The 269,631-nt window shown below is 44.1% G+C and overlaps 1 protein-coding gene across 21 annotated transcripts; it reads left to right on the top strand.

Moving 5' to 3' along the window:
• The first annotated feature begins 135,570 nt into the window (after positions 1-135,570).
• On the top strand, positions 135,571-259,521 carry LOC122940860 (janus kinase and microtubule-interacting protein 3). Of its 21 annotated transcripts, none has more exons than XM_044297692.1 (21): positions 135,571-135,705; positions 149,529-150,026; positions 163,371-163,586; positions 181,666-181,776; positions 186,289-186,435; positions 186,950-187,081; positions 197,950-197,985; positions 202,223-202,282; positions 206,467-206,583; positions 224,005-224,133; positions 226,126-226,209; positions 229,024-229,086; positions 237,620-237,718; positions 239,843-239,941; positions 240,026-240,079; positions 245,087-245,152; positions 246,221-246,289; positions 246,379-246,456; positions 254,900-255,103; positions 258,218-258,283; positions 259,471-259,521. In XM_044297692.1, the coding sequence occupies exons 1-21, from the start codon at positions 135,571-135,573 to the stop codon at positions 259,519-259,521; spliced, it is 2,514 nt and encodes an 837-aa protein (XP_044153627.1). The 21 variants fall into 21 exon arrangements, with proteins under 21 accessions (XP_044153627.1, XP_044153633.1, XP_044153626.1 ...); XM_044297698.1 differs by having other exon boundaries at positions 181,663-181,776; positions 224,005-224,127; positions 240,026-240,085; XM_044297691.1 differs by having other exon boundaries at positions 181,663-181,776.
• The last annotated feature ends 10,110 nt before the right edge of the window (positions 259,522-269,631 follow it).

Genomic DNA, 269,631 nt, shown 5'->3' with positions numbered 1-269,631 from the left:
GGCTAGGATGCGAACCAAAACAACGGTCGTGTGCATGAGGCCTAAAGCTGTATTAGGGCTATTTTTGCAGGATGAGTTATATTTTTCAATGGTACAGTTTTAGAGTAAATATAATGTGTATGTATATATACTGTATATATATATATATAATTTTTTTATTTTATGAGGGGGTGCAAAGAAACACGCTAATTCATCCTTATTTTTTTAGATAATTTCTGTTTACTGTTTAGCATACACTCAGGCTGCCTGCACAAGGTGCGCATTACACACAGTTTATCAGTGCAGATTCTTGTGCGGGCAAACCGCATTGTAATACAGTACTTGCAAAGTGTATGAGATTAGACAAATCTCATGTACATATTGTTTTTTCGTTCCCTTTGATGCAGATATCACCCTTTGCAATGGAAGAGTGAGATCTCTGGCAAAAAGCATCAAATCCACAACAAAAAACCTAATTTACACGTCAGTGTTCGGTCAGTGATTTCCATCAGTGATTTTGAGTAGAGATGAGTGAATTTCATGTTATGAAATTCGTTCACTCTTCGTTTGGTGGTAAAAGCAGAATTGCCTTATGGATTCCGTTACCACGGACCATAACGCAATTCTATGACGGAATGCATAATTACTTGCCTTTAGAGGCATTCCGTTATTCATTCCGTCATAATAGAAGTATATGGCCCGCATAACGGATCCGTCCCGTTTCTGTTATGCAGGAGCCTCTGTTCTTATGTCTCTATGTTGTGCCATTCCTCTGTTATTTCTACTATGAGTTATGAACAATTGCTATTAGCCTTCAGTAAGGGTACAGAGGGGAGGTAACCAGTTGGGGGCGTGTCCCTGCACAGACTGACTCTATCCAATCAGTTGAGCCATTTTCAGACTGTGCAGGGACACGCCCCCAACTGGTTACCTCCCCTCTGTACCCTTACTGAAGGCTAATAGCAATTGTTCATAACTTATATTAGAAATAACAGAGGAATGGGAGCCATAAGAATAGGTGCTCCAGAATTGTTAAAGGTCCTATTTAAGTTATCTACTATCCGCAGGAAAGGGCATAACTATTAGATTGGTGCCACTGAAACCCCCACCGATCACGAGAATGGGGGCCCCGTACCCCCTGCAGCCCCCCTAAAATAGAAGGCAAGGCCAGTTTGGCATGAGTGCAGAGGCTCAATTTTTATGGGAGTTCCAGATATAGCCAAGTACAGCACTCGACTATCTCCAGAACTCCCACAGAAATGATTGAAGTGGCCACTGATCTAATAATCATCCCCTTTCCTGTGGATCCCCACCAATCTAATAACTTAACCTAACGGGTATAATACTCTCTAACTTTATTCTGCAAGTAATTACAAATTCAATGGTAATAAATATGTTTTTGTTTCCATAGTAAACTATTATAACAAATCTAACTTTTTTTTTTTTTTGGTAGGGGGAGGGGGGTTGTAAAACTTTTTAAAACTTTTGTGTCACTTGGTCAACTTGTCTCTGATCAGTGCCCGATAATGATAACAACAATAACAATCATGGTAATAACAATAGAAATTATATTACTTATAATAACAGAACCAATGATAATTAGGGATGAGCGAATCGACTTCGGATGAAACATCAAAAGTCGATTCATTAGAATACTGTACACAGCGAGCGCCCCGTACAGTATTAGAATGTATTGCTTCCTATAAGCCAATTAGAGATGAGCGAATTTCATATTTTGAAATTAATTCACGCTTCGTTTGGTGGTAAGAGGTGAATTGTGTTATGGATTCCGTTACCACGGACCATAAGGCAATTCTATGACTGAATGCCTTTAGAGGCATTCTGTTATTCATTCCGTCATAATAGAAGTCTATGGGCTGCAAAACAGATCCGTCCTGTTTCCGTTATGCAGGGGAGTCCTCTCCTGCAAAACGGAAATGGGATGGATCCGTTATGCGGGCCATAGACTTCTATTATGACGGAATGAATAACGGAATGCTTCTAAAGGCATTCCGTTATGTATTCCTTCATAGAATTGCGCTATAGTCTGTGGTAACGGAATCCATAACACAATTCACCTCTTACCACCAAACGAAGCGTGAACGAATTTCATAACATAAAAATTCTCTCATCTCTAGAGCCAATACATTCTAATACTGTACGGAGCGCTCGCTACATACAGTATTCTGACAAAGTTTTATGCGATTCGCTCATCCCTGACATTAATAATTACCACAACAATAAATCTTTAACCCCTTCATGACACATGACGTAATAGTACGTCATGACATCAAGTGACTTGCCGCATTTTGACGTACTATTACGTCATGGTGAATGGGCGGGCACCGGAGCGGTACGCACTCGATCACTGCAGGGGCCCGGCAGTCCCTGATAGCCGACCGCTGACCGTGACATAGAAGGTGTTTGCGGCGGGGGAGGGAGCCCATCGAGTCCCCGCGCTGCTGTGGCGTACTAAGGGTGGGGGGGGGGCAGTCCGCCCCGAGTGCCCGCTCTCAGGGGGTGCCAGAAGCAATGAGCGCTTCCATCAATACAGATGGAAGCGCTCATTGCTGGAGCGCTGGGAGCTGCGGTCCATTCAGCCTGCAGACACAGATCGCGCTGCCGGCCTGTGTGGGCGGACCCTGCACCCCAGAAATCTGCATAAGCTCCGCCCACACCGTGCTGCAGAGCGATCTATGCCTGCAGGGAAGAGAGGACTGTGAGCTTCAGGAATGGGACAAGGTGAGAGGTTACTGTGTTGTTGTTGTTTTATTTTTTTAATACAGATGGGGCACAGAGGACTTTATTACTATGGAGGAGGGGGCACAATGGGCATTTCTACTATGGAGGGGGCACAGAGCCAGAGGGCATTACTACAATAAAGGGGGAACAGAGGGCATTATTACTGTGAAAGGGGCACAATGGGGATTTCTACTATGGAGGGGGCACAGAGGGCATTACAACTATTAAGGGGGAATAATGGGCATTATTACTGTAAAGGGGGCACAATGGGGATTATTACTATGAAGGGGGCACAATGGGGATTATTACTATGAAGGGGGCACAATGGGGATTATTACTGTGAAGGGGGCACAATGAGGGCATTACAACTGTGAAAGGGGCACAGAGAGGGCATAACTACAGTGAGGGGGGTACAATGTGTGCATAACTACTGTGAGAGGGCCCGCCCCGGGTGCCAAACACCCAGGGGCGTAACTAGAAGTGACTGGGCCCCACAGCAAATATTTGTAAGGGCCCCCCTCAGCGCGCTTCGCACCTCCCTTCTCCTGTGTAAACCCCACTCCTTTGGCACAGTGTAGCGGTATACTGTATATTGTGTGGCACAGTATAGAGGTATACTGTATATTGTGTGGCACAGTGTAGAGGTATACTGTACATTGTGTGGCACAGTGTAGCAGTATACTGTATATTGTGTGGCACAGTGTAGAGGTATACTGTATATTGTGGGGCACAGTGTAGCGGTATACTGTATATTGTGTGGCACAGTATAGAGGTATACTGTATATTGTGTGGCACAGTGTAGAGGTATATTGTGAGGCACAGTGTAGCGGTATACTGTATATTGTGTGGCACAGTAGCAGTATACTGTATATTGTGAGGCACAGTGTAGAGGTATACTGTATATTGTGGGGCACAGTGTAGCGGTATACTGTATATTGTGTGGCACAGTGTAGAGGTATACTGTACATTGTGTGGCACAGTGTAGCGGTATACTGTATATTGTGTGGCACAGTGTAGAGGTATACTGTATATTGTGGGGCACAGTGTAGCGGTATACTGTATATTGTGTGGCACAGTATAGAGGTATACTGTATATTGTGTGGCACAGTGTAGAGGTATATTGTGAGGCACAGTGTAGCGGTATACTGTATATTGTGTGGCACAGTAGCAGTATACTGTATATTGTGAGGCACAGTGTAGAGGTATACTGTATATTGTGGGGCACAGTGTAGCGGTATACTGTATATTGTGGGGCACAGTGTAGCAGTCTACTGTACATTGTGGGGCACAGTGTAGGCTATATGTGCATAACATAAACATACTCCACATGAACACTTACAGTTACTTGGCTCGGCCCTTGGGGATCTCGGACGCCACTTCCACACTTGGCCGGGGGCTCGACGGAGCTGATGTTGTGTTTTATCCTAATGAGAAAGATTTTATAATAAGGATTTGGAGAAGGGGCAGTGGGATAGCAAAGCAGGGAGAGGCCGGTGCTGCTACTAGGGGGTCATACCATGGGGCAGTAATAAAACCCACCATAATGCCCCCCCCCCCAGTAGTAATAATTCTCCTTATAATGTGACAGTGCAAAAAATACACCCTTGTAATGCCCCCAGTTGAGCTAATGTCCCCATAGTGCCCCCATAATGTGCCAGTATAAAATACCCCTATATAGTGCCCCCAGTAAATTCCCCCATAGTGCTCCTCTCCCCCCTTCCTGCTAGTGCCCCCCAAAATGTACCAGTATAAAATGCCCCATATATAGTGCCCCAGTAGATGCCCCTCAGTGCCCGGCCTCTGATAGGCTGCCAGCCTAGTGTCCCCCATAATGCCCCCCAATAATGTGCCAGTATCAAGTGCCTCTCCCCCCCCCACATGTCCCAGTGTCATAGTGCCATCTCCCCCCATGTGCCAGTATCAAGTGCCTCTCTCCTTCCCACCCCCCATGTGCCAGTATCAAGTGCCTCTCTCTTCCCCCCATGTGCCAGTATCATCGTGCCATCTCCCCCGCAAAAAAGTGCCAGTATTAAGTGCCTCTCCCCCATGTGCCAGTATCATAGTGCCAACCCCCCCCCCCACATGCCAGTATCAAGTGCCTCTCTCCTCCCCCCCATGTCCCAGTATCATAGTGCCATCTCCCCCCCCCCCCACTAAAAAGTGCCAATATCAAGTGCCTCTCTCCCTCCCCCCTCCCCATGTGCCAGTATCAGGTGCCTCCCCCCCCCCCATGTGCCAGTATCAAGTGCCAACCCCCCCTCTCCCCTCCAGGTGCCAGTATCAGGTGCCTCCCCCCCCCATGTCCCAGTATCATAGTGCCATCTTCCCCCCCACCACCACCACAAAAAAAGTGCCAGTATCAAGTGCCTCTCTCCCTCCCCCCCCCCCCCCATGCCAGTATCAGGTGCCAACCCCACTCCCCCCCATGTGCCAGTATCAGGTGCCTTCCGCTCCCCCCATGGCAGTAACAGTGGGTATTAAAAAAATAATAATAAACACTTCTACTTACCTCCATGTCAGCGATGCGATGCGATGCAGCCTCTTCCTGTGTCCCGCCTTGTATGTCCTTATATGGAGTCAGTGCTTGTATTTCAGAAAAGAGTCTGCTGGGATTCGAACCCACGACCTTCTGCTTCAGAGGCAGAGCAGCTAACCACTAGACCATAGGAGCTGCCTTGATGCTGGCTGAAAAAATATGAGACTTCTACTGTTATAGCTGGCTAAGTGTACATCTATACACATGGCAGCTGCTCATATATAGAGATGTAGCAGAGCTGAATGTGCTGAGACAGCTGTCATATACAGATATAGCAGTATCTCAGATATATCTCTATATGACAGCTGTTCCAGCACACTCAGCTCTGCTATATCTCTATATATGATAGCTGTCATGTGTATAGATGTAGCAGAGCTGGGTGTGTTTAGGCATCTGTCATGTGTATAGATGTAGTAGAGCTGGGTTTGCTGGGGCAACTGTCATATATAGAGATATAGCAGAGCTGAGCGTGCTGGGACAGCTGTCATATAGATATATAGCAGTGCTGGTGTGTTGGGGCAGCTGTCATGTGTATAGATGTAGCAGAGCTGGCTGTGTTTCGGCAGCTGTCATGTGTATAGATGTAGTAGAGCTGGGTGTGTTTGGGCATCTGTCATGTATAGATGTAGTAGAGCTGGGTTTGCTGGGGCAGCTGTCATATATAGAGATATAGCAGAGCTGAGTGTGCTGGTGCAGCTGTCATGTGTATAGATGTAGCAGAGCTGGGTGTGTTTAGGCATCTGTCATGTGTATAGATGTAGTAGAGCTGGGTTTGCTGGGGCAGCTGTCATATATAGAGATATAGCAGTGCTGAGTGTGCTGGGACAGCTGTCATATAGATATATAGCAGTGCTGGTGTGTTGGGGGCAGCTGTCATGTGTATAGATGTAGCAGAGCTGGCTGTGTTTCGGCAGCTGTCATGTGTATAGATGTAGTAGAGCTGGGTTTGCTGGGGCAGCTGTCATATATAGAGATATAGCAGAGCTGAGTGTGCAGGGACAGCTGTCATATACAGATATAGCAGTGCTAGGTGTGTTTGGGCAGCTGTCATGTGTATAGATGTATTTATTTTTTTTTTTTTTTTTTTTTTTTTTTTAACAGTCAGTTGTAATGCAGCCTTTATGGCTGTGAGGGTAAATGCTTTGCCACTGATTCACTAATAGATTGGAGGTTGTGGGTTCGAATCCCAGACCAGGAGACTTTAGCAGACAGTAAAATTAGATCACACTAGCGGCTGCTGTGAAGGGGCCCTGAACACGATATTTAACTAACTTAAAAATAAACTGTCACACACGCTGCCGGGGCGCCGGGCCCCCTTGGCAGCCCGGGCCCCGAAGCAGCTGCTTCCCCTGCTTCCCCGGTAGTTACGCCACTGCAAACACCCTAGGCACGCTACTGTGTGGCAGGGACCCAATGGGTGACAAGGCAGCCCAATGCTGTGCAGAGGCTGCCCAATGCCTTGCAGGGCATGGGGACCAAGGAGTTCCAGCCCCAGGCTCGTCTCCTAGGAAACCTGTTAGTGTATTACAATAAAAAGCAATGCATTACAATACAGATGTATTGCAATGCATTGCAGAGGGGATCAGACCCTCAAAAGTTGAAGTCCCAGAGTGGGACAGAAATAAATATTTTTAAAAAAAGTGTTTTTAATCAAATAAAAAAAGTTTCAAGCAAAAATAAGAAAAAAAAATGCCCTTTTCCCTGATTTTATAATAAAAAATAGGAAAAAACACACATATTAGGCATCAACGCGTCTGTAACGACCAGCTCTATACATATATCACATGATCCACCCTGTCTGATAAACACCATAAAAAAAGAAACTGTGTCACAAAAAGCCATTTTTGTCACCTTACATCACAAAAAGTGCAACACCAAGCGATCAAAAAGGCGTATGTCCCACAAAATGGTCACGAACCAGCAGGTCTGAACCCACTGTGCCACATGTCCTACCTCCTCCTCTACGTTGTCTAAGTGAACCCCTGGATCTTCACAGTACCCCTGATGGTGAGGAAAGACTTTCCAGAGGGGAACACCAGGTCGCTACCCCTTGAGGAGGATAGGCACACGAGGCAGCTGGTCCAGGCAGACCAGGAGGTACCTGAGAAAGGTACCAGAGGTGCAGGACCGAAGCATGAGGCAGAGGCGTAGTCAGACAGGCAAAAGGTTAGGGCAGGCGGCACAGGTACAGGTCAGGCAATCCAGGTGGGCAACAGGAGAGTCAAGGCAAGCAGATAGGGATCTAACAGGTAGCAGAGTCCAGGAATACAGATACGAGTCATAAACAATGCTATAAGAATATATATATCGTGGCTCACCCGTATTAGTCTTATGGTTAAGGTGCTCTGTTTTTTGGATGATTCACCTTTTCATCCTAGGTATCAATGTGTGTTCAAAAATTCTCAATAAAAACAGGCACTCACCATCTGATATAGTCTAAATCGATGTTTTACTTAGTATAATGGTATAAAAACATACATATAATTCTATATTAAAATACAAATGTCATTATAATTATAATAAACCTGTCTATATGCTGCAATTAATATTTGTTACTTGTTGTATTTGGGGATAGATCTTTGATCCTAGATGCCCTTAACCTAGTGTCTAAATAGTATCCACATCCAATATTGCAAAACAGTACTTATAATACAAAATGTACATAAATCACAATATTCAATCTATTAAAAAACATATATCAAAAACATGTGTAAAAATAGTGAAAGTTCTTATGATAAGAAAGTGGTTAGACACAACAGGTAATCTCACTTGTTATTTCGATCTGTGCAAGTGCTGAAGTCCGTCTTTACAATATCAAATATATCTTTGCACGGATTTAGGTGGGTAGTTGTTTGCTCTCAAAGTCAGCCAGACATGTTTCGAGCGATCACCCTCTTCCTCAGTGGCTATGGTGTGAGCACTACTACCCCCTTCTTCTATCTTATGGCTTTCTCAAACCCACCCCAAATCCGAAATGGATTTGTAATCTCCATCTTCTAAACCTTTTTGGTAACAATTCTGTATATGTGCATATCACCACAATCGATTAAATACATTATCGAATATATTCATCCAGCATATAGATCAGTCAATATATAAACTTAAAACACACCACATATGACTATTTATACTTGGGTTCATCTTTTATTGCCACTATTTCTCCATCTTTTTGTTATTTCCAGATGGCAACACCTTTCCCCATGTGGCTAATTAATAGTTCCCAGAAACCAAATTTGGCAGCTTAAATTCACATTAGCGTCTTTAATGCGTTTTATTTGATGCTTTAATAGTTATTTCGCTATCTGCTTGTTCTACAGGCAATATATCTCCTGCTATTTCATTATTAAAGATAAGTGATCTCCTCTATATTTATTTTGCCTTTGTTTTTATTGTGCCTTTCTTTTTATTCCTCTCTCCATTCCTTTATGCCCTCTACATAAACAGAACCAAAACAAAAACCCAAAAATAACTGAGAAATGGGAAAAACGCATCAAAGTTCCAAAAAACGCATCTGCGGTTCCTGTTGCGTTTTTTGGTGCGTTTTTTTTTTCCCCCCAATTCGGCCAAAATATGTTCCCACACATTGTCCTATAAATAGTAGAGTCAAGGCAGGGGCGGACTGGGCCGGGGGGCAATTGCCCCCCGGGCCTCTCTGTCAGCTCATTGTCCTGGCCAGCTGGGCCGGAATTATATGTGACTGCACACTGCAGCCTGCCCTGCGGAGGGAGACGGGGAGCTGGGGAGGCGTGCGGCCGGCAGCCTATCAGAGAGGCCGCCGGACCGGCGCAGGCGACGAGATGACGTCATCGCGCCGCCTGACTGAGCCGCTGCGCGGCCGTAAAGTAAGGAGCAGCGCTGGAGGCGGGACGGGAGTATTTCAGTGAAGGTGCTGGACTCGGCTGGAGGTAGGAGGTAAGTATAAGTCTGACTGGCTTTTTTTCCTCCTTATTTCTGTCACTGATAGGGGGGCCTATCTGGCTACTGGCACATTATAGGGGGGGGGGGCCCTATCTGGATACTTGCACATTATAGGGGGGCCCTATCTGGCTACTGGAACATTATAGTAGGGGGCCTATGGGCTACTGGCACATTATAGGGGGGCCCTCTCTGGCTACTGGCACATTATAGGGGGGGTATGGCTACTGGCACATTATAGGGGGGTATGGCTACTGGCACATTATAGGGGGGCCCAATATGGCTACTGGCACATTATAGGGGGGCCCTCTCTGGCTACTGGCACATTATAGGGGGGGTATGGCTACTGGCACATTATAGGGGGGTATGGCTACTGGCACATTATAGGGGGGCCCAATATGGCTACTGGCACATTATCGGGGGGCCCTATCTGGCTATTGGCACATTATAGGGGGGGTATGGCTACTGGCACATTATAGGGGGTATGGCTACTGGCACATTATAGGGGGGGTATGGCTACTGGCACATTATAGGGGGGCTATGACTACTGGCACATTATAGGGGGGCCCAATATGGCTACTGGCACATTATAGGGGGGCCCTATCTGGCTACTGGCACATTATAGGGGGGCTATGGCTACTGGCACATTATGGGGGGGGGTATGGCTACTGGCACATTATATAGGGGGGGCTATGGCTACTGGCACATTATAGGGGGCATATGGCTACTGGCACATTATTAGGGGGGCCTATGGCTACTGGCACAATATATGGGGGGCTATGGCTACTGGCAGATTATAGGGGGGCCTATTGGCTACTGGCAGATTATAGGGGGCCCTATTGGCTACTGGCACATTATAGGGGGGCCTATTGGCTACTGGCACATTATAGGGGGCACTATGGGGACATTAGCTCAACTGGAGACATTACAAGGGTGTATTTTTGACACTGTCTATTATAAGGAGAATTATTACAACTGGGAAGGGGGCATTATGGTGGGCTTTATTACTCCCCCATGGTATGACCCCCTAGTAGCAGCACCAGCCTCTCCCTGCTCTGCTATCCCTCTGCCCCTTCTCCAAATCCTTATTATGATATTTTTCTCATTAGGATAAAACACATCAGCTCCGCTGAGCCCCCGGACAAAGTGTGGAGGTGTCCGAGATCCCCAAGGGCCAAGCCAAGTAATTGTAAGTTTTCATATGAAATATGTTTATGTTATACACACATAGCATATACCGTGCCCCACAATATACAGCTGACGAAAGTGTCAAGGGGGGGGGGGGGTCAGGAGGAGGCAGGGGAAATGGGTAAGCAGGAGGGGGGCTCAGTGGGCCTCTGCGTGTTACTTGCCCCCTGGGCCAAAAGTTGCCAGTCAGCCCCTGAGTCAAGGATTACCATTCTAACTTATTGGAAAACCAAGGACATGTTTCCCATCCTCAATTGCTCTTTCTATATTCTTCAGATATTTTACTTCTTAACTTTTTCCTCTTTATGTATTCCTTTATACCTTCTACTGGGATAGAAACCGGGAGAGATGGAAGAAATACAAAAACTAACCTGAATTTTATGTTGAGTTTATGGTGCGTTTCCTCCAAATCTTCATTGCTTCATTATGTTATGGGAGCAGGTTTGAGAACGGCGGCCATCTTTGAGTCAGGGGTAGCGGCCGTCTCGCCATCCGACGAGGATTCCGCAGCCTCTGGGATCACGGCAAACACCGACAGGCCTTTCTTGCATACAAATTGGGTACTTTTCATATACCGATTAGCCTTTTATCGTCATTTGGTCCCACTTCGGCTTGGGGAGCTCCATCTTCCTTTTCTCCTCGGTGTTGTTGGATGCAGGAAGAGAAAGTGGAGCCTGAGAGGAGGAGTCTTCACTCCATTGGCTCACATTGCAAAGTTCTTGCTGTGCAGGATTTAGGTTTCCCCCTTCTAGAGGGGCGTAGTTAGCATTTTCGCGCTCCTGAGAGGGCGTTCCTGTGTTTTTACGCTTCTGAGGGTCATGAAGAAGCTGCGCCATTACAGAAATATGGCGAATTAACCCTTGGAGTGCTGGCGCACACGGTTTAGTGCTGTCTGGCACCGCAATAAAAACAATAAAGTACATTTTCAGGGTTTTTACACAGTTCTTAGGCTTTGTAGCAATAGTAGACACACAATTCGATCCTGTTCAGCACACAATTTCGATCCTGATTGATCCTGTTCGGCACACAATTCAATCCTGTTCAGGGACGCCACTTATGCAGTGACTAGGAACGGGTTCGCTGACGCCACTTTAATGCAGTGGCAGGGTCAGGTGGATAATATATCCTGTATTTGTCGTGATGTCAATTGCAGCGTGCGCAGGGTACTATCCCAGGGCCCTTCCAAGGTGTTATAACGCACGTCCCAGATTAGGAATGGTGTAATGGCCTATAATGTCTCTGTAGTATAGTGATAATTGTGTCACGGTGTCTCCTACCTGGGTACGGCCGGGCTCCTGGCTCACTTGCAATAAATTTGACTGTAGTGATAGTAGGAGTAATAGAGGAATTTTGCAGAATAAAATAAGTCCAGACCTTTAGATTAAATTCAAATGTTTCTTTACTTGAAATAACTTTCATCCAAGCGGTATACAGCTTTGGTCTCTTGGTCCCAGCAGGTTTTGGCAATCATTGGCAGAAATGAATACTTCTGCTTTAAATGTGGAGCTTGCAGGATAAAACGTCTGCTTGGTAGCTCTGTAACTGTGGCAGGATTAGCTTCTGCACTTATCTGTACTTCTCCTGTGTGGGAACAGACTAGCTGAGGAGGAATTGGCTTCTACTAGGACTCTGGACTTATCTCACAGATGGATTCTCAGGGGATGCTTTCTTCCTGGAAATCTGGAAGTTGTCTGTAGTTTCTGCTTTTCTTCATCCAGCTGAGCTGAAGGTGCTCAAGCTGGGTATATGACCAAGTCTCAGCCGAGACTAGGTCCTTGCTGTCTTCCCTATGCAGGGGTTCTCCTGGACACTATCACAGAGCCTTCCCCAACAGGGGTGGCTGGTACACTGATTCTAACGTCCTTCTCCACCCATACTGCAGGATGTGGGACCAGCCCACTCTATACACACAGGGGGAGCTAAGCTGGAATAATCCATTCCAGCTCAGATACACTAAACATTAAACTGCCACCTGCCACCTGCTGGTAGCCAGGCAAATTACGTGAACAATTACATTTACCATGGATTTATATGCACATTTGTTGAGGACATAATGTAAATTACATCTGATGACATTATAAAGGCTCTTAGGAGATAGTAGCGGGGTAGAGGCGTGTAGTAATACAACTCTGGGGTGTTACACATGACCTAACCCATAAAGCCCAGGAACTGGCGCACGCCGGCCCTTAAGGAAGTGCTGCAGGAAACAAGCAGCAAGCATGCTGTGGCCAGGGCTGAGAGCACACTGTGGTGCAGATCCCAGAACAACAGCACCCACACAGATAGAGCCCAGGACTGCAGCGGTGAATGGGAAGCACCGGCCGCAGATCACCGCTGAACACGACGCCCGGGACCGCGGCAGTAAGCAGAAGAACAGCGGCACACAGCAGCCGCTGTTACAGGTGCCAATAAAATTGTCACCTGATCCCGCAAAAAATTAGCCCCTACATAAGAAATTCGCTCAAAAAAAAAAAAAAAACTATAGCTCTCAGAACATGGAGACACTAATACATTTTTTGGGTTTCAAATATGCTATTATTGTGTTAAAGTGAAATAGATTTAAAAAAGTATACATATTAGGTATCAACACATCTGTAACAACCAGCTCTATAAAAATATCACATGACCTAACCCCAACACCGTAAAAAAATAAAAATAAAAACAGTGCCAAAAAAGCAATTTTTTGTCACCTAATATCACATAAAGTTAAACACCAAGCGATCAAAAAGGCATATACCCCCCAAAAAAGAAAACAATAAAACCGTCACCTCATCCTGCAAAAAATGAGATCCTATCTAAGCCAATCAGTCAAAAAATAAAAAAGCTATGGCTCTCAGACTATGGAGACACTAAAACATAGTTTTTTTGGTTTAAAAAATGCTATTATTGTGTAAAACTTAAATAAATAAAAAAGGTATACATATTAAGTATTGATATGTCCATAACTAATTGCTCTATAAAAATGCCACATGACCTAACTCCCCCCTGCACAAGACGATTGGCAGAAAAATTTAAAAAATAAGGCGTTCAGAAAATGGAGACACAAAAACATAATTTTTTTTTCAAAAAGGCTTTATTATGTAAAACTGAAACAAACAAAGAAAGTAGATATATTTGATATCATTGTGTCTGTAACAACCTGCTCTATGAAAATAACACATGATCTACCCTGTCAGATGAATGTTGTAAAAAATAAAAACAGTGCCAAAACAGTAATTTTTTTGGTTACCTTGCCTCACAAAAAACGTAATATAGAGCAATTAAAAATCATATGTACCCCAAAATAGTACCAATAAAACAGGCACCTTATCCCCTAGTTTCCAAAATGGGGTCACTTTTTGGGAGTTTCTACTGTAAGGGTGCATCAGGGGGCTTCAAATGGAACATGGCATCTAAAAACCAGTCCAGCAAATTCTGCGTTCCAAAAACCATATGGCGCTCCTTTTCTTCTGCGCCCTGCCGTGTGCCCATACAGCAGTTTACGACCACATGTGGGGTGTTTCTGTAAACCACAGAATCAGGGTAATAAATATTGAGTTTTGTTTGGCTGTTAACCCTCGATGTGTTAAAGAAAAAAATGGATTAAAATGGAAAATCTGACAAAAAAGTGAAATTTTAAATTTCATCTCCATTTTCCTTTAATTCTTGTGGAACAGCTAAATGGTTAACAAAGTTTGTAAAATCAGTTTTGAGTAACTTGAAGGCTGTAGTTTCTACAATGGGGTCATTTATTGGCGGTTTCAACTATGTAAGCTGGTCCTTAAAGGGACTCTGTCACCACTTTCTAACCCCCACTTTTTTAACTATCGTTTTATTCATGGTGCCCTTCTGATTACAGTTGTCATCTTATATGTTAGATCTGCGGTGCCGTTTAGGTAAAAAATCGATTTATATCACCTGTCAATCAGCTAGATAAGGTGCCCAGGGCGTTCCTCTCCTCTTGAATCTGCCGCCTGCCGCCGCCGCCGTTGGTGCCCAGCTCCTCCCCCGGTCTCGTCAGCGCTGCCTCAAACAACACAGATCCGCCTCCGGCTCTCCCTCAATGCCCCCTCCTTTTTTTCGGAAATCTCGCGTGTGCGCACAGGCCTGCGCCCGTGCGTACGCATCCTTTTCTCGCGCATGCGCATAACGCGAACTTAGAGCGATGATGCCGAAAGGATGCGTACGCACGGGCGAGATTTCCGAAAAAAAGGAGGGGGCATTGAGGGAGAGCCGGAGGCGGATCTGTGTTTGAGGCAGCGCTGACGAGACCGGGGGAGGAGCTGGGCACCAACGGCGGCGGCGGCAGGCGGCAGATTCAAGAGGAGAGGAACGCCCTGGGCACCTTATCTAGCTGATTGACAGGTGATATAAATCGATTTTTTACCTAAACGGCACCGCAGATCTAACATATAAGATGACAACTGTAATCAGAAGGGCACCATGAATAAAACGATAGTTAAAAAAGTGGGGGTTAGAAAGTGGTGACAGAGTCCCTTTAAAAAGTGAGTTTTTGAAATTTTCTTAAAAAGTTTAAGAATTGCTTCTAAAAGTCTTCTTACATCCTAAAAAAATAAAATGACATTTAAAAATGATGCCAACATAAAGTAGACATATGGGGAATGTTAGGTAAAAAATATTTTATGAGGTATCACTTTCTGTTTTAAAAGCAGAGAAATAAAAATGTAGAAAATTGCAAATTTTTCAAATTTTTGGGTAAATTTGGGATTTTTTCCTAAATAAAGGTAAACTATATTGACTCAAATTTATGAAGTACCCGTATATACTCGAGTATAAGCCGACCCGAATATAAGCCGAGGCCCCTAATTTTACCCCCAAAAAATGGGAAAAATTATTGACTCGAGTATAAGACTAGGGTGGGAAATGCAGCAGCTACTGGTAAATTTCAAAAATAAAAATAGATACCGTACCAATAAAATTACATTAATTGAGGCATCAGTAGGTTAAAGGTTTTTGAATATTTATTTCAAAGAAAAACAATATGGTAACAATAACTTTAACAGTACAAAAACCAACTAAAGCGAATATTCGATTTTTGGGAAAATACCAGTTCATGCAAATTTTTATGCGAATATTTGAATGCGATTTTTTTGCGAATTTTCGCAATCAAGACCTAGACTCGAGTATAAGACGAGGGGGCTTTTTGAGCACAAAAATATGTGCCAAAAAACTCGTCTTATACTCGAGTATATACGGTACGTCACGAGAAAACAATCTCAGAATGGCTTGGATAAAAAAAAGTGTTCCAAAGCTACTACCACATAAAGTGACACATGTCAGATTTGCAAAAAATGTCCTGGGCAGGAGGGTGAAAACTGGCCCGGGTTAGAAGGGGTAAAAATAATAAGATAAGAGTTAGGCCCCTTTCACATGGGCGAGAATTCCGCACGGGCGCAATGCGTGAGGTGAACGCATTGCACCCGCACTGAATCCGTACCCATTCACTTCAATAGGGCTGTGCAGATGAGCGGTGATTTTTACGCATCAGTTGTGCATTGCGTGAAAATCTCAGCATGTTGTATATTTTTTTTTTTTTTTCACTCAACGCAGGCCCTATAGAAATGAATGGGTCTGCGTGGAAATCGCAAGCATCCGCAAGCAAGTGCGGATGCGGTGCGATTTTCATGCATGGTTGCTAGGAGATGATAGGGATGAAAGCAACCCCGGACCCCATTAAAGTGTATTCCCTGTATTATTTTCCCTTATAACATGGTTATAAGGGAAAATATTAGCATTATTAATACAGAATGCCTACTAAAATGTGGATTGAGGGGTTAAAAAAATAATAATAATTAACTTACCTCATTAAGCACAATAAAAGCACACAGAGCTATGGGGACTGGGTATTGCGGATGTGCTGGCGGCCATCTAGCAACCCATGTCCTCAGCTCTATAAACAAAATCCCGGTGACAGGATCCCTTTAAGTTCCATGGGCTGGATTTTATATGGACTGAGAGGAAGGATTAGCAGATTCGCTACAGCCTTCTGTTATCACAGGTGAGTCCTTCTGGGATCATCCCTGGGGAATAAAGCAGATCTCAGAATGTCAGTCTGGGAGAGATATGACTGGAGGAGCTAACCTGCATGGTTAAAGCTTGGTAACTGGCAAACCATGAGGCTGTGTTTTAGCTAGAGCCCAGATGAGCAGGTGTTTATTTTGCTTCTGCACATTAGCCTTCTAAGCTGGCTTGCTGTTGAGCCTGTAAGGCCTCTGCATGAAACCTCCGCTGCTGTTCCGTGGCCTGTTCATGCCTTAGGTTGGCCTGCACCAGATGCTTCATGATTTCCTCCAATGCATTTGATGAACTTTGCATAGCTGCAGCAGCTTTCACCCAGGACATAAAAGCACAAAACCTGTCACACCATGGGCCTTACCAACCTGTTCCCCGCATCCTCCAATCAAATCATAAAACAACAAAATAAACACCTGTCCGTCTGGGTCTAACTAATACACAGGCAATTCCTGGTCCTGTTCACACCAAGGAAGTTCAGGCTTCTCACAGCCTCACGGTTTGCCAGTTACCAAGCTTTTACCATGCAGGTTAGCTTCTCCAGGCATACCTCTCCCAGACTGATTCTGAGATCTGCTTTATTCTTCAGTGATGATCCAAGCATACAACACTTGTAATCTGACAGGCTATAACGATTATCTGCAGTGGAAGGGTGTGGACTGGGTGGTCCCACTGCCAATCTTCCGTCTCAGTCCAAATAAAATCCAGCCCATGGAATTGAAACCAAAACAGCTCCAGCAGCTATGTTTGCTGAAGCAAATGCAGCTTCCCGGATTTCATCTATCTCACTCAGCTGAGGAATCTTGGTGAAATATGTGACGTCCGACAGCGGCAAAGGGTCCCTTTAAGAAATGTTTGTGACGCCAATTGCAGTGAAGCAACAACGGGACAGAGTCCCTTTAAGAAATGGTGTTTGTGGTTGATGGTACCCAGGTGTAGGAATGGCCGAGTGGTTTAGGGTGGCCTACAATGTCCCTTACTGTTTTGTATGTGTCACGGTGCTCCTACCTGGATATGCTGGACCCCAGGCGTTGTCTTACGAAGAAGCAAATAAGGGGTAGTTAAATTGGGGGGATGAAAGAAATAACTTGAGTCCAGACCTTGTGATGAAGTTAATAACAGCTTTACTTTGCATAAACGTTTCTCCAAACAGTTTACAGACTTTATCTTGGTTCCAGCAGGCTTTAGCATTAAAACTGTGGCAGGCAAACTCCTATCTGCTACATCTGTTGCTCTCTGGCTCTGCTGTACTGACAGACTGGCTATAGAACTGATCTTCTTCTTTATGCTGTACTTCACTTTGTAGTCTGGTCTGTCTCTAGATTTGTCCAGAGAAAACTCCTTCTGGCTTCTCAGGCTTTAAGCTGTGGCCTTCATGTCCAGCAGAGCTAAAGGTGCTCTAGCTGGCTTGCTTTGCTTAGCTTAGCTGGGGCACGTCCAACGCGACATGCTCAGCCCTTGCTCCCTTTTCCTAGCAGGGGGTAAGCTAGACTCTCCCCTAGCAGGGGGTAGGCTAGACTGACCTCTAACTAACTAGTCCCTTCCCCTCCTCAGAGGGAGAGTTAGAATGGAAAGAAGGGTTCCATTCTCTCTAACGGTGGCTCTGCCATGCTTGCTGCCACCTACTGGTGAACCAGGTACACTACATTTGAACATAAACAGTTACAAAATAGGAATGCACAGTGTTTGGACTTGAAATAAATACACATGATGACTTCAGGTTAACCAATAAAGACAGTAGCGAGGTGCAAAGATAGTAATGCCACTCTGGGGCGTTACAGATATACACTCCATCCACCACTTTGTTGTACATATTATCACACAGCAATAACAATAACACCAAATGCAGCAACAATAAGAATAATAAGGGTATGTTTACACAGTTTTAAATGCATTTGTAAAAATCCGGTCACGAGGCTGAACCTGGGATATCTGGCACACATTAGACCAAAAATCTACGTCAGCTCTCTTTCATAGATTTCTTTTTCTGGCATATGGTACTCCCGAAGAAGCGCCAAAATTAATACCTCTAATATCTGAACCCCTTCAGTACTGGGCCACTTTTCACCTTAAATCCCAGGCCGATTTTTGCAAATCTGACGTGTCACTTTATGTGGTAATAACTTTATAACGCTTTTACTTATCCAGGCCATTCTGAAATAGTTTTCTCGTGACACATTGTACTTCATGATAGTGGTAAATTTGAGTCGATATATTTCACCTTTATTTATAAAATAATTCAAAATTTACCAGAAATTAGGAAAAATTCACAATTTTCTAAATTTTAATTTCTCTACCTTAAGGCCTCCTGCACACAAATGTTTTTTTTTTTCCGTTTACATTGCGTTCTTTGTGTTCCGTATACGGACCGTATATGGAACCATTATTTTCAATGGATCCAGATGTTTAGTTCTGAAAAAAATGGAATGCACACGGACATCATCCGTATTTTTTGCGGATCCGTTTTTTGCAGACCACAAAATACTGAAAAAGCCATACGGTCGTGTGAAGGAGGCCTAAGGCCTCATGCACACAACCGTTGTTGTGTTCCGTGTCCGTTGTTCCGTTTTCCGTGATTTTTTGCGGACCTATTGACTTTCAATGGGTCCGTTGAAAACTCGGATAATGCACCGTTTGACGTCCGTGATCCGTGTTTTCAGTCCGTCCAAAAAATATGACCTGTTCTATTTTTTTCACGGACAACGGTTCGCGGACCCATTAAAGTCAATGGGTCCTTGAAAAAACACGAGGCACACAAGATTGTCATCCGCGTCCGTGATCCGTGTCCATTTTTTCCCTATCATTTGCAAGGCAAACTTGACTTAGATTTTTTTTTACTTTCCTTCATGTCTGGTGATCCTCCAAAAATAAAGGAAGACACAAAAACGGACACGGATCACGGAACAACGGAACCCCTTTTTGCGGACCGCAAGAAAATTCTGTCGTGTGCATGAGGCCTAAGACAGATAGTATTACCTCATAAAATGGTTATCACTCAACATTCCCCATATGTCTGCTTTATGTTGGCATAATTTTGTAAATGTAATTAAAAATTTTTAGGACGTTAGAAGGCTTAGAAGTTTAGAAGCTATTTTTCAAATTTTCAATAAAATTTCCAAAACCATTGTTTTAAGCACCAATTCAGTTATAAAGTGATTTTTAGGGGCTTACGTAATGTAAACCACCCATAAATGACCTATGTTAGAAACTACACCCCTCAAATTATTCAAAACTGATGTTACAAACTTTGTTAAGAATTAAAGGAAAATAGAGGTGAAATCTCCAAATTTTACTTTTTTGGTATATTTTGTATGTTAATCAATTTTTGGAAAACTACACCCCTATATTGTCGCTTTAGCCCCACATTTTTACATTTTCACAAGGGGCAACAAGAGAAAAAGCACCCCATAATTTTTACCCATTTTCTCCTGAATATGACAACACCCCATATGTGGTAGTAAACTGCTATGGGGGCACATGGCAGGACTCAGAAAGGAAAAAGCGCCATATGGCTTTTGCAGTGCAGATTTTGATGGATAGGTTTATGGGTGCCATTGGTTTTTATTTTTAAGTGATTGTCTTATGTGGGGCCTCATTTTTTGCGGGATGAGGTGACGGTTTGATTGGTACAATTTTGGGGTACATAAGACTTTTTGATCACTTGGTGTTAAACATTTTAGGAGGCAAGGTGAAAAAAAATGGCTGTTTTGGCATAGGTTTATTTCAATTTTCTTTTAAAGCATTCACCTGAGGGGGCATATAATGTAATATTTTTATAGAGCATGTTGTTACGGATGCGGCGATACCTAATATGTCTATCATTTTTATTTTTGTTAAGTTTTGCACAGTGAAATCATTTTTGAACAGAATAAAATCTATATTTTTTATTTTTTGGACGCTTGTCTTAGGCTCCTTTCACACAGGCGAGTTTTCCGCGCGAGTGCAATGCGTGATGTGAACGCATAGCACCCGCACTGAATTCTGACCCATTCATTTCAATGGGTCTGTGTACATGAGCGTTTTTTTCACGCATCAGTTCTGCGTTGCGTGAAAAACGCAGCATGTTCTATATTCCGTGTTTTTCATGCAGCCCTGGCCCGATAGAAGTGAATGAGGCTTCAGTGAAAACGTATTGCATCGTCACTTGCTTGCGTTTTTCACTGCTGGTTGCTAAGAGATGTTGTTTTTAAACCTTTAGTTTTTTATCATGAGCGTGAAAAACGCATCAAAACACATTGCACTCGCGCAGAAAAAACTGAACAACTGAACGCAATCGCAGACAAAACTGACTGAACTTTCTTGCAAAATGGTGCGAGTTTAACTGAACGCACCCTGAACACATCTCGAGCCAATCCGTCACGCTCATGTGAAAGAGGCCTTAGGTAGGAGCTAATTTTTTGCTGGATGAGATGACGGTTTTATTGGTACCATTTTGGGGTGCATAAGACTTTTTGATCACTTGGTATTACACTTTTTGGGAAGCAAGGTGACCAGAAAATGGCTTTTTTGACACTGTTTTTGTTTATTAAATTTTTACGACGGGGTGGATCATGTGATTTTTTTATAGAGCTGGTCGATACGGATGCGGCGATACCTAATATGTCTACATTTCTTTTTTTTCCCTATTTTTAATTTTTTTTATTAACTTTATTTTGGGAAAAGGACGCTTTTTTTACTTGAAGCGTTTATTTTTTTAACTTCTTTTTTCACCATATTTTTTGTCCCACTCTGGGACTTCAACTTTTGGGGGTCTGATCCCCTTTACAATGCATTACTTCACTTTTGTATTGTAAAGCATTGGCTGTAAGTGTATTACACAGTGTAAAACACTTACAGCCTTCATGCCTGTGAGATCCAGGGGGCTGGATCTCACAGGCTGTCACAGAAGGCAGCCACGATGCCTAAGGAAGGCATCGGGCTGCCTACCCTGCCATCGGGTCCCTGTCACAGCAGCACAGGGACCCGATGGACATGTGGACCCGTCAGGATACCGCATGTGCCGCGGTCAGCGCTGACCGCGGCAGTGAAAGGGTTAATACGCCGGCATCTGTGTTTTCACCAATGCCGACGCATACAGCAGGTGTCCGGCTATCAGTGACTGCCGGACCCCTGCAGCTGATCGGTGGGCGCAGCTCCTGCACCCGCCGGATCAGAATGCAGTAGCTGTACGGCGCTGGGATTTCTGTCCCAGTTCCCAGCGCCTGGTATCCTACGGGTTAATAGTGGGGTTTACTATAAAGATTAGCCTAAGAAACACCAGTCTTCACATAACATATTCTTCCATGATGAAGAAGTAGAGAAAAGGTGGAAGCAAATAAGATTGTAGGATCAGACTACATGGTTTATTTGTTGTCTGTTACCATGGAGACACATTGGGGGAAGTTATTAAGATTGAAGCTTCTGAAGCCACTCTTGAGAAAAAAAAACTTGCTGGCACCATGTCCACGTGCCCAGAAAAGACATTTACACCTGCAAGGAGCTGGCATAGATTTCAGGTGTGATGTGCTCCACTATTCTGGCACACATATTGATACATGCCAGGCCATAGAGTTCCCAAACCCTCCTCCCCACCCCCCACCCACTTCCCCTCCATGCCTCACCTTTTGTAAAACTGGCAATGGTGTCGGAAAACTGCTGGACCAAAATGTGACTTTTCTACACCATAAAAACTGCCATAGAACAATGATACATTCACCCTTAGGGCTCATGCACACGACCGTATGTATTTAGCAGTCCGCAAAAAACGGATCTGCAAAACAAATTTATGACGTCCGTGTGCATTCAGTATTTTGCAGAAGGGAACAGCTGGCCCCTAATAGAACAGTCCTATCCTTGTCCGTAATGCGGATAATAATAGGACATGTTTTATTTTTTTTGCGGAGCAAAAATACAGACATACGGAAACGGAATGCATACGGAGTAACTTCCGGTTTTTTTGCAGACCCTATGAAATCAAAGGTTCCGCATACGGTCCGCAAAAAAACCTGAACGGACGAGGAAAGAAAATATGGTCATGTGCATGAGCCCTTAGGGTGCACACCGTATAAATGGATCCGCATCCGTTCAACTATTTTGTGGTACAGGTGCGGACCTGTCCGCAAAAGATGCGGACAGCACACCGCCTGATGTTCTCATTCGTTGTTTCCGCTCCGCAGCCCTGCACAAAATATAGAGCATGTCCTATTCTTGTCCGCAACCACGGACGAGAATAGGTATTCTCTATATAGCGCCGGCCATGTGCGGTCCGCAAAATGCCGGTATCCGTGTTTGAGGATCTGCAAATTGCGGTCCGCAATGCAGAGGCACCGATCGTGGGACAGCCGCATGTGGATCGCAGACCCCATTACTTGAATAGGGTCCGCGATCCGTCCGTTCCGCAAAAAGATAGAACAATTTCTGTCTTTTTGTGGAACGGAAGTACGGAATGGAACACCACAGAAGCACTCTGAATTTGCGGACTCATTCAAGTCAATGGGTCCGCACCTACGTTCGTATCAATGAGCCCTAAGTCTGCATAGGAGCTGTAGAAGTAAAACGGCAGTAAATTTTTAGTTAAGTCCTATTACAAAATTAATTAATTTTTTTCATTCTAGATATATTGAAAGAATAAAAAAAAAAGTTGCTTACTAAAGTGTACATAAACCGTACATAACCTTTTAAATCCACTTTCTTTGTTAAAAAAAAAAAGACAGATGGGAACATGGGGCCTTGAATGCAGTTGTGTAGACCAGTGTTCCCCAAACTCCAGTTCTCAGGGTCCACCTACCGGTCATGATTTGAGAATATCCCACAGAACGAATGGTAAGTCCTGATGCATGGACACTAATTATATCACCTGCTCAATACTTTGGAAATCCTGAAAACATGACCGGCAGGTGGGCCCTGAGGACCATTGGTGTGTAGACCATCTGTAAGGAATGTAAAGTAAATGACCCCGTTGTTTTCACTAGCTGGTCACATAAAGCATAGGGGGTCATACAATCTGTGACTTTTCCCCGCTCATCACAGGTCTAAAAAAGTGGGTTTGGCGTGGGCGGGGAAGGGGTCATCCGGCAGGCCCGTCTCATTCATCATTTTCTACGACTGTTTTAGGTGTAGAAAATGTTCTAAATGTAAGATAGCAAGGAAGCGCTGGATATGCCAAAGTTATGTCACGGCTGGCACTTCTTCATAACTTCAGTGGATCCACCGCCACCAGGTCTAAAATGTCGGTCATAATAAAAGACCCCCGCAAGATCTCCCTCAATCAATGAAGCATCTTGTGTGGACAGTATATGGGATGGCCCCCTGGGCTCATTGTGCGCTCCTATGATTTTTGCTGATTAATAGTTATGATGTGAATATCTCCTAATATACCGGTAACTTGACCAGAGTCTATTCGCAGGGTATGAGTCACTGGTACAGATTAAAGGATAACACCATCAGCCAAATGTACAGAGGATCTCTTTATACTAATGTGAAATGTTCCTCCACTAATAAATATCACGTCAAAAGCTAGAAATAAAACAGAGCTGGGGGATGGCGCTCCATGATAACTGTATTCTAATGCATTTTAAGAATGTTAATAGTTAGATAGACAAACTCAAAACAAAACAATAGCTGATCAATAGACCAACTACAAAAAAAAAAGAGGAGCCTCATTTAAGAGTCTCAACTCGGCAATCCAAAGTACAAACCTCCCTGAGAAACAGTAAAATGCTAAATAACTGTGGAGCCCCAGTTATGGGTCTTCAACACAGTAAAAGCTAGATATCCCTCAACGGAAAGAAAACCAAGCAAAGGGGTGTCCCCGTTAAAGAGATCACCAGATCCACCATATTAAGTGGCCCCTATGTCAAGATACAGCTCTTTTACAAGCCTTAAAGGGGTTTTGCCATCACATACAATGGGGGCACATCGCTAGGATATGCCCCCATTGTCTGATAGGTGCAAGTCCCAGAGGTGAGGTACAACGAGAACAGAGTGGGGAAATTAATGGAGGGTGCACTGCGCATGCGCAGCTGCCCTCGATTCATTTCAATGGGGCCGAAGAAAATAGCCGAGCGCTGGCTCGACTATTTCCGTCTGCCCCATAGAAATGAATGGGAGCAGGGGCCACACGTATGCTGTGCGCTCCCATTAACTTGTATGGAAGCAGTACTTGGTGGTCGTCCAGCCACAGCTCTCCCCACTCCATTCTCCTTGTAATCTCAGAGGTGGGACCTGCACCTATCAGACAATGGGGGCATATCTTAGTAATACGCCCCCATTGTATGTGATGGGAATACCCCTTTAAGGATGTGACAGGAGAAGACCTAAGCCAGTTATCCAGCCACAGACAGCTGTTTCGGGGTGTTGCCCCACATGAGTGTGGAGTAGGATTCTGGCTAACTGGAAGCAATGCCTTGGAGACTACTCAAACCAGACAATAGTTGATCTTAGGGAGACCAACTAGTTAGATAGAGGCTATAGTGGTTCCCCGGAGAACTGTATGACGGGATTTGTACGTGGTCATGCCTCATGTTCATCTTCCTCATGCTTTTTTCATTTTGGACTCTCCTGACCCATTTTATGATGTCCTGCAGTATCTGTGGTGTGCATTATGAGGTTCTGCAGCATCTGAGATGTGTATTATAATGTTCTATAGTATCTGAGGTGTTTATTAGTGCAGTGACCATGTTTAGGGGGGCCCCAATGCTACGTTGTTTCCCCCGGACACCATTGAGGTGTCACCACGTGTTGCTGCTCTCTAAAAGGGTTGATAAGTCGCGGTGCACCCCAATGGGAAATAAATCCGGAGAGTCAGAGTCTGCAGTAAACAAGTGTGCTTATTTACTGGAAGACCTCAAATGCAAAATAATACAGACAATGCACTGAGCTGGCTTCTCCATTCTCCTCCTGGACAGAAGGTTCTGTGCTGAGGGAAGGCCTGAGCTAGCTGGCCTTTTCTCGCTCAGAACGCTGGTACCCTGGCCGAAGTCTGTTGGCCCAGTGTCTGTGGTTCAGTCGTCTGGCTGGCTTCCTGGTCACATGGCTGGTGATGGTGACCCATGGTCTGTGACTCAGCGTCCCTATCTCCGTGTCTTCCTCTGGTCACTCATGCAGTCTGCCAGAGCCTCTCTTACTAAGCACTGGTCCCTATTTGCAGATAACTAAGGGCTCTGACTTCTCTCCTTATATACAGTTTCTAGCTGAACTAGAACCTTCTAGTGGAAGGGGTGGAGTGGAGACACACGGCCTAAACAGAAACACTGTTACAATTTCTGTCTGTCATAGACTTGTATAGCATTTCAATGAAAATATATGGGCCGAGTAACAGCTGTTTTTTTTGATGGCCATCACACAGCTGTTTTCAGAACCATGCAGTCTGTGGGGCTATTCACATGCCCATTTTGTTAACGACCATTTTTAACACCCGCTTAGACAAGAGTGCATCCGTTTAACAGCTGTTAGGACAATATGGTCTTTTAGAGGTTAAAAAAAAGCATGAGCATGTTTTGACTTCATCACACTGAGCGCAAGTCCTTCAGTAGGTCCTTTTTTCAATCAGAGGAGTGACTGCCTCTGTGCATGCAAGTGGATGAGGTGAGTATATTTTTTTATTTTTTGCTAATTTTTGCTAAAACAAAACATTACAGCTGGGTGCTACTATGGGGAACATTATGGGCCACTATGGAGGGGGGTATTATTACTGCAGAGGTCACCATGGGGACATTATGGTCCACCATGGGGTGGGCCACTCTAGGGGACATTAGTACAGATGGAGGCCACAATGGGAGACATTTTATGTACTGAGGCCACGGCAGGGGTTGGGATCTTGGGGGAAAAAAAGCCAATGAAATTCATCAGTTTTTCATGCCCATTTTTAACGGCTATGAAAAACTGATGCAAAATGGCCATAAAAAAACGGACAGACAGACAGAAAATGGATGCACAAATGGTTGGAAAATGTCCATGAAAAACTGACAGTGTGTCTGCTTTTAACGGACGTTTTTGTTTTCCTTGTCGTGTGCATGTAGCCTAAGGCTACTTTCACACTTGCGTTTTTGCTGGATCCGGCAGGGTTTAGCAAAAATGCTTCCGTTACTGATAATACAACCGTCTGCCACTGTTATGAACGGATCTGGTTGTATTATCTTTAACATAGCCAAGACTGATCCGTCATGAACTCCATTGAAAGTCAATGGGGGATGGATCCGTTTTCTATTGTGTCATAGAAAACGGATCTGTCCCCATTGACTTGCATTGTTGGTCAGGATGGATCCGTCTTGCTCCACATCCCAGGACAGAAAGAAAACCGGAGCTTGCTGCGGTTTGCTCTCCGGTATGAGAACAGAACGGAATGCATTTTGGGATATTTAGTTCTGTTCAGTTACATTTTGTTCCCATTGACAATGAATGAGAACAAAACGGACATTTTTTTTTTTTCGGTATTGCGACCCTATGACGGATCTTAATACCGGAAAATATTAACGCTAGTGTGAAAGTAGCCTAAGGCTGAGTTCACATCACTGTTTAGCTTTCCATTCTTCTGATCTGTCAGAAGAACAGAAAAATAAAGAAGAAACAGATCCGTTATTTTGAGCATCAGTTATGATCAGTTTGCGTCACTTCCATAATAAAACAGTTATTTTTGACGGGAGAATAAGCCCTGCATGCAGATCTCTGACGGAAGGGACACAAACTGATCATAACTGATGCTAAAAAATAAATAAATAACTGAGCCATTTTTTTTTATGTTCCCCTGACTGATCAGAAAAATGGAAATCTAAATGGTCATGTGAACTCAGTCTAAGCAGTTTCTCCACCAGACATAAACAACAGAGCTATACCAGACATTCAGAAGGTCAGTGTGTCTGCTTTTGCATAAAGTCTCCCAGTAGTAGCTGGCTGTGCATTAACAGCGCAGTAAAGCTATAGTGTAATAACAGTGCAAATGAACAGGATATATTACAATAAACATATAAATGTAGTTCAACAATATGATACAGTATAAGTGCACACAACAGCATACATCACAGTGCAAGTTAACTCTTCCAAGTGCTATAAAATGGTGAGTTGATGGCTTTGCGTAGTAGTGTGGCGACCCGGGATGGGGGCGCACTACCTGGGGGTTTCTTAAAATTCATATTTTATTGTGATGCCAGTTGCAGTGAAGCAACAAGGGCACAGGGTCCCTTTTAGTGATATGGATGGTACCCAGATGTAGGAATGCCAGAGTGGTGTAAGGTGGCCTAATGTCCCTTAATGGTGTTGCACTTCACGGTGCTCCTACCTGGATACGCTGGAACCCCAGGCGTGGCCTTCGGGAACCGCAGAAAAGGGGTTGTAATAGTAGGGGATGAAGAATAAATTCAGTCCAGACCTTGTTATGAGGTTAACAACAGCTTTACTTGAATAAACTTTTCTCCAAACGATTTACAGGCTTTGTCTTGGTTTCCAGCAGGCTTTGGCATTAACTGTGGCAGGCAAACAAACTCAACTCTGCTACATCAGTTGCTCTCTTTGGCTCTACTGTGCTAACAGGATAACAGTAGAATTTAGCTGTAGCTACAGGCTGCAGTACTTGACTCTGTAATCTGGTCTGTAACTTCATCCAGGGAACACTTTACTCCTGGTTTCTTTGAGGGTTCAGGCTTTGGCCTCTGTGTCCAGCTGAGCTGAAGGTGTTCTAGCTGGCTTAGGCAGGGCCCGTCCAACAGGGACAGCTCCTGCTGCACACCCTCCCTTGGCAGGGGGTAAGCTAGACTGACCTTTAACTAACTAAACTCTCAGAGAGAGCTAGAATGGAAAGAAGGTTCCATTCTAGGTAAACTAGCTCTGCCATTTATGCCGCCATCTGCTGGTGTACCAGGCACATTACACTTAAACACAAACAGTTGCATAGAAATATATATGCACATTGTATAGGACCTGGAATAAATACATGGGATGACATTAGGTTAACCAAAGGAGACAGTAGCAAGGCGCAAAGGTGGTAATGCCACTCTGGGGCGTTACAGTAGCAATAGGGGCAAATGACCACAAACGTCTATAGTCCAAAGTACCGTTGCTCCAGGGCACTACAGTATGTCACTCTGCAGCTGCTGAGGTGTACGTTATGATAACATGAGGTGTGTATTATGCTCTGAAGCATCTGAGGTGTGTATTATGAGGTTCTGCAGTATCTAAGGTGTGTATTATGATGTTTTACAGTAGCTGTGGTAGATATTATAAGGTTCTGCAGCAGCTGAGGTGTGTATTATGAGGTTATGCAATGGGCGAGGTGAGTATTATGAGAAGTATTATGATATTCTGCAGTATCTTAGGTGAGTATCGTTAAGCGAATTGAAGTTAACAAAGTGGAATTTAATCTGAATTTCAAGAATCCAAATTTCCTTGCGTTTCGTGATAACAAATCAGATTTTTTCTAAAATGGCTGCTGCACATGTTACAAAGTGAAAGTAAGAAGCCCGGTAAAGAGGGATCACCCATAATGTCGTTCAGCCAGAAAATCAGCAGATAGCCAGCCTCTGTGATGTCACAGCCCTATAAAAGCCTCATCCTGCTCGCCATTTCACAAGTGTTGAGAGCAGTCAGGGACACAGCCACTGGCGGATACAGGGGGGGGGGGCACGGGGCAATTACCCCCCCTCCCCAGCTGGCGGCGTGGCCATGGTGAAAAGTGCGGGGCGATGGCAGGGCACAGGGAGATGAGCGCTTCCATTGTGGAAGCGTTCATCTCCATAGTCATCTGTATCGCCGTCCTCAGGACAGCGATACAGATAGAAGTGCTGGGGCAGGGAGGGAGAGGCGTGTCCCTTCCCCGTTCCTCTGATAGGCTGCCGGCCTAGTGCCTGCAGCCTATCAGAGGCCAGTGAAGGCGTCGCGATTACGTCATCGCGCTGCCTGAGCCGTACAGCGCGGGACACAGGCTGGAAGAGGCCTGCATCGCATCGCTGACATGGAGGTAACTATAAGTGTTTATTTATTTTTTATATGTACAATACTTTTACTGGCACATAATGGGGGGGGGGTGCTCTCATTACTGGCACATGATTGGGGGGCTATTGTTACTGGCACATGATTGGGGGGCTCTTGTTACTGGCACATGATTAGGTGGCATCTATGGGGGCACATTTTACTGGCACATTATTGGGGGCATCTATTGGGCACTTATTATTAGCACATTATTGGGGGCAATTTTTACTGGCACAACATTGGGTGGCGCTATGGGGGCACTTCTTACTGGCACATTATTGATAGGCACTATAGGGGCATCTACTGAGGCCACAAAGAAGGGGTATTTTATATGGGGGGCTCTGTACAGTAGCATTTTATACTGGGACACATTATGGTGGGTACAATGGGGGAGAGGAGTACTATGGGGTCATCTACGGGGGGCACTAAGAAGGGGCATTTTATACTTGCAAATTATGAGGGACACTGAGGGCATCTACTGGGGCACTATATATGGGGCATTTTATACTGGTACATTATGGGGGCACTAGGAAGAAGGGGGGAGAGGAGCACTTTGGGGGCATTTACTGGGGGCACTATATAGGGGTATTTCATACTGGCACATTATGGGGGCACTATGGGGACATTAGCTCAACTGGGGGCATTACAAGGGGGTATTTTTTGCACCATCACATTATAAGGAGAATTATTTCTACTGGGGGGGGGGACATTATGGTGGTCTTTATTACTCCCCCATGGTATGAGCCCCCTAGTAGCAGCACCAGCCTCTCTCTGCTCTGCTATCCTTCTGCCCATTCTCCAAATCTTTATTATGAAATCTTTCTAAGGATAAAACACATCAGCTCCACCGAGCCCCCGGCCAAAGTGTTAAAGTGGTGTCCGAGATCCCCAAGGGCCAAGCCAAGTAATTGTAAGTTTTCATGTGAAATATGTTTATTAGTGATGAGCGGGAGGTGCCATATTCGATTTCACAATATTTCGCGAATATTCGTGTTATATTAGTCGAAATCGAATAATCGTAATTATTCCAATTATCGCGAATAATATGCGATTTAATTAATCACGTATTGCGATTTTTCTTTTGATAGTATAAGGCAACATTCCTATGACTAATATTACAAATATTCTAAAAAACGAAGTTAGAGCAATATTACGAAATTTCGTAAAATACACATATAGATTGTAATTTAGCTAATATAGTGCTATAATCCTCTTTTTTTTCTCTCATTTTTTTTGCCTCTTCTGAACTTAAGTTTTGTAAAATATGTACACTATTAAAAAAATTACTATAGCAGTATATTAGCTTAATTACAATCTATGTGTATTTTACGAATATTCTTAATATTGCTCTAACTTCGTCTTTTAGAATATTCGTAATATTGCTCTAACTTCGTCTTTTAGAATATTCGTAATATTGCTCTAACTTCGTCTTTTAGAATATTACGAATATTCTAAAAGACGAAGTTAGAGCAATATTAAGAATATACGTAAAAAGTTGAAATCGCAATTCGATTATTATAACTTGAATTAATCGGATTGCGATTTCAGCTTAGAATTGCTATATTCCATATTAGGCTAGAATTAACGAATATGGAATATAGCAGTGTTAAGTTGAAATCGCAATTCGATTATTATAACTTTAATTAATCGAATTGCGATTTCAACATAATTCTCAAATCCGACAGTACATTCTAGTATATGGAGACGTTCCCATGGTGATGGGGACGCTCCATGAGCACGGAAGTCGGCAGAAGCGGCAACGGGCACTGACTGGAGCAGCCAGGAAGCCAGGAATCCAAAGGACAGGTAAGAACAACTTTAGGGAAGTGGGAAAGAAAAAAATATAACAATTAAAAAAAACAAAAAAAAAGAATATTCGATTTTGCGAATATATAGAACTATATTCTAAATATTCACGAAACCTCGAAGTTACGATATTCGAGAAAAAAATTCTGTGCCCCACAATATACAGTATACCGCTACACTGTGCAACACAATGTACAGTATACATCTACACTGTGCCACACAATATACAGTATACCGCTACACTGTGTAGTCTGTTCTATAAGCACCACATTGTTTTGTGGCGGTGGACAGAAAGTATTCTGGAAGTGCCCCTCCCAAGACCAGGCTCTGGATCCACCACTGGACACGGCCATGAGACTGGTGAGGGTGACATAAGTGACGAGCAAAGTAAAGAGCAGTCGGCACTCGACATAAAACTCAGTCTGCACGAGAAGGAAATGCTTCCAGACCGTATACAATAAATCTCAGCGGACGTTCTCTTCTTATTGCAATATGCTTGTTTTTATTCCATCAATTCAGAGGATATAATATAAGGACACGTTGCGGCTCATATAGCCTTCATCAGCCTATGAAGGCTATATGAGTCGCAACACGTCCTTATATTATATCTTCTGAATTGATGGAATAAAAACAAGCATATTGCAATAAGAAGAGAAAGTCCGCTGAGATTTATTGTATAAGTGACGAGCAGACAGTAGTGGATGATGAGTAGACGATTGCATATGGGAGGGGGCGAGGGTGGCAGCAGGCCCGTGAGAACACGGTGGCAGCAAGCCGATGAGCCAGCAGGGTGGAAACAGTGTGAGATCTGGAGCCAAACTTGCCCGTGTCCAGAAGCAAGCAACTAGCGGCGCATTGCTTCATCGAGACAGCGGCAGGCAGCACAGAGTCATGGGGGTAAAATGCCATACTCAACGGTGTGGGAATTTTTCATCAAGCCACTCGAGGAGTGGCCTTATGTAGGATCTGTGGTCAAAAGGTGAAGCGTGGCCAGGGTGCCAATGTTAGCACCACAGTCCTGCATCAACACATGGAGTGTCACCATAAAGTGGCCTGGGAAAACAGTGGCGCTAATGTAGTAGTAAAGCCTGACGCATCTTCCAGCGACCCCCATCCCTTCTCCAGCAGTCAGGGCTCCACCACCTCAGCAGAAAGGAGCTGTTTCCTTCCCATTGTCTACTAGTCCTGATGCTCCTTCCCCTACTCCTCGTTATGCGTTTCGGCAGCAGTCAATCACTGAGGCGATTGCAAAGAGTGCAGAACAGTATGTGTGCACTTATCCAACAGTGCAGAAGCTGAACCTGCTCCTGGCCAGGTTGCTGGTACTACAGTCCCTCTCTTTCTATGTGGTTGACTCTGCACATTTCAGAGAATTGATGGCTTGTGCCGAGCCAAGGTGGAGAGTCCCAAGCCATCCCTACTTCTCTAAAAAAGCTTTACCAGCCCTGCATAGGTACGTACAGCAGAAGGTGGACCTGCCCTTTAGCCTGTCAGTGTGTTGTACAGTTCACGGCAGTGCCGATGTGTTGAGTTGTAACTATGGTCAAGGACAATACATGTCCTTTATGGCCCACTGGGTAAATGTAGTTCCGGCCCAGACACACCAGCAAGTTGGCCAGGTGATGGCAATGCCCCGCATTCTCATGCCATGATTGCGGCACCAATTTCCTCCTCCACCTTGTCTTCATCCTCCACTCCTCATGTCCCTGGCCTTTTTGCCATCACCGTTTATTTTACCCTTCTGATCTGTCAGAAGAAACAAAAAATGAAAAACCCAATGGATCCTGTCTTTGGAGCATCCAAAATGCCTCTATCACACGGTCAATATTTTGCATCAGGAATCAATCGTGATTTGGAAGCCAAAAGCAGGAGTGGGTCCAAAACACAGAAGAGAAGTATTTCCATCACGTGTCATCTCTGTTTTGGACCCACTCCTGTTTTTGTCTTACCAATACTAATCAAATACTGATGCAAAAAACTGATCAAATACTGACCGTGTGATAGAAGCCATTAAAGTCCTGCATGCAGGACTTCTTTTCCATCTGAATAAATCCAATTAAATAAATCCAATTTCAGAGGCAAATGGCCAACACTCATAAAAATTAACCGCCTCCGGACCGTCTAACGCAGGATTGCGGTCCGGAGGCGGTCGATTCATTCCTCTTCGACGCGCCGGCGCGTCATCTCGCGAGACGCGAGATTTCCTATGAACGTGCACACACAGGAGCGCGCTTTCACAGGAACGGCAGGTAAACGAGTGTATCTACAGCCTGCCAGCGGCTGGCAGGCTGTAGATGCGATTTTTCTTTACCCTTGAAAGGTATATCAGACGCTGTTTTGTTAACATCGCCTGACATACCTGCTACCTGGTCCTCTGGTGGTCCCTTTTGCTTGGATCGACGACCAGAGGACACAGGTAGCTCTGTAAGTAGCACCAAACACCACTACACTACACCCCCCACCCCCTGTCACTTATTAAGCCCTTATTAACCCCTGATCACCCCATATATCATATATATGTATATCATATATGTGTTTTGCGGATCCGCAAAACACATACGGACGTCTGAATGGAGCCTTACAGGGGGGTGATCAATGACAGGGGGGTGATCACCCCATATAGACTCCCTGATCACCCCCCGGATCCGCAAAACACATACGGACGTCTGAATGGAGCCTTACAGGGGGGTGATCAATGACAGGGGGGTGATCACCCCATATAGACTCCCTGATCACCCCCCTGTCATTGATCACCCCCTGTAAGGCTCCATTCAGACGTCCGTGTGTGTTTTGCGGATCCGTGGATCCGCAAAACACGGACACCGCGGATCTGCAAAACAGTGACAGATTTTTTTTTATTCTGATCTCTGCAAAAACACCGTAAAATCGCTGCGGCGCTATAAAAAGATCACTTTTGAGGGGCATGGCGAGTTCATAGAAGAATTTTTTTGGGCACAAGTTAGAGGAAATTGTTTTTTTGTATTTTCTTACAAAGTCTCATATTCCACTAACTTGTGACCAAAAATAAAATCTCACATGAACTCACCATACCCCTCACGGAATCCAAATGCGTAAAATTTTTTAGACATTTATATTCCAGACTTCTTCTCACGCTTTAGGGCCCCTAAAATGCCAGGGCAGTATAGATACCCCACAAGTGACCCCATTTTGGAAAGAAGACACCCCAAGGTATTCCGTGAGGGGCATGGCGAGTTCCTAGAATATATTTTTTTTTTGGCACAAGTTAGGGGAAAATGATGATTATTTTATTTTTTTTCTCTTACAAAATCATTTTCCGCTAACTTGTGCCCAAAAAAATATATTCTAGGAACTCGCCATGCCCCTCACGGAATACCTTGGGGTGTCTTCTTTCCAAAATGGGGTCACATGTGGGGTATTTATACTGCCTTGGCATTTTAGGGGCCCTAAAGCGTGAGAAGAAGTCTGGAATCCAAATGCCTAAACATGCCCTCCTAAAAGGTACTCATTGGAATTTGGGCCCCCTTGCACATCTTGGCTGCAAATAAGTGTCACACATGTGGTATCGCCATACTCGGGAGAAGTAGGGCAATGTGTTTTGGGGTGTATTTTTACATATACCCATGCTGGGTGAGAGAAATATCTCTGTCAAATGACAACTTTGTATAAAAAAATGGGAAAAGTTGTCTTTTAGAGGGATATTTCTCTCACCCAGCATGGGTATATGTAAAAATACACCCCAAAACACATTGCCCTACTTCTTATGAGTACGGCGATACCACATGTGTGACACTTTTTTGCAGCTTATGTGCACAAAGGGGCCCAAATTCTAAAGAGTATCTTTACGATTTCACAGGGCATTTTTTACGCATTTGGATTCCAAACTACTTCTCACGCTTTAGGGCCCCTAAAATGCCAGGGCAGTATAAATACCCCACATGTGACCCCATTTTGGAAAGAAGACACCCCAAGGTATTCTGTGAGGGGTATGGTTAGTTTATGTAAAATTTTATTTTTTTGTCACAAGTTAGTGGAATATGAGACTTTGTAAAAAAAAAATAATATATATATATATATATATATAATCATTTTCCGCTAACTTGTGACAAAAAATAAAAACTTCCATGAACTCACTATGCCCATCAGCGAATACCTTAGGGTGTCTACTTTCCGAAATGGGGTCATTTGTGGGGTGTTTCTACTGTCTGGGCATTGTAGAACCTCAGGAAACATGACAGGTGCTCAGAAAGTCAGAGCTGCTTCAAAATGCGGAAATTCAAATTTTTGCACCATAGTTTGTAAACGCTATAACTTTTACCCAAACCAATAAATATACACTTATTGAATTTTTATTATCAAAGACATGTAGAACAATAAATTTAGAGAAAAATTTATATAGAAATGTAGTTTTCATTGAAAAATTTTACAACCAAAAGTGAAAAATGACGTTTTTTGGCAAAAATTTTGGTCAATTTCGATTAATATCAAAAAAAGTTAAAATGTCAGTAGCAATGAAATACCACCAAATGAAAGCTCTATTAGTGAGAAGAAAAGGAGGTAAAATTCATTTGGGTGGTAAGTTGTATGACCGAGCAATAAACCGTGTAGTGTAGTGCAGAATTGTAAAAAGTGGTCTGTTCATTAAGGGGGTTTAAGCTAGGGGAGCTGAGGTGGTTAAGCATGAGGCCATCACACGGTCAGTATTTTGCATCAGGATTTGCTCATGATTTGGAAGTCAAAAGCAGGAGGGGGTCCAAAACATTGAAGACAATATACAATATGCAAATATTCCCATCATGTGTCATCTCTGTTTTGGACCCACTCCTGTTTTTTTTTTGGCCTTACCAATAGTGATCAGTTACTGACCAAATACTGACCGTGTAAAGGCGGATGCTCATAAGACAGTACTCATCTTTGGAGGTTGTTCTTCTGACTGATCAGAAGAAGGGCAAAATAAACAGTGACGTCAACACAAATTTACCGTTGACACCCTCCCCACTATGTCATGGGCCCGCTACTTGTATCAGCATGTAGCAATCTATGTGGAATCAGCAGATGGTGTAAAAGGAGTGTGTGTTTTCACTCTATAGTAGAATCTTGGGCCACTGCACAGTTAAGTCCTTTATACCTGATGTTAACATTGACCTGTAAGGCCTCATGCACACGACCGTTGTTTTATTCCGTGTCCTTTGCGCCGTTTTTTGTGATTTTCTGCAGACCCATTGATTTTCAATGGGTCCGTTGAAAACTCGGCTAATGCACCATTTGCCATCCGTGTCCGTGATCCGTGGTTCCAGTCCGTCAAAAGAATATAACCTGTCCTATAATTTTCACGGAAAACGCGGAGGCACACAAGATTGTCATCCGCGTCCGTTTTTTTCCTGTCATTTGCATGGCAAACCTGTCTTAGACTTTTTTTTACATTCCTTTATGTCTGGTGGTCCTCCAAAAATTAAGGAAGACACACGGAAACGGATAACGGAACCCCATTTTGCGGAACGGAACACAAAAACGGTCGTGTGCATGAGGCCTAAGCCTGAGTTCACACTTAACTCTTAGACTCAGTGTGAACTCAGTCTAAGAGTGACACCTGTCACCTGCCTGTCATACTTACACACAATAACTGTTTCACTACTGAAACTGACTAGCTATGTATCAGATACACTCTCCCTGCAGGCTGGGGAATAGTTGGCTTATAAAGCACTTCACTTCATGGTGAATTAATTTGGATCGAATCAAAAAAAAATTAAAAATTCAGCAAATTGTCCGAATCAAATTTTTCAAAACTTTGCTCATCTCTAATTATGAGGTTCTGCAGTGGCTGAGGTGTGCATTATGAGGTTCTGCAGCATCTAAGGTATATGTTATGAGGTTCTGCAGTATCTGAGGTGTGTATTATGATGTTCTGCAGCATCTAAGGTATATATTATGAGCTTAGGCAGAATTTGAGGTATGTATTATGAGGTTCTGTAGCAACTGAGGTGTATATTATGATTCTTTTTAACTTCTGGGACAGAGAACTTCATAACACTAGCTTCTGGGCACAGGAGAAGGAACTTACTGAAAAATGTGAGAAATTGTTCCAGCAGGAAGAGATAAGCAGTGTCTATCTAGCGCCGCTCATCTCATAACCTAACTCTTTGGCTTACCTTCAATGGAAGTGGAAGATGCAACTGCCCCGGGGCCATGAATTGAACTCCCTTTTTTTCCCCTCGACAAGAAAACACTGCATATTCATGCAACTGCCACTAGGGGGAGCTTAATGCTAAGAGAATATTTCATTTTCCGTTCCAGTAAGTGGTAACTATATAAATTCCTATGCATAAAGCTCCCCCTAGTGGTGGCTGCAGGCAGCCAGCTTTGTGATAAAAGCTGGAGAATTTAGCAATGTATTTTTGCCAGTTGTGTGGTATAAATACATTGAGTAATATGGTGCAAAGAATGAGCGCCATATTTGTGAAGTACCTGTTCCATTTTTACCTACATAGAAGTCAGGTAAATTAGGAGAGGTGGAGAGTGACTTTTATTACAATTAGTTTTTTTTATTAAAATTTCTTCCGCTTTAAAAAAAAAAGAAAAAAAATATGGGCCATTGCGCTTTGCATTCGGCATTGCCTTGGAGTGACTGTTGCACCTGTACTTGGAAAATGGGTGGGGCAAGGACCCAATGAGATCTCTATGCGCCCCTGACCTAACTTAATAAATTCTTACTACACGAAGAAGACAATGCATGCCAAGGTTTTTTCACAGTTTGTTCAAAATAAAGGAATGCCATTGATTTAACCCCTTACACTGCAAAAACTGAGAATTATCAGCAAAATCCCAACCCTGCATGCATGATATGCATCCATGTCCAGGAGGAGCTGAGAAAGGTCTCCTATAGTCAGTGGACTTTTTCCTCTCTGCCATCCTCTTCAAGGATTCTTTATCCTTTTAACGTCTTGTCTTCTCCAGCCATTTCTCCGCCACTTTATTATTCAGGTCTTGATATCACAACCCATCCATAGCCATCGCAGTATTCATTTTTTCCTCCTGATCTTCATGGAATTAGAGAGGTTAATACTGGCATGCACAGCAGCTGCGGAAGGGAAGGCACTACTGACGTTAGCTTCATGACATTTGCATGGCATCAGACGTCTCAGTCAGTGTTTGGCATCGGTCGACTGGCTTGGGCATCTTTACCCTTCTGGCTGCAATGAGAAAGGCTTTGCAGTTTTATAAGTGTTGGCTTGATGACGTGCTTGCACTGAGATGCTAGCTGCAATGACACTGCACAGGCTGATAGGAGGTTGGTGAACGCGAGCAATGAGCTCATTCTCCCAGGAGGGAGCAGAACTCACAGAGCATCACTGGGAAACAGCATCTTCCCTGTGAAATCCATCCTCAGCATCCTCTCTGGCCTGATGCTTCACTTAGTGGGTGTGTAGATACGGTGAGCAGCTTTCTTCCATTTGCTACGTGCAGATTTTTTTTGTTTATTTTTTATTTTTTCATTTTGCATTCCCCTTTCCCTCCCTGCACCTTATAGAAAATCCGCACCAGGAATGGCTTGCATTAGATGGAATGAGTGGAGTTCTTTTAGGATGAAATGTGCATCCTCCCTGGTGTGTCATCCACAGGTAATAGCGCAGGGATCCATGGATCTGCAGCTAGAAGGTTGGTCCTGGTTTATTTCCCCCTCATCCTTTATACATGCATTTCACTCGTTTCCATGTCGGAGACCTGATAGGAAGTGCCTTTGCTGTTGCAGTATGTAAGGCCTGTTGGATTTCGACTGCAGCCGTTCCACTCATCTGCAGCTGAATATTAGTGATATCTGTATTGCAAGCGCTAACATGCGTTTGTCATCATCAATTATAATTCATGGATCCATGATGCAATGTGCAATTATATGCTATCTCTTCCAGGTTATACTGGCTTCGCAGTGCATGCTATTACAGATGTAGCAGAGCCGATTTTGGTATTCCATTTTTTGCATAGCTTGTGTATTGTCCTTCAGCGGTGGGATTATCCAGTCCTAGGCTGCGATGATGTGGTGAGTTGTGCCAAATGGCAAACTCGGCTCTGCTACATTTGTGTTAGGTAGATAGGAAGGAGAGGTAACTACTGCTGCTCACTGACTAGAGCAGGCATGTCCAAAGTGTGGCCCTCCAGCTGTTGCAAAACTACAACTCCCAGCATGCCTGAATAGCTTACAGCTATTAGGGCATGCTGGGAGTTGTAGTTTTGCAACAGCTGGAGGGCCGCCGTTTGGACATGCCTGGACTACAGTAATAGTCTGCTGGTGCCATGTACAGTACTTGGTCAGGTAAGGCTGGTGGGAGCAGTAGACATGGTATAGGAATGCATTCTTCGTGTGCAGATGTGATTTGCAGTGACGGCAGACCTGCCGACGGGCAGCTTCGCTTTTCATCTTTCCAGACTAACCAGATGGTATAATACCGCCAGTATAATGCTTTTGTATGCATACCATACAGTAAGACGTCTTCTCTACTGATTGCCGCGGGTGATACTTAACCCCCATCTTGGATATTTATTTGTTCTTTTGGCTTTTGTGATGTTTTGCGTTTTTTTTCTCTCACAATTATTATATTTTCCTTGCTTTTGTATAGAGTAGACCATAAGAGATACAAAGTGTGTTTTGCCCGCAGGCCTCACATAATTCACTCATGATTTCTTGCTGGCATTGGAGCCGTGTGTTTGACCCATATTCATACTGATGACACGTCTTAAGGGGGTGTCCTATAAGGACAACCTCAGTTGGTATGTCTTATATGTTGTTGAGAGGAACTCTCTCTTTTTATGAGCCGTCATCACATAGCAATCAGCAACTCTTGCTCCAATGTAACGGAAGGATGGCCGTTTATCTGAATGGCCGCCATGTAATACTATATTTCACCTGTAGCGGCCGCTGTATGGAAAATATAGGGCTGGTCATGATCTATGAGTCTTGGCTCAGTTGATTGACATTTCAGCTCCCACAATAAAGGGGTTGTGCTCTGATACTAGATACGGCCATTTACCAAGGGAGCCCATTGACTATAATGGGAACCAGTGGGGACCCGGCCGCTCCCCAGCATAAATTCCGAGATTCAGCCAGACAAACACATTTGTGTGCAAAGATTTTTATCCATCAGAATACAGGCATTTATTCCTGCTGAATCCCATTGTAGTCTATGGGGTGCAGTGGCTAAGCGGCACTGTCCGGCTATGCCGGATCTGGAGAACTCCAGCAGGCTATTTCTCTGCCGGAACAGTCTGCCGTATTGCTTTAACGCTAGTGTGAAACTAGCTTTAGAGGTCTATTCCTACCATGGAGATTGATGGCATTTCCACTAGATATGTTTGATAGATGCGAGTCCCACCTGTGAGACTGGCACAGATGTGGAGAAACAGGTGCCTGTCATCACATCGTGGCATACAATGAATGGAGAGTCGGCCATATTTAAGGCTCTCTCTATTCACTTTTATAGGAGTTATGGAAACAACCAGGGACCCATACTTGCTCAACTCCCATAGAAGTAAACGTAGAGAGCCCTGCACATAGAAATGGCTGCTGGCTCAGTAAGTGGATTGGGGGTTGAGTGACCTCCATTCTCCAGATAAGTGGCAGTCTCAAAAGTGAGACCAGCATCTAGCAGGCACTTTTGGCATGTCCTGTTGATATGCCATAATTGCCCAAGGTGGGAATATCCCTTTTTGGGTCAAGTCCATAGGTGGTACAATGCCAACTAGTTGTGTAACTGCTTTGGTGTCTGCATATGTGATAAATAAGGGCAGAAGCTGGAGAACCCCAGATTGAAGGCCACTACTTTAAAGGGTGCCATTCATCATTAGAGGTACCAAGTGACTATAGCTTACATGTCCTATACCAGGATGTGTCCATCACTTTTCATGTCTACCACTCTTCACACTTTAATGCATGGCTTAAAGCTGAGGATATACCAGATGACTGCAAGAACCTGTAGCTCGAGCAAAAGTGTGACGAGGAGCAGATGCAACATGGTCTCAGGCCCTCACCTGGTTTTGCACTTGATTTGCTGCCTAGAATGGATAGGATATGAAAGAATTTACATCTATACAGTGATGGCAACAGAATGTGTGGATATTATTAAAAGTAAAGACATGGCCGGGTCTAGGTTAGTGGACCTTGACCAAAGATGTGGTGGGTGAGAAGCCCTTTCCATATGACCTATTAGAGAACATGGATCAGAACATGGAGATGCTTTATGAGAGGACCTCCTACTCTGGCAGTCAGGAGTCATCTACGTATTAGATGGATAGCCTTTAATTTGAATGGTCGCCACTTCAACTGCAGTGGTCGGTGAGACAAAGCCTTACCTGGGAATATCAGAGGGTTGTTGCAGGTGTGGGGATCAGATCTTCTCAATGTTGGCAGTTCCCAACCACAACATCATATGTCAAGGATCAGTGCCGACTGTTCCCCTGTATCCAGTTGGGTAAAACATTAAGTATGGGCCTTGTTCACTAGGAGAGATAAGTAGAGCCAGATTCATCTGGTAGCTGCTTACCCCCATTTCAGTTATAACAATAAAATGCACGCTGAATCACAGGATTTCTTCTAGTTCTCATCTCAAACTCCCATGTCTTGTCTGGGAAAGGTAGAGAAGAGTGAGGAGGACAAATGCCCCCAGACCCTAAAGTTACTGTTCAGCAAAATGAGACTATGATATGGATAGCCTACCTTTAGCATGGGTCATCAATGATTGATTAGTGGGGGCCTTTGACCTCTAGGGCCTCCACAGATCAGCACAGAAAAGTGATCGTGGTGCCTCCAACCGCAGCTCGAGTGACTTGGTGGCTGCCCTACCGGGCACTGAAGTTGCTGTGCCAATGTAAACCCCGAAGAGGACTATGAAGGTGGCAACCCCTCCATTGTGCTGGTCAATAGAGGTCCTCGAGGTTAGACTCCCATGATCAAACACAGACTGTTAATATTATAGTCACGGAGAACCTACTTAAATCTACATTAAATAAATTATCCCAGCTATATGACAGTAATGTCTATGGTTACTCCATTGAAATGTATTAATTTGTGTAACTACAAGCAATACATGCTTCTTCTGAAACCTATGAGAACAAAGGGAACATGTGGGGACATCACAAGAATGGAGCGAGAAGCTGGTCCTCCATATAATCCATATGTTCTATCTCCTAGGACAGGAGGAGCATTGTCTGCCTGCCATTCTATGGCATCACTGTCCTCGATTATAACTGAAACCCAATGAGCTTCCAAGTTCTGCAGTAATCCGTTCTCAAACTCGTGGCAATATCCATAATTGTACAATTTATCCCACATTTATTCTGCCATCTACTACAGCGTCCTATCAGTATAGCAATGCTCATCCTAATTCTGACTAAGAATAATCCCCAATCTTTTTTGCGACCCCATGTAATAACAATTCAGAAGCATCTTTTCTCATAACTTAATTTAGTGATATTCCTTTATTATTCTCAATAGAAGTTTAGGTTCAGATGAGCGTTACCAGTTGGGGGGTGTCCCTTCTCAGTCAATTATGGGCAGCACTGAGTGGACAGTGTCAGACTGTCCAGGGACTCAATCGGTAACACCCAGCTGTATCTTTATTCATTATCTTTAAGCAGGAATAACACCACATCAAGTCTTAGGGTCGATTCACAGGTGCAGACCCATTCATTTTCAATGGGGCCGGAATGTGCTGTCCGTATCCGCATTTGTGAATGGACCCTTAAGAAAAGATGCTCCAGAATTGTCATTTCATGTGGAATACAATCATTTACTAAGGGTGTATTCACATGACTGTGTGACGGCCATGCCCGTGTTGTGGACCACACCTTGCACCTTGACTTTCAGGCTAGGTCTACACGACGACATTTGTCGCGCCAATGTCGCGCGACAATTTTTATAATGGCAGTCTATGGTGTCGCACTGCAACATGCGACATGCTGCGACTGCGACGCGACAGTCGCAGAAAATCCATTCAAGATGGATTTTTCTGCGACTGTCGCGTCGCAGTCGCAACATGTCGCATGTTGCAGTGCGACACCATAGACTGCCATTATAAAAATTGTCGCGCGACATTGGTGCAACAAAATGTCGCGCGACAACTGTTGCGCCCTATCTGTCGCGCGACTTTTTGTCGCGCAACAAATGTCGTCGTGTAGACCTAGCCTCATGGTTCAGCAATCTGCAAGATGCGGCCAAAGATAGGACATAATATCACAGGAAATAAGAGAGAGCTGCACGGTCATGTCACCACAGCCTAAAACGGGAGATAAGAGCAATAAAGGGAAAAGAGATAAATTGCAAAATTACAGCTACAGTACCTTCATAAATGATTATTTTACAGAATATTGATGCAAACAGGAAAAGCCCTTTTTTTATTTTTTTTATTTTTTTAGAAAAAATAATCACTCCCATCCATGGACCATATCTTGTATGACTACACAGACCCGCTCATGCATATTTGTTGTATGAAGATAAGTTATACAAATTTTCAATATACTTTCAGAATGGTTTTTCAAGATCTCCGTTTGCTGTCATGAAACAGAACCTTTCATTGTTTATTCCAGGAGATAATAATCTGTCCTGGTTAGGGGGATGATAATACCGGATCTCGGAAGCTGTGTGTCTGGCCTCATGCACACGACCGTTGTGTGTTTCGCGGTCCGCAAATTACGGATCCGCAAAACACAGATTGCGTTTGTGTGCGTTCCGCAATTTGCGGAACAGCACGCCCAGCCATTGATATAACTGCCGCAAAATGGACAAGAACAGGACAGGTTATATTTTTTTGCGGACAACAGAACGGAGAAACGGATCCGGACAGCACACAGAGTGAATGGGTCTGCATCCAAGCCGCAAAAACTGCGGCTCGGATGCGGACTAAAACAACGGTCGTGTGCATGAGGCCTCTATCACAGATTTTCATCTCCTGAAGTAAACAATGAAAGGTCCTATTTTATGACAGCAAACAGAGATCTTGAAAGAAAAGTATGTTGGAAAACTGTTTAACATTTCATTGTGCATTGAATACATTTAGTAATCTGTCGGCTGCAGAGATCACAGACAGCCCATTGGTTTGAATGAGCACCGTGTAATCCTTCATTTCTCCTGTGGTGGCGCTGTAGGGGGATTTAATTCTTGTCAGGATCCACTGCTGATTACAGCTGTGCTTCTGTCTAGGACGCCCACAAACCTTCAATAGCTGTAAGGCAAACACTTGTTGGCCTGACCGCTATTCCTCCCGACCCCATCATACACTTGCACACTTGGCTCAGTCGAGCGTGCATGTAATAGGGAGGGGGGAATAAACCAGTGTCCGACATCTCTGGCAGCCGCTTATAGCCCAAAAAAGGGTTTGTCCGACCCCCCCCCCCCAAGTGGCACATAATCACTGAGCCTCTGTGTCCATCCAGGGACATGTCACTGCAGAGGTTACTGAATGACTGTCAAGGTGGACATGACCACGGATGAGATGTCACACAGCGGGACGGGAGCCTAAGTGCTGAAACAGAGCTGCTTTCAAGTGGGGATGCCTTTTTTCTTTATTTTACACACATTCCCAGCCCAGCAGTAATTAATTTTGGTTTGGGGTTCGGACAACCCTTTTAAAGGGCATCTGTCAGCAGTTTTGTACCTATGACACTGGCTGGCCTGTTACATGTGCGCTTGGCAGCTGAAGACATCTGTGTTGGTCCCATGTTCATATGTGTCCGCATTGCTGAGAAAGATGATGTTTTATTATATGCAAATGAGCCTCTAGGAGCAATCAGGCATTGGTGGCATATCCTAGCGATATGCCACCAAAGTGCAAGATGAGCCAACCCCTGCACTGGCAGATTTTTTTAAATGAAAAAACACTCCAAAAAGATCCCTTTTTGGTGGCAGATGTCTTCTTCTCTGTCTTCTGATCTGTAAAAGGGTGGCCTCCAGTTTGATTTTTGGGGGACAAATCTTAAAAGCTTTGGTTTGTGCCAAAATTAGAATCTTTTGTGAATTTCGTAACAAATTTGATTTGAGTGGAAGCGGTTCGCTCTTCTCTACTTACTATGTCTAATCAGCCAGTTTTTTTCATGGTGCCACCTACCTCTCCTCCTACCCCCATCCGTCTCTATTACCGTACTGCAGCAATAAATCCATTACCGCTGACATCTGGAAACGTATCGTGCTGTTGCTTTTGCAGAATCCATCTCGTCTTAAAAGTCCAAGCTGCAAAGTGAATAGTACAATAGTCTCTGGAGTGAATGAATCAGAAACAATGTGTACTACATGCATATAGAGAAGGGCAGGGATGCCATTAGAAAATGCTGGGCCCAGAGCAGGGAGATGGTCATAGCCCCCCCTCGTATTCCACCTACTTGTCCCAGAGATTGGGCAGTCAGAAATAATTTTATAATTTGTTTCTATGGCAGTGGATGGTCAGCTACAGGCAGTGGCGATTCTAGGAACAATATATAGGGGGGCACATAAGATACCACAGTCAAAAATGGGGGGGGGGGCACTAATAATTTTCACCACGTAATCATACTACTGAAAAAAACTAAATAAGTATATATAAATAAGATTACAAAATACGAGAGTATTGCGGTATGCAGGGATACCCGATGTTTCCTGATGTTGTTTTCTGCATCTGCAGACCCTGCTAGGCTGAGATACACAGGCAGCCAATGGCAGTGCTGACCTCCCCCTCCCAGCCAATAGCAGCTGAGGTGGGCGGGGAAGATTCACTTGGCTGCCGACTGTCGAAGAGCCCGTAGTGAAGCGGGTGGGCAGCATGGGCAGTACTTTCCGTTTGGCAAAACTGACAGATGGCCGCTGTACTAGCGGCAGCCAGAATTTTAAAGGGGAATCGGCAGGCAGTGGCATAGCCAGCAGCCGGGGCAAGCCAAGTATTGCGCCCCCCCACCTGTGGCCACGCCCTTTTTACAGATAATTTAGTAGATGTCACCTGCAGTCCTATGTAACACCACAGATAACACAGTGATAACTCTCTGAGTACAGATAATGTAGTAGATGTCACCTGCAGTCCTATGTAACAACACAGTGATAACTCTCTGGGTACAGATAATTTAGTGGATGTCATCTGTAGTCCTATGTAACACCACAGATGACACAGTGATAACTCTCTGAGTACAGATAATGTAGTAGATGGGTGTGAGGCCCCAGAATTCAGAACACACACAGTGTGACCGGAAGTCTGAGGCCAGGCTGAGGCAGTGTGAGCCAATTCTATATACCCCCTCCCCCTCTACCCTACCGTGAAACTGATATTTGGATGGACATTACATACATTGCTATGAAATATACAGGCGACTACAGCAGCACATACCTCTTACATCCAGTGACATCTCCTGTCATGTACACTTTCCTCAATGTCTTCATTCGGAAATTAGACTGCCATGACACCTTCTTTCAGCCGCGTCTTGTCTCTGCAGAGTTTCACAGATTTTTTTTTTTAGATTCCTCACTTTACTATCATCCTCCCCTTCCTGGTGCCTAAACACTGTCATCCTGCTGCTACCTCCAATACTGAGCTAGTACCATACAGATAGTCCCCCATAATAATATGCTCCCAAACTGTCCTTAATGGTAATAGTGTTCCCTACAGCAGGGTTCCTCAACTCCAGTCCTCAGGGACCACCTGCCGGCCATGTGCTCAGGATTTCCTTAGTATTGAGCAGATGATACAATTAATGTCAGGGCATCAGGACTTACCACAGGTATTCATCCTGTGGAATACTCTCAAATCATGACCAGCAGGTGGACCCTGAGGACTGGAGTTGAGGAACACTGCCCCACAGTACCTCCAATAGTATCCCCATTAATATGTGCTCAATAATAATGCCCCCAGCAGTAACAAGACCCCTCTATAAGATACCCCTATAAGAGCATGCAGTAGTAATAAAGTCCCCTATACCGTCTGCAGTAGTTATGATACCTCTTATAGTGGTTCAAGCATTTATAAAGACCCGCTGCAGTGCCCCATTATCACGATCGGCGTGACTATCACATACGTGACACAGAGGGAGGGAAAGAGGAAGGCCCTGCCCAAGTGAGAGGGAAGGTGGTGACCCCTGACTCACCTTGCGGCTGGCACCTGGCTGCCCTGACGTCCCTAGACGGGTTCCTCACCCGTACGCCGATCACGTGCCTAAAACCCTGGCTTTCCCTAAGATGAGCCCTAGATAGTGAACAGGGCGGTGGGAACACTAGTCCGCACCACTAGCTCTAAAGGAAAACACCAAGGGGAGGACAGACAATACAGACTAAACATATAATCCCAGGTGGGCGACAACAGGAGACAACAAAAAGCCCAACAGGGATCCGGAGGGTAGCACTCTGGAACAACAACCAGGATTCACAGCTCCAGTGGGTCAGTATAGATGTCCAGGCAGGAAGCTCTATAACTGGCAACTAGAGAAGTGTGAGAGGAGAATATAAGGAGGTTGGGAGTGGCAGACAAGAAACTGCTGAGGAGGAAAAGCTACGGATCCCTGAGTGAGACAAAAAGGATTGCAAGGCAAACACAGAAAACAATCACTAAGAAACAACGTGATCTTTAGACATAGAGCGCGCAGCCACCCGCTGCGACTTCCTGACCCCGGGTATAACGGAGTCAGACGTGGCTCTTGACACCCTCGTGACAGTACCCCCCCTTTCACGAGGGGCCTCCGGACACTCAGGACCAGGTCTCTCAGGATGAGAGGCATGGAAAGCCTGAATTAACCTGTTGGCGTTTACCTCTGACGCTGGAACCCACATTCTTTCCTCGGGACCGTAACCCCTCCAATGCACCAGATACTGAAGAGAGCGGCGGACCCGACGAGAATCAACAATTCTGGATATTTGAAACTCCAGATTACCATCCACAATAACAGGAGGAGGTGGCAGCGGTGATGGTTCTAGAGGTGGAACATACTTCTTGAGTAACGACTTATGGAAGACGTTATGGATCTTAAAAGTCTGAGGTAGCTCCAGGCGAAAGGCCACAGGGTTAATGACGGCTACTATTTTATAAGGACCAATGAACCTAGGACCCAGTTTCCAAGAGGGAACCTTCAACTTAATATTCCTAGTAGACAACCACACATAGTCATTCACTCCTAGGTCCGGACCTGGCGACCGTTTCTTATCGGCCATGCATTTATATTTACCACTCATATTTTTCAAGTTAGCTTGCACCTTCTGCCATACCGATGAAAGAGATGAAGAAAACCGTTCCTCTTCGGGAACCCCAGAAGACCCCCCCTCTTTGAAAGTACAAAATTGGGGATGAAAACCGTATGCACCAAGAAATGGTGACTTGCCAGTGGATTCCTGACAGCGATTATTTATGGCAAACTCGGCTAACGGTAAATATGATGACCACACCTCTTGGTTTTCAGACACAAAACACCTTAAATATGTTTCTAGGTTTTGGTTGGTACGCTCAGTCTGTCCATTCGACTGAGGATGGAAAGCTGAGGAAAAGGACAAGTGTACCCCTAAACGGGAACAAAAAGCTTTCCAAAACTTAGAAATAAACTGGGTTCCCCGATCCGAAACCACATCGGAAGGGACCCCGTGAAGCTTCACGATTTCACTGATAAACACCTGAGCAAGAGTCTTAGCATTAGGAAGTGCGGGTAGCGCAATAAAGTGTACCATTTTGCTAAACCTGTCTACTACTACCAAGATAACTGTTTTACCCGCAGACAAAGGTAAGTCAGTGATGAAATCCATTGATAGATGTGTCCATGGCCTATTGGGGATGAAAAGTGGCAATAAAGACCCTGCTGGACGTGTATGAGAGACTTTCGCGCGTGCACAAGTAGAACAAGTAGACACGAAATCCATTACATCCTGACGCAACCTTGGCCACCAAAAACGACGAGACAATAGCTCCAAGGTTGCTTTACTACCCGGGTGCCCAGCAAGTGCCGAATTATGATGTTCCTTTAATAATTCAAGACGCAGGTTTAACGGTACAAACAATTTCTCTGAGGGGCAAGAGGCCGGGGCGTCCCCCTGGGCCTCTAACACCTTTCCCTCTAGAACAGAGTGTACAGCAGAGACAACCACTCCTCTTTGTAAAATAGGTACTGGATCACTAACATTACCCCCTCCAGGGAAACTACGAGATAATGCGTCTGCCTTGGTATTTTTTGCCCCAGGACGATAGGTGATTACAAAGTTAAATCTGGTAAAGAATAGCGACCACCTAGCTTGTCTAGGGGTGAGACGCTTAGCCGATTCTAGGTACAGAAGGTTTTTGTGATCCGTAATCACCGTGACGGGGTGGATTGCTCCCTCTAAGAAGTGACGCCACTCTTCAAACGCCAGTTTAATCGCCAACAGTTCCCTATTTCCAATATCATAGTTCTTTTCTGCTGTAGATAACTTTTTGGAAAAGAAAGCGCAAGGACGCCATTTGCCAGGAGACGGACCCTGAGACAATACAGCCCCCACTCCCACCTCTGACGCATCTACTTCAACAATAAAAGGCTGGGAGACATCAGGTTGAATTAGAACAGGTGCCGAGGTAAATCTCTCTTTTAGAGAGGAAAATGCAATTTTAGCGGCGTCAGACCATTTAGAAAAATCAGTCCCCTTCCTAGTCATGTCAGTAAGGGGTTTAACGATCACTGAATAATTTTTAATGAACTTTCTATAGAAATTTGCGAAACCCAAAAACCGTTGTAGAGCTTTAAGGTTCTCAGGAAGATCCCAATCTAAAATTGCCTGGACCTTCCTAGGATCCATACGGAAACCTGAAGCAGATAATAGATATCCCAGGAACTGTATTTCCTGAACGGCGAAGACACATTTTTCAATTTTTGCATATAATTTATTCGTCCGTAGGACCTGCAGTACTTGCCTGACATGTACTTTATGTGTTTTCAGATCAGCCGAATAAATTAAGATATCATCTAGGTATATGACTACAAACCTGCCGATGAGATGACTAAAAATATCATTAACGAAATGTTGGAAGACAGCAGGGGCATTGGTCAGACCGAAAGGCATGACTAAATTTTCATAATGCCCCTCAGGGGTGTTAAAAGCTGTCTTCCACTCATCCCCTTCCTTGATACGAATCAGATTGTAGGCCCCCCTAAGATCAAGTTTGGAAAACCACCTAGCACCCGCAATCTGATTAAAAAGGTCAGGAATGAGAGGAAGAGGGTATGGGTCTCGGATGGTTATCCGGTTTAACTCACGGAAATCTAGGCAAGGACGCAGGCCCCCATCTTTCTTTTTAACAAAGAAAAACCCTGCAGCCACGGGTGAAGAAGAGGGTCTGATGTGTCCCTTAGCCAGACTCTCGGAGATATAATCTTTCATGGCTTGTCTCTCGGGACCCGAAAGATTATACAACCTGGACTTGGGTAATTTTGCACCGGGAATCAGGTTAACCGGGCAATCATAAGGACGATGAGGTGGTAGCTTCTGACAACCCTTTTCAGAAAAAACGTCCTCAAAGTCCGAAATAAATGTAGGTAGGGAAGCTATGGAGGCGATTAAGCAATTGTTATTTAAGCAATTCTCTCTGCAATGCTCACTCCACTCCAATATCTCCCTGGCCTGCCAATCCACCACTGGATTGTGCGCTACCAACCAGGGAAGACCCAATACCACAGGAGAGGGAAGGCCCTCCAGAACGTAACATGAAAGACGCTCATTATGGTGGTCCCCTACCCAAAGGTGTAAGTTATGGACAATGTGAGTGAGGTTTCTCTGAGACAGAGGAGCAGAATCAATAGCGAATATGGGAATAGGTCTCTGCAGCGTACAGAGAGACAAACCCATAGTGCGGGCAAAATGGGCATCTATCAAATTTACCCCTGCTCCACTGTCTAGAAAAAAAGAAATAGACTCCGTCTTAACACCAAAAACAATAACCGCTGGCAACACAAATTGAGATGTTCGTATGGAGGACACGTATACCCCCCGGCTGACATCCTCCGCACAGCCTGGGGTTAGTAGTTTTCCGACGGTCTTTTGTTTTTGAGAAAGGAGGGACAGACATTAAAGGGTTTCTACCACTTGAATATCACATATTTGGTGTTCAGACACTAGCGATCCGCTAGTGTCTGTTCTTGCCTACAAGCTAATTATCACATTAATCCGGCCTGCCGATATCTCAAAAAAAGCACTTTTATCTTTATGCAAATGAGCCTCTAGGTGCTATGCAGGCGTTTTTCATAGCACCTAGAGGCTCCGTCTACCTTGCAGTTTGCCGCCCTGCGCCTCGCTCCAGCACGCCCATCTCTGCCTGTAATCGATCCTCCCCCTGCTTCAGCCTTCCGAAATCTCGCGCCTGCGCCGTCCGTCGCGGCATTCGGAGGCATTCGGCGCAGGCGCAGTCCATGTCTGATCGCTCCGTGCTCAGACATTTCCACTGCGCCTGCGCCGATGTCATCGGCGCAGGCGCAGTGGAAATGTCTGAGCACGGAGCGGTCAGACATGGACTGCGCCTGCGCCGAATGCCTCCGAATGCCGCGACGGACGGCGCAGGCGCGAGATTTCGGAAGGCTGAAGCAGGGGGAGGATCGATTACAGGCAGAGATGGGCGTGCTGGAGCGAGGCGCAGGGCGGCAAACTGCAAGGTAGACGGAGCCTCTAGGTGCTATGAAAAACGCCTGCATAGCACCTAGAGGCTCATTTGCATAAAGATAAAAGTGCTTTTTTTGAGATATCGGCAGGCCGGATTAATGTGATAATTAGCTTGTAGGCAAGAACAGACACTAGCGGATCGCTAGTGTCTGAACACCAAATATGTGATATTCAAGTGGTAGAAACCCTTTAATGAAATGACCCCTCCCCCCACAGAAAAAACAAGCCCCCCTCCTACGGCGAACCTCAGGAGGACGGACCTGACGAGAAGTTCCTCCTAGCTGCATAGGCTCATCTAAGTCAGTACCGACTAACTGCTGCTTGGGAGAGGTTACCGATTGCTCAGGAATTTTCGATCTCTCCCTAAGACGTCTATCTATTCTGATAGAGAGGGACATAACAGCATCAAGGGAAAGGGGGGTCTCATACAGCGCCAGCGCATCCTTAACCCTTTCACATAGCCAAGAGCAGAACTGACTCCTGAGAGCCGGGTCTTTCCACTGAGTATCCGTAGCCCACCTACGGAACTCTGAGCAATATTCCTCTGCTGGCCGATCTCCCTGTAGGAGTCTCCGTAACTTCGACTCAGCTAGGGCGACTCGGTCAGGGTCATCATATATGAGACCCAAAGCCCCAAAAAATCCCTCCACTGACCGGAGAGCCTGGGAACCAGGGGGTAACGAGAACGCCCAGGATTGCGGGTCCCCCTGAAGCAGGGAAATAACAATCCCCACCCGCTGTTCTTCATTACCTGAGGAGTAAGGGCGCAGCTTAAAATATAATTTGCAGGCCTCACGGAACGTCACAAATTTGTCCCTTCCCCCAGAAAATCTGTCAGGAAGAACAACCTTGGGTTCTGTAACAACCTGGTTACCCATAGCAACCGCTGGGCTTGCGGTCTGCTGCATTTGCTGCTGTTGTTGGAGGACAGACGCCTTCAATCCTGCCACCTCCAAAGACAGGCCTTGAAGCTGTTTTGCCAAAGTAGCAATAGGATCCATATTGGATTCTAAGTAGAGAGAAAAAATATTTTATTTATTTATTTATTTTTTTCTCCCAAAAAATAAGGGCCAGTTATAATATCACGATCGGCGTGGCTATCACATACGTGACACAGAGGGAGGGAAAGGGGAAGGCCCTGCCCAAGTGAGAGGGAAGGTGGTGACCCCTGACTCACCTTGCGGCTGGCACCTGGCTGCCCTGATGTCCCTAGACGGGTTCCTCACCCGTACGCCGATCACGTGCCTAAAACCCTGGCTTTCCCTAAGATGAGCCCTAGATAGTGAACAGGGCGATGGGAACACTAGTCCGCACCACTAGCTCTAAAGGAAAACACCAAGGGGAGGACAGACAATACAGACTAAACATATAATCCCAGGTGGGCGACAACAGGAGACAACAAAAAGCCCAACAGGGATCCGGAGGGTAGCACTCTGGAACAACAACCAAGATTCACAGCTCCAGTGGGTCAGTATAGATGTCTAGGCAGGAAGCTCTATAACTGGCAACTAGAGAAGTGTGAGAGGAGAATATAAGAAGGTTGGGAGTGGCAGACAAGAAACAGCTGAGGAGGAGAAGCTACGGATCCCTAAGTGAGACAAAAAGGATTGCAAGGCAAACACAGAAAACAATCACTAAGAAACAACGTGATCTTTAGACATAGAGCGCGCAGCCACCCGCTGCGACTTCCTGACCCCGGGTATAACGGAGTCAGACGTGGCTCTTGACACCCTCGTGACACCCATGTAGTTACAATGACCCTCTGTAGTGCCAATAGATACAAGACCTAACCTCCCCCCCCGTAGTGCCCATATGTATAATGCCCTCTGTACTATTTTAGTATATAATGTCCCCTCTGTATTATTGTAATAATTATGGCCCCCTCCGTATTATTATTGTAATAATGGCCCCCATCCTTTCCATATATGATTGCCTCCTTAAATAATGTCCCCCACCCCCATAGTGCCCCAGTTCATGGCACCCATCCTTTCCATATATGATTGCCTCCTTTAATAATGACCCCCCACCCCCATAGTACCCCCAGTTCATGGCCTCCATCCTTTCCATATATGATTGCCTCCTTTGTATAATGTCCCCCACCCCCATAGTACCCCCAGTCCATGGCCCCCATCCTTTCCATATAAGATTGCATCCTTTTATAATTTTATAAATCTTTGCTAATTTGTTTGAAAATGAAAAGCTACAATATTGCATTGACATAAGTACTCAGACCCTTTACTTAGGACTTAGTTGGAGCCCATGGATTTGGGGATTTTCTGACATTCTTCTCTACAGATCCTCTCAAGCTCTGTCAGGTTGGATTGGGACCGTCGGTGGACAGCCATTTTCAGGACTCTCCAGAGATGTTTGATTGGGTTCAAGTCAGGGCTCTGACTGGGTCACTCAAGGACATTCACAGAGTTGTCCCTAAGCCACTCCTGTGTTGTCTTTGCTGTGTGCTTAGGGTCCTTGTCTTGTTGGAAGGCGAGCCTTCGGCCTAGTCTGAGGTCCAGAGCAGGTTTTCATTACGAATATCTCTGTACTTTGCTCCATTCAGATTTCCCTCAACCCTAACCAATCTCCCTGTCCCAGAAACTGAAAAACATCCCTACAGCATGATACTGCCACCACCATGCTTCACTGTAGGGATGGTAGTAGCTAGGTGATGAGCTCTGGCATCTGCCTGGTTTATTCCAGACATGACACTTAGAATTGAGGCCAAAAAGTTTAATCTTGGTTTCATCAGACCAGAGAATCCTGTTTCTAACAGTCTGAGGGTCCTTTAGGTGTTTTTTTGCAAACTCCAGGTGGGCTACAAGACTTCAGGTTCGGTTAGTCTTTAAAGAGAGACTCTTAACTTAACTACAGTGACACTTCAAAGGAAGGTTTATAATATGATTAAATGATTAAATATAATAAGTAGTATATACATATAGCGATATAATGTCCTTCTTTTGCACTTATCTATATACAAAGGATAAAGAACATAATACACAATTATATCAACACTTTGGCTGGAGTCCTGACTACATCCAGGGTGAAGGTACATACATAACTTCTTTCCTGAAGGGCTACAGCTTTATGCAGATTATACAAAAAGCTCTATTCTCTAGTGAAATGTAGCCAGCGCATGCGCTCCATAATTATCACTACGTGTTGTTCATCTGCTATCAAACCAGACCTTGGAGCGGCCAGTTCCAAAGTCCGGAGTCAGAATCCCAAAACAACCTTGAGAAAATATGTAGACAAAGCCTTACTCCTTTGCGCATGCATTCACAGGTCATAAAATGAAATCCAAATGATCAGAAACGACACTCTAGCTTTCATGTGTCTTTTATCGAGGAGAGGCTTCTTTATGGCCACTCTGCCATAAAGCCTAGATTGGTGTAGAGTTGCAGTGATGGTTGGCCTTCTGGAAGTTTCTTCCATCTGCACACAGGATCTCTGGACCTCAGCCAGAGTGACCATTGAATTCTTGATCACCTCTCTTACCAAGGCCATTCTCCCCCCCATTACTTAGTTTGTTGCGTCGGCAGCTCTAGGAAGAGTCCTGGTTATTCCAAACTTCTTCTATTTAAGGATTATGGTCCATACTCATGGAGGCAACTTGCTCTTGTGAACTTTCAGTGCAGCAGAAATGTTTTGTACCCTTCTCCAGATATGTGCCTCCACAAAATCCTGCCTCTGAGCTCTACATGCAGTTATTTACTCCCCATGGCTTAGTTTTAGCTCTGATATGCATTGTCAGCTGTGAGATCTTATGTAGACAGGGCTGTGTCTTTCCAAATCATGTCCAATCAACTGAATGTACCTCAAGTAAATCCAATCAAGGTGTAGAAACATCTCAAAGATGATCACGAGGAACGGGAGGTCCCCATAGTTAAATTTCAAGTGTCATAGCAAATGGTCTGAATACTTATGTCTCTGCAAAATTGTATAATTTTTTTTTAAATAAATTTGCAAAAACTAAAATTCTGTTGTCTCTTTCGCTTTATGGGGTATTGGGTGCAGATTGTTGGGGGAAAACTTTTTTTTTATTTCAGCACAAGACCACAACATGTGAAAAAAGTGAAAGGGTCTGAAGATTTTCGAAATGCACTTTAGATCGGTGTCACTTTTTTGCATGCCATTCTGACCCTTTAGTAAAAATATTTTACTGCCTGTACAATCCTATTAAGCTTTATTTATCCAAGACTGGACACCCCTTTTAAGATGCCTAGTGCATGAGCCCTGCTTACAGCGTCAGTGTATGGTCATGTACTGACTGCTTCAAAATTTTCTTTTTTTTTCCTCTGGGATTTCACCATTTTTGGCCAGGACTTTGTAAATAAATGGTATTACAATCATGGTGGTTGCAGTGCATGTAAATCACGAATGTGCCCCCGATCCCCCCCACCCCCCCCCCCCGTATGTCACCATTGTGCATTCAGGAATAATGTTCTGATATAATAGCCTTACATTGTTCCCGGCTCCTTCATTAACGTATATATATTCTGCTCTGTAATGAGTTCACAATGTACTGGCTTGTTCAGTGGAAAGCTCGGTGCGTGGTGGAAATTACTGTGGAGTTATTGATTGCTTTGTTTGAGATCCTGATGATGGCTGCATCTTAGAACAAGTAACGGAACTGCTACCATATATTCCTTTGGTACCTTCATTAGGTGTAATGGTAAGAAACATCTTATACATGTCTAAATTCTTGAGCTGACAGAAAAACATTCAAGTATCTTGCATTTGGATACTTTTTATTATTATGAAGCCCATACCAAAAATCATATCACATCTGGGCACCCCCAGACTTCCACCCTATTTTGGGGTCCAATTTTCCTTCTTCTCTTATTTTGGAAGAGCGAAGTGTTTGACTTTTGGACTTCTTTAGAGAAAGCTAGAGCATATTGCGTACTACATAATTACATAGTCATGTCTCTAACTGTACCCAGTGCCCATCTATACACTCCCAATCCAGCTCAGTCCCTTTAGAGCCCCCATAGAGTAAAAATGCAATAGTGCTCCTTCACGGTAGAATGCCCTCTCACAATAAGACTGCCCCCTTCATGCCCCAATTACAATACTGTTGCCCCCTAGTGCCCCCTCAAAATAGTGTTGCCCCTTAGTGTCACCTCATAATAACATTGCCCCCTTAGTGCCCCCATTGCAATAGTGCTACCCCTTTACCTCCCCATCACAATAATGTAGCCCTTGAAGTTCTAATTTAAAAAAGTAATGCTCACCTAGCCCTGTACCCCTGATGACTAGAGCACACCATTTCCCGCCTGTGCTTCTTCCTGCTTAGCTCAGCAGGTACAATGACATCACTACATTGAGCTTACCTACTGGGGAGAGCACAGGTCAATGAATGGTAGAACAGGGAGCTGACGGCTTCCTGCTTCACTATTGCCTCGTAGAGTGTAAGCCCTCGTGGGCAGGGCCCTCTCTCCTTCTGTAACTTGTCTTGTTCATGCTTAGTGCAATTGTCTGTATTATGTATGTGCACCCCTTATCATATGTACAGCGCCATGGAATGAATGGCGCTTTAATAATAAATAATAATAATATTGTATTAATTATACTGTATCTGCATTGTCAGGATGCTGATACAGTTGAAATCTGGACATGCTGCAGAGCTCCCGGGATCTCAGGACAGCAGCCAAAATCTGGGACTGTTCTGCTGGATCTGGGAGGGTTGGGAGTAGGGATGAGCGAATCGACTTCGGATGGAACATCCGAAGTCGATTCGCATAAAACTTTGTTTCAATACTGTACGGAGCAGGAGCTGGAGCTCCGTACAGTATTAGAATGTATTGGCTCAGATGAGCCGAAGTTATTACAATTTCCAGAACTCGAGTTTGGTTCCAAGTGGTACCTTTTTACAGTAGAAATTAATTTATAAAGTTATTACACAAAGTCTCGCAAGACTTCGCGAAGTAATAACTTCGGCTTATCGGAGCCAATACATTCTAATACCGTACAGAGTTCCTGCTCCGTACAGTATTGAAACGAAGTTTTATGCAAATTAACTTGCTCATCCCTAGTTGCGAGGTATGATACTACCCATGAGGAAGCAGTAACTTGTTCCTGGACGTGCTCATAAAATATTAATAACACTTAAGCCACATTCAGATGTGGTGAATTTTCTGCAGATTTTCTCTATAGAGAGATGCATTCAATAGAAATTTAAAGTCACCACTATATGACCATATACAGCACTTACATGGCGCTGTAGCACACCTATACATGATTCTAATGGTACCTTTGTTATTTTCTTTAGACATCCAGAAGCAGGAAAAACAACGTTTATTTCATATGCAAATGAGCACTCGCAAGTGCCCAGGGGCAGTGTTCAGTGTGTAGGTGCCCAGGCTGCTCTGCCTTTTTAACCGTTACTCCTCCCCCAGCCTCTTGCTTTGCCCGCCCTCCTATTCCCTTGTATCATCCCTAGGTCCAGCCGAGATCCCGCGCCTGCACACTGCTTCGCCAGGCCGGGGCATGCACACTGCAAAGCCCATTTTGGGTACGGCATTAATTCAACTAGCGCGGGATCTTGGCCGGACCTAGGGATGATACAAGGGAATAGGAGGGCGGGCAAAGGAAGAGGCTGGGGGAGGAGTAACGGCTAAAACATTAGGGGCGAGAGCCTGCTGCTGATCTGACCATCTAAAACATTAGGGGTGAGGGTCTGCTGCTGATCTGACCATCTAAAACATTAGGGGTGAGCATCTGCTGCTGATCTGACCATCTAAAACATTAGGGGTGAGGGTCTGCTGCTGATCTCACTATCTAAAACATTAAGGGTGAGGGTCTGCTGCTGAGCTGACCCTTTAAAACATTAGGAGCGAGGGAAGCCTAATAAGCATGTTGGTGTGAGCCCCATTGGGGACAGTTGGATGCTAATGTCTGTAAAGCGCTGCGGAATATAGTAGCGCTATATAAGTGCATAAAATAAATAAATAAATATGATGGAGGAGGATGAGAAAAGGAAGATTGAACCATATACCCTTTTTTTGTGGTGGAAGGGGTGCATGGGAATACAGTGTATTCAATACACCATAAGTGCCTTTATGTTCAGTCACTTTCCTCTGGTGGGGTAGAGATGTCAGGGGCAAGCCAGGTCTTGTTCATTTTGATAAGAGTCAACCTGTCAGCATTTTCAGTTGACAGGCGGACGTGCTTATCAGTTATTATGTCTGTCAGCAGGGCAGGACAGCACCTCCAAGGCGTAGAGCGCCAGTTCGTGCTACTAGTCCAGCTTGGACACCCAATAGTTGTAAGTCACAGAGGAATCACTGAGGATGCTGACACGGTCTGCTATGTACTCCTTCACCATCTTCCAAAATTTTTCCCTCCTTGTGACACTAGGCCGCGCATCAGGGTGAGGGTGCTGGCAGGGTGTCATGAAACTTTCCCAGGCCTTGTAGAGTGTTGCCTTGCCTCTGTTGGAACTGCTGTGTGTTCCCCTCGTCTCCCCTCCTCGGTTGCCCAAGGAACTACGTACTCTGCCGTCAGCGTTGTCAGCTGGAAATCTTTTGAGCAATTTTTCCACAAGGACCTTCTAGTATTGCATAATTTAGCTAGTCCTCTCCACCACAGGAATGAGAGATGAGTTCTTTTTGTAGCGGGGATAAAGAAGGGTGAACAACCAGTAATCGGTGTTGGCCAAAATGAGTATAACGCGAGGGTCACGGGAAAGGCAGCTTAACATAAAGTCAGCCATGTGTGCCAGAGTCCCAACAGTCAGGAGGATGACTTTCAATCTCCTCATCCTCTACCTCCTCTTCGACCCATCCACGCTGAACAGATGGAATAAACCTGCTATGGGTACTACCCTCTGTATCAGAGGCAATCGTCTCATGCTCCTCCTTCTCATCATCATCCAATTCGCGCTGAGAAGACGAACTGAGGATGGTCTGTCTATCACCCTGTGTACTGTCTTCCCCCATTTCCACCTCTTCCACATGCAAAGCGTCCGCCTTCATTGTGAGCAGCGAGCGTTTTAGTAGACACAGAAGTGGGATGGTTACGCTGATAATAGCGGCATCACCGCTCACCATCTGTGTTGATTCCTCAAAGTTGCGTAAAACCTCACAGAGGTCAGATATCCATGCCCACTCTTCACTTGTGAAGAGCAAAAGCTGACTGGAAAGGCGACAACCATGTTGCAGCTGGTATTCCACTACTGGCCAACATGTGGAACGTGGAGTTCCAGCGCATGCTCACGTCGCACAACAGTCAGTAAGCTGGCAATTGCAAGCACTGCTGCAGCGTTGCCAGACCGGCGGCAGCTGTAGATGATTTTCAGAAATGGGCACACATGCGGCGCACCTTCACCAGTAGCTCAGGCAAATTGGGGTAGGTTTTGAGAAACCGCTGAGCCACTAGGTTGAACACATGGGCTAGGCATGGTATGTGTGTGAGCTTGCCGAGCTCCAAAGTTGCCACCAAGTTACGGCCATTATCAGACACAACCATGCCTGGTTGTATGTTGAGTGGCCAGAGCCACAGCTCAGTTAGATCCCTTATCCCCTGCCACAGCTCTGTGGCGGTGTGCTGTTTGTCACCTAAGCAAATTAGTTTCAGCACGGTCTGTTGCCGCTTCCCCACTGCAGTGCTACACTGTTTCCAGCTTCTGACTGATGGCTGACTGGTGCTGCAAGATGAGAATTCAGAAGAGGAGGTGGAGGAGGAGAAGGGGGGTTGCAGCCACTAATGTAGGTGGTTGCGGAAATACTGATGGAAATAGGGCCCGCAATCCTTGGCGTTGGTAGCACCTGTGCCATCCCAGGGTACGACTTGCTCCTGGCCTCCACAACGTTCACCCATTGTGCCATCAGGGAAATGTAGCGTCCCTGGCCAAAAGCAGTTGTCCAAGTGTCAGTCGTTAAGTGGACCTTCCCAATAACTGTGTTGGTCAGGGCACAGGTGATGTTACGGGACACATGCTGGTGTAAAACGGGGAAGGCACACTGGGAAAAATTGTGGCGGCTGGGGACTGAGTAACGAGGGAAGGCCGCCGCCATCAGGCTGCGGAAAGCCTCAGTGTCCACAAGCCTAAATAGCAACATTTCCAGGGCCAGCAATTTGGAAAGGTGCACATTTAGTGCTATGGCCTGTGGGTGGGTGGCTGGGTATTTGCGCTTTCGCTCAAAGGTCTGGGGTAGGGACATCTGTACTCTGCGCTGGGACACAGAAGTGGATGTGGTCGCTGATGGTGCTTGTGAAGGTCAAGTTGCAGGGCGGGAGGCATCCGGGCCTGCATCTTGGACAGGGGATTGGCGAGCACGGTTCACAGAGGAAGAGGAGGCAGTGGTGTGACCCGCAGACACTGATTGTGGACCCAGGCTTTTGGCCCACCTATTAGGGTGCTTTGATGCCATGTGGCGGATCATTCTGGTGGTGGTGAGGTTGCTAGTGTTCACGCCCCTTCTCATTTTGATACGGCGCAGGTTGCAAATGACAATTCTTTTATCGTCTGCACTTTCCTCCAAAAAGCACCAGACTGCGGAACACCTATCCCTTGGCATTTGAGATTGCCTCAAGGGGGTGATCTGGGGAAGAGTCGCGGGCCTATTTGGTGCGGCCCGCCTTCTCCCCTTTGCCACCCCACTGCCTCATCCAGCCTGTTGCGGTGCTGCGGATCCCTCCCCCTCTGTACTGCTGTCCTCGCTCGGCTTGCCTCCTTCCTAGGTTGGGTCAGTGATTTCATCATCCACCACCACCTCTTCTACTTCCTCACTCTGGTCATCCTCCTGACTTGTTGACCTAACAAGAACCTCACTTATTGACAACTGTGTCTCATCCTCATCATCAACCTCTTAAGACACTAATTGCCATTGACTTATTGGCAACTGTGTCTCATCATCATCATCATCATCCACCGTGTGAAACACTAATTGCCATTCCCCACTGTCAACTTCTTCTGACTGTGGATGCTCAAGAGTTTGGGAATCAGTGCACAAGATCTCTTCATGTCCCTCTTCAAGCGGGCTTGTCGAGAGGCCCAAATCAAGGAATGGCAATGAAAAGAGCTCCTCGGAATATCCGAGTGTTGGATCACTTGTTTGCAAAGGCTCTCCATGGTGGGAGGAAGGAGGATCAGTGTGAGGATTCTGTTGACCAGACTCTTGGCTACTGAGACTGGACTTTGTGGAAGACATGTTGGTGCTTAACCGACTGGAAGCATTATCTACTGCAATCCAACCGACCACCTGGTCGCACTGCTCTGACTTCGAGAGTGGTGTCCTGCGCCGCCCTGCAAACTGGGACATGAAGCTAGGTATCGTGGATGAGTGTGTTTCTTGTGCTCTGGCAGCAGGCATAGTTTCACCGCGCCCAGGGCCACTGCCTCTGCGTGCACCATCAGCAGCACAGCCACTTCCCCATCCCTTGCTGCTCACCTTGAGCATATTAAATGGTATATATGCTTGCAAGTATGTCACACATACAGTAGTGCAGGTTTTGTAAGTGTATGCGCAAATAAATTACACTATATGTCACAGATACTTAGGATGCGCAAACGTTATACAGGGGATGTAGCGCAGGTAATGTCGCTGTCACCAGTGCCGAAAAAATGACACTGAATGTCAGATATTTAGGATGCGCAAACGTCTTACAGGAGATATAGCACAGGTAATAGTAACATAGTACATAAGGCCGAAAAAAGACATTTGTCCATCCAGTTCGGCCTATCATCCTGCAAGTTGATCCAGAGGAAGGCAAAAAAAAAAACTGTGAGGTAGAAGCCAATTTCCCCCACTTTAGGGGAATAAAAAATTCCTTCCCGACTCCAATCAGGCAATCAGAATAACTCCCTGGATCAACGACCCCTCTCTAGTAGCTATAGCCTGTAATATTATTACACTCCAGAAATACATCCAGGCCCCTCTTGAATTCCTTTATTGTACTCACCATCACCACCTCCTCAGGCAGAGAGTTCCATAGTCTCACTGCTCTTACCATAAAGAATTCTCTTCTATGTTTGTGTACAAACCTTCTTTCCTCCAGATGCAGAGGATGTCCCCTTGTCACAGTCACAGTCCTGGGGATAAATAGATGATGGGAGAGATCTCTGTACTGACCCCTGATTATATTTATGGTTCAATATCTTTTTATTCAGATATAAGATACGTGGTAGCATTAATCGAAAGAATGCTTAATGAAAATGACAATTTCGACAAGTATGAGGAGTACATCCTCTAAGGCAGGCATGCTCAACCTACGGCCCTCCAGCTGTTGTAAAACTACAACTCCCACAATGCCCTGCTGTAGGCTGATAGCTGTAAGCTGTCCAGGCATGCTGGGAGTTGTAGTTTTGGAACAGCTGGAGGGCCGCAGGTTGAGTATGCCTGCTCTAAGGCAAACAAATTACAAAGCATGTAACAATATTTAGACCAGTTTTCTGAAATCTACATAGGTGGTCTCAAGGCTGATATTATCACTATAGAGAACCTAAAGGACCAAGAATATATTGAGAAAAAACACTTAGAGAAAGAAATATAAGGGGGGGGGAGGGGGGAAGTGGGTGGACAGACATGAACAAAGGGAAAAGAAGATACCGGAAGATACATTGCCGGTATTTAACCAACTCGAGAAAGCTGTTGAGGAGCGAAATTGATACCAAGGTTCTCAAACCTGCAAAAAGGCCGGGAGTATATTATGGTCAGTAGCGCCCAGTTCTTCCATGTGGACCAGGAAATCAAGCGCCGTGACCCAATGGACTCTCTGTAAACTCTCGGTCGATCTCCATCTGCGGGGAATGATCTATTTCATGGCCAGGACAAACAATCTCAATGAACCCTTTTTGACCTGGGAAATTCGGCCAGGGAAAATTGACAAAAGAGCTATAGCAGAAGATGCTTGTGCATTAGATCTGTAAATGTGGTTATGGAGAGAAAAGACTTCACGCCAGAGGGGGGCAACTCCCGGACAGTCCCACCAAATATGAGACATTGTACCCACATCTGAAGAGCATCTCCAGCACGTGTCTGATACTGAAGGGTAGAACTGATGTAGTTTAACCGGGGTCCATACCATCTGATGAGAACTTTATAATTAAGTTCTTGTAGGCTTCAGGAAACCGTCAGAGTATGTGAAAAAAAAGTAAGGACCTCTTCCACTGCTCAACGGTAAACACGCATCTCAATTCCACTTCCCAATCAATCATGAATTTAAGTTTGGTGTGGGAGGGGTCAGCGGCGGTAACTCCAGGCTCCTCGGTGTTCAGAATGGCATATACCGTAGAAATAGCGTGTCTAGGCAAGATGTTCGCAACACACATTTTCTCAAAATCTGTTAGCGAAGGGCATGACTGTAATCAGGGAATTAACAAAACTGCGAAGTTGTAGATAAAGAAACCACTGTCCCGGGGCAGAGGGGATAAAGTGTGAGAGGTCCCTCAAGGGCAATATACCCTTTTGATTGCATATGTCTTTCAAACATATTGAGAGCTCCCTCTCAGGTCTGAGGGCTGGTATTTGTTTGAGGCCTGATGGTAACTTTGCTCTGTTAGGATAGAGAGGGGGCCTGGTAAATTTGCAAGATGGAGTTTTGTGGCGAATCTGTTCCACGTTCTAGCTAGCGAGAATAGAAGCAAGTCTGATTGTGAGTGAGGCAACTGGTACATGACATTCCGCGGCAGCCGAAATATACCTTTCGCCAGATGGGGGGTTGATTCGTGCTCAATTTCCACCAAGGAGCAATTGTGGTGTAGGTCTAAGATACAGGTCATGATCGTGGCTCTGTAGTATGTGAGGAGATTAGGTAGGCCCGTTCCCCCTGCGTTTTTAGATCGTGTCAATAAATTGTAGTTAAGTCTAGCCCTGGAGTTCTGCCAGATGAAGCGTGATATTAGACTTTTGAGTCGGCTGAAGTAATTGAGGGGTACACCACAGGGGATTGTTTGAAATATATATATGAGACGAGGCAAAATGTCCATCTTGATGGCATTGATTTTACCAAACCATGATATGTTAAGTGGTGACCATTTTTGAAGGTCCGCTTCTATAGATCTAATCATGGGTTGGTAATTCAATTTGAAAAGGAGAGAGAGATTTGCTGGGATATGAACACCCAGGTGTTTGATAGACTGAGTGGCCCACTGAAAGGAAAATGAGTCCTTGAGAGAAGCTGCCTCCCGTTGTGAAAGTGTGATATTCAGTATATCTGACTTTTGAATATTAACTTTAAAGTTGCTAAGGGCGGCCGAAGAGCTCGAATTCTTTGAGAACAGATGGTAGGCCGATTCTCGGGGATGTCAAGTATATAAGCAAATCATCTGCAAAAAGGGATAGTTTATGTTCGGTCTTACCTAGTTTAAGTCCTCATATGGAGGAGTTAGCTGTAATGGAGTTTGCAAGGAATTCCATCACTAAGAAATATTTAAAGGGTGATAAAGGACACCCCTGGCGTGTCCCATTTTGTATCATAAAGGGCGTAGATAACAATACATTAACTCGCACGCAGGCCGAAGGGGAGGAATATAGCCCTAAAATTATATGTAGCATCTTAGCCACTAGACCAATATGAATTAGTGTTTCTTCCAAAAACCGCCAATTAACTCTTTCAAATGCCTTCTCAGCATCCACTGCGAGAAGGCACTAGGGCAACTTATGTAATTTCGCTCTGGCTATCAGACCTATGGATTTGAGGGTATTGTCCCGGGCTTCCTGTCCCGGCACAAACACAACTTGTTCTCTATGTATAAAGTTTGGGATAAGAGGATGTAGTCTCAAGGCCAGAAGCTTGGCGTAGACTTTAAGATCTATATTTAGAATCGATATAGGCCTATAGTTCACCCTGATATATTTATACATAGTAATTAGATCTCCCCTCAGTCGTCTTTTTTCTAAAGGGAATAACCCTAATTTTGATAATCTTTCAGGGTACTGTAGTTGCCCCATTCCAGTTATTACTTTAGTTGCCCTCCTCTGGACCCTCTCCAGCTCTGCTATGTCTGCCTTGTTCACAGGAGCCCAGAACTGTACACAGTACTCCATGTGTGGTCTGACTAGCGATTTGTAAAGTGGTAGGACTATGTTTTTATCACGGGCATCTATGCCCCCTTTTAATGCAACTCATTATCTTATTGGCCTTGGCAGCAGCTGCCTGACACTGTTTTTTGCAGCTTAGTTAGCTGTTTATTAAAATTCCTAGATCCTTTTCCATGTCAGTGTTACCGAGTGTTTTACCATTTAGTATGTACGGGTGACTTGCATTATTCCTTCCTCATCTGCCACTTCTCTGCCCAAGCCTCCAGTCTATCCAGATCCCTCTGTAGTAGTATACTGCCCTCTGTAGTATATATACAGTATACTGTCCTCTTCAGTGTTAATTACTTTACACAGTTTAGTGTCATCTGCCAAAATTGATATTTTACTGTGCAAGCCTTCTACAAGATCATTAATAAATATGTTGAAGAGAATAGGGCCCAGTACTGACCCCTGAGGTACCCCACTAGTGACAGTGACCCAATCTGAGTGTGTACCGTTAATAACCAAGCTCTGTTTTCTATCACTCAGCCAGTTACTTACCCACATACAGACATTTTCTCCCAGTCCGAGCATTCTCATTTTATATACTAACCTTTTATGTGGTACAGTGTCAAATGCTTTGGAGAAGTCCAGATATACTACATCCATTGATTCGCCGCTGTCAAGTCTAGAACTTACCTCCTCATAGAAACTGATTAAATTAGTTTGGCATGACCGATCCCTCATGAAGCCATGCTGATATGGCGTTATTTTCTTATTTCTGTTGAGATGCTCTAAGATTGCATCTCTTAGAAAACCTTCAAACAGTTTACCCACAACAGATGTTAAACTTACCAGCCTATAGTTTCCAGGCTCTGTTTTTGGACCCCTTTTAAATATTGACACCACATTTGCTATGCGCCAATCCTGTGGGACATTCCCTGTCAGTATAGAGTCTGCAAATATCAGAAATAAGGGTCTGGCTATGACATTACTTAATTCCTTTAGGATACGGGGGTGTATGCCATCCGGTCCTGGCGATTTGTCTATTTTAATATTTTTAAGTCGCTATTGCACTTCTTCCTGGGTCAGACAGGACAGTTTTAATGGGGAATTTATTTTTACATTCAGCATGTCATCTGACAGTTTATTTTCCTCAGTGAATACATTGGAGAGAAAAATATTTAACAGCTTTTCTTTCTCCTCGTCGCTCTCTGCGACTCCCCCCTCATTACTCTTTAAAGGGCCGACACCTTCAGATTTATTCTTTTTAAAATGTATTTAATTGAAGAACATTTTAGGGTTAGTTTTAGTCTCTTTGGCAATTAATCTCTTGGTCTCTAGTTTGGCCGCTTTTATTTGTTTTTTACATGTTCTATTTTTTTCCTTATAATTTTTCAGTGCTTCCGTGCTACCTTCCTGTTTTAGTGATTTATATGCTTTCTTTTTGTCATTTCTTTCTTTCTTTACAGTTCTATTTATCTACATTGGTTTCTTTTTGTTCCTTAACCTTTTATTCCCATACGGTATGTACCTCTCACAATCAGATTTTAGGATGCTTTTAAAGATATCCCATTTTGTGGCTGTATTTTTATTTTTAAGGACTTTGTCCTAGTTAGTTAGGCCTATGGCCCCTCTCAGTTGGCAAAATGTTGCTTTTTTGAAGTTTGGTATTTTTGTTCCTCCCTGTAGAAACGCTTTTTTGAATGATAATTGGAAGGTTATTACTTTATGGTCACTATTTACCAGGTGTCCCCCAACCTGCACATCTGTTGTTCTGTCCGGCCTATTGGTTAATACTAAGTCCAGTATGGCTGTCCCTCTAGTCGGGTCCTGAACCAGTTGGGAGAGGTAATTGTCTTTAGTTATTGCCAAGAACCTGTTTCCTTTATGAGATATACAAGTTTCAGTTTCCCAGTCTATATGTGGGTAGTTGAAGTCCCCCATAATAACCACCTCATTATGATTTGCCGCCTTGTCTATCTCGTTTAGTAGTAGATTTTCTGTGGACTCTGGTATATTAGGTGGTTTATAGTAAACTCCTATTAGTAATTTATTGTTGTTTTTAGCTCCATGTATCTCTACCCACAGTGAATCCACATGTTAATGTCCCTCACTTATATTTTCCGGGAGTGTGGGCTTTAGACAGGACTTTACATAAAGGCATACCCCCCCCTCCGGTATTGACGATCCTTTCTAAACAGACTGTAACCTTGTACATTAACTGCCCAGTCATAGCTATCATCCAGCCATGTTTCCGTTATTCCCACTATGTCATAGTCCTCCTCACACATCACTAATTCCAGTTCCCCAGTTTTATTAGTCAGGCTTCTGGAATTAGTATACATACATTTTGGAGGTTTATGTATATTTTTTTACCCTACACCTTTCCTTCTGAACTGTTCTAGTCCCTCCTTCCATTCCTCCCCCAGTTCCACAACCTTGCCCCCGGTCTCTATCTGCACTATCTTCCCCTCCTATAATGTAATTTACCTCCCCCAGTCCCTAGTTTAACCACCTCCGGACCGCCTAACGCAGATGTGCGGTCCGGAGGCGGCGGCCCTGCGCAGAGTCACGCATATATGCGTCATCTCGCGAGGGCCGGGATTTCCTGTGAACGCGCGCACACAGGCGCGCGCGCTCACAGGAACGGAAGGTAAGCGAGTGGATCTCCAGCCTGCCAGCGGCGATTGCTCGCTGGCAGGCTGGAGATCTGATTTTTTTAACCCCTAACAGGTATATTAAACGCTGTTTTGATAACAGCGTCTAATATACCTGCTACCTGGTCCTCTGGTGGTCCCTTTTGTTAGGATCGACCACCAGAGGACACAGGTAGGTCAGTAAAGTCGCACCAAACTCTACACTACACTACACCCCCCCCCCGTCACTTATTAACCCTTTATTAATCACCCATGATCACCCCATATAAACTCCCTGATCACCCCCCTGTCATTGATCACCCCCCTGTCATTGATCACCCCCCTGTCAGGCTCTGTTCAGACGTCCGTATGATTTTTACGGATCCACGGATACATGGATCGGATCCGCAAAACACATGCGGACGTCTGAATGGAGCCTTACAGGGGGGTGATCAATGACAGGCGGGTGATCACCCATATACACTCCCTGATCACCCCCTGTCATTGATCACCCCCCTGTCATTGATCACCCCCCTGTAAGGCTCCATTCAGACGTCCGTATGATTTTTACGGATACATGGATACATGGATCGGATCCGCAAAACACATGCGGACGTCTGAATGGAGCCTTACAGGGGGGTGATCAATGACAGACGGGTGATCACCCATATACACTCCCTGATCACCCCCTGTCATTGATCACCCCCCTGTAAGGCTCCATTCAGACGTCCGCATGATTTTTACGGATCCATGGATACATGGATCGGATCCGCAAAACACATGCGGACGTCTGAATGGAGCCTTACAGGGGGGTGATCAATGACAGACGGGTGATCACCCATATACACTCCCTGATCACCCCCTGTCATTGATCACCCCCCTGTAAGGCTCCATTCAGACGTCCGCATGATTTTTACGGATCCATGGATACATGGATCGGATCCGCAAAACACATGCGGACGTCTGAATGGAGCCTTACAGGGGGGTGATCAATGACAGACGGGTGATCACCCATATACACTCCCTGATCACCCCCTGTCATTGATCACCCCCCTGTAAGGCTCCATTCAGACGTCCGCATGATTTTTACGGATCCATGGATATATGGATCGGATCCGCAAAACACATGTGGACGTCTGAATGGAGCCTTACAGGGGGGTGATCAATGACAGACGGGTGATCACCCATATACACTCCCTGATCACCCCCTGTCATTGATCACCCCCTGTAAGGCTCCATTCAGACGTCCGCATGATTTTTCGGATCCATGGATACATGGATCGGATCCGCAAAACACATGCGGACGTCTGAATGGAGCCTTACAGGGGGGTGATCAATGACAGGCGGGTGATCACCCATATACACTCCCTGATCACCCCCGTCATTGATCACCCCCCTGTCATTGATCACCCCCCTGTAAGGCTCCATTCAGACGTCCGCATGTGTTTTGCGGATCCGATCCATGTATCCATGGATCCGTAAAAATCATACGGACGTCTGAATGGAGCCTTACAGGGGGGGTGATCAGTGACAGGGGGGTGATCATCCTGATCACCCCGTCATTGATAACCCCCCTGTAAGGCTCCATTCAGACGTCCGCATGTGTTTTGCGGATCCGATCCATGTATCCATGAATCCGTAAAAATCATACGGACGTCTGAATGGAGCCTTACAGGGGGGGTGATCAGTGACAGGGGGGGTGATCATCCTGATCACCCCCTGTCATTGATAACCCCCCTGTAAGGCTCCATTCAGACGTCCACATGTGTTTTGCGCATCCGATCCATGGATCCGTAAAAATCATACGGACGTCTGAATAGAGCCTTACAGGGGGGTGATCAATGACAGGGGGGGGTGATCAGGGAGTCTATATGGGTGATCACCCCCCTGTCATTGATCACCCCCCTGTCATTGATCACCCCCCTGTAAGGCTCCATTCAGACGTCCGCATGTGTTTTGCGGATCCGATCCATGGATCCGTAAAAATCATACGGACGTCTGAATGGAGCCTTACCAGGGGGGTGATCAATGACAGGGGGGTGATCCGGGAGTCTATATGGGTGATCACCCCCCTGTCATTGATCACCCCTCTGTCATTGATCACCCCCCCCTGTAAGGCTCCATTCAGACATTTTTTTTGGCCCAAGTTAGCGGAAATAGTTTTTTTTTTGTTTTTGTTTTTTCTTACAAAGTCTCATATTCCACTAACTTGTGTCAAAAAATAAAATCTCACATGAACTCACCATACCCCTCATGGAATCCAAATGCGTAAACATTTTTAGACATTTATATTCCAGACTTCTTCTCACGCTTTAGGGCCCCTAAAAAGCCAGGGCAGTATAAATACCCCACATGTGACCCCATTTCGGAAAGAAGACACCCCAAGGTATTCCGTGAGGGGCATATTGAGTCCATGAAAGATTGAAATTTTTGTCCTAAGTTAGCGGAAAGTGAGACTTTGTGAGAAAAAAACAAAAAAAATCAATATCCGCTAACTTATGCAAAAAAATAAAAATTTCTATGAACTCGCCAGGCCCCTCATTGAATACCTTGGGGTGTCTTCTTTCCAAAGTGGGGTCACATGTGGGGTATTTATACTGCCCTGGCTTTTTAGGGGCCCGAAAGTGTGAGAAGAAGTCTGGGATCCAAATGTCTAAAAATGCCCTCCTAAAAGGAATTTGGGCACCTTTACGCATCTAGGCTGCAAAAAAGTGTCACACATCTGGTATCGCCGTACTCAGGAGAAGTTGGGCAATGTGTTTTGGGGTGTCATTTTACATATACCCATGCTGGGTGAGAGAAATATCTTGGCAAAAGACAACTTTTCCAATTTTTTTATACAAAGTTGGCATTTGACCAAGATATTTTTCTCACCCAGCATGGGTATATGTAAAATGACACCCCAAAACACATTCCCCAACTTCTCCTGAGTACGGAGATACCAGATGTGTGACACTTTTTTGCAGCTAAGGTGGGCAAAGGGGCACATATTCCAAAGTGCACCTTTCGGATTTCACTGGCCATTTTTTACACATTTTGATTGCAAACTACTTCTCACACATTTGGGCCCCTAAATTGCCAGGGCAGTATAACTACGCCACAAGTGACCCCATTTTGGAAAGAAGACACCCCAAGGTATTCCGTGAGGGGCATGGCGAGTTCCTAGAATTTTTTATTTTTTGTCACAAGTTAGCGGAAAATGATGATTTTTCTTTTTTTTTCTTTTTTCCTTACAAAGTCTCATATTCCACTAACTTGCGACAAAAAATAAAAAATTCTAGGAACTCGCCGTGCCCCTCACGGAATACCTTGGGGTGTCTTCTTTCCAAAATGGGGTCACTTGTGGCGTAGTTATACTGCCCTGGCAATTTAGGGGCCCAAATGTGTGAGAAGTAGTTTGCAATCAAAATCTGTAAAAAATGACCGGTGAAATCCGAAAGGTGCACTTTGAAATATGTGCCCCTTTGCCCACCTTAGCTGCAAAAAAGTGTCACACATCTGGTATTTCCGTACTCAGGAGAAGTTGGGGAATGTGTTTTGGGGTGTCATTTTACATATACCCATGCTGGGTGAGAAAAATATCTTGGTCAAATGCCAACTTTGTATAAAAAAATTGGAAAAGTTGTCTTTTGCCAAGATATTTCTCTCACCCAGCATGGGTATATGTAAAATGACACCCCAAAACACATTCCCCAACTTCTCCAGAGTACGGCAATACCAGATGTGTGACACTTTTTTGCAGCCAAGGTGGGCAAAGGGGCACATATTTCAAAGTGCACCTTTCGGATTTCACCGGTCATTTTTTACAGATTTTGATTGCAAGGTACTTCTTACACATTTGGGCCCCTAAATTGCCAGGGCAGTATAACTACCCCACAAGTGACCCCATTTTGGAAAGAAGACACTCCAAGGTATTCCGTGAGGGGCATGGCGAGTTCCTAGAATTTTTTATTTTTTGTTGCAAGTTAGTGGAATATGAGACTTTGTAAGAAAAAAATAAAAATAAAAAATCATCATCATTTTCCGCTAACTTGTGACAAAAAATAAAAAGTTCTATGAACTCACTATGCCCATCAGCGAATACCTTAGGGTGTCTACTTTCCGAAATGGGGTCATTTGTGGGGTTTTTCTACTGTCTGGGCATTGTAGAACCTCAGGAAACATGACAGGTGCTCAGAAAGTCAGAGCTGCTTCAAAAAGCGGAAATTCACATTTTTGTACCATAGTTTGTAAACGCTATAACCTTTACCCAAACCATTTTTTTTTTTGCCCAAACATTTTTTTTTTATCAAAGACATGTAGAACTATAAATTTAGCGAAAAATTTATGTATGGATGTCGTTTTTTTTTGCAAAACTTTACAGCTGAAAGTGAAAAATGTCATTTTTTTGCAAAAAAATCGTTACATTTCGATTAATAACAAAAAAGTAAAAATGTCAGCAGCAATAAAATACCACCAAATGAAAGCTCTATTAGTGAGAAGAAAAGGAGGTAAAATTCATTTGGGTGGTAAGTTGCATGACCGAGCGATAAATGGTGAAAGTAGTGTAGTGCAGAAGTGTAAAAAGTGCTCTGGTCATGAAGGGGGTTTCAGCTAGCGGGGCTGAAGTGGTTAAACACTCCTCCAACCTTCTAGCCATTTTTCTCCCCAACACAGCTGCCCCTTTCCCCATTGAAGTGCAGCCCGTCCCTACGATAGAGCCTGTAGCCGATAGAGAAGTTGGCCCAGTTCTCCAGGAACCCAAACCCCTCCTTCCTACACCAGTTCTTGAGCCACTTGTTAACCTCTCTAATCTCTTGCTGGCTTTCTTGTGTGGCCCGTGGTACAGGCAATATTTTGGAAAATACTACCTTTGAGGTCCTGTCACGGCCACGGTTATGGTCGTGACTCCTTGGGAGCCGCATACAGTTGCCCGCGGTTGTGGTTGTTGTGTCAACCGCAGCTGAGGCATAATGTAGTTGGCCTCAGTGCGGTTGCCGCGGACAACAGCTATGTGTGCGGTTCCCGGGGAGTTGTGTGCGTGTGTGGATGCACTTTGTTTGTATGTCTGGTGTGCACTTGTTGTTGTTTGGTGCGCACGGACATCTTCCTTTCTCTGTGGCTGCCCGTGGCAACGTTTGGTATGTTGTACATGTGGTGGCAGTGTCCTGGCCTTCGGGCTGTCTCCCTGGACGGCTGCCACCCATGTCGTTGCCTGCGGTAACAGCCACAGTGTGATCTGTTGGACACTTCCCCTGTCTGTGACTTTCCCTTCTGTGGTGCTGGAAGGGTTAACTCCCTTCCCAGTGTGTGTGTGATGTCACTGGGTGTGTCCGACTGTGGGTGTGGCTTCTTGGCCTATATAGCCTGAGTCTTTGGCATCGTTCAGTGGTTGCTTCAGCCCTGCTAGCTGGAGCAGCCTCCTGTGTATTTTGACCTGCCTGTGAGAGCCACCCCTGTGGTCATAAAAATTATTGTTCTTGTTGATGTCTTTATGTTGGTGAGGTTGTATGTTCTTCTGTTGGGAGCTTTCTATGTTTTGGTGCAGCTAATGGTTCTGGATTCCTGTCTCTTGAGGGATCCAGTCAGCAAGGCTGTGGCAGGTTGGTAGAACTACTTAGTTCGCCTGCCATTTCCATTAGTCTGTTTGTGTTCCTCTTTTCCCAACAGCTTGGCCATTGAGACTCCTGCTCCTCCGTGCCTAGGAGGAGTAGGTCGTCTACCCAGCTCCTAGCGTAGGGATCTGCGGAGGGTAAGATAGGGCTCAGAGGTTCCTGCGCATGGGTCCTCCTACCTTAAAGGTCGGCCCATGCTGGTTAGGAGTTAGGGTCAGGTTAGGGATGCGTTGAGGAGGTGACCTGCTCCCTATCCTGTGCTCATGGCCGAGTAGCCACTACAACACCTGGCATCGCACGGCTGAGGGTTTCCCCCATCCTCAGCCGTGACAGGTCCTTGCCCTAAGCTTTTGACCTAAATCCCTGAAATAATTTTTAAGGACTCTCCACCTACCTCTAACTTTGTCATTGGTTCCAATATGGACCATGACTACTGGATCTTCTCCAGCCCCTCCCAGTAATCTGTCAACCCGATCCGCGATGTGTCGAACTCTAGCGCCAGGAAGACAGTACACTGTTGTCACGGACGGTGTACAGGAAACAAGACAAAGCAACATGCATATATGACTCACTGGATCCAAAGCTAAGGAACCAAAAGGGAGACCCCTGCACAAGACCTGAGACTTTCCCTGGCTGCTCAGCCTATGCAAAGATCCCAGAGGTGGATGGTTGCATATCCACGTACCTCGACTATATAACCCCTGAACACCCTACAATAGTGAGGGGACACGACCACCGGCTCCCTACACCAGACACGGAGGGAGTCAGGGTCACCTGGGATCCAGCAAACAGAAAATAACAGATAAATGTTCAGCACTTAACTTTGTAGCAGACTGGAAAACAAGATCAGCATGCACACACACTCCAGGAAGTAGTATAAGCCGCCCAGTAATGCATTATGGGGAGGAATTTAAAGGGAAGCAATCAGTCCAACTACATGACAGCTGAGAGAGGCTAACGAGATGAGGAACTGAACATTACAACAAAGAAAACTCAAGGAGGAGGTTCTGAAAGGCTTCTGTCAGAGCTTCTCAGCTGTCTGGTTGTGACAGTACCCCTCCCTCTACGAGTGGACTCCGGATACTCAGAGCCCACCTTCTCAGGATGGGACCTACGGAAAGCCCTGATGAGACGAGAGGCCTTAATGTCCGTCACTGGGACCCACATCCTCTCCTCAGGACCATAACCCTCCCAATGAACAAGGTACTGAAGAGAACTGCGGACAAGACGAGAATCCACAATCCTAGAGACCTGAAATTCAAGATTCCCATCAACCATAATTGGAGGAGGAGGCAAAGGCGAGGGTACAATGGGTTGAACATAAGGTTTCAATAAGGACTTATGAAAAACATTATGGATCTTCCAAGTCTGAGGAAGATCAAGACGGTAGGCAACAGGATTGATGACAGACAGGATTTTGTAAGGCCCAATAAACCTAGGACCCAACTTCCAGGAGGGAACCTTCAATTTGATATTCTTGGTAGACAACCACACCAGATCACCAACATTCAGGTCAGGACCGAGCACACGTCTCTTATCTGCCACACGCTTATATCTCTCACTCATGCTCTTTAGATTATCCTGAATCTTTTGCCAAATAGATGACAAAGACGAGGAGAATCTGTCCTCATCAGGTAAACCAGAAGACCCCTCTCCCGAGAAAGTCCCAAACTGCGGATGAAACCCATATGCAGCAAAAAATGGTGACTTATCAGAGGACTCCTGACGACGGTTATTTAAAGCAAACTCAGCAAGGGACAAAAAAGAACACCAATCCTCTTGATTCTCCGCCACAAAACAGCGCAGATATGTCTCCAGATTCTGATTGACGCGCTCTGTCTGGCCATTCGACTGCGGGTGGAAAGCAGAAGAGAATGACAACCGAACCCCCAAGCGAGAACAGAAAGCCTTCCAGAATCTGGAAACAAACTGCGTGCCCCTATCAGAGACTATGTCTGAAGGAATACCGTGCAATTTGACAATGTGATCAATAAATGCCTGCGCCAGCGTCTTAGCATTGGGCAAACCAGGAAAAGGAATGAAATGCACCATTTTGCTAAAACGGTCCACCACCACCAGAATCACAGTCTTCCCCGAGGAACGAGGCAGGTCCGTTATAAAGTCCATGGACAGATGTGTCCAAGGACGGGAAGGAATGGGTAAGGGAAGGAGAGGACCTGATGGCCGTGAATGAGGGACTTTGGCACGAGCGCAAGTCTCGCAGGCTGCCACAAAACCCTCAACCGACTTACGAAGCGCAGGCCACCAGAATCTCAGAGTTATGAGATCCAGTGTGGCTCTTGCTCCCGGGTGCACAGCAAGGACCGTATCGTGGTGTTCCTTAAAAATCTTGTGTCTTAAAGTGAGAGGCACAAACAACCTCCCAGGAGGACAAAGATCAGGAGCCTCTGACTGGGCTGCCTGCACCTCTGCCTCCAATTCAGGAAAAAGAGCAGAGACCACCACACCTTCAGCCAAAATGGGACCCGGGTCTTCAAAATTCCTGCCTCCCGGAAAACAACGTGACAGGGCATCTGCCTTCACATTCTTAACTCCAGGGCGGAACGTGACAACAAAATTAAACCTAGAAAAGAACAAAGACCATCTGGCCTGTCTCGGGTTCAGACGCTTGGCTGACTCCAAGTAGGCCAGATTTTTATGGTCAGTAAATACGGTAATAGGGTGTCTGGCTCCCTCTAGCCAATGGCGCCATTCCTCAAAAGCCAACTTGATGGCCAACAATTCCCTATCTCCCACATCGTAATTTCTCTCTGCGGAGGAGAGTTTTTTCGAGAAAAAGGCACACGGTCGCCATTTGGCAGGAGAGGAACCCTGAGACAAGACCGCCCCCACACCCACCTCAGAAGCATCAACCTTAACTATGAAGGGTAAAGAAATATCAGGTTGCACCAAGATGGGAGCGGAAGCAAAACTCTCCTTGATATCAGAAAAAGCCTTACGCGCCTCTACTGACCAAGAAGAAAAATCTACCCCCTTTCTGGTCATATCAGTGAGTGGTTTAACAATAGAGGAATAATTCAAAATAAACTTCCTTTAATAATTGGCAAAGCCCAAAAAACGCATCAGCGCCTTCTGATTCTCAGGAAGCTCCCACTCAAGCACAGCGCGGACCTTCTCGGGGTCCATGCGAAAACCAGAAGCGGAGAGAAGAAACCCCAGAAATTGAATTTCTGGAACCGCAAACACACATTTTTCCAGTTTTGCATATAATTTATTCTCCCGCAGGATGAGCAAGACCTGACGTAAATGTTCCTTATGAGTTTTGAAATCAGGAGAAAAAATCAAAATGTCATCCAAATACACTAATACAAATTTTTCCATCAAATCATAAAAAATGCTGTTCACGAAATGCTGAAAAACGGCTGGGGCATTCATAAAACCAAAAGGCATAACCAAATTCTCAAAATGGCCCTCAGGGGTATTGAAGGCCGTCTTCCATTCGTCTGCTTCTCTGACCCTGACCAGGTTGTATGCCCCTCTTAGATCTAATTTGGAAAAGACTTTAGCCCCAACAACCTGGTTAAACAGGTCCGGGATCAGAGGAAGCGGATAAGGGTCACGAATAGTGATACTGTTCAGCTCCCTGAAATCCAGACAAGGTCTTAAAGAACCATCTTTTTTCTTAACAAAGAAAAAAACAGCGGTAACAGGTGACTTCGAGGGTCGTATGTGTCCTTTTCTCAGACTCTCAGAGATATAAGCACGCATAGCGATCCTCTCAGGTTGGGAAAGATTGTATAAACGAGATGAGGAACTGAACATCACAACAAAGAAAACTCAAGGAGGAGGTTCTGAAAGGCTTCTGTCAGAGCTTCTCAGCTGTCTGGTTGTGACAGTACCCCTCCCTCTACGAGTGGACTCCGGACACTCAGAGCCCACATTCTCAGGATGGGACCTATGGAAAGCCCTGATGAGACGAGAGGCCTTAATGTCCGTCACTGGGACCCACATCCTCTCCTCAGGACCATAACCCTCCCAATGAACAAGGTACTGAAGAGAACCGCGGACAAGACGAGAATCCACAATCCTAGAGACCTTAAATTCAAGATTCCCATCAACCATAATCGGAGGAGGAGGCAAAGGTGAAGGTACAATGGGTTGAACATAAGGTTTCAATAAGGACTTATGAAAAACATTATGGATCTTCCAAGTCTTACGGAGATCAGCTACCTCCAATGAAAGACCCTGGAAGCGTTCAGCCAAAAGTGAAACCGGATCCATGCTTGAGACGGTTTTGGCGGCTTATAATGTCACGGACGGTGTACAGGATTCAAGACAAAGCAACATGCATATATGACTCACTGGATCCAAAGCTAAGGAACCAAAAGGGAGACGCCTGCACAAGACCTGAGACTTTCCCTGGCTGCTCAGCCTGTGCAAAGATCCCAGAGGTGGATGGTTGCATATCCACGTACCTCGACTATATAACCCCTGAACACCCTACAATAGTGAGGGGACACGACCACCGGCTCCCTACACCAGACACGGAGGGAGTCAGGGTCACCTGGGATCCAGCAAACAGAAAATAACAGATAAATGTTCAGCACTTAACTTTGTAGCAGACTGGAAAACAAGATCAGCATGCACACACACTCCAGGAAGTAGTATAAGCCGCCCAGTAATGCATTATGGGGAGGAATTTAAAGGGAAGCAATCAGTCCAACTACATGACAGCTGAGAGAGGCTAACGAGATGAGGAACTGAACATCACAACAAAGAAAACTCAAGGAGGAGGTTCTGAAAGGCTTCTGTCAGAGCTTCTCATCTGTCTGGTTGTGACAACTGTTCAGCGATCACAGTCTTTATGACAGATTGCCCTATCTGTTCCCCTAATAATGGAGTTACCAGCGGCTAAGAAAAAATTACACTGAATGTCATAGATATTTAGGATGTGCAAACGTTATACAGGAGATGTAGTGCAGGTAAAGTCGCTGTCAGCAGCGGCCAAACAGTTGCGCTGAATGTCACAGATATTTAGGATGCGGAAATGTAACGCAACAGATGTAGCAGAGATTGTGTCACTGTCAGCAGCGGCCAAACAAATGCAACGCAATTTAGTGCAGGTTGTGCTAATAATATATAATGCAGCCAGATAAAACAATAGTCCTTAAAATAACTTTTGGGTCTCTAACACCTTTCAACACTAAACCCTGCCTAAAAAAAATATATATATTCCTGTCCCTACACTATCTGTCCCTTCTGCTGCTGCTCGCCCTGACTAAGACTGAGCCGAAACACGTGTCATCGGGTGCTATATAGCTGTAACAGTCATGTACACACACACACAGTGGGGAGGATAGTGACCACTGCGCTCCACCCTCACCCCTGGCCCTGCCTACTTGCCTTGCAAGTCCTGATGACAGGGGACAACTGGACGGCAGTCCCTAGCTTAGAATAGTTGCTGGGAGGACAGACAAGACAAATAACAGATAGTGAACGGACCGGGTCAATACCAAGAGAGCAACGCAGTACAAAAGGATAAAGCAGAGAATAGTCAGGAGAAGCTGGGGTCAAATACCAGGAGAGTAATGAAGTACAGCAGGAGTCCGCAAAGAATCGTCAGGTGGAAGCCGGGGTCAGAATACTAGGAGAGCAGCGCAGCACAGGAGGAGCAGGCAGAGGATCTTCAGGGAACACAGGAACAGGTAAGTATGCCAGGTAACAAAAGCGCAAATGAACCTAATTAACAGGCAACCTGTGGCCAGCAGGCTGCCTGTTAAATACTGACAAGCTGGGGTCATGTGACGTGGCCAGCGCCACATGACCCAGCCTAGTGAATACAGCTGAGCACCGAGTGCCCAGCTCAGTGCTCAGACCTCCCCTGGTTGCCGGTGAAACTGAGGACGCCGGCCGCGCGGAGGAGACGTGCGCAGCCGGTCCGTCCCGCCCTCTATCACCTAGGAGAATGCACAGAGACGGCGCTGAGGAGAGCCAGCACCTCGTCGGTGTCTCGTGACAATAGCATCCGATGACACGTTCCAGCCAGCCAATCACTGTAATGCCAGTAACTAACATGGCTACGGCATTACAGTGATTGCCAGTACTTTCCTGCACGTTTATTGGCTGCATAGCAGCCAACAAACGTGCGGGGAGGAGACTCAAGCATCACGTCAAAAGTCAAAATGGTGTTTGACTGAGCATGCTCGTCCAACACTAATATGCAGTCTATATGTGATTTGATACATTCCTATGGTATGTATTCAGTTACAGCTCCTTATCCAGCAGTCATGTTGTATGTAACATTGCCCTCTGATAACTATATCAACACTATATGCCACATACAACCCTGTCTCACTCCCTTCTTTAGATACAAGAATGTTTTGTAAACATTTTGCTTTCCTTTCATTCTAATCTATTGTGTTACATTAGAAACGTTTTATCTTTTTGTTTTTAAACAATTGACATAAAGATAAACAAAAGACAATATTTTACCATTTTAGACATCAATTGCAAATTGATCAGATGAAAAAAGTAATGGTTTCGTTTCAGCCAAGACTGGATCTTGATGAGAGAGCTGTAATTATGATTAGAGGGCTGTATTGGAAGTGTGACAGCTGGCGCTTTCAACAACTTCTATTTGTGAACAATATAGTTTAATAACTTTACTGAAATGTTAGAAACAAATATTCATCAGCAGAGAATAAAATGCGAATCCTCCATTAACTACAGACAACGCTGGGCTGTTCTGCTGTTCCTGGCTGGTCATTATCATTTCCATTGCAAAAGATTTTTCCAAGCTTGGTAAAAAGTTTTCTCCTCCCAAAATACAAAATAACTGAACTATTACCTGGCATTTTAAGGCGTTGAAGCATGTTCTTCTGACACATTCTTACAAATTCTATCTCAGCTATTTATTATTTATGGCTGTCTATGGGAAGGTTGAGCAACTACAAAAAATGACCACTATGGATAGGGAATACATTTAAATCGTGGGGCTACCCTGTTAAGGATAGGTCCTCTTTTTTACCCCCTTTAAAGGGTTTGTCTAAGACAGCAACCCCATTTGAAATGGCAAGGCTCCCTTCTCTTCTGCTTCCAGTCCCCGCTGGTCTAGAAGTGTGACTTGCTATCTACATGCCAATCAGTGGTCTCAGCCGTGATGTGTGTAGGCGGAGCACATGACTGCTGCCACTGCTGAGGCCAATGACTGACCAGCAGCAGTGATGTGTGTGTAGCCTTTTTTTTTTTTTACCCCCTGCACCTTGCCTATCAATATCAAAAGAGGTTCTTGGCCTCGGAAAACCGCATATAAGTATTTAAGTGCATTTAATAAACGTGTGGGTTGTACTTTTGTGACTTTAGCTGATGCTATATTACAGTAATGCAACTTATTGTGAAAAGGTTCAATGTTCTAGGCTCAAAGTGTCACACTCTAGTCAGCTAATTAATCCATATCCTCTGAGCAAAGGGGACCTCAAAATTGTGACTTTGGGGTTTCATAAGCTATAAGCCATAATGTTCCAAATTATAACAAATAAAGGCTTGAAATATCTCGCTCTGCATGTAATGAGTCTCATATATTAGTTTCACCTTTTAAGTTGCATTACTGAAATAAATGAACTTGGCATGATATTCTAATTTTTCGAGTTTCACCTGTATGTTCCCTTTTTTAGAGCTGTGTATATGGATGCTAACAAAATCTAAAATTACCCACATAAATAATCCAGAAAGTAGCATCACTGGTAACACTGGGTCCTGAGAACACTGCGAACTCAATGACGCCTTCAGTCTGTCTGGATATTGATTTGTTCCAGCAGTAATCAAATTGCGATCTTCCACATAAAAGTGAAACATGCACAGTTCAGAACCTGGTGTCAGATCAGTGCAGATGAGATTAATGGTTTGCAGTAGAGACAGAAAAAAAATTGCAACTACACAGCAGCTGTCACTACTCTTTCCTCTTTTTGTCAGTTCCTATAATGTACGTTATGTGGGAAAGGGGGAACAATGAACACGTGGAAGCCCAGTCAGGGTTAAAAGAATATAAAGTCTGTGCCCTGTCATGATGGGCATCCTCTGTAACCAACCCTGAGAGAAGATGGTAGTTAAAGGTTATGGACATTTTCTGGACAGTTTTTTTTATTTTACTCATTTTCTCATTTTGGGCTTTTCAACTGGTGTTTATGTAAATTATGTAAAATGTTCAGTTGTTTTGAAATACAAGAGTTAAATAATCAGTCTGTTTGCAGACTCTCCCTCCTGAGTTCCATCAGCTGATGGCTCATGTGAAGCCTTATCTCTGATCTCCTGACCTTATAAACACTCATTTAAGCCATATAAGAGTTTGATAAGAGTTTAGTTTAATGAGGTCAGGAGGTCAGACATAAGGCTTCACATGAGCTGAACAAATGTGGAACAGTCTGCAAATGGACAGATTTTTTTAAAGTCTTGTTTCTCAAATATATATATATATATATATATATATATATATATATACAGTACAGACCAAAAGTTTGGACACACCTTCTCATTCAAAGAGTTTTCTTTATTTTCATGACTATGAAAATTGTAGATTCACACTGAAGGCATCAAAACTATGAATTAACACATGTGGAATTATATACATAACAAAAAAGTGTGAAACAACTGAAAATATGTCATATTCTAGGTTCTTCAAAGTAGCCACCTTTTGCTTTGATTACTGCTTGCACACTCTTGGCATTCTCTTGATGAGCTTCAAGAGGTAGTCACCTGAAATGGTCTTCCAACAGTCTTGAAGGAGTTCCCAGAGATGCTTAGCACTTGTTGGCCCTTTTGCCTTCACTCTGTGGTCCAGCTCACCCCAAACCATCTCGATTGGGTTCAGGTCCGGTGACTGTGGAGGCCAGGTCATCTGGCGCAGCACCCCATCACTCTCCTTCATGGTCAAATAGCCCTTACACAGCCTGGAGGTGTGTTTGGGGTCATTGTCCTGTTGAAAAATAAATGATGGTCCAACTAAACGCAAAACGGATGGAATAGCATGCCGCTGCAAGATGCTGTGGTAGCCATGCTGGTTCAGTATGCCTTCAATTTTGAATAAATCCCCAACAGTGTCACCAGCAAAGCACCCCCACACCATCACACCTCCTCCTCTATGCTTAACTGTGGGAACCAGGCATGTAGAGTCCATCCGTTCACCTTTTCTGCGTCGCACAAAGACACGGTGGTTGGAACCAAAGATCTCAAATTTGGACTCCTCAGACCAAAGCACAGATTTCCACTGGTCTAATGTCCATTCCTTGTGTTCTTTAGCCCAAACAAGTCTCTTCTGCTTGTTGCCTGTCCTTAACAGTGGTTTCCTAGCAGATATTCTACCATGAAGACCTGATTCACACAGTCTCCTCTTAACAGTTGTTCTAGAGATGTGTCTGCTGCTAGAACTCTGTGTGGCATTGACCTGGTCTCTAATCTGAGCTGCTGTTAACCTGCAATTTCTGAGGCTGGTGACTCAGATGAACTTATCCTCCGCAGCAGAGGTGACTCTTGGTCTTCCTTTCCTGGGGCGGTCCGCATGTGAGCCAGTTTCTTTGTAGCGCTTGATGGTTTTTGTGACTGCACTTGGGGACACTTTCAAAGTTTTCCCAATTTTTCGGACTGACTGACCTTCATTTCTTAAAGTAATGATGGCCACTCGTTTTTCTTTACATAGCTGCTTTTTTCTTGCCATAATACAAATTCTAACAGTCTATACAGTAGGACTATCAGCTGTGTATCCATCTGACTTCTCCACAATGCAACTGATGGTCCCAACCCCATTTATAAGGCAAGAAATCCCACTTATTAAACCTGACAGGGCACACCTGTGAAGTGAAAACCATTTCAGGTGACTACCTCTTGAAGCTCATCAAGAGAATGCCAAGAGTATGCAAAGCAGTAATCAAAGCAAAAGGTGGCTACTTTGAAGAACCTAGAATATGACATATTTTCAGTTGTTTCACACTTTTTTGTTATGTATATAACTGATGCCTTCAGTGTGAATCTACAATTTTTATAGTCATGAAAATAAAGAAAACTCTTTGAATGAGAAGGTGTGTCCAAACTTTTGGTCTGTACTGTATATATATATATTTTTTTTTCTTTAATTTTTTATTGTAGAAAATTTTGGTATTACAGACAGTAGACATAGTATCAAAAACAACTTTTCAGGTACATTGCAAAATGGTTTTACAAATCATGGTGTAAGGACATGCTTAAAAGAATCCAGGCGAAAAAACTGTTGGTCTATTTCAATCTCAAAAATATTTTTAATAAAGACCAATTGAAAAAATAATTTTAGCTTGAAATCAGTAAAATGATAGTGTCACTGGTAGGAAGATAGAGCAGAAGTGCACCTCCTGGGCTGCCACCCTTACCCCTGTCCCTGCCTACTTGCACCGCCCGCCCTAGGTGATGGGGCGCAACTGGGCGACGGTCCCTGACCTGCGTAAGTGCACGCAGAGATGATAGAGACAGCGAGGGAAGCGGACAGCTAAACGAGAAGTAGCTACCGAGCGGACAGAGAGGTAGACAAATAAGGTACCCAAAAACAGGTAGGGCAAGGCGGGTCAACTAGCCGAGGTCAGTCCAAGAGATCACGTCAGTACAAGGGAGGAGGCAGAGACAAATCCGAGAGCGAGCCGAGGTCAAAATCCGAGAGGTCACCTCAGTACAAGGGAGGAGGCAAAGACAAATCCGAGAGCGAGCCGAGATCAATTCGGGAGGTAGCGTCAAGGTCCAAGGAGCAGGCAGAAGGGAAGTCAGGAAACAAATCAAGGGTCAATACCAGAGGTCAGATAATAATAATACACAGCCTAAGAGACGAAAATCACAGGCAACCTGTGGCCAGCAGGTTGCCTGTTTAAATAGTGGAGGGAAGTAGTCATTTGACGTGGCCAGAGTCACCTGATCCCTCCTCCCTGACAGTAGCCGAGTGCCTAGCTCGGCGCTCAGCCGCACCTGGTCCTTATGGTGACGGGCAAACGCCGGCCGCTCCTGCAGGAGGAGTGTGGCCGAACATACTGCGTCCCCCGTCACCATGACAACCAGGACGCCGAAGACAGGAGAGCGCAGCCGGACGCCGTGAATGTCCTGGCTGCCACGAGATAGGGGGCCGCCGGCGGCGCAGGGGACAAGAAGCCCGCCGCCTGCTTCTCGTGACAGATAGCCTTTAAAATCTGAAATGCCCACTCAAAAATGTACTTATGTCTTTGGGTGCCTGTAAAAAGAGAGGTTTAGTTTGTGCTCAAATAAAGTACATACCGGTGCATGGCCTTACAAATATATGGTGGATGACCTTGTCAAGACTCAAAGCGGTGAATTAGTTTTATAAAATCTACTCTCAGCACAGATCCAACTTTCGTTGTGCAAAGCAGCCTCGCTGAGGCTCCGGGACCTCAGCCATGGAAAGTGGTCCACCAGCATCCGCCACCTGAGTTTTTTGGATGGACTACTTACCACCAGCACAGTCATGACACCAGTGCGCAGTGTTCTAGAGCTCTAACCCTACAGTGAGCACACCACACAGGTCTTCATGGCAGTAAGCAAATACGTTTTCAATCAGAAAATAACATGGTATTTTCAACAATTTAGCAATAATACATGGTTCAAAATCTTCACCGTAACTTCATCTCAAACTGGCGCTTCAGAGAACTCAGACCCCAGCGTGGGAATCCTATAGTCTCTGCAATGGAAACTTACAATCTTTATCAGTCATCCATGACTGTGTGGCATAGGTACATCAATGATTGATTTCGCCGTTTTTTTGTGGCCAAATGGCACTTGCTGGTTTGGGTCTTTTGTATTTCAGTCTGGGGACAGTTCAGAGACTGTCTTTAGTGTAATCGGTTTGGCTCTCATATGCTGTTAAGCCCAAGAACTGTACATTGACCTGGAAGCTGACCATTGTCTAATAATTGGCTCCTTTTTTGAGACCTCTGCCCATGCACCGTCTTACTCTTCCAGAACGGAGCACCCCACAACAATTACTTTCTTCATGCTTCTTTTCCTGACTCTGTGACACCTCCTTTATCCTCATTACCCTCCTCAGCACCACTTTATGGGTGTCAGCTCTGTGCTGTACATCAGCAGGCTCTTGGTTCTGATAGGTGGGACTTTAGGACTCGTGGTCATGCAACGTAACATACAGTAGCTCTAGACATCCTCAAAGATGTATGAAGCCTTAATAGACTTCTATGGGGCTCTGCTGTAACCCTATAGGCTTCCAATTTCAACCATTTTTATTCTATATAAATACACAGACTGTGTCGTGTTCCATTGCATGCCATATCACAAAGCTATTCTACCCCAGAAGGCATTTCTATGCAAAGAAAAATGTGGACACCACTTTTTCACCATGTATTTTAATTTTAAGGAGGACTTGTCCATGGGCAGACTGGCCGTAGACCCTAAAGGGAAATTTCACTGTGGTCCGATGCCCAGAGGGCCACCCAAGCCCTCTTCTTGGCTGCCAGCCTGGTACATTAAGATCAAATGCTCTCATTATTAATTAATTTAGGCTTTTAGCAGATACTTCCATTCCCCCTGAAAGAGCAAAGCTGGAGCACCTTCCCTAATGGTGCCATTCCTCCATCATTCCACCTGGAAATGTGTGAATAAATTGACAACTGGGTATTAACATTCTTCTGCTCAGTAGAGTCTGCCCAGAAGTGTATGGTTGAGTCATATTACCAAAGGTATTGGTGATATCAGATATAAATGTATTTATAAATTTCCAACCGGAATAACAGCAACACACGGAAATCTAAAAGATGCTCCAGAATCGCTATTTTATGGAGAATGTATTTAGCTAAACAGATTTGTGAGGAATGCTGATGGGTCTTCTGTAAAGACCATTCATTATGCTGCAGCCTGAAGTCAGTGGAGGTGCTTGTGCAGATTATTTTCCTGATAATGGATTATCCTCCTCTGAAATCCCAGCCTCCAAACAGAAAAGCCGGGTCTGGCAAAATATGTAATGCAGGCAGGTTTCATAGCAGAAATAAACTGACAGCTGCTACCATTATATAACGCCACAGCATTAATACCAGCGGAGAACATGCCATTTACCAAGTCTTCCTAAAGCACAGGGTAATGTTTTATAGGCTCATTCAGCAACTCCAAAACCTTTAGTCCATACTATACAATATTTAAGACATACAGTCATGTGAAAAAATTAGGACACCCTTTGAAAGCATGTGGTTTTTTGTAACATTTTTAATAAAAGGTTATTTCATCTCCGTTTCAACAATACAGAGAGATTAAAGTAATCCAACTAAACAAAGAAAACTGAAGAAAAGTCTTTTCCAGATCTTCTGTAAATGTCATTCTACAAAAATGCCTATTCTAACTGAGGAAAAAGATAGGACACCCTCACATGTATTCCCTCTTAAATTGGCTCAGATCTCACACAGGTATATCACACCAGGTGCACATAATTAGTAGATCGTTACTCTGCATGTTGAATGAGGCTTGCCCTATTTAAACCTCAGACATTTAGTTTGGTGTGCTCCTGACTGTTGAAGTGAGAGTGAGCACCATGGTGAGAGCAAAAGAGCTGTCAGAGGACTTCAGAAAAAAGATTGTAGCAGCCTATGAGTCTGGGAAGGGATTTAAAAAGATCTCAAAAGATTTTGAAATCAGCCATTCCACTGTCCGGAAGATAGTCTACAAGTGGAGGGCTTTCAAAACAACTGCCAACATGCCCAGGACTGGTCGCCCCAGCAAGTTCACCCCAAGAGCAGACCGCAAGATGCTAAAAGAGGTCTCCAAAAACCCTAAAGTGTCATCTCGAGAACTACAGCAGGCTCTGGCTACTGTTGATGTAGAAGTACATGCCTGTTTAACTTGCATGGGAGGTGTGCAAGGAGGAAACCTTTGCTTTCCAAGAGAAACATCGAGGCCAGACTGACATTTGCCAGAGATAAAGTTGACAAAGACCAGGACTTCTGGAATAATGTTCTTTGGACAGATGAGTCCAAAATTGAATTATTTGGACACACAGCATTCCAAGAAAAGAACCTCATACCAACTGTGAAGCATGGAGGTGGAAGTGTCATGGTTTGGGGCTGCTTTGCTGCAGCAGGACCTGGTCAGCTCACCATCATAGAATCCACGATGAATTCTACTGTGTATCAGAAGGTGCTTGAAGAACATGTGAGACCATCAGTTAGAAATTAAAGCTGAAGCGGAACTGGACCATGCAACATGACAATGACCCAAAACATACTAGTAAATCAACCAAAGATTGGCTGAAAAAGAAGAAATGGAGAGTCCTGGAATGCCAAGTCAAAGTCCAGATTTGAATCCCATTGAGATGCTGTGGGGTGACTTGAAAAGGGCTGTACGTGCAAGAAACCCCTCAAACATCTCACAGCTGAAAAAGTTCTGCATTGAGGAGTGGGTAAAATTTCCTCAGACCGATGTCGAAGACTGGTAGATGGCTACAAGAACCGTCTCACTGCAGTTATTTCAGCCAAAGGAGGTAACACTCGCTATTAGGGGCAAGGGTGTCCTATCTTTTTCCTCAGTTAGAATAGGCATTTTTGTAGAATGACATTTACAGAAGATCTTGAAAAGACTTTTCTTCAGTTTTCTTTGTTTAGTCGGATTACTTTAATCTCTCTGTATTGTTGAAACGGAGATGAAATAACCTTTTATTAAAAATGTTACAAAAAACCACATGCTTTCAAAGGGTGTCCTAATTTTTTCACATGACTGTATCTCCATTTGCTTTGTCATGTATAGTCACAGAGCCGGCCTTCGGTTGGATGGTGCCCTGTGCAGTACTTTCTATTGGAGATATAGTATGCTGCAGTAACTTGACACAACGGCCTCTATGCTTTCAATGGAGCTGTGCTTCTAACTCCATTCAAAGTGCTAGTTGTAGAGTCGGAGGCTGTACGGAACAGCTGTTTTTGGGTACTTTCACACTTGCGGCCATCCAGACACAAACGGGTGGCATTTGTCAGACGGATCCGTCTAACAAATGCATTGAAATACCAGATCCGGAAAAACAGATCCTGTATTTTTAATTTTTTGCATTTTTAATGGTCTGTGCATGTGCAGACCGGAAATCCGGCTCCGTTTTGCCGGAACACTTGGGGCCGGATCCTGCATTAATGCATTTCAATGGAAATTAATGCCGCATCCGGCATTCCTGCAAGTGTTCAGGATTTTTGGCTGGAGAGAAAAGTGCAGCATGCTGCGGTATTTTCTCCGGCCAAAAAACGTAAGAGGAACTGAACTGATGCATCCTGCAGTATACTGAACGGAATGCGGAGAGCATTACGTTCAGTATACTGCAGGATGTATCAGTTCAGTTCCTCTTACGTTTTTTGGCCGGAGAAAATACCGCAGCATGCTGCACTTTTCTCTCCAGCCAAAAATCCTGAACACTTGCCGGAATGCCGGATGCATTAGGAGAAAACTGATCAGTTGTTTTTTTCGGTATTGAGCTCCTAGGACGGAACTCAATACCGAAAAAGACTTTACAATAGTTGTAAATAGCTTCAAAGTGTGTGATCAGGAATGTATGAGCTGTGTGCTGAAGCTGCCACAGGCAGTGGAGCCCCCTTCAGTGCTGACATGGGATATACCATAAGGCTACATTCACACGAAAAAAAAAAAAAGTTTTTCATGGCTATTTTTCAACCATTTGTGTATCTATTTTCCGTCTGTCCATTTTTAATGCCTGTTTTTTATCCATTTTTAGTGGCCGTTTAAATTTCCTATTTTTTGACAGTCGCCATTCACTAGCTGTTAAAAAATAGGCTGGGCAGTGATAGAGGAGTGTCTATGTAACTAGCTGGGTGGGTAGGGCTATAAACTGGCATTGTTAGGGGCGGAGCTGGAGATGTGGCAGAGGAAGAAGAAGTGCATCATGGGTTTGGTTGGATACAGCAATAGGAAGTGCTACATACAGGTTGTAATCAACCAGAGTGATGGGTTTACATGGTGAAACCTGGTCAGGATGTACATGAGATAAGCAACTACATAAGCATATCTGTTAAGAATATGTATCTGTCCCCATACTCTATTCTATACCACTTTAGCATTTACTATGCCTTTTTGTTGATCTCCGTCATCCTCACAGCTATGTTTGTTTAGCTTCTGCTACCATCTGGAAACTCTGCATCATTATCTCTCATCATGCTGGATCAGAGCATGCGCAGGACAGGATAGGTTCCTCACAAGCGATGTGATGAGAGTAGGAGTGCCCCCTGCCATGTCACATGTTTCTATGACATTTCGTCTTCACAGGCGCTTGGGCTGATGGGAGATGTATGCGCGATGTCAGCAGAAGCCAGTGAAAATCCACAAAAGTGGTCATGCGACTGGCCCTGAAACTTCACAAGATTTATTGAAGGTGTGTTTTTGAAATCAGAGAACCGCTTTGTTGGCTCCCTCCTGGCATTCACCACATGGGGCACATGTCCCACCAACTCCTCCCTAGTGGTCTGTATAAAAAATGTTCAGCCATTTGTGAGACACAAAGATTAAAAATCTGTCTGTTTGCAAAGTATCATTTCTCAGTCCTATCAGCTGATGGCTCATGTTACGCCTTATCTCTGATCTCCTGACCTCATAAACACTCATTATAACTAAACTGTAAGAACATGGCTTGGGGTACTTTCACACTTGCGTTGCTGGATTCCGGTAGGCAGTTCTGGCGACGGATCCGTCTCACAAATGCATTGCAATACCGGATCCGTCTCTCCGGTTGAAATCCGGAAAAAATTATCCGGTTTTTACGTTTTTTACATTTTAAAAGGTCTGCGCATGCGCAGACCGCAAAACCGGATCAGTTTTTCCAGAAAACTTGGGGCCGGATCCGGCATTAATGCATTTCAATGTAAAATAATGGCAAGTGTTCCGGAATTTTGGATGGAGAAAATACCGCAGCATGCTGTGGTATTTTCTCTGTCCAAAAATCGTACAGTGACTGAACTGAAGACATCCTGATGTTTCCTGAACAGATTGCTCTCCATTCAGAATGCATTAGGATGAAACTGATCAGTTTTTTCCCGATATTGAGCCCCTAGGACGGAACTCAATACTGGAAAAGTTTAACGCAAGTGTGAAAGTACCCTTAAATGAGTGTATATGTGGTCAGGAGATCAGACATAAGGCTTAACATAAGCTGTCAGATGATGGGTCTGAGACATGATACTCTGCAGACAGATTTTTAACCCTTGTATCTCAAAAATGGCTGAATATCTTTAATAAAGACAAATTATAAAAAAAATGCAATATTAAAAAAATTGCCCCAAAAGTGTCCATGATGGGAAACAATTTCTGTATAAAAAATATATGGTCCATTTCTTGGGTGAAGGGCTGTGGGCCTGCTAATGCTTTGGTCCCTCTACTAGGGACCAGCCGGTACCAAACCCAATTTAGGATTGCTATTTTAAAATGTTTTTAAAGACGCAGATGTGATTATTATATTTATTCACTGAAGTTTGGTGCGACTTCGGGTGAAACATTTTTTGATTACGCAGAGACAGCATTAAAACCGAAGTGTTTGAACGAGTTGACTTTGAATCCTTGATCCAAAGCTCGATTTGCTCAACACTACCCTCTGCCAATGCCCAGTTGCTTGTATAGTTCGCCTAGCCCTGAACTAGGGAAATTCCTGTTAACATTGATATAATATGATGCTAGTTTGCCTGGCCACATAAGACAGAGCCACTTACCGTTCTCATTGAACACTATAGGACAGATTCAGCAACAGTCAATACAAAAAAATCCAGCTATACCTGCGCTACTCTAAATGATCCATAATGTAATTTATATTGATGTTCTCAGCAAGGAGTTAATAATTCTCCTTCTCTTCCTCAAGGGTCATCCTTTAGGCTTCCTGCCAGATAAAGTACCCTATGTGCAGCCGGCCATCCGCCTCCACAGAAATAGATGAAAAAATAATTTCTGCCTGCTTCCCCAATTTCTTAGAAATCTAAGATAAGTTGTAGTTAGCGCCGGGGGCCCTGACTATTGTTTGCATAGATTTCTAATGGCAGTCCTGTTGATTACCACATGAAGGTGTGTAGGAGGAGTAGATTACTTTATGTTCTAGTAACAACCTTTAGCCCCTTAAGGACTGGGACTATTTTTATTTTTGCATATTTTCTATTTTCCACTCAACATTCCAAGAGCCACAACGTTTTAAATTTTCCATTCACATAGCCATATGAGGGTTTATTTTTTTGTGCAGGACAAGTCGTATTTTATAATTGCACCATTTAATTTACCATGTCTTGTATTGGAAAACTAATTTTGATATTACGGTTTTCACTGTGCGTTAAAAAATACATGACGTCCTTAGTCTGTGGGTCAGTATGATTACAGTGATACCAAACTTTTCATTTTGTTTTACTTAAAAAAAATGTATTTTAATATGTTAATAGTTCAGGCATTTTGGATACCTATTATGCTTATTTTTTCATAGTTTATTTTTACAGGTAAAATTGGGAAAGGGTGTGATTTGAATTTTTTATATTTGTATGTTTGTTTGTTTTTTACTTTGCATACGCCAATTTTTGGCCCCCTTTAGAGGACCTGAATATGTGATCTTCTGATTGCTTGTCACAATAGTATTCTTGAGACCCTGCCTGCCTCAGGCACGGCTTGTCAGGCAGTTAGCCATGACAGACCTGGGAACCTCCACAAGGCCCCAGGCTGTCATCTGCAACTGAACGAAGCCCCACGATCTGAGGGATTAAATGACTGGGATTGACATCGTCATTGCGGCCCAGTGCATGTTGTGTATACAGCCGCCATGTATTGAGAGAGCTTCATAAATCCTCTTAAAGTGGATGTCTCATCATGGACAATGGGGGCATATCGCTAGGATTTTAATTATTTATATCTAATCATGCATATGTCACCATGTTTTTTAATTATTTATTAACCCTTTAGTGACCAGCAGGCGCACTGCTAGGGTCTCAAAAGATCCGGGGCCCAAGCCCCAATGCATATTGACCAATTTTCTAAGTGGACCAACCGACCCCAACCCCTCCACCACCGCAAACACTAGCACTGAAGACATTTTACTGTACTTGCTGTACAGCAGCACGTACCTCTCACATCCAGGGCCTCCCAGGTGACATCTCCTCTCATGTAGATCTTCTCTGTCATCATCTTCTCAATTCGGTCTGGACAACTTCTCTCAGCCGCCTCGTCTCTGTAGAGTGTAACACATGGACATCTTAGGTTCCTCACTTTTCTGTACCACCATATACTATTTTGAAGAAAAATGAGTGCCATACAGATAATCTTCCCCATAGTAATAGTGCTCCCTTATAATCTGACCAATAGTAATTCCCTTCTAGAATGCCCTCATTAGTAATACTTCTCCCTACAGTGCCCCCAACAATGATAGCCTCCATTAGTAGAAGAGCCCACCAGTATTAATATTGCCCTTACAGAGCCCCCCAGTAGAAATAAGGCCCCCTATTGTTCCCCCAGTGGTAATAAAGCTATCTACAGAACCCTCAGTAGTAATAAGGCCCCCATAGTGCTCTTAGTAGAACTAATGCGGATCTAGAAGTCCCTCCTATAGAGCCCCCAGTAGTAATAAGAATGCCTAATGTCCCCTAGAATTAAAATGCCCCCACAATGCCCCCATATTTATATTGCGCCCTACTGTTATAATGCTCACCCTGAAGTGCCCCAGTATTTATATCGTTCCCTACTGTTATAATGCCCCTACAGTGCCCCCAGTATTCATATTGCCCCCTACTGTTATAATGCTCACCCTGACGTGCCCCAGTATTTATATCGCCCCCTACTGTTATAATACCCCCTGTAGTTATATTCCTCTGTTTACTGTCCTCAGAAATTATAATTCTAATCCCCTCCACCATACAGTCCAATGTAAATAACATTATTTCCCTCTCTCCATCATAGAGTCCCTTGTAAATACCATTACACCACCTCTCCAGCCCCCTCCAATATGCAGTCCCATGTAAATAACATCCATCTCTACCTACAGCCCCCTCCAAAATACAGTTCCATGTAAATAACATAACACCATCTCGCCTGCCCCCCAATATACAGTCCCACGTAAATAGCATCACCCCCTTCCGAGCTGCCTTCAACATACAGTCCCATGTAAAGAACATCACCACCTCCCCAGCCGCCTTCAACATACAGCCCCATTTAAATAATATTACCCCTCAACATTCAGTCCCATGTAAATAATATCACTCACTTCCACAGCTACCTTAAACATACAGGTCCTTCTCAAAAAATTAGCATATTGTGATAAAGTTCATTATTTTCTGTAATGTACTGATAAACATTAGACTTTCATATATTTTAGATTCATTACACACAACTGAAGTAGTTCAAGCCTTTTATTGTTTTAATATTGATGATTTTGGCATACAGCTCATGAAAACCCAAATTTCCTATCTAAAAAAATTAGCATATTTCATCCGACCAATAAAAGAAAAGTGTTTTTAATACAAAAAAAGTCAACCTTCAAATAATTATGTTCAGTTATGCCCTCAATACTTGGTCGGGAATCCTTTTGCAGAAATGACTGCTTCAATGCGGCGTGGCATGGAGGCAATCAGCCTGTGGCACTGCTGAGGTGTTATGGAGGCCCAGGATGCTTCGATAGCGGCCTTAAGCTCATCCAGAGTGTTGGGTCTTGCGTCTCTCAACTTTCTCTTCCCAATATCCCACAGATTCTCTATGGGGTTCAGGTCAGGAGAGTTGGCAGGCCAATTGAGCACAGTAATACCATGGTCAGTAAACCATTTACCAGTGGTTTTGGCATTGTGAGCAGGTGCCAGATCGTGCTGAAAAATGAAATCTTTATCTCCATAAAGCTTTTCAGCAGATGGAAGCATGAAGTGCTCCAAAATCTCCTGATAGCTAGCTGCATTGACCCTGCCCTTGATCAAACACAGTGGACCAACACCAGCAGCTGACATGGCACCCCAGACCATCACTGACTGTGGGTACTTGACACTGGACTTCAGGCATTTTGGCATTTCCCTCTCCCCAGTCTTCCTCCAGACTCTGGCACCTTGATTTCCGAATGACATGCAAAATTTGCTTTCATCCGAAAAAAGTACTTTGGACCACTGAGCAACAGTCCAGTGCTGCTTCTCTGTAGCCCAGGTCAGGCGCTTCTGCCGCTGTTTCTGGTTCAAAAGTGGCTTGACGGCACCTGTAGCCCATTTCCTGCACACGCCTGTACACGGTGGCTCTGGATGTTTCTACTCCAGACTCAGTCCACTGCTTCCGCAGGTCCCCCAAGGTCTGGAATTGGTCCTTCTCCACAATCTTCCTCAGGGTCCGGTCACCTCTTCTCGTTGTGCAGCGTTTTCTGCCACACTTTTTCCTTCCCACTGAGGTGCCTTGATACAGCACTCTGGGAACAGCCTATTCGTTCAGAAATTTCTTTCTGTGTCTTACCCTCTTGCTTGAGAAACATAGAAACATAGAAACATAGAATGTGTCGGCAGATAAGAACCATTTGGCCCATCTAGTCTGCCCAATATATCTGAATCCTATGAATAGCCCCGGCCCTATCTTATATGAAGGATGGCCTTATGCCTATCCCATGCATGCTTAAACTCCTTCACTGTATTTGCAGCTACCACTTCTGCAGGAAGGCTATTCCATGCATCCACTACCCTCTCAGTAAAGTAATACTTCCTTATATTACTTTTAAACCTTTGCCCCTCTAATTTAAAACTGTGTCCTCTTGTGGTAGTTTTTCTTCTTTTAAATATGCTCTCCTCCTTTACCGAGTTGATTCCCTTTATGTATTTAAAAGTTTCTATCATATCCCCTCGGTCTCTTCTTTCTTCCAAGCTATACATATTAAGGTCTTTTAACCTTTCCTGGTAAGTTTTATCCTGCAATCCATGTACTAGTTTAGTAGCTCTTCTCTGAACTCTCTCTAGAGTATCTATATCCTTCTGGAGATATGGCCTCCAGTACTGCGCACAATACTCCAAGTGAGGTCTCACTAGTGATCTGTACAGCGGCATAAGCACTTCACTCTTTCTACTGCTTATACCTCTCCCTATACATCCAAGCATTCTGCTTGCATTTCGTGCTGCTTTATTACATTGTCTTCCCACCTTTAAGTCTTCTGAAATAATTACTCCTAAATCCCTTTCCTCAGATACTGAGGTCAGGACTGTGTCGAATATTCTATATTCTGCCCTTGGGTTTTTACGCCCCAGGTGCATTATCTTGCACTTATCCACATTAAATTTCAGTTGCCAGAGTTCTGACCATTCTTCTAGTTTTCCTAAGTCCTTTTCCATTTGGCGTTTCCCTCCAGGAACATCAACCCTGTTACATATCTTTGTGTCATCAGCAAAAAGACAAACCTTACCATCGAGGCCTTTTGCAATGTCACTTATGAAGATATTAAACAAAATTGGTCCCAGTACAGATCCCTGTGGAATCCCACTGGTAACATGACCTTGTTTTGAATGTTCTCCATTGACTACAACCCTCTGTTGTCTGTCACTCAGCCACTGCCTAATCCACTCAACAATATGGGAGTCCATGCTCAATGACTGCAGTTTATTGATAAGTCTTCTATGTGGGACAGTGTCAAAAGCCTTACTAAAATCTAGATATGCGATGTCTACTGCACCTCCACCGTCTATTATTTTAGTCACCCAGTCAAAAAAATCTATAAGATTTGTTTGACATGATCTCCCTGAAGTAAACCCATGCTGTTTTTCATCTTGCAATCCATGGGATTTTAGATGTTCCACAATCCTATCCTTTAATAGGGTTTCCATTAATTTGCCTACTATTGATGTCAGACTCACTGGTCTATAGTTGCTCGATTCCTCCCTACTACCTTTCTTGTGAATGGGCACGACATTTGCCAATTTCCAATCTTCCGGGACGACTCCTGTTACTAATGATTGGTTAAATAAATCTGTTAACGGTTTTGCCAGCTCACCACTAAGCTCTTTTAATAATTTTGGGTGTATCTCATCAGGCCCCTGTGACTTATTTGTCTTCACTTTAGACAGCAAACTTAGAACATCTTCCTCTGTAAAGACACATGCATCAAACGATTTAATAGTCATCCTTTCTAGTGGAGGTCCTTCTCCTTCTTTTTCTTTTGTAAAAACTGAACAGAAGTATTCATTAAGGCAGTCGGCTAGCCCTTTATTCTCTTCTACATACCTTCCGTCCTTTATTTTTAATTTAGTTATTCCTTGTTTTAATTTCCTTTTTTCATTTATATATCTGAAGAATGTCTTATCCCCTTTTTTCATAGATTGAGCTAGTTTTTCTTCTGCCTGCGCTTTAGAAGTTCTTATAACTTGCTTGGCCTCTTTCTGCCTAATCTTGTAGATTTCCTTATCTTCATTGCTCTGGGTTTTTTTATAATTACAAAATGCTAGCTTTTTATTTTTAATGATTTGGGCCACTTCTGCCGAGTACCACAGTGGTCTCTTCCTTTTTTTGCTTTTACTGACAAGTCTAATGCAATTTTCTGTTGCCTTCAATAATGCACCTTTTAAGTAGTCCCATTTCTCCTGGACTCCATGTAATCCGTTCCAGTCTGATAAGGACTCATTTATGACTAATTTCATTTTTGAAAAGTCTGTTTTTCTAAAATCTAAAACTTTTGTTTTTGTGTGGTGGGACTCTTTCACAGTTCTTATATTAAACCACACTGACTGGTGATCACTAGATCCCAAGGTTTCGCCTACAATGACATCATATACCGAATCCCCATTTGTGAATATCAAATCCAAAATGGCCTCCCTCCGGGTTGGCTCCTCAACCATTTGTTGTAGGGATAACCCCAGTAGGGAATTTAGAATATCTGTACTCCTGGTAGAACTTGCTATTTTGGTTTTCCAGTTTATATCTGGAAGATTGAAATCTCCCATAATGATAACTTCTCCTTTCATTGTCATTTTAGCTATTTCTTCAACTAGTAGATCATCTAGTTCTTTAACTTGATCAGGTGGTCTATATATCACACCTACACGAGTTACTGCATGATTAGCAAACTGCAACATAACCCAAACTGACTCTATGTTGGCCTCACCAACTTGTATTAGGTTAGATTTAATGCTATCTTTCACATACAGGGCCACTCCTCCTCCTTTCTTGCCTTCTCTGTCTCTTCTGTATAAAGAGTACCCTGGTATGGTTATGTCCCAGTCATTTCTTTCATTAAACCATGTCTCCGTAACAGCCACTAAATCTACATTCTCAGATGCCATTATTGACCCAAGTTCATTGATTTTTTTACCTAAACTGCGAGCATTTGTAGAGAGGACTCTGAGCTTATCATTATGAGGGTGTCAATGATGGCCTTCTGGACAGCAGTCAGGTCGGCAGTCTTACCCATGATTGCGGTTTTGAGTAATGAACCAGGCTGGGAGTTTTTAAAAGCCTCAGGAATCTTTTGCAGGTGTTTAGAGTTAATTAGTTGATTCAGATGATTAGGTTAATAGCTCGTTTAGAGAACCTTTTCATGATATGCTAATTTTTGGAGATAGGAATTTGGGGTTTTCATGAGCTGTATGCCAAAATCATCAACATTAAAACAATAAAAGGCTTGAACTACTTCAGTTGGTGTGTAATGAATCTAAAATATATGAAAGTCTAATGTTTATCAGTACATTACAGAAAATAATGAACTTTATCACAATATGCTAATTTTTTGAGAAGGACCTGTATAGTCCCATGTAAATAACATCACCCTGCCCTAGCAACCTCCAACATGCATTCCCATGTAAATATCACCCCTCAATTTTCAGTCCCATGTAAATAACTTCCCTCCCTTCAGCCCTAACATACAGTCGCAGTTAAATAACCACAACTCCCAGCATTGCTCTGCCTCTCCCTTCACTTGCCTCTCTTTATGTAGCAGACCTCACCACAGCTTCTTCCCAGGACTTCTCTTCACTGCTGAGCCGTCCTCTCCTGCACTCGCAGGTCCTTTTTAGCTACTGCATTTAGAACTGATCACATGACCTGTGATGTCACCACAGGTCCTTCAGCTCTTGCAGGGCATTAGATTCAATTGTATTGCCGTCCTGAGGTTGTATTTATCTGGCAGGCAGGACATTCCGAGCATGGGACAAAACATCAGGGGCCCAGGCCCCGAATGTTTTAACCTGGCAACGCCCCTGGCGACTAGCCAGTTTTGAGCTTTACTAACCAAGCGTTTTTCTTCCTTTTTTCATCGTCGCGTTCCAAGAGCTATAACTTTTTTTATTTTTCTGTATATATAGCTTTATGAGGGCTTGTTTTAGTTTTTAATGGCTCAATTTTGGGGTACACATAACTTTCTGATTAACTTTTATTAACTCTTTCTGGGAGGGAGATGGGAAAAACAGCAATACTGCCACTGCGTTTTTACGTTATAAATTTTACGGCGTTCATTTTTTGGTTATAACTAACATAATATCTTTATTCTCTGGGTCAGTACGATTACAGAGATACAAAATACATATTGTTTTTTAGGTTTTACTACTTTTTTGCAATAAAACCCCTTTTTTTAAAAGAAACAAATGTTTTTACATTGCCGCTTCCCAAGACCCATAACCTTTTTATTTTTCTTTCTGTGGAGTTGCGTTAGGGCTTGATTTTTGTGGGACAACTTGTATTTTTCATTGGTATGATTTTAGAGTAAATGGCACTTTTTGATCACTTGTTGTTATATTTTTTCGGTGGCAATTTGTCACGGATGGTGTTGCAGAAAGCTGGAACTTATAAATAAACATCCGACTGGCTTGATACCAAACTAAGGAGCATATGGGTGAGCACTATAAAACCCCTAGAGCTCTCCCTGACTGCTATGCCCATGCAAAGGTCTTTATGGTAGACGATTGCATGTCCACGTACCTCATACTATGTAACACCTGAAAACCCTATAATAGTGAGGGGACACGACCACCGGCTCCCTGCACTTAATACGGACGGAGCCAGGGTCATCTAGAATCAAGCCAGCAAGGAAACACAAATAAAGGAAACAGACTTATCTGAGGAATCAGCAGAAGCAGCATCCAGCAGTGAACACAATCCAAGAAAAAGTATAAACCGCAAAGTGAGACAGTATGGGAGGGAATATAAAGGGAGATAATTAGTGTAAATAGGTGACAGTTGGGAGAAGGAAAGGAGATGACAAAGTGAAACCAAAACAAAGAACTTCATGCAGGTAGAGAAGAACATCTAACAGACCTTCTCACAAAAGTGGCAGTGACAGTACCCCTCCCTCTACGGGTGGACTCCGGACACTCAGAGCCCACCTTCTCGGGATGAGACCTATGGAAAGCCCTGATATGTCCGCCACTAGGACCCACATCCTCTTCTCAGGACCATAACCCTCCCAATGAACGAGGTACTGGAGAGAACCGCGGATAATGCGAGAATCCACAATCCTAGAGACCTGAAATTCAAGATTACCATCAACAACAATCGGAGGAGGAAAAGTGGAGGGTACAGTGGGTTGGACATAAGGTTTTAATAGGGACCTGTGAAAAACATTATGGATCTTCCAAGTCTGAGGAAGATCAAGACGGAAGGCAACGGGATTGATGACGGACAAGATCTTGTAAGGCCCAATAAACTTAGGACCCAACTTCCAGGAGGGAACCTTCAGTTTGATATTCTTTGTAGACAACCACACCAGATCACCCACATTCAGGTCCGGACCAGGCACACGTCTCTTATCCGCCACATGCTTATATCTCTCACTCATCCTCTTCAGATTACCCTAAATCTTTTGCCAAATAAATGACAAAGACGAGAAAAATCTCTCCTCATCAGGTAAACCAGAAGACCCCTCTCCAGAGAATGTCCCAAACTGCGGATGAAACCCATATGCACCAACAAATGGTGACTTATCAGAGGACTCCTGGCAACTGTTATTTAAAGCAAACTCAGCAAGAGACAAAAAAGAACACTAATCCTCCTGATTCTCTGCCACAAAACAGCGCAGATATGTCTCCAGATTCTGATTGACGCGTTCGGTCTGACCATTCGACTGCGGGTGAAAAGCAGAAGAGAACGACAACCGAACCCCCAAGCGAGAACAGAAGGCCTTCCAAAATCTGGAAACAAATTGCATGCCCCTATCAGAGACTATGTCTGAAAGAATGCCATGCAATTTAACAATGTGATCAACAAACGCTTGCGCCAGTGTCTTAGCATTGGGTAACCCAGAAAAGAGAATGAAATGCGGCATTTTGCTAAAACGGTCCACTACTACCAGATCCACAGTCTTCCCCGAGGAACTAGGGTCCGTAATGAAGTCCATGGACAGATGCGTCCAAGGACGGGAAGGAATGGGTAACGGGAGGAGAGAACCCGATGGCCGTGAATGAGGGACCTTGGCACGAGCGCAGGTCTCGCAGGCTGCCACAAAACCCTCAACCGTCTTACGAAGAGCCAGCCACCAGAATCTCTGAGCAATGAGATCCACTGTGGCTCTGCTCCCCGGGTTCCCAGCAAGGACAGTATCATGGTGCTCCTTAAAAACCTTGCGTCGTAAAGCGAGAGGCACAAACAACCTCCCAGGGGGACAAAGATCAGGAGCCTCTGCCTGGGCTGCCTGAACCTCTGCCTCCAAATCAGGATAAAGAGCAGAGACGACCACTCCTTCAGCCAAAATGGGACCCGGGTCTTCAAAGTTCCCCCCTCCCGGAAAACAACGTGACATGGCATCTGCCTTCACATTTTTAACCCCAGGTTAAAAAGAACAAAGACCATCTGGCCTGTCTCGGGTTCAGACGCTTGGCCGATTCCAAGTAGGCCAAATTCTTATGGTCTGTAAACACGGTAATAGGGTGTCTGGCTCCCTCTAACCAATGGCGCCATTCCTCAAAAGCTAATTTGATGGCCAACAACTCCCTATCTCCCACATCGTAATTTCTCTCTGCAGAGGAGAGTTTCCTTGAGAAAAAGGCACACGGTCGCCATTTGGCAGGAGAGGGATCCTGAGATAAGACCGCACCCACACCCACCTCAGAAGCGTCCACCTCAACAATAAAAGGTAGAGAGACATCAGGTTGTACTAAAATGGGAGCGGAAGCAAAACTCTCTGATACTAGAAAAGGCTTTAAGCGCATCTACCGACCACGAAGAAAAATCTACCCCCTTTTTAGTCATATCAGTGAGTGGCTTAACAACAGAGGAATAATTCAAAATGAACTTTCTGTAATAATTGGCAAAACCCCAAAACCGCATCAGCGCCTTCTGATTCTCAGGAAGCTCCCAATCAAGCACAGCGCGGACCTTCTCAGGGTCCATGCGAAAACCAGAAGCGGAGAGAAGAAAACCAAGAAATTGAATCTCCGGAACTGCAAACACACATTTTTCCAGTTTAGCGTACAATTTATTATCCCGCAGAATCAGCAAGACCTGACGTAGGTGGTCTCGATGAGTCTTGAAATCAGGAGAAAAATTCTAAATGTCATCCAGATACACCAGTACAAATTTCCCCATTAAATGATGAAAAATGCTGTTCACAAAATGTTGGAAGACGGCCGGAGCATTCATCAAACCAAAAGGCATAACCAAATTCTCGAAATGATCCTCAGGGGTATTGAAGGCCGTCTTCCATTCGTCCCCTTCCCTGACCATGACCAGGTTGTATGCCCCTTTTAAATCCAGCTTAGAAAAAACCTTAGCCCCAACAATCTGGTTAAACAGGTTCGGGATCAGAGGAAGCGGATATGTGTCACGAATCGTGATACAGTTCAGCTCCCTGAAATCCAGATAAGGTCTTAAAGAACCATCTTTTTTCTTAACAAAAAAAACTGCGGCAACAGGTGACTTCGAGGGTCGGATGTGTCCCTTTCTCAGGCTCTCAGAGATATAAGTACGCATAGCGACTCTTTCAGTTTGGGAGAGATTGTATAAACAAGATTTTGGCAGTTTGGCGCCTGGGATGAGATTAATAGGGCAGTCGTACTCCTGGTGCGGGGGCAACTCCTGGACACCACTCTTGGAAAACACATCCAAAAATTCAGAGAGAAAAGATGGCACAGTCTTGGTAGAAACCTCTGAAAGAGACACCGTGAAGCAATTCTCTCAGCAAAACTCACTCCAACCATTTATTTGCCTTGCTTGCCAATCAATGGTGGGGTTATGTTTAGTGAGCCAGGGTAGCCCCACCACTAGAGGAGTAGGTATTTTCGCTTAAGACGAAACATGACATATCCCCAACATAAGCATCACCCACAGTCAAATGGATATTGTGAACTATGCCCTTTAATGATCTTTGAGAAAGTGGAGCGGAATCGATAGCAAAAACAGGTATATCCTTTTCCAAAGTGCATACCTGGAAACCATGCGTTATTGCAAATTGATTATTAATGAGATTGACAGCTGCTCCACTATCTACAAAAATCTCACAAACAATGTTCTTGCTGTCTAGCGCCACCCTGGCAGGTAGGAGAAAAGGGAACTACAAGTAAATGGCAAACCTTCAATTTCCGCGTCAACCTTGCCAATAGTAGAAAATGTTACGTTTTTAGAGGGTTTTTTCTTTTTGTTTTTCTTTTATTACCCTCAGAAAACTCCATGAATCTCCTAGAGGGGCAAACATTTGCCAAATGATTTATACTCCCACAACAGAAACAAACCCTCCTCTGAGAGCTGAATCCTCTACTATCAGAGGCAAGCAAACCCAGCTGCATGGCCTCCTCCTCAGAGTGGATTGAGAGAGACTGAGACCCCTGCGCACTGAATGAGACAGCCCCCACTGTCCTTGGACTGAATATGACAGGAAGGGGTAGTCTCCTCTCTCTCTCTAAGACGCCTGTCAATACGAACAGCTAGAGACATGGCAGATTCTAACAAGGTTGGTCTCTCATGAAAAGCAATTGCATATTTTAATCTTTCCAAAAGACCATGGCAAAATTGACTTCGGAGTGCAGCATCATTCCAACCAGTATCAGCTGCCCATCTCCGAAATTCTGAACAATATATCTCTGCGGACTGTTTACCCTGGCATAAAAGACGCAGTTTAGATTCAGCCAGAGCAATCCGGGTCATCATATATCTGCCCCAGGGCTACAAAAAAATCATCCACCGATTGGAGGGGCCGTGCCCCGACCGGCAGCGGAAAGGCCCAAGACTGAGCGTTATCCCTGAGCAGCGAGATGATGATCCCCACCCTCTGCTCCTCATCACCAGAGGAATGGGGAAGTAGGCGAAAATTGAGTTTGCAAGCCTCTCTAAAGCGAACAAAATTCTCACTACCCCCGGAGAACGTATCCGGAAGCGAGATCTTAGGCTCGGAACAAACTCCATGAACGCCAGCAGAACCGGTCACCTGAAACTGAGACACAGTTTTACGGAGATCTGCTACCTCCAGCGAAAGACCCTGCATGCGGTCAATCAAGGCTGAAACCGGATCCATGCTTAAGACGGTTATGGCGGTTTATAATGTCACGGATGGTGTTGTAGAAAGCTGGAACTTATAAATAAACATCTGACTGGCTTGATTCCAAACTAAGGAGCATATGGGTGAACCCTATAAAACCCCTAGAGCTCTCCCTGACTGCTATGCCCATGCAAAGGTCTTTATAGTAGACGATTGCATGTCCACGTACCTCATACTATGTGACACCTGAAAACCCTATAATAGTGAGGGGACACGACCACCGGCTCCCTGCACTTAATACGGACGGAGTCAGGGTCACCTAGAATCAAGCCAGCAAGGAAACACAAATAAAGGACACAGACTTATCTGAGGAATCAGCAGAAGCAGCATCCAGCAGTGAACACAATCCAAGAAGAAGTATAAACCGCAAAGTGAGGCAGTATGGGAGGGAATATAAAGGGAGACAATTAGTGTAAATAGGTGACAACTGGGAGAAGGAAAGGAGATGACAAAGTGAAACCAAAACAAAGAACTTCATGCAGGTAGAGAAGAACATCTAACAGACCTTCTCACAGAAGTGGTGGTGACACAACTAAGAAAAAATTAGCAATTCTGTCTTTTCTTTTTTTACGGCGTTCACCATAGGGGATAATTTATGTGATATTTATGTAGTCTGGATCGTTATGGACGTGGCAATACCAAATATATACGGGGGAGATTTTTGTTTTGCAATTTTTTTAATTGAAAAGCGTATTTTCAATTGAAAAAATGTGTAATTTTTTTTATGGGATTTTTTTTATTTAGCAAATGTGTTTTTTTTTTCCTTTGTTTTACCACTTAATAGTCCCACAAGGGGACTATAACAGACAGTATTTTGATTGCTTTCAAAATGCAATACATTATCCCTATAATGCATTGCATTTTAATAGCAATGCTATTTTAACATTGACCAGCAGGCTGCGCCAGAGAGGCTCAGCCTACTGGAAATTACTGGACGGGGCCTACATCGGAAGCCAGGTAGGCCATACACATATCGGCACCCTACGATCGCATTTGCGGTGTGCCGATGGGAGACTGAGGGAGTCCTGCCGGTCCGGGCTGTTAGAGCAGGGCCGTAAAAAAGCGGCGGCCCAGCCTAAGGCCCCTTAGTGACCGCCGTAAAAACATGTATCGTGGTCACTAAGGGGTTAATCATTTATTATTTTTGCACATACAATATATTTAATGTTGCACAGAACTATTTTTAATCACATTATTATGTGACACAGTATCATGAATTGCAGTGGTTTCTTATGTTGGTGGGGGGCTGGCTTTCCCCAGTGTAGCACATGTCTGTATAGTCTGTGCGGCGTGCGTTCCACCGTGGGATGCGGTCACCATCTCTTTTTTTTCGGCAGATCTTGTATGCATATGTGTGCGTTCCACGGTGGCACGCACACCAGACTTCCGGTTTCCAGTCTGCGTCCCACTGTGGAGTGCTTAGATTGTGGGCTCTTCTATGGCTACATTTATAATTTTCTTTATTCATATATGTTACTATCCATTAATTATCTAGGTTATCTAAGGCCTCTTTCACACTTGCGTTGTCCGAATCCGGCGTGTACTCCACTTGCCGGAATTACACGCCGGATCCGGAAAAATGCAAGTGAACTGAAAGCATTTGAAGACGGATCCGTCTTTAAAATGCGTTCAGTGTTACTATGGCAGCCAGGACGCTATTAAAGTCCTGGTTGCCATAGTAGTAGTGGGGAGCGGTATACTTACAGTCCGTGCGGCTCCCGGGGCGCTCCAGAATGATGTCAGAGCGCCCCATGCGCATGGATGACGTGCCATGCAATCACGTCATCCATGCGCGTGGGGCGCCCTGACGTCACTCTGAAGCGCCCCGGGAGCCGCACAGATGGTAAGTATACTGCTCCCCCGCTCCCCACTACACTTTACCATGGCTGCCAGGACTTTAGCGTCTTGGCAGCCATGGTAACCATTCAGAAAAAGCTAAACGTCGGATCCGGCAATGCGCCGAAACAACGTTTATCTTAAGGCCGGATCCAGATCAATGCCTTTCAATGGGCATTAATTCCGGATCCGGCCTTGCGGCAAGTGTTCAGGATTTTTGGCCGGAGCAAAAAGCGCAGCATGCTGCAGTATTTTCTCCGGCCAAAAAACGTTCCGGTCCGGAACTGAAGACATCCTGATGCATCCTGAACGGATTTCACTCCATTCAGAATGCATTAGGATAAAAACTGATCAGGATTCTTCCGGCATAGAGCCCCGACGACGGAACTCTATGCCGGAAGAAAAGAACACAGGTGTGAAAGAGCCCTAAGGGGCAATTTATTAATTATTTTATATATATTAGGTTTTTTTTTCACTGTATGCACTTGGGACAGGATATGACGTCATGCGTTCCTGTGTGGAACTCACGCTGCCTAGCACATGATGTACAGCAAGTAAGTGGGGCCCTATATGTTTCACCTGTTGGTTAGTTTTAATCATTGATAGGGTATAAATAGGCAGCTAGCACAGTATCATGCTATCCCCTGAGGAAGCGAGAGCGAAATGAGTGTCGGGACGGAAGTTACACTGGTTGGTATATGATTGATTTACTACCTTTAGTGGATCCATGATATTCTCTGTTACCTCACTGGTTTCTTAACAGTTTGGGTGTCCTTTTATGTTTAGGCCGTATCTCCAAACCTTATTGGTTAGCACTTGCACTTTATATTAGTCGGGGTGGTCAGACATACACCATTTGATGTATTGATTTATATAACTGGGGATATCGCGTCCACTTATGGTATCATATGGTGCTATTACAGCCCCAGTGTGCTTCTGGTTTGTTTTTGTATGCCGCTGCTGATGAGCTTAATATTTAATCTTTTTATTGTACATTATGTACTAATAAAGGATGTACTCTGTGTCTGATTCTATATTGGAGTGGTAGACTTCTAAGGTACACACAGTTGTGTTATCAAATTGGGAGCCCTACTTTTTCTTATGTTGGGCTGGTCAGTAGAAGGTTTTAAAATGTTCTAAAAATGGTCAAAATGGCTTAGAAAATTTTAAAAAGGGAATATATCACCGATCCCTCACTGCACCCAATCAAATGCTTCAAAGTCCTCCACTGATCTCTTCTTCCTGGTCCTTCTTAACCTGGAAATGTAACTACTCAACCAATCACATGCTGAGGAGTGTCCCCGCTGTGTATGTACATTGATTGGCTGAGCAGTCATACTTCATGTATCGAGGCAAGAAATTAGAGACCAGGAAGTATTGGAAACGGGAGTCCCAGTGGATCGGTGCAGTATTACTTTTGTACATTTCTTCTGCTATTCTGACCAGAGATGAGTGAATCAATTCTAAACTAATCAAATTCGTTATGAATTTCCCATAAAATTCAGATTCTAGAAAATCTAAAACTTTTGTGATTCATTTCAGACGAATCGCTGAAAGTGGCATCTTCTATTTTACAGCATCAGAAGACAGCATAGCAGGGCAAGGAACATGAAAGAGGATGACAGACATTATTGTCACATTGCTATACAGAACACGACAATGACACTATCATTATTATTAAATAAGTAAATATTAGTGTTGGTCGAGCACCAAAGTGCTTGGGTGCTCGAGTAAAACACCTCGGGATGCTCGGGTGCTCTTCCGAGCACCCAAGCATAATGGAAGTCAATGGGAGAACCCGAGCATTAAACCAGGCACCCCCTGCTCTGAAGAGGGGAGGGTGTCTGATTCACAGGAAAAGGTAAAAAATTGATGGAAACACCACTGAAATGGTTCGGGAACAGCATGGGGAGGATGTTTGGATGCATCTTGGACTCCCAGGTCACTGCTGGGAACGATGTTGTCCGAGTAGTACGGCACTTTTACAGACTGACAATAATACACACCAAACCGAAGATAAAATCGATTTTAGAGGAAAAATTGTTAGGAAACATTCTTTCCTGTATATTTACTTGTATATAAAGTGCAAGTGCTGCCAAAAATTACAAGGAAGAGGCACTCCGATACAACCTGTATATCACATAAAGGAGGGCCTCATTCACATTGTGGTACAATTGTTCAGGTAGTGGGACTCCTACACTCATAAAGCCTATGCACTAAGTGAAAGGGCTGCCAAAAGTTACAAGGAACCGGCGCTTCAATACACCCTTTATTACACATAAAGGAGGGCATCATACACACCCTTGAAAAATTATAATTGATGGCCTGCTGGTGACCCTCAAAAAAATTAGGAACAAGTGCCTGCTGGTGACCCTCTAAAACATTAGGACGAGGGCCTGCTGCTGATCTGACCATCTAAAACATTCTGGTGAGGGTCTGCTGCTGAGCTGACCATCTAAAACATTAGGTGGGAGGGCCTGCTGCTGAGCTGACCATCTAAAAAAAATTGTGGGCGAGGGCCTGCTGCCGAGCTGACCATCTAAAAAATTTTGTGGGCGAGGGCCTGCTGCCGAGCTGACCATCTAAACAATTTCGTGGGCGAGGGCCTGATGCCGAGCTGACCATCTAAAAAATGTTGTGGGCGAGGGCCTGCTGCCGAGCTGACCATCTAAAAAAATTCTGGGCGAGGGCCTGCTGCCGAGCTAACCATCTAAAAAAAATTGTGGGCGAGGGTCTGCTGCCGAGCTGACCATCTAAAGAATTTCGTGGGCGAGGGCCTGATGCCGAGCTGACCATCTAAAAAATGTTGTGGGCGAGGGCCTGCTGTCGAGCTGACCATCTAAAAAATGTTGTGGGCGAGTGCCTGCTGACGAGCTGACCATCTAAAAAAAATTGTGGGCGAGGGCCTGCTGCCGAGCTGACCATTTAAAAATGTAGTGGGTGAAGGCTTGCTGCCAAGCTGACCATCTAAAAATTTAGGGGTGAGGGTCTGCTGCCGAGCTGACCCTCTAAAACATTATGGTTGAGGGCATGCTGGTGACCCTCAAAAACATTATGGGTGAGGGGATGCTGGTGACCCTCTAAAACATTATGGGTGAGGGCCTGCTGCTGAGCTGACCTTCTAAAACATTAGGAGCGAGGGCAGCCTAATAAGCATGTTGATATGATGGAGGAGGAGGACGAGAAAAGGGAGATTGAATAATATACCCTTTTAGTGGTGGAAGGGGTGCATGGGAATACAGTGTATTCAATACACCATAAAAGCCACATTTAGAGTGCCATTATGTTCAGCTGCTTTCATCTGGTGGAGTAGAGAATTCAGGGGCAATCCAGGCCTTGTTCATTTTTATAAAAGTCAACCGGTCAGCATTTTCAGTTGACAGGCGGATGCGCTTATCAGTTATTATGCCCCCAGCAGCACCAAATACACGCTCTGACAAGAAGCTGGCGGCGGGGGGGCCAGCACCTCCAAGGCGTAGAGTGCCAGTTTGTGCGACGTGTCCAGCTTGGACACCCAATAGTTGTAAGGCACACAGGGATCACTGAGGACGCTGACACAGTCTGCTACGTACTCCTTCACCATCTTCCAAAAATGTTTCCTCCTTGTGACAGTAGGCCGTGCATCAGGTTGAGGGTGCTGGCGGGGTGTCATAAAACTGTCCCAGGCCTTGGAAAGTGTTGCCCTGTCTCTGTTGGAACTGCTGTGTGTTCCCCTAGTCTCCCCTCCTCGATTGACTAAGGAACTACGTACTCTGCAGCCAGCATTGTCAGCTGGAAATTTTTGGAGCAATTTTTCCACAGGACCTTCTGGTATTGCACCATTTTGCTTGTCCTCTCCACCACAGGAATGAGAGATGAGAAGTTCTCTTTGTAGTGGGGGGTCGAGAAGAGGTGAACAACCAGTAATCGGTGTTGACCAAAATGGTCATGAAAAAGGCAGCCATGTGTGCCAGAGTCCCAACAGACAAGACTTCACTGTCCTCATCTGGAGGATGACTCTCAATCTTCTCATCCTCTTCCTCCTCTTCTAGCCATCCACGCTGAACAGATGGAATAAAACTTCCATGTGTGCTACCCTCTGTAGCGGAGGCAACCGTCTCCTGCTGCTCCTCTTCCTCATCATCCAATTTGCGCTGAGAAGACGAATTGAGGGTGGTCTGTCTATCACCCTGTGTACTTTCTCCCCCCATTTCCACCTCTTCCACATGCAAAGCGTCCGCCTTAATTGTGAGCAGCGAGCATTTGAGTAGACACAGAAGTGGGAAGGTTACGCTGATAATAGTGTTATCGCCGCTCACCATCTGTGTTGATTCCTCAAAGTTGCGTAAAACCTCACAGAGGTCAGACATCAATGCCCACTCGTCGCTTGTGAAGAGCGGAAGCTGACTGGAAAGGCGACGACAATGTTACAGCTTGTATTCCACTACTGCCCTTTGCTGCTCACAAAGCCTGGCCAACATGTGGAACGTCGAGTTATTGACAACTGTGTCTCATCCTCATCATTAACCTCTTGAGACACTAATTGCTGTTGACTTATTGGCAACTGTGTCTCATCATCATCATCATCCACCTCGTGAAACACTAATTGCCTTTCCCCACCGTCATCTTGTTATGACTGTGGATGCTCAAGAGTTTGGGAATCAGGGCACAAGATCTCCTCATGTCCTCTTCAAGCCGGCTTGTCGAGAGGCCCAAATAAAGGAATGGCGCTGAAAATAGCTCCTCGGAATATCCGAGTGTGGGATCACTTGTTTGAAAGACTCTCCAGTGGTGGGAGGAAAGGAGGATCAGGGTGAGGATTTGTGTTGACCAGACTCTTGGCTACTGAGACTGGACTTGGTGGAAGACAGGGTGGTGCTTAACGGAGTTGCAGCATTATCTGCTGCAATCTAACCGACCACCTGGTCGCACTGGTCTGACTTTGAAAGCATTGTCCTACGCCGCCCTGCAAACTGGGACATGAAGCTAGGTATTGTGGATGATTGTTTATTTTGTGCTCTGGCAGCAGGCACAGTTTCAACGCGCCCACCATCAGCATCACGGCCACTTCCCTGCCCCTTACTGCTCGCCTTCTTCATATTAAATGTTATATATGCTTGAAAGTATGTCACACCTACAGTAGCGTAGGATTTGTAAGTGTATGGGCAAAAATGTAAAAAGGTTATTTGGGATGTGGAAACGTCACACAGGAGAAATACTGCTGATGTCAGCAGCGGCTAATATAAAATTACAGGGAATGTCACAAGTATTTTGAATGTGGAAACGTTACACAGGAGATGTACCCCAGGTAATGTCACTGTCAGCAGCGGACACCATCTACGGAAAAAGAACACTGGATGTCACAGATATTTTTGGGATGCGCACACGTTACACAGGAGATGTAGCGCAGATAATGTCGGTGTCTGCAGCGACCTAACTATTGCACGCTATTTAGCGCAGGAAGCGCTAAAAATAGATATTGCTGCCACACACAACAGTCCTTAAAAGGACTTTTGGGTCTGTAAAGTTTTAGCAATTTACCGCAGGTTGCGCTAAAAATATAGATTGCTGCTGCCACACAGAACAATAGTCCTTAAAAGGACTTTAGGGTCTCTGACAAGTTTTTTTAATGAAAAGAAGAAAATTTCACTCCCTACACTATCTTTCTCTTCTTCAGCACAGCTCTCTCTCTGACTAAGGGCTCATGCACACGACAGTATGGCTTTTCCAGTGTTTTGCAGTCTATTTTTTACGGATCCGTTGTTTCGTTTTTTGTTTCCGTTGTGTTTCCGTTTCATTTCCGTTTTTCTGTTTTTCCGTATGCCATATACAGTATACAGTAATTACATAGAAAAAATTGGGCTGGGCATAACATTTTCAATAGATGGTTCAGCAAAAACGGAACGGATACGGAAGACATACAGATGCATTTCCGTATGTGTTCTGTTTTTTCTGCGGACCCATTGACTTGAATGGGGCCAAGCACCGTGATTTGCGGACAAGAATAGGACATGTTCTATCTCTTCACAGTACGGAAATACTGAAACGGAATGCACACGGAGACACTTCAGTATTTTTTGCTGAACCATTGAAATGAATGGTTCAGTATATGTTCCGCATCCTGATCCGTCTGACAAATGCCACCCATTTGCGTTTAGGATTGCCGGATCCTCCGCCGCAAGTGTGAAAGTACCCTAACCAGGCCCTATTCAAAAATAGACATATATGATAGACTCAAAGCATGCTTTATCGTGTTGACTTTGCTAAACATAAGAAACAGGGTCACATTAATAAAAATCAGGATGCAGGGAATGATTAATGTAGCTAATGAGGTGTAGTTAGGTCATATCACTAGGATTTACACACCATTACTTTAATTTATATTATATAGTACAGTACACTAAGTTACCGCTCAGCTCTTCTGATAATAACACATCTAGTGGGATTTCCTAGGTCCATGCTGAAGTGATCAAGCTGGGATTTAGCTCAGGGGTCACATTCCACATCGGTCCTGGTGCCATCATTATATTAATGGAGATCTGAGGTTCTAGCCCAAGTTGGCCTCAAGCCATCTCCTTGGGTGAGGTGTATTAAACATGGTGGCTCCCTCTCTTGAAAGACATCACATCTTTGGCAAATAAACAGTGGTTTACCATCGAGGGGTCACCTGGCACCTCTTGGGAAAGCTGCAGAGAAACAAAAGCTGATGCACCATCTAAGGATGGTAAATTATCTCCTTGGGCGTGCCAGAGTTACCCAATCTGCTTTGACATAAGGATTGTCTATTTTCAATTTTAGTTCCCAGAGGTTCTAGAACTTGGGTTCTTAGAGGGGCTAACCAAATTGTACATGAACTGCTAAGGTCAATCACTCTGAAGACTTTATAAAGCAATTGCTAATGGGGAGTTAACCAAACCAGACTACTAGTAAAGAAATGTATCTCATTGTCAGCAAGTAGACATTCCCACAAGATGGTCCATGTAGGGGATGTGGATCAAATTTGGCAAGCTTCTTAAAGGAGTTGTCTCACTTCAGTAAATATCATTTATTATGTAGAGGAAGGTAATACAATCCACATATTATTGTATTGTTACTGTCCATATTACCTCCATTGCTGGCAGGATTCATTTTTCCTGCTCAACCCTAGTTACGACCATCATCAGTGGTGGACATGCTTGCTTACGATAGGGAAAAATCGCTGGCCTCTCTGGTGGCTGGGACCACACATAGGCTTGTGCTTTTTTCTATAGTGTGCAAGCACTGCCACTGCTGCTGGATTGCAGGTTGGTCGTAACCATGGAAATGAACAGTGTATAATGGGTTGGGAAATGAATTTAGCCAGCAAAGCAGGCAATATGGACAATCACAATACATTAGTAAGTGCCTGGTATTAAAGGGGTTATCTGAGTTATGAAATGGCCCCCTCAATATGCCCGGGCCCCTCACATTAATTCTACTTACCTGGTTCCCCGCTGCCTACTCCACTCATGGTTCCTGCACGGCCACCGCTGCTTCTCCCATTGAGCAGATGAAAACATCCAGTGTCGGGGGGGTGGGGGGCAGTCAATGGCAGGCGGTGACGGGACGAGCTTCCCTAGTATCGCAGATGAAGCTAGGGAGGTTTGTCCCCATCACCGTCTGCCATTGGCTGCCCCTCTTCCCGACACTGGATGCTTTCATCCGCGCATGGGGAAAAGCAGCGGCGGCCGTGCAGGGACGCAGAGTGGGGAGCCAGGTAAGTAGAATTAGTGTGAGGGGCCCGGGCATATGAGGTGGGGGGGGGGCATTTCCAGGCTTGGATAACCCCTTTAACTTTCTCTACATGATAAATACTATTTGCCGAAGTGACACAACCCCTTTAATGACTAAAGAAGATGTGGAAGAGTTAGCATAACCTTATACACATTAAGCTTGTCCGCAGAAGCCACTTTCATCATTTTTTTCCGCAAGTGCAAAACATGTAATGAGTTTGCACTCCGTTTAAAAATAGTCATGTTTGGTACCCAAACCCGACTTCTTCACAGAAGTTCGGGCTTGGGATTGATGTTCTGAAGATTGTAATATTTCCATTATAAATTTTTAAAGGAAAATAATGCCTTCGACTACAGAATGCATAGTCTAGTAGTTGCTGGAAGGTTTAAGAAAAATAAAAAATTTAACTCACCTCTCCCTTGATCGAGAAATTCTTGGTACTGTTCTTTGCTACTGTGGCTGAATGACCTGTGGTGACGGCAGATCACCTGCTCCAATCACAGGTCCATCACCATGGTGATGAGCATGTGATCGGACATCAACCACAGGTCCTTTATCCCAACCCACAGCTTCAAAGAACAGACCCGGAACTACGCGAACAAAGGAATAAAGGTAGTTAACTTTTTTTTTTTTAACCCTTCCAGCCCTATTGTACTATGCATCTGTAGTCAGACCTGCTAGTATTTTTCCTTATACCATTTTATAAAGGGAAAATAAATACAGTGAATAGAACTGTCACCTAGAACCAGGCGTGGAAAAACGCACCAGCAGCCGCACTTGCTTGCGATTATGGCAACAAAACAGTACGACAGTCCATTTGCAGTTGGCCTGGAACGTGGGGAAGTAGTCACCCACCCAGCACTTTGACTACTCCCAGTAAGAGCCGTCCCGGATGACAGCTATTACAGCTATACTAAATAGCAAGGTGTCAAACAGCAACTGCTGCTGACACATGAAAACTAGGATCTTACTCTACGAGGCCAGGAACCTCGGTGACACATACCTTCCGTCAACGACAGTCCCTTGTGTCTTCCTACAGCACCCACTGAAAGCTTGCAGATGGTAATTGCAAAGCAAGGTGCCCAAGTTGATAACTAGAAGCATGGTCATAGGTGTAACTAATCAGACACACAGCCACAGGATGGCCACCAATGTGCAAACATGAACTGGTGCTAATGGTGGTGGGGCGTTGAGGGGGAAGTTGGCTGCACACTCATAGAGGTGCTTTTTCTTACCTCTCCAATTGGCCGGACATGTCCTGTCATGTCCTGTCATGTGTGTCATGAGATGACTAGCTTTTCAAAACATGTTATGAAGTGCATGTTTTAGTACCTGCTGCAATGGAAATAAAGTGCACTCTTCAGACATGCTGGTGCACGATGAAAGGATCTGCACCATCCACCGTTCACTTTGTATTTATGAATAAATTATAATCGCAGTGTCTCTAATGGATTGTCCCTGGATACATGATATCAGTGTTTATAAAGCTGAGATTGCTGGTGCTTCTGTCCCTAAACAGCAGACATTGTTAAGCAGAAACATGGATAAATTACATCGATTGCTTAAACAGAAGGTCATCAAAGCAGCAGGGAGTGGAGTTCAAGCCATGGCTGATGAATAATGAATGGCAATTGGCGATTAGCGCGACACGGCACATGTACACTCGTATGTCACAATGCACTATGAGTATTATTTACAGAGCACAAAGGAGAATTATTTTGGTCGTCCTAATCGTCTTCGAGACCCCAATGGATCTTTTAAATTGATCTGCAAATATTGATCCCTGGAATTCTGCCAAGAATCGTATAAAGATGTTTATTGAGAGCAGATTTCCAGTTATTTGTGCAGAGGTTCTTGTAGAGACCTGAATTAGGCGCAGTGTTAGGCTAGAGACACACGGCGACAATAAGTTGCGTAACATACAGTATAGGGTACAACTACACTGCAACATGTGTCGCAGTTGTGTTGCGCAACATATTTTACAATGGTGTTGCACTGCAACTCGTGAATGCTGCGACTGCGATGCGACAGGCGCACAAAAATCCATCTTGGATGGGTTTTTTACAACTGTTGTGTCGCAGTCGCAGTATGTTGCATGTCGCAGTGCAACACCTTAGACTATCATTACAAAATATGTCACGCAACATTACTGTGACAAATAGTTGCGCGACAAATATCGTTGTGTAGCCCTAGCCGTAGGGCATGTTCATACTATTCATATAATAGAAATCCGAGGCAATGCAGATGTGTAGTTTGGTGAGCCTTGGATCCACATGAGGATTAGCCCAATTCATTGGGAATCTGCGGGAATAAATAGCATGTTATTTATTCACGGTGATATTTTCCATAGTATTTTCCAACTTACATGCATAGGATATGGACCGCGTGCAGATTTAATGCAGATTTCAGATTTCGGTTGTACTGTACAGAGATTTTTGCCTTTGCTTCCTGATCAGAGGGTATTTGATAACTGATCCAGAGAATGAAGACACTAGAGGTCCCTCAGATTATTTTTCCTGTTGCTCCCATTCATCTACAATGCTGCAAATTGCAACACAGCTGCATAAAAGTCAATGACTATGCACAGCAGTTATACTGGGTTCAAATTAGGGGTCATTTACTATCAGATATATGGCAGGGTTTGGATGAGAGGTCCTATGGTAGCAAGAGTGATTATTGCGAGAGAGTGGGGTTCAAAAAAAGCACCAAACATTATGGAGTGCAAAAATGTACTTGCACGGATCGAGAGGTTCGAGGAACATGCGGCTCACAGCGGATGAGTGGCGCCGCCTGAGGGGGGGTGTGAGGGAGAGAGAGAGGGGAGCTACTACCAGCGGCAGCCACCGAGAGGACCACCGAGGGGGGGTGAGGTGGGGGGGGGGATGTACTTAATGCGGGTGACAATTAATCCGGTTACATTGAAATAAATGTGATGTGAAATTTAATTGGGGGCTTGGGTACCCCCCAAAATAGAAATACTTTACTTATTAGCTCTTTAGTGTTTTTGCTTACTGCATCTCATTATATTGACTGTCTTGGTAGATTGTGTACCAAGGAGACCGGATTTTTGTATTGTTAAATTGTTTTATTTGTGCATTTTGTATTTAAAAAAAATAAAAGATATATGGCAGTTTTCTGGCGTATATCTGTCACAGATTGCGGCACAAAGGTTTTTCGCGCTGCAATCCGTGACTTTTCCCCACTTATGCCAGGTCTAAAAACAGGGAGGTGGCATTGGCGGAGAAGGGGACGGGCCGGCAGGCCTGTTTCATTTATTATTTTCTACACCTGTTTTAGGCATAGAAAATGGTCTAAATTTAAAGAGGACCTTTCACCAGGAAAAAGTATGTAAACTGACTATACCGACGTGTAGAGCGGCGCCCAGGGATCCCCCTGCACTTACTGTTATCCCCGGGCGCCACTCCGTTCTCCGGTTATAGCCTCCGGTATGTTCCTACTTAGGCTCCACCCAGGGGAACTTAGGCTCCACCCATGGGAACCTGCCGCGGTCTCTTTCTCCTATGCTGTAGCGCTGGCCAATCGCAGCGCTCAGCTCATAGCCAGGCTGTTTAATATGTACGCTGATAAAGCTCCACGTGCTAAATATATTCATAGGGGCGCAGTGGCCAGGCAGCAGCAAAATTAGCATCCCATTGGCCTCTCTCTGACCAGTAAACACAAGGGTGGGATTCAATTTTTTAACAACAGGTTCCCTACTCAACGGCGGACACGCATCATCATGACACATGTTTACATATACATACACCATATATTTGGAACACGCATACATAAATACACTATATATACACTACACACACATACCACCCAACTAAGGAGCTAAACTATCAGCAGCGTGTGAAGCAATAGAAGTGAACATCTCCAGCTGCCCTGCCACCGCCAGAGCACCGGATCGGGACTCAGCCGGTAACATGGTTCTCCGATCCAGTTGTAATTTTAATAACCGGATCTGGAGAACTGGAGGGAAGTGGATGAATCCCCTACCTGGGTAAACATCAGTATACTACTTAGGGTAAATTCACACAACTGTATGTATATTGTGGTCCGCAATCTAAGGATACCGTCAGTGTGATGTCCTCATTTTTTGCAGACCCATTGACGTCAATGGGCCTCTTGTCCACATTTGCGACCAAGAATAGGACATGTTCTATCTTTTGAAGAACGGACATACAGATGCTGAAAATACACTGATATCTTCTGCGTGCTTTCCGCATCCATGTGTCTGGATGCAGATTGCAAAGTGCATACGGTGAATGTACCCTTAAAAAGAGGATAGAATAGTATAGCAAACTACGATTGGAGTCCAATAATCAAACACTGGGATATATGGAATCAGTCACATGTGTACGTCATGAGCTTATCAAAAGCTTTTCATGACTTATCCATTAAACAGATAATCAGTATAGCCTACGGGTGATGTATGCCTAAAGGTAGCCTTCATCACCCATGGGCTATGAAAAGCTATTGCGAAGCTTATGGTATATATGCGTATAGTGACATATCCAAGTTGATTTTGGGGGTCCAAGTGCTGAAACCCTCACCAATCGCTAGAATAAGGAGAAAGAAGCGCTCATCAAGAGAACTGTTTCTTCTCGATGCAGGAGATGGACTCGAGACCGGCTCATAGACTGCTGTACTCGAGACTGGCTCATAGGCTGCTGTACTCGAGACTGGCTCATAGACTGCTGTACTCGAGATCGGCTCATAGGCTGCTGTACTCGAGACTGGCTCATAGACTGCTGTACTCGAGGTCGGCTCATAGGCTGCTGTACTCGAGACCGGCTCATAGACTGCTGTACTCGAGACCGGCTCATAGACTGCTGTACCCGAGACCGGCTCACAGACTGCTGTACTCGAGATCGGCTCATAGACTGCTGTACTCGAGACCGGCTCATAGACTGCTGTACTCGAGATCGGCTCATAGACTGCTGTACTTGAGATCGGCTCATAGACTGCTGTACTCGAGACCGGCTCACGAACTGCTGTACTCGAGACCGGCTCATAGACTGCTTTCCTTGAGACTGGCTCATAGACTGCTGTACGTAACCCCCTTTTTCTCCTTGGGGAGGGTCTCAGTACTTAACCACCATCGATCTGTTATGTCCCACAAACCTCTGGTATGTCAAAAGTTTTTTGTTTGTACAGGAACACTTTAACGGATGTCATTACAGCACTGTCAGGCATCTATTCTATCCTCCACTTAGCACATACATAGGGAGCATAGAAACGGAAGCCAAAATACAATGTGAAAATGGTGACTGGGAAGAGCACTGTGCAGGCAGAAACTGTGAAGCAGTCTCATTCTGCGGATGATGAGAGATCTACAGGAGTCCCAGAGGTTGAACCCCACCAGCCAGGATGATGATTTATCCCAGCATTAGGTCCTCACATGGTCCTCTACAAGATGGATAAACCCCATTAATGTAGCATAATAAAGTAGTTACAATAAGGTGAGCGGTCTTCATCTCAGAGTTCCAATATTATCAGACTTCTATCTGACGATGTTACCTGTTTTCTTACATCTTGGTACACCTGGACATTGCTAGCAGCAATACATTATTACCTCTGACAAAGCTAATTACTTTACTGCATTAGGACCCGGTCATTATGTTTACAGAACAATATAACACAATTAGACGGTTGATATCCGCTTCTCTTTTACTACCAACCTTCAAAGCAAAATGAAGCTTAAAGAGGAGCTGTCACTAGTGTTGGGGGAAGTTACGAAAACTTCAATTTGGCTGCTTCGCCGAATTTCACAAAGAAATTTGATTCGTGACAAATTACTTCGTCACAAAGCGCATTTCTTTTTAAGCAGCGGGTGCAATGACGGGGAACGTCAATTGTGCAAAATTGAACCCCTCAAATGCCACATTCATAGCTGATCTCAGCATCTGATGTAAAAATGGAGACCTTTCAGGGGTTAAAAAAATAAATGAATAATACCTCATCCATTTGAGCTTGAAGAGGCCACCACGGCCATCTTGATTGAAGATCCGGTGGGAAATTTCACACAGTGCGTGGTGACATCATCACGCTGGTCGGCGAGATTTCACACTGGATCTTATACCATTTCAAGGAAAAATGATTAATTACCACGAAGCACAAGGCAAATCAAATTCACGGTGTATTGAATTTTCCCTGAAATTTGGATCGAAGTCCACTTCGCTCTACCCTAATGGTCACCTCTCCTGACATCTTTGTTTTAGTAGATACTTGCAATAACAATTCTATATCATCTACGCTTTAGCCTCTATGATGTGGTGTTCCGTAGTTATTCCAACTAGAAATATATGAATGAATTGCTAGCAGTCTGTAATGAAGATCCAGCTGGATGTTACCAGTCTGACACTAGCAGCTCTGATTGGATAGTGTCAGACTGTGCAGGGACACACCCCCAACTGGTAAGATCCATCTGTCCCCTTTACTGCCCGCTGCTAGTAATTTAATCATAACTTCTAGCAAGAATAATAAAGGAATGGCACAGCATAGTCATAAGAATAGATGTTCCCAAATTACATGGGGCATGCAAGTAGTTACTAAAACAGACATGACAGGAGAGGGGACAGCTCCTCTGTAAGCACAGTATGCAGGAGTGAATGTTATAGGTGGTGATCATGTTGTGAAAATAGACTCTTTTGCTTCCTGATAGTGAACAAATGTAAAATCGTCAGATTTCCACCAACTGTAACACCTTAGGAATGAAAAAGATCTCAGTTATCGATCTCTTAATGACTCTAAAATTGCTTTTCGCTGTCCCTAGAATGTTAACTAGATGAACCTCGCAATAGATGTACAGTATGTCAGAAATGCATTTCTTTGTATGTTTTATCTGAGATCTCCGATTTCCTGAAAGCCATGTATTGTGAACGTGAGTATGCATCATATATTAGAGGTGCAAGTGTGGCGCTTTTTCTTGGAAAAACAATCAAACTTTTTCTCTTATATTAGACAACCCCTTTAAGCCAGACTTTCTATAAGCAAGTTTAATTTAGCACAATAATTATACAAGCTGCCTTATTATTAGTGTTGATGAGCACCAAAGTCCTCGTGTTTTCTAGTAGAACACTTCCTGATACTCTGGTAATTTAAACATTGCATATGCAGCTCTATAGTGTGGTGGTTAACATTCTGGGCTGAAATGTAGAAGGTTGTGAGTTTGAATTCTGTCAGAAATAGAGGCTAAATGAAGTTTATATATTATGTACTTTTTTTAGTAATTGTAAAAAATTTGTAATTACAAAAAAATATATATATATACAATATATATATATATATATATATATATATATAATCATACTTCTGATATATATGAATGCATAAGATGTGGGAAACTAGTACTGATGTTTTGGCCATAATATATTTACATATATTATATATTTTAAATATATAATAATATATGTAAATATATTATGGCTAAAAACTTCTATATATTTTTTAATTAAATTTAGCATCGATGTCTGAAAGGCTTCGAACTCTCAACATTCTACATTAGAGCCCAGAATGTCAACTACACTATAGAGCTACATGGCCAGTTACATAAAAAAATAAAATATGAGACATCTGCTGTTACTAGTAGTAAGTATTCCTATACAGCAGAAGTCTCATATTTTATTCTATTTTTTAGCAACTGGCCATGTAGCTCTATAGTGTAGTGGTTAACATCTTGGGCTGTAATGTAGAAGGTTGTGAGTTCAAATCCTATCAGAAATAGAGGCTAAATGTAATTTAAACATATATGTACGTTTTTAGCCATAATATATTTACATATATTGTTATATATTTAGAATATATTATATATTATAATATATGTAAATATATTATGGCTAAAACATCAGTAGTAGTTTCCCACATATTATGCATTCATATATATCAGAAGTATGAATATATATATATATATATATATATATATAAATAAAATAGAAAACTCCAGCACTCTGCGTTTGTGTCAAAGAATATTTTGTTTATTGGAAAATGCGGCGTCGTGATGTGACGTTTCGGCCACTTTGGCCTTTATCAAACTACTGCCGCAGTCTGGAAGTGTGTCAGTTATAATAGCGCTGTATAAGGTAAATGGTGTGTATCCACACACTCAAGCGGAGGTTGCGACATTTCGGCTCACAAGAGCCTTCCTCAAGCCAGGCTTCAGGCTTGAGGAAGGCTCTTGTGAGCCGAAACGTCGCAAGTTTGCCACACTATGGGTGAATAAAAGTTTTTGCTTTCACTACTCAGGAGTGCAGTCCCACTTTTTCGTCTTTTATATATATATATATATATATATATATATACACACAAAGGTATTCAACTCCCCCTTGACTTTTTTGTCGTATTTTTGTGCCTCACAACCTGGAATTAACATAGAAACATAGAATGTGTCGGCAGATAAGAACCATTTGGCCCATCTAGTCTGCCCAATATACTGAATACTATGGATAGCCCCTGGCCCTATATTATATGAAGGATGGCCTTATGCCTATCCCATGCATGCTTAAACTCCTCCACTGTATTTGCAGCTACCACTTCTGCAGGAAGGCTATTCCAAGCATCCACTACTCTCTCAGTAAAGTAATACTTCCTGATATTACTTTTAAACCTTTGCCCCTCTAATTTAAACCTATGTCCTCTTGTAGCAGTTTTTCTTCTTTTAAATATTTTCTCCTCTTTTACCTTGTTGATTCCCTTTATGTATTTGAAAGTTTCCTCTAGTTTTTCTAAGTCCTTTTCCATTTGGTGTATCCCTTCAGGAACATCAACCCCGTTACAAATCTTTGTGTCATCAGCAAAAAGACACACCTTACCATCGAGGCCTTCTGCAATTTCGCTGATAAAGATATTAAACAATATGGGTCCCAGAACAGATCCCTGAGGTACCCCACTGGTAACAAGACCATGGTCTGAATATACTCCATTGACTACAACCCTCTGTTGTCTGTCCCTCAGCCACTGCCTAATCCATTCAACAATATAGGAGTCCAAGCCCAAAGACTGCAATTTATTGATAAGCCTTCTATGTGGGACAGTATCAAAAGCCTTACTAAAGTTTAGATAAGCGATGTCTACTGCACCTCCACCATCTATTATTTTTTTTAGTCACCCATTTATTATTTTAGTCACCCAATCAAAGAAATCAATAAGATTAGTTTTACATGATCTCCCTGAAGTAAACCCATGCTGTTTTTCATCTTTCAATCCATGGGATTTTAGATGTTCCACAATCCTCTCCTTAAGTATGGTTTCCATTAATTTCCCCACTATTGATGTCAGGCTTACTGGCCTATAGTTGCCTGATTCCTCCCTACTACCTTTCTTGTGAATGGGCACAACATTTGCTAATTTCCAATCTTCTGGGACGACTCCTGTTGCCAGTGATTGGTTAAATAAATCTGTTAATGGTTTTGCTAGTTCACCGCTGAGCTCTTTTAATAGCTTTGGGTGTATCCCATCAGGCCCGTGTGACTTATTTGTATTGTTTTAGACAGTTGACTTAGAACCTCTTCCTCTGTAAATACACATGCATCAGAAGATTCATTAGTCTTCCTTCCTAACTGAGGTCCTTCTCCTTCATTTTCCTTCGTAAAGACTGAACAGAAGTATTCATTGAGGCAGTCAGCTAGTTCTTTATCTTCTTCCATATACCTTCCTTCTTTTGTTTTTAATTTGGTAATTCCTTGTTTTTGTTTCCTTTTTTCATTTATGTATGTCTTATCACCTTTTTTCACTGACTGAGCTAATGAAAAAAGGCGATAAGACATTCTTCAGATACATGGATTGTTTGAGGATTTGCATCATTTAATTTACAGAACATGCCCACAACTTTGAAGATGTTTTTTTTTTTATTATGAAGCAAACAACAAATAGGACAAAATAACAGAAAAAGTCAATGTGCATAACTATTCACCCCCCCAAAGCCAATACTTTGTAGAACCACCTTTTGCAGCAATCACAGCTACAAGTCTCTTTGGATAAGTCTATGTGAGCTGGCCACATCTTACCACAAGGATTTTTGCCCATTCCTCTTTGCAAAACTGCTTGGATTGAGATCTGGGCTGTGACTCGGCCATTCCAACACATTTACATGTTTCCCCTTAAACCACTCAAGTGTTTCTTTAGTAATGTGTTTGGGGTCATTGTCCTGCTGGAAGGTGAACCTCCGTCCTAGCCTCAAATCACGCACAGAGTGGTACAGTTTTTGCTTAAGAATATCCCTGTATTTAGCACCATCCATCTTTCCCTCCACTCTGACCAGTTCCCCAGTCCCCCCAGTATGATGCTGCCACCACCATGTCTCACTGTGGGGATGGTGTTCTTTGGGTGATGTGATGTGTTGGGTTTGCACCAGACATAGCGTTTTCTTTGATGGCCGAAAAGTTCAATTTTAGTCTCATCAGACCAGAGCACCTTCCTCCATACATTTTGGGAGTCTCCCACATGTCTTTTCGCTAACTCACAAGGTGCCTTATTGTTTTTAGCTGAAAGTAATGGCTTTCTTCTGGCCACTCTGCCATAAAGCCCAACTCTATAGAGCGTACGGCTTAGTGTTGTCCTATGTACAGATACTGCAGTCTCTGCTGTGGAACTCTGCAGCTCCTCCAGGGTTACCTTAGGTCTCTGTGCTCCCTCTTGGATTAATGCCCTCCTTGCCCGGTCCGTGAGTTTTGGTGGGCGGCTGCCTCTTGGCAGGTTTGCTGTTGTGCCATCTTCTTTCCATTTGGTTATGATAGATTTGATGGTGCTCCTGGGGATCATCAAAGATTTGGATATTTTGTTATAACCTAACCCTGACTTGTACTTCTTAGCAACAGTGTTTGGTCAGTGATGCCTCTTGCTTAGGTGTTGCAGCTTTTGGGGCCTTTAAAAAAAGGTGTGTATATGTACTGACAGATCATGTGACACTTAGATTGCACACAGGTAAGTAATTGGTTGCACCAGAGCTTTTTATGGGCTTCCTAACAAAGGGGGTGAATACATACGCATATGCCAATTTTCAGTTTTTTATTTCTAAACAATAGTTTTATTTATATATTTCTCATTTCACTCCACCGACCTAGACTATTGTGTTCTGATCCATCACATAAAATTCAGATTAACAAAACATTGAACTTAGGGCTGTAATGTAGCAAAATACGAAAAAAGTCAAGGGGGTGAATTTTTTTGCAAGGCACTGTATATACAGTATATATATATATATATATATATATATACCGTATTTTTCGCCGTATAAGACGCACTTTTTTCCCCCCAAAAGTGGGGGGAAAATAGCAGTGCGTCTTATACGGCGAATGTAGCTGATTTTGCCCAGTTTTCAATGATACACCCGCCGCGATGCCGTGCGGCGGGTGTATCAGCTGTGAGGGAGGAGGGGCTGGGGGCGGCATCTGCATTAATAATGACAGCGGGGCCTGTGCAGTGACTATTCTACTACACGGGCCCCGCTTACTGTATAATCATATCTCTCTAATAGTTAATTGTTGTATGCATGTAATCGCATAATGAGCGCTAATGAGCGCTGTGTATTACCGTACTTAAAACTAGAAGCGCTCGCCGTTCGGAGCAGAGAGGAGGCAGGAGGGAGGCCGGGAGGACGGGCGCTTGCAACGTGAGTCATACGTCACGCGCCTGCGCCGCCCACTTATGAATGAAGCAGGCGGCGCAGGCGCGTGACGTATGACTCACGTTGCAAGCGCCCGTCCTCCAGGCCTGCCTCCTGCCTCCTCTCTGCTCCGAACGGCGAGCGCTTCTAGTTTTAAGTACGGTAATACACAGCGCTCATTAGCGCTCATTATGCGATTACATGCATACAACAATTAACTATTAGAGAGATATGATTATACAGTAAGCGGGGCCCGTGTAGTAGAATAGTCACTGCACGGGCCCCGCTGTCATTATTAAAGCAGATGCGACCCCCACCCCCTGTATTGAGGGTCATTCACTACAGGGACACTTATGGAGGGGATCTGTGGATGACACATAGCATAAGATGCTATATACAGACGTGGACAAAATTGTTGGTACCCTTTGGTCAATGAAAGAAAAAGTCACAATGGTCACAGAAATAACTTTAATCTGACAAAAGTAATAATAAATTAAAATTCTATAAATGTTAACCAATGAAAGTCAGACATTGTTTTTCAACCATGCTTCAACAGAATTATGTAAAAAAATAAACTCATGAAACAGGCATGGACAAAAATGATGGTACCCCTAGAAAACACAGAACATAATGTGACCAAAGGGACATGTTAATTCAAGGTGTGTCCACTAATTAGCATCACAGGTGTCTACAACCTTGTAATCAGCCATTGGGCCTATATATATGGCTCCAGGTAATCACTGTGTTGTTTGGTGATATGGTGTGTACCACACTCGACATGGACCAGAGGAAGCAAAGGAAAGAGCTGTCTCAAGAGATCAGAAAGAAAATTATAGACAAGCATGTTAAAGGTAAAGGCTATAAGACCATCTCCAAGCAACTAGATGTTCCTGTGAGTACAGTTGCACATATTATTCATAAGTTTAAGATCCATGGGACTGTAGCCAACCTCCCTGGACGTGGCCGCAGGAGGAAAATTGATGACAAATCTAAGAGACGGATAATCCGAATGGTAACAAAAGAGCCTAGAAAGACTTCTAAAGAGATTCAAGGTGAACTTCATGCTCAAGGAACATCAGTGTCAGATCGCACCATCCGTCGTTGTTTGAGCCAAAGTGGACTACATGGGAGACGACCAAGGAGGACACCATTGTTGAAAACGAATCATAAAAAAGCAAGACTGGAATATGCCAAACTACATGTTGACAAGCCACAAAGCTTCTGGGAGAATGTCCTGTGGACAGATGAGACAAAAATCGAAGTTTTTGCCAAGGCACATCAGCTGTATGTTCACAGACGAAAAAATGAAGCATATCAAGAAAAGAACACTGTCCCTACTGTGAAACATGGAGGAGGCTCTGTTATGTTCTGGGGCTGCTTTGCTGCGTCTGGCACAGGGTGTCTTGAATCTGTGCAGGGTACAATGAAATCTCAAGACTATCAAGGAATTCTAGAGAGAAATGTACTAGCCAGTGTCAGAAAGCTTGGTCTCAGTCGCAGGTCATGGGTCTTGCAACAGGACAATGACCCAAAACACACCGCTAAAAACACCCAAGAATGGCTAAGAGGAAAAAATTGGACTATTCTAAAGTGGCCTTCTATGAGCCCTGACCTCAATCCTATTGAGCATCTTTGGAAGGAGCTGAAACATGCAGTCTGGAAAAGGCACCCTTCAAACCGGACACAACTGGAGCAGTTTGCTCATGAGGAGTGGGCCAAAATACCTGCTGAGAGGTGCAGATGTCTCATTGACAGTTACAGGAAGCGTTTGATTGCAGTGATTGCCTCAAAAGGTTGCGCAACAAAATATTAAGTTAGGGGTACCATCATTTTTGTCCATGCCTGTTTCATGAGTTTATTTTTTTACATAATTCTGTTGAAGCATGGTTGAAAAACAATGTCTGACTTTCATTGGTTAACATTTATAGAATTTTAATTTATTATTACTTTTGTCAGATTAAAGTTATTTCTGTGACCATTGTGACTTTTTCTTTCATTGACCAAAGGGTACCAACAATTTTGTCCACGTCTGTATGTGTCATCCACAGATCCCCCCCCCCCATAACGGTCATTCACAGATCCTCATCCTCATAACAGTGCCATCCAGAGAGGATCCCCCATAAGTGTCACCCACAGATCCCCCATAAGTGTCACCCACAGATCCCCCATAAGTGTCACCCACAGATCCCCCATAAGTGTCACCCACAGATCCCCCATAAGGGTCACCCACAGATCCCCCATAAGTGTCACCCACAGATCCCCCATAAGTGTCACCCACAGATCCCCCATAACAGTGCGTCACCCACAGACCACAATTAGTTCAAAACCCACCAAAAGTGCACCTTTTGGTTCAAAATATTTTTTTTCTTATTTTCCTCCTCAAAAACCTAGGTGCGTCTTATAGGCCAGTGCGTCTTATACGGCGAAAAATACGGTATATATATATTTTAGTAGTTACACATTTTCTGCAATTACAAAATAAAATATAAAATATATAAATTTAATTTGGCCTCTATTTCTAATTTTTGAGTTTCACCTGTATACTGAGATAAATAAGGCATAATACCTTCTACACTACAGCCCAGAATGTTAACCACTACTCCATGGAGCAGCTTGCCCAAACCTACTTATTATGCCTTATTTATCTCAGTATACAGGTGAAACTCGAAAAATTTGAATATCGGTCACAGTTCATTTATTTCAGTAATGCAACTTAAAAGGTGAAACTAATATATGTGATATGTGATAGAGATATTTCAATCCTTTATTTGTTATAATTTGGATGATTATGGCTTACAGTTTATGAAAACCCCAAAGTCACAATTTCAGGTCCCCTTTGCTCAGGGGGTATGGATTAATAAGTAGAGTGTGACACTTTGAGCCTAGAATATTAAACCTATTTACAATATTCTAATTTTAAGTTGCATTAATGCAACTCCTTTTAATTTGCTTGACTGAAATAAATGAACTTTTGCACGATATTCAAATTTTTCGAGTTTCACCTGTATGTGTGCCAATTACCCTAAAGAGGTTGCCCTACAAAAATATTCTGCAGTTTTCAAACCAGAACGTGGATCTGAATATTTTTGTAATTACATGTAATTCAAAATTTAGCATAGCCAGTGAGTTATTCAACAAAAATATCTGTATAGAGCTACCTGCTGTTTGCTCTTTTTCTTATTTCTCTGTCCACCTTGGTGAGATGGACACACATGCTCAGTTCCATCCTTCAGCTGTGATAGGGAGAGAGCTGCAGCAGACAGGATATGCCCCACTGAATTGTAGCAGAAAGGACACCCCCCCCTGAGCTGGCAGCTTGATATAAATCTAGCAGATCAATTGGAGCAGTGAATGTGGAGATCTCTGGACCCATGTGAGGTACAGGGCCGGTGCTAGCTTTGTTAGAAATAGATTGTCATGTACTGTATAGTGTTGATCGCGAATTTTTTAGCGCGAATATCAGCACTTGGAGAATTCGCGAAGATCTAGAATATAATACTATATCTTCGTAATCGCGAATATTCTAGATTCTTTTTCATCAGTACTCTCACTGCTTCTTGCTTGTGGGCCAATGGGAAGGCTGCAATGTCTTTGTCTGAGCTTAGCAACATCCCTAGCAACCAATAGGAAAGTTGCCTACCCCTTACTATATAAGAACCTCCCCAGCAGCCATTTATTGTCTACAGTTTTTTGCAGTTCTGAGAGAGAGAGCAGTGACATTGCTGTGCTCTGTGCTTTGCTGAGTCATTGGATCCTTATCCAATTACATTAGTTAGTTAGCTTATACAGGGAGTCCAGAATTATTAGGCAAATGAGTATTTTGACCACATCATCCTCTTTATGCATGTTGTCTTACTCCAAGCTGTATAGGCTCGAAAGCCTACTACCAATTAAGCATATTAGGTGATGTGCATCTCTGTAATGAGAAGGGGTGTGGTCTAATGACATCAACACCCTATATCAGGTGTGCATAATTATTAGGCAACTTCTTCCTTTGGCAAAATGGGTCAAAAGAAGGACTTGACAGGCTCAGAAAAGTCAAAAATAGTGAGATATCTTGCAGAGGGATGCAGCACTCTTAAAATTGCAAAGCTTCTGAAGCGTGATCATCGAACAATCAAGCGTTTCATTCAAAATAGTCTACAGGGTCGCAAGAAGCGTGTGGAAAAACCAAGGCGCAAAATAACTGCCCATGAACTGAGAAAAGTCAAGCGTGCAGCTGCCAAGATGCCACTTGCCACCAGTTTGGCCATATTTCAGAGCTGCAACATCACTGGAGTGCCCAAAAGCACAAGGTGTGCAATACTCAGAGACATGGCCAAGGTAAGAAAGGCTGAAAGACGACCACCACTGAACAAGACACACAAGCTGAAACGTCAAGACTGGGCCAAGAAATATCTCAAGACTGATTTTTCTAAGGTTTTATGGATTGATTAAATGAGAGTGAGTCTTGATGGGCCAGATGGATGGGCCCGTGGCTGGATTGGTAAAGGGCAGAGAGCTCCAGTCCGACTCAGACGCCAGCAAAGTGGAGGTGGAGTACTGGTTTGGGCTGGTATCATCAAAGATGAGCTTGTGGGGCCTTTTCGGGTTGAGGATGGAGTCAAGCTCAACTCCCAGTCCTACTGCCAGTTTCTGGAAGACACCTTCTTCAAGCAGTGGTACAGGAAGAAGTCTGCATCCTTCAAGAAAAACATGATTTTCATGCAGGACAATGCTCCATCACACACGTCCAAGTACTCCACAGCGTGGCTGGCAAGAAAGGGTATAAAAGAAGAAAATCTAATGACATGGCCTCCTTGTTCACCTGATCTGAACCCCATTGAGAACCTGTGGTCCATCATCAAATGTGAGATTTACAAGGAGGGAAAACAGTACACCTCTCTGAACAGTGTCTGGGAGGCTGTGGTTGCTGCTGCACGCAATGTTGATGGTGAACAGATCAAAACACTGACAGAATCCATGGATGGTAGGCTTTTGAGTGTCCTTGCAAAGAAAGGTGGCTATATTGGTCACTGATTTGTTTTTGTTTTGTTTTTGAATGTCAGAAATGTATATTTGTGAATGTTGAGATGTTATATTGGTTTCACTGGTAAAAATAAATAATTGAAATGGGTATATATTTGTTTTTTGTTAAGTTGCCTAATAATTATGCACAGTAATAGTCACCTGCACACACAGATATCCCCCTAAAATAGCTAAAACTAAAAACAAACTAAAAACTACTTCCAAAAATATTCAGCTTTGATATTAATGAGTTTTTTGGGTTCATTGAGAACATGGTTGTTGTTCAATAATAAAATTAATCCTCAAAAATACAACTTGCCTAATAATTCTGCACTCCCTGTATATATAATACAGATAGTTAGTGGGAGATAGTCGGTGTAGGTTATATCCTGATATAGTGGAGCTGGTTCCAGTGCAGGGTGTTAGGTAGTGTGATAGGATAGTTGCTGCCAACCATTTTCTCCAGTCTCAGGAAATTTCTGGCAGCTTGAAAAATGTAGCAAAAGTGAGCCACGCCTGTATTGCGTGCACAATGCGCACATATTACATTGCCGATTTTCGCAATCAAGAAAATAATGACTGGAGATCACGAATTCTAGAATTTGCAAATTTATGGCGAATATTAGGCAAAAAATTCACGCAATATCATGAAAACTAATTGCCTATGCTGCTCATCACTAGTACTGTATGATGTCTGATTTTCATTTTCTTTGCATTAGTCATGGGATAACCCCCTCTTTTTCTTATTGGTGGTTTAATAGTTTGTTTTTTTACTCTACTGGCAATCCTCTGTCTTCTTGGAGAGCCTATCATAGATATACAGGTGAAACTAGAAAAATTTGAATATCGCGTAAGGTTAATTTATTTCAGTAATCCAACTTAAAAGGTGAAACTAATATATGAGATAGACTCATTACAGGCAGAGCGAGATATTTCAAGCCTTTATTTGTTATAATTTGGATGATTATGGCTTACAGCTTATGAAACCCCAAAGTCTCAATTTTGAGGTACCCTTTGCTCAGGGGGTATGGATTAATTAGCTGACTAGAGTGTGACACTAAGCCTAGAATATTGAACCTTTTCACAAAATTCTAATTTTAAGCTGCATTAATGCAATTCCTTTTCATTTGCATTACTGAAATAAATGGACTTTTGCACGATATTCAAATTTTTTGAGTTTCACCTGTATATTTATAAACAGCAGCCAATCAGAGGAATCAGAGGTAAAGGGAAGAGGGAGAGAGCAGCAGCCTGAACCAATGATGAGGCAGGGGGTGTGTCTCAGACTACCTCAGACACTCTGTAGGTACTGTACCTGAACAGTAGTCACAGATCACAGCTCTGTCCTAATTGAGCGGAGCCAAAAACAGCCAAAGAGAAAGATCTGAGGAAGAAAATTGCAGGTTACCTTCCCCTGTAGTATCACTTTTGAGCTCAGTGTCTTTATCCAGTTTGAAATCAATGTCAGAGAAAGTACTAAATATCCTGTTTTATTGCAGACCCTTCTTCTCTTTCATGGTTCCATGCTGTACCTCACCTACAATTATTATGGCATATGGTGGCATATCAGTTGCCTAGAGGTCCATGATAGGGACAAAGTTTCCACATGCAGCCATATAGGGTCCATGAAAAAGAGCTTTGCCATGTGCAAGAACTGAAAGACTGACCTAAGCTGATTCTAAAGATTTTATACTGTAATATGAAGAGCTGAGGGCATGTGTTCCTAGACAGAAATTTGAATCTTGTATAGAAAGTTGTTTATGAAACATCCATTGACTTTATGTCTTGGAGAAAAGAACTGGTCTTTACTCACAAAATGCTTCCAGCTGATGCCTGAATCCAGGTCACAGACTTCCAGCTCATTTCTGGCCCAGCGCCTACAGTTTGTTAATCCTGTGGATGGTCTTCAGCAGATTTATCAGGGTGGATTGTTCTAAATAACGTTCAATATGTAAAATACAAGTCATGAGGATACTACGACTGACCAGCGTTACCAGGCTGTGCATCATATATTATGTATTACACTGGGACTGGTTATACCAGGTGCACTGTAATCTAATGTACTAGATAAGCAAGGCATGTTGCATAATCTAATATAACGTTCTTAGAAGCCAGTTTGCATTTGGCAGACCACAGCTAAGTGGATTTTTGAAAAAATGATTCTGTGCACAGAGTATTGGATTATACCTAGTCCTATCTGACATTATCCTAGCGATATGTGTAACACCCTGGAGTGGTGTTACCATTCCTACACCCTGCTACTGTCTTTAATGGGCTAACACAAATGCCATCTTATGTATTTCTTTCCAGGTCCTTTACATTGTGCAAATTATATGATTATTATGCAACGGTTTATTACATGTAATGTGCCTGGTAGTGGCAGTGTCAATGGCAGAGCTAAAGTTAGAGAGAATGGAACTCACCATTCCATTCTCCCCCCTTTAGGCAGAAGTGGGCCAGTCCTGTTTGCTACCAAAAGGAGGGGTGACGGTTCTAGATTATTCCAGTTTTAGACTCCATGTTGGAGCCGAGAAGACCTGAAAGAAGTAGCAGTCAGAGGAAATTGTTCTGCGGCTGAAAATAACTTATTTGCTTATTGTCAGGAGGGGAATAACAGGCACCACATCCAAGGATACCAGAACAGACCTAAAGTACAGAAACCAGACTTAAGCAGAGTTTAGTTCTAGAGATGAGCGAATCGGCTTCGGATGAAACATCCGAAATCGATTCGAATAAAACTTTGTTTCAATACTGAACAGAGAGAGTGCTCCGTACAATATTAGAATGAATTGGCTCCGATGAGCCGAAGTTATTACTTGGCGAAGTCTCGTGAGACTTTGCGTAATAACTTTATAAATTGATTTCTACTGTAAAAACCATTTCCCGAACTCGGGTTTGGTTCCAAGGTTCCTGAGTTCGGGAAATGTTTTTTTACAGTAGAAATCAATTTATTAAGTTATTAAGTGGTCTCGCTCATCTGAGCCATTACATTCTAATACTGTATGGAGCACCCACTCCGTACAGTATTGAAACAAAGTTTTATGTGAATCGACTTCGGAAGTTTTATCCAAAGTCGATTCGCTCATCCCTATTTAGTGCAGCACAGAGTAAGAAAGTGAAGTATTTAAGCAAGCTTGTCAGAACAGCAGAGAAAGAGAGAAAGCAGTTATTAAGTTTGCCTGCCAGTTTATGCTAAAGCCTGCTGGAACCAAGACAAAGCCTGCCAATCGTTTGGATGAGGGTTTATTCAAGTAAAGCTGCCGCTGAACTTCACAAGAAGGTCTGGACTCAAGTTATTTTCCTTCATCCCGCAATTATTCCCCTTTTCAATGCTACAAAGGCAAAGCCTGGGGTCCCACTGTATCCAGGTAGTAGCACCGTGACACATAAAGAAACGTATAGGCGCGCCACACCACTCGACATTCCACTAAACCTGGGACGCAACAGGGCTCTGGGGGCGGCACGTTGCAATATTTGGCATCATGAACAGGATGTACTTTTTTGCCTTATTGCTGCTATAGGCCTACAGTAATCACTAAAACCCGGAAAAAGAGACTTTTTTACTTACTGCTGGAGAATGTGAATCTGCATCACTTGCAGCACTGTGGCAAAACAGGGGTTAATTGTCCATCTTGGATTTGGGCATCGTATATTCTACATTTTTTAAACCAGCACCTGGATCGGAATACTTTCACTAAAATATTCACTGAAATCTATCTGTATAGCACCACTTGCTGTTTGCTAATTTAATAATTTTTCTGTCATGTACTTTATGATATCAGATTATAATTTTTTTTTACACTTATCATGGTATAAACCTTTTTAAGAAAAAAATCATTATTTTCAGAAATGTCTTTGATGTACCTCATCTGCATGTGCATGATTTGCTGGAAGCCCTATATGGATAAATTTAGACAGTCGTAGAAATGTATGCAACAAATCTGCCTTATGTGAATATACCCATATACATAGATTCGATGAATCTGGGTTGAAATGAAAACCATTAGTTACAGAAGATATGCAAAATTGTTACATTAGCTCGTCCTCTTTTCTATTGTTGCCCTTGCCCTTTATGTTATGTATTTATGTTTTTTTTGTGGACCTATCTTTAGGATAGGTCATCAATATCAGATCAAGTGGGGGGGGGGGGGGGGGCACCCGTCAGCTATTTGAATTGACTGCTCTACTCCAAAACAAGCACCAGAACAGTTCAGCTCAGTGAATAGGAGCAGAGTTGCAGTACCACTAATGGCAATACACGGTTCATGGAGCCGTGCCGTTCTAGAGCACAGCAGCCCATTCAAGCAGCTGATCGCTGAGGATCCCAGGAGTTGGACCCCCACAGATTTGATACTGATGATTATCCTAAAGAAAGGTTATTGATATGGCAGTCCTGGAAACCCCGTTTAAAGGGGTTGTCCCATCTGGGCATTTAGCAGATCCACAGGATGTTCTTCCGATAGCCGTGGGTCCCACCTCTAAGACCTACTTCTATCTCAAGAATGGAATGCCTTCATGCCATGCAGTGAATGGAGAGATGGCCAGTAATGTATGGCTCTCTCCATTTACTGATATGGGGCTTCCAAAAATATCCATTTGTCATAAATGTCCAGATTGTTATACCCCTTCAACCTTAAGTTTATCAAACAATGTTTCTATGAGAGTATAGAAATTGGAAAGCACAATTGCTGCTACAAGCCCATTAATTAAATTGAACTATTGTACTTAAGTATGAGACCCCTCTATATAAGCCAAGAGCAATTCCTGCTCCGGAGGACTGGGTGCCATGTAATAAAACATCTCTCCAGCAGTGGACGCTGCAGGAGTATAGAATGACTGCCCACTGGTTTTATTTCAGATGCTGATGCCATTGGGTCCTCGTCTAGAGAATGGGTCATATAGACTGGACAAGCCCTCTAATAATGTGAAAAAAAAACATGGTTGAATTAATATTGACCATCTAATGTGCATTAATGTAATTTCTTTTTTTTTTTTTTTTTTTTTACAGATAACAAGAAAAATGTAGAAAATCAATAAAAGGGTACTTGGCTCTGTGAAGCAGAGAGGTTCCCTCTCTGATCCGGTCTGCGCCCTTCCAGTCACTCCACCTCACAATGTCAAAGAAGGGCACCAGCAGCAGAGTTAAGGGAGAGAGACCTGATACACTAGCTTCCTTACAGGCTGCGAATGAAGACCTGAGGGCCAAACTCACGGATATTCAGATAGAGCTCCAGCAGGAAAAGAGTAAGGTGAGCAACTGGGGATCTATGTGAATCTATAAGCAATGTCTTTTGGACGACTCTGCTTTGCTTTTATATTACTTCATCAGTTTATTGCATCTAAAATACAAATTTAAGCAACTTTGCAAATGTTCTTGATTAAAAATGTTCTGCCATTTTATGTCTACAGTTCCAAGTCAGACCTATGTGTCTCCATGGTTACAGACTACAAAAAAAACACTCTGTGTAGTCTGATCTCACAGTTCTTTGTTACTTCATTCTTCTGCCACCTCTTCTTGCTAACCTACAAGAGGCAGATGGATGGCTAGAGTAACATAAGTACAGGATAAGACTATGTAGGTTTTGTTTGAATGGAAACAAATAGCTCTGTATTAGAGCTGCGTACACAAAAGGGTATGGTAGTTTTAGTTGTATTTCCAAGCAGTAACACCCATTAAAATGTCATCACCATTACACAGTCTTAACACTGCCATTAAGCCAGAAAAATTAAAACTTCTGACTGCCTACAGTCGCCACTAGGTGGAGCTTTCTGAAGATGGATTCTTCATTGACTTTAGAGATGAGCGACTTTCCCAAAATTAATTTTGGGTTTCGATTTGGTTGAATCAGACCTGTTTAAAATGTCATCACATTTTCCCAAAATGTATTTGGTTGAATTGAATCCATTTAAATTGCCATTGCCAATGACCATCTTTTAAATCAATAGATGATGGCCCTGATGTATATTAAGCAAGCATTTAGCTTAAATTACCCTATTGAACTAAGGACTAGTGTTGAGTTAACCCGAACTGTTCGGTGTTCGGGCATTTAATAAAGCTTGTTGAAATGCGGCAGGGCAGCCAATCAACAAGCTTTTAAGCAGTAGTCACTTAGAAGCCATCATAGCCATGCCTACTATTGGCATGGCTGTGATTGGCCGGTGCATCATGTGACCCACCCTCTATACAAGCTAGATCATGTGTAGCACCGCCCATCAGCTCTGAGTAGTGCAGGGACAGGAAGCAGGCAGCTGAAGTGAGGGAGAGTGTTAGGAATCTGTCACGGATGGTGTACAGGAAACAAGGCAAAGCAACATGCATAAATGACTTGCTGGATCCAAAAACTAAGGAACCAAGGGGGGACCCCTGCAGAAGACCTGGCACTTTCCCTGGTTGCTCAGCCTATGCAAAGATCCGAATGGTGGAGGTTTGCATATCCACGTACCTTGACTATATAACCCCTGAGCACCCTACGATAGTGAGGGGACACGACCACCGGCTCCCTACACAAGATACGGAGGGAGTCAGGGTCACCTGGGATCCAGCAAACAGAAAGTAACAGATAAATGTTCAACACTTAGCTTTTGTAGCAGACAGGAGAACAAGACCAGCGTGCACACACACTCCAGGAAGAAATATAAGCCGCCCAGAAAAGCATTCTGGGGAGGAATTTAAAGGGAAGCAATTAGTCCAACACATGACAGCTGAGAGAGGCTAACGAGATGAGAAACTGAATACCACAACAAAGTCAAGGAGGAGGTTCTGAAAGACCTCTGTCAGAGCTTCTCAGCTGTCTGGTTGTGACAGAATCTGGCTATTTGTTAAGTGGGTGACCTACAGTATAATGATTTTTTTTGGGTGCAATACACCAGCTTTGCACCCCTGACACAGAAATATAATAATTAATCTGGCTGTTAATTCTGTGGGTGACCTATAGCGATGTTTTTGTGGATGCAATCCACCATCTTTGTACTCCTGACACAAAAATATAATAATTAATCTTTGTTAGTTCGAAGGGTGACATATTCCCATTTTTGTAAGAGGTACACCTGCACTGCATACGTGACAGGGAAATAAATATAGTTAATCCGTCTGTTAGTTCGGTGGGTGAGAGCATCAAATGACGGACGTGGCCCTGGTCGTGGTGCTGCTGGTGTTGGTGGAGCTCCTGTTGCAGAGAGAGGACGTGGTCGATCTGTGCCAGCTACACGCCCAAATGAAACACCTTCCTCAGGTGTACGTAGGCGACAGAACGTTCAGCGTTATTTTGTAGGCCCGAATACCAATGGTGAGGCCAGAACAAATAGAGGCAGTAGTAGATTGGGTGGCTGACAGTGCCTCCAGTTCCTTCACATTGTCTCCCACCCAGTCCCATGCTGAAAGCGCAGAGTTGGCACCTGCTGCCCATGGGCATCTGTCTTTCACCTCACCCACTTGCAAATCAGCCAAGCAGTCTGAGCCCCAAGTCATGTTTTTGGATGACTCTGCTGGCAGGGTTTACATGGGCCATCCACATAGCCCTGCCCCAGAAGTGGAAGAGATTGAGTGCACTGATGCCTAACCACTTATGTTTCAGTATGTGGACATGGGAGGACCACCAAAGCACGTCTCAGATGATGACGAAACACAGGTGCCAACTGCTGTGGCTTTCGAAAGTGTGCAGACCGACAAGGAGTGCAGGGGTGAAGACTGGGTGGAAGATGATGTGGAGGATGATGAGGTCCTCGACCCCACATGGAATCAAGGTCATGCGAGTGACTTGTGTAGTTCGGAGGAAGAGGCAGTGGTCGCACAGAACCACCCAGGGCCGGTGCAAGGATTTTTGCCGCCCTAGGCAAGATAAAAATTGCCGCCCCTCCCTTATCAGATGATCTGCCCATATCATGACATCACTGTTATGGGAGGATCTGTGGATGACGCACAGTTATGGGAGGATCTGTGGATGACGCACAGTTATGGGAAGATCTGTGGATGACGCACAGTTATGGGAGGATCTGTGGATGACGCACAGTTATGGGAGGATCTGTGGATGACGCACAGTTATGGGAGGATTTGTGGATGACACACTGTTATGGGAGGATCTGTGGACGACACTTATGTCATCCACAGAACCCCATAAGTGTCATCTACAGATCCCCCATCAGATGCATCAGTGTGGAGGGAGGAGGCGGAGACACTCATGGTGGGGCCCGTTGCAGTGATTCTACTCTAATACACCAGGCCCCGCCGCAGCTGTTAAGTACATTCAATCCGAATGGGTCCGCAATTACTGTACTGTACTTACTGCAGTACCTTATGTATAGCATTAAGACGGTGCAGACCGGCAGCTCCCTCCTCATGCGCCGCCTGCCTGCTTATCTCACTTTATGAATGAACAGGCAGACGGTGCATGAGGAGGGAACTGCCTCATCTTAATGCTATACATAAGGTACTACAGTAAGTATAGTACAGTAATTGCGGACCCATTCGGATTGAATGCACTTAACAGTTGCGGGGCCTGGTGTATTAGAGTAGAGTCACTGCACCGGGCCCCGCCATGAGTGTCCCTGCCTCCTCCCTCCACACTGATACTTCGCTGGCCGCGCTGTGCAGCATAGCGGCCAGCAAAGTATCCGCAATCCGCTTTATAAGACGCACGGCCATTTCCCCCCCACTTTTGGGGGGGGGAAAGTGTGTCTTATAAGGCAAAAAATACAGTAAATAATAAACATATTGCATTGTCTACTGACTACTTACCAGTCCAGGACAATAAGATGAGCTGGTCTCGTCTGCAGTCTGGCTCTTGGTCTGGCTCTGGGGACTGGTCCTCCTGGAGACAAACACACTGTAGGTAGTAATTCACCAATGTCGCCCTGGGGTCCGTCCGGCCTGGGGAAGAAGAAAGCAGCTGCACCTGTCCTGCACTCCAATCCACGTAGGATGGTCTGGAGCCCACTTCTGTTCTGTCCCAGAACTAGGACTTTAGGAGAAGGCAATTTAGGCGCTGCTGCCGCACTGGGGGTCGGGGGGAGGCAAATTGCTGGTGGTGGGACTGCTGGACCGTGGCCGTGGCTGGCTGGCTCAGCCAGTGGCTGCTCGGCTGCTGCTCAGTGTGCGGCCTTCTCTTCCTCCTTCACTCCACCCCTCTCTCTGCGTCACGTGACGTGCTCAAGGGTGGGAGGGGTCAGGGGGTTCAGACAGTCCAGATCAAGATCATTCAGGGAGCCTTGGAGGGCGGCAGAGCTCCACCTCCGCTCCACCCTCAGCAGCCAGCCAGGTAAGCTAGCACTGTGCACAGCAGCAGACGCAGTTAGTCACTAGTAGTCAGACGACAGCAGTCAGCAGTGAGGCGGCCCAGCTGGAGATTCTTTAGAGTGGCAAAGCGCTCAGCCTCAGTCGCTCAGGCGGCGCAGCGCAGCATGAGGGGCGCCGCCGGCCGGCCGCCCGAACTTATATTATAACGTTTTTTTCTTTTGTTTTGTTTTTAAGCCGCAACGGGCGCACCCTGCTAAATGGCGCCCTAGGCGACTGCCTAATTTGCCTTACTGGTGGCGCCGGCCCTGGAACCACCAGCACAGCAGAAGAGAGAGCAGAATGCAAAAGCGGAGCGGCCGTCCCCTAGAAAGTATGCCTGCTACTGCCCACCGCATCCAGGGACTAAGCACACCAAAGCCAGCTCCAAGAGTTCCCTGGCGTGGCAGTTCTTCAGACAATGTGCTGTCGACAAGACGCGAGTGGCTTGGACGCTGTGCAATCAGAGCGTGAAGCGAGGCATAAATGTTCTAAACCTGAGTAACACCTGCATGACCAGGCATCTAAGTGCAAAGTACGTGCTGTAGTGGAGTAAACGCCTCAAAAACCACGAAAGATCTCAGGCTCCTCCTGCTCCCTCTTCTGCTGCAGTCTCGGCCTCTTCCTCCCCCACTGGAGGGACAGTGGCACCTGCCACTCCGCAAAAAGAGGATGTGGCAGCAACGCCACCACCTCTGTCACCATCACCAAGCATCTCCACACTGTCCCACGGAAGCGTTCAGCTGTCCATCTCCCAAACACTGGAGAGAAAGAGGAAGTACCCCCTCTACCCACCTGCGATCCCTGGCCCTGAATGCCAGCATTTCAAAATTCCTGGCCTTTGAAATGCTGTCTTTCCGTCTGGTGGAAACAGAGACTTTTAAAAACCTTATGGCGGTGGCTGTCCCACAATACATGGTTCCCAGCCGCCACTACTTTTCGAGGCGAGCCATCCCTGCCCTGCACAACCAAGTGGCAGACAAAATTAAGTGTGCACTGTGCAACGCCATCTGTGGAAAGGTCCACATAACCACCGATACGTGGACCAGTAAGCACGGCCAGGGACGCTATATCTCCCTAACTGCACACTGGGTAAATACAGTAGCGGCTGGTCCTGAGGCGAATAGCAGTTTGGCGCATGTCCTTCCGCCACCGAGGATTGCAGGACGTTTCTCTTTGCCTCCTGTTGCCTCCTCCTCCTACTCCGCTTCCTCCTCTACCAGCTCCTCATCCAGTCAGCATAACACCTTCACCACCAACTTCAGCACAGCCAGGGGGAAACGACAGCAGGCAGTTTTGAAACTCATCTGTTTGGGGGAAAAACCCCACACCGTGCAGGAGCTGTGGACAGGCATGTAACAACAGACCGATGAGTGGTTGGTGCCAGTGAGCCTCAAGCCTGGCCTGGTGGTGTGCGATAACGGGCAAAATCTTGTAGCAGCTCTGGGCCTAGCCGGTTTGATGCACATTCCTTGCCTGGTGCATGTGTTGAATTTAGTGGTGCAGAGGTTCCTTAAAAATGAACCGATATGTCAGAGCTGCTGCAGAAAGTGTGGGCCATTTGTGCGTGCTTTCGGCGTTCTCACCCTGCTGCTGCTCGCCTGTCTCGCTGCAGCGTAACTTCGGCTTTCCAGCTCACCGCCTCATATGCGACGTACCCACAAGGTGGAACTCCTCCTTGCACATGCTGACCAGACTGTGCCAGCAGCAGCAGGCGATAGTGGAGTTTCAGCACGCACGGGTGAGTCGCTCTGCGGAACAGCACCACTTCACCACCAATGTGTGGGCCTCCATGCGGGACGTGCCAATGATGCCCCCCTCAGCATTACTATCCCACTTCTATGTCTCTTTAAAAAAAACACTTCGGGCGATGATGGAAGAGGATGTGGCACAGGAGGAAGTGGAGGAGGAAAAGTGGTCATTTCAAAGGTTATCAGGCCAGTCATTCACAAGTGGCTCGGAGGGTGGGTTCCTGCACCAACAGAGGCCAGGTACACAACTGTCCAGCCAGGGCACAGTTCTGGAGGATGAGGAGGATGATGAGGAGGAGAAGGAACGTGTTCACAGCAGGGTGGCACCCAAAGCAGCTCATGGGCATCACTGGAGGGTGGCTGGGGGGATACAGACGATACAGACGATACACCTCCCACAGAGGACAGCCTGGCACAAATGAGCGACTACATGCTGCAGTGCCTGCACATTGTAACTTGTGCTGATTACTGTGCGGCCACCCTGCTGGATCCCCGCTACAAGGACAACGTACCGTCCTTAATTCCGTCACTGGAGCGTGATCAGAAGATGCGCGAGTACAAGCGCACGCTGGTAGACGCGTTGCTAATGGCATTCCCACCTGACAGCGGGGGCACAGTGGAAGCACAAGGCGAAGGCAAAGGAGGAGGAAGAAGTTGCCAACGCAGCTGGGGCACCGCCAGCACCTCAGAAGGCAGGGTTAGCATGGCCGAAATGTGGAAAAGCTTTGTCAGCACACCACAACAACCAGCACCACCAGCTGATATGGAACGTCTTAGCAGGAGGCAGCATTTCAGCAAAATGGTGGAACAGTTCGTGTGCACATGCCTACACGTACTGACTGATGGGTCTTCCCCATTCAACTTCTGGGTCTCCAAATTGGGCACATGGCCTGAGCTTGCCCTTTACACCTTGGAGGTGCTGGCCTGCCCTGCGGCCAGTCCGAACGTGTGTTTAGCACGGCTGGGGGGGTAATCACAGACAGACGCAGCCACCTGTCCACAGCCAATGTGGACAAGCTCACGTTGATTAAAATGAACCAGGCATGGATCCCAAAGGACTTGTCCGTACCTTGTGCTGAGTAGACAAGTATATCGGCCGCACCCAGCCATTGTTATACCCCAGCGCACTTTCTCTTTGCATTCTCTTTTCAATTTCCCAATGTTTTGGTGTCAAATTAATAAAAAAAAAAGAACATTTTTTTTTTATAAAAAACAAAAACAGTGTTTGCTACCTCCTTTTCCTCCACCACCGCTTCTACCTACATCACCAGGTCCACCGCCTCCTCAACCTCCTACTCCACTTTGACTTCCACCTCCTAGTTCAAGATTATTTATTTTTTATTTTTTTCTATTCTATGTTATTTTATGTCATTTCCCTATCCACATTTGTTTGCAGGGCAATTGTCCTGCTCTTACCCCCATTTTGCTTCCTTTTGCAGCCATCTAGCCCTTACTATGTCGATTTTACAGGCATTTTAGTGCCCCAAAGTTCGGGTTCCCATTTACTTCAATGGGGTTCGGGGTCAAGTTCGGGACCCGAACCCGAACTTTGAGCCGAAGTTCGGCCGAACCCGGCAAACTCGAACTTCCAGGTGTTTGCTCATCCTTAATAAGGACGACTTCCATAGTTTAGGAAAAGTAACTCAAACTCTAATACCAACGTATCTTAAACCGATTCATCACATGTCCTATGGGTTTCATCAACTTAAAGGGGGTATTCCCATCACAATCATCATTGTTAAATCTGTTAATGATTTGACAGTGATCATTTTTGTAAATACATGTTATTACCCAATTCCCACCCTTTTTGAGAAAATAAGTCCCCTCTTACCTGATTGTTGTCTTTCGTCTCCCCTTGTTACGCCACCTCTCGCCTGTCGAATCCTGTGGCTGCGCTTGCGCAGACGACTGAAGATTTTCTCCCGGCCGGGCCGCGCAATGTTTGGAACGCGCACGCCACTGCGCATGCGCCATGATGACTTCTTCCTGGCCAGTATAGTACAGAGCCATGAACGCGCACGCGGCTCTGTACTATACAGGCCAGGAATAAGTCACCATGGCGCATGCGCGGCGGCGTGCGCATTCAGGACATTGCGCGTTCAGGACATTGCGCGGGCCGGCCGGGAGAAAATCTTCAGGCTTCTGCGCAAGCGCGGCCCGGCCGGGAGAAGACGTCCATCAAGCCCAGCTGAATCCAGGAAGTGGACGTCGCGCTCGCCCCAGGTAAGTATGAAAACCGCTGATGGGAATACCCCTTTAAGGGTTTTTCCATAAACTTCAATAATCACATTCCATACGATAGGCAGTAAATCTATGATTGCTGGGACCCTTCCCCCCCAAAAGCAGTCAAGCTACCACTCCATTAAAAGTCTATGGGACAGGTGGAGAAAGTCAAACTGGTATTACATGTACTGTATCTCATGGAAAAAAAAAAAACGTTACTTCTGTATGGTTCAGGTTCCGTTGTCTAATATTATATTTAGAGATTAGCGAATTATTGTAGAATTCAATTTGGCTGCTTCACCGAATTTTGCAAAAATATTAGCTTAGTAACGAATTACTTCGTCATGAAGCGCATTTATTTGTGAGTAGTGGGTGAAATGACAGGAAGCGGCGATTGCACCACAGACCCCCCCTTCTGTCATTGTACCCCTCAGATGCCGCGTTTATACATGATTGCAGCATCTGATATAAATACCAGAGTATAAAATTAAAAAAAGAAATGTAAAAAATCATACCTGATCCATTTGCTCGTGACGGGCCGGCCGATCTGGTGCGAAATCTCGTGCGGCCCGAGATGACATCATGACGGATCAGGTAAGTATGTTTTTTTGTTTTTTACACTATTTCAGGTTAAATTGATTCGCTATCACTAAGCACAAGGAAAGTCGACTTTGCGGCGAATCGAATTTATCTTGACTTTGATTCGTTCAACAGTAATTACATTAAAGGGGTCACATGACATTAGAAAAACTGGACTGCTTTTAAAAACAGCGCCATTCTCATCCATAGGTTATATCTGGCATTGCAAATGAAGCTATATTTGTCTATTCTCATACAAAGATCCTCCTGACAGAAACCATTCAGTGTGAATAATATACAATAACAGGTATGGAACATCTGGGGTTAATACTTTCCATGCATTATAGCATCGGGATACACAGCTGAATGTCTTCTCATCCTGCATTATGTAAATTCTCTTAAGCACGGATTCACAAGCTGTACATAATCGTAACCAGTGAATCTACATAGACCTTGCATTTTTCTGCAGACTCAGTGCATAGAAGGAAGCGTCCGTCTCTAGCTGTCATTAGGATATTGTAGGGTCAACACATCTCTAGGTTTTGTCCTGAGCAGACCTGATTCTTGCAGGCACAACAACCCTGGATACAGAGATTTCACATTCATCCTACTCTATTTCCTGTATATATGTGTATGTTATAGGACAGTGATGGCGAACCTTTTAGAGACCGTGTGCCCAAACTGTAACCCAAAACCCACTTATTTATCGTAAAGTGCCAACACGGCAATTTAACCTGAATACTACAGTCCAATATAGTGTATCTTCCATGTATTTTATTATTTAGCTATAATAGCCGGCCTACATTCAGTGCGCGGCCTGTGCTGTTCATAGTGCGCCATGCACTGATGAAGGGCAGGAAAAGTCTAAGGCGTATAGGTACACCATAGACATTTTCCAGGGCATGGGTGCCCACAGAGAGGGCTCTGAGTGCCCCCTCTGGCACCTATGCCATGGGTTCGCCATCACTGATATACAAGCATATTGTGTTCTTATATTTCAAATGAGACTTTGAATTAGTATTTCCTATTCCATCTTTGAACCTCTATGGACTTTTATCTAAACATATCCAAAATTCTGCACTGATTAATTCCTTAATGTTACTTTATAATGATTCTGAGTTCTGAGTTAAGAGTTCTACATATATTTGTAACAAATTCAATTTGTGTAGAAGTAATTCGCTCATCTCTATTTGTCTTCAAAGCCAGCTGTATAAATATTTTGGGGGTCATTTACGAACAGATATATGCCACTATATCTGGCGCGGACTCTGTTGCACGCCATGTTGCAGCAGAATCTACAACTTCCTCCCCGCTCACGCCAGGTCTAAAAAAGTGGGCAAAGTGTTGGAGGGGAAGGGGATTGGCTGAAAGGCCCATCTCATTCATCATTTTCCATGCCTGGTTTAGGTGTAGAAAATGGTCTAAATGTAAGACAGCTGGGAAGCTGTCTTACATTTAGAATCAACGGAGGATACGCCGAAATTATGTAAAGCCCGGCGCCTCTACATAACTTCGGCTAATCACCAGCAGCGCAGGGGCTTATAAAGACCAGCGTCTAAAATTTCAGTCTTAAAGTGTAACTGCCATTTCATTTTTTTTTACCCTAATGGTATAGTACACCCTGCTGTATAAGTGCTTTTGTGCTTTATCATTTAAACTGTTTCAGTTTCACCTCATAATAACCCCCAGAAATGCGTATCACTTTCACATTGAGCAGGCCTCTTCTCACAGGGTTGTAATGTGCAGCAGTCTCCTCTGTATTATAAACAAGAGAGGGGAGAGCACTGGGAGAAGAACCACAGCCCTGAGCAATGGGGAGAGCACTAGGAGGAGGAGCACAGCCCTGAGCACTAGGGAGAGCACTAGGAGGAGGAGCACAGCCCTGAGCACTGGGGAGAGCACTAGGAGGAGGACCACAGCCCTGAGCACTGGGGAGAGCACTAGGAGGAGGAGCACAGCCCTGAGCACTGGGGAGAGCACTAGGAGGAGGACCACAGCCCTGAGCACTGGGGAGAGCACTGGGAGGAGGAGCACAGCCCTGAGTACTGGGGAGAGCACTAGGAGGAGGAGCACAGCCCTGAGTACTGGGGAGAGCACTGGGAGGAGGAGCACAGCCCTGAGCACTGAGGAGAGCACTAGGAGGAGGAGCTGAGCCCTGAGTACTGGGGAGAGCACTGGGAGGAGGAGCACAGCCCTGAGTACTGGGGAGAGCACTAGGAGGAGGAGCACAGCCCTGAGTACTGGGGAGAGCACTGGGAGGAGGAGCACAGCCCTGAGCACTGGGGAGAGCACTAGGAGGAGGAGCACAGCCCTGAGTACTGGGGAAAGCACTGGGAGGAGGAGCACAGCCCTGAGCACTGGGGAGAGCACTAGGAGGAGGAGCACAGCCCTGAGTACTGGGGAGAGCACTGGGAGGAGGAGCACAGCCCTGAGCACTGAGGAGAGCACTAGGAGGAGGAGCACAGCCCTGAGTACTGGGGAGAGCACTAGGAGGAGGAGCACAGCCCTGAGCACTGGGGAGAGCACTAGGAGGAGGAGCTGAGCCCTGAGTACTGGGGAGAGCACTGGGAGGAGGAGCACAGCCCTGAGCACTGAGGAGAGCACTAGGAGAAGGAGCAAAGCCCTGAGTACTGGGGAGAGCACTAGGCGGAGGACCACAGCCCTGAGTACTGGGGAGAGCACTGGGAGGAGGAGCACAGCCCCGAGTGCTGGGGAGAGCACTGGGAGGAGGAGCACAGCCCTGAGTGCTGGAGAGAGCGCCACGAGGAGGAGCACAGCCTCGAGCGCTGGGGAGAGTACTGGGAGGAGGAGCACAGCCCTGAGTGCTGGGGAGAGCACTGGGAGGAGGAGCACAGCCCTTAGTACTGGGGAGAGCACTGGGAGAAGGAGCACAGCCCTGAGTACTGGGGAGAGCACTGGGAGGAGGAGCACAGCCCTGAGTGCCTGGACTCAGGCACAAAGTGGAGGGGGGAGGGCTGCTGTTGATGCTGCTTTCTCCTGAATAGTAGCAGCTAGAAACATGCAACTGGTCTTGTTTGAAAGCTGACATTCCAGGATGACAAGACCAGAATGACAGCTAAAGTCCAAGCAACAGAGGAGAAATCACTGTTAGAAATCGAGTCGGGAATAATGGCTGGTAAAACCTGCTTTTACTTTCACTTTCAGCTGTATTCACTGCATCCCAATTTCTATTAGTGATATCTTCCCCTGTTCTGAACATATTGCTGTCATTCTGGGATTGTCTAAAAGCTTGGAATGTCAGCTTTCAAACAATAGCAAACCAGAGATATGAGCAGCTAAAGCAGCCCCCCCCCCCCTCCATGTTAGTGTGGAGGAGAATGAGGGAGCAGCTGCAGAGCTGACAGGGGGAGATAAAAAAATTACTGATTTCATGTAATGCAGGGCTTGTCTGTCTCTGGTTAGCTGTATGTGAGCGGATACACGCTGCTCTGGGGTAGTGGGGGAGGTTATCTGCATTCTGCTTGGTCTTGTCTGTCTCTGGTTAGCTGTATGTGAGAGGATACACACTGCTCTGGGGTAGTGGGGGAGGTTATCTGTATTCTGATTGGTCTTGTCTGTCTCTGGTTAGCTGTATGTGAGAAGATACACATTACTCTGGGGTAGTGGGGAAGTTATCTGCCTTCTGATTGGTCTTGTCTGTCTCTGGTTAGCTGTATGTGAGAGGATACACACTGCTCTGGGGTAGTGGGGGAGGTTATCTGCATTCTGATTGGTCTTGTCTGTCTCTGGTTAGCTGTATGTGAGAAGATACACATTACTCTGGGGTAGTGGGGAAGTTTTCTGCATTCTGATTGGTCTTGTCTGTTTCAAGTTAGCTGTATATGAGAGGATACACACTGCTCTGGGGTAGTGGGGGAGGTTATCTGCATTCTGATTGGTCTTGTCTGGCTCTGGTTAGTTATATGTGAGAGGATACACACAGCTCTGGGGTAGTGGGGAGGAGTTATATGCATTCTGATTGGTCTTGTCTGTCTCTGGTTAGCTGTATGTGAGAGGATACACACTGCTCTGGGGTAGTGGGGGAGGTTATCTGCATTCTGATTGGTCTTGTCTATCTCTGGTTAGCTGTATTTGAGAGGATACACACTGCTCTGGGGTGGTGGGGGAGGTTATTTGCATTCTGATTGGTCCTGCTAGTTCATGTAAGAAGAGCAATGGATTATGGGAAGTGAGGGAAATACAGGATTGCCTCGAGGACAGCAGAGGCCATCTTAGGAAGATGCTGAAATAGAGGCACAGAGAAATAGGGTTGCTAAGGGCTGAATACAGACATCAGAAAGGTAATATTAACTGAAAAATAAAGCTTCATGAATATCTTCCCTTCATCACACATGTTAGGAATTTCAATTTTGGTAGTGAAATGGCAGTTATACTTTAATAAATGTGCCCCTTTGTCTATAAGCACCATCTAGTGGAAGGCAGGAAGAATTTGTAGCATTTATGGCTTTGTGAATGGAAGCAGCGGTTGCCTATGATCATAAATAAATATAATAAATGAATGCAATTTGTGTTTGACTACTGCACAGGAGATTATTTCTGTTCAAAAGCCATTTATACTATGTGCTATCCTAGGCAACCACCTACCTTCTGCAATAGAAGTAGTTGGTCAGTAAGAGAAATTATCTACAATATTGTTATACCCCAGTAGTTTCGGCACTATATAATCCCTATCTTTCTATATGCTACCTCAATTTTTTTAGGGAAGGCCTCTATCTTGGCGTATGAATAGCTCCATCTAGTGTCTGGTGGTGTTATATATTCTATTTTATTTTCATTTTTTCCCCTACAATTTCTCTGGGATCCCACAAGCAAGATTCAACATGCCAGGGATCTACCGTAGTTACATCTGTAAATTGGACAGGAAATATAGAGTTGATGCTAGGATAATACAGATTGGTCCCATTGATACAGTTCCAACAAAGAGTGGTGAGGGAAGAGTTGTAGAGGGTGAAGAGGAGAAATTTATTACATTTTCTTCTCCACTGTATTCAGATGAAATGCAGAGTGTAAAAGTAAACTGAAATATAATTGGGAGCTGTTATTTATACTGTTTCCTAGTATTTTTTTTGAAGTAGCTGCTGATACTCTTCACGTTGTATTTTAGAGTACTCCAATAATTGCTCGGTCTTGGAAGCTTCCATATAATCTCTATGTCATAGATTGATTTATATATGTTATATTTCTTTAGATATAGATATTCATGAAATATATATTTTTGGGTCATTTTTAGGTAAGCAAGCTTGAACGAGAGAAAAATCAGGAAATCCGCCAAATTCGAGAACACGAACAACATAAAAACATTGTTCTTGTGACAGAGCTAAAGGCCAAACTTCATGAGGAGAAAATGAAGGAGCTCCAAGCCGTCCGGGAAGCCCTATTGAGGCAACATGAGTCGGAACTGATCCGGGTTATTAAAATTAAAGATAATGAAAACCAGAGGCTGCAAGCTGTGGTGAATGCTCTGAGAGACGCGGCCCCGGACAAAGTGAAGACAGTTCTTTATAACGAGGCAAAGGAAGAAGTCAAAAAAAGTTTTGAGTTTGAGAAAATCAAAATGCAACAAGAGATTTTTGAGCTCAAAGGAGCCAAAAAACAAGTGGAGGAGGCATTGACTGTGGTTATTCAAGCTGATAAAATGAAGGCTGCGGAAATTAGGAGTGTGTATCATTTACATCAAGAGGAGATCTCCAAAATCAAAAAGGAATGCGAGAAAGAAATCCGGAGATTGGTATGTGGCGAAATAAAGTTTATAAAGTACAAACTATGCAATGATCTCACATCTTTACATTTACAGAAATGTCTCTTGCTGCATTGTTGACTCAATTTTGAGCTATTTAACGGTTAATGTATAAATGTGTCATTTGTGGTAAAAATAGAAATTCAGATATTATTCAGATATACATGCCTCAATATGTAATAAGAATATAAGTTTCTGCAATAGGCATCCTAACCACTAGGTGGTGCTATGGAAAACTGCACTACAACCTCTTGAATGAAAGGGCTGTATCCTTAATGTGTTTCTGTACAGTGATCACCTTAACAGCACGCCATGTGGATAGTCATGGTATTGCAAGCAATATCCTTCATAGCTGCCATTAGATAAACAGACAGTTTTGGTACCTTACAACCCATTAGTGGTCCTCAAGTACCAAAATTGGATGTCCTACAGCAAACAAGCCTCTGAAGGCGACGATCATATAATATGCAGACATGTAAAATAATTTCCTCAGCTTACAATACACACTGTGCAAATTATATACATGGTCGAGTCACATTATTATGACCACTTCCTACTTTTGACGCCGGCAGCGTGTAGCTCATGAAGCAAGTCACGTGTGATGAGCTGGCTCGATGGGTATATAAGGTATGTGATAGGCTGTCTGCCCACATACCCCTTGTTGCTATCATGGGTAAAAGGGGTATTTTCAGAGTTGCAAAAGGAATGATTATTGGCTTTCAGGCCAAAAGTGTTGGTATTTCTGAAACTGCGCAGTTGGTTAACTGTTCTCGTGCTGCTGTGGTGAAAGTGTATCGTGAGTGGACAAATGGCACCATTGTGAATAAGCAACGTGGAAACTGTGGAGCACTACCTGCCATTGACATGAGAGTGTAACATTGGCTATGAAGGTGCACAAGGGTGGACTGACACGCCACAGTGGAGAATCTCGCCACCAAAATGAACCAGGGGGCTACCAGATGTGTGTCTAACACATCTCTTTTCTGCTTCATAGAACGGATGGATGTTGGCGTGTCAGGCGAGAAACATCAGAGAACAAACCCCCTGCAACCATTGCTGGAAGAGCACAAGCTGGTGGTGGCAGCATTATACTCTGGGGAATGTTTTTGTGGCATTCTCTGGGGCCACTCATCCATGTAGAAGGCACTCTCAACCAAATTGCGTATGAATCCATCTTTGCAGAACACGTACACGTATACAGGCTGATTGTCTTCCCTGGGGTGGATGGGATGTTCCAGCAAGACAATGAGACATGTCACATGGCTAAAAATGTCTGACATTGGTTGGAAGACCGTGACCAAGACTTTCAAGTAGAAACATAAAAACATAGAATGTGTCGGCAGATAAGAACCATTTGGCCCATCTAGTCTGCCCAATATACTAAATACTATGGATAGCCCCTGGCCCTATCTTATATGAAGGATGGCCTTATGCCTATCCCATGCATGCTTAAACTCCTCCACTGTATTTGCAGCTACCACTTCTGCAGGAAGGGTATTCCATGCCTGGTCCCCTAATTCCCCTGACTTGAACCCGATGGGATCTGTGGGACAACCTCAATGGTCATGTTCTATGGATCCCCCCCCCCCCCAACGTCCCCTCTAGCAGCTGTGGGATGTTCTGCAGTCAGCATGGCTCTAGATACCTGTGACAACCTACCAGTACCTTATTAAGTCACTCCCAGCCCTTCTAGCTACTGTCAGTGTTGCACACAGTGGTTACTCTGAATATTAGCTGTTGGTCAGAATAATTGGACTCGACTGTGTATATTCATGGATTCATATAAAAAAGGTCAACAAAATAATAAATTTATTGTACCTGTGCAGGAAAAAAGGCAGAACTTGGTTAACATTTTTAGCAAGATCACATCGCTGGATATTTTATGAGGTAAGTAAAATTGCACCAAAAATGGTGCCTCCTCTATCCAAGTTCATATTTTATATAGGACACCATTATATAAGGGGCAGGCTTCCTTATATGTCACATCCATTCATCATTATCAGCTGCCTTATGCCAACCCTTGAGCTGAGAACATCAGTAGAATGCAACTCCATCTTTCATTCTCATCCATGACCTCTCCATAAGCTCCTTTGATGAATTCAATGTAATTAGAGGTGTTGGAATTTGTCCCTCTTGTACTGCTTTGTACATCTTGGTAAAATCCTCCCTTTTTGTATACAAACCCAGAAGCGGAATGGATAGCGTGGATAAGAATGTGCCCTGCGACCTTGACCCAGTTAAGTACTCGTAAGCGTCCTTGTGTATGGACATTGATATAAAGACAACTGGAAGATTGGTCGAATATTTACAGTTTTTGTTTTATTGTTTTCCAGATATCAGAAAATAAGAAATTGCAAAAAAAGACAAATCAAGGCCGAAGGGTGAGACTGATTTTCCTCATTACAGAACATTTCAGTGGATCAAAAAGAAATGAAGATAATTTATTGAAAATAAGAAAAGTTTGCAAATTGATGTCATATGCTATACATACTGTTCTATATAATCTCAGGTCTAGAAATGTAACTACTAATTGCAATATCCTGACAGATACCTTTAATCATAATGTCCATTGCCCCTGCTGTCTTTTGCTGTTTTCTAAATTATAAAATTTGAGGCAGTTGCAAGGATATACTGTCAAGGACGGAACTACTGCTGTAGCAGCCATAGCGGCTGCTAAAGGGTCCGCAATATCAAGGAGGCCCAGTCAGTAGCTGACACCATAGCCAGCTAAAGTAAGGGTCTGTTGTGACCTGCTCTATCTCAGGATCTATAGCAGCTAGAGCTAAGAGCCAGGTCTTGTTTTAAAGCTGACAATCAGATCTAATTTATGACCTGCTTTATTGAGGATCTACTGGTTAACACCAAAATCCCTGTCTTGTTTTAAAGCTGAGATTAACAGCCTAAGAGAGAGGAAGATAAATATAGAGCAGGTTAATAGGGCCACCTTTCTTATCTTCAGCCAACTATGCTTGAAGGAGAGGGGTGCCAGTGGGGGATGTGCTGACAGGCTGCAGGAGATAGATATAGCTCATCTTATCTCTCTGTAAGTACTGTAGAGAGCCCAAAGGGAATGTGTAACATGGACTTCTGTGCATGTTATCCCCTTCCTATCCCTTTAAATCACAGAGCATAGTGGCTCTCTGAAGGAATGCAAAGATGTGTGTATGCCCATCTAATCGCCTCCCTGTGACTACTGTATCAGGTATTTTATTGACACCATGACCCAGACATTTATTAGCGTTCGTATCACGGCATAAAATAGGTTGCACCAAACATTTGCACCTCACACAGACATTAATAAAGTTTCCATTTTACACCACTCCTATGCTTTCCTTTTGTTTCCACGAGACATACTATTGTTGTACAAAAGAATTAAAATGAAAAAAAATAACACATTATTTATAGCACATGATGGTGAAGGGGGAGCACATTCAAAAAATTGCTATGGGGCTCTGCTTTTTCTAGTTACAACCCTGGTGCTGGGTGACCATTGCAAATTTTCCTAAACATATGTATTCTGTTGACAATGAATTTTGAGCAGGCTTTCTTCTCTAGCTCTTATCTCTGCCTCCAACCACAATGGGTTGCTTTTGTACACCGCCTGTGACATGCATGCTGCTGCATAGTGCACAGTAATCCACCTCTCCTGTGCCTTAAAACTTGGACTCTCCAGCATCTAAGATCTTCTGAACTATAGCTTCTGAGGCGTGATCTGGACACCCCTGTTTGTTTCTGTAACTCTTTTCCAGTTTTACAAACAAAACAGATATGCGTTCACCTCCATGACAGAAATTGGACAGCGACCTCCACTATATCAGGATAGGTGGAGGACCCGGCTGCTGGATCTCTAAAATTAAGATATTTATGGAAGACTGAAGTACCATGCTTGAAAATAACAACGTAAATTCCAATTAAAATAAAGTGCAAGGAAAAGAAAACCATTTCGTACTGCAGTACCGGATAATTGTGCTATATTGAAGCTGGTTCATGGGGTGGCGGTAGAATTTATGTTTATTGCTTTTCCTAGGAATCCTCCAGGTTGATTCTTTAGCCACAAAGCTATATTTTATGCTTCATCTCAAGACTTCAAGGTGCTGAGATATGAAATTTAGCCAGCTAACATTCCCTATAAGCCTTCCAATCACACAGCAGGGACAGCCCTCCAGGCAGCGAACAAATGGTAGCTCTAGGCTTGTGAAATAAATCAGTAACGTTGATTCTGCCATCAAGAGGTACAGAATCTATATGACATCTTACCTCATTATCTGCTTCTTTCAAACCCTTGAGAATTTCATTTAGTTCTTGTTAGGCATAGCTAACCAATCAATAGATCACAGAGCTACAAACATTCACTGCACTGCGGTTGGTTTTCTATAAATTTTGCGTTGTTTCTTTTATATTATTTTTATCTTTGATCTTAATAAACCTCCAAGAAGCATCAACACAACATTTGTAAGATAAATGTGGAATCACATAGACCATGCAGCGTGAACATTAAGGGGGGTCACTTATTATGGGAAGTACACCACTTTTTGGTGTACTTTTGCTACAGTTTGGTCGCAAATGGGATTTGTGGCCGAGTCTGAGAATTTTCTCCGCTCATGTAACTTTTTCTAAGGTGGCAGGAAAAGGGAGAAAGGGGTGAGCAGGCAGGCCCATCTGATTCATCATTTTCTACGCCTGTAGCAAGGGAGCTGGCATAGATTTAAGCAAGTCGCACGGCCAGCTGTAAAGCGCCCCTACATAACTTAGGCACGCAGCAGCAGACATGGACTACGACCGGTGTCTAAATCGCCGGTCTTAGTAAATGTCCCCCTAAAGGTCTACCCATATAAAAGAGTACAGACACAATCAGTGATGTTATTGATGGTGGAGGGTAAGTTATAGGGTGTTTTCTGACCTGTTGTAAAACCTGTGATTAAAGGGGTTTTCAAGAACTGAAATATTAACGACATCCTTAGAAAAGGTCATCAATGTCATAATGGTGGAGATCGAACTCACAGCACCACCGCCTATTAGTTGTTTGAAGGGGTAACTCACTCATTCGACAGTTGCGGCCTCTTCTTCTGGTCTGTGACATCAAGCTCTTTGTTCGCATGATATTTTTGCAACTTAGTCCTAATCAAGTGAATGAGAGGCCTCATGCACACGACCATATCCATTTTGCAGTTCGCAAATCACGGATCCGCAAATTACAGATGAGATCCATGTGCTGTCCGCATTTTTTGTTGTGGACCCATTGACTTCAATGGTTCCATGGTCTGCATTTTGCATGTATATCTGTTCCGCAAAGAGATAGAACATGTCCTATATTTGGCTGCAAAATAGGGATCACAGACCCCTTGACGTCAACTGGAGCTCAAAATGAGTATGTAAAAGGACTGCATGAAATTAGAAGAGCATGGAGACTTTCAGCTTTCTTGCCCATGGACTAAGTATGGTATTGCGCATCAGACCCACTCATTTGACAAGAGTGATGCTGTTACTGGAGAAAAGCCATCATGTTTTTCTAATCCCATACAGCACATTACACATACACTTTAAGCCACTGTCCAACAGGGCAACCAGGAAACATCTTGGAGAGCCATAAAGAATGGGAGTCAAAGCCTCTTTGTCCTAGTAATTCGACATGACACCACACCGTGTCAACTTTTAAACAGTGTTTTTAGATCATTCTGAATTCTTCAAAAGTCCTTTCTCTTGCAAAGTCTTATTATGTCAGTGCAGTAAAGTTTGCCTGTGTAGGTATACCATAGTTTATGAGAAATAGAAAATTGCATGGTGGCTCAGTGGTTAGCACTGGTGCCTAGGTTTCAATCCGACCAAGGACAACATCTGCATGGAGTTTGTATGTTCTCCCCATGTTTGCACACGGTTCCTCCGTGTACTCCGGTTTCTTCCCACACTCCAAAGACATACTGATAAGAAACTCAGCTTGTGAGTTCCAGTGGCGTCGAGTAAAATTAAAATAAATAAATAGGTTTACAGTGGGATAGATGGAGGAGTATTTGGGTCTAGCGTACAGCACTTGCCCCATCCCCACTAAAGAGTATAACTTACTATGAATGACATGAAAATGTAGTAATGTGTTGTGTAACAAATCATGCAAAAATAAAATGTCAAGTTCAGTATTGTTCTCCTTGTGTTATTGACACTAGCACCATCTCAGATCAGACATCTGTGTCTCTACAAGAGCACCATTTCAGATGAGCCAACCTGCAGTGCCTTACAAGAGCACCATCTCAGACAAGAAAACTTGTGCTGTCACAAGAAGATCATCATCTTATTTAAGACAACTTGACGTGTGTCTATAAAAGCACCATCACAGATGAGCTAATCTGCAGTGTTTCTACAAGAAAACAGATTAGCTAACCCCCATTGTCTCTACAAGAGAACCATCTCAGCTAAGTCAATCTGCAGTGTCTCTAGAAAGAACACCATCTCAGACGAGAAACACCTCTGTGTCTCTACAAGAATACCTCAGATGGGGCAACCCACAGTTTATGTACAAGAGCACTACCTTCGATCAGGCAACCCACAGTGTCTTTAAATGAGGGCTATCTTAAGAGTCTGTACAAGGGCACCATCTCAGATAAGGCAACTTGTAATATCTCTGCAAGAGTACTATTACAGATGAAGCAAAGCATTTTCTTAGAAAAGCCAAACTTCGATGAGTTGACTCATGGTGAAGAGTACCATTTCAGATAAGCCAATATGCAGTGAATCTACAAGACCACCATCTCAGACTAGCCAATCTACAGTGCCTCTACTAGAAAAACATCTCTGATAAGCCAACCACTATTGTCTCTACACAAGCACCATCTTAGACAAGCATTGTTATCACTTTTTCAAAATGCCCAGAAATGCTAAAGTGAGTTGTTCTGACTTTGTCTTGAGATGGACCCTGTGAAAGAACCTTTGGACTTTACTGACATTACTTCCATATTTCCTGAGATTTTAACATGACGTTGAGTTCAGCAGCAATCTCCATTCTCATTTATTCATTCTATTTATGACATTGACATCTACCATCTAAATTCTACAATAAATGGCAGTCAAGCTACAGTAAAAGAGTTTTCCAAACTAATGTATTACTGGAATGGGAGGAGTATTAAAAGTAATGATGGAGACATTAACACATTGTATCCCATCACTAAGGCTGTCCAAAAATTCTGAAACCACACACTGGCGACCAATGAATACAATTATTTCTATATGGACGTCACAATCCTATGACCCATTTTTATAAATATTGAAACATTGGGTCTTCTTCGAGATGGCTTTGTGTCCTGGGAAATTTACATGACACTAACTGTAATACTTAAAGTGTGCCTGTTTAATCCTATTTAACCAGATATACCGCCTGACAGGGTTGATCCTGCTGATTAAAATGATACCTGACTTGTGAAAATTGGTTGTCGTGCTCCTGAGAAAAACTATTTTAATTCTTTATGTCGATGAGGGCTTCAGTTCACTGAGAGGTGTGGCCAGCACTGGAGAGCTGAGGGTTTAGGCCCCGCCCCTCCATGTACTGAAGCCCTCTGCTGGGTGAAGAATAGAAGTCTGTTTTTCTTGGGAACGCTGCAACCGATTTTTACCAGACAGGTATCATTTTAATCAGCAGGGACAACCCTGTCTGGAAGTATTTCTGGTTTTATAAGGTTGATCCTGCTGGCAAGTGCTTACAATTACAAGCCTAGGATATATTTTACTGACTGTCTCATTCTTGAACATTCTGATTATAGTGGACTTTATATGAGTTTCTCCGTCACTGCTAAATGAAAAAACTTGTAGGAGCTTATGGTAGGCAAATAGAAATTTGCACTAAATGGATCATATAGGAAAAAAATGGGTTAGGAAATTTTGTTGAAAAGTGGAACTTTCCTTTACTTTATTGTCTATCATTGGTCATTGTTGCACACTGCATAAGCAATCATATTGATCTCATGATATTTGATATCCCACCCTTCATTTCCTAGATGGACATTGTCTTTGTTGGATGCGTTCGGCTATGTCTTCTACACATTCTGTGCTCTTGGCTTCTCCATGTTCCTGAAGTCTGCATACTATACTACAGTGGATGATTTTATATTACACAAGCACGTTGCACCAATCCAGCGTATCTCTATTCCATTTTGCAGAGTTAAGCTGCTTAGTGCTGTAACTTAACAATGATCTCTGTACGACCCCAGACGTATTTAACATGCCCGAAACCGGATTGTGCTAAGCAGAGCTAAGATGCATTGTGTGTATTCTGTTAAGCCTTGCTTCACTTGGTGTCTCTGTGATTACATTGATTTTTACTGTATTAACAGCGCATTTATTATCAATGTAGTCAGTATGTGTCACATGCAATGGGTCTTCATGTCTAGATAAAGACATTTTACCCAGATTTCATGTTTCCCAAGGATATGTGGGGAATTTTTTTTTGAGAAATGTGTTGGTGTTCCTAAAATGTATGGAAATGGTGATGCTAATGGAAGAGACTTTCTCTGCAGATCTGTGTGTTGCAAGGACAAAGCTGCACATAAATCCAATCTAAAAGAAATTGAATCACCTTCAGTACTTGGTACATTTGTGATAAACGAGTTGACCTTAGGTCGCTGTATGGTAGTTAGCTCTGTTCCTGTACAGCATGGGATCCCGAGTTTAGAACTGATCTGGTCGAAATTAAAGTTCAAGGGGCACATTTATTAAGATCGGCCTTTTACCCGCAAATCATTAAAAACCCTTGTGCTGGAGGTGGATCCGCTGGAGTTATGAAGAGGCACAGGCTGTTAGACAGTTTCCGAGCTGTGTTACACTTAGACCTTTTTCTATGCCAGAAACAGGCGTAGAAAATGGTAAATGAGATGGAACCTACTGGCATATCCCCTTCCCCACCCACGCCATGCCCACTTCTTCAGACCTGGCGTGAGCAGGGAACAGAATCTGTGCCTAAAATACCCCTAATATAGGCATATTTCAGCTTCATAAATTACCCCCTAAATGTTCTCTCCAGTTTCGTATAGGATTCCTCCCACACTTCAGCTATATACTGTAGTAGTCTAGCCTTAAAGGGGACCTTTCACCGATTATTACAATGTGAACTAAGTATACAGACATGTAGAGCGGCGCCCGGGGATCTCACTGCTCTTACTATTATCCCTGGGCGCCGCTCCGTTCTCCCGCTATGCCCTCCGGTATCTCCGCTCACTAAGTTATAGTAGGCAGAGATTTCAGTCACTAAGTTATGGTAGGCGGAGTCTGCCCTTGTTCTGCTCTAGCGCTGGCCAATCGCAGCGCAGAGCTCACAGCCTGGGAGGTTATTTTCTCCCAGGCTGTGAGCTCTGCAATGCGATTGGCCAGCGCTACAGCAGAACAAGGGCAGACTCCGCCTACCATAACTTTGTGACCAGAGATACCGGAGGGCATAGCAGGAGAACGGAGCGGCGCCCCGGGGATAATAGTAAGTGCAGTGAGATCCCCGGACGCCGCTCTACATGTCTGTATACTTAGTTCACATTGTAATAATCGGTGAAAGGTCCTCTTTAAAGGGATTTTCCGGGACTTTGATCTTGATGACCTATACTCAGGATAAAGTAGGACATTAATACAGGGCTCCACCCGGCACTAACACCGATCAGCTGTTTAATAAAGCCACCAGGGGGCGGAAGCATAACATAACATCCAGGATCGGGAAGCAGAAGCCTTGGCCCTCTGTTTAATGGCCTTGTTCCATTGTGATGGGCCCCCATCAATCTGATATTGACATATCCTGAGGATAGGTCATCAGTAGGTAAGCTTGAAGGAAATGTGTTAAAAAAAAAAAATTCTGCCAGTTAAAACCATAGCCATAGACACAGTGGTCTGGAGCTGAACACATTGACTTCTAAGGGAGAGTTTTATAGGTATGCTATGTGACCTGTGCAGTAGGGATGCGCGAACTTCAAGTTTTGAAGTTCGGGTTCGTGTATATGCTGAATTGCGTTATGGATTCCGTTACCACAGACCATTAGAGGCATTTCATTAAACATTCCGTCATGATAGAAAGTCTATGGTCAGCATAATGGATCCGTCCGGTTTCTGTTTTGCAGGAGTCCCCCCTGTTCCATTATGCAGGAGTCTATTTATTTATAAGGGCTCTTTCAAACAAGAGAGTTTTCCATTCAGATGCGATATGTGTTGTGAATGCATAGTATCTGGACTGAATCCTGACCTATTCATTTCAATGGGTTTGTGTACATGAGTGATGTTTTTCATGCATCCTCTTTGCGTTCGGGAAAAATCACAGCCTGTTTTATATTGTGCTTTTTTCATGCAGCCCTGGGTCCTTAGAAGTGAATAGGGCTTGCGTGAAGGTCATAAGGCAACCGCATGCAATGCATTTTTTACTTATGGTTGCAGGGAGATGTAGATGGTTGTTCTTCAGTTTGCGTGAAAAACACATGCAATCCAGATACAATCTGGACAGAAAAAATCCACACACTGAAAGCAAAACTGATTCAACTTGCCTGCAAATCAATCAGTTTTTGCCTAAACAGATCCGGACACAATTAGTATCACTTGTGTTAGTACTTTCACACTTGCGTTTTTCTTTTCCGGCACAGAGTTCCGTCCTAGGGGCTTTATACCGGAAAAGAACTGATCAGTTTTATCCCCATGCATTCTGAATGGAGAGCAATCCGTTCAGGATGCATCAGGACGTCTTCAGTTCAGTCTTTTTGACTGTTCAGGACAAAGATAAAACCGCAGCATGAAAAGACTTAGGGCTCTTTCACCCTGCGTTATTGTCTTCCGGCATAGAGTTCCGTCGTCGGGGCTCTATGCCGGAAGAATCCTGTTCAGGATTATCCTAATGCATTCTGAATGGAGTGAAATCCGTTTAGGATGCATCAGGATGTCTTCAGTTCCGGAACGGAACGTTTTTTGGCTGGAGAAAATACTGCAGCATGCTGCGCTTTTTGCTCCGGCCAAAAAAACTGAAGACTTGCCGCAAGGCCGGATGCCCATTGAAAGGCATTGATCCGGATCCGGCCATAAGCTAAACGTTGTTTCGGCGCATTGCCGGATACGACTTTTAGCTTTTTTAGAGTGGTTACCATGGCTGCCGGGACGCTAAAGTCCCAGCAGCCATAGTAAAGTGTAGCGGGGAGCGGGGGAGCAGCATACTTACCATCCGTGCGGCTCCCGGGGCGCTCCAGAGTGACATCAGGGCGCCCCACGCGCATGGATGACGTGATCGCATGGCACGTCATCCATGCGCATGGGGCGCTCTGACGTCATTCTGGAGCGCACCGGGAGCCGCACGGACTGTAAGTATACCGCTCCCCCGCTCCCCACTACTACTATGGCAACCAGGACTTTAACAGCGTCCTGGCTGCCATAGTAACACTGAAAGCATTTTGAAGACGGATCCGTCTTCAATTGCTTTCAGTACACTTGCGTTTTTCCGGATCCGGCGTGTAATTCCGGCAAGTGGAGTACACGCCGGATCCAAACAACGCAAGTGTGAAAGAGGCCTTACCTGAATGCCAGATCCGGCATTTTTTTCCATAGGAATGTATTAGGAATGTATTAGCAAAAAATACCAGAATGCTGGGATTCCTAATGCGCAGAACGAAAAAAAGGTGAAAAAAATAAATGCCGGATCAGTTTTTTCAGGTGACACCGGAAAGACGGATCCGGCATTTCAATGCATTTTTATGACTGATCCGGAAATTTTTCAGACTGATCAGGATCCTGATCAGTCTTACAAATGCCATCAGTTGGCATAAGTTTTGCCGGATCCGGCCGCAAGTGAGAAAGTAGCCATAATTAGTATTTTTTCTTTTGCCAGTTTTTTTTTGTCAGACACTCTTTGACGTGAGGGTGGGACTTTAAGATTTCTATCGTTACTTTGTGGACTAGATTTTAGGTTCTAGGTTTTAGTGACCATATGCCAAGTTACAAAAATGCTGTGCTCTTTTTAAAGATGGAAAATGAAATCTACACTCAATATTTGAAAGTAAAATGAACAAAAAAAATTGTTTTTATTGCAGTATATTTAGAATACCACAATAGAAATAATTAATTGCAGAATCAGGTAGGATAAGGTTAAGATATATAACTCAAAGGAAATTTCAAACAAAATACTACAGCCATTCCATTTGATCGAAACCCTTCTTTGTTTCAAGTGTATCTTCTTAATCAAAATCTATTGGTCATCTTAACGGTAGAAGAATCAGACACATACAGTATATCGTGTGTTTTAGTAAATACTTGCTTTCCCCATCCGTGTCATGCTATTCCTTTGTTTCCTCCTAGAAATGTAGAAATAAGTTGATAACTGAGTATTACGTCCTCCTTGTCTATACACTTTTAGCACTGACTGGACAGTGTCAAACCTTTAAGCGACAAGTCCCATTGACAAGGTGATTGATAACACCGGTTGTCAATTTCTTGATACATTTCCAGAAGGAACAACACAACACTATGTAAAGTTGTAATAACAGATGATCGAAAATTGTTTTACCATGAGGAATACAAATATTTGCTTAAAGGGTTTTTCCAGAATTTTTATATCGATTATGACACCCATCACCTCCACCGATCAGCAACAATCCATGCCAGCGCACCTCCCCTTCATTGTTTACCAGCTTGCCATTGACATTGGAGCGGTGAGCAGGTGTAATCACTTCTATGGGACGGCTCCTTCCTATTCAAGTGTATATTACAGAGCCGTCCTATAGAAGTGAATGGGATGGCTTGTAATTACACCTGCTCACCACTGCTTCAACCAGCTGATCGGTAGTGGTGCAGGGTGTCGGACCAATCTGATATTGATGACCTATACTAAGGATAGGTCGTCAGTTTTAAAATCCTGGAAAACCCCTTTCAATAGACAGGTCAGGAGAGCTGAAAGCTCCTCTTTGAGGGTACTCCAACAATTTACTAATGATGGCCTGTCCTCATGATAGACCATCAATATCTGATTGGTGAGGGTCTGACACCCTGCACTTTATGCCAATCAGCGCCAAAACTAAACAGTTCCATCCATGGTGTAGTGGAGGGACTGGTTACTGCAGCACTGCTAGCACTGAAGTGAATGGGAGCAGCCCTGCAGTAGCCATCTCCATCCACTACACCACGGATAGAGCTATGTAGTCCTGCCTCAGACCTCCAATTCCGTAGCAACTCAAGAACAGTAGATCAACAGGTTTTGGACCCCTCCCTGCCAATCAGATATTGATGGCCTATTCTGAGGATAGGCCGTGTAATGGTAAAATTCTGGAAGACCCCTTTAGGGCGGTGTCTGGTGAACGTATCACCCAGTACAGCTGCATACAAGTGATATTTCTTCTGTTCTCATTATAGATGGATGCAATTAAATTGAAAGACAGATCAGTCTGCTTGTTGGAAAAAGAGTTAGGTGTTCAATCCGGGCATGCTCAAAGACTGCAGCTCCAAAAGGAGGCTTTAGATGAACAACTTGTCCAGTTCAAAGAGTCTGACCGCCATCTAAGTAGCCCAAAGAGAGAACTTCCTTGTGCAAGTGGTGCAGGAGAAGCTTCTGATCATTCCGGAAGCCCTGTAAGAACAGTTTATGTGTTGCTGGCTAAGAATCCATCCTGCTTCCGTCTCATAGACTTCTTGCTAGCTTGCTCTTTATTTTTAATTCCATTTTGTCTTCAAATTTCCCATTTTGTGATTGCTCTATTTATTTTTTGTGCTATTTTTTAGAAGAAATTAGAAGTCTGGGGCTATTTGAAAGAATTGCCAGAAAATCTAGCAGTTGCTTAAAGGGCCAGTGTGTCTTTCTCATTGAGAAAGTTTTAATGTTTAGGTTCCCTTTCACAATCATTTAATGTCCCAGTTTATTTGAAAGGAAAAATGTAGCAACTTTGCAATATGTTTTAATTAAAAATTTCCCATTGTTTTGTTTCCACAGGCCATATGCAGATCTATGTTTTCTATGGTTACAGACTACAAACAAAACTTGAATGTAGTCTGATCTTGCAATAAGTCCCTTTAAAGGGGTTGTCTGGTTCCCTATATTGATGACTTATCCTCAGGATAGGTCATCAATAACAGATCTGCAGGGGACCAACTCCTGACACCCTAGCCAATCAGCTGCGGCGAGCAGTGCAATTACAGCTCCTCCGCCCCATTCAGATCCCTCATGAGCCATAGAGGGGGATATCAGTCCAAGAATGAAGCTGTATATGAGAGCCAGTAAAGACAGCAGCATCCTGGACACACAGATACAGTATGTAATGCTAGGAGAGTCCAAGTGAGAAGTCTAAATCCAGAAACCGACTGCAAACTGAATATCAGGATGTATGAAAGTAAATGAGGATATGTAGACTAAGACAGTGCAACTTTTTTTTTAACCTCTTAATGAACAGCCTGTTTTGGGCCTTAGGCCTCTTGCACACAAATAGAGATGAGCAAATTTATAAAAAATTCGATTCGGCCGGTTTGCCGAATTTTTGGAAAAAAATTTGGTTCAATACGGATTTATTGCGGTAAATCGCGTTAAAGAAAGGGGTATTATCTGGCTGCAGAGAGCCTTTATAGTGGTGTATAACACTGTGCCTTGCACATAGGGAGTCTGCTGTGTAAGTTAAATGTAACAGATCTCCTGGCACCCCGACCGGGTACCTCCATTGATGGATGCTCCTAGCGCTTCCCGAGGACTCCAAGCACTCCACTTGACACCGTAAGCACTGCAGACCCCACGAACCACCAAAGCTTGGTTGAGGTCTCGCCGTCTCCTACCCACCCTGGACCTACGACAAGGCTCCAGGTTCCAGTGGGTGAACCTCTCCTAAATCCAGAGAACTCCCTTTATTGAAGATCAACTCAGTATATATACAGTTCAAGAAGTTTAAAAACAATCAACCATTAACAACATGCAAACAGACATCTTCACCCCCTCCATAATGAATGAATAGAAAGAGAGGAGACACATGTGATGGGATTACCTCCTGAGTGTATCATAGGGTGATCTACTCATCTAGGAGTCGCCTGCTATTATAATCAACTATCTTAACCCATCACTAACACAATCAGTGGGAGTCTCAGTGCAGAGTTAACCATTTTTATGTTGCTGAATCCACACCATGGGTTGGGCGTCACTCAAATATCAGGCAAACATATAGCCAAGTTTAGTTATATCACAGGAAACTTTATATAGCACACACATAATATATAAAACATGTTGTGTAAAATCAATATACAATAAAAGCAATAAATGTAAAATCACAATATAAAATACACAATTAAAAAATAGCACTGAGTCAGTTGTGCCGCAAAAGACCTCTGTGATCAAAGGCAAGGAAAAGTCTCATGCGGATGTATGCTACTATAGGGCTATCTCGCCGTATTCTTTGTGAAACATCCCAAAATCTATGACCCGAAAGGTAGAGTCTCACACAATTGTATATCACAATGTGCTATAACATGAGAGTCATATATTGTATATACACAATAGTCCTCATATAATAGTACTCAAGCGATATTCATGTACTTTACCACTCCTGCGTCTTCTGTTGTAGTGGGTTCGCTTGTGCACCTGGAGATTTTGATATAATGCTCTACTGTGAGCTGCAAGGACCTGCAGATAGGATTTCCCAAGCTCTTGAGTGTAGCGGTATAGCTCTGTTCCACCGCTTTGACCTGCCAGGACCTGTGTGGCATCCCATGTGGTGCACTAGGCGGTCATGTGATTTAGGTTTCCAGGCGGGGATTTCAAATTTCCTTAAGTACAGGTGATTTTTTCCGTAGTAGTTTTAAAGTCCAAATGAAGACATAAAGTTACAAGCGCTTCTTTCTTGGTGGTCCCTCACTGTCAATACCATACGCATTTCGGGGTAAAAGTACCCCTTCCTCAGTGGTGACCCATTTCTTCACCTTTTTACTTCATCAGCATTAGGGAGTGCTGAAGGGCAGTGCACCTTTTCCATAAGTGGAGCAGTGAGTGAGCCACCATCCTTTTTGCAATTGAATCCACACCATGCCTTTTTAATGGGCAATAAGAAATATGTGGCATATAAATTACACACATAAATCAGGGTTCATAGTTCCTTGTCACCCCAAAAGGTCTTAGGGGGTCTACATAGTTCTCGGTCCATTGTCTGTAGGAAGGAGGCTGGCCCTCAGGCTTCTCCAGCAGCCCCAGTGACAGTTCAGTCCGTCACATTTCCCCCTCCCAACAGTAGACTAACCAGGTACCTGACCTCCTGTCGGTCGGTGCCTGAGTTAGTCGAGTAACCCACCCATAAACAAACATTGGTCCTGTTGAACTCTGGGGCCTGGCTCTGTTCTGTATGTCCCCAGCTGTTGAGTGGGTATCCGCTACCCCTTGCTTTATTGTTGTACTCTAGCTTGGAGCTGTGGGTACTTGGTGAGCAGAGGCCAATTGCCCTCTGTCCAGATGCCAGCTCTTCCGCTGGGGTAGCCTGAGGGGAGTCAGCCTCTGGATAAGAGGATAGGGGAGGGCAGAAGCTGACTGCACTCTGCCCAGATGCCAGCTCTTCCGCTGGGATGGTGTCAGGAAATCCTGCCCCCAGGACCTTGTTACGGATCAACTGTGGAGAGGAGGTATCATTTACCTCCTCCTCCTGACATTCCTGCGGGGTTGGTGGGGGATCCGTACCGGCCGTCCAGCATCCTGGTAGGCCTGGTGCAGAGACTGCGGTCCCATCTGCACCATCGGAGTTAGGGGTGCTGTCCCCCTGTGGTTGGGGAGAGAGACCGATTGTCTCCTCTCCCTGCAAGGTACACTGCCGCTGGGGAATGGATACGATGCTCTCCCTGCAAAACATACTGCCGCTGGGGAGCAGGACCGACTGTCCCTACTCCCTGAAACTCCGGCTGCCGTTGGGGATCTGGGCCGACCGCCCAGCATCCCTGTAGGGCCGGTGGAGAGATCTCGGTCCCATCTCCACCTGCCATATGGGGTTCCCCCCAGGACCAGTCTATGAGGTCCCCTACCTCTGTAGCTGGTACGGAAGCAGGGGATACTTCAGTTGGGTCTTCCCAGCTGTAGGGTTGTAGGTCTGGGACTGCCACCCAGCTCTCTGGCAGTGTATATTGGGGCCGAATTGAGCTGAAGAAGTATTGGTAATCCTGCTCCAGCTCCCACTCCTTTGTCACTAGAGATGCCAGGTCTTGTCTCACCTCTCTCGCTGTAGCTCAATCATGCATAGCCTCCCTGTACTTATAGATATCCCAGAACCGGGACTTTCCAGCATCTCCGAACTCCGGTTCTGTGAAGGTCTCAAACAACAGGCCAGGGCCATCATAATCCTCACCCTCGGGTCTGTCGTGCTCAGCCATCCAGGGGGAGTGCATAATCACATACCACCAGAGTGCCTGGTAGGCGTCGTCTAGCCAAAGCTCCTTCCATACCAGGCTCTCGAGTTCTGTCACCCACTCATCCAGGGGCTGCTTTCCCAGAAGAGGCATTCGCAGGGCCACTCGCATCCGCAACTGCTGCTTCTTACTGGGGAGAATCTTGCCCCACCGAAGCTGTACATCTTCCAGGGCCTCGTACCAGACGCCTTCCCGGACTGCATCCCTCCAGTCCGGGTCATCCTCCTCCTCGTAGTGGAACGCTGTCCGAAGACTAGCCAATTCCATCCTGCTGTAGACAGGGACGCTGTACGGATACTAGCGTTGCCCTCAATATACTCCACCAACGGTGTCTCCCAGCTGCTCCTCCTCGCACTAGGACGCCACCCCACTGCTTGCCACCAATGTAACGGATCTCCTGGCACCCTGACCGGGTACCTCTGTCGATGGATGCTCCTAGCGCTTCCCGAGGGCTCTAAGCACTCCACTTGACACCTGTAAGCACTGCAGACCCCACAAACCGCCAAAGCTTGGTTGAGGTCTCGCCGTCTCTTACCCACCCTGGACCTACGACAAGGCTCCAGGTTCCAGTGGGTGAACCTCTCCTAAATCCAGAGAGCAGGAACAGCTCTTACAAGAGCTAGTAGTTATAGCCAGGGGAGTATAGCAAATCTTCAGCGTATAGCAATCCCCAGTGTTGATCAGTTACCCAAACACCAGCCTCAACATGATGAAGGGTAAAACAGGAACTCCCTTTATTGAAGATCAACTCAGTATATATACAGTTCAAGAAGTCTAAAAACATAATGCAATCAACCATTAACAACATGCAAACAGACATCTTCACCCCCTTCATAATGAATGAATAGAAAGAGAGGAGTCACATGTGATGGGATTACCTCCTGAGTGTATCATAGGCTGCTATTATAATCAACTATCTTAATCCCATCACTAACACAATCAGTGGGAGTCTCAGTGCAGAGTTAACCCTTTTTGTGTTGCTGAATCCACACTATGCCTTTTTAATGGGCAATAGGAAATATGTGGCATATAAATTACACACATAAATCAGGGTTCATTTTCCTTGTCACCCCAAAAGGTCTTAGGGGGTCTACATAGTTCTCGGTCCATAGTCTGTAGGAAGGAGGCTGGCCCTCAGGCTTCTCCAGCAGCCCCAGTGACGGTTCAGTCCGTCACATTAAATAGTACTGTGAGTCAGAATTACATGCAGATGACAGGCATCACTCTTAGAATCACTGCACACTTCACTTATTAGGGCAGTCACGGGGCCAAATCTGACCAAATAACTCAAGTGGCCCAGTCATGAAGTGGGGAGGGTGGAAACAGCATGAGGAGACCACAGAGTGGCCCAATGACAGTATGGAGGTGGCAGCAGCATCGGGAGGCCACAGAGTGGCACAATGACAGTGGGGATGTGGCAGCAGCAGCATCAGGAGACCACAGAGTGGCAAGGTGACATAGTGTGGAGGTATCAGCAGCATCAGGAGACCACAGAGTGGCAAGGTGACATAGTGTGGAGGTGACAGCAGAATCAGGAGACCACAGAGTGGCAAGGTGACATAGTGTGAAGGTGACAGCAGCATCAGGAGACCACAGAGTGACCCGGTGACACAGTGGGGAGATGGCAGCAGCATCAGAAGACCACAGAGTGGCAAGGTGACATAATGAGGAGGTGGCAGCAGCATCAGGAGACCACAGAGTGACCCGGTGACAGAGTGGGGAGGTGGATGGCAATACGAGTACCAGCTGAAGATGGTGGGTGAATAAAGAGCACTTGGCATCAGATGTGTGGCATCAGGCGGCTGGCAGCATCAGAATAGTAGTTGAGGCAGGTAGGCAGAAGAAACCAGTCTCTTGTGTCAAAGGGTTGGTGTGGTACCATGGATGATCTACTCTGATGCATCAGGCATTGGTGGGTGGAAATCCTGGCTGATCCACGCCTGATTCATCTTGACAAAGGTTAGTCTCTCCACATTTTGGGTGGACAGGCAAGTTCTTCTTGGGGCAACTATGGCCCCCGGGGCACTAAACACCCGCTCTGATGCCACACTACTGGCCGGGCAGTAGGGGTGGCAGGGTAGTGTCCAAGTATGCCACCCCCTGCTGGTTCAGGTCCTGCTCCAGGTCTAGCTGCTGCTGCTGGTGAGTAGTTTCTTCACTAGGCGTGTGAAGAAAGCTGCTTATCAGCGACTCTAGTCTCAAGTTGCTGCTGATGGAGCTGGAACTGCTCCTACCCCCCACCCTGCAACGTGAGTGCAAAGGGCCCCCCGGATCAGACGTGCGAGAGGATGGACGATGGCGCAAATAGGCAGCGGCCAACTCACTATGTAGGATGTCTCTATAGTAGTTTAGTTTGTCCTCCCTCTCTGCGGGTGTAAACAAGGCCCCCATTTTGGACTGGTATGGTGACAATTCAGCTGTCACTACGCAAGCAAGTGAGCATGCATCGGGCCATTTGTGCAAGTGACTCGGAGGGACTCCCTGCCTTCATCTCCACTGCATACTGCCACAGTGTGTCTGGGTCATCTGCCTTGTCTTCCTCATCACCCTGTAGCTCCTCTGGCTGCTCCTCCTCTCCTGTCACCTATGTGTAAAAACCACCCATTTCGCTACACATTGCTTGTGCGCCAATGTCCTTTTCCTCCTCCTCCTCCAGTTCAGCCCCCACAGGGCTCATGTGGCCGTGAGATCTAGGCACCATGTCTCCAGTCCCCTGACCAGCCAGATTTACCACTGCCAGCATCTGTTCCAGGACATGAGGCAGTAGAATGACGTTATTCATCCCATAGTCCTGGCGACTGACAAATAACGTGACCTCCTCAAAGGGCCTGAGCAAACGGCAGGTGTCACACATGAGCTGCCACTGGCTGACATCGAAGTTATACAAAGGAGTACTCCTGTCCGCTTTTCAACTTGAATGGGTCCGTGATCCGTTCTGCTTCCGTGGGGTTTCGATCCGTGCTTCCGTTCTGCATCTCTGCAGAAGTGAATGGGTCCACTGTATGCGGGCCGCAATATGGCTACGGGCACACAACGTTTGTGTGCAAGAGGCCTTAGTGACCAAGAGTTTTTTTTCTTCCAATTTTTTTTAAATAACAGAACTATAACATTTTAATTTTTCATAGTGTTTGGAGATGGCTCTCCTATTGACCAATATATGGAAAGGGTTCACCTACTGGAAAGATTCACACAATCTTCGTATGAGAAGTAATATTGATAAATAATAGTAGGGCACACCTACATTCGGCTACACACGGAGACAGGCCGTAATAGCAATTAAAATTTAGATTTGTTGCAAACAGATAAGTGAGCTGTTCGTTTGTAAAATAGCTCGGTTCACTGTTAGTTTATTGGAGCTAAATTAGTGTCCGTAATGTAGCTCATATATTGCACCTGGGAGCTAAACTGGTGCAATACGTTACGGACACTAATTTAGCTCCAATAAACTTTGTTTGCAACAAATCTATGCAATATTGTTTGCAGTCTATAGAAGAGGGGATCGGCGTATGGCGGCTATTGTGCACTAAGCTACTACGCAGATCTTGCCACTACCTGGTCTCTCTGTACAGTGCATATAGACGTACAGTGTCAGTACCATTTATGCCGACGCAATGGTCTTTATATTACAATTGATACAATAGTCTACATTATATATATGGTTTTTAGATACTACATATTTTAAAGGGAGCTATCAGTGTTTTTGAACAATTTTTGTGGTACACTATAGTTTTAATAAATTTGAATTGCTATTACAGCCTGTCTCCGTGTGTAGCCGAATGTAGGTGTGCCCTACTACTCTTTATCAATATTTTTATTTTTCAGTCTATGTAGCTGTATGAGGGCTTTTTTTTTTTGTGGTACAAGTTTTAGTTTTCAATGGCACCATTTTGTGGTACACACAACTTTGGCCTCTTGCACACGAACGTTGTGTGCCCGTGGCCGTATTGCGTGGGTCCGCAATCACCAAGATGCGGAGCGGAAGCATGGATCGAAACCACACGGAAGCACTACAGAGTCCCGACTACCGCACGGATGTTGCCTGGCATTGAGGACCACAAATTGCGGTCCCCAATGCACAGAACGGATGCACAATGTTCGTGTGCAAGAGGCCTTACTGATTAACTTTTAACTTTTTGCATCACCACATTCCAAGACAGATAGCTTTTTTACATTTTTCTACAGAGCTATGTGAGGGAATGATGTTTGTCTGTCCCAACTTTTAGTTTTTAATAATGTCACTTTAGAGTTCTGTACATAACACTTTTTGATCACTTTTTTTGGTGGAAATTAAGCAAAAGGCAGCAATACTGGCATTTTTTTTTTTTTTTACAACGTTCATTGTATGGAATAATTCACATAATATTTGTGTAGTGCGGGTTAAAGAGGACCTTTCACCTAAAAAAAAAATGTAAACTAAGAACATAGCTTTACTTACATGCCCCCCTTAAGTGTTGATCGTTTTTTCTTTTTTCAAATAGTGCCCCCGTTTGTCCGCTATGCCCCCCCGGAATAATTCCCGCCGTCTATGGTAATGAGCCAGCCTCAAATGGGCTGGCTTTAAAAGTTCTCCTCGGCGTGCCTTCTCTCTTCTCCCTGGCACGGAGCGCATCCAATCAGCGCGCTCCGCTCTTAGCCGGATAGACGAAATCGCTCCAGTTCTCTGAAGTCTCGCGAGAACTGGAGCGTCTTCTCCCTGGCTAAGAGCGGAGCGCGCTGATTGGATGCGCTCCGTGCCAGGGAGAAGAGAGAAGGCACGCCGAGGAGAACTTTTAAAGCCAGCCCATTTGAGGCTGGCTCATTACCATAGACGGCGGGAATTATTCCGGGGGGGCATAGCGGACAAACGGGGGCACTATTTGAAAAAAGAAAAAACGATCAACACTTAATGGGGGCATGTAAGTAAAGCTATGTTCTTAGTTTACATTTTTTTTTTAGGTGAAAGGTCCTCTTTAAGGATGCGACGATACCAAACATGTGGAGATTTTATTTTTGCAATTTTTTCTATTGAAAAGCATTTTTATTTCCTGGGGGGAAAAAAGCGTGTTTTTTAATTGGAATGTTTTAATTTAACTTTTTTTAACCATTTATTAGTCCCACAAAGGGACAATAATAGGCTATAGAGAGGCGCAGCCTACTGGGGAACACTCAAGGCAGGCTTGGGGCCCATACTATGTCTCGGCCTGCTATTCAAACATCAGCACCCCCTGCAATCTCATTTGCGTGGTGCTGATGGGATACAGAGTTAGTCCGCTGCTTCTGTAACCACTTACATGCAGCGGGCACCATTGCTCGTAGTAAGGCGTTAACCAGCCTGGATTTGCGCTACTGCCAGTCTGGGCTATTAGAGCAGGAGCACAGCTCTCATGTGAGAGCCGAGCCCCTGCTCTCTGCTGAATAGGAGACCCGAGCAGCCCTGAGACTGGGCTGCCATGAATAGGTGGCGGCCCAGCCTAAGGCCTCTTATTGACCACCACAAAAATTCATATGGGTGGTCACTAAGGGGTTAAATTCAAGGAAACAATTAACTTTGAGTTAAAGGTTTCCATAACAGTAGCCCCGCACAAACATTACCCAGTGGACTAAGCCTTCTGCTTCTAGCATCTTCCACTTGGCTACTGCAAGCAGTTGATTGGTGGAGGTTTCGAGTGTCGGACTCCCACTGATCTAATATGGATGACCTATCCAAGTGGTAGGTCATCAATATATAAAAGGTGGAACATCCCTTTAATGTAAAACTATGCAATATATAGCTATGTACCATAGCAAAAATCAATAATGGGCCTCTCATTACGATACCATGTCTCACCACCCATGCCCTTCTATGACTCTTAAACCAGTACTCCAGACCATTGAGAGGGGAGCTCTGCACAAATTCTTCTCATTCAGTAACAAAGGGTATGGAACCCAAAAGGGCTCGCCCCTACTCGCAAGGGCACCAAACTGTAGAAGCCACATGTTCAGCCCCTATAGTTTATATACCCCTGGCCCAACACAATGTGAGCCTAGCGTTAGTTTAACAAGCCTCTGATAATTTTTTATGGCACCAGTAAACTTGATAAATGTACAGGCAAAGCTAAGTAACCAACAAAGCACCTTCCATGAGAGCAACCCATAGAGATGACTAATATTATATAAATGATATATCTCAGCGCATTTAGCACAAGCCTAGATTTGTTCTGCAGGAAAAAACATTAAAAAGGAAAAGTACACTTCCTGTACATTGTCTATGCAGGCGTGATAAATAATTCACATCCGTATACTCTGTCCAGGCATGTAGGGGATAAGTGTTTCCTGACTTTTCTTTTTCTACTATGCCTGTCCAAGACAATAAAGACTACATTTTGCTTGCTCTAAGCAGTTTCCAAGAAAAGTCTCTTGTACTCTACAACAGTTTTTACCAAAATTAAAGGGGTTTAATTCAGTTCATTCATTTGGAATGTCTTCAGACCCTTCCACTTTTTTTTACATATTGTTATGTTTCGACCTTGTGCTAAAATTAAAATAATGTAGTTTTCCCCTGTCATTCTGCACTTAATACCTTATAATGAGAAAGTGATAACAGAATGTTAGAAATCTTTGCTAATTTGTTGGAAAGGAAAAACTAAAATCCTCCATTTACATAAGTAATCAGAGCCTCCAGTCTTCTTGGGTATGATGCCACTAGGTTTGCACACCTGGATTTCGGGATTTTCTGCCATTCATCTCTGCAGAACCTCCAGGTTGGATGGGGACCGTCGGTGGACAGCCATCCTCAGGTCTCTTCAGAGATTCTCTATTGGGTTCAAGTCAGGCCTCTGGCTGGGCCACTCAAGGACATTCACAGAGTTGTCCCTAAGCCTCTCCTATGTTGTCTTAGCGGTGTGTTTACAGTTATTTTCTGGTTGGAAGATGAACCTTCAGCCCAGTTTGACATCTTTTTTGGTCTGGTCTTGCATTGTGTGGTTGCACCAAATTTATGAAATGGTGCACAGTTTTCATGTATTTGGTGTATCTGCATTGTGTTGTATGACTACACAAGGGGGTTGCATGGCATGTCGCAGATAGTAAAGACTCCACGCCATAATCTAGATCTAATCTCACTTTTCTGCCTTAAACATAGACCACTTTGAAAAGTGGCTTGTCTCCTAAATGTCATAGAAATGTCGCAATTGCCATGTTGTGCAACATTTTTACACCACAAATCTGACATGCTGTATCTGGTTTGATAAACTTCCCTTTTACAATTGAGGCCAAAACTTCAAACTTGCTTTCATCAGACCAGAGAATCTTGTTTCTCACAGTCCGAGAGTCCTTCAGGTGCTTTTCTACAGACTCCAGACAGGTTTCATGTGTCGTTTACTGATAAGAAGCTTCTTTCTGGCCACTCTACCATAAAGTCCAGATTGGTGGAATGCTGCAGTGATGGTTGACTTTCATGAAGTTTAGTTTGGTGGGATGGCCAGCTCCAGGAAAAGTCTTGGTTGTTCCAAACTTTTTCCATATAATTATGGAGGCCACTGTGCTCTTGGAAACTTTCAGTCCAGCAGAAATTTTGTACCTTTCTCCAGATCTGTGCCTCCACACAATCTTGTCTCTGAGCTCTACAGGCAGTTCTTTCCTCCTCATGGCTTGGTTTTATCTCTGATATGCATTGTAAGCTATGCCATCTTATATAGACAATCATGTCCAATCAACTGAATTTACACAGATGGATTCCAATCAAGGTATAAAAATATCTCATAGATGATCAAGAAATCGGAGGCCTTCAGAGCAAAATTTCAAGTGTTATCGCAAAGGGTCTGAATACTTATGTCCTTGCAAAGGTTTACTTTTTCCTTATTAATACGTTTGCAAAGATTTATAAAATCATGTTTTAACATTCTCATTACAGATTGATTGATTTGAAAAGTAGATTTTTTTTTTTACTTTGGCACAAGGCTGTAATATAAAATATAAAAAAAATAAAAGGGTCTGAAGACTTTTCCAAATGCATTGTAGATTGTATCCTTTTTATTGGCTTCTCCAGTGTATTTAATGATATTGTGAATGTTGCTTGGGATTTTTTATCAGTATCATCAAAGACAGTATAGCACATGGTTGTAAAATGCAGCAATACATTGCAGAGATGAGCAAACTTTTTTAAATTACCGGTAATTTCATGTTTAATTTGTCTTTAAATAATTTGTCTATTTTTTTTTTATTTGTGTCCAAATCGATTCTAAACAAATCTAATATGCTCCAACTGGCCTGAATATTAAGGCTAGGTCTACCTTTTATTAATCTTGTTGATTTTTATATCTTTTCATAATTTTTTTATTTATTTATTTTTTTTTCTAATTTTCATTGTTTCTCTCCTCCCTCCCCACTTTAAGATCTGATAATGACAGCAAAAGCAAATAATGTCAGTGTGACACTGACATATATAGCTGTGGGTAAAAGCATTGTGGACGGTGTTAACAAACACCATGTTTAAAAACATTGTGCCATCACATGTATTATCATTTTGAATAATTGAAACCTTCTGAATATTGTCCCTTATTGGGGCAGATGGTGTTCGAACATACACAGTGTTATGGGAAAAAGGACAGTAGCTTGTTGAGACCAAGCATCCAAAAATTATAACTTAACATGGGAAGACATCAGCCCCTGTTTATACACATACATGTTAATATCATAAGAACCAGTTGCTTTTTTTTCCACAAGCATTCAAAAATTATGCATTAATGGGGGCAGAATGCCTGCAGAAATATTTACACAGAAAATCATTAATTGTCAGAAGAAACAGTGACTTGTTCTGTAGTTGTAGCCTGGAAAAAATTATCCCCTTTAGGGCTCATGCACACGACCGTTTTTGTTTTGCGGTCCGTTTTTAACGGATCCGTTGTTCTGTATCTGAGGGGTTTTTTTTCTCTGATTTAAGTCCTCTTCCGTTCCGTTATTCCCCAAAACATATCCGTATGGTTTCCGTATGCAATCCATTTTTTGCGTATCGGAAACAGAAAAAATAACTTATTAATCACCAAACACATGAGCAATATGGGCTGTGCATTGCATTTCTACAGTATGGATGCGCAAAATACGGATGAAATACGGATGACATACGGATGTGTTCCGTGTGCGTTCCGTATTTTTTGCGGACGCATTGACTTGAATGGGGCCTCGGACCAATATTTGCGGACAATAATAGGACATGCACTACTTTTTTGCGGAACAGAAATACGGAAACGGAATGCACACGGAGTACCTTCCGTTGTTTTTGCAGACCCATTGAAGTGAATGGTTTCGCATACGGTCCGCAAAAAATGGAAGAGGAAAGAAAGTACATGAGCCCTTATTTTGGAACAGAAGCAGTACAGTGTGGATGTGGAAAGGGCAGTATCAGCAGTAGGTACCAGCACTAGCGGCAAAGCATGGAACAGACAAGTAGATGTGTGTGGCTGTGTAGGGGTAGTAGCTGTAGTAGTGGCAGCTGTATAGGAGTAATGTAGTGGGAGTAGGGGGATTAGCAGCGGAGAGTAACAGCTGTGTCAGTCGCTGCAGCAACCATAAGGTACAGAGCATGATGGTAAACAGGCAAACAGCAGCAGTGGCATGATGGGGCCGGTGATCAACATCCACCATTAGCAATTGCAGATCTATTCATAGGCCTGAGCCAGAGGTGTGTGAAAATCTTCACAGATCCATGCTTGACTCATTTTGACAGAAGTGATGTTTTGTACACTGGAGAAGGACAAGTTTGTCCATTTGGGGGTGACAACGCTGCCTGCCACGCCAAAAACTCTCTAAGATGACACTCAGGGATGGCCAAGACAGTACAATGAAAGCAAACTGGGCCAGTTCAATCCACTGTTCCAATCTACCCTCCAGTCCATAAGGTCAGGGAACACAGTATGTGCCAGGGAAAGGCCACAGTCATATAGAAAATTAGACATTTTTAAACAATAAAAAAATATGGGGGGTTCAGTCAGCACAGCCCTGTATGCAGGTGCACATTGCTATGGCGAAATACAGATACAAACGTAAAAACACAAATGCAATCGCACTCTGCAACCAGCACTATGCCCTGCCTCTATGCTGGATGTTGAATGAGGCATTGGTGTACATTTTGGCCAAAGCGTAATAAGCCACTCACCACGTCAAGGTCGCCTCCATGAGTGGTCCCTAACACTAGTTCCTACCTGTTATGGGCCATGACAGCCACACAAAGTCCAGGGAGCGCAGGTACAGCATGCACGCCAGGCACACTCTGCCCTTAACCCCGTCCGGTGACATTACAGCTTTCATCGGATCCAGGGATGCAAGTACCAACATGCATGCTGAGCCCACTATATACTTATCCTGGAGCCAAATGGCTACTGGTAGGCGCTATGAAAGCAGACTTATAAAAAAATATGGACAGCTAGACCAAAGTACTAATATCATACAGCAGAATTACATTTTGGTGAAAGTGCAGAACTGTGTCATATTTCCATAATGATGAAACAATATTTACGGTCGCCTGCCTGGAAAAAAGTCCAACTGGTGGCATACAGAAGAATTTAGTTTTTGAAAAGAATTACATTTTACGGAAGAAGACACTGTAGACACCTGGCCAAAAGTCCGACAGATGGAGTATGGCAAAAACTGCGGCTGATGGAATTAAGAATAATTACATTTTAAAGAAAAATTACATTTTGGTGAATCGGCAGAACTGCTCCTTAATTAACAAAATTAGGTGTTACAGCAGCAACTGATCTGCCAACAACTTGGCCAGGTGTGAGTTGCTCAAAACCTGATTGCTGAGCACTTAAAGTTGTTTTCTGCCCCCACATTCTATTATCGATGACTGATGATAGAGCGGAGAAGGAGTCTGAGCAGGAAAACAAGTAATTGAGGATGATGATGACAAGGACACTCTACTGGTTGTGGATGTGGGCCTGCTGCCGCAAAGGATACCAGGAGGAGGACAGACCTGTTCTGATTTGGAACGCTGGCCAGTTCTATTTTCCCATATGATCTGGTGATGCCGCCTCATGTGCTACAATAGAGCCCTGGTACCTATGTTTGTGTTTGAACTTCCATAGCTTATTTTAATCCTGCAGATGTTGCACACGGCTGTTGTTTTGTGAGCAGCCTTATGGATAAAAACTGCCATACCGGAGATACTCGAACAGAGCTAGCGGCAGCAAAGGTTTGGTCTAGATCTGGCATGTTTTGAGCCTGCGCCCACAGTATCATTGGCATCACCATTTCTCCAGCTAACCACATTAGAAGCAGATCTGGCCCTGGCAGTTCTTTTGGAGGTTTTGGCTGTACGTTGCATCCACCTTTTATTACTGCTGCGGCCACCACCCTTCTCCTCTGATATATTTTCCTTCTCCTTAGCACCCAGATCCAGCCTCCAGGTCCTGTCTAACACACAAGCATCATCATAGTCCTCATCCTCCCCGCAACTTTTATCAGACTTTGATAGGTCATTGTGGGCTTCCTGGTCCCTCTCCTAATTCCCTTCTCGGTATTTGCCCTGAGTACTACTGTTATAACAACGGCCCATACCTCCACTACAATGGCTACAATTGAAACTACTGCTGCTACTACTACTACTACTACTACTACTACGCATAGGGTCCCTAACCTCTGTCTGAACCTGCTCCTCATGGCAGTCCAATCGCTGATTGTTCTCACACAAATCATCAACATGGTGACTATATTGAGAACCTTTGATAGCACATGGGGTTTTGTCACCTCTTCTTGGGAAAAATGAAAGCATCCCACTGGGAGGGGCTGGTGAATACAGAGAGGATGCAACTGAAACTGAAAGGCTTCTCTGGGGCCAAAGCACAGTATCTGGCTCTAAAACACAGTATCGAAGGTGACATCCACATAATCCTGCTGTGACTGAATCTTGGATGATGATGCATGGATCTTTTGTTTTGCATTTTTCCATTTACCAGACATTTTATTATGAGGCCTATAAATGAAAGATTGCAAGTTTTGTACACAGATTATTAAACGGCACTAGCAAAATTGCATGTGTTTTTTTCTGTAATTTAAAGACAGGTGCAACTAAATGTCCCTCCCCTTCTACAAATACAATGTACACTGGTATTGTCAATTTACAATAGTAACAATGCAGTGTTTGCAGTAAAATGTATTTGCTGTAACTACAAGTTATCTTGCAGTAGTATACAACACTTTCACTAACATAGGTATAATAATTGCGTTATTGCAATAAAATGCCTTTGCTCTAACACTGAACAGTATCTTGTCAGCCTCTGAGCCAATCAGGGAAAGCTCTTCCCCCCACTTCCTTCCTGTGTCATGTGATCCCTCATCTTCTTTTTTACTCCTGTTTTTCCTGCCAATTTTCACAGTAAAATGGCACAGGACGCCGATTTTTCTTGAGTCCTCTGAATCAAACTAAAAAACTTTGGCTTAGTTTTGGCACATGATTTTTTGTGAAATTTGTAATGAATCCGATTCTTTTAGAATCGATTCGCTTATCTCTGATTGCGAACATTATATATTGTACATGGGGTCAACTGTTATATGTTTATGGAGAAAAATGGGTATGCAGCAAGCATTTTCATCTATTTCCATGAACTAATTTGTTACATATAAATATATGTAAGTTATCTTTAAAGGGGTTGTTCGCAATACAAACACATCCTATATTGACAGAAGCCAAAATATGGCTTTTTCTTTCCCTTTTGTAAACATCCCTGATCAGCTAAGTCACCCAACACAAGGCTTCTCTCAACATGGCTAGTTTGGTAGGCTATTTATGGCAGATTTTTGGGGGGGTTTTGCATGGCTATGGTATTCTTTTTTTTTCCTCCTCTTTCTTAAAGCACATCCTTGAAGTAGAATCTGTCATTATCATATTACCATATCTTCCCGATCGTGCCAAGCCTTAATCTCTCTGCTTCAGTATTGTGCGCTTTATTCCTTTATATGCTTATAATATCAATCAGTATCTCTTGGAATTTTTTTTTCTTCTTAAAAGGAAATGTGTCATCAGAAAATTACATATTGTTTAAATCACATTTTTATGCTAAACAAAACATATTTCTTTGGAATTTTTAGAGTTTTTTTTTAATCATTTTTCAATGCCACTGTATTAAAACAATGTATACTCAGGGTTGGACTGGCCCACCAGAGTACCAGTGGTTCCTTCGGTGGGCCCAAGCTCTGACAATAATGGACCCCTAATAAAACAGGACCCTTAAGGGCCTATATACACAGAGGGTGGGCCCTCAGAATAAATTCCTCTGGTGGGCCAATGGACTTCAGGATGACATTGTGTATACTATCCTGCAATTTTCACATTGTCTACTAGGCATTATAACAGGTCATGAATTCTTGTTCTGTGCAGGTAACTTTTCAGTAGCTATCTTATTAGCACCACAGGCAGAATTGCAATGACCAGCAACACCTCTATATAGATAACACAGGATCTACCATTCACAAAAGGTGATATCACAGCTTATCTGCTCCCTCCTGACCTCTGCACAGGTCCCAGAGCATGCCTAGAAAACTCTCCCATAGAAGTCAATGGGTCAGCTCCTGTCCATTGTGTCTATGGCCCATGTAGCTGCTCTGAAAAAACTAGTGGCCAGTGTGAAAATTGTAGGATTATATGCATTTAAAAAAATATATATAGATAGTGATAATTGGATTATTATTTTTTTAACTCACTGAAATTCAAAAAAATATGCTTAACATAAAAACATGATTTAAACAATTGTTAATTTTCTGATAACATGTATCTTTTAAGTTGCCCATAAAACTTTCGAGTCATCAATTCTCATCTTTATTTTTGCTTTTCGTAGCTAAACAACCTGACTCTTAGGGTTGTTGACCCACGCTCTCTCCTGCACCAGTTGTATGATGGAATGGTTCCAGTCTTAGAGCCGAACTGCCAGTTTTGAACTTCTTAAGGGTTATATAGGTGACTGTAGAACCAGAGTCCGTGTCTGGTTTCACATTCTTATAGTGAATTGGAGAGGGTGGGTCGGGTGATAATTATTTTGCTGTTGCAGAACAGAGAAGCCTTTGGGTGAGTAACGTGCAGAAACGTAACACGTACTGTATGTGCACAGAGGTCTGGACTATACGCTACACTGGCAGGAATGCTACTTTATTTTATGTGGCGTCTGTGGCTTTTTTGTGCCTCCATAGACTTACATTTCCCTTTCACTCAGACATGCTTCGTATGTGCCATTTTTTGTAGTATAACTCTTTGTGGGATCTCAGTGACTTTTGGTGGTCGTTGTCCTCACTTTCCAATCAATTTCCAGTTATTTGCAGTGGATCTTTGTTTCAGGAACAGCAGTTGGATGAAAAGGATGCTCGCCGCTTTCAACTGAAAATTGCAGAATTAAGTGCGATTATCCGTAAATTAGAAGACCGCAATGCTTTGCTCTCAGAGGAGAGGAATGAACTGGTATGTGTATCAGGTTTTTATATATACACTACACATGATTAATGTCTTGAATAGATGATACTGGAGTTTAGAAGTAAGGGTGCTACCACATAGTTGGGTTTTTTATGCAGTTTTTGAAGCCAAAAGTAGAAGTGGATTAAAGTAAGAGAAGAAGAAGAAGTTGTATCTGTTCTTTATAGTTTCTCTTCTTTTATAATCCTGATTTTGACTTCAGAAACTGCATAAAGAAAATGGGAACGTGTGGCAGCACCCTGAATACTAAAGCAGGGGTGCAAATAAGAACCATAAAGCAGTGGGATGCATAGCCATGAACCAATAACAGGCATGGGTGCCATTTTATTATGGGATCCTCTCTGGTCTATCTACAGCCTGTAAACAATGAAACAATCTAGTGATAAAACACCTAAAAATAAAACCCATAATCCAGTAAAGGCTGGGCATGATAGGTATAATATTATAATATAGGCTAACACTTGTAGTAGATGATTTTTTTATGACCTGAATACCATAGTAAAAAAATTGTCAATCGTGACATAATGGGTTAAGGAAAATCCTAACACATTTTTTTCAAGAACAAATTAAAAAGGAGCTGTCCCCTCTCCTGACATGTCTTTTTTACTAACTACTTGCATTCCCCATGTAATACCAATTCTGGAGCATCTATTCTTATGACTATATTGTGCCATTCCTTTATTATTCTATTTAGAAATTGTCAACCAATTGCTAGCACTAGCAGTTTGCAATAAAGGTCCAGATGGTTGTTACCAGCTGAGGATGTGTCCCTGCACAGTCTGACACTATCCAACCAGTGCTGCCAGTGTAAGATTGTGCAAGGACACTCCCAACTGGTAGCACCCAGATGGACCATCACTGCAGACTGCTAGTAATTCATTCATAACTTCTAGCAGGAATATTAAAGGAATGGCACAACATAAGAGTCATAAGGATAGATTATACGGAATTGTTATTACATGGGGAATGCAAGTAGTTACTAAAACAGACATGTCAGGTGAGGTGTCAGGTCCTTGTTAAGCTTCCTTTATACACACATACACAGATTTCTGACCATTAATATTAATCTACAGCTTCATGCACATGGCTATATTATGACCCTGTACAAACACCCGTAGAAGTCTATGGGACTCCTGTGTCCATATGTCTCATATTTCATAAAGAAATGACTGTGCTTCTTTGTTCAATCATAACATTGAAGGAACAGTTATGTTTGGCGTTCCCTAAACTCTCTTTAAAAAAATATATTCAGTAATAATATGTTAGTTGGATGCACAGGATGGTTGATACACCAAACAGGGTGCTCTCAGTCTTGCAGCATCACCCCGCTGTTGAAAGGAACAAAAATATGAAAAAGATGACTGGGCACACCTAAGATATTGGTTACTAATATTTATTAAAGTACTTGTAATAGTTTAAAACACAAATCCAATGTGATGATGTATGGTACAAAAGTATAACTTTAAAACATTGCGACACTGTTTGGCAGCATTCAAAGCAAAAGTTCTGCGTATTTGTGGTTGGGATGAAGCTGAATTGGTCACTCACAGATGATCTTGTAACCTAACATCCTCATTCCAAACTAAACATGGGCAGAATGATAAAGTACGTGAGGTAGTACATAGAGTGAAAATAAAGCAATATATTAGCGGTTAAACTACAATATTAGTAATAGTCATACAGTGACATAGAGTATAAAATCAGGTGACAGTAGGATAAAATAGGGATTCGCTTGATATAAAAAGGTTCTAAATATCCAGATGTAGCAAATACAGTCTGTGGGACTGTATTTGCTACATCTGGATATTTAGAACCTTTTTATATCAAGCGAATCCCTATTTTATCCTACTGTCACCTGATTTTATACTCTATGTCACTGTATGACTATTACTAATATTGTAGTTTAACCGCTAATATATTGCTTTATTTTCACTCTATGTACTACCTCACGTACTTTATCATTCTGCCCATGTTGAGTTTGGAATGAGGATGTTAGGTTACAAGATCATCTGTGAGTGACCAATTCAGCTTCATCCCAACCACAAATACGCAGAACTTTTGCTTTGAATGCTGCCAAACAGTGTAGCAATGTTTTAAAGTTATACTTTTGTACCATACATCATTACATTGGATTTGTGTTTTAAACTATTACAAGTACTTTAATAAATATTAGTAACCAATATCTTAGGTGTGCCCAGTCATCTTTTTCATATTAAAAAAATATATATTTATACAAACTGGATTCCCAAAAAGTTGGGACACTAAACAAATTGTGAATAAAAACTGAATGCAATGATGTGGAGATGGCAAATGTCAATATTTTATTTGTAATAGAACGTAGATGACAGATCAAACGTTTAATCCGAGTAAATGTATCATTTTAAAGGAAAAATACGTTGATTAAAATTTTCACGGTGTCAACAAATCCCCAAAAAGTTGGGACAAGTAGCAATAAGAGGCTGGAAAAAGTTAATTTGAGCATAACGAAGAGCTGAAAGACCAATTAACACTAATTAGGTCAATTGGCAACATGATTGGGTATAAAAAGAGCTTCTCAGAGTGGCAGTGTCTCTCAGAAGCCAAGATGGGTAGAGGATCACCAATTCCCACAATGTTGCGCAGAAAGATAGTGGAGCAATATCAGAAAGGTGTTACCCAGCGAAAAATTGCAAAGACTTTGCATCTATCATCATCAACTGTGCATAACATCATCTGAAGATTCAGAGAATCTGGAACAATCTCTGTGCGTAAGGGTCAAGGCCGTAAAACCATACTGGATGCCGTGATCTCCGGGCCCTTAAACGACACTGCACCACAAACAGGAATGCTACTGTAAAGGAAATCACAGAATGGGCTCAGGAATCCTTCCAGAAACCATTGTCAGTGAACACAATCCACGTGCCATCCGCCGTTGCCAGCTGAAACTCTACAGTGCAAAGAAGAAGCCATTTCTAAGCAAGATCTACAAGCTCAGGCGTTTTCACTGGGCCAGGGATCATTTAAAATGGAGTGTGGCAAAATGGAAGACTGTTCTGTGGTCAGACGAGTCACGATTCGAAGTTCTTTTTGGAAATCTGGGACGCCATGTCATCCGGACCAAAGAGGACAAGGACAACCCAAGTTGTTATCAACGCTCAGTTCAGAAGCCTGCATCTCTGATGGTATGGGTTGCATGAGTGCGTGTGGCATGGGCAGCTTGCATGTCTGGAAAGGCACCATCAATGCAGAAAAATATATTCAGGTTCTAGAACAACATATGCTCCCATCCAGACGTCATCTCTTTCAGGGAAGACCCTGCATTTTTCAACAAGATAATGCCAGACCACATTCTGCATCAATCACAACATCATGGCTGCGTAGGAGAAGGATCCGGGTACTGAAATGGCCAGTCTGCAGTCCAGATCTTTCACCTATAGAGAACATTTGGCGCATCATAAAGAGGAAGGTGCAACAAAGAAGGCCCAAGACGATTGAACAGTTAGAGGCCTGTATTAGACAAGAATGGGAGAGCATTCCTATTTCTAAACTTGAGAAACTGGTCTCATCGGTCCCCAGACGTCTGTTGAGTATTTGTAAGAAGAAGGGGAGATGCCACACAGTGGTGAAAATGGCCTTGTCCCAACTTTTTGGGGATTTGTTGACACCATGAAATTCTGATTCAACATATTTTTCCCTTAAAACGGTACATTTTCTCAGTTTAAACTTTTGTTCCGTGATTTATGTTCTATTCTGAATAAAATATTAGAAGTTGGCACCTCCACATCATTGCATTCAGTTTTTATTCACGATTTGTATAGTGTCCCAACTTTTTGGGAATCCGGTTTGTATATATAAAAACTCTCTTTTAGCCATATTATTCCCTGTTTCGGCTGCACAGCTAGATGTATTTCTCTCAGAAGCAGGTGGTGCCAGTACCGTACGCAGTGATCTCACATCCCTTACGATATTTGTTTTCTTCTAAGAAGCTCAGAAAGCTGATAAGGATGGATAAATCAGACTTACAGAAAAGTAAGAGGCTCCTGTAATGCTCAGAAGCCTAGTCAAAGCTGCTGTTTTATCAGGTTCAGGATCTCAGCTAGCTCTGACATACCCCCACTTCCTCTCATCTGTCTTCTGAGTCTCTGTTACCAGATCTTGCCTGACAACAGGCAACAGATTTCAACTTAGATGGAAGTGAGACCCCTAGTGGCCATGACTTTACTGCTTTTTTCAGGTGGATGCAGGCAGATTTTTTTAAATGTAGTGATTTAGAAATTTGCTAATTACACCATTCTCTATTAAATTAAATGGAATTGTGTGAAAGTGCAGTGTCGCTTGAAAGCCCAGTAAAAATATGATTTAGCCACCTAAGTCTAACTTATCATAAAAAAAAAAGGGTTCTAATCTCGGGCAATAGAAATATTTATTAAATATTAATGTATTGTTTAGGAACTACATTAATATGAAATTTTGTGTGTGGTTGGTTGCAGCATTTACTTCATCCATACTTTTATATTCCAGCTTAAACGCCTCAGAGAAGCAGAAAGTCAATATAAACCTATCCTAGACAAAAATAAACGCCTTAGCCGGAAAAATGAGGAAATGTCTAATTCACTGCGACGTATGGAAAACAAATTAAAGTTTTTAACACAAGAAAACATAGAAATGGTGAGTAATGTTCATACCCAAACATTTATGTCTAAAACTATCTAGTAGCCTTGCTTAACCCTGCTCAGAACCTGGAAATTCAGGTATGGAATCAAGATATCCCTAATATCTCGCCACCAGCATGCTGTACTGAAGGGGTCCAAGACAGTAAGGTATGTTTTGGGAGAACTTTAATAGCTAAATCTGTCAGAATTCTGGCTGAATTAGGATCCAAACACTGGCATATATGCTGTGCTCCAGATTTATTATGTGTTTTATACTATTGATAGTGATGAGAAAAGGGGTGCAGCTTACAGAAAAGAGGCGTGAAGTCTAGGAAAGCATATTACTTGAAGTGCACCAATGGAGATCAGTCAGCATATGGAAGGGCATTTTTTATCAAGACTATTTTCAATGGAAATAATTTGGTTGCAATTAGGTGCATGCCCTTTAATGTCAGGTTAGGCTACAGTATTCTTTCCTTAATGTCCATTTTTTATATTTTATGTATTTTAATATGTATCTTATTGTCTAGAGACAAAAGGTTCGTACTATAAGAAGACCAAGCTCTTTGAATGATCTTGACCAAAGCCGAGAAGAGAGGGAAATCGACTTTCTAAGGCTACACCTTAATGAACAGCAAATTATTATTGATGAACTTTCTAAGGTAAAATATGGCGGTGACCATGCTGCATTTGTTACCACAAGAGATCTTCATTAGAGATGGCCTTGCGGTTTGCCCGGCGGTCGTTTTGCGGCGAACTTTGCTCGTTCGCAATTCGCCGAACATGCGAAAACATGCCGATATTCGCACGCACCATATTCTTTTGCATAGCGCCGAACTTTGACCCATGACACATCCATCTGGTGGGAATGGACAGCCAACTGGGATGTTTCAGCACATGGACAAACCCCCAACCCTACAACAGAACCCAATCTAGTAGCCATTTTATATTATGTGTTTTGCCAGTGTAGGGAGAGGTTGCATTTTAGAGCAGGGACAGTTAGGGACACCAAATGCTAGCTAATAGGGCCACAAAAGTCCTTTTAAGGACTGGTATAGGTGTGCTATCGATGGGTGTGATATAGAGGGGTGTGATATACTTGTGATATAATATACTTTCTAACATAGAAATTATATTATAGTGTATTTGTATTGTGCAGCAGTTGTGTGCGGTTCTGCTGTGATACCGCAGGTATATAGAGGGACAAACGCTATTGGAGTAACTAATTGCAACGAGTGTGATATACCTGTTGCCCCAAAAACAGCTTGAGGGCTGCAATATACCTTCTTCCACAAAATCCTGATTGAGGGGTGCTATATATCTGTTTCCGCCAAATGCTGATTGAGGGGTGCCATACACCTGCTTCCACAAAATAGTGATTGAGGGCTGTGATACACCTGCTTCCACAAAATACTGATTGAGGGGTGCGATATACCTGTTTCCACCAAATACTGATTGAGGTGTGCTATATACCTTCTTCCATAAAATCCTGATTGAGGGGTGCTATAAACCTGTTTCTGCCAAATATTGATTGAGGGGTGCTATATACCAGTTTCCGCCAAATACTGATTGAGGGGTGCCATATACCTTCTTCCACAAAATACTGATTAAGGGGTGCTATTGCTATAAACCTTCTTCCACCAAATACTGAGTGAGGGCTGCCATACACCTGCTTCCACAAAATACTGATTGAGGGGTGCCATATACTTGTTTCCGCCAAACACTGATTGAGGGGTGCTATATACCTGTTTCCGCCAAATAGTGGTTGAGGGGTGCCATATACCTTTGCAGTGATGGCCAGTTCGCCATGTTCGCCCGCGAACATATGCGGGCTGCCATCTTTTCTCACAAGTCCGGCGAGGCGCAGGTAAGCCCTTACCTGTGCCGGGAGCCAGTCTGTAACAAGTGCGGTCAGCAGGAGCAAGCAGTTCCGACAACAGCCCGATGAAGGCCCCCGGTGGCTGTTATCGGAACTGCCTGCTCCCGCTGGCCACACTTGTTTCAGACCGGCTCCCGACACAGGCACAGGTAAGGGCTTACCTGTGCCTCGCCGGACTTGTGAGAAAAGATGGCAGCCCGCATATGTTCGCGGGCAAACACGGCGAACTGGCTATCACTGTACCTTTGTCACGTACCGAGATCAGACCGGCCCACCGCGTCACGTGACAAGAGTTTGCCAAGCCCTTCAGGCTGATTCACCTCACGCCCTCACACTCTGTTAATCCCTATGCCGGGCCGTAACTTGAGCATAAATCACCACCTGAAGCCTGCAAGCACACCCACGCACTAACACGAAACTTTCACTGCCACCACCCGCCCGTTATAAGGTCGACAGGACACCCCTGAGTGTTCCACTCGCAAGCAGACACCCACACAGTAGCAAGCCTCACGGAAAAACAACATAGAGCCTCAGACTGCACACACACTCTTCATGGAACTAACAGGTTCTTAAAGTTACAAGACAAACCATCAAACTATTAGGTTTAATGTATAAAAAATAGACAGTACTTGGTTACAAAAAATGACACATACATAAATGGCAAACAATTGTAAAATAAAAAGGAGAAAACAAAGAAAGTTCTAATACTTAACATTTGTGTGGTAAAAGTCTTTTCCTCCCAGGAGATATGGGCAGAGTAATGGTGCACAAACCAATTCGATTGGATCTCCCACTTTGCAACACCCAAATATCCAGGGATTGCATTTTTATGCCTTTCCTCCAGGGGGACTCTCACTCCCACCTCTGGCGCAGCCCCTCTAGGCCCAGCTACATGACCCATGCAGCCGGCCCCCTGGCCAACTTGGGAACAGGTATGAAAATATCAAAAAGATAGTTTTCCAGTTGCCCTGGTGAAGATACAGACCCCAGCCCTTCTTCATATTTCATATCTCATCGATCCGAGTCCTAGCATATCAAACGCTACACGTCCAGGACGCGAAGATGAGATCCTTATTTAAAGAAGATGAAGGCGAGTTGATGTCTGGTGTCCAGCGATGCCCCCATCATACCAGAGATGATAAGCTAGATTTTGGGAACATCCGATCCCTCCTGAACAAGTTATGAAGGATTACGGATTATGGTTCATGCTCTGGTTAGAAAACCCCCATGCTGACACAAGGCGTCAGAGAGTCTGTTGTCCCCTGTCCCGAGTGTGACCAGCAAACGGGTCCATCCTCGTTAGCATCTCTGTGCTAACTACCCCCCGGGGAGCAGGCTGCTGTTTTCCCAGGTAAGAGGCAGACATCTCGGCCTATATGCAGCCTTAAAGGGTTTCTGTCATCAGAAATAACGTTATGTAGCTGACTGACATTAGCGATGTGCTAATGTCAGCAGTACATGGCTGCCGACATTCTCTTAAAATAAAGACTTTTAAAATATGCTAATGAGCCTCTAGGTGCTACTGGGGCATTGCTTCAGCACCTAGAGGTTTGGTCTACTCACCCTTTGGCAAGCCCAGGTCCCACTGATAGACTTCTCCTCATCGTCACGTAAATCCTGCGCCTGCGCCGTCCCGTTTAGTATTCAGCGCAGGCGCAGTGAGTGAAAGACGCACTCCTGCTACCGGCTTCCTCACTACGCCTGCGCCGAAGGAAGGAAGCCAGCAGCAGGAGCGTGTCCTTCACTCACTGCGCTCCATGTCCTGCCTCTTCTCCTTTTTCCTCTCTCCTCCCATTTGTCATCCACTCCACCTTCCACTGTGCCGTCGTCGCGTTCATCTCGCACAAGGCAGCTTCCATGGCCCCAATGTTCGAGCGTAAAAAATGATGATGCTGGATAATCCTCTTGCCCAACGGCTGACCCCTGGCTTGTCTGAGCTGATAGCCCGCCAACTACTGCCATATAAATTGGTGGACTCGAAGGCCTTTAGAAAATGTGTGGCCATTGGCGCACCGCAATGGAAGATCCCCGAAGGAAATATTTCTCCCAGAAGGGCATCCCTGAACTTTATGGCCACGTTCAGCGGCAAGTTAATATATCTCTGGCACACAGTGTCAGTGCCAAAATACATCTGACCACAGACACGTGGTCTAGCAAACACGGGCAGTGAAGGTACATAACTTTTACTGCCCACTGGGTGAATCTTCGGACTGCCATCAAGCATGTATCCCGTGGCACCCATGTGGATTTGGTGTTGCCACCATGGATTGCATGCAGGCCTGCATCTTCTTCTCCTCCTCGGCTGACTCCTTTTCCACTGCTACCGCCTCTTTCGCTGCACCCCCCAAGCTCCCCAGAACCTTTTCGAGGTGCCAGGTGAGACGTTGCCATGCTGTGTTGCGGCTGTTGTGCCTGGAAGCCAAGAGCCATACCGGTCCTGCACTCCTTTCAGCTCTGCAGTCACAGGCCAATCAGTGGCTAACCCTGCTCAATTTGACAGTTGGTAAAGTGGTGTGCGACAATGGTGCCAATCTGCTGAGCGCCCTGAAACAGGACAAAATGACACATGTGCCATGCATGGTACACATCCTGAACTTATTCCTGCAGCAATTTGTTGCCAAATACCCCGGGGTCCAGGACGTCTTGCGGCAGGCCAGGAAAATCTCTGGCCATTTTAGAAGATCTTACACGGCCATGGCTCACCTTGCTGACGTTCAGCGGCAACACCACCTGCCCGTCAGACGTCCGATTTATGACAGCCCGACGCACTGGAACTCCACCTTGTATATGCCTGATAGGGTGCTTCAGCAGAAATGTGCCATTAACGACTACCTGTACGAACTCTGCGGCAGGACAGGTTCTGGGGAGATTGTGAGATCTGCTCATGCGCAACGCCTGCAGACTTCTGCGGCTATTTGATGAGATCACCAAACTGGTCAGTCACAGCCAGGGTGCCATCAGTGACGTCGTACCTTACGACTTCTTTCTGGAGCATGCATTGCGTTGTGTCATTGATCGAGGAGCAGGAGCTGGCCTTGCTGCGAGAGATGCTGCATTCTACTGTTGCGGGCACTGGCAGAGGAATTTCCACCCACACCGAAACAGGTGCGGGAACCAATCCTACGGCGCCTGCAAAAAGAGGGCAGTTTGAAGATGTGTTGGTCACTTCGAATATTGCAGCCAACCCATCGACAGCCGCCCTCCGGATCCAGCCTCAGGGAACGCCTAGACCGACAGGTGTCCGACTACATTGGGTTAATGACCAATGTGGATGCTCTGAGAAGCGAGGAACCCCTTGACTACTGGGTGTGCAGGTTTGACCTGTGGCCAGAGCTGGCACAATTTGCCATGGAACTCATGGCTTGCCCCTCTTTGAATGTCTTGTCCGAAAGGACATTCAGCGCAGCAGGGGGGATAGTGACCGATAAGAGTACTCGCCTAGCTCACGACAGTGTGGACTACCTCACATTTTTAAAAATAAATGAGGCATGGATCTTGGAGGAATTCAACACCTGTGATGACCATGTGTAATTGAATTTCCTCATGCCAGCCCACACATATCCGCCACCACCCAGAATAAAGAGTTGTCCTGGCCTTATGTATATACAGCAGCATTAAAGGCCTTTTATGTCAGGTGAATGCCTAATTTTTTTTAACAGTTACATATTTATCCTGTGACCGCCTAATGTTCCTCCAGCCACAGAATCCAAAGTTCTTTGCTGTCAGGTGAATGCCTATTGCCTAATTTTTTGGGGCCTGTACTGGCCGACAGTTACATATTTATCCTGTGACTGCCAAATGTACCTCCAGCCACAAAATCCAAAGTTCTTTGCTGTCAGGTGAATGCCTATTGCCTAATTTTTGGGGCCTGTACTGGCCAACAGTTACATTTTTTTATCTCTAGCCACATAATCACACCCTTGTCTCACTCCTCTGGCTCATATTATGGTGGCGTATGAACCGCATTCACCATAAAGACCTTCTAATATCACAGGGTCATGTGACTGTGCCACCTTATACCCCGCATTGTGCCCTCTTACCACACCCTGTGCAGTGCCCCTAGTCTTTCCCTGTACTATGCCCTCTTATACCCTTTTATCCGGTCACAGTATGGCAGTGTTATCCGGTCACTGTACAGAGGTGTTATCCGGTCAATGTATGGCGGTGGTATCCAATAACTGGATGGCCATAACTGTATCCCTTTCCCTGCCCACGCCATCCTTTTTTATACCTGGCATGCTAAGGACCTTTGCGCCAAAATCTGTATCAGAAATACGCCTAACATAGACATATTTCTATATAATAAATGACCACCTAATTGTATTATTATTCAGGGGTAGGGCTGATATCTTTATATTATATAAATTCTAGTGTATTATACTGGGCCCTGTATTTCCCAGTAGAAAATGATCCTTAGGAAACACAGTTCTCATCCCTGACCACCAGGACCAGGTAGTGCTCTGTCAGTACATGGCGGCCTCCCCTCTCCGCCACGCTGCTCCGCTGTGTACTGGTGCTTATTCTGACACTAGGGCTGGGTTCACATCCTATTTTTGCCATCCATTTAATGCATACCAAAAATGTATGCGTTAACAGATGCCTCAGACTGATACCGTACAGTGGCGTCCGTTCACCATACAGTACCATGGTAGAAAAATGTATGTTAACGTATGCATTTTTTTATTTGGACTCTGCAGGATACAAAATCGTGGAGTGCTGCACATTTGTATACATCAAACCGATAGGAAATAAAAAATTTCTAGGCTCCAGCAGGGCACATTTTTGAGAAATTCTCTTTAAGACGCATAAAAATGGACCCTGATTAAAATACATATTTTTTATGGGAATTTTTGCCAATGATACCCCTCTGGTATATCACTGTCCATGTTGTTGGACTATTTGTGTACTTCTAGTAAGTGTTTATTGGCTGCAAATATGACCTGAAGGTTTTTCAGGTTCGCCTGCCATTAAAGGGAATGGGGCACGCCATGAACGCGTGGTTCGTGAACATTTGATCGCGAACGCGCGTTCGCGAATCGTCCTGGCCAATGTTCGTCATTCAATAATCTTCATCAGTCCTCATCAGGTCATGTTTCCTTAACTTGAATATATTGTTTTTGGGGCTTGTACTATGAAATGTTATACTGGTGGTCTGTGCCCATTGCGTCTCACTTCCCCAGGTGGACATGGTCGCCAGAGCTCCCTTGTCCTATTTCCCTGGCAGTTTGTGTTTGACATTGTCCTACTGCTTAGTATTACAAACCAGCGCCTCAACCTATAGACCGAATGGATGTGGGTGCTCACCTCTCGGTCCACCCAGACCGCACGGTAGACAAAATTAGAAAATAGAAATAGAGGGGCACTCCGTATAAGGGAACAGAAGACGGTAGTAGAGATTAATATTTAATCTATTATAGACATAGCATCAGACAGAATAAAAGACATCCATATAAAATGACATAAAATAACAAATATCTATAAAATCTATATATAAGCACAAGTCCAAGGATCAGGGTCCTAGAGAAACACTGGATGGTGGTAGAGGTTCAAGAGTTCATAGGTGTGAACACTCCCCACAATAGGATCAGTCCCAGCAGGTGCAAATCCACCTAAATATGGCTCCAAATGGCAGTGTCTGCAGCATCAAATAGCAGGTATAACACACTCTCCAACTGCAACTTTCAATGTAGGAGGGCACAATTGCTTCCAATCCTAGGGAGAGTCTCTTTTCATGTGTTTGTAACAAAATGTATCAAAGCGTCACTGAGGAAGGGGTGTATTCCCTGAAACGCGTTTGGGCTTGTTAGGACAGTGAGTAAACTTCCCCCCAAGTAATTACAAGTGACCGAGAAGAAACATCGTCGGTCGGGGTGATCTGCACAGCGAATCTCCTTTTGAGGTGGCGCTTACAAGGATAAAACAAGTACGTCAACCTTTGCCTCAGCTGTGGAGTCACGTGAGACGTCACGTTCAGACTCCATACCACGCGGGAAGCCGCGTTGAGCTGTGATCAGCTGTCTTTGACTCACTGCATTGAATCCAGGCAGAGGGTAAGAGACGCTTTAAAACATTTTGTTACAAACACATGAAAAGAGACTCTCCCTAGGACTGGAAGCAATTGTGCCCTCCTACATTGAAAGTTGCAGTTGGAGAGTGTGTTATACCTGCTATTTGATGCTGCAGACACTGCCATTTGGAGCCATATTTAGGTGGATTTGCACCTGCTGGGACTGATCCTATTGTGGGGAGTGTTCACACCTATGAACTCTTGAACCTCTACCACCATCCAGTGTTTCTCTAGGACCCTGATCCTTGGACTTGTGCTTATATATAGATTTTATAGATATTTGTTATTTTATGTCATTTTATATGGATGTCTTTTATTCTGTCTGATGCTATGTCTATAATAGATTAAATATTAATCTCTACTACCGTCTTCTGTTCCCTTATACGGAGTGCCCCTCTATTTCTATTTTCTAATATTGTCCTACTGCTGTCTCCAGGCTGGCATGACTGCTGGAGTAGCGCTGATTAGTTTCCTTCATGCGGGTGGACACCTGTCTCTCCTCTGCTGTATGTAGGGCATTCCTGCCTCCTCCAGCTCTTGAAGGCACACCTTAGTCTTCCCTGGCCAATGGCTAGCCACCTTAGGGTATTTAGGGTATTTTGCCTAAGCAATAGATTCTAGTGTCCTGCTAGGTGCGCCATTGTCTTTGCCTATCTGTGTACTGACCTCTTTCTCTCTCTGGATTTTCCCCTTTTCTGCCTGACCCTTCTTTTCCTGACCTGATCTCTGCCTGTTGCTTGTACTGACCCTGAGCTGCCCGCCCTGACCCTTGGACTGATTATGGATTGCATGAACTCTAAATGCCCTGCCTGACCTTAGCCTGTCCCTAACAACGGTTTTACTTGACCACTCTGTGCTTAACTCCAGTGTCTCTTGACTCCTGTGGGTCTGCAGCCTCTGAAAAGGGACTTCTCCAGGAGGTAGTGGACGGGTGGTTCCCTGCAACAGAGTCTAAACCCTTGTATAGGAATTGAAAAGTGAAGGCAAGGGGCTGGCAGGATAACACCTGTGGAGCCCCAGTCCAAATGAGTTCAGTAGGCAAAGCAGAGCCACATCAATTTCAATAACAGGCAATGGACACCTTTTGAGCATTTTTTATTACTGATGTAGGCTTCTTTCACATTAGCCTTAGGATTGTCCAGTAGGCTGTTTCGGCATGGGAACAGCCTACCGGATCTGTACTAAGGCTTGCACATGTGTGCTGCCGGAAGTCCGCTCCGCCCTAATTCACTATAATGGGGACGGGTCGGAGATGCGGCCGCAGCACGGTAAACATGCCATCAGGAGACCGGACAAAAACCGTTGCGTCCTAAAGCTAATGTGAAACAAACCTTACATGGATTTTGGACTAAAGCATTTTTATGCAGACTGGGTGGCTAAAAGTTCTGTCTTCAGACACTCTCTCTCCTCTCCAGAAAAATCAAAACTCCAGATCAGAAGTTCACGGTGACTAGCATTCTGCAGTTTACTATGCACAGTGAAACATACAGTAGAAGCTGCATAAGCTAAAGAAAGCAACATTTTTAATAAAAACCTATTACAAAAATGTGGAATCTGGCTCCAGAGGTGTCCATAGACTTTAAACTATAGACTTATTCAATGGCAGATATTAAAAATTAAAATGGCTGCCCAGACTGTCCATATTCTGGGCCCCTGCAGGCTAAAACATATTGCCAAGAGAAATGAAGATAATCTGACATAATACTGTCTTTGAAGTGAATATGCAGTCAGACAAGGGCTTTAAATAAAAAATTGATTCCCTATTTGTGTATTTTTGTACTCTTAGGGGCAAAAGAAAAAAATATACTATAGTAATAAAAATGATGTTTGATGCACACAACCCTGTTCCATCAGTAGCTAATACAAACCGGATTCCCAAAAAGTTGGGACACTAAACAAATTGTGAATAAAAACTGAATGCAATGATGTGGAGATGGCAAATGTCAATATTTTATTTGTAATAGAACGTAGATGACAGATCAAACGTTTAATCCGAGTAAATGTATCATTTTAAAAGAAAAATACGTTGATTCAAATTTTCACGGTGTCAACAAATCCCAAAAAAGTTGGGACAAGTAGCAATAAGAGGCTGGAAAAAGTAAATTTGAGCATAACGAAGAGCTGGAAGACCAATTAACACTAATTAGGTCAATTGGCAACATGATTGGGTATAAAAAGAGCTTCTCAGAGTGGCAGTGTCTCTCAGAAGCCAAGATGGGTAGAGGATCACCAATTCCCACAATGTTGCGCAGAAAGATAGTGGAGCAATATCAGAAAGGTGTTACCCAGCGAAAAATTGCAAAGACTTTGCATCTATCATCATCAACTGCGCATAACATCATCCGAAGATTCAGAGAATCTGGAACAATCTCTGTGCGTAAGGGTCAAGGCCGTAAAACCATACTGGATGCCCGTGATCTCCGGGCCCTTAAACGACACTGCACCACAAACAGGAATGCTACTGTAAAGGAAATCACAGAATGGGCTCAGGAATACTTCCAGAAACCATTGTCAGTGAACACAATCTACCGTGCCATCCGCCGTTGCCAGCTGAAACTCTACAGTGCAAAGAAGAAGCCATTTCTAAGCAAGATCCACAAGCTCAGGCGTTTTTACTGGGCCAGGGATCATTTAAAATGGAGTGTGGCAAAATGGAAGACTGTTCTGTGGTCAGACGAGTCACGATTCGAAGTTCTTTTTGGAAATCTGGGACGCCATGTCATCCGGACCAAAGAGGACAAGGACAACCCAAGTTGTTATCAACGCTCAGTTCAGAAGCCTGCATCTCTGATGGTATGGGGTTGCATGAGTGCGTGTGGCATGGGCAGCTTGCATGTCTGGAAAGGCACCATCAATGCAGAAAAATATATTCAGGTTCTAGAACAACATATGCTCCCATCCAGACGTCATCTCTTTCAGGGAAGACCCTGCATTTTTCAACAAGATAATGCCAGACCACATTCTGCATCAATCACAACATCATGGCTGCGTAGGAGAAGGATCCGGGTACTGAAATGGCCAGTCTGCAGTCCAGATCTTTCACCTATAGAGAACATTTGGCGCATCATAAAGAGGAAGGTGCAACAAAGAAGGCCCAAGACGATTGAACAGTTAGAGGCCTGTATTAGACAAGAATGGGAGAGCATTCCTATTTCTAAACTTGAGAAACTGGTCTCCTCGGTCCCCAGACGTCTGTTGAGTGTTGTAAGAAGAAGGGGAGATGCCACACAGTGGTGAAAATGGCCTTGTCCCAACTTTTTGGGGATTTGTTGACACCATGAAATTCTGATTCAACATATTTTTCCCTTAAAATGGTACATTTTCTCAGTTTAAACTTTTGTTCCGTGATTTATGTTCTATTCTGAATAAAATATTAGAAGTTGGCACCTCCACATCATTGCATTCAGTATTTATTCACGATTTGTATAGTGTCCCAACTTTTTTGGAATCCGGTTTGTACTTCACATGCAAATATTCCATTAATCCATTTTATCTCATCCTATCATATTGGATTAGACAATGTAGCAGCGACCATATTGCTGTTGCAAACCTAATTTTATAATATTTCTATTTTTTTCCCCTAGACACTGGAAACTGCAGGCTATGTGAAGAGTGTCATTGTAAGTATTAGAGATGAGTGTGTACTCACTTTATCCTAGTGCATACAGAAATACAAGAATTATCCATTGTATCATGTCCACCTTTAAATCGGTATTGAAGTTCCAGCAAATAAAGGTTGCTGCAAGATCTCTGCTTGCTGTCATTCAGCTGGGACTTTCATTGCTTACTTCCAGGGGATAAAACTCTGTGCTGTCCATGTGATGGACCCATAAGTGCACGACTCATTGCAAAGAGAAAACCGTACTGTCATTGTAACGAACTGTGCACATGTCTGTCCAGCCAAAAACCAGGACAGATTTTTCTTGAAACTAAATTGGAAATGATAGCAAGCAGAGATAAAGTATTGCTTTCTTTTAGCGCCACACCTGTTCGCAGGTTATAGGTGGTATTGCAGCTTATGCTCATTCACGTTAATACAGCCATACAAAATACAACCTATAGAAAGATGTGGTGCTGTTTCTGGAAGAAAGTAGACATGATGGGGGTCATTTATTATGGGAAGTATGCCACGTTTTAGCGTATTTTTGTCGCAGATTTGGTCACAAAGCGCATTTGCGGCCAAATCTGTGACTTTTCCCCATTCACGCCACTTTTCCAAGGTGGTGGAAAAAGTGGATGGAAGGGGGTGGGCCGGCAGGCCTGTCTGATTCATCATTTTCTACGTCTGTTTTTGGTGTAGAAAATGACTTAAATCTACACCAGCAAGGGAGCTGGCATAGGTTTAAGCAAGTCGCACGGCTGCCGGTAAAGCGCCTAAGCTATGTAGAGGTCGGCCCCTCTACATAGGCGCATCAAGCGGCAGCGGACATGCACTAAGACTGGCGTCTAAATCACCGGTCTTAGTAAATGTCCCCCGATGTTCTTATCCTGGACACCCCTTTATTCTGTAATACTTTGTTGATACCATTCTACAGAAGAATGAATAACTTTGTAAATGCATCACATCATTTATCTTGTATGAATTTCGAGTTAAATCTTGTATTATACTCCAGAGCTGCATTCACAATTCTTCATATACTAGAGCTAAAATCTCCCTGCTATCCCTGCTGGCTCATGTCATGGTCGAATTTTTGCATGATCCCTAAACAAGGGATCTAGCCATGTTGTCTGCAATGCTCCAAATATTAAAATTTACTCTAGGGGTAAAAGAATGATGAGTCTTCTTCTACCTCTTCCAACTCCAAATGGCAGAAGGCCCCTCACTTCGTTAGCCAAGCCCTGGGTGTCACCCGTACAACCTAAAAATACAAATGAGCCAATAGGAATGTGACATGTGGTTTAGCAAAGAGTGACATATGTATCCTCATAGTGACGTATACATCCTCACAGCATGCATCTGGACGCAATTAGGATACTCCAGGCAGGAAAACCAGCCAAATATTTTAAGGCTACTTTTACACTTGAGTTATTTTTTTGGATCGGGCAGGGTTCAGCAAAAACGCTTCCGTTACTGATAATACAACCTTCTGCATCCGTTATGAACGGATCTGGTTGTATTATCTTTAACATAGCCAAGATGGATCCGTCATGAACTCCATTAAAGTCAATGGGGGATGGATCCGTTTTATATTGTGGCAGATTGTGGCAGAGAAAACAGATCCGTTCCCATTGACTTGCATTGATGCTCCGCATCCCAGGACGGAAAGCAAACTGCAGCATACTCTTCGGTATGAGAACGGAACGGAATGCATTTTGGAGCACTCCGTTCGGTTCAGTTACGTTTTGTCCCCATTGACAATGAATGGGGACAAAACGGAAGTATTTTTTCCCGGTATTGAGACCATATGACGGATCTCAATACTGGAAAATAGAAACGCTAGTGTGAAAGTAGCCTAACCCTGGTATATTCAAGATTTTATTGTGTTTAAAATAATCCTACCATATCACTCAGTGTCTGCACAGGGCTTGTTCTAGCAAGGCCCTTTTCCCAATTTAGCATTTAATCAATATTTTTATTTATTTATTTATTTAGTTTGTTTTTAACCTAAAAGAAGCATTTACAAAAAAATGCAAATTATTTTCTCTTTCTTGACTCCACTTCTGATCTTGGCTTAAAAAAATGCATAAAAAATACAGATGAAATATTGAATGATGGCCTGAAGTGCATCATGGTGGGTGTTATTCTTTTCACCAGGCATTTACCAGTAAGCTGATGGAGGAAACCAATAAAACTGACTACTACACATTAGACATATGTCAGCTGAATGCGTTGAGACTGGTGGAACCAGCTAACCAAGTATGAAATACTTGGCCAACATGCCCGATACGCTTCATTGAAAACACATGCACATGTTTCTGAACTGAATGTGTATGGCCAATGTAAAGTGGTGTTCTGGTTAGATGAACTTCTCCTGTATCCACATGGTAGAGGATAACTATTAGGCTACTTTCACATCAGCATTTTTGCTGGATTCTGGCAGGGATCAGCAAAAATGCTTCTGTTAGGATAATACAACCGTCTGCATCTGTTCAAAAGTAGCCTTAGCCTGGAGTAAGTCTGATCACTGGGACTCCCACCAATCATGAGAATGGGGACCCTAGACCCCCGAAAAGAATAGAGTGGCAGGTTATACAGGCAACATTGCCAATCTATTCATCTCTATAGGACTGCCAGAACTAGGCGAGCGCTTGTACACAGCTACCTCCCGATAGAGAATGAATGAGGCAGCAATGCGGTTGCTTGACCGGCCTCTTTATTCATTTTAGAAGTATGGGGCCCTCGTTTTTGTGATTGCTGGGGTCCTCAGTAGTTCGGCCCGCACTGATCTAATAGTTATTCCCTGTCTCATGGCTAGGGGATAACTTCATTTAACTGGAATACCCCTTTTACTGTCCTTCTGGTTTAGAGGAGCACAGCTAAGGCAAGGTTCACATCTGCAGGAAGGAATTTGTTTTTTCGGATCCATCATAGGAGCCGAGAAACAGAATTCAAGCTGTGATGGATCTGTCAAATAATGGATACCAATCCTACCCAATGGACCCCATTGACTTGTAAAGGAGTCCGTTGAGTTTCCATCATGGAAGACAAACCTCTTGCACAGATGTAAACCAAGGCTAAGCTCTTAAAAGTGACAGCAATCTTGTTGGCTGTTTCCAGTAACAGCAAGCAGAATTGTGAATGCAGCTCTGGGCTGTAAGACAGACTATAACTCCAGCTTCATGCACATGGCCGTGTCCATATTTTGGTCTGTAAACCACAGTTCCGCAAAATAAAGATACCTTCCTTGTGCGCGGTATTCTCACTCCCATCAATAGAAATGACAGTTTTTGCAATGCGGACAAGAATAGGACATGTTCTGTCATTTGTGGAACAGCCAGATGGATCCGGAAAATCCGTATGTGTGCATAGCTCCATAGAAATGAATGGGTCAGCATGCTATCAGAAAAAATGGACGAAACTCTGGCCATGTGCTTTAGGCCTTAGTAGTAGAACAAGATGTGTCTGACATCAAGCTTTTTGACTGGTTCTAAAAAAAAACTGAAAAACTGTAACATCCTGAACAGCTGTATAATGCAATATAAAAATGGTCAGTGGAGGACATGTCCTTTAAAGAGTAGGTTCTTCTTGGTGTACAGGTAAGTTGGGGAGTTATAGGGGTATTACCGTAAATTCAGCTTATGTCCCATCTACTGCATACAGCATAACTAACTGCTGGGTGGAGGTATGACCACTGGAATCTCCACCGATACCAAGAAAGGGTCTCATAGCCTCGCCCCCAGTAGAGCGGGAGGTCAAGAATGTACCCTACCACTCCATTAGTTCTCTATGTGATAGCTGAGCGCCGTACCCTGCTTTCTCCAGCAGTCCCATAGAGAATGAATGGAGCTGTGAGGTGCATGTTCTACCTGCTGCCCCATTAGGATGGGAGCTATAGGAACCCTATTCTTGGGATCGGTGGGGGTCCCATCAGTTGGACCCCCACTGATCATATAGTTATCCCCTATTTAGTGAATAGGGGATAACATGTAATTACCAGAGTACCCCTTTAAACTAAAAATTATCTCGATCTGTCCATTAGCATTTGGCCAATGGTACAATTTACTCTGTCAGACCTAAAACAGCCTATACCACCTGATAGAGAAGCTGCGGAGAGCTTCAATTCCCAGGGGTCTCTCCATGCCAGGTAGTAATTGGCAGCCCCCAAACCAACCAATCGAGATTTACCTCTTCGGTTTCTCATGCCAGTCACATACTGAAAAACTACTTATAACTGTGCAATTAATTTTTATCTACAGGACCGAGAAAAGCTTTTAAGATTTAGGAAGCAACGGAAAAAAATGACAAAACTCCCTAAGGTAAAATACTTCTCCATTTATAAAGATTTCTGTGCAGAACAGATGATTTAGGACAAACTGTTCCGTCTCTAAGTGGAGAAAGGCAGCAGTGCCTGCAGAGTGCGTTCTTTCTAAGTGTCACACTCCATGTCTCTCAATTTCTTTTAGATCTTTGAAGAGTAAACCCTTTGGCCTCTGTAAATATTAGAACGGGCTTTGTGGGAACCGGTGTGAATTTGCTTTGCCGGTGGCTCGCTCAAGGTCAAATTGCCTATTAAAGGGCCTTTCTATTCTCGGAAGGTGATTGCATATTGCTAGAATATGCTATCACTTCCTGAGTATGGGGATCTGAGTGCTGAGAACCCCCTTGTTCTTAAGAATAAAGGGACCTAAGTTCTGATTTAGTGCTGTAGCACCTTAATGGTCTTTCATAGCACTGTAGAGCCCCTGACCCCCAGGGACCTGCAAAGTATCTCAGTTCAAGTGAAGGTTGTTATGATGCGTTTCCCCGCACAGCCAGTGGCCACAAGTGTTGCTGTGCAAGGAAAAACTTTGAACAGGTAGCAGCCAAAATTGCAGCTCCTTCATTCTCAAGATCTATTGGGGTCTCCACTATCAAGATCCCATTGAGGAAGTGATGGCATATCCAAGCATTATGGAATATTGTGGAATATGACACATTGTTTTGGTTCTCTGATGGTCAAATTGCCTATTAAAGGGGCTTTCTATTCCCGGAAGGTGATGGCAAATTGCTAGAATAAGCCATCATTTCTGAGCAGGTGGGGTTTGACTGCTGGGAACCCCCCATGTTCCTGAGAATAAAGGGACCTAAGTTCTGGTTTAGTGCTGCACCTTAACAATCTTTCTCAGCACTGTATAAAATCACCACTGTGCTATGTATATCAGATGATACATGATTGAGGCGTCTAAAGGGTTCGATAATAGGGGGCGGCACAATCGCCGCTCCGTCATTGCACCCGCTACTTACAAAGAAGTGCACGTGACGAAGTAATTCGTCACCAAGCAAATTTTTTTTGCTAAATTTGGCGAAGAAGCCGAATTGAATTTTTGAATACTTTGCCGATCACTACTCCTGAACAACAGGGACCTGCAAAGTATTGCTAGACTATGCCATAATAGCCTGAGTATGGGGGTCTTACTGCTAGGAATGTCCTTGGTGTTGAGAATGAAGAGGAGGTTTCTGCCTTACTGAGATGACCTTGCTGTGGTAGGCAGACACACAAGTGTTTTGATAAAAAAACAGATCCTAATTTTGAGAGTCTCAGCTACCAGGATCCCATTGATGAGGAAGTGATGGTATATGCAAGCCATGTGGTATATTGCAGAGTATGAGACATTGTTGTAGGTTCTGAGCACTTATTAGAATAGTTCTTTTTTTTAACCAGATTTTGGATCAGTCTCAGGTTACGGGGGTACAGCTATAATGAGATGTTCCACAGTTTGTATAAAATCATCATTTACTCAGCTCCAGAATCATCAAACATTTACACAGTTACTAAGTAACGGCAGCAGGAATCCCGGTAAAATAGGGCGCCTGCTGGTAACTTTCCTTACTGCTTTGCTCCTGATGTTAAAAGATTCAGCTTTTATTCTGTGAAAAGGAAATCGAAATGTAGCAACCAAGGTATAAATAAACAAGATTCTTAGGCTACTTTCATAGTAGCGTTAATTTTTTCTGGTATTGAGATCTGTCATAGGGTCTCAATACCGGAAAAATAAACGTTTCTGTTTTGTTCCCATTCATTGTGAATGGGAACAAAACGTAACTGAACAGAGCGGAATGCTCCAAAATGCATTCTGTTCCGTTCTCATACTGGAGAGCAAACCGCAGCATGCTGCGGTTTGCTTTCCATCCTGGGATACAGAGCAAGATGGATCTGTCATGATCCACAATGCAAGTCAATTGGGACGGATCCATTTCATCTTACACAATAGAAAATGGATTAGTCCCCCATTGACTTTTCATTTTTTCAGCAGCAGATTCGGCGATTCCAGGACTCCTCTTCTGTCATCTAAGATGGCCGCACTGCTTCTCAGATGCATACCATGCATTTGGTAGTCCTAGACACTTCCTACTTGTCCAGCCCTGCTCTTGGATGGACAGCATTGCTAACATGAAGTGTCAGTATGCATCAAGTAGTCTGAGAAGCTCTGCGGCCATGTTGGATGGAAGAAGAGGAGACGGGGAATCGGTAGATCTGCAGTTAAAAAGAAAAGGAGGTCATCAGTTAAGGGTTCCCCACTAAATGTGATTTTATTTCCTTGACTATTTCCTTGAACAGGAGGATGGACTTTATTAAAGTCTGCCGTAAATCGGTGGTTCTTGAGCCATTTGTCTAGCTACCCAACGCTGGACGCTGATTTAAAAGGCAAGGATGTTTTTAAAGAAGAGATATTACTGAAAATAATAGCATTGCACACAATGTGCTGCTACTTGTTACCTCTGTGTGTACCAAGCATCCAATGAGAGGAAGAGCACGCACAGCTATATGTACCACCTAATCAAAGCAGCCTCTGGAATAGGCAGGGTAAAAGTGCACTGAAGACACCCGCTTCTTAGATGGGATAACAGGAGTACATTCAGACTTGGAGGTAGCTACACCTTTAAGTATATACTACAAACGAAAAAAAATCACTGAAAAAGATAAAAACATCCTGCATGATATGATAAATAAATATGCAGATGTACATCGCTATATTTAAATAATAGCACTCACATAATAGATGCAAAAAATATATGTAGACTAAAACCTTGTTCTGACATACTAAAATCTGAGATTCTTAGCTAATATATTTTGAACAAAACACATCTGTGCCTGCCTACCAGCTCCAAGGTGATTTCAGTCAGGCAGGAACCTATTCTATTTATTACCTGTTTCTATGCCAGTGGACATCTACATTCAGGAGTGACTCCTGCAGGAATGTTTTCCATCACTTCTCTCTGAAACTTAAAAAATGTGCCTGTTATGGAGGCATTTGCTCCTTGTTTGCCTATTTGGATTTTTTTGACTAATTCAGAAGTTTTCTCATTTTAGAGACATGCGCCTATTTCCAGCTTACTTGCACCACATTTTCATGTGCATACTAAGTAAACCAGTCTTAGTGAATATAAACCTGTCGTACAAATAAAGAACCACTAGAGGTCAGACTAATGTCATTATGCCTAGTCTAATTCATAAAGTGATTGATAAATAGTCGGCAAAATACAAACAGGTGAAGAACATATGCCTGTCTAATTGAAAGCCTAAAAATACACAAGATTGATAAATGTGCCCCAGTGCCTACTGAATGTTCAGTGTCCTGCTACGTCTATTGGTTCCAGTGATCACCAGGATGATGGACAGGAGCAGTCAGGTGTAACCCAGCAGAGCCGTTACAACTATTGCCAGGCTGACTAACTCCCCTAAAAGGGAAGCTGTAATGCCAGCCCTAGTTATAGGAGCATGATATTTCATAAAAAATTTACAAAATAATAATGTCTTTTATAAAGGTACACACTGTAATAACAAACAATACAAAAAACTGTTGAAAAAATTGAAATAAAAAAAATCAGCCACCTAAAAAACATCTGTAATCACTCAGTCAATAACCATAATCCATTTACAACAATTATTGGGTCTATTTTTTGGAACTGAATTATATGAAAACTAATACGGTCATAGATAAAACTTCTAAAATAGCCTCAATAGTCCCCAAAAAAGTTTTAAAGTAATGTGTACTAAAAACAGCCAAATAGGTTCTGGTCTCGAAGACATGAATCAGTTAGATATGAAATATGGAAAATCCCGTTCTGACACTTACCAGGTCCTTGCTGGTCTCTACTTTTTCCTGATTCCGTCTCAAGACAGAGGAAATGCCTGGAGATGGTGACTCAGCCAATTACTGTCCACATTGGTGACCCGCCTCAGCCAGTGATTGGTTGATCAGGCATCTAAAGCCATTTCCTGACCACCAGAGACCACCAGGGACCTCCTAAGCATCGTAATGGGAGCACTGGTGAGTATAACTTTTTTCACTTTTTTTTTTTATCCCACTCCTAGGCCTTTCGTATTAGTTTTTACTACCCTGGACAGACAGTAAGAACTCCTTAAAGTCACATACTCCTTAGGGGGCAGTATTCCCAGGCAGGTGCTCTTGGCCAGTCAAACCCATCATATAATGGACTTTCCATTTCTAACTTCTAGCCGGTGGTGGAAACATTTTTTGGTTATGATGAAGAAGCATCTCTGGATTCTGATGGTTCCTCAATCTCCTACCAAACAGACCGTACTCCTTGTACCCCGGATGAGGATGTGGAAGAGGTGATCCGATTTTGTTTATTATATAATTCATAGAATTAGCCAATTTTATCATTTAGGACTTTTAATTTTTTAGGGATTTGTTTTTCATTTTTTTCTTATTGCAGTCCAGCCGACATAACTTTATTGTACTTTATTCATGTAGCTGCATGAGGGCTTGTTTTTATTTAGGACAAGGTGTGTCTTTTTTAACCACTTCAGCCCCGCTAGCTGAAACCCCCTTCATGACCAGAGCACTTTTTACACTTCTGCACTACACTACTTTCACCGTTTATCGCTCGGTCATGCAACTTACCACCCAAATGAATTTTACCTCCTTTTCTTCTCACTAATAGAGCTTTCATTGGGTGGTATTTTATTGCTGCTGACATTTTTACTTTTTTTGTTATTAATCGAAATGTAACGATTTTTTTGCAAAAAAAATGACATTTTTCACTTTCAGCTGTAAAATTTTGCAAAAAAAACGACATCCATATATAAATTTTTCGCTAAATTAAAAGTTCTACATGTCTTTGATAAAAAAAAAATGTTTGGGCAAAAAAAAAAAATGGTTTGGGTAAAAGTTATAGCGTTTACAAACTATGGTACAAAAATGTGAATTTCCGCTTTTTGAAGCAGCTCTGACTTTCTGAGCACCTGTCATGATTCCTGAGGTTCTACAATGCCCAGACAGTAGAAAAACCCCACAAATGACCCCATTTCGGAAAGTAGACACCCTAAGGTATTCGCTGATGGGCATAGTGAGTTCATAGAACTTTTTATTTTTTGTCACAAGTTAGCGGAAAATGATGATGATTTTTTATTTTTATTTTTTTCTTACAAAGTCTCATATTCCACTAACTTGCGACAAAAAATAAAAAATTCTAGGAACTCGCCATGCCCCTCACGGAATACCTTGGGGTGTCTTCTTTCCAAAATGGGGTCACTTGTGGGGTAGTTATACTGCCCTGGCAATTTAGGGGCCCAAATGTGTGAGAAGAACTTTGCAATCAAAATGTGTAAAAAATGACCGGTGAAATCCGAAAGGTGCACTTTGGAATATGTGCCCCTTTGCCCACCTAGGCTGCAAAAAAGTGTGACACATCTGGTATCGCCGTACTCAGGAGAAGTTGGGGAATGTGTTTTGGGGTGTCATTTTACATATACCCATGCTGGGTGAGAGAAATATCTTGGCAAAAGACAACTTTTCCAATTTTTTTATACAAAGTTGGCATTTGACCAAGATATTTTTCTCACCCAGCATGGGTATATGTAAAATGACACCCCAAAACACATTCCCCAACTTCTCCTGAGTACGGCGATACCAGATGTGTCACACTTTTTTGCAGCCAAGGTGGGCAAAGGGGCACATATTCCAAAGTGCACCTTTCGGATTTCGCAGGCCATTTTTTACACATTTTGATTGCAAAGTACTTCTCACACATTTGGGCCCCTAAATTGCCAGGGCAGTATAACTACGCCACAAGTGACCCCATTTTGGAAAGAAGACACCCCAAGGTATTCCGTAAGGGGCATGGCGAGTTCCTAGAATTTTAATTTTTTTTGTCGCAAGTTAGTGGAATATGAGACTTTGTAAGGAAAAAAGAAAAAAAAAGAAAAATCATCATTTTCCGCTAACTTGTGACAAAAAATAAAAAATTCTAGGAACTCGCCGTGCCCCTCACGGAATACCTTGGGGTGTCTTCTTTCCAAAATGGGGTCACTTGTGGTGTAGTTATACTGCCCTGGCAATTTAGGGGCCCAAATGTGTAAGAAGTACTTTGCAATCAAAATGTGTAAAAAATGGCCTGCGAAATCCGAAAGGTGCACTTTGGAATATGCGCCCCTTTGCCCACCTTGGCTGCAAAAAAGTGTCACACATCTGGTATGACCGTACTCAGGAGAAGTTGGGGAATGTGTTTTGGGGTGTCATTTCACATATAACCATGCTGGGTGAGAGAAATATCTTGGCAAAAGATAACTTTTCCCATTTTTTTATACAAAGTTGGCATTTGACCAAGATATTTTTCTCACCCAGCATGGGTATATGTAAAATGACACCCCAAAACACATTCCCCAGCTTCTCCTGAGTACGGCGATACCAGATATGTGACACTTTTTTGCAGCCTAGATGCGCAAAGGTGCCCAAATTCCTTTTAGGAGGGCATTTTTAGACATTTGGATCCCAGACTTCTTCTCACACTTTCGGGCCCCTAAAAAGCCAGGGCAGTATAAATACCCCACATGTGACCCCACTTTGGAAAGAAGACACCCCAAGGTATTCAATGAGGGGCCTGGCGAGTTCATAGAAATTTTTTTTTTTTTTTGCATAAGTTAGCGGAAATTGATTTTTTTTGTTTTTTTCTCACAAAGTCTCCCTTTCCGCTAACTTAGGACAAAAATTTCAATCTTTCATGGACTCAATATGCCCCTCACGGAATACCTTGGGGTGTCTTCTTTCCGAAATGGGGTCACATGTGGGGTATTTATACAGCCCTGGCTTTTTAGGGGCCCTAAAGCGTGAGAAGAAGTCTGGAATATAAATGTCTAAAAATGTTTACGCATTTGGATTCCGTGAGGGGTATGGTGCGTCCATGTGAGATTTTATTTTTTGACACAAGTTAGTGGAATATGAGACTTTGTAAGAAAAAACAAAAACAAACAAAAAATTTCCGCTAACTTGGGCCAAAAAAATGTCTGAATGGAGCATTACAGGGGGGGGGGGTGATCAATGACAGGGGGGTGATCACCCATATAGACTCCCTGATCACCCCCCTGTCATTGATCACCCCCCTGGTAAGGCTCCATTCAGACGTCCGTATGATTTTTACGGATCCATGGATCGGATCCGCAAAACACATGCGGACGTCTGAATGGAGCCTTACAGGGGGGTGATCAATGACAGGGGGTGATCAGGGAGTGTATATGGGTGATCACCCCTCTGTCATTGATCACCCCCTGTAAGGCTCCATTCAGACGTCCGCATGATTTTTACGGATCCATGGATACATGGATCAAATCCGCAAAACACATGTGGACGTCTGAATGGAGCCTTACAGGGGGGTGATCAATGACAGGGGGTGATCAGGGAGTGTATATGGGTGATCACCCCTCTGTCATTGATCACCCCCTTTAAGGCTCCATTCAGACGTCCGCATGATTTTTACGGATCCATGGATACATGGATCGGATCCGCAAAACACATGCGGATGTCTGAATGGAGCCTTACAGGGGGGTGATCAATGACAGGGGGTGATCAGGGAGTGTATATGGGTGATCACCCCTCTGTCATTGATCACCCCCCTGTAAGGCTCCATTCAGACGTCCGCATGATTTTTACGGATCCATGGATACCAAAACACATGCGGACGTCTGAATGGAGCCTTACAGGGGGGTGATCAATGACAGGGGGTGATCAGGGAGTGTATATGGGTGATCACCCCTCTGTCATTGATCACCCCCTGTAAGGCTCCATTCAGACGTCCGCATGATTTTTACGGATCCATGGATACATGGATCGGATCCGCAAAACACATGCAGATGTCTGAATGGAGCCTTACAGGGGGGTGATCATTGACAGGGGGTGATCAGGGAGTGTATATGGGTGATCACCCCTCTGTCATTGATCACCCCCTGTAAGGCTCCATTCAGACGTCCGCATGATTTTTACGGATCCATGGATACATGGATCGGATCCGCAAAACACATGCGGATGTCTGAATGGAGCCTTACAGGGGGGTGATCAATGACAGGGGGTGATCAGGGAGTGTATATGGGTGATCACCCCTCTGTCATTGATCACCCCCCTGTAAGGCTCCATTCAGACGTCCGCATGATTTTTACGGATCCATGGATACATGGATCGGATCCGCAAAACACATGCGGATGTCTGAATGGAGCCTTACAGGGGGGTGATCAATGACAGGGGGTGATCAGGGAGTGTATATGGGTGATCACCCCTCTGTCATTGATCACCCCCTGTAAGGCTCCATTCAGACGTCCGCATGATTTTTACGGATCCATGGATACATGGATCGGATCCGCAAAACACATGCGGATGTCTGAATGGAGCCTTACAGGGGGGTGATCAATGACAGGGGGTGATCAGGGAGTGTATATGGGTGATCACCCGCCTGTAATTGATCACCCCCCTGTAAGGCTCCATTCAGACGTCCGCATGTGTTTTGCGGATCCGATCCATGTATCCATGGATCCGTAAAAATCATACGGACGTCTGAATGGAGCCTTACAGGGGGGTGATCAATGACAGGGGGTGATCAATGACAGGGGGTGATCAGGGAATCTATATGGGTGATCACCCGCCTGTCATTGATCACCCCCCTGTAAGGCTCCATTCAGACGTCCGCATGTGTTTTGCGGATCCGATCCATGTATCCGTGGATCCGTAAAAATCATACGGACGTCTGAACGGAGCCTGACAGGGGGGTGATCAATGACAGGGGGGTGATCAATGACAGGGGGGTGATCAGGGAGTTTATATGGGGTGATCAGGGGTTCATAAAGGGTTAATAAGTGACGGGGGGGTGTAGTGTAGTGTAGTGTTTGGTGCGACTTTACTGACCTACCTGTGTCCTCTGGTGGTCGATCCTAACAAAAGGGACCACCAGAGGACCAGGTAGGAGGTATATTAGACGCTGTTATCAAAACAGCGTCTAATATACCTGTTAGGGGTTAAAAAATTCGGATCTCCAGCCTGCCAGCGAGCGATCACCGCTGGCATGCTGGAGATCCACTCGCTTACCTTCCGTTCCTGTGAGCGCACGCGCCTGTGTGCGCGCGTTCACAGGAAATCTCGGCTCTCGCGGGAGGACGCGTATATGCGTCCACCCAGAAGAGCAGGGCCGCCGGCAGGACGCAATCCTGCGTACGGCGGTCCTGTAGTGGTTAAAGGCTATGTGGACACCTTCAGGGGTATTTTTTATGATTACATTAACACATCTTGGGTTCAAAAATCATTTTTTCACTTGGACTTTATTAAAAATGTTCAGATACAAGAATTAAAGACCAGTCTATTTGCAAATTATCACTTTTTGTTTTCTTTGAATCCTGTCATCTGATATCTGATGTGTAGCTCTTATCTCTGATCTACTGATGTCCTAAACACTCATTATTAGAGTTGAGCGAACACCTGGATGTTCGGGTTCGAGAAGTTCGGCCGAACATCCCGGAAATGTTCGGGTTCGGGATCCGAACCCGATCCGAACTTCGTCCCGAACCCGAACCCCATTGAAGTCAATGGGGACCCGAACTTTTCGGCACTAAAAAGGCTGTAAAACAGCCCAGGAAAGAGCTAGAGGGCTGCAAAAGGCAGCAACATGTAGGTAAATCCCCTGCAAACAAATGTGGATAGGGAAATGAATTAAAATAAAAATTAAATAAATAAAAATTAACCAAAATCAATTGGAGAGAGGTTCCATAGCAGAGAATCTGGCTTCCCGTCACCCACCACTGGAACAGTCCATTCTCAGATATTTAGGCCCCGGCACCCAGGCAGAGGAGAGAGGTCCCGTAACAGAGAATCTGTCTTCATGTCAGCAGAGAATTAGTCTGCATGTCATAGCAGAGAATGAGGCTTCACGTCAGCCACCACTGCAACAGTCCATTGGCATATATTTAGGCCCAGCACCCAGGCAGAGGAGGGAGGTCCCGTAACAGAGAATCTGTCTTCATGTCAGCAGAGAATTAGTCTGCATGTCATAGCAGAGAATGAGGCTTCACGTCAGCCACCACTGCAACAGTCCATTGGCATATATTTAGGCCCAGCACACACACAGGCAGAGGAGAGAGGTCCCGTAACAGAGAATCTGGCTTCATGTCAGCAGAGAATCAGTCTGCATGTCATAGCAGAGAATGAGGCTTCACGTCAGCCACCACTGCAACAGTCCATTGGCATATATTTAGGCCCAGCACACACACAGGCAGAGGAGAGAGGTCCCGTAACAGAGAATCTGGCTTCATGTCAGCAGAGAATCAGTCTGCATGTCATAGCAGAGAATGAGGCTTCACGTCAGCCACCACTGCAACAGTCCATTGGCATATATTTAGGCCCAGCACACACACAGGCAGAGGAGAGAGGTCCCGTAACAGAGAATCTGTCTTCATGTCAGCAGAGAATTAGTCTGCATGTCATAGCAGAGAATGAGGCTTCACGTCAGCCACCACTGCAACAGTCCATTGGCATATATTAAGGCCCAGCACACACACAGGCAGAGGAGAGAGGTCCCGTAACAGAGAATCTGGCTTCATGTCAGCAGAGAATCAGTCTGCATGTCATAGCAGAGAATGAGGCTTCACGTCAGCCACCACTGCAACAGTCCATTGGCATATATTTAGGCCCAGCACACACACAGGCAGAGGAGAGAGGTCCCGTAACAGAGAATCTGTCTTCATGTCAGCAGAGAATTAGTCTGCATGTCATAGCAGAGAATGAGGCTTCACGTCAGCCACCACTGCAACAGTCCATTGGCATATATTAAGGCCCAGCACACACACAGGCAGAGGAGAGAGGTCCCGTAACAGAGAATCTGTCTTCATGTCAGCAGAGAATCAGTCTGCATGTCATAGCAGAGAATGAGGCTTCACGTCAGACACCACTGCAACAGTCCATTGGCATATATTTAGGCCCAGCACACACACAGGCAGAGGAGAGAGGTCCCGTAACAGAGAATCTGTCTTCATGTCAGCAGAGAATTAGTCTGCATGTCATAGCAGAGAATGAGGCTTCACGTCAGCCACCACTGCAACAGTCCATTGGCATATATTTAGGCCCAGCACCCAGGCAGAGGAGGGAGGTCCCGTAACAGAGAATCTGTCTTCATGTCAGCAGAGAATTAGTCTGCATGTCATAGCAGAGAATGAGGCTTCACGTCAGCCACCACTGCAACAGTCCATTGGCATATATTTAGGCCCAGCACACACACAGGCAGAGGAGAGAGGTCCCGTAACAGAGAATCTGGCTTCATGTCAGCAGAGAATCAGTCTGCATGTCATAGCAGAGAATGAGGCTTCACGTCAGCCACCACTGCAACAGTCCATTGGCATATATTTAGGCCCAGCACACACACAGGCAGAGGAGAGAGGTCCCGTAACAGAGAATCTGGCTTCATGTCAGCAGAGAATCAGTCTGCATGTCATAGCAGAGAATGAGGCTTCACGTCAGCCACCACTGCAACAGTCCATTGGCATATATTTAGGCCGAGCACACACACAGGCAGAGGAGAGAGGTCCCGTAACAGAGGATCTGGCTTCATGTCAGCAGAGAATCAGTCTGCATGTCATAGCAGAGAATCAGGCTTCACGTCAGCCACCACTGCAACAGTCCATTGTCATAAATTTAGGCCCAGCACCCAGGCAGAGGAGAGAGGTCCCGTAACAGACAATCTGGCTTCATGTCAGCAGAGAATTAGTCTGCATGTCATAGCAGAGAATCAGGCTTCATGTCAGCCACCACTGCAACAGTCCATTGGCATATATTTAGGCCTAGCACACAGGCAGAGGAGAGGTTCATTCAACTTTGGGTAGCCTCGCAATATAATGGTAAAATGAAAATAAAAATAGGATTGAATGAGGAAGTGCCCTGGAGTCCAATAATATATGGTTATGGGGAGGTAGTTAATGTCTAATCTGGACAAGGGACGGACAGGTCCTGTGGGATCCATGCCTGGTTCATTTTTATGAACGTCAGCTTGTCCACATTGGCTGTAGACAGGCGGCTGCGTTTGTCTGTAATGACGCCCCCTGCCGTGCTGAATACACGTTCAGACAAAACGCTGGCTGCCGGGCAGGCCAGCACCCCCAAGGCATAAAAGGCTAGCTCTGGCCACGTGGACAATTTAGAGACCCAGAAGTTGAATGGGGCCGAACCATCAGTCAGTACGTGGAGGGGTGTGCACACGTACTGTTCCACCATGTTAGTGAAATGTTGCCTCCTGCTAACACGTTGCGTATCAGGTGGTGGTGCAGTTAGCTGTGGCGTGTTGACAAAAGTTTTCCACATCTCTGCCATGCTAACCCTGACCTCAGAGGAGCTGGCCGTGACACAGCTGCCTTGGCGACCTCTTGCTCCTCCTCTGCCTTGGCCTTGGGCTTCCACTTGTTCCCCTGTGACATTTGGGAATGCTCTCAGTAGCGCGTCTACCAACGTGCGCTTGTACTCGCGCATCTTCCTATCACGCTCCAGTGCAGGAAGTAAGGTGGGCACATTGTCTTTGTAGCGTGGATCCAGCAGGGTGGCAACCCAGTAGTCCGCACAGGTTAAAATGTGGGCAACTCTGCTGTCGTTGCGCAGGCACTGCAGCATGTAGTCGCTCATGTGTGCCAGGCTGCCCAGGGGTAAGGACAAGCTGTCCTCTGTGGGAGGCGTATCGTCATCGTCCTGCCTTTCCCCCCAGCCACGCACCAGTGATGGACCCGAGCTGCGTTGGGTGCCACCCCGCTGTGACCATGCTTCATCCTCATCCTCCTCCACCTCCTCCTCATCCTCGTCCTCCTCGTCCTCCAGTAGTGGGCCCTGGCTGGCCACATTTGTACCTGGCCTCTGCTGTTGCCAAAAACCTCCCTCTGAGTCACTTCGAAGAGACTGGCCTGAAAGTGCTAAAAATGACCCCTCTTCCTCCTCCTCCTCCTCCTCCTCCTGGGCCACCTCCTCTTCCATCATCGCCCTAAGTGTTTTCTCAAGGAGACATAGAAGTGGTATTGTAACGCTGATAACGGTGTCATCGCCACTGGCCATGTTGGTGGAGTACTCGAAACAGCGCAACAGGGCACACAGGTCTCGCATGGAGGCCCAGTCATTGGTGGTGAAGTGGTGCTGTTCTGTAGTGCGACTGACCCGTGCGTGCTGCAGCTGAAACTCCACTATGGCCTGCTGCTGCTCGCACAGTCTGTCCAGCATGTGCAAGGTGGAGTTCCACCTGGTGGGCACGTCGCATATGAGGCGGTGAGCGGGAAGGCCGAAGTTACGCTGTAGCGCAGACAGGCGAGCAGCAGCAGGATGTGAACGCCGGAAGCGCGAACAGACGGCCCGCACTTTATGCAGCAGCTCTGACATGTCGGGGTAGTTGTGAATGAACTTCTGCACCACCAAATTCAGCACATGCGCCAAGCAAGGGATGTGCGTCAAATTGGCTAGTCCCAGAGCTGCAACGAGATTTCGCCCATTATCACACACCACCAGGCCGGGCTTGAGGCTCACCGGCAGCAACCACTCGTCGGTCTGTTGTTCTATACCCCGCCACAACTCCTGTGCGGTGTGGGGCCTGTCCCCCAAACATATGAGTTTCAGAATGGCCTGCTGACGTTTACCCCGGGCTGTGCTGAAGTTGGTGGTGAAGGTGTGTAGCTGACTGGATGAGCAGGTGGAAGAAGAGGAGGAGGAAGCCGAGAAGGAGGAGGTGGCAACAGGAGGCAAAGAATGTTGCCCTGCGATCCTTGGCGGCGGAAGGACGTGCGCCAAACAGCTCTCCGCCTGGGGCCCAGCTGCCACTACATTTACCCAGTGTGCAGTTAGGGAGATATAGCGTCCCTGGCCGTGCTTACTGGTCCACGTATCTGTGGTTAGGTGGACCTTGCTACAGATGGCGTTGCGCAGTGCACACTTGATTTTATCGGATACTTGGTTGTGCAGGGAAGGCACGGCTCTCTTGGAGAAGTAGTGCCGGCTGGGAACAACATACTGTGGGACAGCAAGCGACATGAGCTGTTTGAAGCTGTCTGTGTCCACCAGCCTAAATGACAGCATTTCATAGGCCAGTAGTTTAGAAATGCTGGCATTCAGGGCCAGGGATCGAGGGTGGCTAGGTGGGAATTTACGCTTTCTATCAAATGTTTGTGAGATGGAGAGCTGAACGCTGGCGTGTGACATGGTTGAGACGCTTGGTGACGGAGGTGGTGGTGGTGGTGTTGGTGGTACATCCCCTGTTTGCTGGGCGGCAGGTGCCAACGTTCCTCCAGAGGCGGAGGAAGAGGCCGAGGCGGCAGCAGCAGAATAGGCCGAGGCGGCAGCAGCAGAAGAGGTAGCAGGGGGAGCCTGAGTGACTTCCTTGGTTTTAAGGTGTTTACTCCACTGCAGTTCATGCTTTGCATGCAGGTGCCTGGTCATGCAGGTTGTGCTCAGGTTCAGAACGTTAATGCCTCGCTTCAGGCTCTGATGGCACAGCGTGCAAACCACTCGGGTCTTGTCGTCAGCACATTGTTTGAAGAAGTGCCATGCCAGGGAACTCCTTGAAGCTGCCTTTGGGGTGCTCGGTCCCAGATGGCGGCGGTCAGTAGCAGGCGGAGTCTCTTGGCGGCGGGTGTTCTGCTTTTGCCCACTGCTCCCTCTTTTGCTATGCTGTTGGCTCGGTCTCACCACTGCCTCTTCCTCCGAACTGTGAAAGTCAGTGGCACGACCTTCATTCCATGTGGGGTCTAGGACCTCATCGTCCCCTGCATCGTCTTCCACCCAGTCTTGATCCCTGACCTCCTGTTCAGTCTGCACACTGCAGAAAGACGCAGCAGTTGGCACCTGTGTTTCGTCATCATCAGAGACATGCTGAGGTGGTATTCCCATGTCCTCATCATCAGGAAACATAAGTGGTTGTGCGTCAGTGCATTCTATGTCTTTCACCGCTGGGGAAGGGCTAGGTGGATGCCCTTGGGAAACCCTGCCAGCGGAGTCTTCAAACAGCATAAGAGACTGCTGCATAACTTGAGGCTGAGACAGTTTCCCTGGTATGCATGGGGGTGATGTGACAGACTGATGGGGTTGGTTTTCAGGCGCCATCTGTGCGCTTTCTGCAGAAGACTGGGTGGGAGATAATGTGAACGTGCTGGATCCACTGTCGGCCACCCAATTGACTAATGCCTGTACCTGCTCAGGCCTTACCATCCTTAGAACGGCATTGGGCCCCACCATATATCGCTGTAAATTCTGGCGGCTACTGGGACCTGAGGTAGTTGGTACACTAGGACGTGTGGATGTGGCAGAACGGCCACGTCCTCTCCCAGCACCAGAGGGTCCACTAACACCACCACGACCATGTCCACGTCCGCGTCCCTTACTAGATGTTTTTCTCATTGTTATGGTTCACCACAACAACAAATATATTATTTGGCCCAATGTATTGTATTCAAATTCAGCGGGATATAAATTTGAGGCCTAGTATTTAGGCGCTGGGTGACCGGTATGGATTTAGTGACAGAATTAGACTTGGAAATGCACAGAAGCGTGTGTGTGAAGTTATTCTGAATGACCCTATGTGCACCTTGAATATTATATACCCTTTTAGGGATAGATTTCAAATAGCTCTGATATAGCAGAAACCACTAAATTATGAAATTGCTAAATTGGGAATTGTATTTCAACCCAGAACAAGAAATGTGCTTGAACGGACACTAAATAACTCGCCCAGCTACAGCACTAAGGACAGATTTAGCTGGATATAAATTTGAGGCCTAGTATTTAGGCGCTGGGTGACAGGTATGGGTTTAGTGACAGAATTAGACTTGGAAATGCACAGTAGCGGGTGTGTGAAGTTATTCTGAATGTCCCTATGTGCACCTTCAATATGATCTACCCTTTTAGGGATAGATTTCAAATAGCTCTGATATAGCAGAAACCACTAAATTATGAAATTGCTAAATTGGGAATTGTATTTCAACCCAGAACAAGAAATGTGCTTGAACGGACACTAAATAACTCGCCCAGCTACAGCACTAAGGACAGATTTAGCTGGATATAAATTTGAGGCCTAGTATTTAGGCGCTGGGTGACAGGTATGGGTTTAGTGACAGAATTAGACTTGGAAATACACAGTAGCGGGTGTGTGTGAAGTTATTCTGAATGACCCAATGTGCACCTTGAATATTATATACCCTTTTAGGGATAGATTTCAAATAGCTCTGATATAGCAGAAACCACTAAATTATGAAATTGCTAAATTGGGAATTGTATTTCAACCCAGAACAAGAAATGTGCTTGAACGGACACTAAATAACTCGCCCAGCTACAGCACTAAGGACAGATTTAGCTGGATATAAATTTGAGGCCTAGTATTTAGGCGCTGGGTGACAGGTATGGGTTTAGTGACAGAATTAGACTTGGAAATGCACAGTAGCGGGTGTGTGAAGTTATTCTGAATGTCCCTATGTGCACCTTCAATATGATCTACCCTTTTAGGGATAGATTTCAAATAGCTCTGATATAGCAGAAACCACTAAATTATGAAATTGCTAAATTGGGAATTGTATTTCAACCCAGAACAAGAAATGTGCTTGAACGGACACTAAATAACTCGCCCAGCTACAGCACTAAGGACAGATTTAGCTGGATATAAATTTGAGGCCTAGTATTTAGGCGCTGGGTGACAGGTATGGGTTTAGTGACAGAATTAGACTTGGAAATGCACAGTAGCGGGTGTGTGAAGTTATTCTGAATGTCCCTATGTGCACCTTCAATATGATCTACCCTTTTAGGGATAGATTTCAAATAGCTCTGATACAGCAGAAACCACTAAATTTTTAAATTGCTAAATTGGGAATTGTATTTCAACCCAGAACAAGAAATGTGCTTGAACGGACACTAAATAACTCGCCCAGCTACAGCACTAACGACAGATTTAGCTGGATATAAATTTGAGGCCTAGTATTTAGGCGCTGGGTGACAGGTATGGGTTTAGTGACAGAATTAGACTTGGAAATGCACAGTAGCGGGTGTGTGAAGTTATTCTGAATGTCCCTATGTGCACCTTCAATATGATCTACCCTTTTAGGGATAGATTTCAAATAGCTCTGATATAGCAGAAACCACTAAATTATGAAATTGCTAAATTGGGAATTGTATTTCAACCCAGAACAAGAAATGTGCTTGAACGGACACTAAATAACTCGCCCAGCTACAGCACTAAGGACAGATTTAGCTGGATATAAATTTGAGGCCTAGTATTTAGGCGCTGGGTGACAGGTATGGGTTTAGTGACAGAATTAGACTTGGAAATGCACAGTAGCGGGTGTGTGAAGTTATTCTGAATGTCCCTATGTGCACCTTCAATATGATCTACCCTTTTAGGGATAGATTTCAAATAGCTCTGATATAGCAGAAACCACTAAATTATGAAATTGCTAAATTGGGAATTGTATTTCAACCCAGAACAAGAAATGTGCTTGAACGGACACTAAATAACTCGCCCAGCTACAGCACTAAGGACAGATTTAGCTGGATATAAATTTGAGGCCTAGTATTTAGGCGCTGGGTGACAGGTATGGGTTTAGTGACAGAATTAGACTTGGAAATGCACAGTAGCGGGTGTGTGAAGTTATTCTGAATGTCCCTATGTGCACCTTCAATATGATCTACCCTTTTAGGGATAGATTTCAAATAGCTCTGATATAGCAGAAACCACTAAATTATGAAATTGCTAAATTGGGAATTGTATTTCAACCCAGAACAAGAAATGTGCTTGAACGGACACTAAATAACTCGCCCAGCTACAGCACTAACGACAGATTTAGCTGGATATGAATTTGAGGCCTAGTATTTAGGCGCTGGGTGACAGGTATGGGTTTAGTGACAGAATTAGACTTGGAAATGCACAGTAGCGGGTGTGTGAAGTTATTCTGAATGACCCTATGTGCACCTTGAATATTATATACCCTTTTAGGGATAGATTTCAAATAGCTCTGATACAGCAGAAACCACTAAATTTTTAAATTGCTAAATTGGGAATTGTATTTCAACCCAGAACAAAAAATGTGCTTTGACGGACACTAAATAACTTTCCCAGCCACAACAGGACAGCGGTAACGAGAGATTTAGCGGGATATAAATTTGAGGCCTAGTATTTAGGCGCTGGGTGACCGGTATGGATTTAGTGACAGAATTAGACTGGGATATGGCCAAAAAATAACCACACTATTGCTGGTTAAATGCACTTGGTGATGGGCGCAGCTTGCCCCTGATGTAGTATATGGCCAAAAAATGAACAGACTATTGCTGGTTAAATGCACTTGGTGTCACAGCTTGACCAACCACACTACTGAGGGTTAAATGCACTTGGTGACGGGCGCAGCTTGCCCCTGATGTAGTATATGGCCAAAAAATGAACAGACTATTGCTGGTTAAATGCACTTGGTGAAGGGCGCAGCTTGCCCCTGATTTAGTATATGGCCAAAAAATGAACAGACTATTGCTGGTTAAATGCACTTGGTGTGATAGCTTGACCAACCACACTACTGAGGGTTAAATGCACTTGGTGACGGGCGCAGCTTGCCCCTGATGTAGTATATGGCCAAAAAATAAACAGACTATTGCTGGTTAAATGCACTTGGTGTGACAGCTTCACCCTGATGTAGGCTTTAGCCAAAAAACAAACGCACCATTGAGGGTTAAATGCACTTGGTGACAGGCGCAGCTTGCCCCTGATGTAGTATATGGCCAAAAAATAAACAGACTATTGCTGGTTAAATGCACTTGGTGTGACAGCTTCACCCTGATGTAGGCTTTAGCCAAAAAACAACCACACCATTGAGGGTTAAATGCACTTGGTCGCAGCTTGTGCTGGCGCACCACAAGACACAAAATGGCCGCCGATCACCCCAGAAAAATGTGACTGACAAACGGTCTGGGCAGCCTAAAAACAGTGAGCAATTGAGGATCAGCAGCTCAATGATCCACAGCTGCAGATCGATCAGTTAATCAAGTCCTTTGGAGGAGTTAATCTGCCTAATCTCGCCCTACTGTCGCAGCCGCAACCTCTCCCTACGCTAATCAGAGCAGAGTGACGGGCGGCGCTATGTGACTCCAGCTTAAATAGAGGCTGGGTCACATGGTGCTCTGGCCAATCACAGCCATGCCAATAGTAGGCATGGCTGTGATGGCCTCTTGGGGCAAGTAGTATGACGCTTGTTGATTGGCTGCTTTGCAGCCTTTCAAAAAGCGCCAAGAAAGCGTCACAAAAGCGCGAAGAAAGCGACGAACACCGAACCCGAACCCGGACTTTTACGAAAATGTCCGGGTTCGGGTCCGTGTCACGGACACCCCAAAATTCGGTACGAACCCGAACTATACAGTTCGAGTTCGCTCATCCCTACTCATTATAGATCAATTCTTATTAAAATGATAATAATATGGCTTAAATAAGATCAGAAGAACAGAGGATAAGGAGATAAGAGCTAAATATGAGCAGTCAGATGACGGGAGTCAAAGGAAACAGAAAGTGACAGCTTGCAAATAGACTGATTTTTAAACCCTTATTTCTCAGAAACGGCTCAACAGACCAATTGAAAGAATCATTTTTAGCCCCAAATCACTAAAATACAATTATTAAAAAAAATGCCCTCAAAAGGTATACATAGTCTTTAATCCCCGTTTTAAGAAGCATTTAACTATGATGAATTATTTAAGAGATTATTTTTTTTTACAGCACTTACTCCATTGTTTTTTCATCTTGCACCATTCACCACGTTGTATAAATAACATGTTAAATAGAAAATTGTAGTTTGAATCTGTTTCAGTAAATCATTTTATTCCCCATACTATAACATTACTACTTTGTGATGCTCCCCTGTTACTCTTCCTAGAAATGTATAAATAAAGCTCTTTCACACAAACGTTTTTTTTTTACATTTCCGTTCCGTTTTTGAATTCCGTATACGGAACCATTCATTTCAATGGATCCGCAAAAAAAAACTGAAAGTACTCCGTATGCCTTCCGTTTCCGTAGAACATGTCCTATTATTGTCCGCAAAACGGACAAGGATAGTACTGTTCTATTAGGGGCCAGATGTTCTGTTCCTCAAAAAACAGAATGCACACGGACGTCATCTGTATTTTTTGCGGATCCGTTTTTTGTGGACCGCCTAGAGGCCTAAATTAAAAACTGGGTGTCAACATTTCCCGTGTGAAATGGGCGTGACTGAACAGTATCAGACTGTACAGGGACCTACCCCCCACTGATAACACCCACTAGTAAAAACCGAGTTCGGTAAAAGGTTTTTAATAGTAGAAAATTTTTTCTAAAGTTATTACCCGAAGTTTCGCGAGGCTTCGCGAAGTAATAGCTTTGGCTCATCAGAGCAAATACATTTTAATACTGTACAGAACGCTCGCTCCGTACAGTATTCTAACAAAGTTTTATGCTAATCGACTTTGAAAGTTTCATCCGAAGTCGATTCGCTCATCCCTAATTAGGTATAGTAAAATTATGACATTGTAGAAAAGCAGACAGATCCTTTTAAAAATTATTCTGTGGTACCACATTATGGATGAATAGTACAAAATTTGTATTGAGGGAATTACACAACCACAATTCTGGAAGTAAAAAGTCACAAATTTTGGAGCGCACAATTTATGCAACACATTTTGTGATTCTACACTGCAGTGTTATGTTTAACGGCCACATTTTTCAAACATTGTGCAGCATTTGATAAACTTGGCTCAAATTAACTGATGACTTTTATTTTTAGATATTAAAGGTTGCCCAAGTGTTAAATACTGATGAGCAGGTCATCAGTATCTAATCTGTGGTGGTGGGGCATTGTCACTGCTGTCTCTCTCAGAACCGCAAACAACTGCAGAAAATGGCTGCTGGGGCGGTTCTTATATAGTAAGGGGTAGGCAACTTTCCTATTGCTAGGGATGTTGCTAAGCTCTGACAAAGATATTGCAGTCTTCTCATTGGCCCACAAGCAGGAAGCAGGGAGGGATCATGGGTTCAGATGAAAAAAAAAATCTAGAATATTCCCGAATACAAATATATAGCACTATATTCTAAATCTTCGCGAATTCTCGAAGTGGCAATATTCACTATTAAAATTCACAATTCGAATATTCGTGCCCAACACTATTGCTTATTAATGATTTATTATATCCATCCAAATAAATATACAGACGATGACCAACGTTTTGGGTCAACCTAGACCTTGTTCATGGCCGAGGCGTCCTGATACAGATTTGATAGAGGATGGCGAGGTTACCACACAATAGCTGGGCCTACGCAGTAACCTCAGCAGCACGCCATCCTCCTTTAAATCTGTATCAGGACACCACGGACATGAACAAGGTCAAGGTTGGACCGAAACGTTGAGCTGCACAGCCGCTTTCCAATGGAGGGCGCTGTGCTTGGCAATCTGCAAGGAGACCACAGCGCTCACTGAAGTGCCACACCATTTTTTAAAAGTTTATTGGCGGGCATGCCAGGCATCTGACCCCCACCAATCAAATAGTGATGATAGGTCATCATCAGTATTAAGCACTGGGGACAACCCTTATCCTGACCATTACCACGAGCCGACATCCAGTGGGTGATGATGCAAACAAAGCTCCTGAGCCACCATTACATTTTCTTATGGTATAAGGAACTGAAAATAGATACAAAATTATAATTTATAAACAGAGCAGAAAACAAAACTATTGCTGCCATTTACTAAAGCAGTGCTTGCACATTGTAGGGCATGGCTAAGGAAGAGACAGAGTTGAGATTCCGCCAGCTGACCATGGAATACCAGGCTCTGCAGCGAGCGTATGCTCTTCTACAGGAACAAGTCGGTGGGACTCTTGATGCAGAACGAGAAGTTAAGGTATTGTTTTCTGTTCTGTGCCTTCTAAATGAAAGCCTAAGTGCAAGGACAAAAAAACGTACACAATTGCAGACATTTTGCAGTGTCACACCATCTTCTGCTCCGAGTGATGTCACACTGTCAATCCAATGACACCATAACCTGTCTCAGTAAACACACAGTCGAGTATCCTAACAGGCCTCTTTCACATGAGCGAGTTTTCCGCGCTGATGCAATGCATGAAGTGAACGCATAGCACCCGCACTGAATCCTGACCCATTCATTTCAATGGGTCTGTGGCCTTCAAACATCAGTTCTGCGTTGCGTGAGAATCGCAGCATGTTCTATAGTCAGCATTTCTCACGCAGCTCTGGCCCCATAGAAGTGAATGGGGTTTCAGTGAAAAACGCATCGTATCCGGATCTAACCTGGATGCAGTCCGGGTGCAATGTGTTTTTCACAGATGGTTGATAGAAGATGTTGTTTGTAAGCCTTCAGTTTTTTTTCACACGTGTGAAAAACGCATCAAAACTGATTGCACCCGTGCAGAAAAAACGGAAATATTGAACGTAATTGCAGACAAAACTGACTGAACTTGCTCTTGTTTGTGTGAAAGAGGCCTTAAAGGGGTTTTCCAGGTTCATGAAGAAAAACCACAAAGAAAGGCCTCATGCACACGACCGTTGTTCTGGTCCACATCCGAGCGCAGTTTTTGCGGCTCAGATGCGGACCCATTCACTTCAACGGGGCATCCGTTGCTCCGTTCCGTGGCCCCGCCCAAAAAATATAACATGTCCTAGTTTTGCGGACAAGAATAGGCATTTCTACAATGGGCCGCCTGTTCTATTCCGCACACGGGCGGCTTCCGTGTTTTGCGGATCCGCAATTTGCGTACCGCAAAAAAAAACGGAACGGTCGTGTGCATGAGGCCAAATACCGATGTACGTGATAATACCATGACCATAGATTTTATTCATGAAAAAAATTACATTTCTGCCACTATATGCATCCCTGCCGTTTGTTGACAGGCTGCAGTTGTGGGGCATCTCAGTAGTTTCAGTTTTATGATTGAACTACATTTCCCAGCATGCCCCACACTGTCATATGATGTGTATTATTCTCCTCCCTCTCCTCAATCCCCTGTTCCCTGCTCGCAGATACCATTCTATATGTATGCGTGGATCCAGTATCTGTTTGCTGGATCCTTACATGCACGTTTCCCACACCACAATACGTTGCTCCCAAAATGGGGCCGGGATTGCTGGGGTTCTTCACCACGTGACCCATAGATTTGACATTATCACAGCAGTTCTGCTCAAGTCGTGTGATTGCCGGTGGGGGCTCGGCACAGGGGCTGTTGATGTAAGGTGAGTAAATTACAAAGATGGCATTTGGATGACTGTGGGTTGGTTAGCAAATTAAAGTGTGGTCATCGACTATACTTCAGACAGGGGTCTGGAGGGAGCAGGGCAGAAGGTTTCCACTCATAAAGGTAGAAGTCATTATAAAACATGGCTGTCCCGTTGAACACTGTGTAGTGGCCATGCCTGGTTACTGTACTTCACTTGCCACCATTCACTAGAATGGGACTGAGCTGCAGTAACCAGCCATGGTCAGTTTATGGTAGTGTATGTGCCTGTTCCAGCCGCACCGTGGCTCCTGCAGATCAGCAAGGGTGCTGGGAGTCGGATGACCGTCAATCTGATATTGATGACCTATCCAGGGGGGCACCTAGCCTTTCTGCTGCCTGAGGCGAAAACTAAAACAGCACCCCCCCCCCCACCCATGCCAATTTCTTAACCTAACCTCTTTGCCACAATGAAAGCGTTCATTGCCGATGGTCCTTCAGTTGCCCCCCTCTTGCCCCTACCTGGTGCTGCCTCACCTGGCCTCATTGGTGGTGCACCCATGGACCTATCCCAAGAATTGAAGTCCTGGAAAAACCCCTTTAAGTAGGTTTTAATTTACTTTTAACTTTTTATTTTCACATGTGTATTTGCATATATCTCACAGACTCGAGAGCAGCTACAAGCAGAAATCTTCAGCTATCAAACAAGGATAGAAGATCTGGAGAAAGCAATGTCTGAGCAGGGTCAGGTAAGACATATATCTGTAGACTATATGGAGACCAGAATTTGTAACCAATCAAAAACCTTAAAGATTTTGTCATCAAGATGTATTTAATGTTGTTTATGTTATGGGGCATCCATCTTACCTGACTGCAAAGATTTAAATCAAGAAAATCGGTCAGTGACTTTTATGGGAGAGTGCTGTGGCCATGCTCTGGGTCATGTGTACCATTCACTTTGCTGTGAGGGGGAGGAGGAAGAAGGAGCGGTTATCTCCATACCATTGTCGATGGTGTGAGCATAGTCATAGCTAGGCCCTCCCTCGCCCGCCACTCTAGCCTTATATCTAAAGACCCTGGCCAAGGCAGAATGGCTTGTTGGCACCTCCCTGGCATCAGCAGCACAATCCCTGCTAGCCATCCCTTACCTCCTTGCTTGTGCCCTAGATGTAATCCTGTGTAACCATCTATCAGCTTTGCAGCAGAGGTAGTAACTTTCATTGCAATCTTGCCCTCTGATGATAATGGTGTGACTGCTGATCCTGCCCCAGTGTACACAGCACAAGCTGAAAAGCAACAGCAAGCATTGAGAGAGTTTGGTGGTCTCTGTGAGGACTGAATATGTGGGTTGAAAATTTTAAAATAGACATAAATAGTTGTGCTGAACTGAGTATAGGTCATAGACAGGAGACTATGCTTAAAGTGTTACATACTGTAGAGCCCATTGAACCCCAGCGGGAGGGAAGAAATGTGCTTCAGGGGAAGTGAGGACTATATGTAATAGAGTTGGAGCTTCGCATATGTATGATTGGGGTGTAATTGTGCCATATCCCTCCAAAATGCGTTCATTTATCAATGTTTCTTTTTTATTTGTATTTATCTATGTTTTTTTTTTTATATATTTATTTATTACATTTTTATATAGTCTATGTCTCTCTTTTTTTTTTACATTAGGTCCCTGAAAAGCTTAGATACATTTGAGACATTAAATTATTTCATGTAGTAATTTTATGTTAGAATAGTAAATTACAATAAATGTATACCCGAATTGCTATTACATTGTTCTTCCCATTCCTTTTATGCAGACATCATTACTCTGATTCTCTGCTTTTGTTGATCAAACTGCAAATCTACAAAGGCGATCTGACGCAGGCGTCCTTAAATTACTGCTCCAATATGGCTTTGCCATTACAATGAATCAGACTGAAACATTGGTTTTAATCAAAGCTCCTGCTTTCTAGAACAAGCCCAGCAGGTGAAGTGGCAGGGAGGTCAAGGAAAGTCTACTGGCAGAGCAATAAGGGGTGTAGAGGTTGCAGCTGTGCATATTTCTGCATGTCTAGGGTAGCCCTGGTGAGATAACAGAAGTTTGATAAATAGGGGCTATTTAAATTGTACTTTAACTTGGGGCTCACCAGCCCAAGACTGTGAGAGCATGCTGGGGGTTGTAGTTTTACAAAATCTGGAGAGTTCCAGGTTGCAAGACTCTAGTATGAAATCGTCAGGACTAGAGGGCGAGGCTTCAAACTATGGTTATCAAATGTGCCTTCTGTCACGCTGATATCCTAATAAGTCATTGCCTGGACAACTATATCAAGGAACTGAGGAATTGGCAGTATGGGGTGACGTGGTTTCTGCCAGGATTCAGTGGCATGATCAGCCTCAGGCCTCATACACAATACATATAGCCGTTTCCGGATGTGGCCCGTATTGCGGCCCGCAAACAGCTTTCACTTGCGGAACAGAGGCACAGAACCTCACGGAAACATTACTGAGTGCTTCCGTCGGGTTTCTCTCCGTGCCTCCGCACCGCCAAAAAAATAGAATATAACTTTTTTTGAGATGCGGACGGATCACTGACCCATCCAGGTTGAATGATCTGGATCCAATAAGGCAGCCGAATGGATAGTGCCCGTGCATTGGGGACCGCAAATTGCGGTCCCCAATGCACGGAATGGCCGAGCAATGTCCTTGTGCATGAGGCCTTATAGGAATAATAACATCTGTTCTTTTATGCTTGAGCTAGACACAAATTATAAAAAATGGGTGTATATAAAGAGAGGCCTCAACGGTGTAACATCGGGCCGCAATATAAAAATGCAAATAGTGTCTCCAACCTGCCTTGTGCAATTTATAATACTGACCTTTGGACCCTCTGAGACACCAAGAGGCTACACCTCTGAAGGGCACCAGAATAAGCTCTTTCCTGGAATCTCTTTTGGCACACTACAATCCTAGTGAGATTAGTGACTTATGTTAAGCACAGTACTATTGGTTACCCAACGGGTAACCCTCATCTGGATCTTCATTGCTAACTGCTAGTAATTCATTCATAACTTCTAGCAGGAATAATAAAAGAATGGCACATCTTAGAGTAAAAAAATTAATGCTCCAAAATTGTTATTACATGAGGAATGCAAGTAGTTGCTAAAACAGACATATCGGGAGAGATGACAGTCTTCTTCTCTATACTATAACACATAAGTATATGCTGACGGCTGATTGCTTGCTCATACTATAATCTTTGAAAAAAGGTTTTATTAATAGGCAAAGAAAGGATAAAAACAACAGCGACACAAAATAGGACGTGCATCACTTCCTTCACAGTAGGCAGAATTGGGGAATAATGGTGGTTTTTCAGCCTTAGCAGCCAAGACGACTTTTGTGTTTTTCTGCATGCTTGTTGTCATAAAACAAAACATAAAACAATGCTAACAAAGGACTTGAAAGGACTCCTAGGATTAGGCAAGTACTTAGGAATCCTTTTGTAGTGTCTGCTCCGGCTATTTATTAGTTGTTGTTTTTTTAATAAAGTCGATTAATGCATTTCTTCTTTTACCAAGGACATGAAATGGATAGAGGAGAAGCAGGCACTTTACAGACGAAACCAGGAACTCGTTGATAAAGTAAGATGCCTCATTTTATCCTTGAGGGGTTTTCTGGGAGTTCAGTGTTGTTGGCCTATTCTCAGAATAGGTAATCAATATCAGATCAGTGGGGGTCCAACACTCTGCATGGTTCAGAACCCCCAACAATCGGCAGTTTGAAGAAGCTGTGGCGCTCCAGTGAGCTTCGCGGCCTTCTCACAACCAACCAAGAACAGCTCTATCCATTGTATGATGACTGAGCTAGGTATCGCAGCTCAGCCCCATTCACCTGAATGCCATGTGACCAATGAACGTGACATCACAGGACTAGGAAGAGGCAACAGATCTCAGTGGAGTGCATAGCCTCATCACACAGCTGATCGGCAGGGGTGCCAGGAGTAAGACCCACACCTTTCCAACTTTTAGCACCATGTCATTCACTATCACTCAATCACTCAAAACATTAAACTGGTGAAGTGAATAACATTGATTATCTTGTGAAAATGGTGCCTGTCAAGTATTGGGATATATATTAAACACCAAGTGAATAATCAGTTCTTGAACTTGATGTGTTGGAAGCAGGAAAATGGGCAAATGCAATCTCTTTTTTAATCATTCCATTCTACTAATTGTTTAGCTAAAATAATTTTTTTATTTGGTTTTTATTAAAATTTTTCATCAGCTTTTCCTCTACAGCTTTCGCTTTTAGTACATTTGCAGACTGTTGCTGTAACATTAAGTGAATTCAAAAGATTTGAGAATGAATAACCTTACGTGGGCTAAGTGAATAAATATATTTACCAAGTAATTAAACATAAGATAACACAGACAAATCACATACTGAATAAAAAGTAAATACATCACTAGTCTTAATGGAGTGAGACTCTGTCGATTATGCTATAACACATGGCTGTCTACCAAGTTATAACACATGACAGACACCCCAGGGTGTACAAAAGATAGGGCAAATCAATACTTACATCCTACCTAGGATGGATAAAGTTTTTAATACAGTCCCCAAATGTATGTGTGTCACAGATTTTAAACCTTTTAGCCCCCTTTACAGTGTGCAGCACACATGTCTCTGAGATCACTCAGGAATGTGGTCTTATCAGCACAATGTGGGATGGGTACTACATTACAAGGCACATCATTACACAGAATGCTAATAATAAAAGGGAACATAATTAAAGGGACAAAACCAATCAGTACTTAAACATATCCTTACAATACAGGGAGTGCAGAATTATTAGGCAAGTTGTATTTTTGAGGATAAATTTTATTATTGAACAACAACCATGTTCTCAATGAACCCAAAAAACTCATTAATATCAAAGCTGAATATTTTTGGAAGTAGTTTTTAGTTTGTTTTTAGTTTTAGCTATTTTAGGGGGATATTGGTGTGTGCAGGTGACTATTACTGTACATAATTATTAGGCAACTTAACAAAAAACAAATATATACCCATTTCAATTATTTATTTTTACCAGTGAAACCAATATAACATCTCAACATTCACAAATATACATTTCTGACATTCAAAAACAAAACAAAAACAAATCAGTGACCAATATAGCCACCTTTCTTTGCAAGGACACTCAAAAGCCTGCCATCCATGGATTCTGTCAGTGTTTTGATCTGTTCACCATCAACATTGCGTGCAGCAGCAACCACAGCCTCCCAGACACTGTTCAGAGAGGTGTACTGTTTTCCCTCCTTGTAAATCTCACATTTGATGATGGACCATAGGTTCTCAATGGGGTTCAGATCAGGTGAACAAGGAGGCCATGTCATTAGATTTTCTTCTTTTATACCCTTTCTTGCCAGCCACGTTGTGGAGTACTTGGACGCGTGTGATGGAGCATTGTCCTGCATGAAAATCATGTTTTTCTTACCTTGCAGACTTCTTCCTGTACCACTGCTTGAAGAAGGTGTCTTCCAGAAACTGGCAGTAGGACTGGGAGTTGAGCTTGACTCCATCCTCAACCCAAAAAGGCCCCACAAGCTCATCTTTGATGATACCAGCCCAAACCAGTACTCCACCTCCACCTTGCTGGCGTCTGAGTCGGACTGGAGCTCTCTGCCCTTTACCAATCCAGCCATCTGGCCCATCAAGACTCACTCTCATTTCATCAGTCCATAAAACCTTAGAAAAATCAGTCTTGAGATATTTCTTGGCCCAGTCTTGACGTTTCAGCTTGTGTGTCTTGTTCAGTGGTGGTCGTCTTTCAGCCTTTCTTACCTTGGCCATGTCTCTGAGTATTGCACACCTTGTGCTTTTGGGCACTCCAGTGATGTTGCAGCTCTGAAATATGGCCAAACTGGTGGCAAGTGGCATCTTGGCAGCTGCACGCTTGACTTTTCTCAGTTCATGGGCAGTTATTTTGCGCCTTGGTTTTTCCACACGCTTCTTGCGACCCTGTTGACTATTTTGAATGAAACGCTTGATTGTTCGATGATCACGCTTCAGAAGCTTTGCAATTTTAAGAGTGCTGCATCCCTCTGCAAAATATCTCACTATTTTTGACTTTTCTGAGCCTGTCAAGTCCTTCTTTTGACCCATTTTGCCAAAGGAAAGGAAGTTGCCTAATAATTATGCACACCTGATATAGGGTGTTGATGTCATTAGACCACACCCCTTCTCATTACAGAGATGCACATCACCTAATATGCTTAATTGGTAGTAGGCTTTCGAGCCTATACAGCTTGGAGTAAGACAACATGCATAAAGAGGATGATGTGGTCAAAATACTCATTTGCCTAATAATTCTGCACGTAGTGTACAGTTGCTTCTTCTTCTCAGTAAATATGTCATCTGTAGCCCTTTATGCTTACTTTCCTTACTGCTCATAAAACACTCATTATGGCCAAATTACTTTCAGTTTAATAACAAATTTAGTTGAAATGAATGTTTATAAGCTGTAAGGAGTTCATAGATAAGGTCTACAGGATTGAGCTGTCAAAGCAACTCTCTGAGGGATTCACTGAGAATGGGGAAGCAGTGGTCTGCAAATACACTGAAGTTGAAAGTGTATGTGGATCTGCTGTGCCATTTTAACAGACTTGCCTTGGGGCTACTACTCCAAAGAGCGTTATCTAAGTGTCCGTCCCCCCGGTATTCATTATTTAACCCATATACAGGAATCTGTACTTCACTACAGGGAATCCACCAGATCACTACCTCTTGGAATAGTCTCTGTTCAAGTGATGACTGACCCTTGGCGGTCAAGAGACACCAGTACAGAGCACCAAGGGATCAGGAAAACAGTTGTCAGGGAGAAGCCAAGTTCAGGATAGGCTGACGTTGTGCAATCCGATAAACAGTCCAAGGTCTGGGCAGGCAGTTCAGGGTCAGAACAAAATCAAGCAGAGGTCAGGCAGTGAATGGTCAAATCTGAAAAACAGACAGAAGTCAGTACATAGGCAGACAAACCTAGAACAGCTCAACTTCACAAGACTGGTGTACTAGAACCTATTACTCAGGCACTCTCCTCCAGGGGAGGGTACTTGCCACAATGATACTTATGTTGAATATAATGCTATAATGAAGAACCTACTAATATAGTCTATGTTGCAATACTGCCTCCTCTCCTGGATAATTTTCATCTTATAGTCCCTTATATAATGCTCCTTGTTAAGGGTTACAGCCACCACTGCAAACCAGCAGCAGTGGAAGCATCTGTTCACTGGGTAGTAAAATGTCAGCATGTTTACTGGCCGGGATGGCGCGAGCAAGCGCACACATTTCCGCACATGCGCACTAGCTTCCTCCTATTCCAGCCACCTTGTATATGCTGTCTAGAGCTGCTATCAGCAATGACAGTAGCCTGGGGAGCAGTTCAAGAAGAAAAGCCAGCTATAAGAGAAGAAAAGGCACCTAGCTGAAAGCATGTGAAGCCTCAGGAGCGCGCACGCACAGGCAAGGAGCGGGATTACATTATCTCAGTGCTGCTCGCCTGTGTCATCATTCAAAGAAATAAGCACCGCCCCCTGTAGCTCAGAAAGTGAGCCTAGGTAGCTGCTTGGAAGAGCAGAAATCGGGAGGTGAGACAACCCCTTTAAGCTGGCCGTAGGCTGGGGAAGATTTGGGTGCACACTGTTCCTTTAGGAGCAGGTGGGAGCATGGGCACTGCTGGTAAGAAGCAGCCTGCTAGAAGGACCAACCAGGTTGCTCCAGTGGCTGGACCCATCAGGAAGAAGGAGAAGAAGGCTGTAGCAGCATGGGAGCAAAGGAGGCAAGTGAGCAAAGTGGCACCCGTGCCCATCAGGGAGACCGGAACAATGGTGGACATGTGCAGCGAAGCGGATCGCAGGGGCAACACGTGAGGTGACAGTGGGCCAATGGGGGTAGTAGTTCATTTACTCACGGTTAGCAGAGACTCCCTGGGCCGGCAGTGCAGTGGAGGGAATGACTGCACTAAATCCTCTGGGGCACTCTCTATTGCAAGGAACACCAGCCAGATGGTATTTGGTGGTTGGGCCCCTATGTTTGTAACGCCAGCACCGTTAGGTGCAAATGAAGTTGGTAGGAAGGATGAGGAGTCAGTTATAGTAAAACACAGTTGAACTTTTACTGAATCAATGGTCTCAGGACAGTTGGTACAGTTTATTTATATAGCAAAAGCAATAATCCAGATGTTGGTTTAACTGGAATTCCTATAACAGGTCTGGCAATTGTCAGTTGAGGAGTTCTCTCAATGCTTTAACAGGCAGGATGACAATTCTTGCTTAACCACCTCAGCCCCCCTAGCTTAAACCCTCTTAATGACCAGACCACTTTTTACAATTCTGCACTACACTAATTTCACAGTTTATTGCTCGGTCATACAACTTACCACCCAAAGGTGGTATTTCATTGCTGCTGACATTTTTACTTTTTTTGATATTGATCGAAATTGACCGAAATTTTTGCAAAAAAATTAAATTTTTCACTTTCGGTTGTAAAATTTTTCTAATAAAACTACATTTCTATATAAATTTTTCTCTAAATGTATTGTTCAACATGACTTTGATAAAAAAAATGCAATAAGTGTATATTAAGTGGTTTGCGCAAAAGTTATAGCGTTTACAAACTATGGTACAAAAATGTGAATTTCCGCATTTTGAAGCAGCTCTGACTTTCTGAGCACCTGTCATTTTTCCTGAGGTTCTAAAATGCCCAGACAGTAGAAACACCCCACAAATGACCCCATTTCGGAAAGTAGACACCCTAAGGTATTCGCTGATGGGCATAGTGAGTTCATGGAAGTTTTTATTTTTTGTTACAAGTTAGCGGAAAATGATTGTAAGAAAAAATTTATAAATAAAGTCTCATATTCCACTAACTTGTGACAATAAATAAAATTTTACATGAACTAACCATACCCCTCACGGAATACCTTGGGGTGTCTTCTTTTCAAAATGGGGTCATATGTGGGGTATTTATACTGCCCTGGCATTTTAGGGGTCCTAAAGCGTGAGAAGACTAGGTTGCGTGGTGCCACAGCAGCCAATCTGTTCTAAAAACAAATGCCTGAAGAGGGGCACACTTGTGCAAAAATTGTCCACATAAAGATGGTACCCCTTGCCAAATAAGGGTGACATCAAGTACCAGACTGTCTTCCCACTGCTCCCCAGGTAGTCGGGGCAACTGACCGGCTCCAGGGTCTGATCTTTACCCTCATAGACTCAAAATTTGTGCGTATAGCCTGTGGCCCTTTCACAGAGCTTATACAATTTGACCCCATACCGGGCGCGCTTGCTTGGGATGTATTGTTTGAAGCCAAGGCGCCCGGTAAAATGTATAAGGGACTCGTCTATGCAGATGTTTTGCTCAGGCGTATACAAATCTGCAAATTTAGTGTTAAAGTGGTCTATGAGGGGCCGAATTTTGTGGAGCTGGTCAAAAGCTGGGTGGCCTCTGGGACAAGAGGTGCTGTTGTCACTAAAGTGCAGGAAACGCAGGATGGTCTCAAATCGTGTCCTGGACATGGCAGCAGAGAACATGGGCATGTGATGAATTGGGTTCGTGGACCAATATGACCGCAATTCATGCTTTTTTGTCAGGCCCATGTTGAGAAGAAGGCCCAGAAAAGTTTTAAATTCGGAAACTTGGACGGGTTTCCACCGGAAAGACTGGGCATAAAAGCTTCCCGGGTTGGCGGCTATAAATTGAGTGGCATACCGGTTTGTTTCTGCCACGACTAAGTCCAAGAGCTCCGCAGTCAAGAACAGCTCAAAAACCCCCAGTGCCGATCCGATCTGAGCTGTCTCAACCCAAACTTCAGATTGGGCAGTGAAAGGGGGAACTACTGGTGCGGCTGAAGTTGGGGGCTGCCAATCAGGGTTTGCCAGCACCTCAGGGACTCTAGGGGCTCTACGGGCCTGTCTGTGCGGTGGCTGCGATGGGGGAACTAATGCACGTGCCACCGTACCAGCTTCAACTGCCCTTCTGGTGTTTGCCACTTCACCATGTTCTACGGCAGTGCTGGTACTAGGTCCAGGATGGGCTGCGCTACTGGTGTATGCCTCACTACGTAATCCGACAGCGCAAGCCCCACTCTGCTGCCCTTGAAGCGGATCCTGCGCAACCTGTGGTCTAGCAACACGGGGCTGGGTACGCCTGGTGGTATCAGGGACCTCAACCTCATTGTCCGAACTTTGGGTCAGACTGCCACTGCTTTCTACAGGTTCGGATTCTGACCCGCTGGATTCGTCAGATGAGAGTTCCCATTCCTCATCCGACTGGGTCAGAAGCCTGTAGGCCTCTTCAGAAGAATACCCCTTACTTGCCATTTGTTCAACTAAATTTAGGGGGTATTCCCTGAGACTACCCAAGAAAAAAAGCAAGCCTGTCTTACAAATGGGAGGCTAGCGAAGTACAGGAAGCCGCTGCGATTGATAAAAAATACCAAAACTGATTTTTTTATCGCCGCAGCGCTTGTGAAGTGATTGTGCAGTGATAAAAAAATATATATATTTTTTGTCACTGCGGCGGGGCGGGCGTGGGTGAACGCACGTGTGGGGCGACCGATCAGGCCTGATCGGGCAAACACTGCGTTTTGGGTGGAGGGCGAACTAAGGTGACACTAATACAATTATAGATCTGACTGTGATCAGTTCTGATCACTTACAGATACTATAAAAGTACCAATGTTGATTAGCGATACTCTAATCAGCGAATCAGTGACTGCGGTGCGGTGGGCTGGGCTGGGCGCTAACCTACGCTAACTACCTAACAAAGGGGCCTAAACTAACCTAAAACCTAACCGTCAATACTAGTGTAAAAAATAAGTGACAGTTTATACTGATCACTTTTTTCCCTTTCACTAGTGATTGACAGGGGTGATCAAGGGGTTAAATGGGGTGATGGGGGGTGATCTGGGGCTAAGTGTAGTGTTTGGTGTACTCACTGTGATGTGTGCTCCTCTGCTGGGACCAACCGACGAAAAGGAACCAGCAGAGGAGCACAGAAGCCATTTAACACCTTATATTTATAAATATAAGGTGTTAAATGGCTTCTAATTCGATTTTTTAAAAGTCAACAACCTGCCAGCGATGATCATTGGCTGGCAGGCTGGTGACGAACTTCTGATGTAACGATTCCCGGCCCGCACTGCGCATGTGTGGGCCGGCTCTGCTCAAAATCTCGCGTCTCGCGAGAGGATGCATCGGCGCGTCCAGGAGGAACAACAGGGCCGCCGCCAGGATGCAATCCTGCGTGCGGCGGTCCTGAGGAGGGTAAATAGTTTTGCATTAAGTCCATTCTCTAGCACTCAGTTACTGAATATAATGATTTTTTACTTATGTTGAGCAATCCAATAAGGGTGTTCTCCCTCGTGGTAGGCAAACTCTATGCTACATTATTTGATGTAGGATGCTCTCCTAAAGTATTCAGGTTCACTATGTCCCAGAAGGCGTTTAGTGAAAAAGGATAATTCTGCGCACTAATCATCCAGTTGTGTCCAGGTACCTTTAAGTTCCTCCCGGTCACTGGTGCTTGTTAAGTCCCTTGGCTAGACTCAGCTCTAATCTTCACTAGACTTGCTTTATATTCAGACATAGACTCACTTGTCTGTGCTCGGCTGCTGTAACTACTTGGTCTGTCCTCTCCAGGCTTGATCAGTGCCCAGAGGAAAGAAAGGCAGCTACATCTTGGACTGAGCCGGCTCTCCTCCTCCATACACTTCCTTCTACTCTCACAACTAACTTCAACTTCCCCTAACTTTATTAGCAAACCCCTGGCTATATATAATATGTGGCACCAGCACCACCTAGGGGCGAATAGATGTTATGACAATTCCAGCCTAATATTAAGAACTACAATACATTTAAATACATTAAATAAGACAGTTAGCAGCAAAAGTTTAAAGTGCCCACATATAGCACATAGTGGGACACGGCACATGGGCTGCTGATAACACAGAAATCTATAAAGGAAAGATTGCTGAAAAAGACCAATTGAAAAAATTATTTGTACATGACTTATAAACAGAGTAGGGAGTAGATTTTATGTATTACACTGCAATCATATATGTTACTATTCTATAAATTTATATAGATAATACAATTAACCCTTTATTTTCCATCACAGATCAAACAAATGGAGACCGACGAAGCCAAGCTCAGACACGATGTCCAAGATGCGAAAGACCAGAATGAACTGCTGGAGTTCCGGATCCTAGAGCTGGAAGTATGTGTCAGACATTGTAATCTTTATAACTGAGATTTCCAAATCTCCTACATTTATGCTGAACCTTGGATCGTTTGAAATATTTGGAGAAATCATTGTGACCTTGTCAATACTTGTATTCGTGACTTACTGTATATCTTACCCAATGAATTTTCATGGATGCGTTAAATATCTGTCTAGGAATGAGAATCATGTGACCATGCTTTATAATGACATTTATTAAAGGGGTCATCTCATGAAAACAACCACTAGTTACATAGTTGCTAAGGTTGGAAAAAGACAAAAGTCCATCAAGTCTAACCTGTAATCCTGCTATATCGATCCATAGAACAAATCCCTGGATCAATGTCCATTTTCCCTTTAAAAAGGGGTTGGGCCAAAGGGAAAGGGTGTGTAGGACAAGATTTCTATACATTGTCATAAGCCTCAATGTCATTTTGAATTAAAAAGTAATCTAAACCTTTTTTGAAGCCACCTCCTGTATTTGCTGTGACCAGCTCCTGTGGCAGGCTATTGCGAGAGTCGTTCTTACAGAGTGACTCTCAACCTGGAATCTTACAGGGGTTCTTGATTGGAGGACCCTCCTGGGTTATGTCATTATGGTCTAATCGGGCATATGGGGTATAAATCTTTTATTTATTTTTTTAGACAACCACTTCAAAGTTATAAAAGGTGCCCATTATGGCTAGTGCTCATGCTCTTGCTCATAACCACTGCCCGCACCTCCCTTTCTGTCTTGAGTGATGGCTCCTTTGCTGTCTGACGTCATTGATTCCATCTCTGAAATCCCCTGCAATAGCAGGATTACTCTCCTGGCTGTTTGCATTGATTTCACTGCTGGAATCATCAACGTCGGATAGCAAAGGGGCCATTAATTAAGACTGAGGGGGAGGCACAGGCATTATGTCTGAAAGCTGGAGCATTTGCTGCAATGGGGACCATCCAATTGGTTTTAATTTCATATTGATTAAAACTTTGAAGTATGTGTAGTTAAACCATGATACATATTAATAAAGGTATGTTTGTCCCTTCCTAGAGATGAGCGAATCTATTCGTTCCGAACAAAATTTGCTCCAATTGCCCTGGAAACTGGTATATAACATCCTCTAATCCTCTAATACACAGATTTTTTTATGAAAAGCTCTAAATCTTTTTTTTTTTATTTCATTTTCCCTCGCCCGCCCCCTCGGTATGATACAGCATCAGGTGTAGCTGTATCTACTTTTATGGTTGCCATCGCAAACTGTGGTTATTGCTTGTCCGCAACTGACTGCAATTACCTCCTGCCTGGTGATGACAGAACACTAAGGATTGCTTATGCGCTGGGCGCCGTTTTACAAGATTCGTCCAAATCGAACCTAAAAAGATTTGGGTGCCTAAAAAATCTGAGATTTGGTACGAATCTCCAAATCTTCAAATGGATTCGCTCATCTCTGACCCTTATCCGGCATTGGAATTAGTTCTATGGTGCAAATAGCTCTGATAGTTTCCCTTTAAAGGGGTATTCCAGATGTGACAAGTTATCTCCTGGCCACAGAATAGGGGATAACAGTGGGACTCACGGTGGTAGGACTCTCACCGATCTAATAGTCACAACCGGAATGCCCTTTTAATGTGAGCCTTATTACCATTCCAATGTAGTATGAACCATACCTAGCACTAAAGGATTGCTCCCTTTTCAGCAAATAAAGCCTATCTACTGTATAATAAGAATTTGTGCAGCTTTCTAATATGCTTTCCGTACCAATTCCTCAACACTTTTTCAAGATCTCTGCTTGCTGTAACTCAACAGGAACCTTCACTGCTTATATTCTGAGCTTGAAAACCTGGCCCTGTCTTGTGCCGATCATGCACGTGCACTGCTTATGTCACGATTTCCTGTGAGATCATCCTGTAACCATGATGGATTTTGCATCCTCTGGAAAAGAGCAATGAAGGCAACTATTCAATGACTGTCAGCAGGGATCTTGATAACCATGATACACAAAATACATTAGACATTTGCAGAACATTTCTTGATCCAATAAACAAGTTTAATTTGCTAACACTGGAATACTTCTTTAAAATGGATATATTTACACATGAATTTGTTTGGACAGTAAACTAAATATCTTTTACTTTCAGGAAAGAGAAAGGAGGTCCCCCAACATTAATTTCCACCTCATCCCCTTTCCGGAAGGGAAGAGCCCCCTCCAGGTTTATTGTGAAGCTGAAGGGGTGACGGTAAATGAAGTCTCTTCTGTTATTATAGGATGAAGGACATAAAATGTATCCATTAAAATGAAGGTTGTGTCCACTTCCTCTTAGGACATCATTGTTTGCGAGCTGATGAAGAAGCTGGACATTCTAGGGGATAACGCCGTAAGTGTATGTCCACTTTCTAAATTGCATGTCCTAGCTGTGTCTATTGTCTCCATGGCAGGCGTGCATACCACAAAGTATCTGGCTGCGCTTCTAATAAATGTCGCTATTTATTGTAAAAGGAGAACAATCGCTATAGGTGCTGGTGTGTGCAGCCTAAGGCTACCCGCGCACAGTGCAGGCTTGTCTGCACAAAATCCCCATGAAATCCGCACCAAAACCACATAAAAACGGCACCGAAATCTGCACTACTTATTATGGTTTTGGGACAATTTGATGGGAGGAAAATTTGTAGGCCGAATGAGCAATCTGCATGTTAAAGGCTATGGACACCTTCGGAGCTAATTTTATATTTATGATTGCATTTTACTTATTTTTGGCTAAAAATAATTTTTTTCAATTAACCTTTATTAAAAATATTGAGCTGTTCTGTCCCAAAGGGTTAACTGTTTTTCTAGCTGTGGGAATCATACTTTCACTTTGTGCCGCTAATAAACTTTATTACTAAGAGGTCATAAACACTTATTTAAGACACATTATCAGTAAGATAAGAACCGAGCTGTAATGATTGTTTATAAGGTCAGAGAGCAGAGATAAGGAGTCCTTCAGCTCCTGGTCTGACGGAAAAGACAGAAAATCCAAAGGGTGCTACTAGGGCATCTCAGCTCTGTACAGAAAAAAGGATGCCATATTGTCACCACCCTTGGTCATGGTCGTGACTCTTGTGGCTGCATGCAGTTGCCTGCGGTCTTGGTGTTGTTGTCAATCACAGGTGAGGGCTATAGTATGTTGCCTCATCTGTGGTTGCCGCTGGCAACATTGGGTATGTGGCAGCAGAGCAGCCTGAGCGGTGCTGGGCAGCTTGCTGCAATAGGCATGCGGTTGCACCTGGCAACCTCTCTTTATAGGTGTGCCTTTTATCGGTGTGCACGGGGTGTTATATGTGTTGTGTGCACTTCCCCTTTAAGTTGATGTCTTCCCTTCCCTGGTGTTGGAAGGGTTAACTTCCTTCCTAGTGTGTGTGTGCACTGGGTGTGTCTGACTGTGGGTGTGGCTACTTGGCCCTATAAAGCCTCAGTGGAAGGCAGTAGTCAGAGAGGGTGCTTCAGCCATGCTTGCTGGAGACATGCTCCTGGTTATTTACCATCTGCCAGTGAGGGCCACCCTGGTGGTCATAAACTTTATGTCTGGTGTTAGTTTATGGTTTATGTGTTATTGCAGCATATGGTTTACTGGGTTCCCGTGTGATGTCTGTTGTGTGCTGTGTCCTTTGTGTTGGTTGGGGATAACAGCACTTGCATGTGGGTTCCAGGTTGTGTGTCTGTGGCAGGTAAGTGTGGTACTAGTCTCACTTACCTGTCATTGCCATATGTCTATGTTTCCCTTTTCGGTGTAGCTTGGCCAGTGAGACTCCTGTTCCTCCGTGTCTAGGAGGAACGGGTCGTCTTACCCAGCTCCTAGCTTAGGGACCTGCAGAGGGTTAGTAGGGACCCGAGGTTCCGGAGCATGAGTCCTCCTACCTTCAAGGTCGGCTCATGCCGCTAGGAGTTAGGGTCAGATTAGGGATGTGTAGGAGGTGACCAGCTCCCTAATTCTCTGTCCTGGCCTTGCAGTGACTCCATCTGCTGATACCGCACGGCTGAGGGTTTTCCCCATCCGCAGCCGTGACACATATTTGTAATAAAGACAATTTAAAAACTATTTTTAGCTTAAAATGAGTACAATGCAATAATAAAAAATTGCCCCCAAAGGTGTACATTACCTTTAAAGAGGCCCTGTCACCTACCCTGAAATGTCTGTTTTAGTAATTATTTGCATTGCATATGTTATATTAATTCTGGAGCATCTATTCTTATGACTCTATATTATGCCATTCCTCTATTATTCCTTTTAGATGTTTGTGAATGAATTGCCAACAGTCTGGGTGTCACCAGTTAGAGGTGTGCACCTTCACAGTCTAAGGCTACTTTCACACTGGCGTTTTGGTTTCCGTTTGCGAGATCCGTTCAGGGCTCTCACAAGCAGTCCAAAACGGATCAGTTTTGCCCTAATGCATTCTGAATGGAAAAGGATCGGCTCAGAATGCATCAGTTTGCCTCCGATCAGTCACCATTCCGCTCTGGAGTCGGACACCAAAACGCTGCCTGCAGCGTTTTGCTGTCCACCTGACGAAGAGGAGCCAAACGGATCTGTCCTGGGAAACAATAGAAGTCAATGGGGACGGATCCATTTTCTCTGACACAATTTGACACAATAGAAAATGGATGGCTATAGAAGACATAATACAATTGGATCCGTTCATGACAGATGCATGCAGTTGTATGATGGTAACGGAAGTGTTTTTGCAGATCCATGAAGGATCCTCAAAAAACGCTAATGTGAAAGTAGCCTAACAGTATCCAATCAGTACTGTGATGGTCAGACTGTGCAGAGACACTTCTCTAATTAGTAACACCCGAATGGACCTTTATATAAATGGACCTTTGTTGAATAACAAAGGAATGGCTCAATATCGGTAGTTACTTGAACAGACATGTCAGGAGAGGGGACAGGTCCTTTTTAAAGGGGTTATCTTCACAGGGAAATTATGGCTTGTTACTGTATGTAGTATTATGTTCTGGCCTATTAACTAAATGGCTAGTCATGTAATCCAAGGATGGGCCATGTACCCCAGAGCTACTGTATATCTATATTTGTTAGTGTCCTTCCACTAATAAAAGGGGTCCTGAGCAGGAAAACGTCCTGTATGATGTCCATATGCACTAACAGATTATGTGGGAAGGGGGAAGCTGACGTTGTTCATGCAGAGTAGTATTACCCACTAGTTATTCAAATGGTCGGCCATGTATAATAAGTACATACTCTTTGTTAGCAGCTTTTAGTGGTCCTAAAAAAAAAGAGGCCCAGGCAGGAGTGAGTTCTATATAATGTCCACATGTCATCCTGGTCAGAAGTTCTCTAAAATCGTGGCCTTTCATTACATTGAATTAGTTGGTGTCATTGTTTTTGCAGTGTATGGCAATGCAGCATGCTTTGCTTTGTTCTGTAGCTTTTATGTTGTTTAGTTTTATGCTTAAAGGATCATTTTACTGAAAATAAAACAAAAATCTAATTATAAGTGGAGTTCAGTGATTTAAAATTAGGATCCATCTTAATACTTAAGATATATGAACACATATTTTTAATAAAAAACATATTTATTATGATTAACATAGGCCAATGTAGGACCCTGTCCTGAAATCATTGATGCTATATTTGGAGAATGCTCCACCCAGAAAAAGTCGTTTTCATTGAACTCCACCCAAAAGGGTTTGTCCGGGATTAAAGAAAAAAACTTTTGTCTATAGACTGTGTCTGGTACGGCAAATACTTGAATGGGGCGAAGCTGCAATACCAAACACCGACCATGGATGAAACTTTCTAGCGCCATACAGCTGCTTTAGAGGCTATGGACACCTTAAAGGGGTTGTGCCAAGCACCTCACCTATCTCCGGCATTCCTATAGAGAATGAATAGAGCTGCAGTGTGCATGCCGCTCCATCAGAACAGGGGAACTGGACCCCCATTCTTGTGATCGGTGGGGGTCCAGTGGTCAGCTGGTTATCCCCTATACTTTGGAAAGGGGATAACTTAAAAACTACCCCTTTAACATGGAGAAAATGATTTTTACATGTTAATTTGAGCAATAAAAAAATTGCACTGTTGTACTGGGTCGGATTTAGGTGCCTAGGGCCCACCAGTAAAATTCATTCTGGGGGCCCACTGTACAGCTACATGCAAATATTACCTGCTCATACAGCGGCAGACATCAGCAAGACACTCAAGATGATTGATTATGGGGTCTATGCAGTGACTTAAAAAAGGCAGGTCCCTGGGGAAAGAGGATACAGGCTAGCCTGTCTCTGTACGTAGACATCATCTCAGCCATCTGGGGCATCTATAATAAACTGGATAGTTTGTTAAATAATCTACCCCATTTTTATATGAATATAGATTCTGTAAACTGGCCATCCATATGTAGTACAGTCAGTTTACTGTATCATGTGGCACTTGTGCAGGAGGTGGGAGACTTTTGGCCCATCCTTGCTCAGGGCCCACCAGGGGATTTACCTGTTCCCCTGTAGGCCAATCCAGGCCTACTGTTGTTGTGTATAATCTTTATTATTTTCATTAATTTTTGGACCCCCTGATTTGTAATTTGTAGCCTGCTCCTAGTTTCAGACTTTTCTAAAGTGGACATGTCCCTCCCAGTAATACATATTGAGATGCAAGGAGAAAAAAAGAGAGAGCTTCTGATTCAGTGGATGGAAAACACAGGTATCTATATTGGAATTTCCAATATACTTTACCTGTGTCCTCTATCCTTCTTTTTTCTCCTGGCATCTGGATATCCTGCCTGGCCAGGGACCAGCATCTGAAGTGGAGCCTATTACATTCTTGCATAGCGTCTCTCCTCTAGCACAACTTACACAGGTGAGCACCTTTCTTCATTCACAGTAATACATATTGGATCTGTGTGTCCAGGATGCTTCTGTCTTCCCCTTGCAAACTGCCTTGTGTTTGCTTTTCTCACTATTTACAGACAGTGTGTGCTGCCCTCCATGGACACTTAACCCCATTCCACACTCTGATCTGCCTTGTACAACCTCCTCATCCTACCTGCTGCTATCTCTAACACTGATAAATGGTAGGAGAATAGAGATAGCCATCAGAAACAGGAGCCGTGCTCTGACAGATTTATGTCACAGATTTATGTCAGCAGCACCAGCAGCTAGGTGAAGGATACACTCAATGTAGAAGCAAAATTGTAGATTTTTAATAAAAAAAACAACTATTTAACAAGTTGCTTAATTTTGCATTTATGAATCAAATGAACAACAAAAAAAATCAACGTACAGGTGTCCATAGCCTTGAATACTATCGTTTCTCATAATCATACTGTAGATGGGATGATTCTTCAGTAAAAAATAACATGTTTCTAACCACTATAATGTACTTTGTGTGCAGAACTTGACCAATGAAGAGCAGGTGGTTATAATTCAAGCTAGAACGGTCCTAAACTTGGCTGAAAAGGTAAATAACTTTTTAGGGTACTTTCACACTTGCGGCAGAGGATTCCGGAAGGCAGTTCCGTCGCCGGAACTACTTGCCGGATCTGGCAATCTGGACGCAAACGGATGCATTTGTGAGACGGATCCGTCTCACAAATGCATCGCAATACCGGATCCAGTTGTCATCTGGAAAAACGGATCCGGTATTTATTTTTTTCACAGATTTAATGGTCTGCGCATGCGCAGATGGAAAGAACGGATATGTTTTGCCGGTACACTTGGGGCCGGATCTGGCATTAATGCATTTCTGGCAAGTGTTCAGGATTTTTGGCCAGAGAGAAAAGTGCAGCATGCTGCGGTATTTTCTCTGGCCAAAAAACATAAGAGGGACGGAACTCAACACCGGAAAACAAAAACGCTAGTGTAAAAGTAGCATAACACAAGTTCTTTCAAGAGATCTATATACTGCATGTTAGAGAGGAGCGAATCGATTCTACTGATTTGGAATTTGTCCCCAATTTCTTGTGATGCATTTTAATCTGTTCAGTCTGTGTTTTTTCATATGATTTTCCCCTGATGGTTGCCTCAAACCTTTCAATTAATGCTTTTTCAAGGAAAGGCTTTGCATGCCTTTCGATTTCTGGGAAAGATGTTAAAATTAGCTTTTAACACTAAGCCTATCTGATGCCAGTAGAGGTAACCTATGCTAATTTGCATATATTTTTTCCAGAAATGCAGAGCAGTATTGGCTGGACTACAGTGCTCCTCATGCATACTAGGTGGTCCCTCTAATAAAAAAAAGAGCACCCCCCCAAGACCCCAAAAAAAGCCACTCAGTTAACTAAAGCAATTTTCTCATGAGAAACTTAATTTTCTTGTCCTTTTATAAGGAGAACTGACTTGCACATCTCTTTCCAATGGAGTATTATGTGTGTATCTCTTGATCTTTAATAGTACTTTTAATTTGGGTGGGATCAATTTGTATCCAATTTTTATTTTATTTTTTGCAAACTACAACTGAAATTAATTTCAAGACATTTTCACATGTCCATCTTCTGAGTTGGCTGTAATGTTTATTCTCTTCTTTTAGTGGCTCCAGCAAATAGAGGTGACAGAGTCTGCTTTACAGCAGAAGATGGTGGACATCGAACATGAGAAAGTAAGAGATGTCATTTTGAAATTATGGATGTTAAGGTGCAGACTGGTTCTCCTTCTAGAATTGTCCTTCATTATTGCTTTATGATATAGGAACTGTTTACAAGACAGAAGGGATATTTGGATGAAGAACTTGACTTCAGGAAAAAATCATTGGATCAGGCTCACAAGGTACCTGCTAAATGTTTAAATCATAATTTTGTCTGGAAATGTTGCTTGTGTTAGTGTTAACAGCTTAAACACATGTAACACTTTATATTACTATCACAACTAGTTGCTTTTTGATTTAAAGGGACCCCGTCCCCGTGAAGCAGCTGTATTAACCACAGTACTGCATGAATAGTACACTTGACGCTGAGTTCAGATCAGTAATTTTTATCTCCGTACTCACTCTGGTTGCCTCATTGTGCACCCACACACCAGCCATGTAATATATAGAGAAGACCGCTCTTGGAGTCCTCTCCATTGTATGTGCATGTTCTGAACACTGGGTGTTATCATCAGGGCCGGCGTCATAACCCGGCATCCCCGGGCAAGTGCCGGGGCCCAATGCTCCTGGGGGGGCCAGTCAGTTCTAGCTATATCACTGCACATCTCCTTCTCTCCTCCAGGCCTGGCTCACTGCTGCAGCGGGCCGCCGGAGAGAAGGAGCGCAGGGAGCTGCGGTTAGTGAATGACAGGACCGCCGGCTCCCTGCTCTCCAGCAATGATAGGTGTGTGAGGGGGGCACTGGGGGGTCATTCATCACACTGTGAGGGCCCCTTACACAGTATAATGACTCCCAGTGCCCCCCATTTAGTATAATGATCCCCATTGACCCTCCATTTAGCATAATAACCACCAGAGCCCCCATTAAATATAATAACCCCTCGTGCCCCCTCCATACAGTATAACCCCCAGTGTGGGGGCGACTGGGGGTCATTATTCTGAATGGAGGGTCACTGTGGGGTCATTATACTATGAGGGCCCTTTACATAGTATAATGACCCCCAGTGTCCCCCATTTAGTATAATGATCACCAATGACCCTCCATTCAGTATAATGACCCCCAGAGCCCCCTCCATACAGTATTCCCCCAGTGTGGGGGCTACTGGGGGTCATTATTCTGAATGGGGGCGACTGGGGGTTATTATTCTGAATGCAGGGCCACAGGTAGTCATTATACAGTGGGGGGGGGGGGAATTGGGGGTTCATTATACTGTGTGAAGGGCCACTAGTAGTCATTATACTGTGTGAAGGGCCACTAGTAGTCATTATACTGTATAGGGGCCACTGGGGGTCATTATACCGTGTGGGAGCCACAGGGGGACATGTCAATGTAAAAAAATGCCTCATGGGGACCCACTGGGATTTATCGCCCAAGGGCCCACATGAACCTGGAGCCGGCCCTGGTTATCATTCCCACTTATCAAAACGGCATATCTATACTATAAACAATTTGCTACTGTCAGCACTGATTGGACAGCATGAGCCAATTGGTAACACCTAATTGTAAAAATGTATTGATAAATTTCATTGGGGAATACCAGAGTACCAGAGGAGTTCTAAGAAAAGATGCTTCAGAATTGTTATTCACAACTGAAATATTAAGTCTATAGGGGCAGACAGATGTTCCTTAAAGGAGTTATCCAGGATTTTGATATTTATTGCCTATCATCAGGATAGGTTATCCCGGCACCCCCACCAATCAGTTGCTCCGTGCCCTCTTAGGCTTTTTTCTAGGCCAGTGATGTCACCGTTCATCAATTACATGGCCTAGGCACATCTCAGTCTCATTCAGGTGAATGGCCTGAGCTTCAGTACCAAGCACACCGCTATCTAATGGACCACACTATGCTTGGCAAGCTACATACGAGGAGACCACAGCACTCACAGTTGGACACCCCAACTCCCAATCTGATATTGATGACCTATCCTGAGGATAGACCATCAGTAATAAAATCCCAGAAACCACCTTTAAATATCAATGTACTGTAAGGGATCACTCTCTCTCAGGGGGTCGCAATCACAGACTTCTCCTCTGACAATGGGGTTCAAGTCCAAAAGGTGGTTTATTTTGGCACTTCAGCACCATCACACACATAAATATACACCTGCCCGTCTGGGCTCTAACTAACACAGTAGTTTTCCCTGACACACCTCTAAGCACAGGTTTACACACAGGGTCACAGGCTCCAAGCCTTTAGATATACACCCCTTCCAGGACTTTTACTGTACACCTCGCCACAATACATTGGCTACATTGGCTAATATTGTCATTTCTATTCCAGTATTGACTAGTTTGAACTTCAAAAGTGTCGCTGAACAACTGACCCGCCAAAAAATTGGTTGTTTATTGTGTTATTGGTCATAGTAATTCTATGACTGGTCACATGCTGGCGGAGATCCCACCTGGCAAAGGATGTCTTACAGGCTACCCTCCAGATTAGCTCCCCTCCAGAAGGAAACACACAGAAGGAAAGAAGATGGTCAGCACACTGCTCGATGTTGAAGCAGCACGCGGACCTTCTTCTTTCCTTCTGTGTATCTGGCTGCGAGTCGGCCCCTCTGGCACCCAAACAGAAGATTCACTAAGCCTGCTGGAAGTGACATACCACCAATTACAGTGTTGTGCCTTTGCACAACCAGTTGAGGTAAGCCTCTACTCTAGCAGCTTTTCACGTAACCCTATGGTCCTTCACACAAGCGTTTCTCTCCTCTCTCTCTTCTCCAGAAAGAAATGCCACCTTTCAGTGCATGACCCATTAAAGTTAGTGACCAACCCATTACTATAATTTATTATTAAAGCGCCATTTATTCCATGGTGCTGTACATATGATAAGGGGTGTGCATACATAAAGCAAAACAAATACAATTAAAATTAACGAGACAAGTTACAAACTAGTACAGAAGGAGAGAGGACCCTGCCTGCGAGGGCTTACAATCTACAAGGTATGGAGGAAGGACACAGTAGGTCAGGGTAAAAGCTGGTCAAGGTGGTATAGCAGCAGGGCCACTGGTTGTAGACTTGTTTGAAGAGGTAGGTTTTCAGGTTTCTTTTGGATATTTCCACAGTAGTTGACAGTCTAATATTCTTGGGAGGAGAGTTCCAGAGCATGGGGGATGCACGAGAACATTTTTGGAGGCGATTGTGGGAAGAGGAGATAAGAGCAGAATAAAGAAGTAGGTCTTGTAAGGGTCAGAGATTATGTGTGGGACAGTACCGGGATATCAGGTCACAGATGTATGCAGGTCACAGGTTGTGTCAGTCTTGTATGTCATAGTTAGTGTTTTGTGCTGGATTCTCCGGGTAACGGGAAGCCAGTGAAGGTACTGGCAGAGAGAAGAGACAGATGAGTAACGGGGGAGCGGTGGATTAGTGGGCAGCAGAGTTAAAGGTAGATTGGAGGGGTGAGAGACTGCTATTGGGGAGGCTGTAGAGAAGGATGTTCCAGTAATATAGGCGGGAGATGATGAGGGCATGTACAAGCATTTTTGCAGACTCCCAGTTGAGAAATGTGCAGATCCGAGGGATATTATTGAGTTCAAGGTGGATGGGGCTTGGATGTGTGATTTGACGGACCAAGCAGAATCAAACAAAGGTTACTTTAAAGCAGTGGACTTGTGGGACCAGAAAGAGCATGCAGCCTTTGACTGTGATAGATATGTCTGTTGGAGGCTGAGAGAGATGGTGGAAAGATAATAAATTCAATTTCCTCCATGTTAAGTTTTAGAAAACAAGAGGACAAGAAGAAGGATATAGCTGATAGACATTGTGGAACTCTGGATAGTAAGGAGGTAGTAAGTGAGATCTGAGGTCCAAGCCCTCCATATACATTTTAAAAGAGTGTATTTTTTTGTTTTTTGTATGTTAAATATAGTATTTAATAAAAGGAAAATAAAAGTTATATTTTAATATAAGACCAGAAACAGGAATTATAGTCAGCAGACTATTGGAATATTGATTTGACCTCCTGGGTTTAGTGGGTCATCTGAAGTAGTGTAGATCTGAGCCTAGGAACATTTTGGCCAAACCATAGACTCCTCTAAAGGTATTACCCATAGGTAGCATTATAGAGATAGTTTTCTTCATTTTTGAGGAGAGGTAACTTTCAGTCATAGTGGAAAACAACAACATTTTACATACGATTTAAATGCCTCAAACACTGGCAAGTGGTCAGCCAACCAACACTTTAACTCCTTCAGGACCTCCACCGTACATGTAAGGCAGAAGTCCGGTCTTTAAACATGGCGCCCGTTCGCATGTGCAGTGGGCGACATAGCCGCCAGGTTCCTGCTATTTCAAATAGTAGACACCTGGTGCACATGTATGCGATCAGCCTAAAGATGCCATAGTCAAATTTGACCACGGCATCAGAGCAGTCCGGAAGTGGAAGCCTCACACTTCCGCTCCGGTAATAACGTTCCCCAGCTATGTTCGGGGAACCTGTTACCATTGCTCTAACAGACCGAAGCCTCAAGCAGGCTTCAAAGTCTATTAAATGAATATACCAATACAGGCCACTAGGTGGCATCACTGTATTGTTATATCGAAATTTAAGTGTTCAATGATTGCTATATAGCCATCAATGAACAAAATGGGCAATCTAATGATTGTCAGTTTTAGTCACCCAGGGTGACTTTAAAAAAGTAAAATAAAAAGTAAAAAAAAAAGTTTTTACAAATAATAAAAAAATATATAGAAAAGTTAAAATCACCCCCCTTTTGCTTAAAAATAAAAATACTTAGCCAATAAACTAATAAACATCATGGGCATCGCCGAGTGCAAAAATGCCCATACAATTAAAATATAGCAATATTAATGGCATCACAGGAAAAAAATAAAAACAGTCAATTCACCATTTTTTGTCACTTCAACCCAATAATTTTTTAAATAAAAAGTGATCAAAAAAGTCACACACTTCTTATTGGTATCACTGAAAACTACAGATCGCCCAGCAAAAAATGAGCTCTCACACAACCCCATACACATAAATACAAAAAATGTATAGGAGTCAGAATATTGTTATAAAATGTTTTTTTCTCAAAGGTTTTAATTTTCTTTTCAGTATTACCGTATTTTTCGCCCTATAAGATGCACCTGGGTTTTAGAGGAGGACAATAAGGAAAAAATATTTTTTATTACACCTTAGGTCAGACCATCAATTAGACCTCCAATGTTAATCAGACCTCAGCGGACAGCCCCAATCAGACCCCCAATGTTAAGACCCCAAAAAGACCTCAAATCAGACCCCCAATAAGACCTGAGCTCAAACCCCAATGTAAATGACTCCCAATCAGACCTCTGATAACAGCCCCATGCCTCTCATCACGCCCCATATTCAGCCCTTATGCCTCTCATCAGCCCCCATAATCAGCCCTTATGCCTTATGCCCCCATTATGCCTCCAGCAGCCCCATGTTTAATAAAATAAAAAAAACACTTACCTCTCCTGCTCCTGGACGCCAGGGCCGGACTGGGGATAAAAAACAGCCCTGGAAAAAGTTGTTCATATTATCAATGTAGACCAGCTTTTCCCAACCAGCATGCCCAGACAGCGTTTGGCTGTCAGGGCATGCTGGGAAATGTCGTTTTACAACAGTTGGAGGCATCCTGGTAGGGAAACACTACAGTAGACCATTATCCCATCCAATTGGGTCAGAACTAAGAATAATCAAAGAACTTTACTTTAAAGTAGAGGTGGGACAAATCAAATTTTTTTCAAATCCGAATAGGTTCTTGAATCTCTCGAATCTTTCGAATCTCGAATCCTACAAATCCTGTACATAAGAATTGTGTGAACGGTGTAAGAAACAAAGTGATTCAAACTCAATATTCTTTTAATATGAAAAAATAAAGAGTCCTTTTTTTAACAAAGTATTCGGATTTGGATTCGAAAGAAATTGAAAAAACAGGGTAATACAGCGCACATACCTCTTACATCCAGTGAAGTCTCTTTGACGTAGATCTTCTCCTTTCAGACCTTCAGATCAGACCATCATTTTTCAGCCATTTTTTCCGTCTCTGCAGTTTGACAAAAAATAAATCTTAGTTTACTACGTTTTCATCATTCTCACATCTTTTGGACAAATCATCCTACTACCCCCATACTGTGCTGCTGTGCTCCCCAATACAATACTACAGAAACAGATAAACCCTCTGATAATACTAGTACCACACAGAGCCCCCCATATAAAATACCCCTTCTTTGTGGCCTCAGTAGATGCCCCCATAGTGCCCCCCAATAATGTGCCAGTAAAAAGGGACCCCCATAATTCCCCCCAATAATCAGCCAGTAAGTGTCCCCATAAATGCCCCCCACATGTCCCAGTATCATAGTGCCATCTCACCCCCCCAAACTGCCAGTATCATAGTGCCATCTCTCCCCCCAAATGTGCCAGTATCATAGTGCCACCTCCCCCCCAATGTGCCAGTATCAAGTGCCTCTCTCCTTCCCACCCTCCATGTGCCAGTATCATAGTGCCACCCCCCATGTGCCAGTATCAAGTGCCAAACCCCCCATGTGCCAGTATCAAGTGCCTCTCTCCTCCCCCCATGTCCCAGTATCATAGTGCCATCTCGCCCCCCCCCAAAGTGCCAGTATCAAGTGCCTCTCTCTCCCCCCCCCCATGTGCCAGTATCATAGTGCCATCTCCCCCCCCATGTGCCAGTATCATAGTGCCATCTCCCCCCCAATGTGCCAGTATCAAGTGCCTCTCTCCTTCCTACCCACCCACCCCATGTGACAGTATCATAGTGCCATCTTTCCCCCCAATGTGCCAGTATCAAGTGCCTCTCTCCTTCCCACCCCCCCATGTGCCAGTATCATAGTTCCAAACCCCCCCATGTGCCAGTATCAATTGCCACACCCCATGTGCCAGTATCAAGTGCCTCTCTCCTCCCCCCATTTCCCAGTATCATAGTGCCATCTCGCCCTCCCCCAAAGTGCCAGAATCAAGTGCCTCTCTCCTCCCCCCCATGTGCCAGTATCGTAGTGGCATCTCCCCCCCTAATGTGCCAGTATCATAGTGCCATCTCCCCCCCAATGTGCCAGTATCAAGTGCCTCTCTCCTTCCCACCCACCCCATGTGCCAGTATCATAGTGCCATCTCCCCCCCAATGTGCCAGTATCAAGTGCCTCTCTCCTTCCCACCCACCCAATGTGCCAGTATCATAGTGCCATCTCCCCCCCCAATGTGCCAGTATTAATTGCCCCCCCGATGTGCCAGTATCATAGTGCCATCTCCCCCGCTCCAAATGTGCCATTATCAAGTGCCTCTCTCCTTCCCGCCCACCCACCCGTCATGTGCCAGTATCATAGTGCCAAACCCCCCCATGTGCCAGTATCAAGTGCCTCTCTCCTCCCCCCCATGTCCCAGTATCATAGTGCCACCCCCCCATGTGCCAGTATCATAGTGCCATCCCCCCCAATGTGCCAGTATTAAGTGCCTCTCTCCTTCCCCCCCACAAGTGCCAGTATCATAGTGCCATCTCCCCCTTCTAAATGTGCCAGTATCAAGTGCCTCTCTCCTTCCCACCTACCCCCCCAGTGCTAGTATCATAGTGCCACCCCCCCAATGTGCCAGTATCAAGTGCCTCTCTCCTTCTCACTCACCCCCATATGTGCCAGTATCATAGTGCCATCTCCCCCCTCCCAATGTGCCAGTACCAAGTGCCTCTCTCCTTCCCACCCACCCCCATATGTGCCAGTATCATAGTGCCATCTCCCGCCTCCCAATATGCCAGTACCAAGTGCCTCTCTCCTTCCCACCCACCCCCCCATGTGCCAGTATCATAGTGCTAACTCCCCTCCCACATGTGCCAATATCATAGTGCCATCTCCCCCCTCCCAATGTGCCAGTATCAAGTGCCTCTCTCCTTCCCACCCACCCCCATATGTGCCAGTATCATAGTGCCATCTGGACGCCGCTGCTCCTCACTGCCCGCGATCATCTTCCTCCCGCTGTCGGCTGTGCTGTGATCTGACGCGCACAGCGTGAGGTCACAGGGTGCCCTCACGCTGTGCACAGCCTTCACAGTCGACAGCCCAGGACCAGGAAGAGGTGAGTACAAAGCCTTCACCGCTTCCTGGTCCTCCGGTACTAAAGAGCGCTTCCATAATGGAAGCGCTCATTAGTATTCACCCCATAAGACGCAGGGGCATTTTACCCCCACTTTTGGGGGGGGGGGAATGCGTCTTATGGGGTGAAAAATACGGTAAAACGCAAGAAAAATTATACAAGTATGGTATCGTTGTAACCGTACTGACCTGGAGAATGAAGATAACAGGTCAATTTCACCATATAGTGTACAGTTTAAAAAAATATATAACTTTATCAGAATTGTGTTTTTTTTCCCAAATCTGCCCCATTTGGAAAAAAAAATACCGCTTCCCACTACATGGTATGCAATCGTAGATGGAACCATTAGAAAGTACAACTTGCCCAGCAGAAAAAGTAAGTCCTCATGAGGCTATGTGAGCAGAAAAATAAAAAAAAGTTAGGACTATGGGAAGGCGGGGAGTGAAAAACCAAACCGCAAAAATTGAAAATCGCAGGGTCCTCTAAAAATAGTGAATTATATCATTCATGTATGCCGTCAAGGAAACTAAAGGAAGGTTTTGGTCTTTACTTAGCACATCTTGGAGCTAGAAGCCATGTTATTTGACGCCTTGCAGCAAGAGTCTGGAGCCAAGATGTCTCAGCTTCTTTCAGAGGAAGAACAGGATAAGCTGAAGTTTGCAGTGGAACAGTGGAAACGACAGGTCATGAGCGAGCTCCGAGAAAGAGACGCACAAATCCTGCGGGAACGAATGGAGATAATTCAACATGCACAGCAGGTACAACATTGTCCATAATAATCATATGATAAGTAGCTGCAGAATTAACATACAATAGGAAGAGCAGCTGCAGGCACCCAAGGGATTTTACTCAATGGAAGCCCTACAGTCTGGTAAACTGTCCAATGTTCCAAAACAAAAAATTTAACAAAAGAGAGTCGCCAGCAACTTCTATCAGGGCTGTGCATTTGCAGTCAGTCAAGGCTAGGCAATAACAAAGCTCCTGGACTTTAACGCTCCATGTACCATACATTTCCAGAGCTAGTGCTATGTCCTTAAAGGGGTATTCCAGGAATTTATTATTGATGGCTTAGCCTCAGCTGTGTCCATATTGTAGTGGTCAGAGCTGGTTACTGCAGCTCCCATTCATTTCAATGGAAGCAGCGCTGTAGTAACTAGCTCCGACCACTACCCAACGGAGGGCACTGTGCTGACTAATGTCACCGGAGATACTGCACAGGTGTCGGACCACCACTGATCAGATATTGATGGCCTATGCTGAGGATAGGACATCCATAGTAAAATTCTGGAATACCCCTTTATTCTTTAGTGCCATAAATGTAAGGGCATATCATTACAGCTGACACCCTTCTGCAACAACCAGGATTGGAGATAACACTTATCCCAGCTGTGTAACTTCTTACATACTGCAGATGGAAATGGGTAGTGCGTAGCACTGGTGCCTTGCAGCACTGGGGTCTTGGGTTCGAATCCGACCAAGGACAATATCTGCATAGAGTTTCTATGTTCTCCCTGTGTTTGTGTGGGTTTCCTACGGGTTCTCCGGTTTCCTCCCACACTCCAAAGACATATTGATAGGGAACTTAGATTGTGCACCCCACTGGGGACAGCGAGAGATAATGTCTGTACAGTGCTGTGGAATATGTCAGCACTATATAAGTGAGTAAAATAAAAAATATTGCAGTGTACTATAAAAGCAAGCAATGATTATATGTCCTCTAGAGGGAATTTAATTTTTTTTTAAAAAAACAACATACAAAGGGGGTGATTTATGAAGAAAATTCGCCACTTTTTGGGCGGCAAAATCTGCACCTTTTCCCCACTCATGCCACTTTTCCGAGGTGGCAGAAAAAGGAGGCGTGGTGTGGGGGGGGCCAGATGTCACATCTCATTTACCATATTGTATGCTCACCAGCAAGTGAGCTGGTATAGTTTAAACGCGCATCTGCCGCCAGCACTGGGGAATTAAAACCAGAGTATAAATTGCTGGTCTTAATAAATAACCCCCAAAGTGTTCAAACAAAATAAATCCAACTTAAAAGCAAGCAAACCCATTTTTCCCTTAGAAAATAAGGAAAAATAAGGAAAAAAAATAACATAAAGATATTATAAAAAGACACATAATTGGTATCACTGTAGCAGACGAAACCATTGTATACTGTAAAACATACAGTAGATTAGATATACAATACAATATATTGTATACAAAAGGACTGGGCACACCTAGGGTATTGGGTCACTAACTTTATTTGGTACAGTTACTATGTCAGCCCCAGTTACAGGAGAAATCAATAGTTAAAAAAAAAAGTTAAATGTCCCCCAGAGGTCTTGTATGACCTTATGGGGGACACAAAGTGTAAAATAAAAAATAAAATTAAATAAAAAATAAAGCGTTTTGAAAAATAAAAAAATATTTCACATTTTATTATTTTTTTTCCAAATCTGTTGGGATTCGTTCTGGTAGACGCAGATGCAGTACAGAGGCAAATTACCAGTTCTTAAATCAAACTTCCGTGTTTATTTACACATAAAGCAAAAACAAAACGTCACTTTGCAGTCTTGGTGTTAATCCACATAGCAAAAATCACCTTGTTGGCAGTTCTGCCTTCAGCAGTCCATAGCAGGCTTTTAGGGGGCTTGTTTCCCTTACAGATGGGTCTCAGCCCTCCAGCACGGCACAAGCCTCAGATCTCAGCACACACACCTCCTGAGCTCCACTCTCAGACTGAGGTAATCCTCCTCACCTGGCAGTGCTGGCTGGTTTTTAGGCCTGGCAAAACCCGGCCTGGAATATGGGGAGTAGTCACCCACCCAGCACTTTGACTACTCCCAGTAAGAGCCATCCCGGATCAGCTATATAGCCATACTAAGGCCCTTTTCACACAGGCGAGAATTCCACATGGGTGCAATGCGTGAGGTGAGTGCATTGCACCCGCACTAAATCCGGACCCATTTACTTCAATAGGGCTGTGCACATGAGTGGTGATTTTCACGCATCACTTGTGCGTTGTGTGAAAATCACAGCAAGCTCTATATTGTGCGTTTTTCATGCAACGCAGGCCACATAGAAGTGAATAGGGCTGCGTGAAAATCGCAAGCATCCGCAAACAAGTGCGGATGCGGTGCGATTTTTATGCATGGCTGCTAGTTGACGATTGGGATCTGGACCCGATCTTTATTATTTTCCCTTATAACATGGTTATGAGGGAAAATAATAGCATTCTTAATACAAAATGCTAAGTAAATTAGGGATGGAGGGGTTAAAAAAAAATTAAAAATTAAACTCACCTCATCCACTTGCGCAGCCCGGCTCGTCTTCTTTCTTCTTCATAGAGGACCTGGGAGAAAAGTGTAAGTCTATGAAACACCTGTTGAGTGAAGTGCTCACTACACCCCTTAAAAATTCCTTGGATAGTATAGTTTACAAAATGGTGTAACTTTTTGGGGGTTTTCACTGTGGGGTTACCTCAGGGCCTCTTCAAATGCAACAGGTTTTTTTCTCCCAGGCTGTGAGCTGTGCGCTGCAATTGGCCAGTGCTGCAGCCTAGGAGAAGGAGACGCCCACCTGACAAGGGAAGACCCACCTACTATAACTTAAGGAGCAAAGGTACCGGAGCCTAAAACGGGAGAACGGAGCGGCGCCCGGGGATAATAGTAAGTGCAGTGAGATCCCCGGCGCCGCTCTATATGGCAGCATACTCAGTTCACATAGTTTATACAAGTGAAAGGTCCTCTTTAAAACCAAATGTCTGCATGATGTTCAGGCTATAGAAATAATAGCAATCAATGGAAGATCTAACATACAACCTGTGTGGTTCAATAGATCTTTCTCCAAAAGAGGATCCTCACTTTATTGCACTGTGTGTTTTTCAGAGAATAAAGGAGCTCGAGGAGCGACTAGAATTTCAGAAGAGACAAATAAAGGAATTAGAAGAAAAGGTAAAGCCGCGAGATAAACTTTCTCTATTATTATTTTCCATGGAGCAATTAGTGGTTGGGCCACATATTATTCGAAATAAAATATTTTTGGTAAAATTCACAATTTCCAATTTGTTTGAGAGAATATTTGCTTTCAAAACACTTTAGACATGTCAGACGTTCTGTAACAATAAAGCAAAAGCAGGTAATAAAAAAAGCAGGATCACGTACAACAGTCCATCCCATATGATTAGCTCAATCCAGGGGATCACAAATAAAGCAAAGATGGACGTCAGCATTCTTCTTAAATCTGGATTTTTAGTGCCTTCATCCAAAACACCATGCGACATTTCAGTCTTAAAGGGGTTGTGCACGAATGGAGAGGGTTTGGCAAACCTTCCCCCACTTGGCTGGACCTGTAAAGGGAAGATTACGTACCCGTTTCCCTGCGCCGGCTCCTACTCCTCCCGGCCTGCGATCCTCCACTGGGCTCCCTTGCTGTAAACATACGGTTTGACATTGCCGCAGCCAATAACTGGCCGCGGTGGTGACTGCCCCCTTTACGTCATGACAAATGATCACATGATGCAAGGGCATTCGGTCTCCACTGTGGCCAGTGATTGACTGCGGTGATGTCAAGCCGGATGTTGCATCGAGGGAGCCCAGCAGAGTATCGCAGACCTGGAGGAGAAGGAGCGGGAGCCAGCGCCGGGAAGCAGGTAAGTAATCTTTTCTTAACAAGTCTGGCCAAGGGGGAAGGGTTTGCCAAAAACACCCCCATTCTTGCACAACCCCTTTTCTCAAGCCAATTTTCCATCTTCTTTGAGGCAGATTGGTGTTTTGAATGAAAGCACAGTAGGATCTAGATTTGCCAGGAACACTGACGTTCATCTTTGCTTTATTTATGTCCATTATCGGAGAGAATTCCAGGTGTTGAGACCCCCCACCCAATTTACCAAAAATGATCTCTTTTGGTGGTAAATGCTTTCTTCTCTGTCTTTTGAGTTGTAAATTGGTGGCCACCATTTTTATAGATTCCTCCGAAATAAATCACAAAATTTTCAGATTCGCAAGAATCTAAATTTTTGGGGAATCTCATAGCTAATTTGATTAATTTAGATTGAGATCGATTCTCTCATCAATCACTTTGTTATCTACTTGAGATATATTTCTAACGTGTCTCTTTTCTTTCTTCCCCTTTGTTCCAGTTTTTATTTTTGTTTCTATTTTTTTCTTTAGCTTTTATATTATGGTCTTAGATCTTACGCACTTTGTACAAGGTAAGAGTCCTAAAAGACTTAGAATATTGGAGTGAGTAGAATACACATAAAAGTATGAAAATAAAAGTGAACTGAAAATATTACCATGTATGAGAGATTAAGTATTTTAGATGACAAGCACACCATGGTTTAAAGAGCCTATGTCAGCATGATCAACCCTACTAGTATGCCTAGGGTTGATCATGCTGACACACCTTAAACCATGGTGCGATCGTCAGCTGTTCTCAGTGGAGTGGAGGTATCTGCCCTCAGCTCCGTCTACTTTATTACTTTCATATAAGTTGCTTCATCTACACATTTATAACTTGTATTCATTCCTACATATAAGGGCTCATGCACACGGGCGTTGCCGTTTTGCTATCCTTAACTTGCAGATCTGCAAAACACAGATACCGACGGTGAGTGTTCTGCTATTTTTTGCAGAATAGAATGTCCTGCTCCCTATAGAACTTTCCTATACTTGTCTGTAAAACGGACATGAATAGGACATGTTAATTTTTTTTATGGGGCCGCAGAACGGTCACATGGATGTGGACAGCACACGTGTATGCTTTCCACATCTTTTGCAGCCCCATTGAAGCATTGAAGTGAAAAGGTCCACATCCGACCCACAAAAAATGTGGATTTGACCAAAAATACGTTCATGTACATGAGCCCTTGGAAGTATCTGAAGGTGTCCCCTCTTTTCTCTTTCACGCCTTCCCTCTTCTGGTGTAGCTTGCCTCAGTATGACATCTGTACTGAATGGACCAGACAGCAAATGAAGCTTAATGTACTGAACAAGACCAAAATGTATTTTTATGGAGTCCCGTGGTGCTCTGCTGGCTTTTACAGCAGTTTATGTGCGACTTAACAAAAGCTTTGCCTGAAAACTAGTCAACCGATTCAGGACAAATGGATCCATTTAAGTTCCTGCTAAGCAGGTATTTAATTGCTTCTGTAAAGAAGTCCCCTTGTCTTTAATGTCCTTTATCATTCATGTGCATCAGTGAGGAGGGAACAAGGAAGTGGAACTTACAAGATGTCCTTCTGCCCCATGGCTGGTGCTGTTTCTGAAGGTGAAGCTCGGGTGGTGGAATCGACCAAGCGTCCTGGACCCTTTTATGTTGGCCTTTTCTAACCATGAATCGATAACACATGAACGTCATCATTTTACTATAGAGGAAAGCACAAAAAATCCACTTCTGACTTGTCTGTGAAGAATCACGCTTTATGTTACCCTCAAGACATCATGGCTGCTGCATAGGGAGGCATCGATACCGTGATCGTAGTGCATCAACTACCAAGCTGCAAAGCAAGAGAAGCTGAAGAAACGGAAATGAAATTTAGTTTTTTTGAGATTTTTTGGACTTTATTTTTTAAAGGTAAGAAATATTTCCTTACTTCTACTATACTGATGGTGTGGTCCACACAGAGGGGCAGATTTACTAATCCTGAAGATGGCGTAAGCTTAGACCTGATTTATCCTAGGGGCTCAGGCTGGATGATAAATCTGGTGTAGCGATAGACACTTTTCTCGAATTTTATACCAACTATCGGTTGGCTTACTTTGTGACAAAATTTGACACCAGAATTATAGCTCAATTATGGAGCAAAATTAAGGCTGGGTTCACACGTTTCTACGCGCTGTAAAACGCTCAACAGGCAAGAACCAATGATTCCCTATGGGAATGGTTCTCACCTGAGCGTTTTACAGCTCGTACGAACGCGCTGTAAAACGCCCTACGCCCCAAGAAGTACAGGGGCTTCTTTGGGGCGTAGTGTCGCGCCTTCCCGTACATAGACTTCCGGGAACGCGCGACAATGGGCGTTCGCTTGCACAGGAGCCGCGTATGTGAGACGCCCGTAGAATCGCGTATACAGAGCGCTCCATCCAGTACGCTCAGGTGTGAACCCAGCGTTAGCATTTTAGGCTACACCCATTCCGGTCAGATCTCCCGTCTCTTGGTAAACCACACCACTTTTTAAACAGATTTCTTTCAGCCTAAAATGTGCCAAATTGCGCCACATTTTGGTGCAATTTACACCAGAATCTAGGTGCACTCACATTAGTAAATGTGGTGTTCAGCATGGCACAAATATAGGAGGGTGCAAAGGATACAGCTGGTGAGAGGATAGCAGAATTTTTCATGGTGCCTGACAGTGGGGGGCGCTGTTGTAGAACTTGCATTAGGGCCCAGGAGCTTCACATTTGAAAAGGTATTTTTAATATACCGTATTTTTCGCCCTATAAGACGCACCGGCCCATAAGACGCACCTAGGTTTTTGGGGAGGAAAATAAGAAAAGAAAAAACTTTTTAACCAAAAGGTGTGCTGTGTGTTTGGTGGGTTTGGAACGAATGGTGGTCTCTGGATGACACTATTACTGGGGATCTGTGGATGACTGACACTTATGTGGGGGATCTGTGGATGACTGACACTGTTATGGGGGGATCTGTGGATGACTGACACTGTTATGGGGGATCTGTGGATGACGGACACTTATGGGGGGGGGATCTGTGGATGACTGAAACTGTTATGTGGGGGATCTGTGGATGACAGACACTGTTATGGGGGATCTGTGGATGACGGACACTGTTATGGGGGGATCTGTGGATGACGGACACTGTTATGGGGGGGATCTGTGGATGACGGACACTGTTATGGGGGGGATCTGTGGATGACGGACACTGTTATGGGGGGGATCTGTGGATGACGGACACTGTTATGGGGGGGATCTGTGGATGACGGACACTGTTATGGGGGGGATCTGTGGATGACGGACACTGTTATGGGGGGGATCTGTGGATGACGGACACTGTTATGGGGGGGATCTGTGGATGACGGACACTGTTATGGGGGGGATCTGTGGATGACGGACACTGTTATGGGGGGGATCTGTGGATGACGGACACTGTTATGGGGGATCTGTGGATGACGGACACTGTTATGGGGGGCATCTGCGGCTTGCACTATTACAGGGGGATCTGTGGATGGCATTGTTACGGGGGGGGGGGGAATCTGTGGATGGCACTGTTATGGGCTGGGGGGGGATCTGTGGGTGGCACTGTTATATATGTGCCATCCACAGACCCCCCCCCCCCAGCCCATAACAGTGCCATCCACAGACCCCCCCCCCAGCCCATAACTGTGCCATCCACAGATCGCCCCCGCCGCCAGTATACTAAAATAAGATGTTATATTCAATTTATACTTAAACTATATAATTAAACATGCCCCCTCAGTCCTATTCTACCTTACATCCGAATCGCTGCTGTAGAAGTGCAGGCAGGCAGGACGGGCGGCCGGCGCGTCTCTTACTGACGTCACTTGCCTGCGCCTGCTTCATTCATAAAGTAGGCGGCGCAGGCACGTGACAAGAGTTACGCTGCCGCCCGCCCGGCCTGAATTCTACTGCCGCGATTAGGATGTAAGTTAGTAATAGGACTAAGGGGGCAAGTTTAATAACTATTATTTGAAAATTACATCTTATATTAGTATACTGGAGCGGCGGGGCGGTGCTATACTACACTGACTGCACCGCCCCGCCGCTATTGCCAGCCCCCAGACCCTCCCCCCAGTCCCTCCCCGAGTCCCCGCTCACTGATACATCGCTGCCAGCGATGTAAAACTGCACGCATTCGCCCCATAAGACGCAGGGGCATTTCTCCCCCATTTTGGGGGAAGAAAAAGTGCGTCTTATGGGGCGAAAATACGGTAATTATGGCACCACTGAAATAATTTGGGGAATTATTCATCCGTATGCATCTAGTGAGTATCAGAGCAGATTTATTAAAACTGGATATTAGTTGGTTAAAATAAGGCTAGATTCACATGACCGTATGTGTTTTACCGCACGCAAGTTGCGGATCCGCCAAAAAAACTGATGTTGTCCGTATGGCATTTTTTTGTGTGCATCCATTGTAACAATGCCTGTCCTTGTCCTCAAAACAGACAAGAACAGGACATGTTCTATTTTTTTTTTTTGCGGGGCTGTGGGACGGACATACGGATGTGGATAGCACAAGGTGTGCTGTCTGCATTTTTTGCGGACCCATTGAAATGAATGGGTCCTCTTCCAATCCGCAAAAAAAAATGGAACGAACACAGAAACAAAATGCTTTTGTGTGAATGTAGCCTAAGAAATAGATAAAAATTCCTTTTCTAGGTGAATAGTCCAATGTATGCTGCAGGATCATCGTCTGTTCATATCTGCATCATGGGGACGGTCGGGTTCCATGGGATGTGCATTTTTGGGTTGGAAAAATAGCGATGTATTGCAGGCAATTTGCAGCACTATTTTTCAAATACAAAACAGCAAAATCTGTGACAGAGGATAGTCTGAGACAAGTGTGAATAGTCAGACGATATGTAAAATATATTTAGCCTTATAACAGATGCTTTAGGTCTAGGGCTGTTTTTATAGGGTGGAAGCTCAATTGTTCACTGCCCCAATTTCTAAGTGACCCCCCGCCCATGGACAGGACCCCCGGGAGCTTCCCTGTCATTGGAGCAGAGTGTTCATTTTCCCTGAGAAATAGAGAGCAGGGGAGGAAGGGGCAGCTTAAAAGGGATTTGCAGTTTGCATCAACATCCTTTAAAATAATGATTTATGATGGTAGCTGTAATTCTGTAAATTATTTATTTTCCCTTTATTGCTCCGTTATCTTCCGTTCTGGGCTCTGGTCACATGACCATGTCCATGCAGCTCTGTCTTATTTCCTGTGATGTTATATCCATGGACAGGGGAATGATAGGGGAATGTCTATGTAAATATATGGGTGGGAGGAGCTATAAACTAGCTGGGTGTTAGGGGCGGTGCTGGAGGTGTGGAAGAGGAAGGAGAAGTGCATCATGGGTTTGGTTGGATCCAGCAACAGGAAGTGCTCCTAACAGGATGGAAATAACAAGCCAGAGTGATTTTAGTAAAAACGGGCCAGTAGAGCCAAACTGAAAAAGAAAATGGGGAATATGTACATGAGGTAAGCAGCTACATGAGCTTATCTGTAAAATGCCATAGTAATCCTGGAATACCCCTTTAATGCACTTTACCTAGGGCCCATTTTCTACAAAAGCAGACAAACATGGCACAGGCCTGTAAACATACAGATATGTGAACATATTATTTCCCAACATGAAACTCAGTGGAGGGGTTCAAAAAAAAAAAACTCTTTAAAGGGCCCCGAAAACCGCCACAGATGGCGGGCACCAAGCTTCTTTCTAAGACATGTAATGGAGCCATAGAGGACAGTTTAAAATTTTATTTTCTAGATGGGCCTCGAAATGGCGCAGACACAGCTTTTTAAGTGCAGGCTGTGATTAGCAGGAGAGATGAGTGAATCGAATCCAACGAACTGGAATTAGATTAGAATTTCAGGATAAATGTGATTCGCTACAAAGCCGAATTTCCTCATGCTTTATGGTAGTGAATCGATTTAACCTGAAATAGCGTAAAAAAAAATAAAAAATACTTACCACCGCCATCTTAATTGAAGATCTCGGCCAAAATCCTGTGCATAGTGACATATGATGTCACCACGCCAGTGGGTGTGAGATTTTGCGCAAAATCTTCAAGCAAGATGGCGGCCGGCCCATTGCGAGCAAATGCGGACGGTAAGTATAATTTTTTTTTTGTTAATTTGACACTGTATTGTTACTCTCAGATGCCGCGATCATGTATGAACACGGCATCTAAAGGTTACTATAATGGAGAGAGGCGTTATCACAGCTCCCTGTCATTGCACCCGCTACTTGTGACAAAGTAATTCATCACAAAGCAAATTGTTTTTTAAAATTCAGTGAAGCAGCCGAATCGAATTTTCCAAAAGTTCGCTCATCTCTACTTATTAGTGCAGAGTATTGTTTTATAGGGCAGATGCAAAGCATCCATAGAAACTTTCATCCGAAGGCACATATTTTATTATATATTTAGTATATTGTAGATATTGTTCATCTACATGCACAGCATTTCATAGTATATGAATGTCCACGCGTCCTTTTGGCATCTGATGTCAAGGTATATATTGGAAAACCTTTTGGGGCAGCCCGACAAGGATCATGTTGGTTGAGACTCTATTCCGGTTAACAAAGATAACAAGAACCCCCTCCACTTTTCTGTTTCATCCATACATATGACAATAGATTCCAGCCGCGGAGACCCCCATTTATTTTGAGGGATGTCCTTATGTCATAAACATTCGCCAATGTTTTTTTATAGCTATCCGAGCCACATGACTCTACAGCAAGGCTGTGAATATATATATATATGTAATAAATAAACAAAAAATAAAGATATGGCAGCACCAACCTGTATATGAAAATGGGTGCTAGCTCCAAGGGGAAAAGCTTGCCCGGAATATAAAACTGAAAAGCAGAGCAGCACTCCAAATTGTGGTAAAAAAGTGTGTTTATTCACCCATAAGTGACGCGACGTTTCGGCTCCAACATGAAGCCTTTCTCAAAGGCCGAAACGTCACGTCACTTATGGGTGCATAAACACATCCTTTTTTACCACAATTTGGAGTGCTGCTCTGCTTTTCAGTTATATATATATATATATACTAAATGGAAGTGCTATTATATAAAGCCAAGCCACCCCTCGTCTTAGCTCGAACCCGAATCATTTTCCAATCGGTATACAGAGGCTCCTCTAATCATCACGCACTGTTAGTAGTAACCACAAGATGGCAGTATAGTATAAAGGAAGCATTATCTATTCTAAACAGGACTGAATCCTATACTAAGGTCTTGGGCTCCGTCACACAGTGAAGATCTTAAATGCTTGCTAAAATAATATTCCATGTTTTTTTTTATAGTATTTTTTATAGCATTTTATTTTATGTTTTTGCAAAATGTTAAAGATTTTGAGCATTTTTTGATATCCTATAAAGAAGACTATGGGGAAAAACACACCCAGAGCATGTTGCATTTTGGAACAAAATTCAACTGACCCCCAAAAAACTTAGAACCCCCCAAAAAAACATAGCAATACAAAACTCTCTCTATGCAATATTTTCCATATTTTCCCATAGATAGACTTTATGGTAACAAAGTTAAAAATGCCACAAAAATCCAACCTACATTAACAAGAACGTATAAATGCGGAACGGATGCCGCCATGTGCGGCCTGAGTGGAAAGCGCTGAAGACCAGCAGAACAGTGAAGCAGGGCACGGACAGCTATGGAAACGAACTGCCTGTGGTGAAAGGAACTGCAGGACAGGTGTGCCCCCCAGCCTCTGCACCCGGGGCATGTGCTCTGCCTCCCCAACCCTCAATATGCCCCTAATCAAAACTGGTGTAAAGGAAAACTGTCTTAGTTGCCCATAGCAACCAATCAGACTTCACCTTTCATTTTCCAAAGGAGCTCTGATAAAAGAAAGGTGGAATCTGATTGGTTGCTATGGGCAACTAAGCCAGTTCTCCTTTACACCAGTTTTCATAAATCTCCCCCACTATATGGGCAAAAACACTTAAAAAATTTCTCAAAATGCTACATAAGAAGCTGATCAAGTCAAACCTGTGTGTAAAGGATCCCTAAGTAAACTTTTTTCTTCAGAATTTTGTATGAGGTTTTTAAAATCTGTACAGAGCATTGTAAGAAGCAGAGTATACACAGGAGTTGACTATAAAACATGTTTGAGGTGAGGGCCTCAGTGTGGAAAACCTTCCTGAAGCATGACAGTCCGTGGGAACACATTAAATGGGTTGTGTCACTTCAGCATGTGGCATTTATTATGTAGAGGAAGTTAATACAAGCCACTTACTAATGTATTGTTGTTGTCCATATTGCCGCCTTTGCTGGTTGGATTCATTTTTCCATCACATTATACACTGCTTGTTTCCATGGTTACAGACCACCCTGCAATACATCAGCAGTGGCCGTGCTTGCACATTATCGGAAAAAGCGTCGACCTATGTGCCCTCCCATGGTCCCAGCCACCAGAGACACTTTTTCCGATACTGTGCAAGCACGACCACTGCTGCTGGATTGCAGGGTGGTCGTAACCATGAAAACGAGCAGTGTATAATGTGATGGAAAATGTAATCCAGCCAGCAAAGGAAGTAATATGGATAATAACAATATATTAGTAAGTGGCTTGTATTAACTTCCTCTACATAATAAATGTCACTTGCTGAAGTGAGATAAACCCCTTTAACCCCTTAGGGACCCATGACGTACCGGTACGTCATGTATAGTTCCGATCACCGCCGCCCAGCGGGCGGTGATCGGAGCCCGGTGCCTGCTCAAATCATTGAGCAGGCACCTTGGCTAAATGCGCGGGGGGGGGTCCCGTGATCTCACAGCCCCCTGGATCTCACAGGCCGGAAGCTGTATGAGTAATACACACAGTATTACTCATACAGCCAATGCATTCCAATACAGAAGTATTGGAATGCATTGTAAAGGATTAGACCCCCAAAGTGGGACAAAAAATAAATTGAAAAAAAAGTGGAAAAAATAAAGTTTTCCCCCCAAAAATTATAAGTGTTAAGCAGTGTTCCCTCTAAGCTGCGCGGGTGGGCGGCCGCGCAGCAATTATTGTGGCCCCGCTCACAATTTTATAATGCCCGCTCACTCAGCCTAGTTCGCTAACGCTGCTGGCAAAATGCCAGCTCTTGTCGTCACTCGTCAGACTCATGTGCGTGACGGCGCCGACGTCCTCCTCGTAGTCTTGTGCGGCTCAGCACAGCGGGGCGCCGCCTACATAACGTCAGACGTCACACACACACCGCAGCGCTGTTCGCGCACTTATTGGCGCTGCAGGATTCGTGGGAGAAGGAAGGGAACTCTGAGGAGCGTGGGCACAGAGTTCGCTGAGGTAGTGGTTTTGGATTAAGTGGTAGCCTAGGCAGCTTTACGTCTCAGCCGTGTCTGGTCTGAAAGAAATTGAAAGACTGTGCTGGGCTGGCGGCGCTGCTGTTGCTGTGGGCTGTGGCAGGCCCGGGGGTGAAAAGGTGAAGGGGGGACTGCTGAAGGGGTTAATAAATACTGTGAATGGGGGACTGCTGAAGTGGTTAATAAATACTGTGAATGGGGGACTGCTGAAGTGGTTAATAAATACTGTGACTGGAGGACTGCTGAAGTGGTTAATAAATACTGTGACTGGGGGACTGCTTAAAGGGGTTAATAACTACTGTGAAGGGTCTTCAGTAGTTATTAACCCCTTTTAACAGTCCTTCATTCACACTGGTATTTATCAGACTTTTTTATAACGTATTTTTCTCCCCTTTTCACCCCGGCCCTGCCACAGCCCACAGCAACAGCAGCGCTGCCAGCCCAGCACAGTCTTTCTTTTTTCCCCCTTTAGGTGTTTAGGTGTTAGAGCAATCTAATTAAAGTTCTATTTTAACACCTAAAGAGAAAGGAAAAAAAATAAAACCTACTGTTTCTCTAGATGACCTTATGTTGATAGTAGTGTTAATAGAGTCTCAATGATTTGTAAAAATAGTGTAGATGCTTTAATAGACCCTTGAGACTCTATTACCACTACTATCAACATAAGGTCATCTAGAGAAACAGCAGCTTTTTAAAATTATTTTTTTCCTTTAGGCCTCATGCACACGACCGTTGTGTGCACCCGTGGCCGTTGTGCCGTTTTCCGTTTTTTTCTGCGGCTCCATTGACTTTCAATGGGGCCGTAGAAAACTCGGCTTGTGCACCGTTTTTACACCGCGCCCGTGACCCGTGTTTCGAGGCCGTGAAAAAAATATAACCTGTCCTATTTTTTTCACGGCCAACGGTTCACGGGCCCATTCAAGTCAATGGGTCCGTGAAAGAACACGGATGCACACAAGATTGGCATCCGTGTCCGTGATCCGTGGCCGTAGGTTGCTTTCATACAGACGGATCCGAAGATCCGTCTGCATAAAAGCTTTTTCTGATCTAAGTTTTCACTTCGTGAAAACTCATTTCCGACAGTATATTCTAACACAGAAGCGTTCCCATGGTGATGGGGACGCTTCAGGTTAGAATATACTGAAAAACTGTGTACATGACTGCCCCCTGCTGCCTGGCAGGTGCTGCCAGGCAGCAGGGGGCAGACCCCCCCCCCCCTGTTTTTAACTCATTTGTGGCCAGTGCGGCCGCCCCCCCCCCCCTCCCTCCCCT

This window comes from Bufo gargarizans, chromosome 6 (genome assembly GCF_014858855.1).
Source record: "Bufo gargarizans isolate SCDJY-AF-19 chromosome 6, ASM1485885v1, whole genome shotgun sequence".
In the NCBI taxonomy this organism is placed as follows: Eukaryota; Metazoa; Chordata; class Amphibia; order Anura; family Bufonidae; genus Bufo; species Bufo gargarizans.
Note: the sequence above shows the minus strand (reverse complement) of the source record. Positions and strands in the feature narration are given on the sequence as shown.

Excerpts from the sequence above, each read along its gene's own strand:
- LOC122940860 (XM_044297694.1), top strand. The coding sequence starts at position 135,571 with ATGTCAAAGAAGGGCACCAGCAGCAGAGTTAAGGGAGAGAGACCTGAT. Across the intron at positions 150,027-163,370 it reads AGAAAGAAATCCGGAGATTG|ATGGATGCAATTAAATTGAA; the intron begins GTATGTGGCGAA and ends TTCTCATTATAG. Across the intron at positions 229,087-237,619 it reads ACCAGGAACTCGTTGATAAA|ATCAAACAAATGGAGACCGA; the intron begins GTAAGATGCCTC and ends TTTCCATCACAG.